The 288,358-nt window shown below is 47.8% G+C and overlaps 2 protein-coding genes and 2 long non-coding RNA genes across 10 annotated transcripts in view; 2 read left to right on the forward strand and 2 right to left on the reverse strand.

The window, feature by feature from the left end:
* Window positions 1-1,278: 1,278 nt before the first annotated feature.
* LOC123277955 (uncharacterized) lies at window positions 1,279-43,123 on the forward strand. The gene is made up of 3 exons (XR_011495008.1): window positions 1,279-1,409; window positions 5,140-5,268; window positions 40,048-43,123. It is a non-coding gene; the product is annotated as an uncharacterized lncRNA (long non-coding RNA).
* SLC1A2 (solute carrier family 1 member 2) lies at window positions 10,769-148,229 on the reverse strand. 6 transcript variants are annotated; one of them, XM_070487521.1, is made up of 12 exons: window positions 133,105-133,294; window positions 131,693-131,767; window positions 65,377-65,516; window positions 63,422-63,574; window positions 61,350-61,600; window positions 55,792-55,960; window positions 51,347-51,473; window positions 43,131-43,364; window positions 37,864-38,058; window positions 33,974-34,108; window positions 24,071-24,302; window positions 10,769-20,106 (listed from the first exon to the last, which is right to left on the reverse strand). In XM_070487521.1, the coding sequence occupies exons 2-12, from the start codon at window positions 131,731-131,733 to the stop codon at window positions 20,035-20,037; spliced, it is 1,749 nt and encodes a 582-aa protein (XP_070343622.1). In that variant the 5' UTR covers window positions 131,734-131,767; window positions 133,105-133,294; the 3' UTR covers window positions 10,769-20,034. The 6 variants fall into 6 exon arrangements, with proteins under 6 accessions (XP_070343622.1, XP_070343624.1, XP_014706524.2 ...); XM_070487523.1 differs by lacking the exons at window positions 131,693-131,767; window positions 133,105-133,294 and adding exons at window positions 102,629-102,786; window positions 103,504-103,643; XM_014851038.3 differs by lacking the exons at window positions 131,693-131,767; window positions 133,105-133,294 and adding an exon at window positions 148,102-148,229.
* A 13,401-nt stretch (window positions 148,230-161,630) lies between these two features.
* PAMR1 (peptidase domain containing associated with muscle regeneration 1) lies at window positions 161,631-234,347 on the reverse strand. The gene is made up of 11 exons (XM_014851033.3): window positions 234,074-234,347; window positions 214,720-214,896; window positions 207,652-207,780; window positions 194,895-195,009; window positions 190,852-191,069; window positions 188,102-188,209; window positions 170,890-171,102; window positions 169,080-169,146; window positions 165,306-165,538; window positions 164,037-164,329; window positions 161,631-162,710 (listed from the first exon to the last, which is right to left on the reverse strand). The coding sequence occupies exons 1-11, from the start codon at window positions 234,144-234,146 to the stop codon at window positions 162,174-162,176; spliced, it is 2,163 nt and encodes a 720-aa protein (XP_014706519.1). The 5' UTR covers window positions 234,147-234,347; the 3' UTR covers window positions 161,631-162,173.
* Window positions 234,348-286,205: 51,858 nt separating this feature from the next.
* LOC139040740 (uncharacterized) overlaps window positions 286,206-288,358 on the forward strand; it is a 10,005-nt gene continuing 7,852 nt past the window's right edge. The window contains exons 1-2 of one of the 2 annotated variants that reach the window (XR_011495010.1): window positions 286,206-286,400; window positions 287,897-288,358. The exon at window positions 287,897-288,358 is cut by the window's right edge and continues 1,111 nt beyond it. This is a non-coding gene — a long non-coding RNA (uncharacterized lncRNA). The remainder of the gene's footprint in view (window positions 286,401-287,896) is intronic. The other variant, XR_011495009.1, reaches the window with a different exon arrangement.

Genomic DNA, 288,358 nt, shown 5'->3' on the forward strand with positions numbered 1-288,358 from the left:
AGCTCGGCTCTGTCCAAAGTCTGGCTTAACATGCTTTGTTGCCTTTTGTCAGAAGTTTGGTAAATTGAATCTACTGAAGTCAAGAGATCCTCTCTAAATGCTGCAAACGAGGTCAGCACACCAGCACTGTGCCTGGTGGAGCCAAAGGAGGCTTCCAGAAACCACAGGGAGAGTTTGTAGATGAGGAAGTGAAGATACACTCACCATTTAGGCCAGACTGGTGATAGAATTAATTTAGGAAGCTGTAAACAGCCTCATGGGTGCCGTGTTTACTGGCAGAGGAAGGAGAAGGCCATGTGTAAATATGATTTTGTGACGCCTGGGGGCAGGGGTCACGGGAACAGGGAGCCTGGTTAGCCATACTTCTTTCCCAACAACCAGCACCCAGCCTCCAGCCCCATTCCTTGCCTGTCTTAACAGCTGGTCTTCAACACTAGCAGTTAGCCCGCCAGGGCTCCCATGCCGCCTCCTCAGTCCCGCCCCTTCAGGGTTCTGGACTGCTTGCCTCATTATGTGATGACTACTGTTTTCCAGGAGTCTGGTCCAAACCACTTCCTCCTCCCTCGCTCCCTAAAGAGAAATGGCAAGAACCTCAGGAAAGGCAGCTAAGGTTTAGTTGGAAAATGGTAGTCTTTAAAACCAGACTCTGAGTCCAAATCCAGCCCTCCCACTTACTCCCTGTATTTCCTTACACAAGTTACTTAGTGGCTCTGTGCCTCAGTTTCCTCATCTGTGAAATGGGAATGGTAGCTACTACCAGAAAGACTGCTGGAGACCAAATGAGATAACGTATGTAAAACGCATGGACTATAGCAGATGCCCACGCTTTCCTCCCTCCTTCCTGCCATCCTCAACGTTTTTCTTATGTGAATATATAGTAGGGACCTAAGCAAAATATGAACCATGATGTAGGGGAAGTTAGAGGTATTCCAAGAGTTTCTGAGTCCCTCCTAAACTCTTTCAAGAATTGGGGTCCTAAAAACCTCACACCCGGGTAGCCATCAGAAAGGAAAAGAGGCTCTTGTCCTGTTTTCTGGAGAAGGGTAGAACATACAGGCTTCTTAGTGCCAACGTCTTACTACACAAAGGCCCTGCCAGAGCCGAACTTCAGAGGGGCTCCTAGATGGAGAGAGCCAGGAGATGGGGCTGGAATTCCCGGGCCGAGCTCCAGAGATCCCGGGCCCACACCTTGGGAAGCCATCCAGGCAGAAGTGGAGAGACAGGTTTGCAGTACTCAAGGCTCAAGGGCCACCTTCAGGCGAGGTTACTAGAGTTCAGGAAGAGCTCTCTCCTCCTCCGAGGATTCTTTAAAGCTCATTAAGAAACGGAGAAGGAAATGCCAGGAAAGCCGTCAGAACGGGCAGCATATTTAAGTCCCCGGCATTGATTCTGCTGGGAGGAGTATCCAGGTGAGTGGAAGAAAATGGTGTTTGTTCTCTAGGTCAGGACAGGGGGTTTCTGAAAGAAATCAGGCCTGGAGGTGGTGAGATATGTTCGATGTTAGGTAATTCAGGGGAAACCCAGCCACCACCCAGGATGGCGCTCTCTTACCAAGATTTTCCTCCCCTGCCTCCAGGTCCCAAAGACAAGGGCTCACCCCCAGGGGATCCAGAGGACACGGGGGCAGAGCCCACCATTCTCTGTGGAGCAGTTGTAACTTGGAGGAGGAGAAGAGCGATCGACATCCAACACGGATGGCTGGGGAAGCTGAGGGAAACAGAAAGAGCAAAAATGGGCAGAAATTCTATTATTTCTGTGGGAAGGGCTGGTGGGTAGGAACAAGAGAAGGTTGTAGAGACACCAGAGACAGATGGATTAATGGAAGAGAGATGGACAGGAATTCAAAGGAGATGAAGAGCAAATCTTGGAAAGGTGCATCTCACATTGCCCACTCCAGGAGGAAATATCACACACACACACATGTGTATGCATGCACACACACACACACACACACACACATACATACACCAGCTTGTTTGGTTTGGGTATAAGGAAGTTAGCTCAGGTGCACAATGCCTGGTATCCCTCTCCCGACTCCCTTCTTACAATTACGTGAGGCTTTCAAATAACCAGTAGCTGGATATCTAGCCTTCATAATAAGCTTCATATTCCCTGCAGTGTCTTCTGCACTGAGAAGAATGCCTGGCACGAAGTGGGCGCTCAGTTCCGTATGTTGAATACGTAATACGTTGAACACACAAATGAATAACAGTGAGAGACACAGCTTATATGGCAGAATCATAGGGAGAGACAGCTTATGTGGCTAATTCACTGGTTGTGGATTTTGGAGGTTTTTCCAGGGTGTTTGAATAGGTATATGATGTCTGGTTACTTCTAATCCAAGTCAGAACCTAGAATTAAGCTGGAAATCTATTCTCCAGGCCAGCTGCTAAATAGTTAGCAGCACATCAAGAAGATGTCGAAGTGGACCTGGTCAGTTAGTGGAACAGTGGCATGCACGGGAGTTTCGTACACAACGGTGTATATAAGTGAGCGGTGTTTCAGAGGCTGCTAAACACTGGCCTGGCACTGCTAATTGTGAGCAGGTGTAACACGCTCTATTGTTCCCATTTGAGAATAAATATTCCGTCTCAGACTTTCAGTTAAAGTCAACAGGTTGGATCTATTCATTCATATATTTTCCATCCCAAGTCTGCGTCAAATGATGGTACCCGTAGCGAAAGAGTGTAGACCACAAATACAAAGAGGATAGAAGAAGGCTCTTGAGCAGAAAAAGATATCAACTGATTTTGGAAGACAGAAAGTAAATGTAGATGGGGCTCCTGGTCTAGCTGGGGCAGGAAACTTTAGCCCAAAGTGTGTGCAGAGTGAGTCACTCTGAGAAGGAGTCCGGCAGATTCCCATGTCTTGAGGCACAAAATGGGCAGTGAGTGGGAGTGAGGAACACAAAAGCAAGACTTAAGCTTGCGCCAGAATAGCTTGGCCAAAAGGCCCCTTCTCCCCAGGACTTTGAATCTGTGTGATGTAACAAACAGACAAGCAAGACGTGAAGAGAGAGTGACAGCTGTAAGAACATGGCAGCTGTGTCTAGGGGCAGAGCTGGTGCATGAAAGCTGTGGGAGCAGCATCCTTGCAAAATTGATCTGCCTCCCAGCCTCCAAATATCCAAGAGAAAAACAGAGGAGAGGTCTCCTTTCCTCCTTGGTTGTTACTTACTGCGCAGACATTATGCCTGAGGGTTCTTACTTAACATGTTTGGGTGTCAGTTCCTTAATCTGTGAAATGGGGTTAATAAAGGGACCCATGCCCTAGAGCTGTTGTGAAGATATAGATAAAGATATCCGTAGACCAAAGGTAAAGATATACGTAGACCAACGTCTGGCACCAAATCAATAGGTATTGACACAAGCTTGATAGATATCGACAACAACCCTCTGGATGTGCTCCACCAGGCAGTACGAGCATTTCCCTGCAGCAGGAACCAGCTGGGGAAGGAGGGATATGCGTCTTCCTGACTTCCATCTCTGCAAGGATACCTAAAGACCCATTCTGTAGGGGCTGAAATAAAGGAGTGACATTAGTGTTTGGTCATTTTTTATCAACCAATTCATAATTTTCACTTCCAATAACAGCTGTTTTTTAAAAATCTCACTTCTAATTTTAAATTGGTGCAGAAAAAAAAATAATTTTCATGATTCTGAAACTCCCTAGTTTCGATCTTAGAAAAACAACTCACCTTCTATCAGCCAAGATTGACTCAATCTCTGCTGCCGTTCCACCACCCCACCTTTGGAACCTTCTCTGCTGACGAGCTCCCTGTTCTTCAGGGCAGTTAAACATCTATCATTTCCGTAGGCGTCATCGGGGAGTTACTGGCTCATAAGAATGGTTTAATTTTGTTTCCAAATGAGGCCACAATACAGAGGAAACCTCTAAACTGAAAATTCCCAGGACAGCAAAAGTTTATTGCTCACTCATGCTATATGCCCATCACAGGTCCCAGACAGACTCTGTCATCACAGCCACTCAGAGACCCTGAATGGCACAGTGACCATATCAAATGTTTTCATCACCTGCCAGAGGGAAGAGAGATGCTAGGGCTGTGAACACTTGTAGAGCTGGAAGAGGCATCTGCTTCTCAACCCTCAAGAACAGAAGATAAAATAGAGAGATGCTTTATGCACTGAGAGCCAATCTAGCCCCAGAAGCAAAGTCAGATCAAGTCCATGGTCATCAAACCTATTGTTAAAACTTCTGCAGGAACTAATATGGCAGCCAGCATATTCTTTCATTTTAAAAAAATGGCTCAGAGATGGGGCTGGCCCCATGGCATAGTGGTTAAGTTTGGCACGCTCCACCCCAGTGGCCTGGGTTTGTGGGTTCGCATCCCAGGCACAGACCTACACCGCTTGTCAGTCATACCGTGGTGGTGATCCACATACAAAACAGAGGAAGATTGGCACAGATGTTAGCTCAGGGTGAATCTTCCTCATCAAAAAAGAGAAAAAGAAAAAAAGTGGCTCAGGGAAAAATAAATCCTGGAACATAGCTCTCTGCCTTAAGCCTGATTGGCTCAAGGTAACCACAGTTAAGAGAAAGGGATGTCTTTCTAGACGAGCTGTGAGTGTGGCTATTGGCATATGAAGCTGACTAGAGTCAAATAGATAAAAAACCAGCAAAGATTTTTTAAGAGTTGTGATGCCAAAGAAAACCTGAGCCTCAACTAGAAAACTCTGTAACTGATCAAAAAGGAGTTGATTTAAAGGAATCCAGTAATTGATTAAAAGGAACCTGAACACTATCTTTCTATAAGCAGAGAGCTGAGGCCATTGCTACAGGAGAGATTATTCCTGAATGATCTTTTCACATGCACCAATGGAGTATAATGGAAAAGGAAGGACTTCCTAGGAAGTAGAATTGAGGGCCATGGGGGAAAATGGACTGGGGAAGGCCCCCCAGGGAGCCAGAACAGGACCCAGTCGAGAAATGTTCCTTACCCTTAGTGTAGGGGGATATCCTAAAGTCTGCCCACTGGGAGTTCTGAAACGCTACGGCTCAGTGACCTGTAAGTCTTCCATTGGTCCCATTTCCAGATGTGACTAAGGTGTCCCTATTCTGCCATTGGAGTATGCGGGGACTGGGGGACAGCTGCAGAGAACTTGCATTTTCTTTTCATAGATTTCTGGGCCAACAGGAGCCACATCTGAACCATATGTAGGAACTTCCATGCATCACCTCAAGATCCTGGACTTTGAGCTTGATGCCATGACTGGACGAGACTTTGATGTGGCCTGCCTTGGGGAGGAGGTGAGTCCATTTTACGTTTGGAAAACAGAGTACACCAAATATTAGGTGACCAGAGAAGTGGACTGTGCCAATTTGTAAGTGCTGTTCAACAGATGTTTCTGGATCTCCCCCACTCTGAGAATGTAGTGGGATTGCATTTCATTCTCCCTTGAAGCTGAGTGGGACCATATGGCTTATTCTGGCCAATGACTTCTGAGCTGAGGTGACACCTAGCTAGGTGACATCTGAGGTGAGGACCTTCCCAGAGCTCTATTCCCTTTCGGCATGACAACAAACCTGCATAAGACGGCAGCTGGTTTATCACCTAGGGTTCTTGAGCACAATGAGCACAGTGCCCTCTGCAAAGTTAGACTTTCCCTGAGATTATCTTCTTGCTCAGCCCTTTCCCTTCCTTATCCTGCTTCCCTCAGGCCCTTACAGGGGTTTCCCAAAAAGGACTCCCTCAAAAGAACCACGTGAACTTGAATCCTGTCTCAGGCTCTGCTTCTAGGGATCTCCATCTAAGATAGTAGCTGCTATTAATAATAAACAGTAGGTTCCTAAGATCGTGGTCCTGCCCGAAGCTGCTGAAAACTGTGGAGGGGCACCATCTTGAGATGATTCTAGTACAGCAATGTATGACTCCCCAAACCAAAAAGTTCCAAAAAGTTTCTCCCAAGTTCTGTTCTTGAAACCGTTGAGGGAAAAAGCAAATGTCATTTGTGAAAGAAGACGGGGCAAAGGAGAATAGCATGATGGCAAGGGAAGCTGCTGGGAATCGACCCAGCCAAGGGAGTTCTGGAGGGTCCTGCTGGGTTGGGACCCTCCCAAAAGGACATTCCACAGAAATGGCCTTTCTCATGACTTTTGTCTCTCCTAGTACATGGAACACTGTAAGCTGGGGGCTCCCCGAGGGACTTCTCCAGTGAAGCAAAGAATTGCTTCATTTCTGGATGTCCTGTTTCCCATTGGAAGAGCCAGCTCAGGCTCCCATCCTGGTGAGAGGCCATTTTGGCCAGGCTGAGACTCACTTCCTTTCCCTGAAGAGATCCAGCGACTTCCCTCACTGCCAAGCATCAGAACCTTGGCAAGTAACAGAAGAAAGTGCAGAGGGGCATCTGGGACATCAGATAGCCCAGGCTCGTGATGTTCTGGAAGCTTCTCTAGGAGTAAAACTAGGGTTATCCCAGGCTGAGTCAGGAGAGGTCACGGTCTATCAACAAATCTCAGATGTTTGGGAGGCCAGATGAGCTGTGAGTTACATGCTGATGTCCATGTGATATGGTTGGAAAAGAGGCCAAATTGGGAAAGAGCAAGCATGGCTTCTTCCAGCTTAGTCACCAGGAAGTTGTGACTGATAATGCCAAGGATGATAACAGTGATAATGATGATGATGATGGTGATGATGATGATGATGATAGCTCTCATTGATGGAACACTTACTATGTGCCAAGAACTGCGCTGACTACTTTATGGATGTTCTCTCGTCAAATCCCCTATATCACAGGCATGATTAGCCCCATTCCACAGATGAGAAAAGTGAAGCTAAGTAAACAATCCATTGGCTCATAGCTGGGAAAGGGGTAGAACCAGGATTTAACCTTTGCTTGCCACTACATCACCTCTAATTCATTTTAACCTAGGGTATCATTTTCCACATATGCAAAAAGGCATGGCTACACTTCGGGTAATCTTTCTCCAAGGTCTTTTCTGGCCTTACAGTCTGGAATGATCTCTGTCCTCTTCAGCAAGATGAGAGGAAGGTTTGTGGGCAGGAGGGTAAGCCACTGGAGAAGGGAGACTGTGTTCCACCTGAACTCCTCACTCAGATGGAGGTAGTTCGGAAACTCTGGCGCTTCCCTCTGCGAGCGGCATGTTATCTAGGCCTGGAAAACATCTGAGTGACGGGAGCGGTTGGAGAATTCCAGGAAAGCCAGGTCATGCGGCAAAAGGAGTGGACCACAGACGACACAGTTCTGTTTTTTCCTTAACTGAAGGCCACTGGATTTTTCCAGACAACATTTGGAAGGCTAAAAACCGATTACTCCGAATCACGAACAAAAATAGATCTTGAGATTTTGTGTATTCATTCCGACACAGTAAAAAATGGGGGAGGAGCGCAATAACGTTTCATGTGTCTGCCTCATGGAATTTGTAAGAGTTTAAAAGTTGTTGCTTTTAAATGTTTGAGAGTAAGAACAGTATTTACGTTGAATAGCTTTATTCTCTTTATGTTCGTGGACTCAACCTATACTCTTGAATTTAAGCCCGACGCTGTGGTTCAGTTTTTCTTACAATGACATGGGAATTAAACATGGTCTCCCACTGCCTCAGTGGGAAGATGAATTAACTGAACTTAAAAAACTAACAGGAAGAAAGGTATTAAGCTAAAAACACTTGTGTTTTTGCCAGGAACGCCGCAGTCTTCTATTCTTACACGGCTCACGTCAAACGTGTGGGCCTCTCCACCCATGCCTTCCTGTCTGGGCTGAGAGGTGACAAGTGGGGACGGCACCTCATGGAAGATTCCCTGGAGGTGACTGAACCTTCTGTCACCTGTGGTTCTTTGAAGTACCTGTTTATGTCACTGTGCCTGGAAGGAGAGGTGCCCTGAAGGTGCCTTAGATGGCAGCCACACAGCTTGTCCTTTTCAGAGACACTGGCCTTAATGCTTCCACAGTCGCCCACTGCGGTGCAAGGGGGTATAGCTAAAGGGGCTACCAGTGGTTTTTGGGGTAGGTGGACAGATTTCTTGTGACGTCCTATAACTTCCTCTATCAAACAGCTGTTCAGTCTAGCAGACAGCCTGCTGAGGTGGGGCGGAGCTTGGCATGTTATCGCTCAAAGAAGAGATCAAAGACTTCACGGGCTCTGTCTAACCACCATCAGAGCTGCACTCCAAGGTGCTGCCATGTGAGCTGGAGGAGAGAAGCCTGCAGCTTTAAATTTAAATTCACCTCCTAAAAATGCTCCGATTTTGCCTGCCTCTGTATTCCCACTTGAGAGACGGACTCCGTTAAACAGCCAGCAGAGTATTGATTACTAGGGGTTCCAACAGTGGTCCACAAACGGGCCCACTGAAGGAGCCATGGAGAAATAGGTAGAAGATTTGATTGGGAACTTTTCAGCCACACACATACACACACACACACACACACACACACACTCTTTTCTTTTAATTGTATCTAGGAACACATGTGTCAAAGCCTCCCTTGGTTATATACCCAGGAGAAATATATGAGAATGTTCATTGCAGCACTGTCTGACATAGGAAAAAACTGGAAATGAGGCAAATGTCCACTGCCAAGAAAATGAACAACCCAAGTGTGCCATATTTCACACACTGTATTATTATACAGCAGTGAAAGTGAATGAACCACAGCTACTCGCAATAACGTGAATGAACTGAGAAAGGCAGTGTTAAGTAGGAAAGAGGCAGGTTCAGAAAGACTATGTGCACTATGATACCCTTCATATAAAGCTCAGAAAGAAGCAGAGCTTGTTTGGGCATGCGTACGTGTGAAGTAAAAACTATTCTTTGAAAGCAGGGGAATGATAAATTCCTAGCAGCAGTTTCCTCTGGGGAGTAAAGCAGGTGACGGGCATAAGGGAGAAGCACACAGGCAAGGGGATTATTGGTGATGCTCTAGTCCTTGCACTGGGTAATGGGTTGTGTGCTTCGGTATCAGGGGGCATTATAACGTAGATATGGGTATACATATTCTTTGGTATGTGTGAGATACTATGTTAAGATATTAAGATTAAAAAATAAAACTATCTGAAGTGAAAATGACTCAGCTGGCTGATAGAATTCAAATTTCAGGGTTCAAAAGTTTAGAAATTTTCGAATCCAAACTCCTAACTTTACATATGCCGACATGTCTTCCAAATTGCGACGGTGGTCATATTTGCACAACTCTAGTGACTGTGGGGGGTCAGTCTCATAACTCCTAGTCCACGAGTCCTTTTTCCATTCTCTCCTCCAAAAGTATTCTCCACTTCCTCCCTCTCCCCCTCCTCCCCCTCCTCCCTCTCTCCCTCTCCCCCTCCTCCTCCTCCTCCCCCTCCTCCTCCTCCTCCTCCCCCTCCTCCTCCTCCTCTGTCTTCTCCTCGCCTTTGCCCTGGTAAGTAAAAGCAACATTTAACTGGCCTTCCCAATAACAATGCATGGCTTAAACACCTTTGTTCTGGAAGAAAGGGTAAGAAGTTAGAACACAGGGATCTGAGTAGGTAAAGTCAAGTTTCTCTCCGGCTGTGTCCTCTTCTGAAGCAGTGGCTGGTTTTGACCAAACTGCATCCACACTAAAGTGTTAGGTTTACCTAAACTCTGAGTTGCGGCTCTTTGCTTTTTTAAAAGAAAATGGCAGCCCCAAAATTTACTGATGAGCGTATTTTCTGTAAAGAAGATTTTAATAACATTTTGAATATGGATGTCATGTAGACTGGACTTCAGGGGAAGAAGGAAAAGTGTCTTTTCAAAGGAAGCTCCATTTTCAACAACAATTTAAATAAATTGCTGACATCGGTGGAAAGAATTGTGATGTATCGCATCTATGTATTTTACTTACTTAAAATCAAATGTTTACCTCCTTTCTCTCAAAAGAAGTAAAAGAACAGTTGAAGTAGTCCAAGCCATTCTGCTTGATACATGGCTACCCCGGAGTCTGAAAGAAGAGCCCGCCATTCCCTTGGTGGGTCTCCATGCCCGTGTGCACACCTTCACTGCCTGAGGAGCGCGTCGTCTGCGTGTGCTCCTACCTTTGAAGACCACGCATTTTAGTTCTACAACATCTCTGTTAAATGCTTGCCACCTACTTCCATAGTCATTGTTTTTCCAATAGCAGAGAAAAGCTTGCTGTGTTGGACTTACTGAAAGACTATATGTTTGTATATTATCCTTTATGAATGATTTAAGGAATTTTTATGGCCTGGTAGTCATTAGAGTTATTCACCAACTATTTCTAGCTCTCTTCCTGGGCACCTGGTGAGGTTGCACTTCCCTGAACCCTTGAAGTTGGGTAGAGCCATGTGACTTGCTCCAGCCATTGAAATATGAGCAGAAGTGAGGTTCATAACATTTAGGAGGAAGCTTTAAGAGTCAGTGTAAGATTTGCCATGTTCCCTTTTTCTTGGATTTGACAACTGCAGAAGCATAGAGATGATGGCTCACTCAGATTCCCTCAGTGAGAATGGCATGGAGCAGAGTCCCCCAGCCTACTTCTGATGGACAAGTCACGGGAGTGAGAGATAAACCTTCGTTGTTGTAAGCCCCTGAGATTTGGGGGATAGCCCACACGGGCTGATTCACAGGGATAATTTCGATTATACATCATTTCTGTCCAACTCACTAACTTTAAATCATGAGATATGACTCCACTATGTATCTAGGCTTCCCAGAAAATATTCATCTGGACACCATGGTTTTCAATCCACAGAATTCTCCAAAAGGAACACTGGAGACCTTTACTATGAAACCAACACTAGTTTAAAATGGAAATTGAAGGAGAGGCAACAACCAAGAGAAATTGGAATCCACATTTATTGATGAGAGATATATACACAAAAGTTAAAACACTTAGTGAAATATTGGATTCACAGATTATTTCCAGTATATAAAGAATGTCCAGTTATTTTATACATGAAATGTTACAGTAATCAGTCCACATTGTAAGAAAGCTTAGAAAGCTAAAGGTGAAAACCAAAGACCTCAACTACCCTAAGTGCGCTTTGCCAACAAGGTGTTTCCTAGTACCATGTATAAGAAACAACCCAATAGTTAGTTGAAGTTTTTCATTGTTTTGCATTCATTAGTCTTTAAACACTATGTGCTGTAGATGCTATGTGCTACCTGACTTTAGACCAATGGAGATTATGAATGTGAAGGAAATATTGTTATCTTTCATTCTGGACATACAAGAATCTCCCAAAGGAATCCTGCCAAAGGGCTAGCTTTCTTTCACTAAGCTTTCCATCTTGAGTTGGCAGGAGTTGAAGAAGCCACATTTTCAAGGAAAAATTTGTCTGTCCATAATAGATACCCCCTCACTCCAATCACTGGAGAGGCCACTGAGAATCAATATGCTTTGTGCCCTCAGGGAATCTCTTAGACTTCACTCCTCTTGTGAAAAGAGAGGGGCACTCATGTTCCAAACTGCACATGGCCACTCTTCTCTGTCCTTGCAGAAGAGAAGGGAGTTACAGGAACGATAGACCCCGCAGCATTCCATTTAGTGATCGTTAGACAGAAAGTGTGTTTTAGGAGACAAGTGTATAATTGCATTAATTAACCTCATCTTCAATCACTCAAAACACGCACACAGAGCTATCAGGTAGAGGTCATACTCCCTTCACATATATGGGATCTGTGCTTCATCACTTGCCTTTCTGCAACCCCAAAGCTGAACACTGACGGTTCTTGTGCTTCTACTGCTCTAGCTTTCTACAGACAACTGTGCACTTTGCTACCAGATTGTGCTTTTATGGGATTCCACTGGCATGGCAGTCAGTCAGTGAATGTCTTTCCTGTACCCTGACTCAAGAAACCGAGGGGGGACAAGGCTCTTCGGAACCTTTAGGTCAGGAACATCACGATCAGTATTTGGCAAGCAGAGAGGCAGACCTTTACCTGGACAAGGACATGATAAAAAACGCAGAAGCAGACTAACCTTCTGTCTCTCTGAGCCCAATCTACCAGGCGAAGGAGGGTTGTAGGGAGATGTCCTCATTCTAAACCTACCTAAGGCTAGATCATCAAAAGTTCCACAGCTGCGTTTGCCAGGCGTGATGCAGACAGCCGATGACCTTTCACTAAGAATCATGACACGCATCCAAGTTTCCCGTGCCCTGAATTGCATATTTACAGAGATGCTGGACACACACAGGCTTTCAAACAATCATCAGTACAAATGATTCATAGATAAGTTCTTCACTGATATACAACCCCAAATCACATTAAGAAAGAGGAGAAAGCATTCGCTACTAGGAAACTAAGAAGGAAAAGAAGGGTTTTCAAAATGGCAATCCACACATCTACTACATTTAAATGAACAGCCAAAAATAACATTTAAATTAAATTACAATACAGCTATACACCATTTCACTGAAATTACACATAGGTATCTACATTATAGCTACACCAAGTGCGTAGGCACTGTTCTTCATGCGTGAACCAAGTGTTACTACGTACACACACGAGTTTCATGCTCGGACAGCTATCTGCCCTGGAAAACCACACAAACAATTCATTGCTAGTTGAGGGCACATTGAATCTGTTTGCTTAATGGGAAGCAGGTTAATACACATACCAATAAGCTTTCTATGTAACTGACTATTTTTTTAAAACATGACAAAGCACTAGCCCTACAACCATATCAGAAAGTGTGTTTGGCGGAAGGAAGGCTGCTGTCTCGGCAGTGGCTATTGATTTGCCTTTTGGGAAAATTACATAGATTGTTATTCACCTGAGGACGGAATCCACCTGGGCTGCTTCTAAACAACTTCAGCGTGACCCTAAGGCCCCTCCTCCAGCCCCAGTGATAGAGTATTGCTTCATAGCTGGTACTAATGATTTTTTTGTCTTAAAAATATGTGCTCAATTCACATAACGATGTGACATTTACTACCAACTTTCTTGGCAAGAATGAATTATACATCTGTTCTGATTTGTTTCACAGCACTCACCCCAGTCTCTGCTGTTGCAGGTTTTCCTGACCCAATTTTCACATAAATAATTAGGAAGGCATGGGAGATTCTGAGACAGAAAGGATCCCACTGTTATCACCTTATTTTTCTTCTTCAAAAAAGCAAAATTAGAATGCTTAGCTGGAAAAACAGGCCTGATGTCAAAAGTAAGGAGTCAGCACCATTCCTCGAGTTAAAAGGACTAATTGCTTAAACGCACATCCTAACCAGCGAGGGGATTTAAGCGATGCCTTGTTCCTTACGGTCAGTTTGTTCAGCGCATCGTGAAGGGCTGGGTTCTTAAATTTCTCGAACATGCCTGTATGCTCAGGGAAGAACTGATAGTTCTAAACTGCTGTAGAAACTTCCTGTGCTCTGATTAGTTATAATTCTACATATGTGGATTTATAGAAAATACCATAAGAAAATATCTGTCTGCAAAATTACAGATACTAAATAGATTAATTCACTCTACACTGAGTTCTTTATGATTTATGAAGAATAGATACAAACCTATACCACTATTAAAGGCTAAATCAATATTAAACATATACTATCCAGGACTATAAATACATTTTCTCATGCTCTTTATAAATAATAGCAAAGGAGCCTAGGGATTTGTTTTAAAAAGAATGGAAGATTGGGTGGAGGAATTTGTGAATTTGGGGTGCAATACTGATCAAAGGGCAATATATCGTCCCCGGTAACGTAGATTCATACCAGGAAGCTAAAATATATCTGCTGGCAGCAAGGTCAAATTAGATTCACAGTTTGCCAGCTCTTTCCTCAAGCCTTAGAAAACAAATAGAAAAACAGTATACAAAAATCCTCACAAAAGTAGTTTTTTATATACAAATCTCTATATTGACCAGATAACCTGATCTGTGCTGTGCAACGTGGAGATGCAATGCTGAGGTTTCCCAGGGGAAGGAGGAAAGGAGGGAGTTCAGGTAATTTATGGAAAAATCTGGATGTTAAAGGATGCCTAGTAGGAAAAATAACTCTCATGGAGTTTTAAGCAAGCAGAGTGCCAGCTTTCTGATCACACATCTCCATGGGGAGAAACCTCAGAGATGTGTTAGACCAACTTCCTTAGCTAGCATGTGCATTTCTCTCCTACCCAAGGCAACAGGCCGTTTCTAGGCAGGCTAAACGGTTGCCATGAGGAGAAACGGAGCCCCAGAAGGAGGGAGGCTCCTCCTGCATCATCCCCATCTCCACGGAGGATGATGACAGGGTAACAGTCCAACTGTTATGTTCCAACACCTACCCAGAGATGAGGGTGTCTCCAGAGGAACCGGGGACCTGTTGCTACCCATCCTCTGGGTCAAGTGCTGACTCTGCAAAGCAGGGGGCTCAGTTCCAGTAGAAGATTTTATTCTCAGCACAAAAGCACCCTGCATAACAATCATGAGGACTCTTTAAAATATCAAAATAGATACTTGGTCTGGAGGTAGGAAGGTGAAGCAAGGCTGGCCAGAGAAAAAAACTGGTCAGCAATCATTCAGGATATTACTTAGAGTGAAACAAGAGGTTGGGGGCTTCCCTTACTCTTCGGTAGGGTCTTATATGGGTCAGTTAAGAAATAGTCTTTTTCTTGCTGCCATTCCATCGGGTCTTCTGCACTAAAAATTTAAACAAAAAAACCGCCACTAACCTAACCCTTTTAGTCTTGGCTTTACGTTTCACGCCTCCAATCTAAAGCGCTGAAGTCTTCACTGGCAATAAGGGTGCCCACAACACAACACCAAACTTATTCTGTATTTAGCAGAAGTTCGGACAAAGAGCAAGGATGCAAGTAGTGGCCCATTACAGCAGTACCAGAAAGTGCCAGAGGTTGGTCAAAGGCCATGGCTGGTGACATGCCCCTTGCAGACAAACCATGCATTTTATCTACCCTAGAAACTCCTTGGGCATTGAAGAGGGTGACGATAGCCAGCACAACTCCATTCTCGTAAGATAGAGCTTCTCTACCTGTGCCGTCATGCCCACGATAAAGGCAAACCAGGTGGAAAACTTGAAAATGAATTCAATCAACATCCCTGCATATCTCTCCAGTGAGAGGCCCTGGCCCGGGCTCACTGTGTGCATGGGCGTGTGTGTCTGCGTATAGGTGGAAAGACAAGGTATTTACAGACAGTTGCTGTTATTGTGTAAGCCTTGCACCAAATTTCATAAGAGTGTTCAAGTTTATTGGCCAAAGACTCCCGAATTCCCATACTTGGCTGACAGTTAGGGCTGTTTGGAGAAAACTGTGTGTTTTGGGCATTCGGAGTGGGCTCTGTTGCCGCAGAAGGAAGGATGCAAGGCCGTGAGTGAGGCTGAGAGTCGACTAGTCCCCTCACGGTGACTCTGGCAACATCGTTGCCTGAGCTCAATTGCTATTTCTGCTGGGACAGTGAGTTAGGCAAAGGGTAGTTTTATAGAAGGACGTCTGTTTGTGTCCCGAAACACCAAACCATAGACTAACATGGCCATCTTGCAAGCCTGTTGCAAAACATCAAATGGAGAGAAAGCCTTGAATTTAATTTCCGCCAAGTAAGATGAGAAAAATGCAAATATTTGTTACGGTGGCTCCTTCTGACTTAAAATATAACATAAATGAGTAAAATTTTATAGTAGTAAACCTCTTATGAAAGAAATTAAAGCAGAGATAATAGGGCTGGGAGGGGATTTTAATCATTTAATCCAACACTTTCACTTGACCTATGGGAAGAAATGGGGCTTGGGTGTAAAGTGACTTGTGTGACCTCTGTAGCTGAAGATTGGCAGAGTCTAAGTCAAATGTTTCCTCTAGCCAACTGCGTTCTTTCTCCTCATCTCTATGCCATTACCTGAATTTGCTGCGTTACGCTGTTAAATTAGATACTATTCAATTAAGATTCTCTGTCATCTAGTCTAAAACTAACCCTTGCAAATAATGCGTATGATCATTTATTAAATTGTGTTTTAAGCAGCAGTGATGACAAGTGAAATGAAAAGACAGGAGGAGGAAGAGTGGGAAACTGGGTTTTCCTTCAGGGAAAATCATAAGCAAATGTTGCATGAGCAGCTTTGAACCCACTCCACCCAAGGAGAATAATCCAACTGCAGTGCATTCTGCCTGGGTTGGAACTCAATGGCCCTTCTTCTAGGTTTTAGCCAGGAATTACCACAGATACTGAGACCATTAATCTTCTCTGACAACTAGATTTACAAAACTCTCACTTCAGAATTCCTTCAGGCTCTTTGCTTAAACTTAATCTTCTTAGGGTCCCAGACTTTAATGTTCAAAGATCAGGTCTTACAATAACTGAAAAGTCCCACTTGGTCCTTTCTCTTGGCTTGGAATGAATTCATCTGGAGAATAAGCAAAACAAAACCAGCAACCCAGACAACTGCATGGCCCCGGGAGCTTCAGAGCAGCAAAGTGGGAAGAGTCACCTCCAGTGGGTGTAACTGCGGAGCGCTTTGACTCATTAAACCAGGCACGAGCTGCTGGGACTTGTTTATCCAGAGTCTGAGTTATGGAGAATTCTCTCTGAGCATGAGCCCCTATTTGGATTTACTGCTGTATTTCACGTGTAAATATAGCACAGATAGAACCCTTGATTCTGTCAAAAATGAAATACTGTACCATAATTTTTGCTGTTGAGAACAAAGGCAAGTGTGATATTTGAAAATCATGGCAGGACTGGGTTTCCTTTTGGGGACCCAGTAGATGAGTTACCCAACTCCTCCAGGACTTCTTGACTAGGTACACTTAGAAATGACATACTTCTCCATGCACAAGTGAAAATGACCTGAGACTCTCTAATCAATTGGTTGTTGGGTTTCCCGTCATTACCTCCCAGGAGTCATCTCCATTAACTGAATTTCCCCTAAGCTTTTCTCAGCTCCCACCAATCTAAATCCAGGAGCTAGGCATTTTGGCACCCTTTCTTTAGGCTGACCAGGAGTTGGAGAGGAGAAGTAAATATTTGTCTTTTACGGGACATGGTAACTTCTGTAGACAGCGAGACTACAGTCTGTGTTTCCACACCCGATAGGAAGTAAAGGACGGAATCTGACATCTACTTGGTTCAGATCTTGTCGCCTGAAGTCCTATATTGGGAAGCCGTGTGATCTAGATGATTGCCTTCATTCTCTGAGGCTCTTTGTGTGGGAGTCACATCCTCAAAGATCCAAGGTAAAGCCCCACGTCGAGAGAGAAGCCGTTCCTCTCACCGACTGCCACTGAATTGTAGTAGGTAATCACAGGATAATTCCTCTTGGGATTCTCAACAGGGACAAATGAGAAAGGGGAGGATTAAAGTCTACTTAGTTGGTTTTCTCCTGAAATGATTCTGATTCCTAAAAAGAGTGAATGAGTCTCCAACAAAATGGTGTTGCTGAAGCCGTGACTTACAGACCTTACAGGATGCAGTGTATATATCTGGCCTGCCACGTCTGTATATAAATATAATATTTGTGCATCATCAAATATTAATGGACTATTACAAGCATCCCTATCTGTGTTGGACCTATTAATATAAATCTCTACACATAACGGACAGGTGATGCATATCCTGTTTAGAAAAAGGTTGTTAGAGGTACATTCTGCATCTATTTGTTCTGTTCATGGCACGTACGCTGGGGAAGGAAAACCCCAACGGGCATGGCATGAGAAGAATGAAAGAGGCCTAAAAAAAAACAGAGGACACAGTCACGTTAGCTTTATATAATCCTGAATCTTCAGGCTAGTCCTCAATTTGAGAAATTTGTTTATTTTTAATATGATTTGTTGAATTTCCAGATAAATGTGATTTCCCTAAGTATATTCTCATGCAACTTATTGCATACAGTCTCAACTCAAAACACCTGCTTTGTTAAAGCTGTGCACCTTGTTCCTTCTGAACGCACTGTCCCCTTATATATTTATAGGCTAAGTGGATAACTGGGAAAAAGCGGAAGACGAAGGAAATACGGAAGACTTACAGGCAGATTCTTGGGAAGATGATCCTGAGACCACTCCTTCTAGAAACGCGTTAGTGTGTACAGGTGCTAAGCTGGCCTTAAAGAGCAAAACCCACAAGCTCCTAGATGCCTCACCTACATCCTTCTCCTCACCATAACAAAGGTCTTGGGAGCACCACTGCAAGACAATCCTTAACAGTTTCACAGCTAAATCCAGGACCTGTCCCCTTAACCCACAACATCTGCTGTAAAGGATGCAGTTTCCACTACTACATGTCAGCATGTCCTTGGCCACTCTGTCAACTGTCCATCTAATGAAAGGGAAGACCAATGCCATTAAATAATAAAAGCAAAAAGCTGCTTAATATTGCTCAGTAGTGATCCTTATCCAAAAATAACTAGGGCTTAAGAGACAAAAACAACTGGAACCTCATGTCTCTTGCATGTTCTAAAAGTATCTGATTTGGAAGAGAAAAATCACAAGGAGTAGGTAATAAAGAGTACGTGGTGTCCATAAATACCCTCTCCTCAGAGACTCTGGACTCTGACTATTCAGGAATATCTCAGCGTCCACCTGCCGGCCTCGGATGACCACCCTACTCCCACATGTGGACCAAAGTTCTACACACTCCGTAGAGGTTGAATGTGCTTTACTTCCCAATGATTCATGTTCAAGTCCTCAGGAAACTCCCAAAGCCAGCAACCTTAGGAAAATACTGTGGGTTATTCAATAGAAAATGGTAGTATGGACACTGAAAATTTCAGCTTGCATGATCAATCATTCAGGAGTCATTGGGTGCCTAGAGATGCAAGGCACTGCGCTGCTCCAATTATATTATTTTTTCCCCCAAACTTTCACAGCCTTGAAAAGAGTCCATCCGTGAAGCTGTGTAGAGTCATCCTGTGTTCCCCTTCATGGTTCAAGGCTGCCTGGACTGTGCCACCAGAATGTCACCTTTATAGCGTTTTGCACGCATGTTTGTTCTTTGCTCCTTTGCACAGAAAAGACTGGGGAGGAAGATCGGCTCTGCTTCCACTGTGTCCTAGAACCGGGGTTACGTGCTTTGATAAAATATAACAAAACACTTTCTACATACTAGATAACTAAGAGCATTTCGTTTCTGTTCCCGTTTTTATCGTGAGATGGTACTAAAAGGAGCACAGTCAACCCAACTGTCCTCCCCATGTGAGGAGAGCAAAATGATTAGTCTTCTAGTTTGACAAGAATATGACTGAAATAATTTGGGGATTAAAATGGCTTTTTTCGTTGGAAACCCAAATAAGAATTTGATGGATGAAACAAGGAAATTGAAGCATAGATCGAACACTCACTCCATTTCACTATGCCGCGTGATGCAAACCAAACCTAACCAAATCTGAAGATTCGAATCTGGTTAAAGTTTACGTTGACTGTGCCCCTTTACTATTGTCAATATATACAGTGGATATGTGCCAATTACATCCTAACCCATTATCAAATTTAGAGCAAATGATGAAGCATACTTTGGAATTTCAGTTGTTTCCATAGACTAGATGGGGAAGAGCAGAGACTCAGTGCTCCATAATTGGCTGCCTCTAAGAGTGTGGCTCCCACCACAATGCTCTTTGAAACATTCAGCTTCAAGAGTAGACAGAAGATAAATTGTCCAAGTTCCCTAAGACAGCTACTTTCTTTTAATCAACATAAGAGCAAAATCTACAAGACATTTAATGCGATTTACTTCTAGAGGCTTCTAACAGAATCTTTTGTGCATGACAAGGCAAGGCATGGAGAACGCTTGAAGGAAGACCGCACTGAGCATCTGTCCGTTAGCCCAAGTCCCTGGAGGGGACCACACTGCTTTAGCTGTGTCCCCTGGGAAAAGAGCAGCCACGTTTCTGCATCTTGGGGGAAAGGGAAGCTGGCAAGAACGCGTCTTCAGTTCAAACCGATCCCTCCAGCAGCATCATTCCAACAAAAATACGGTGAGAAATTAGACAGTTACGAAGCATCATTTGGCAAAGACACAGCACCCTGCCTACCACCGACCCACAATAGGTCCTCTAAGCCTCAGCTAACAGATTAAGTAAACGTAGAAATATATGCGTTTTTTTCGGTTTTAGAGAAAGCTTGTTTGTATCCTCTTTTACCATAAGATATACTGGGGTGTTTGTTCAAGAATTTGCCGATCCTTATTTTTCCTGTTTCCAAGGTTCGTCCTCAACACTGCAGTCAGCTGACTTTCCATTGGCTGCCAGAGTTACCTGAAAATAATTATCATCAAGATCCAGCTTACAGGTCACGAACCAGAAAACCACCCCGTGGGTTGTGTGGAGGAGCACCAGATCCAGCTTACACTACACGACTTAAACGTTAGTTTTAAATGTCATTCCTTCCAGATGGATTTTGAGCTGGACTTGGTTTCCAACATGGATCCGTGAACATTAAAATATACATATTTGCCTCGGGGGGTGGGTTGAGGGACTAGAGAGACTTTGCAATTTGGAGGATAACTTCTACCACGCTTTTAGAGTTGTGCGGGTGTCTAACCACCGATAGACCCATCACAGTAATGTAGTCCTCAAAGAATAGTGTCCTTGTGCTACTCCAGACAACCACAGAGGAAACGACCCCAGAGCTAGGCAGCCAGTGCTACTCATGCATGTGAAGGGTTCAGCTGCAACGAGGCCAGGCGGATTTTACACCTGTTCAATTTAAAATCAGAAATCACGGTGGCCTGGATACCAAATGAGCTGCCCAGGCTTTAACAACTAAAGAGAAAAGGGAGAGATTAAAAGCCTGGGATCAGTGACGTCGATATATGTCAATCATTTCCATGTAGACCTTTAATGACCAACTATAATCACCAGACTGTCTATATTATGCTCCCCGGCTCTAAGCGAACTGAACCCTTACACAGAACAAGAGGTTGCTCCCCTCCACTTCTAAGTAGTTTTCCTAGCTTACCTTCCATCTGTCTGTCCTCAACGTCATGTGCAAACTTAAACCCACGACTGATATTCCACATAATGGAGAGACTGGATTTATGGAAGCATTGGGATATGGAGACACGACAAACGCAGCAATGTTTGAAAGAAATCTGACTTTCTTCTTATCAAGTGGAAGTGAGATGCATGCATTACGAACACACACAACGTGCTAGGAACAGAAAATCAAGTGCCCTTCACGAACTAAGCAAATCAAAATAAAAACTATTCATGCTGCCAACCCCCATGAGGCCCCCACATTTTTTTTAGAAAGACCATGCAAGAAGCAATGACTGCCCCACATGCAGTTATTCTGATCAAAATAAAAAAGCTACCGCACAACTTCAAACTACTATTACAAGGCAAGAGTTTGAAAATAGAGATCAATGTGACATAACAATGCCTGAGGGGGTTAAAGTTTTGACCAGAGCTGCAGCAAATTTGTTTCCCCTTCAGTGAACGGTCAGGAAAGACGGCCAGGGACAGACTGTCTGCCTGGAGAAGCTGCCTGATCACTGCAACCTTGAATGGGCCTATTTGGCTGTGCAAAATTATAAATCCGTGTGGTGCCTTTGGAAAACCAGACAGCTCTTAGGAGTGGGGGACAGGGTTAGTTTTTTGGGGTTTTTTTGTTTTTTTTTTTTAAATACTGGGGCCTGTGTTTCAAAAGTAGCTGGGACAGCAGCTTTTTGGGCATTTCTTTTTCTGCCTCGGTTAGAGGAGTCCAGACTCCATTCTGCAGTCCATTCCATCCCTCTCTGCTCCAACCAGCTTGGTAATAGAAAAAGAAAAAGGGGAAAGAACTGGCAGTAAACACTGATGTCTCCCGTGTCAGATTTTAAAACAGTGAGACTGAGAATGGACCAGGAGGAAGCTCAAAGGCATGAAGAAATGTGACTTAGATATTCTGGGGAAGTGTGCAAATTAACCTCCATAGCTCTGGCTGCCTCCTTCCCGCATCGCTGTCAGCTCAGTTGGTCTGGAGGGAGAAGAGCCAATATGCCTCCCCGAGCAAAGGCTGAGGACCAAACTAACCTTTACTGAGCTGAACCCATCGCTTCATCAAGAAGCGCAAAGAACTACAATAGTTGTTAAACCAATATGACCATTTCATCATTTCCATGACCTGCTCAGTTTCACCATGTGACCTTCTGAATGCTAATTCCCCAACGAGTTTGCAGGTGGTTGGCTGGGTATTCAGTGATATGGAGAGAGTGAGCCACTACTTCTATGGAATTGTCCAGCAAAAAAAGGTCATCTGAAATAAAGCATAGGGTCAAGATGCTAAAAGGATACATTCCACAAATCCTTATAGAGCACCTCGTGCATGCCAGGCACTGCTTCAGGTGCCAGGACACAGCTGTGACCAGTGGGGACACGGTCTCTACAGTCTCTTTCCTCATGGGCTTACTTCCCAGGGATGGGGGTAGTTCACAACATCTCCCTTTAGGGCTTGAATTGTTTTGCTTAAAAAATAAAGTGAATTTCTCCTCATGTGCTTGATGTCCCTTAAGAAAAAAAAAATCCAGGAAATCTGAAATCTAAACACCATGTCTCTATATCTTCTTTAAACGTGTCCCATACAATATTGTTAAGAAGCCTCTTGAGAAGCTCCAAATGGGCCACCCTATAGGTAATTAACCACTAGGATTCTTCTTATATATAATTGAAAAATTAAAGAATATATATGGTGATTTCACTTTGTTTCATATTACTGTTTCCTTGTATGGCAGTAATTTGGGATCAAGCCTTATCTCCACTACAAAATTGCACATTCATTTTGCTGTCCTCCCATGCCTAATTCAGGGCTTTGCAGATAATGGGCCGTCCATAAACACTTGATGAATGATCAAAATATAGGAGCTCACAGGAATGAGATGGGGGTGCTCAATTAAAACTCATAAGGCACACAACAAATACTTAATGTAATAGAGCATAAAGCCATTCCATGGGAATGCTGATCCTGGTTGACACAAGCTAATATTTTGATGGGGGATAATCCGGCACATTCATTTAGATGTGGGAAACACCAAATTTACAGGAGAATGGAGCATACCCTTTAGGTACATCTGAATTTCTAATGATTTGAATCATTTTCACTGAGTCAATTAATTTATGCAATGGCCTCCTAGCACGTGGGGTCCCTAATTTGTATCACGTTCCTGATATAGAGGGGATGAGCAAAAGACTGTGGCTGGTCCATTGGACTTCTGGATGTAAGTTACAGTCCAGTAAAGAGAATTGCTTCTGTGTTATCCTTAGTTACCTGGCAGAAGCCATGGTGTATATTTGGAATACCCAGAAATAACCAGGAAGAAATTGACTATTAAATGAGATCTTGTCAACAGCAATCAAAGGGTATCAGAAATCTGCATGGGGTTTGGACTGTCCTCAGAAGCTGCCTGGAACCATTTTAGCAACCCAACCCCCAAAGTTGACTCTGCTCACCTGCCAGGGTTTCTCCAAGTTTGCTTCACTCTGGTCATGACACTCTGTCTTTGACAATGTCAAGTTAATTACAATGAAGGCTAGACAGAGCCCATCGAGCTTGAAGGCTTAAGACCCAACAGCTTAGAAAAGAGTTCAAAACATCCATGTTTCAGGAAAGATGGTGCCGCCAGGCAGTGTGTGAAATGTAGTGTTTTTTAAAAGATATCTATGGATAATTGTCCTGAAGGATAGTTATCCTTTACTTGAAATTGATTCCCCATCCTTGGAGCAAAGTCACTGCTGAGTCAAAACTCACCTTCCCACAAAAATAATTACAAGAAAGATGGTTGCGCAAAGTCATGTGGGCACATTTTTTACCAAGATGTGATATACAGCAAGGAGGAATACTTGTGCTATACAAATCAAATAATTCTGGGTATTCTTCTTGGTGTTTCACTCAAGGAACAGAATATTTGAAAACTAGCAAAGCCCTGGAAACCAAATTCTTGGGCAAAATATTCAAGAAAACCAATCAAATTTGTGGGGCGGGTGGATGGGGGAATCAGAATGACTATTTCGCATCACATGGATGAAACAGGCAACTGATTAGCTCTTTCACTGTTAGACCTGTTGATTTCCTTCCATGTTAGACACAGAGTTAGATGACGTGGGACTCATAAAAGCTTGGGTTACATGATTCTTTAGAAGAACAAATGTGACAATAATACATGCAGGGATTTTGTGTTTGTTTTAAGAAATTGAGCATGCACTATTATATACAGGTCTCGATATCCATGAATGGGAAAGGTACCTTGCACTCATCTACTATGACAGAGTTGTGTGCAGCATAGACACATTGACTAGAATTGCTTTCCCTGTGGTTCTTCATGTCATCATAAATGGACTGAGTCTTGGTCATTTCAATATCTTCATGCATTCGGTGCTGGGAGTCAATGGTATCCAGCTCAGACTTGGAGAGGTGATAGACAATCCCGGCCCCGAAAGAGTCACCCACAACATTGACTGAAGTTCTCATCCTGTCCCTGGGGACAAAGAACAAAAATTGTTTAGTGAGGAAGCAGTGTGACGTGGTGGTTGAAAGGTCAAGGTCTAGACCCAGAGAGACCTGGGGTTGAGTTCTGGCTCTACCTTTCCCTCTGCTTGATCTGGGGCAAGTTCCTTCACCTTTTTTGACTTTATTTCCTTGTTTGTCAGTTGGAGACGACAATCATACTTCTCTCATAAGCTTGTGTGAAAATTAAATGAGATAATGTAAGTAAATTGCTTAGGAAAATGTCTGATGAATGGTAAGTACTCAATAAACAATAGCAAAGAAAAAGGAGGAAGAGGGAGGAAGAATTAGAGGGAAATAATGTGTCTGGATCTCGGAATTAGTGCCCAGGCTCCAGATACTCCTAGCTGTGTCCAGCCGTTCCTCTTGATTTAAACTCTTCCTCAAAGACTCTAATTTACCTATGCTTATTTTATTTATTAATTCTACAGGCAAGGCCACCCGTGAATTCTCCCATAAGAGATAATTCATCTTTCTGTAACGATCAAAACTAATGCTGCCTTTCCCCCCGCACCCCAGTGTCCTTGCAACATACACATTACACAGATACAGCTTTGGGGTAAGAAACCCAACCACAGTTTTCTCCCTGACCAATATGTGTAGTGACTATGTGTCCTGGAAAAACCAAAACACTTTTTCTTGCTCTCTCTATTAACCTAAAATAATTGAATCTCCCAGAGTGCCTCTTGAACCAGGAAGTGTTAAGAGAAATCCTTCCTCAAATCTTGCCTCTCAAGCTGTGATTCAAAAAAATAAGATGGTAGATAACTCTCTTTCTTAGAAGGTCAGCACCAGGAAAACTAAGTTCTGAAGAATAAGTTGTGTTATCTCATCCATAAGTTCAAATCAGTGTGAAGAGTCCTTTTGACCATGTTTATGAGATTCTCAAAGTCCTAAAGAGAAGGATGCTGGAAAACTACAAAAAAAAAAAAAAAAAAAAAGGAAGGAGTTTAGGTAAAGATACTGCTGAAACATTTTAGTCCAGGACACTCTAACCTTCAGTCCAAAAAAAATGTGAGGATACTAGAATTAGTTAAAGGCAAAGTGGAAACCTTGATTGGTTCTGGGAATAAAGGCCTAAAATAAGTTCTAGTTGCGATGATCAGATCTATCTCTCATTAGAGAATAAAAATAATGAAGCTGCACTAGGAAGATTTCGCCTGGCTCCCTCGCAAGGAGCTTGTGAGCCAGCCATCTTTTGATTTCAAACAGGAAGATGTTGCCCATGAGAAAATACAGATCAGAGCCCGACTTCAACTCTCAGGGGCATCTTTCCGTCTCAGAAAGCTCTTCTCCTCCCACCTGCTTTGGAGAATCTGCCTCAGGGTGACAGAGTCTGTACACGAATGAAGACTGGATCTTGAGGTCACCCACAAAATCAGGCACTTGACATGCAGATTGCAGAGAAGCCCCAGTATAAGGGTAGGAGAAGGAACACATGACAGGAGTTGAGAAAAAGCCTGGACTCTGGAGGCAGCCGGACTTGCGTTCAAAGGCCAGCTTTTCCCCTTACCTGTCAGACAACCCTGATCATACTCGACATCTGGGAGCCTTAGTTGCCTAGTCTATAAAATGGAAAGAATAAAAATGCCCACTACATAAGGACTGCTGTGAAGATTAAAGAAGATAACAAAGTGCTTAGCACAGTTCCAGACATTTAGTAAGCACTCACAAAACATTAATTATGATATGATGTGTATTCTCAATATTAGTATTAATCTTATCAAGTCAATTCAAATATATTTTTGGCACCTCCTAAGTAGAACATCCAAACACGCCTAGTTAAGCTACTGTCTCCCCCTGAAAACATGACCCCTGTTGATAGGACAATTCCTGTGGAGGCACTCCTAACCAACCAGTTGTGTTATCTGTCCGTCATATAGCTGTGGTCTACTTTGTTGCTTTTTAAATATACTTTTGATCACTCCCAGCACGTGTTCTGAGTCACGCACCCAACACCCTTGACCAACTGTTAAATTACAGAGTGCTAAAGTCTTCAAGAGGAATGCTCTGAGTACCTACTTATCTCATGGCCCAGAAGAATCTGCCTTTATTGGCAAGTAGAGGGACCAAGGCTGGTGGTGATGATGAGGACGGTAACTACCATTTATATCAAACTTCACATGTGTAGGGATGTACTTTATAGCTACTACCTTATCTACTCCTCACTACGACTCAAAGTACTATTATCCACATTTAAGAGATGAAATCACTGAGGCCCAGAGAGATTAAGTGTCTTCCCAAAGTCACACTTCCTAGTAAAGTCATAGAACCAAATTTGAACAATGTGGAGAAGAACACACAGTCTAGAACCCTGCAGGTGACTAACATTTAAGGAACGGGCAGAAGAGTAAGCCTGCAAAGGCGGAAGGGAACTAGAAGAGGGTGGGGGAAGCGTGTTTCAAAACTGAGAGGATGGTGGACGATGCCGATTACTGCCTGGAAGTCAGGTAAGATAAGGAAAAGAAGTGTCTCTTGGTTTTAGCCATAAAGAGGCCATTCCTGACCTGGCAAGGATAGTTTCAGTACAGAGGCAGGGACAGAAGCCAGCTTGCCATGGGTAGAAAATTGAATGAGAGGAAGTGCAGACATTTTGTATAACCAACTTATTCAAGATTGGCTGAGAAATGAGGGGAGAGAAAGCAAATGGAAGGAGACAGAAGATAGAAGAATTTTTGGTTTGCTTTTGAGGCCACCAGGGGAATGTCTGACCAACTCTGGGGAAGTCCAACTCTGACCAAAAGCAGGATATGGGAATTTATGGTTCACGTGTGGAAAATTTCTCCACAGGCAAATGCTTTCATTTTCTCTCACAACCAGCCCCGACTGTTCATGAAACTCTGCTGGCCTCAGGAGCTTTTTGGTTGCTTGGTAAAAAGAACTTCAGAGTGTTTGATCCTCTCCTTGGGTCTAGATGCTGCGTGTCAAGCCTGGGAGAAGCGGGCAGAGGTGAGAGCAGAACCTCTCCCCGAATGGACCCACTACAGATAATATAGCTACTGTTTTGAGGCCACCAGGCTTGACTGAGCTGCTACACATGGAGGCCCTGGTCTGGTTCCCTGGAAGAAAAGCAATTGCCAAGGGGCTCTCTCTGTTTGCTTTCTCTCAGTATAGACCCTCTGGCAGGAAGATGGTGGGACTGTCTGAAAGTCCTGGTTCTCACCGAAGAACAGAGCCAAGGGAACACGGTCACTCAAAACTCATCTGGTCCCTTGCATTGGATTGAACCATACAAAACTGCCATTTCTATGACTCCAAAAAAGTCAAACATTGGCCATTTCATGTGATTCAACTTAACATTCGTAGAAACAAACCATGATGTCTGCCTCTCAGAAGGCAGGGTGCGCAGTGTGGCAGAAGGTCACCTGAGGCCCCAGACCTGAGGAGGCTGGCAGGACTCTGGGCATCTGAGGGCTAAAGCCACATGAGGTTGGGAAGGAAGGAGGGCCCATGGAAGCACTGGTTGAGTGGGAACTTTGGATTCGAGCCTGGATTGCAATCCTGGCTCCAGCAGGATGGGTTACTCAGCCTTTGCCGTTCAGCTTTCTCATTCGTATAATACAGGCAGTGACGCCCGCCTCTGGGCAGGTGGAGAAGACACTGACTACCAGTGTGACCAAGTGCTTGTCAGCCCAGAGGTCCTCTGCTAGGCTTCAAAGCCCTGACACAGACTCAGGGCTCGATCGGTAGCTGCTGATTGTGGTTACCGTTATCGGTCTAAGGGAAAAGGGGAGCAGATTGCCTCCACTCTGATTCTCCCAAGTCTCACACATTGCTCTTTCTGCACCTAGGTCACTCTGCTGGGATTTTTGGACCATATCTGTCCCCATGACTAGACTAAAGCCCTGTGAGGTCTGAGACCATGTTTCAGCTGTTTATGACATGGGGCAGGGGGGAAGGGGGCCGGTCGGCGGGTGTGGACCAGGGGAAGAGGCCGGTGGGATGGATTGTTAGCCTAAGAGGTGGAAGCAGTTTAACTCTGGAGAGAGAACGGTCATGTGGTTGGCTATTTCAGTGGTGAAAAGTTAGGATGCAAGCCAAGGTCTAGAAGGAGGAGGAGCGAGACACAGAGAGGCCGAATTTCCTTGCATAGAAAACGAGAGAGGTGTCCTGAGAGCCGGGGGAAGACACAGGGACGAGAGCGGGAGGCCCAGCAAAGGAGGGAGAGGTGGGGCTGAACACGTGTAGACAGAAGCTCCTGGGTGGGCAACACCAAAGGATTTTTTTAAAAGAAAATGGGTGCCTAGTATTAAATTTTTGTTTTCTGTGCTACCTGAAATTATTAACAGTGATTACTTCAGAGAAAGAAGACTTGAGATTCAAGCGTAAGCGAAGGGAGAACTTTTCTTCTTCGTCTGATAACTCTCCTGAGCTTTGCCCCGTCTTGTTTTTCCATGAGCATATATTTCTTTTGTGCTACATTAGAGCGTGATTTCGCTGCGCGGAACTCTGGCCACACCCCCAATCTCCCCCTGCCCCCAGCCCGACCTGCAATGATACTGCCTGGAGTCAGGGTTCATTTTAGGGGGCAGGGAACGACTTAGTAGAAAAGAGTCCCATCCCATGATGGGTTGACATAGACTGGAGATAAGGGAAGACGTAGGAAAGAGGACTCAGTGGAAGAAGAGCATCAAAGCAAACAACTCAAACGGAATCTGGAGACGACCGCCCAGAATCTTCAGAGAGACGGTGGATGCAGGAATTGGTTCTCTTTTCCCCCAGACGTGGAGTGGGGATTAAATCAGTTATGTGTCTGTGTGTACATGCATGTGTGTGTCTTAAATAAGGGAACAAGAACCCAGATGGACGGGCCTGGAACCCCCAAGGAACAGCCAGATCGTTTGGGTTTCAACCCCATTTCAGCCATTTAATCTCCACTAAATTGAGATGTTTCTTTGCTCTGAGCCTCAGTTTCCTCAACCGTAAAACGGGGATAATACTTTTAGCTGCCTCATAATTTGGTGTGACTTTTAAACAAGTCCATGTAAAGTACTTAGAACGATGTTTAACATCTAAGGGGCACTTGCTAAGTATTCGTATCGGTATCCTGCGTCCTTTCGGTCTGTTTTCACTGAATGGATACTCAAGAAAGAGCAGAGGTGCACATATACCCGCAATCAGGAACTCCCGCTCCCCCTTCCCTGTGTCTAGTCCATTGCTTCTGGAAGCAAGGTCCCTTGAGGGCACCGTTGGCATCACCTGGGAACTTGTCAGAAATGCCAGTCCTTGGGCCCCATCTCAGACCTGCCGAATCTCCAGGAGATCTTGGGGCAAGCTCAAGTTTGGGAACCAACGCTCTATTCCCTCCAGGGAGGCAAGCTAACGGGGAGCTTCAGAGGCCCTCCTGCAGGGTGGAGGCTCCTTAAGGCCTTCCTTATAAGTGCCATCTCAAGCACATCCCCCAATTAGCGATGTGTCCCCGGAAATAATCTCACCAGCAATCTGATAAGGGGGCATGGATCCACTTGGGTTTCACTTTATTTTGGCTTTTTCTTCCCACCTGTGGCCAGACCCAGTTATTTATCACCTCTCACTGGTACTGGCTCCCGGTTTTCACTCCATCCTGCCTCCTTCAGAGAGAGGAAGGTATGGGCGAGATCTCCTATAAACATCCACCAAGGATTCCTGACACAAAGGGCTCCTTGCACACTGGGGAAGGTTCTGGTTTTACTAGCCCTGCTCGTCTGGTGTTCAAGGACTTGGGCACTTTTCAGGGCCCAGAATCTTGGTTTTCACCCTGACATTTACAGAGCTGCTCAGCCTGCCCACTGAAAAGCGTCCAGGGCTTGGCGGGCAGTAATGAGGCTGGCCAGTCTCCAGTAGCTGGCAAACACTGTGGCACATTAAATGTCACTGCAGGCTTTGTTTGGTTTTAAAACTGGAAAATTGCTCGAGTTATGAAAGCTTACAAACCTTACCTAGAGAGGAAAAAGACATCCCCCCTTTCTTCTTCTCTGCTTTTCCTTCACAGACTACTTTACGAGGAAATGACCGGCACACTGTCCAGCTCATCTCCCTGCCCTCCTCACGCTAATGGGCACCCAACGGCCACGGAGCCCATGACCAAGAGCGTGTTTCCAGAACTCCTCCTGCTGGCGGGAAAGAATGTGCCACCATTACTAATTCAAAGCAGATCTGACCTAGCTGCAGATCCCCATGCACATTTTCCCAGGATCCTCTACTTTCCCTTTTTCTTTTCTCCTTAAAAGGGACGTTCATGCTTATTTGTATACAAACATCCAATACCAACAGAATCCTAGTCCAGGTCTTAAAACTAGCAAGGCCTTCAAGGGCGTTGGGTCTAGACTCTGCTTTTAAGCTGATAAATTACTGTTCCCGCCGTACACATGACGCAGCTCAATCTGGAGATTCGGTAACTTGTCCAAAGCCCTACAGAGAGGAAATGCAGAGCTGCGGCCCAGGGTTCCTGCCTCCTTGCCCTTCTTCCCTTGATCATAGGGCCTCCCTCTATCTGAGATCAGACTCCAGAACTAGAGGAGAGCTCTTCATTCGCTCCTTCCTTTCCAGCTCCAGTCTGGGATCAAGTCTTCTCGTAGACAATTTCATTAATATGGTTAATCCGAATGTATCATCACTTTTTTTGTTCGGCCAACTCCCTTCTGCTAGCACGTTTCAGCCCTGGAGTTAGGACGCCCTGCTCTCTGTGCAAGTGTGAGCCTGTAAGCACCTGTGTGGGGCAATCAGGCGGACCGGCCCTCTTCCTCCATTCGCTAACATCTAGGTCAGAGTAGGCAGGGTCTTGAATGTTTCATGAACTGACTTTCATCCAACAGGCCTGGAAGCAAATGACTTGAATTCTAAGAGTGACTGAGACCTTGACTGTCCCCACTTAGGCTTTTTGTTTTATTTTAAACCTGGGAGGGGAAAAAAGCAGGTCATACCAAAAATTTTCTGGAACCAGGGTGACCTCAATAGGTCTGTCTTCGTCCTTTCCCACTCTGGACTTTCTGCTTCTTCCCACTGTGACATCCGCTTGTTGCTAACTAGGAAGCTGTATGGGGTGGACTGAAGGGCCCGGACCTGGCCACACAAGCTCTCCTGTGGCCCGGGTGGGACACTTGACCCTTCTGATCCCAAGTTTCTTCATCTGTGAAACACACCATAGGGCTCTTTATGGATTAACTATAAACAGATGTAAAGAACATTGCGGTACCCACCAAATATCAGCTCTTTTTCTTCATTCCTGATAATATGAGTGCATTTTTCCACTTAAAGGCATTGGCATTGTAATGGAAGGGGGGCAGCCTCTATAATAACAATTTTTAAAAAGATGCAAGTCTAATGGTGGATTTCAGGACCCAGAAACAAGCACAAGAAGACATTAGGCAATGTGGTGGCAGCAGGCAGGGGACGCTCAATGACAACATGAGGGCAGTAGGTTCAAGAGGCAGAGGACTCAGTGACCAAAGTCACAGGGGAGGCAGGTGGGAGTTAAGAGCTCCCTCTTTCTTCTTGTGTGCAAAGGCCCCTGGGCATCACACAGCAACTCTGTGCTTAACTTTAGCATGCATTTATTGAGCTCCTACTGTGTGCTCTGTCCCCAAACCATTGTCAATGTCTTAATTTCCCCTTTGTCCTCCTTCCCAACCAAATCCTACCCCACAACTTTGTCTCTTTCATCCTACTCGCTCTCAATCCATCCACCCGCATGCCATCACCAAATCTCGGCTGTCCGCATGGCTGCCTTGTCTCAATGGACGTCCTGAGAAAGGCTGCCCTCGGGGCCAGCACAGGGCACAGAGAACAACCAAGCTAGCACGAGGGACCATGCTGCCGCCCGAGAGAGACTGGCAGGAACAGATAGGAGGTCACTTCATTTGCCCTTTACCTTCCGCTGAAGGTGTTTCCAAGGTCTTTGTCTGGCAAGGAAAACATCGGTCAGGAAGGTGCAGGACCCTCCTCGCAGCCCTCCTGGATTGAACAGATTATGTCCAGGGAGCCACTTCTCATTTCCAACCGAAACCTCCAGAGCAGGCAAGTTTTACGGAGAGAGCAGGTTCCTTCTGGACCCCACATGTCCCTCCTCCCTTCAGCCACCTGCATGTTTCTCTCTTTGCAAGGATGCGAGTAGGGGAAAGGAACTTGTTTTAGCATGGGGTAAACTCAAGTGCATAAAATGTGGCTTCTGGCTCTAAGAATCTATGCCAATAAATGTCAGAAAAATGTCACTGGCATGTGGGGCTGTTTAAAAAATAAGTGTGGGCATTTTGGGCCTCGGACCTCTGCGCCAGCACTGGTCACTCTGCACCCCTGACGTTGAAGTCATTGGAATCCCCCAGCCCCTGTCATTTAGCTCCAAGACTGCACAGGGGGCATCAGAGCACATCCACAGAACATCAGAGCCCAAACTAGCCCTTAGCAAGGATCAATTCCAATCTCCCTATTGGGGACCATCTGGCTAGCCCGGCCCACCTTTGTGAATGGGAAGTGAGTGTCATACACTGGGAAAGGTAGCAGGGCTGTGTGTACACAGTCAAGTTCAATCTTCTTTGCATGGCAGCCGAGGCTGTCGATCTTGCCTCACTTTCCGCCACTCCCTGCCTCCCACTTTGTACTCCAACAATACTCCACTCAGAGGCCCCCGCACCGTTGCCTCAGCGCCTGTGTGCAGGCTGGCCTTGACTGGAGTATCCCATTTCCCCCTCCGCCTCCGCACACCTGGGTAACTTCTACCCTCCAGTTACGATTCTGCTCAGCTCTCACTGCCTTTAGACGCTTGAATATGGCCATGATTATGAATGTGGTGGCCTCCAAAACCAAGCAGACCTAAGGTCAAACCTCATCTCATTCTCAAGCCACTTCACCTCCCTACACCTCAATTTCCTCATCTATAAAATGGGAGAAATAAGACCAGACTTGAAGGTTGTGATAAGAGGAAGATGTCATATGCTCAGCATAGTCGCTAGCACACAGTGATCCCTCAGATTCACTAACCATTTTCCCTGTTTCCTGATTTCTCCACTCTGCCCTTCCAACCAAGACTGGGATGGGTGCCTCTCTCTATCACTATCCTTTTATGTTTGTGCTGTTTTAAAACCTACTTTATTGAAGTTTAATTTACAAAAAAATAAAATGTACCCATTTTAGGTGCAAGATTTGATGAGTTTTGACAAATGTAGACACCTGTGTATACCTGTGCACATGGAACATTCTATCACTCCTAAAGGTTTCCTTATGTCCCTTCCCAGTTAATCCTCACACCCCTACCCCTGGGCTCGGGCAACCACTGACCTCTTTCTATGGCTAGAGGCTATACTGTCTTTCCTAGAGCTTCCTACAGCTGGAATCATGCAGTGTATACTCTTTTGGGATTTGTCTACTGAACATAATGTTTTGAGATCCTTTCATGCATCAGTGGTTGGTTCCTTACATCTGTGCTTTCAACCTTTTATTATAATTTATCTGATTCCTCCCCTAGACTGGAAGGCCCTCAAAGATTCTATCTTTTTCTTCTTTGGCTCCCAAGTAGGCATTCAACAAATGTTAGAGGGAAGAAGGGAGGGAGGAAGTGAGGGAGTTGCCATGGGGATTGGCTAAGATCTTGGCTGCAGCCTTGCTTGTTGTCCACCCCTGGGAGGTAGTACTCACGTCCCCAGCAGAACCCCATCTGCAAACACTTACAGCAGCCAGTCCACAGCCACCAGCAGGCTGATGTCCTCTGTTGGCAGGCCCACAGCCGTCAGAATGAGGAGCATGGTGACCAGCCCAGCACTGGGGATACTGGCGGCGCCGACGCTCGCCAGCGTGGCAGTGAGGCTGTGAGAACAGAGAAGGCCAGGTCATGGGAAGAGAAAGAGGCCTCAGCAAAGCTACCCCTGGCAATTTTAAGCTCCAATTTTCCCAGCAGTCGTAAAATCCCTTTTCCTTCCCAAGCAGTAGAGAAATCTAGAGTACCAAGACCCTGGAATGAGGGTCTATTTGGATTCTGCTCAATAAACTCATGGATTGGAGCCTTATCCCCATATCATGACATCCAATTAGCCTAACAGATCACAGGGCTCAAAGAAAGTAAGCGTGGCTGTAAAAGTAGGCAAGGAAATATTAAAGAAGAAAAACAAATCACCCTTAATCCTCCCACGGGAACACCACTGCATTCATTTCTGCTTACACCCCTGCGTCTCTGTGAGCACCAGAGACTTCTGGACTACGTGGCAAGAGTCTGAGGAGGCCACTGCCAATGTTAACATGAGAACTCAGAATAGCAAACATCCAGACCCAACGGAGTGGACATCGGGGGAACAAATCAACAGATTCCAAATGACATTAAGCTTCAGATGCCTGGACGTTTCCCCATGGGCTGGAAAATACATTATTCAGAAAGAGGGCGCCAAGAAATGATAATGAAATCACTAACAGGAGGTTTTCTTTTTGAAGCATCTCATCCTTTGCTTTCCAGGTCATGCTAAGGGCATGCCCAGCACTATTTCGAAGTTGTCTCTGGAAGAGAATTTACATAGGGTTCAGGTGCCCTGTCCAGGCACTGTGGTCCAGCAGAGGATAATGACTTTTTTTTCCCTCTTTTCTGGATGCCATTTATAAAAGCTGTCATTTCTAAACGGAAGGACGTTTCTGAAAATATAGATTCCCAACTTGCTTTTGTGGGTGCTGAAAAGAAAAGGGGGGCTGCTTTCTTTGCAGTTATACAATTCTAGAGTTTCTAGAACATGTCCTCTGGCTCCAACCTGAGAATCAGTTTCCTGAACTGAGTTTAACCAAGTCCAGACCATCAGTGTGCCCAAGCACAGCATTCCGGGTCTTACAGTCGGGAGAGACCGGAATTTATCTCACCTATGAAAAAACGAAAGCTGTGCTATTTATCCATATTGCCATCCTTCCCAGACTTAGGCCTGTCCCAGTAAAGACACCTCCCCTGGGTCGGATCTACAGAACCCATCTATGCTCTTCCCCTGCCCCACCAGTAAGGAGCTGGTGTCCCGGTTAGAGAACGCCATTTTCCTCAGATCCCTCTGGGTCACAGGAGGGGAGGAGTGTGTGGTGGTTACCACTGAAGGTTCTGGAGTTGAACAACTTGGTTCAAGTCCCAGCTCTGCCACTTATTAACTACATAACTTTGGGCAACTTACTTAACTTCTTTTTGCTTTCATTTCCTTATCTGTAAAAAAGGAGATAATAATGTTGTCTCACTCACGGGGTCCTCAGGACTTAATAAACAAAAAGCACTTAGAAGAGACTGGGTGCACTGCACCCTCCAAACGATGTAGATTCTTCTCATTGGGAGATCTCTGCAGAGTGAGGCTGCCTTGTAATGAAAACTTCCCTGAAGCCCCGGGAGCCGGAAGGTGGGAATTCTCAGCCACTTCCCCGACGTGGATGGAACACCAGGGCAGGGGAACTTCCCAAGTTCCAACGACCTTGGCCTCGGCCTTTTTATTTACAAGGCCAGTTGTTTCTGTTCTGAGTCACTCTTACACATCCCTTTGCACTGTGGGCACATTGTCTGGTCACCTCTTGGTTGTGGGGAATAAAATCCTGTGAAGGGAATGCTTCCTGGCAGTTGGTTCCCCCTCTGTTCCTCCACCCCAACCATACCCTCACCCTACTGCAGGCGGAATGTCTGGAGTCCTAAGCCCTGCAGTAGCGTCCTGGGCAGTGACCACCCTTCTGTCCCTTTGTCCGTTCCTGCTTTTCCTGTCCTTCCACTCCCCAGGCTCACTTCTCTAGGGCTGGTTCTTGGATGCTGTGCAAGGCAGTACACCCACATTGCCATTGGAGAACCTCACGGTAACCCTGCAAGGTACATATGGCACCTACAGCAGGTTCACCTGCTTCCCACATGAGGAAACTGTGGGTTGGATGGATACAGAAACTTAGGGCCATGCAGCTTGAACATGATCTGCTGGGATCTGAACACTCGTCTGCTGGATTCCAGTGCCACGAGGGCTCTTCATGTCCCTTGATCCCTCCCCACAATGAAAACTCTGTGAATTAGTGAATCCCAATCACTTGGTCACTGGTGCATTCTCCCATCTCTAAGTTCTCATCTAATGGTGTGAACTTAGCGGGAAGCATTGTTACCATCAAGGCCAAAAATTCAGGGATCGGAATCATCTCTGCTTGGCTTCAAAAGAAGCGGCTTGATGAAGGAGCTCTGTTCATCTCTGAGTCCTAAAGCAAGGGAGGTTGGCAGTCTCACACGTAGTCTGTTAGGACACGATTGGGAAGCTTGAGACTCTGACCTGAAGCATGTCTTCCACTGAGGAACATCACGGCACTCACTATGTCACTGTCACGTTTTTCTCTCATATTCTAGGAGTATTGTATTTTATTGAACATCAATACAGTAATAATACTAGTGCAAACATTTATGGACAGGTAACTGTGTACCAGGTACGACACGCTCAACCTTCCTAGAATGTGTGGTTATTGTCCCCATTATACAGATGAGAAAACTGACGCTCCCATACAGTACTGCTATGGACTGAGCTGTGTCCCCCAAAAATTGATTTGTTCAAGCCCTAATCTCCAGTGCACTGGTATGTGGAGATAGGGCCTTTGAGAGGCACTCAAGTCATGAGGGTAGAGCCCCCACGATGGCACTAGCACCCGCATAAGAGGAGACATAGAAGGCTTGCTCTCTCTCCGTGAATCAAGGAAAGGCTGGTGGCAAATAGTGAGAAAGCGTCATACGCAAGCCAGGAAGAGGACGAACCAGGAGCCGAATCTGCCGGCAGCTGGATCTTGGACTTTCAGACCCCAGACGGTGAGAAATAAACATCTGCTATTTAAGCCACCCGGTCCGTGGGATTTTGTTACAGCAGCTCAAGAGGACCAAGACAAGTTCGCACCTCACAGGTGGGTGTGAGGGTTAGAGAAGTTCGTATATGACGCAGGTGAAATCTCTAAGTTTAGGGAGAAGCAATGTGTTTTTAAAGACCCTTGGGAGAGTGTCCTTTCTGAATTTTTAAAATGATGAATACATATGGTAAAAATAATTTCAGTAAAAACAAAAATATTTACTATTTGTTTGTAATAAAATGTTTTATTTTGTATTAAGGAATCTCTTCCTTCCAGTAGTTCATCATTTCTGACATTGTCTCCTGGAAGGCTGAAGGGAGTACCTCTTAATGAAAGAAAAACTGGATCCAGAGTGAGTCGACGCTGGCCCCAGTTACAGCCCTGCTGGCCCGTTACTAACCGCGGAGCCCGGGACAGACCGCCATGTCCCTTGAAGCCTGCGCTTCTTCATCTACTAAGTAGGCATAGAAATAAGTGCCTCGCAACATCACAAGCTTGTTAAAAAACCAAATAATGGCAAATTTCCTAAGCAATTTCACATGTGCAATACAAACAGAAGGCATTAGTATGAGTCTGTTTCTTTCCTGTCACAATTTTTTCCCTTTGAGACTGCCAACAATTCCCCTTCTCTGTTATTTCCTTCATCTCTTCTCTGCCAGAGGGACTGAAGTTCAAGTGGCCCCCGGGAAACGGAGTTAGTGGAAGGGGACGGGGCAAAGGTTCCTTCAGCGCTTCACCCCCCCCACTTCACTCACCTCACGGTCACAATCTGGCCTCCATCCAGGACAACCCCGTTCATTTGGGCAATAAAGATGGCGGCCACCGCTTCATACAGGGCCGTGCCGTCCATGTTAATGGTTGCTCCGACTGGGAGGACAAATCTGGTCACGCGCTTATCAATCCCTAGATTTTCTTCCAGGCAACGGAAGGTGACAGGCAAAGTTCCGGCACTAAGGGACAAAGACAGAAAGGAAGAGAGACAAGAGTTACGTCCACTTTAGAGGAGCAGGACAAAGCACAAACTGGAATGCCACCAGAAAGTTTTTGTTCTTTTGTTCCAGTCAAGTAATGTGAATGCAAAAAAGCAGTGTCTCAAGCCAAATTAAAAACCAGCAATTTGGAGGCTCAAATTCAATCTTATTACGATGCTAATAGGTAGCAAAATACGTTTGTTGGTCCTGGTTTTTGAGATCTACTCAAAGCTTCAAGTTCTCTTTTTCCTTTGGTCACTGTTTCTATCTTGGAGTAAATATTAAAGCCCATTTGATTGCCCACATTAATTGGGCTGCAAAAAAAAAAGAAAAAGAAAAAAGTCAGAAAAGAATCAGCTGTCAACAGTGAAGTGGAATGAGGAATTTTTGAATGACCCATAATTTCATGCCAGAAATGCTGTTTCCAACTAGATGACTACATGGATTGCGTCCAGCCCCTGGGAATTGCCCTGAGCTGGGCCTGCTAATTTTGAGAATGCTGGACAAACATGTACGGCACATTTAGCCTGAACCCGAGCTTCTAGAAATTCACTGAGGACCTTCACAGACAGTCCAACTCCCTGATAAATGGTCATTGGCCGACTCTACCGTCTTTCCAATGACACGGGGCAGAAAAGCTAATCAAAGACCCAATATGGAGTGACTTCACCCCAACTCCTCCCGGGCGTGGGATGGGAATTCATGACCACATGACGCAGCCTCAAATGCCAGAACTCCTGACATGTTCACCGGTCTTCTAAAATAGGAGACTTGTAAGCATAAGGGATGCTGAAGGCCAGAATATAATTTCCATGTGGACAGAGGTGCGTGGGAGGGCTGGTGGATTTGCTTCAAAGTTTAAGTACCGTGGAAAACAACGCAGAACACTCACTGCCATGGGAGTGCTTTGCGGTCCCTTCTCTTTCGATTTTTTTTCTATTCAAACCCTAGCAAAGTGAATTGGAAAACCTCCAATGCAGACGGCACTTTTTCCTCTCTTGCACTTCCAGCCTTAGTCAGAACTTTCTCCTCCTGTAGTGAGAACTGGGGCTCCCACCAGGCTGGACAAAGACACCTGCAGAAGTCTCGGTTTCTCAGAGAGTCGGAGAGGACCATCGGCTTCGGGGAGCTAAATGAAATGCAGATTCCAGGCCCTACACAGAACCAAGGAACCAGAAGCCCTACCGTGAGGGTCGCCTAAATCTGCATCTTATCAAGCCACTGACCCATGAGCTCCTAATCGCAACCTTAGGGAAGCCAGAGTCATCTTACTGGAACATTCTTTGTGATTTCAGGTCAGGGGTCTGTCTCATGCCTCCTCCTTGGTCTTAGGGAGGGAGAAGAAATGAATATTTGGAGACTTCTCCTTACTAAAACCTTATAAACCCAGGGAGAAAAGTTGGGGTCTGGCCTCGTTCACATGTGGGGATGCCATCTGACCTGGCTTGCTGCCCCAGCTGTTTTAATGAGATGTTAGCGTCCTTTTATTCCTCTCACCCCCAGAGCTCCCCCACCCTGCCCTTTCCTAGGACCCCTTGAAGGGTTTCCAGGACACTAGGACTCGTCTGAGATGTCTGCTCAGCCACGATTGGTGGCCAGGATTCTCAATGATGATATGATATGAATCTAAGGTCACTTCTGGGAGGACCGGAATACATTATTATTATTGCATTCATTTCCCCAAAATGTTATCATAGGGTCTTCAGACAATTAAATAGATTGGGGAAAATAATTGGTAAGGCATGAAAATATTCTCAGTTTCTCTACTGGACAGGCTTTGTGAATTAAAATTCCATTATCAACCCAGCCAATCCAAACTGGGACTTGAGAATTTCAACTCTTTCCTGCGTTGCCTGGCCGACTTTCTGTCATTGTATTTTTTGGCTCCTGACTCAATGGCCATATGACAGTCTTCAAATGTTGCTAATAATAAGTATCAGATAATTGAGATTCTTCTTTTTTTTCCAGGTTAGTTTTAACAGCATGCACTGAAGTCAGAGAGATGCAGCGAGGTGTGTCTCGGGCCGTTCCTCCTCCATCCATCCTCCTTGACACCGGCTTCTGTGCCCACTGAGACAGGGGGTCAGCCCCTCCACATCCCTATCAGCCCAACGTCCGAGGAGGCAGAAAGGCTGTTTAGCTGCCTGTCCTGGGGCTTTGTGTTTTTGCCTCTGATCTTGATGGCAAAGTTAATTCTTAGTGTGTGACTCCTGCCATATTGACTTTTTTCCCTTAAGTCTTTTTCTTTGAAAAAAAGGAATTCCACATCCAGGCAAAAGTCACATTTTAACTGAAGATTAAAACTACTTTTTCTTTTTTCCAATGAAATACAAGGTAAGGAGGAAAATGGGTCCTCAAAGGCCTTGGCCAGATAACCCAAGCATTTGTCTGATTTAAATACAAATTTGGGCCATCCATATGCCTTTAAGATTTACTTTGTTTTATAAATATACTGGAATAATTGTCTAGTCAGTCAAAGAAAAGATAATCATAATATTTGTGAAATAGTTTAAAGATCAAAAGATGCTCTTGAGTAAAATCAAAATTCTAAATACTAATGCAAAATACTGACAGTTTCAACAATGTACAAATTAAAAACTTCTAGTGGCAAAAAGCACTGTAAATTTTTAAGACAAATGTCAAGTGGAGAGGGACATTATTTGCAACACATGATACATGAGTTAATATTTTTAGACATGAAGAGGGTTGAAAACCAATCAGGAAAGGATGAATACCCCAACAGGAAATTAAGATCACAAACAATTCACAGGGCGGGGGGCGAAGGACAGTCAATAAGAACACAGAAAGACATTTCCCTCACGAGGAATCACAGAAATGCATATTCAATGAGATCATCTTTCACCAATGAGATTGGCAAGTGTGACGGTGACTGATCCTCTCAAGCGCCGGGAGTGGGTGAGGAAGGGCGCGTCTCACACCCACTTAGTGGAACATAAGCGAGTGTACTTTTCTGAATAGCAATCTGGTGATGTTTGAAATCGTCGATGTGCTTTCCGCTGGACTCAGAAATTCCACTTCTAGAAGTTTTTCCTGAGGACATCATCAGACAACCTCGGAGAGACGCATTTACAAGGATGCCTGTCACGGCCCTGTTTAATAGACACGCCTTAAGCGTACGCCACAGGGTGGGGTGGGGTTGTATTGTAGCACAGGCAGTGTATTATCATGCAGTTTAAAAAACAGTAGAAAGAGCTATATTGATAGATATAATACAACTTTCATGATCTGTTGACCAGTGAAAAACAGCAGTTTACAGTATCTAACATAGTAAGAACTGGAAAGATATAACACTGTAAAGGTTAACTAAGGGTTACTACCAATTATCATTTGGTCACACAATAACTGTGATTAACGTTCATTTTCTTCTTCAAAATTTTATTCACTCTGATTTTTTTCACAATGAGCAAATATGAGCATAGGTTCATAACCAGAAAACAAAAATAGAACTAAAGATGATAGCTTTTATTTTTGGAAAAAAAAAAAGGATCTAATTTTTCTCCAAAGAGAGAGGATCTTTATGGATAAAGATACTTAGGACCAGGCCAGCCCAGTGGGCGTAGTGGTTAAAGCTCTGTGTGCTCTGCTTCAGCAGCCCCAGTCCGGGGGTTCGATCCCAGGCACAGACCTACTCTGCACACCAGCCATGCTGTGGAGGCATCCCACATACAAAAAAATAGGGGAGGATTGGCACAGATGTTAGCTTAGCTCAGGGCTGATCTTCCTCAAGCAAAAGAAAAGAGGAGGATTGGCAATGGATGTTAGCTCAGGGAGAATCTTCCTCAGGAAAAAAACAAAAAAAGATACTTAGGACCAAGAAGGAAATAGGAAATTTGGGAGTAGAGTGTTCCCGTTCATCTTGGGAAACTGAATGCAGAACCTAGATCCCCAGGATCGTATATATTGCAGCCTCTCCTGAAACCTCACATTCTACAAGCACCGAATTCTCATTGATTTGCAAGAAAATATAATTTGGCTTCCCAGGTCATCACCACTATCGGCCTTTTAGGTCATTTAAGGAAAATCTGGCTGCTGCTCAGGAGCCTTGGGACTGCAGTCACCCCGTGTCACGAACAACCACCTCACTAGCAGTGCACAGTCCCAGGCTCTGCCCCAAGGACCTGTGACTCCGGAGAGAAGGCTGAGCTACGGGCTGCTGAGTTAGCCTGCTGCCCTGCCACCTGCCTTGCGACCCCAGTCTTGGTGCTGTAATCCAAGGATACACGTGCAGAAATATAGACAACTATTGCAGGCTGGAAGAATAAAACTCCTTTAGTCTTTGAAATTCTAACTTGCCGGGTGTTTCTCATGTATTTTTGTTTGTTTTTTTGCTAAATTCAGTCCCAGAAGACATCAAAAACCAAATATTTCTCTCTGCATATCCCTGGAGTCCTCGTTGGCTTCCGGGCTACTGGAACTAGGTAACAAAAAAGGAACGGATTCACAGTGGGTGTCAAGTCAAATCAACGCCAGCCTGATTTTCTCAAAATCAACGGAGCAGAATGGTCCGTTAGAGGTTCACGCAGAGGTCAAAGAGTGGACTGACTTCCGGTTTGTTTGAAAACTCCTGCCTAAAATTCCATTTACCCTGCAAAAGCTCGTTCTCCTGCTTTCGAAAACCTAGTCCATAGAGTGATATTTTTTTTATAGCATTTTTCAGATCACTGGGGAAAGAACTTCTTAAATAGAATAGCATCCTGTTATACCCTTTCGGAAAACATTTAAAAGTAAACTAATACTACATATGGCAAATTAGGTATGCAGATTAATAGCACGCATTCATCTGGGAAATTTAATATGAGATCATGTTTCCAATGCAGTTGCATACCAGCAAAGATGTTCATCAGAAAGCTCAGAAGTTCCTAGAATGAGCCAAAAATACAAAGCATTCGCCTTTTTCAAAAATATTTTAATAACATGTGAAAAGTGTTCTCATTGAACTCTGTGGCAGGAGGGTTTTGAAAAAAAGGAATTGGCAAAGAGGGCAAAAAAGTGAGCAGAGAGAAAGAAAGGTGATTTCTGGTGTTCTCTACCTGGAAGCAGTACCCAGGGCAGTGATCCAAGCTTGGAAAATGCCAGCAAAAAAGGAGAAAGGGTTTTTCCTGGTCACTAGAAAGTAAATCAAGGGGAGAAAGATGCCCCCATGGATGATGAGGCCCACAATCACCGTGACCATGTACATCCCCAGTTGCCTAGCAACCACTTCTAAGTCCTTGATTGCAATGATCTTCCCACAAATTAGGCAGGCGATACCCAGGGGAGAGTACCTGAAAAACACAAAAGAAAAAAAATAAAGAGATCATTATGGGATTCAGAACTTAAATCTGGGCCCTCCCATGGACTGCACCCTTAGGAAAACCCTTCCCATTTCTGTACAGAGAGCTTTGCTGAATGAGGTCATGAGATTCAACAGATGCTATATTTTCCTTCAGACCAACAGCCATATCTGAAATCTGTTCTTCGGATCTGGTGGCCCCCGCTCTAATGAAAAACCCAAAGCCAAGCTTGGTTGCTCAGTTATTTTTAAGAATAGCCGAGACAAGTTTTACCATCTCTTAGGTAAGCACCGTGCTAAAGTTGAGAGACGCACAGGTTGTGTCTTTGAGAATCTCCTTTGATTTCTCTGTTCCTCAGCTCCTCCCTTGGAAATTTGGAATAAATTTGGAGCTTCTCAGAAAGCCCATTAGAGTTTTGCCAAGCTATCAACTGGTGTTTGTAAATTTGCTTTGTTTTTGCCTCAGAAGATAGGAAATATATTAAAATAACAGACAGACATAGAGAGATCTGCCAAAACGAGAAAACCACCTGAGCCAAAGAGTACATTGAGAGAAATGCGGTTTGATTACCTCTAAGTCTGAAAGGCCTCCTCTCCACATTTACTCTAACAATCGTGCTGGCTACCGTTCATCGTGTCTCAAGCAACATGGCGAGAGCACCACACACCTCGCCTCATTTCATTCTCCCCACAACCCTAAGATCTAGGTATCATTATTCCTACTCAGCAAATGAGGAAATTGAGGTTCAAAAAACTTAAGTAACCGGCCCCGGACCATGAAACCAGGAAGCAGGAGGAGAGCAATCTCAGATCTGTGAAACTCCGCGACTGGGGTTTTTTCCCTACCAAGCCAAACCACTTCTCTTTAATGAGCAATCGTAGCTCTTTGTAGCTCAGCAGACAATTCTCCATGTACAGTTTGTCCTGTGTAAGCTTATTCTATATTTCTACATTAGTATTACTTTACAGAGAGCTTGGGAACAGTTGCCTGTTGTCTGCACTCTTGAGCAAGCCAACCCTGTTCTCTCTCATCTTGAGTGTACTTTCTGCCTGTTTGGCAACATCCCTTTTTTCTTGCCCAGTCTGGTGTTGTTAGAGCATGAACTTGTTCAGTCTGCGATACTCTCTGACTAAAATGAAAATATTTGTGGGAAGGTGGATACCTTATTAAGAATTATGAACCTATTTCAGAGAACCACTGTGGGGAAAACGAAGTCTCGGGATGGGGCTCCCAGCCAGGGTTAAGGGAGTCGAGAAAGGGAGATGGACACCGAAGCCAGATTTGGTTGTTTCTGCAACTGTGCCTGGAGCGAGCCCTTTCCTGCGTTGAAGAAAAGCTGTGAGGAGCAGATGAGAGTCATAGACACAGTTACGCAAGACATGGAGCTCATCCAGCCACTCACCAGCTACAGGACCTTGGTTAGTGACATCTTCCCACTTACAGATGAGCGTGTCAGGGCTCAGAGAGGCTCACTCCAAGCTCATGGGGCTGCTGCAAGGATTACGTTTTTGAACGTGCGTATGTCTGCACTGTCAATAACGCCTCCCCCATCCTTGTCAGCAGCGCTGCTTCCTGACTCCTGGCAAAGGAGTCCCTTGTATGTTCTGTCTTCCCGCATATACCCCATGTCCCCTCATCATCATGCTTAATGAGTCAAGTCTGAGTTAATGAGGCTTTCTAAAACACCTCACGGGCTGCCATCACCCAACTGTGGATGTTTTTACGAGCAATACATTTTCTCAAGAGGAAGCTTCTCCTGAAAGAGCTGCTATGTAACTGACACTCATTAGTTAGAATGTTAGCATAACTGCTTTCTTCCCTGAGAAGCATCTAGCCTGCACCTCCCAGCTACCCTTTCCCTGGGGTGAAGGCTGGCCAAAGTTTGAGGGCTGCGTCCGCAGGCGTTAGGGAGCCAAGTCATTAAATCCTTGGCCTTCCCACCACTTTACATTTTCCCCTGGTGCGCCCATGGTCATAACACCTCAGAGAGCGGCAGGGTAGTCTCAGGGGCTGCCTCTCTGTCCACCGGAATTGTAAACAACCGAGCAGAACACATCTTCCAATAAAGCCAATAGGCACTTATCTTCATAATCCAAGAGACTGCTTTTTTCCCAAGCACCAATCGCTCTTTAAAGATGTCCAGAAAAAACGCAAATACGAGCTGTTTTGGGTGCCATTCCATTTTCCTGCTCTTCTGAGACAAGCAGTTTGTAGAACTGAGAGAAAATGTTTTTAGGGCTCTCTGCCTAGGAAGCCTGGCTATGGAGTCCCCCTGGAGAACATGTTTGATCCTAAGCCAAAAGAGTTAGAGAGGTAACAGGTGACCTCCGGAGCACTCAGCTCGCTGGGAGAAACATGAGTTCTCACTCTAAATGGAGTGTTATTCAAAGGCCATAAGGCAGCGTATTAGGGTAAATAAACAGGGCAGGCAGGGGCCCTACTTAACCCAAACACCTCGGTCTCCCAGATTAGAATGAGCATTAATAAGGAAAAGGAAAGAGCCTTTCTTCTGTGATGCCTTTTACATTACTTCCCTGCACCTGTTTTTAAAACAAGTCGCTTAAGCCTCCACTCAGAATCTGGAGCTTCTGAGTTCCTGGGTTTCCATGATAATGAATTATCTCATTGAAAATGGCAAATGTCCAGGGTCCAAGGTCACCACTCAAAGCTTCTGAGGTGAAACAAACGAACAAAGCCATGAACCAAAGAGCATAAAGAGGCTGAGGGCTCCAGTGAGCGTTCTGAAGCCAAGCGATGCTCAGTAATTGTTGGTCCAGTTTCCAAATCAGAAGGACACGACTATAGAGCTATGGGGAGGGAATGGCTTCCATGCTGCCCTGAGACTGGTTGTGTCCTCGGCTCTAGGCACTGCTTTCAAAGCCACTGATTCATCCAGGACTGGGCTGCTGTATCTTTTTCTTACTGTTGTACCATCCATTCTTGCCTCCACTCACAGTCCTTATCATCCTAAGGTTCCCACCAAGATGCCCCTCCCAGGTCTGCTCTCTACTCCAAAATCACAAATTTAAACACAGCACTTAGCATACCCAGAATTCAGTCAGTGTTTCTGTGCATTCATAGACACGCGCTTCAGACTCACTTGATCTGCCTGATAACAACATGGACTCCCCGGGCCGCCACATACCTATTGAGTTAGAATTTCCTGGAGCTAGCCTTGGGGCATTTATATTTTAAACAAGTTTCCCAGGTAATTCTGATGTGTTTGGAAATCAGTGTTTTGAGGAATAAAATATGATCTGCAACTGAAAAAATGTAGATATTACTAGGTTAGCCTTTGGAAACCATTTACTTTATCTCCAATTAAGGCCTTTGGTTTCAACCCACTAAAATAGTTAATTCAGGACTTTTAGGCACAGGAAAGATTGTGGAACAAATGCTTGGAATGGAGGTAAGTGGAGGGACTTCCTCAGTCCTGCCCTAAAGCCACTTTGGTTCAGTTGCACACGTTTCCAACAGCAACGCCAGCCTACCAGTTTGTGATGGATCCCAAGAGAACTCAGAATTAGAAAAGTCTGTCAATAAAGACTTAAACACATACCCCAAGAGTTACCTAAAGGTGCTGTCTGTACTTTGGCTCTGGAAGCAACACAAATCTCCATTTGTTCCAGTCCAGCTAGGGAAAGGTGTTCTGGCTATCCAAGGAGTGACTTTTGCTGAGAGTTACCATATGTGGATCAGAACTTTTCATCAGGATGGAGTGAAAATCAGTTTGTAGAGTCTCCAGGCTTGGTAACCCTCCAGGGACTTCCGTTTGCAAATAAATAAAACTCCAACTCATCACAGAGGCCTGTGGGATCTGCCTCTTGCCCACCTCTCCAACTTCACGGCCTTCCATCCCTCTCTCACCGACCAACCGCACTCCAGACCCTCATTCTGACCCTCAAAAACCTGTAACTTGCTGCTTCCTCCCCTGGAAAATTCTCCTCTCAATTCTTCACGGAGCTGCCTCTCTCTCATTCTTCAGGTCTTCCTCAAAAGTCACTTTCCCAGACAGCCCTCCCCCGGTCCCTCCTGATAGAGTTCACTCCCTACTTCCATCCACCCATCACTCTCTATGCCCTTTCCTGTTATTTGACTTTGTAGCACTGCTTACTCTCTCAGTTCTTATTTGCTTCCTTTAATTTTTCCCTCTCTTCTATCACTAGACTGTAAACTCCATGAGGACAGGAATCTTACTCTGTCTTATTCACCATTGTATCACCAGTGCCTAAAATTGTTACTGACACAGAAGGCATACTCAAAAAATATTTATAGAGTGAAAGAATGGAATGATGGATGGATGGATGGAAGGATGGATAGATGGAAAGAGGGAAGGATGGATGGATGGATGCATGGATAGATGGAAGGAAGGAAGGAAGGAAGGAAGGAAGGATGGATGGATGGGTGGATGGAAGGAAGGAAGGAAGGAAGGAAGGAAGGATGGATGGATGGGTGGATGGAAGGAAGGAAAGTGGATGGATGGATGGATGGATGGATGAATGGATGGATGGGTGGGTGGGTGGTTGGGTGGATGGGTGGATGGATGGTGGTGGTGGGTTAACTGAGAGGGAGAATTGGAAGAGTGGGCAGAGAGTTCACTTCTCGTTTTATGTTCCTATAGTGATTAGATTATAAAAAGTTTTACTTTCTGTTTAAGTTTTTAGATTATGAAAATAAACGTTTTTAAGAACTTTGCAGAAAATGAGGATATCAAAATCACACTAAAATTAGGGTTTTTCTTTTTTTGATGAATCAGAGGCCTATGTAGGCTTCTTAAAGAATTAATGAACATGAAGAAACAAAGGGTTGAGTTGATGATAGTAATGATAGTCACAAAATAACAACAATAATACTAATTCCGGTGAAGTGCTTGGACAGGGCCTAACACATAGAGATTGCTCTGTGACTACTGGTCAGAATTTCACCTAATCCTCACAGCGACCCTATGGCATGGATTCTATGATGAACCCATTTTACAGATCAGGATATTGGGGTTTAGAGTATGCCTTACTTACCTAAAGCTAGTAATAGGAGGATCCTGGATTCAGTCCAGGCTGAAGTTAGACAGAAGTTGTGTTAGACACAATTCCATACAACTCCTGTTACTTAAGCTGTGCCACACTGGGCAAGTTAACCTCTGTGCCTAGTTTCCTCATCTGGAAAACAGGGCTGACAAAAGTACCTATTTTGCTAGGTGCTATTGTGAGGAATAAATGAGTTACTGCAGGTAAAGTAATTGGAATAGTATTAAGCATATAGCAGGAACTTGGTAAATCTTACTTATGATTTAATAATAAGTATAATGAAAATAGTAATTATCTCTTGAATAATAAACAAGTAGAGCACGGTAACTGAAATAATACTGAGTATATAGCAAGAATTTAATAACTCTAAGTTACAATTTAACAATGATAATTATTAGAATAATAACAATCTCAATGCTATATTTCTATTATTCCTATTCTTACTACCACATGGAGAAGAATACAAAAGAACCCTGATTTTTTAATCTTTGAGGAGTCCACTGAAGAATGGTTGGCAGTTTTATCCAGAACCTTCTCACACACATCGTTATCAAATGTTGATGCTGACAAGGCAGCTAAAGAATGACAGAAATGTGTGGACTTGGCCTCTCCTCTCGTGTAACACCCTTCTGACTGTCTGCCTGCATGAGGTAACTGAACAGCTGTCAGAAATCCTTCCGTAGGTCTCATTCCTGACTCACAGTTGCTCTCCACTCCCGGGATATGAGGCTAAATCTTTAGGAGTTTTCATTCATTGTATAGGAAACTTCTTGATCCACCCTACCCTCCAACCCTGGGGAGAAGGGAGGCTACACTTTATCCCATGACTCACTTGATTTCCTAGAAGATTCCCTCCCCATCGAGGGCTCAGAGGAAATGACCTTGGTGCGGATGAAAGAAGAAACTTGCATATATTGCCCACATCACTGGCATCATAATGCAGAAATGTGAACTGCACATTTAGAGCAAGGATGCTCACTCTGCTAGAAATTCTAGGACACAAGAGTAGATCCTAATGTTTCATGGCAGGAGGCCTATTCTGCTTTATGTATTATCATTTATTAAACTCTCAGCAGGCTCAGAACAGATCTGAAAGACTTTAAACATATTTTTTACAGCATCACTATGTGTGTGACTTTAACTCTTCACACAAAAGAAATATTCAGAAATCTAGTATTGCCTGGGAAGTTGAAGAATCAGTCCAATAATCGAGAAGAACGCATTATTTTATTAGCATCTTTTCTAGGTTTTATAAGTACAATTAAGCAACGATCTGGACAAGCCAGGTCTATTAAATATAGTTCATGAACTCATGAAGAACGTCTTCCTGATTCAGACCCTGGGGCCTTCAGCTAGCTCACTCGTTCCTAAAGTTTTAGTAAGAACTTACCATAGGCACATCACTAGCTTAGGTTTTGTGGTGATGAAAAAAATAATAGATTTCTGGCTGGTAAGGTGAAAGCGGGGTCAAAGAAAGGAAGTAGAGAGAAGAAGGAAGGATTTCAGTGGAAGTCACCACACAGAAGTGGAAGAAGATCAGAGGAGGAGAAAGGAAGGAGGGTAGGACAGGAAGATGCAGACAGGGGGAATCTGTAACCCAGAATGCCTGTGGCAAAAAGAACACAGATGTGGTTTGGTCTAATCATGTTTTTTTTTTTTTTTTCCTAGGCAGGCATACAGGACCATCATAGGGGTCTGAAACAAATGTATGTAAAAACACTAGAAGTTTCCAGTGACTGAAGGCACACAGCCTCCTTGATGAAGGAGTGGAGACTCGTGCTCTCCTGGGCTACCCTGGATTTCAGAACCACTGACCACAAACACACAGGAAATGGAGACAACACTGCTTACATGATTCACACAAAAAATCCCACCCACTTACGCAAGCATTTTGATATCAGTATGAACTCCAGTTTTTCTCTCTCTCTAGCTGTATAATCATAGGTAAGTTAATTCACCTCTACGAGCCTCAGTTGCCTTTTCTGTAAAATGGGAATAATAATACCATCTCTGCACGTTGTTGGGATTCCATTTGATGGATGTTACGCACTTATCATGGCTCTCGGCAGATAAAAGGAAATCAATAAATGATAGCTTCTATTATTATAATGATCACGATGATAAAGAATCAAGAGTTAGTGTCTCTGGACGAGAGTTTTCTCTTCTGTAAAATGAGAGGCTGGGACCCCACTCACAAAAGCTCTTATAGTTCTAACACACCTCGATTTCACTTTTGCTTGCATGGCCTGAGAATGGCCTCTGTTTTCTTCTCTATGAGTCATGAGTGACCCAGATCTAAGAAGCATTGCTTTGGGACACCAGAATATGGGAGCCGTGGTTCTTCCACGCACCCTGGGTCACGCCAGATCCCTACTCTCTTGGGTTTACTTGACTTTTTCCTGCTCCTGCTCAGCTTCAGTGTTACTGATTGGTTTTTCCAGCTTGTCTCTCTGTCTTTTTTTTTCTTTCAGGGCACGAATCAGCAAACTTTGTATATAAAGGGCCAAAGAGTAAATATTTTAGGCTTTGCGGGCTACACGGTTTTGGTCAGAACTACTCAACTCTGCCATTTAGCACAAAAGCACCCCCGGACAATAAGTGAACAAACGGTGTGGCTGTGTGCCCATAAAGCTGTATTTGAGCACCGGATGTGAATTTCATATCATTTTTATGTGTTGTGGAATAAGATTCTTCCTTTGATATTTTTCCAGCAACATAAAAACATAAAACCCCTACATAACTCCCAGTCCACACAGAACACTTGGTGGATAGGATTTGGCTCACGGGCCATGGTTTTCTGATCCATTTTCTAGGAGAAGCTCCAAAAAAGAGAATGTATTTGGTCCACACCCACCCGCCCTTTCCTGCTAGGAGGGCTCCAGTATCCTCTGGGTACCCCAAGACCTTCTCACCCCTGCACCACAGTGAAGTAAGAGCTAGCCTACTTACCACATGATCATGATCACTAACTTCATGACGATCTCATTCAAGATGTTGAAGAATTCCACCATCAGCTTGGCCTGCTCACCCATCTTCCCCATGGCGATGCCAAAAGCAATGAAAAATCCTATCAGACCTGTTGGGTGAATCACATTACACAGAAGGACAGATTATAAAGTAGGTGTTTCTTCTCCGGCCTTCTTTACCATTCCCCATGCATGGCGCCATGTTCTCACTGCCTGTTATCCCATGAATCAGCCATTAAAAGACAAAAGCATTCTATTTCACACTGAAAGTGCCTTTCCCCAGGATAGGACTGGAGCACTGCTAGTTTCTTGAAGAAAATGAACTCATTTTCATTCCAAATGAAAAAGTGCTCTCTTCTTCCTCGTCCTCACTTAGGAGAGCATGTGTGAGCAGATTCCGTTAGTACACAGATTAACGCAGGCAGGCTTGTTGGGACTTGGGGATTATCACGCAACCTTTGGAGCCAATATTTGAATAGCAGAGACCAATTAGCCAGTAAAATCTCTGCCAGGGCTGAGGCTATATTGGTTTGGTGTTATCCATCCCTGGCTGGAATGTTTCACTCTAGAAAAATCCTAAACATAAAATTATTTTTTTATTGCTACTTGCCTAATGTGAGAGGCAGGAGGAATGTCGAAAAATCAAACGGAAAGCAATGCAAAATCCGGAACAGTTGGGAAATCCCAATAGACCCAGTTTGTTTGGATTTAACCTATTATTTATTAATTTATCACAATTCTTTTCATGGTCAACATGGTTAGAAGGCTTTTCTTTTTCATTTTTTCAGAAGAATAAAGAGAACATAGCTTTTACCACTTCCTGGCCCCTCAGACTTGTTCTCCCTTCACTTGACATCCTGTGACTTCCATGTAAATCCAGTCCCCCTCAGCCTCCAGGGTCAACCCCAAGCCCAGGCCGGAAGGATATGAGGAGCTCTGTCTCCACCTTGACGTCAACATCAAACTGCCCAAGTCCTGGACCAACTCCAACACCCGCCTTGGGTCTCATCTCTCTCTTGGCTTTTGCCGCATTCCCTGCATCTGGGCATCCGTCCTGGGAGGCTGCCTTACACTCTGCTTCCTCCACGGCTAGGTCTGGCTTCTTTCCGCCCAGAGGAGTCTCTCTTGCCATCACCCCTTTTGCCCTCAGTGTCTCACCTCCCGGACTGGAGTCTCACCCAGACCTGCCGAGGAACTGGGGTGCACTACATGGCTAACAGACACCCCCATTACTGCCTGGGGGCTGTCCGAATCTCTGATTACCGGTCCCATGGGCCTCCCCACCCCGACCCACTATTGTCAGTCCTGAGGCTCTGACTTTTTCTACTTACATGGACTACATATCACTGTACCTGTCTCTTTGGCTACAAGACTGCTTGCCCATCTGCCTTTTCTCTGAACTGCAGTATGGACCATCCTCTCTTCCCTCTCTCCCTCCTTGTCCCCACATCCACCCTGTCCCGGTTTGGCAGTGCCTCATTTCCAGTCCCTCCCTATTATATCCAGTTTCCTCTGTGTCCAGTTATGTTTGGAGTCTTGGGCTGCATCAGTAAACACAGCTTTATAATTTGATTCTCTTAGCAGAGAGTGCTTCCTCTCCGAATTTCTGATTATGCCGTTTCCCTATTCACCAAAACCACTCGCCTCCCCACACCAAGCCCATAATAACCCAGACTGTTCACTACCCTTCACAGGACCCTTTCTCTCTTCAGCAGAAAGAATCCAGCACTTGCCCTCAGGACTGTTAATCCTTGGTATTTAATATTTTCCCTTTTCAGCTCCTGGCCAGAAAGATTGACAAGTGACTTACAAGTGAGTTTTTAGCCCAGGACAGGCAAAGGTTTAGTCAGAATTGGATCTGAGAGAGAGTGGCCCAGTTCTGCAGTAACATATGACATCACATCCAGGCTATTCCAAAGCCCTGCTCTCAGCCCAAGGCGAGGAATTTTCTAGGTGTGTCATGAGAAATAATCTGTGAACATTCTGGCCGAGAATAGCTAGTGTTACTTGGTTAATTTCATTTGGAAATTTTAAGAAAAAATGTGCAAGGTCTCAAAGTCCCAAAGAACAGTAATAAAAAATCTCCCATCTCAGCGTCCGCAGAAACTGGCCGCATCTATCAGGACAATAGAGAGATACTGAAAGGGGAAATCTCTAGCAGGAGTTGATTTAAGCACTTGGAATTAGGGTGGAACCCAGAAGTGGGTCTGAGGATTTTTGGGGAAAGAAATGAGTCCTTAAAGAAGTGGGAGGCTAGGGCTTTATCTTCACTTATTGCAACGTTTGATCCTCGGGACTTTCCAAAGCCAAAAGTAAAAACAAAAAAGCCACCATCTCCACCCTTGGAAGACCATGGAAAGAACCTTATTGCAGCCATGATTTGTAAATGGGAAGTTTCTCAACAGTCTAACTTCCCTTGGCTTTCCAGAGTTGCCATCTGCACTTGGAAACTCATGTCCAGCTTGTCATTTCCTCTATAAACATCACCTCATAGAACTCACTCACCGGATCAGGGGTGTTTCATTTGAACAAAGCCCTCTTAGACTTGGTCATTAGGGTTGAAAGAGTAGTGAGTTGTGTTGAAACTCCCCAGTACAGCCAAAGATCATGTGACTTCCCAGAATCCACCAAGACTCTGGAAACGACCTCAAAAGTCTTCCGAATGATTCACCCCAAAGCCTTGGCCCCATTACTCATGGCCTCAACCTTCCCCAGAGTGTGAAGAAGACTGTGGGGCCACTTTGACTTTGGGGATTGGATTTTTCGTTATGACCTGCGCAAAGGGCCCAAGGGGAGTTGGGAAGGTCCTGAAAGGGTTGTGGGTATCTGGCCAGTGGAGGAGAAGAGCTACTCAGGGGTGGATGCCGAGGATATCTGCAATCCCTCCTTCTCAGAGGACCTCTCCCACTTTCTCCTTCCTCCTCTCACCTCCCACTGATTGTCAGCAGTGTTTATTGATCTCCCATTGCCTGGCAGCCTAATCAGCTTATCTCCTTCCTCACTCCCACTCACCCAACCTGCTTCCTGCTGGGCCAGACAAAACGATCCTCCAATAAAGCTTCATAAAGCTTCCATTTTTCAGTGGCTAGGCAATCCTGCTCCCTCTACCTCGTTCTCTCCACCATTCTGGATGAGTAAGGGGCAAGTTTATCAAATTTAGAACAAAACAGGATACCAGTTAAGTTTTTGAATTTCAGATAAACAATGAATAATTTTTTTAGCATAAGTATGTCCCATGCAATAGCTGAGACTGGACATCCTGTATTTTATCTGACAACCCTACTAAGGAGACCAGGGCATTTAACCTCCTTGAGGGCAAAGTGGAAGGATCACTGAGCTCATCCATTTCTAAACAGCTCTCATTCAAATCCTTAGAAATCTTGCTTCCATAGGTCAACATACTTCTTCCACCCAGATTCCCCATGTCTCCCAGCTTATGGCTAAATATCCCTCTTTCTTGTCTTGGGGACACCATTCTAATGGTGGATGAGGGTTATGGTGGGGAGTGGACCAAGGGGGTGGGTGGGGAGAGAACTGGGAAAATTGGAGTCACCTACATGATGGCGAGTCTCCATCCTCCATTGGGGGTGTTTTCTGATTGAGCCCCTCAGCTCTCCTCTCACTTTTAATAATGACAGTAGCTCATGTGAATAGAGCATATGGCATGTATCATTTAACCCTCATAATGATCTACAAGAGAAATGCCAATCTCATCCCCACTTGACAAATGAGGCTCAGAGAAGTGAAGCAACTTGCCTACAGTTAAATAACCAGCGAGTGGTCCATAAAGGATCCAAGCCCAGGTCTGTCCAACTGCAGAGCCAAAGAATCTCTGGGATGGCATGCTAAGAAGGCTCCAGTCTAGGGGAAAGGATTCACTGGAATCCCAGGAAATTACACAAAATAATCTCCTTTGATAAGCTCCTTTTGACACCAATGCTAATGCCTTATGCTCCTGACAGCACTGCATTTGTTTACAGACTGTGAGAGCTGGGGTGGGGCTCCTCCATGCACAACACAGCACTGGTACACAAGGGCAGCTCAAAAAAAAATGCTTGAGAAATAAAAGAACAGGATGTGTAACGTTACGAAATGGGGTCTGAGAAAGTGACTTGCCAGTGCCACGCAGAAAGTCAGGGCACGCGCCTGATGAATGTGAATCCCCTCTCTTTTCCCATAACCGAGCTCGAGCTGTGATGTCCCCTCATGGTCTCGCTCCTGCCCATCTCCCTCTTCCTTCATCTCTCAGCTGTCAGTCCCAGTGACCCTCCCCAGAGAGAGCCTCCTGCTCCACCTAGAGGACAGCAGAGCGATCGGCTTTCTGAGAAGGGAGTGAGGGATGCCGAGGTGCTGAGATGCAGGGAAGGCTGGCAGTTGCTGAGGAAGCTGAGGCGCCTCCACCAGGGAGAGGAACACCAGGTTGCCCACCTAAGACATTCATGCCGTCCTTGAACTCCAGGCCCTTCTTGATAACCACGTTTGTTTCCTCAGGTGTCTCTGTCACCGTCTCGTTCAACAGGGAGATGACAGCATTGGTGGCATTGCCCTCTTCATCTGCCGGAGGCGCCACGAGGACTTTCTTCGTCACTGTTTGAATCTAATGGAGAGGGGGGGAAAAATAAAGATGAGCTTTGGTCTAAAAGTCACGAAAAGCCTGGCGGCTTACATATTTTAAAGATCCCAGGATATTAAAAAATAATTAAGAAATATCAAAACAAAGTTATGAAAATTAAGGAATATTTTATGTTTCTGCTTGACAAGGTGATGTTTTGTTGCACAAACACAGTGGGAGATGACTGTCCTCATCGCATGATAATTACAAGATTTATAACATTTATTTGTAATGCGTGATCCAGTAACGCGACGCGAGCTTCAAGTTGGGAGATGGATTTCTGCTTCTTTCATTCTCTGATGTCAACGTCCATCATGGATGCTCTTCATAACTGTGAGCCTAGTTGGAGGACCCTCCTGGCCCCTTGTGATGGGCCCCGGAACTGGTCAAGAAGAGGAAGGCAAAGGTCTTGGCGGTGGCCAGATAGCACCTCACAACCCGCCTATTTTGTTCCTTCCTGCCTGGTTCCTGTCAGGCAGAGTCTTCACAGACCAACTCTCATTTGGGCTCCTTCCAGATCCAGGCTGTGCTGGGCATCTCCCTCTGGGTGCCAGATTTGCCAGCTGCCAGCAGCCACCATGGCAGGGCCACTGGCTTATATTTCAGATCCAAATGTAAGATGGGAAGACAGCCGCTCCTTCTGGGCAGTAATTCCAAGCCTTGCTCGAAGTTCCTCAGCCATCTCTGTGCAAACGGTCTCCCCAGAACCTCTCAGGCTCTTCCTCGACATCCGCGGCAGCCGTCCTATTTTTAAAGGTGCCAGGCACCCTGCATGCAGAGCACTGTGAAAACTTACATCTCAGCCCAGAGAAACACTACCTCCAAGGGCATTAAAATAGAACTCATGCAGAATCCTAGAACGTCAGTGCCAGCACAGAGTAGGCAACAGACAGCTGAACCGCGACTAGACGTGGAAGAGGAGGTAGAGAAAAGTCAAGCAACTTGTCAGATGCCACAGAGTTATTGGCAGAACTGGGACTTCAACTCAGATGGCCTGACCATCACTGAGTTCTTTCCACCACCTGCGCCGCTTGATAAACTGTGCGGACCCAAACCTGTTGTAGCTGGGTCCAAGAGTAGGCCACGCAGAGCTGACCAGCTCACTGAGATGGAGAGGCGAGGCAGGGAACTGTCTGTTCCAGCCTGGCCACAGGCACCTGTGCCGGGAGGGAGGAAGCCCACGCCGGGCGTGTGAGTGGAGAACAGGCAGGTACGGACCGCTCAGTCTGGACGACGTCGGCATGAAGAGAGAACGCAGCGGTGATCAGAAGAGAGGCTTCCGTGAGCAACAGGCATTCTCCCAGGAAAGAGGGGGCCCAGAAGCCAGCTGTTGACCTATCCTGAGAATGCTAAAGCAGCCAAGGCCTGCGTTTATAGGAGTGATGGTCGTGGGCCTAAGTAAATGGTGGCCGCCAGGATCAGGTGGGAGGCTAGGTGCGCCACGCTTGACATCTATTACCTCTTACGTCCACGGAAACCCCTCAAGGCTCCCAGGGCTAAGTAACTAACTGCAGGACAGACACTAGTTAGTTGCTGAAGCAAGGTTCAAAATGAGTTATGTTTGACACCAAAATCTGACTTCCAAATAGCACAGGCCAGTGGCTTAAGGTGAAAGCGAAAAGGTAGGGATACTGAAACGCAGGCCTGGTCCCCTGCCTGCTCTCCATTCAGAGCCTGTTGGGGTGGGACAGCCCCATCTGGGTGCCAAGCCCCATCCACCAGAGTCCAGGCCGCCATGGCCGCTCACGGTAGACCAGCAAAGCCTGCGCCCTGAGCTGCCAGCCTCTCCTCCCGCCCACCTGCAATCACCAGGGAAGCACACCTATCTGGAGCTCTGTGCATATCCATAGTTCCAGACTGATTTCTTAAAATGAGGAAACCAGTCATCTCCCTTCCTCTGAGAATAAGAACCCAAGCCTGACCCTGGCCTACCACGTCCTGTCTGAGCTGGGCTGTGCTTCCTCCACTGCCTCCACGCCCCCCACACTGGCCCCCTTCCCTTCTCTGAACACACCAAATACCTGCCAACCTCCGCAGGCCATGCCTCCTCTCGGGCTCTTCCCCCAGCTCGTCTCAGCCGGGCTCATTCTGACGCCTGTTGTCGCAGCTCAGACGTCTCCCCCACCCACTGCCTAGCCCGTCATGCTGCCTTCAGCCCGCAGAGCGCATTTATCCTAATTTTTAAGTATCTTGTGTGTTTCCCTGACTTTTGTTCTGGTCTGTCACCGTCCCCCACTCCCCAACACACACAACGTAAGTGAGCTCCACAGTCAGGGAGCCCGACCGTCTCAGTCCCCACGGCCTGCTGTGCACAGCAGAGAGCCTGGCACCCAGGAGGCACACACAAGCCATCTGCTGAAGAAGCAAACACAGCACTGGATTCCCTGGAAGAGGAGACCCCATGTGGTCCCTGTCACTGGGCTTGAGTAGATGTGTCAGGCCACACCTTAGGCCCGTTGCTCTATTGGAAAACTCACTTTGGTTCAGAGCAGCAAGCAAGAGGTCTCCCTGCTCTTAAAGATATAGGTCCCGCCCCCTTGGGCCAGACAGCCACCGCTCTGGGGACAGCTCACCTTCTCTTTATGTCTGTGTCTATCTCTGGTGGTGAAGCACCCTCCACCCATGAGAGGCTATTTGAAATCACTTCTGGCTGTCCATGACAGGAAGGCATCTCTCCAGCTCCCTCTCTTTGGTAAGACGATGGCACTCTCCAACAGTTCCCTGTCTCGGACCCTCTTCAAGGTCCTCCTAAGCCCATGGGATTGCACTAGTTTCAGATGCTTTCCTCTGGGCTGCCTGAAGTCCGGCTTGAGGAATCTGCACCCTCCCTCACCTGAGCTAAAGATTCTGTATTACTTTTCCTCTGCTTGTCCTAACCCAAAGGGACCTTGGCCCTAGGCTTAGCTGAGGCACTAGGGCTCACTCCTCAGATGAATTTTGCCAGTAGAGTGGCGGGTGCAGAGTGAGGTGGGGAGGGAGCAGCTCGGTCCTCTACTCTAATGGCACACAGGGCATCCTGCCACGTGCAGCTATATGCAGAGATTGCCTGTTGACCAAACTGGTCAGCAAGCATGAGCCTGGGCGACACCATCAAAACTCCGTCCAAGACCAGAGCAGCAGCTCCGATTGCCTGCCTCTTCTTGGTCCTGCCCTACTGACTGAGACGCAGGGGTCTCCTTCTTGCATGGAGCACGGTTGTGACCGGACACAGACAGGAAACCCAAACCTGTCCGTCTCCTGTGCCTCTCATGTTACCCACCCCCAGTCTTCTACCAGCTCAGCTCCCAGCAGCTGCACTTCCAGAATACTCTCTCCAAAATGTTAAGAATAGACTTGGCTCCCAATTTTGTCTATCACCCCAAAGAAAGCAAATTCACCTTTTTAAGCAGCCTGCGGGGCAAGCACATTATACAGAGAGAGAGCTGGTCAGCGCCTCCTTTCCCAGCCTGTTTCTATTCATCTCCAGTGCATCTTCCGCCGCCGGGACTGGCTTCCTTTAATATAGCTCCACACCACAAGTGCCCCAAAGTGGCACTGGAATTCAGAGAATACAGCTCAACCCAGAGTAATTTGGGCTCCGCAGTGGTTGGCAACTGCATCTGGAGGGCGGCTGGGAGTACAAACTTTTCCCCTAAGCAAGCCGTTTCCTAAGGTCACTCATGTGAGTCCCTGGAAATGGCTGGAGGAAGCTCCTCGGCCCTTTTAGCTCCCACTCGGTCTAAAGGGAACTGAGGTGGGTTCTAACCTAAACTGGCCTTGGGGCTGGACAACAGGCTAGTGAGTGGGGCCTAGGCAGCTGTCTTAATGGGTTCCACTCAGCAGAACCATCTGTTTTTGAAAATCACAAGGTTTTAAAATATATATAAGCCTGTATGCAGTTGGTAGGAGTATACATTGTTACAAGCTTTTACAGGACCATTTGGCAACATCTGGCAAATTCAAAATATAAAACTCTCTGGTAGGACATTTTAACTTCTAAAAATGTATCCTTTAGAAATGCTATGCACCACGAAAGAAAAAGAAAGAGAGAGAGAGAGGACGCTAAAACACCATTAAATGAAAAAGCAAGGTGTAACAATGTATGCCATGCAGTATCGCTTGGGCTGAATTCTCTTAAAGATTATACACATATACACATGTACATGTGGCAAAGAAAATACATGGGAGGAAACAAAATTCTCAGCATGGGTAGCTCTAAGGAAAGGAAGTGGGGACTTGAATTTTTACTTGATATGTATCTATACTATTTAAACTTTCCACAATCCTCATGTATTACCTTCACAGTTTGAAAAATACACCACCCCTGGGCCCATCCTGCTGATCCTGATTCTGCAGGGTATCTGCATTTTTTAAACACACCACGTGTGGTTTTGCTGTACCACCGAGATGGAGACTCGCTGGGTATTCTAGAGGGTTGTGGGCAAAAGTGATAAAAATGTGCCTGTGGCTATAATCAGCAAGACAAAAAACAGCAAATGTTGGAGAGGATGTAGAGAAAAGGGAACCCTCATCCACTGCTGGTGGGAATGCAAACTGGTGCAGCCACTGTGGAAAACAGGATGTAGATTTCTCAAAAAATTAAAAATGGAAATACCATACGATCCAGCTATCCCACTACTGGGTATCTATCCAAAGAACTTGAAATCAACAATTCAAAGAGACTTATGCACCCCTATGTTCACTGCAGCCTTATTCACAATAGCCAAGACATGGAAGCAACCCAAGTGCCCATCAATGGATGATCAGATAAAGAAGATGTGGTATATATACAATGGAATACTACTCAGCCATAAAAAAGACAAAATTGTCCCCTTCACAACCATGTGGATGAACCTTGAGGGCATCATAAGCGAAATAAGCCAGACAGAGAAAGACAAATACCATATGATTTCACTCATATGTGGAAGATAAACAAACTTACAGACGGAGAGAATAAATTAGTGTTAAGGGGAAGGGGGGGTGGAGGGTGGGCACAGGGGGTGCAGGGGCACACTTCTATGGTGTATGACAAACAATAATGTACACTGAAATCTCACTATGTTATAAGCTATTATGACCACAATAAAAAAAAAAATGTGCCCTTGGACAACAGAGACAGGAACCAAAAAGAAGGGAAGAGAAAAAAGAAACAAGAGAGAGGGAAGATCCCAGAGCAAAGAGATATTAAGTGAGAGGAAACAAAGGGAAGATTAAAAAGAAACACGCAACTCCAATCCCCAAATCCTGCCCCGAACACCTCAAACAACCTCTAGACAGAGAGAATGAAATATTAAAGAAATCGCTCCCCAGAGCTGGCTCATTGAAACAGTCTGCAAGTTATCACTTTGGTAACTCAGGAGCGTAGGGAAGCAGGAACACAAGAACTCTGCTTTACCTGTTGAAAACAGGCTTGGACCAGGTTTTCGGGGAAGAGGTTTCGAATAAGGTCTAGGAAGGCATCCAGGCTGGACACTTCATCGTTCTTCTTCCCAGGCCCCAGCTGCTTCTTGAGTTTGGGGTTCCCTGGGTGGATGGCCAAGACCAGGATGACGCCCAGCACCGCGGCGATAATGGTCGTGGACATGTAATACACCATGGCTCTCGTGCCTAAGCGCCCACTCGCCTTAGCATCCAGGCCCGACAAACCTGGGTTGAAAAGAAATCCAGAAGGATTAATTCTGTTTCTGTTCATTACCCATCTCTGAACACCTGTAACTTGACTTTCCGTTAGACTGAAACGCATTAATGGTTAATTAAACCTCCTCCTATGGAATATTTGGTCAATCCTACAGTTTACAATTCTATTTTCCAAGGACATTTTTGAGATGCTAGGGAACTGGGGAGAGATGGAGATCACCTGGTTCAGAGTTTATAAACTGGTCACTGACTGCTTTTTTGGCTCTGTAAGAGTGAGCCAAAATAAAGTTGAATATATTCGATGTTTAATTCTGAGGTTACGCCCTTCCCACTTATTTGGTGTTAAGATAGCCTTTCTTTATGAAGTGAAGGAGCTGGTACACGCTAGTTCTTACTTATTATTTTGTTTTAATGTCCTCACTTGGGAAAATAAAAAGCTTAGCCATACGTATTCAAAACGTCTTCTGAACACATCACTGGTCCTTGAAATTGAGAGCCAGGAACAGTGCTCTCCGCACAGCCCTCTCATTTCCCTGAGGTGAAGAGTTGGAGACCCACATCTCCCAGCCTCGCGGAGGGCTCAGAGAACACGTGCATAAAGCACCCGCGGAGGCTCTGTGATTACTGGAGGAAATTCCAAGCAAGTCACAAAAACTCCAGCCTTCATTGGGTTTTTTTCCAGTTGTTTCTTCAATTTTTCTACTTCCTGGTTTCGGTTCTTGCTTTTACTAGACAGAATGACTGCACCCCTTTCTGGGGATCGGTCTTTTTTGCCGTGAGGGAGGAAGTCATTGATGTCAACTTTTCTGAATTAAGCTGACCCATATATGACCCTCTTTCCTTACAAGCTAAAGTCTGATTCCAGCCAATGGAAGCTGGGTTTCCTTACCAGAATGGCCAATGTACTATCTGTTAAATAGGCAGAAGGGAACATTTTCCCTGGTTTGGAAAGGAGCGTTTGAGGCGAAAGCACAGCTTCACTCAATCTGGGCTGGATGATAGGACCTTCCTGACGCCGGGTTCCAGGGCTTCCAGTCACTGGGTTCTCTGGTCAACTATCTAGCAGACTGTGGAACAACCTGGCAGAGCATCTGGATCGCTTGGAGTCAGCAGAGTCACTTCCGTCATAAGGTGCACAGTCCAGAAGGACAACTGTCTCAAGGTCACCCAGCTTATTGACACCCAAATATAAACCAAAGCCCAGCTTCTCCTTCTCAACTCAGAGTTTGTCTCTGAACTACACCAATTTTTACCCTGTCCAAACATTATTATTTGGTAAGGAGGAAACTAGCAGGATAAGTCCATGAAAGGAAAAATAATTCCTTCAAAGAAAATAATTCTTTCAGCCAAAAACAAGTGAACATGACCTGCACATTAAGGGTACCTTTCTTCTGAAAAACTCGAACGGTTTCATGTCTAGTATTTCATTTATTTTTAATACCCACTTCCCTCTACACCCAATTAAATAGTAAAGAGAAAATTTCCTTTTCTATTTATTACCTTTGTTATCACTTCCTGAACAAAATATAATTTAGGAAATGAAAAAAGTATACATTAAAAATGAAAATCACTACAGGTATCATCACTTCTAACATGTGGCTGTTTCATTTTTTGTTGCTAGACACGCAGATGGACTATATAGCAATAGAGGGCAAACTTTCTTTTTAAGGTTGATTATCCTCATTTTAGAGACAGAAAACCAAGGCTCTGGAGTAAAACGACAGATGGTCACGTTCATTCATTCATTCAACCAAACTGAGTTTCTACGGTCAATCCAAAACCCAGGGGAGGAGTCCATGCCCCCTGGCCGGGCACCAGAGCTGGGCTCACCTGTGATTAAACTGGAGATGATTAGAGGCAGAATGAGCATTTTCAGCATCCTCATGAGGATATCCCCCGGGAAGGCTATTAACATCACCACATCTGGGTGGATGGGAGATGCCAGGCGGAGAAGCCCTCCACACACTGCCCCCAGGACAACACCTAGAAGGAAGGGGGAAAAATATGAATTTATTTTTTGCCCTAGTCAAAGAAATAGCTCCAGGGACTTATTTCAGTGACACTGACCTTTCTCATACGTCTCCATTATCAGATGATGAATACTATGCAACAAAAATACCACAAGATGAGTGAAGTTGATTTTGGTGGCTGGTGGAAGAATATTTTGTACCTCCAACTATTCTAAAAGGCAGCACTAGAAGAGGCAAGGAGAGCCTTCTCAAGGCTTTACGGGAAGTATGACATGGCAACTTGACTCCAACTGCTTTGAGGATATCGTCCACGGTAGAGTCAGAGATTGTCATCAGAAATAAGACACAGTGCCAGATATTGCTTCTCCTCCCAGCCTAGGCCTGGCCACACGGCACGCTGCTTAATGCATTTCTGCCCTTTTTAACTGAATATCAGATAATAGGAACATTTGATGGACCAAACTGGTGTGAGTTTCCTTTTTTCTTCTATTTTCTTCGGCTTCCAATTATTTCACCGTGGCCCACACTCTAGGAGTTTTGTCCTTTACTTCTACGTCCTCTTTCATAATCTTTACACTTGCTGATCTTATGAGAGATCAAGGAGGGTCTCTAAAAATACGTAATATATTAAAGGAAACAATTTGGGCAGAGATGCCGGCCGGAGCGTCTCCCTTTACGTACTCAGGGATTCCACAAGAAAAACTTCAATTCTCTCCAAACCAGCAGCCAAACTAAACCACGCTTGTGGAAACCACAAATCAGGTCATAGCACCACTGGTTGTAAGGGAAGGAGGGGGATCTTAGGTACATGGCCTCTATGGTGTTAACTCCTGGGATGCAAAGGGAGTAATGTGGCTGGAAGCCTGATCTTGTTCTCTTCCGCAGATGAGAAAACGTGCTCCTTCAAGACCTGTGATGAATGAAATTTTCTTATGTGGAGGGCAACCCTGGGAAAACTCCACCACTCTTGTGGGCTCCTTCTATTCAGTGAATCAGCTGGGGCAAGCTCCCAGTCCTGACGCCAGACCACTGACATTCAAGATGACTGGCTCAAGGAGTGGAAGGGAGGGTGTGTGTGGGGAGGGGCGGGCAGAGACAATTGCTCGTTGCTTCTGTGTATAGCCTGAGAGCTGTGTGTAGAACGAGGGAGGGATCCAGAAAGGAAAGGGTGTAGTTGTAATTACAAGAAACTGCAATTTTCCCCATTTTGAATAAACCCTGGTGGAAAACCTAAGACCAAGATTGTATCAACAGTCACACAAAGGATACCCATGGCCTGAGTGAGGCCTGAAGCAGGGGAGCAAAATTGCGAGATGGAGCTGGAGCGATCAAGGCGTGTGGACAAGCCTCGTCCACACTGACCTCACTAGCTGATGTGCTAATGAACCTAAGTTAATGAGGCATTCGGAGAAGGTTAGACCTTGGAGCCCTCTTGGTGGGGTTTTGGGCAACTGTTGTCTTTATCTTGATACAGGTATTTCCCTAAATGTGGTACAGTGACCACTTCCTTTGGAATCACCTAGGAGACTCGTTAAGATGCAGATTCCAGGGCCTTGTTCCCGAGGGCCCAAAGCAAGCAGGGCCTGGGAATCTGCATGTTGGCACACTCGCAGGAAATTTCTATGCATACTGAAGTTTGAGAAGCAAGGAGGAAAACAAATGGCGAGGGAAGGTGAGGGGAAGATTATATCATCGAGGCAGCCGTGCCTGGGCCAACCAGGCCGTAGGCAGAGCATGGGGGAGGGCTGGCTGCCAGAACCCACTTTCCCACAGAGCCAGGAGAGACCCAGAGAAGCGGGGCAGGTGGGCACCTACCAAACACGGTCAGCGTGAGCAGGAGATTCTTCCTCAGCTTGTCACACAAGCGCAGCCCCAGATGCTGGTGCCTGGGCTCCTCTGCGCTGAGGTGGCTGTCGTGCATTCGCACTTCCACCTGCTTGGGCATGTTGTTGGCACTAAAACAGAAGGGAAGGCAGTGGTTAGAGCCTGCTGGCCACCTGCCCTGTTCAATTGGAGGGGCTCAGGTAGTGCGAAATGAAACTGGCCTCCTCCAGGCACAGTTGGGAATCTGGAACCATGGGCAGGAAAATAAAACCCAGAGCAACTCAGGGGACCCCGAATTCCAGCTCACCCACAGGCAGGACACTAGGACACCCTGAACACCTGCATGCCAGGTGCTTCCATCCCTTTGATCTTTATCATCACAGTAAAGAAAAGGAACACCGCAGGCGGTGGGAGGGTTTTTCCAAGAGCTGCCCACCACATAACTCCCGGAGGCAAGTATTCGTGCCCCATTCCACAGAGAGTGACTTGCCCACAGTCTCAAGGCTAAAAGAAATGGAGATTCAAACCCAGATGTGTCTGGGTTCAAAACCTGAGCTCTTTCATTCTTGTATTAACAACAAAAAGGTGACTTTTGAATAATCTACGGTCAGGAGAATCACAGCCTCAGTCATGCTAAATTAAAATGCCTCTGAACTCAAACCTTCCCCATCCTGGACACAGAAAAGTCGTAAACGCTGGTAGTCCAAGTTTTACCTCTCTTTTGGAAAAAGATGGTTTAGCTACTTTAATGAAAAAAAAAATCAATCCACTGTGGTTCTTCAAAGGTCACTTGAACTATCAGGACTCTGTTGAACTGCCCAGGAGTCGCACTCCTCAGCCTCCAAGAAGTGTGGCTTTAAGCAGCACGTGATTGCCTTCATTCATGGAGGCAGCCCAGCCCTTTGCCAGATCAACCCCATATGAACCCAAGCTGTGCTGACAGTCTGCCAGCGGAGCCCCGGCCAGGGTAATGAGTACACTGCCTCTTTTTCCAGCTTTGTCATTTCCCAGGCCATTAAGATTTCATATTGAAGCTTGGGGATTGACCCAGGGAGGCCAATTTTTTACTTTGACAAGTTAGGACAGTTTTGTTAGCTGCCATTAGCAACCACCATCATGTGATAAAAGAAAAGAAATCTTTAACACTTGGAAAAACAGGCCACAGTCTCTGGATAAACGGCAATGCCTCCCAAGAGAGTGATGTGTCAGCCTCACCCAGATATTCTGACCACAGACTGGAGAAGCCTTCCTTTGGAACCAGGAAGACCAGTGGTTTGGAATCACTGGTTATAATGGAAACAGCGTGGGTCTTAGAATCAAAGAACCCAGCCTTCAGATCCTGACTCCATCGCCTGCCAGCTGTGTGGGATGCAGAAAGAAGGACTTGATGCCTGCCGTGTGCAAATTAAACCTGATAGCGTATAGCAGAGGCCTGGCGGGGCCTGGCCCGGGTAGTTCTTTTCTCCAGGGAAGAAGAAACACACAACACTCATCAAGTTCATGACAAGGGTGACATTTAACTCTGGGGACCTACCCAAGGCACCACCATTCCAACAATACACCATGCTTAACTTCCAGTCTCAGAATTAAGGCCAGGGACCCAAATACAACTACTTCCTTTTTCACAACAGGCTGTTTAATATACTTGCTACCAAAATGCTTTAAAATTGGGAACAACGTTGCATGGTCTGGTAGCATAGCCAGATGAAAATACTAGTCAAAATATAAACTTCTTATTCTCCCCTTAACGGCCTAATTTTCTCCTCGTCTAGTTAGTTTTGGGGCATTCTCTGACCATCTGACATATGTGTGTGCTAACGATCACTCAGACCGTCCAGAAAGAAAAATAGGACGTGAGCGCTCACAGAAGGTGCGAGGGCCTTTCCGACCACGAGCAACGAACACCGCCCCCTCCCATCACTAAGTGAAACAGACAGAAAACTTCTTTTCACAACACAGCAGGGAAAAATGATCAAAACGATCTTTTTAACATGGATAGACCATATTTCTATGTTTGCATCGGGATCTTTTTATGTTTTTAAACATTTTTCGAGCCAGTCATCTGAAACTTTAAACCAGGAAATGGTCAACAAAGAATGGAGGTCACATGTGTTCTGAAACGGTGAATGTATTCCTGAGCCAGCCCTTGGCTTCACCCTACGATCCCCTTGAGATTGTTCTCCCCTGCCTCTCGCTTCGTTTGAATTCCTCCTGCCATCGGAGTTAGAATCCGGTACATGGTTAGCATTTAAGTGAGACTAACAGGCATTTAAACCAAACATGCTGGCACGATCTGTACGCTGCAGCGAAAGTGCCAGGCATCAAAGCAACCATCTCAAAGTGAAAACAGACGGTAGGTTAATGTGCACACCGATCCAGCAGTGCGGCCAGGAGCACTTCGTAGCTGCGTGTTGAGTGGCTTGGTTTTTTAGGCCATGACAAAATGTCCCTGAAACCCAGAATCGAAACAGCCACATCAAAGCGGCAGCATCAAAATGTCATGAGCCCACAAGTATTTATCGAGAGAACGCTTGTGACTTCCTTAGTCTTCTTGGAATCAAGCACAAGCTCCGGGCTCAGAGGAGTGTCTGACATCCGCACTTGGAAAATAATTTCTAAAGTGCTTCGGGGCCTCAGCTTGCAGCTGGGGGCACAGGAAGCCCCCTAAGAACTCTTTGTAAAGATCCTATCCCAGTTTAAGTGGTCGCTGCATCCCCAGCACACCAGGAGAGCCTGAGGAGGGGACTATTAGAGAGTCTAACGCTATGTAATACTGTATGACGTAACACAGAGCTGCTTCTATGCCTTCCTTGTCCTCTGAAGAACGGATAGTTTGTAAACTGAGATGACACACATACACAGCTAGAGAAATGCTGGGCACGGAATGCACAGAGTAACAGTGGTGATAAAAGGATAACTGGTGTTCGTCGAATGCTGTGTGTCAGATACTACACTCAGTAATGAGGAAGGTGTAATCCTCGCTCTTAAGGGGAAACAGAGCATATCGTATGATGTCTGTCTGCTGTACATACAGGCCAGGAGACAGCTCTGCACAGGACGCTGGGAAACGGGCAGAACGGTCCCTAACCTGGCTTTGGGGAGGGAGCGTGTTCAAGAAGGACTCCCAGGAGGGGCTGATGCCAGTTGGATCTTAAAGGATGGATTTAATTTAAATGTCTCTATCCTCCACAGTCTGCAAACCCTGAGGGAGCAGGACTGTGCTCTTTAAGCCCCGGGACCAAAGGCTCCCTTGGGGAGATGTTTGCTCAGAGAAATTAAGTATTGGAAAGCAGCTCTAAAGGGCACCTTGCTTTCTCCTGGGAATGAGGCCCTTCCACGGATAGACGGGCAGCACACCACTTCAACAAGCCTCTTACTATTGTTGGATTTGTTCCACAAATTTCCATCGGGCTCATATTACAGGCCCTACACAGTTCTGGGTGCTAAAGATATCACAAAACACACAACAGACAAAGCCTCTGCTCTCACGGAGTGTACATTTTAGTGGGAGAACAAATACACGGACAAATACATTTCAAGTGGAGCTACCTGCTAGGAGGAGGGTGACAGGTGGGCAGGAGGCAGTGCTGTCTGGTACCAGGTAGCAGGGAAGGCTTCTGTGATAAGAGAACATTTGAACAGAAACCTGCAGAAACTGAGGGGGTCTCCTAAATTAATTATGCACTTTGTCCAGAGCTTAGCAAATAAACGGAATATTTGCAGTTTGGAATTCCATCCGTCCAAACTAGAGCCTGGAGCTCCCACCAGACCAACTCCTGGTGTCCACGTGCTGGTTGTCAGCGTGGGCACTGATTCGAATTGAGTGTCACATCAGTCATGCTGGGCTCTATCACCACCACGTATATGATGGGCTTTCAACGGCTGTCCCGGCTCCCAGAGGAGAGGTGAGCCAGACACAGGCAGAAGGTCTGAGGTTACAACAGGCTGCAGTTTTCGCTTCCCTGGCAACGAGCAGAAAGGGCAGGAGCTAGTCTGGGTAAGTCCCCTGGATAAACACAAGAAGTTATTTCAAGTGTGCACACTTACCCCCTTGCTACTCTCACCCTCCCACAACCTGCGGCTCTGCACACAGAGCCAAACAACAAAGAATTCGAAAGCCCAGGCGTGAGTTGGTTATACCGACTCCGTTGAGCCTGACGCTCTTCAGCACTGTTGGCCATCTCCATCTCTGCTTGAGCGCCTTCTGGATGGAAGAGTTAGCAACGCCATTCCTTCCTGTCGGAGGTTCTTGTGACCGACTCCACCAGATGCCTCTGCGTGGCCCGAGAGTTAAGCCATGTGATTGATGGGCAACTGTTTGGATAATTAAGACTTTAACAATGAGCCTACAAGTTCCTTGAGCCTTAACTTCTCCACTGAGTGATTAAACAGCTGTTAATTCGCAGTCCCTGCCTCGTTTTTTCTCACGCAAGTCCGCACGTCCCGCTTCAACGGCAAGCTCAGCTAACCGCGCACATCCTCTGTGATGCAGAAGGGAACGTGTGACGGGCTGGTGCTAAGCTTTAAATTATTCTCAAATCTGCTTCTCATTAGCATTCGATCTCCCTGGCTCTGCCAAGAGCTTCTAATAACAGCCTCCTTAGATGTGGTGTGTCGAATTCAGATTTCCTGCCTGCATGCTTCAGTGTCGCCTTATCTGGCACCAAATTCTTTTTTTCCTCCTTCACTGGTTCAATGAGGTAGCGACAGAACCTTCGCCAGGGAACCTAAAGGCAACTGGTGTGCCTTTGCCTGGAGGAGGTGAGGTCCGCAGTGGGCATCACCCATCCCGCCCTCTGCTGCCCAAGTCCACGGGGTCTGGGGAGGCGGCAGGGAGACAGCATCCAGAGACGGCCCGAATGGGGGACACGAGGTCAGACCCTCAAGAACAAAAATAGTGTTTGGTGAGGGGCTTTCCCCTGAGTGGTTGCAGTGTTTGGAAAACAATGCCAGAAATACCAGTGGTGTCAGCTCTGAACACCGAGCCCCACAATGTGGTGATTACAGCTGTGACTGCCCCGCATCTGGAATTTCCCCGGCTCCCCAAAGACCACCATTCTTGCTGTAAAAGGGACCGGAACTCCAAGACAGCTGGGGCATTTCCAACAGCCCGCCAGTCCCTCACCCTTGCTAGATCCTGGAAGCCTGGTTTAACCGTCTCGAGGATGATCTTTGACCAAGAAGTCAGAATCTCTCTCTGACAGCGACCGTGTCCTCACAGATTCTGTGAGTGAAACCTAGAGCTCACAACCTCCAAATGTCCTTCAGTCCCTTCTTCTGTTCACTCTTGGCCACTGGGTCCATTTCCTAGATCCCAAAAATACTTCCTGGAAAGGTGCTGCCAGTGAACTCCGGACTTCACAAATGACACATCTTTTCCATAGCTTCTTCCTGAATATCGGATGGTCTGGCTAACGCACACAGTTTATGGTTATCCCAAATCATGACGGGCCTGGACCTAGCGGACAACACAAGATTGGAAGTCACGAGGTCTGGATTCTAATTTCAAGGCTGCTGCTAACTGGTTATGTCAGAAATAGTATGAGGATAAAACGGATGCAAAGTTACTTGACTGAAATTAACAGACAGAAAGGTAAAGTGCTATGAAATGATAAAAACACACTCTTAATGTAAGATAGTAATAGAGTTTAGGTATTGCTTTTTATTTTCTAGGCCCCAGGCTCTTAATCTGTAACATAAGAGGGTCGGGTTAGAAATTCTCTAATGTTCTACAATGCTGACATTCTCTAATTCTCCTGGGGGCGGAGGGTATTAACAGCCCTCAGTTCAAGATGTCGCCTCCATTCTATTCTGTCCAGGACTGAATAAGCTTAGAGTTTATCATGAGATGACTCATTTCATCAACCACGAGGGGACAGCCCAGTTGCTGCATCACCACCCTCACAGGGAAAGGCAGATGCGTGACTCAAGATAAGAGACAAACCATCAATAACGACAGCATTTCTTTATGTCTCTACCTCCACTTTTACCTTTCCTATCTCTACTACAAAAGCACGTTTTTCCAGCACCACTAAAGCTGAGCTAGGGGTCCAGTTTGGCACACAGTTCAGACAGGTACCTTCTTAACCGCCCATCCACACTTGACCAATTCTCAGTCTAGATTCCCAAGACGGGCAGGTAAAGGCCACGGGAATATGGTCAAACGGTGAACTGGCATTGGGACCAGCCAAGTGCCAAATTCACCACTAAATCGTTGAGAGGCCCCCTATCTTACTCACTCTCAACTCCTGTGGAATTGGAGAGGTGGCACTCACAGAAATATTCAAGATGAAAAATTGAAAGAAAGGAGTCTTTTCTCCATATCACTTCCCAGGCCAAGAGACCCAAACTGGCCAATGATGCGAATGGCAAACACAGAGCCTGTTGGGGTCTTTGTGTGTCCTCACACCAGCGGCAAAGAAAAAGTAGTAGGAGACAAAATTGTGAAGGAATAAATAAAAACGGCATTCATTTTGCCCAGAAACAGAAGTTAAAACATCAGCTGTGATTAGCAGCCACCAGAAAGCTACTTGGGGGAAGGCAATTATGACATGGCCACCTGATTCTTGGTTAAAAGCCCCCTTTTCCAGCTGTTGCTGGGACAAGGAATTATTTAATCTCTTGGACAATAATACCCAATTTGCTGGGTCATCACAGAGCTTCAAGAAGATAATACTTATGAAAGCACCAACAGAGTATTAACACATAATTGATACTCAACTTTAGTTTCCTTTCTTTGTCTTAAATGCCTGAAATGGAGGAAAATGACCATTGAGACAGTTTATTTACAGTTGGGTTTTATTAAACCACTTTCACAACAAATGGTACTTGTGCTTTTTAAAAAAAAATCCCAGAAGGGCCCGAGTGGGTGGGGGCCTGGAAGTTCCCACGGCTATAAGCTTCCACATGGAATGACTGAACAGCCTCTCAGAGAACAACAGGCGTTCAGCCTTAAGTATAAACCTCTGGACTTTTGTGATCCTCCCCTGGGCAGAGACTTAAGCCAGCCTCGACCCAGTGGATTTGCTCATTTCCAGAAAATCTCATCACCCAAGACAGAAATGAGACACCAAGGAACTGTGAACCTCCAGGCCCGAGTGACAGCCTGGGGTGGGGTGTTTGATCATCCCAAATTGGGAAACTCTTCTAAAAATAAAGGTTACGCCATAGCCCAGGAGCACACTGGCCAGCCCAGTCCCCAGATGCACGTCAGTTCTGAAGTAATTGCTATCCCCCTCTGGTCCTTGGAACAACATGAAAATACATTTGAAAACTTCACACAACTCCAATAAATGGGGGCGATCCCGCAGCTCACCTGTACTTGTCTGTGCTGACTTCTCAAGGTGTTGACTATCACAATTTACTTGTCTGTTTCCATTCTGGAATATAAACTCTTTGAGGGCAGGATCTTAACTTATTTGACTCTGTCTCCCCCACACCCAGCATGGTTCCTGGCATATGGCAGATGCTCGATTATTGTATGTTGAGTGAATGAATGGGAGACTAGACAAAAACATGCTTTAGTCACAGTGCTGTGTGACATCCAGTTCTAGGGGGTAATGTTCTGAAAGACCAGGAAATCTGAGAAGAGGAGAGAAAGCAGAGCACAAAAGCATGAACACTGGCATTAGAAACCCAGTGGGTGGCAGGGAGGGGTGGCAGCCACACACAGGGCCGGCCCTTCCCTGCTGGTGGCTTTGACCCAGCCGCCCTCCCCAAGACATGGTGCCCAGAGCGCACCCAGCACTCTTGGGGGGGATGGAGCCATGAACCAATCTGGGCCCAGCTAACGAGGTCTTCAGGGAGGACACAGGACACCTTAGGACCCAACTGCCAAGGCCAACATCTCTAAACCTGGATGCTCCAGAGTGTGGCCCTTCTACCCAAGAGCATGCGCACCATTCCTCGTCCAGGAGTCAATGGAATCCCAAGTTTGAGGAGCTCTCTTGATGGACAGAGCTCTGGACTTGGTCCTCAGGGCTGGGAGGTTCTTCCTCTGGCCCATGGAGCTTCCCAGACCGAGCCTTCCCAGTCAGGCCCCCAGACAGGAGTGGCTGGGGTGTTGATGAAGAGGCTAACTAGCCACTGCGGCTTCAGGCACCAGCAGACACTGGGGGAGGTGCCCACTAGACGCAATTCTCTGGGCCTTTTGGTCGCACCTTACAATTGCTTTTCTTCAATGCAGTCCTCTCCCTTCTTCTGTGCGCCTTCTCTCCTTTTAGACCAAGCAGCCAACCTTGCAACACAGGGTCAGTTCCCAGCAGGAAGACGAGTCACCATCATGACCGTGCAATGGAGAGACTTCCCAGGGCTGGCATTTGAAAGGCCACACTGTGCATTGGTGGGCTGAGGTTTCAGGACTTGAAGGTTTCTCCAAAGTTCTTCAAAGTCACCCACTTCCTGCTCTCAGAGGCCTGAAGTTCCTCCTTAAGAGACCTGGCCCTTTGCATCCCAGCAGGGAACCCACCCTGAAGCTAGGAGGCCATGGGGAAGGCAGCTGGCTCAGTGACACCCCTGCATGATGCCCCTGCATGACGGAGCTTCTCAGACCCTCCCTGAGAACAGGCTGGGTTGGGAGAAACCCCCGACACGGGGCTTGGCCAGACCCACACCTGGAAGCCACAACCACAGAGGAGGGGTCAGGACATTGCAGATACACTTTGCCAACTACACGCTCTGGCCCTGGGTCAGTTCTGAGGTTGACTGTGTTTAAAACTCTGTGGCCTCCACAGGATTTCTTGAATGCTAGCAATTTTGTTTTTCTTTCTTACTTTTCTTTTTAATCAGGATGCTAGTTTCTCATGTGTGTTCAACTTGTGAAAATTAATCAGACTTGTCACTTAAGAATCATGTGCTTTTTTGTATGTGTGTTAGAATTGAACCCAAAGTTTGAAAATTAACAGGCAAGCTAAATTAGGGTTTTAGAAGTAAATATATATAATTTATCTAGCTTTGGCCCCCCAAATGACTAATTCCCATATTCGTGGATTTGCCAGCAAAAGAACAGGTGCTAATTTTGCCCAAAAGACAACTTATACTTTGGGAACATGTGAAAGTCCCCTTCAGATGAGGCAAAAACAGTGGGGCCTGGGGTGGCCCACGTTACAAGAGAGTGGTCTCACCAGCCAAAAAAGAAGTTCATGGTCTTTTATCTTCCTCCTACACTTTTCCCGATAACTGCCAAGTACTCACCCGTAAGGCGAGTCTCGTTTGTCTTCCATCAGAAGAGCACCTGCAGGCTTGTGTCTTTGTGGTCACCTTTTAGATTATGAACAACGGCAACATTTCATCCCCTGAACTTGGTGACAAATAAGTTAATACCAACTTAACAGTTGCCTAGTTCACAAAATATTTTCACATCCATTAACTTATTTTGTGTTGATGACATCCCTGAGAGGGAAGGAATTATTCCATCTCAGAAACGCAGAGACTGTCATTCCAGGAGATTCAGAAACTTGCTGGAGCTCACAAGCTTAGATGCAGCAGAGCTGGGGTTTGAACCAGCTGGTTCTGTAGGCAGAATTAAACTTGTCCATCCTCTGCCTTTGAGTCCAGAGTTCTTTGGGCACATCCTTTATAAGCGTGTTTGCAGAATGACAGAGGCATTAAAACGTCCATCTCTACCAAGTCACTGGTGCCAGGAGACACACAATCCCAGCTCCTGGAGAAGGAAAACAGAGAGAGGAGGGGGCTGCTAGGTGAGGGAAAAAGCAAAGAGCTCTGGGAAGCCACCTCCTTGCTGCCTGCCTTAGATAATCCAAGCTCCTGGCCCCCTGGCCTCGGATGTACCATAGCGGGAAAGTGACATCCAGTTAACTGACTCGCCCCTCCCCTCAGCCAGAGCAGGGGGAGTTGTCCTGTTCCCGCTGACTCGGCACGTACAGGAGGTCCTCCAACTCCGCTTCTTCACCAGGAAGAACTCCCACCTTGAAGGGACTCAAGAGCCTGGTAATTGGTAATAAGAAGGATAAAAATGAAGAAGAAGATGATGATGGTAATGATAGCAGCGGCTGGTTATTCCATACTTACTTTGTACCAGGCGCTTTGCAAAGCATTTTTTAAGCGTGAACTCATTTAATTCCCGCAATAACCTCATGAGGTGGATATTATTATTAGCAACCTTTACTGAAGGGAGAACTGAGGCATAGGATGGTTAAATTATTTGCTCAGTGTCAGAATCAGCAGGTGGTAGAGTCTGCATTTGACCCCAGGGAGTCTTAAACTTGGAAGAACAGGTCAGCCCACTCTCTCCAGCTCCTCAAAACTTGCTTTTTATATTAGGTAGTTTTGTGCTAGCAATAAACATTGACACTGAACGTTTGGCCAAAAGAGTGACACTGAACATTTGGGAGAGAAAAATCCAGAGAGAAGAAGGCTACCGCCTAATCCAAACCAGGGCCGGATGCAAGAGCTGCGCACGATCCGCGTGGAACCCTAAATTTCAGCCTTCCAGTCCTCCTCAACCTCTGGACAAACGATTATCTGGTCCAGAGGCCCCAAATCTGTCTCTGGATCACTCATTAAAAATAAAGATCTCCAAAATTTACGTCCACATGAAAACCCACACCCAGATGTTCACAGCAGCTTTAGTCATAACTGCCAAAACTTGGAAGCAGCCAAGATGTCCTTCAGTAGTGAATGGATACATAACTGTGGAACATCAGACAATGGGACGTTCTTCAGCGCTAAAAAGAAACAAGCTATCAAGTCAAGAAAAGACACTGAGGAAATTTAAATGCACATTACTAAGTGAAAGAAGCCAATCTGAAAAGGCCGCATACTGCATGATTCCAACTATATGACATTCTGGAAAAGGCAAAACTATGGAGACGGTAAAAAGGTCAGAGGTTGCCAGGGGTTGAGGGCAGGGCATTAATAAGAACAGCACAGAGGATTCTTAGGGCAGTGGAAACATTCTGTATGACACTACAATAATGAACACACGTCATTAGACATTTGTCCAAACCCATAGAATGTACCCCACCAAGAGTGAGCCCTGATGTAAACTGCAGACTTTGGGTGACAATGATGAGTGAATATAGGTTCGTCGAGTGTAACAAATGTCCCACTGCTGGGGGATGTTGAGAGTAGGGGAGGCCGTGCACGTGGTGGGGGCAGGGGGTATATGGGAACTCTCTGTACTTGCTGCTCAGTTTTGCTGTGAACCTAAAACTGCTCTACGAAAATAAACTCTATTGAAAAACACAGATCCCCACGCCCCATTCCTCAATATCGCAGTTCAGCATGTTCGGGCGAGTCCTGGACCTCTGGGCTTTTCTAAAAGCACACAGGCGACTTTGCTGACGACCAGAAAGTGCCGGAACAGCTGCGGTGAAGGGGAGCTGACTCATGGGTCTGGCCCCCTGCCCCACACCCTGCCCCTGCACAGCGTTGCCTCCTAGGACGCTCTTGCTCATGGTGAGCGGAATCTCCTTCCCTGTAGCCTCGGCCCACTGGTCATTTTCTACCCGGTGAAGCCATTTAATCCTAATAATAGTTACCATCAGGCAACGTACTAGACATTTTACATGCATTATCTCATTGAATTCTTGCCACACTCTCACAAGGTGGATACTATTATTCTTCCTTCTTTATTGATGAAAAAACTGGAGGTCAGAGAGGTGAGGTCATTCGCCCAAAGCCAGGCAGCTGGTGAGTGGCTGAGCTGGGACTGGAACCCAGCTCCACCTGAGCACGACGCATGCTCTTAATCACGACACCAGCGCAACCCCTTCTGCAGCTGCTGGCCTCCCAGGCACGTGAAGGCAGCGCTTCTGCCCAGAGCTTTCTCTTCCTCGAGTTCCTCACCATCCTGCTTGCAGCACCCCAAACCACTTACACCCCCTTACAACGTGCCTCTTAGACTGGACACAGCCCTCCAGTGGGGTCCGGCCACATCCCGGCTGCCCTGAGCCAGTCAACGGCAGGCTCCATAGCCCTCATCTTCCAGTTCATCAGCAGCTACCAGAGCCGAGACTTTGGACCTGCATTTGAAGAATGAATGGCAGTAGGTAACTTCACACTTGAGAAAGAAGTTACTAGAAATACTAGTAATAAATAGGAACCATTGATTGACGTTTTATCATGTATCAGTAGTAGGCAGAAGAACGCCCCTTCCCCCAAATGTCCACGTCCTCATCCCCTGAACGTGTGAATACATCAAGTTACCTGGCAAAGTGGGACTGAGGTTGTGAGTGCAATAACTGTTGCTGATTAACTCGCCTTGGGATGGGGGGGCTTATCCGGGATTATCCAGGTGGGCCCCATGTAATCACAAGGGTCTTTATAAGTGGAAGAGGGACACAGGAGAGAGAAAGAACTAGTGAGACGGCAGCATGAGAGAGACTCAGCCCAGTGTTGCTGGCTTTGAAGATAGAGGAAGGGGCCAGGAGCCAAGGAATGTGGGCGGCCTCTAGAAGCTGTCAAGGACAAGGAAATGGATTCTCCCTTAGGGCCCCCAGAAAGGAACGCAGCCCTGCCGACACCTTGATCTTAGCTTAGTAAGACTCACTTCAAACTTCTGACCTCCAGATTTATAAGAAAATAAATTTGTGTGTTTTAAAACACTCAATTTGTGGCAAGCTGTTACAGCAACAATAGAAAACTAAGGTAGTACCAGACCCCAGGCTAAGGTTAAGATTGTACATTATTGTATTTGATGTTTACGATAAGCCGGAGAGGCACAATGGCAGACTCTGAGAGTTTCTTATCAGTACCCACGCCTCTCCTTCCAGAGCTCTGTCCAGAGGCAGCCCGACCAGACAAACACATGCCTCTCAGCCTCCCTTACTGAGATACGGGCAGAATTCTCCAACCCCGCCCTTCCTCACTTCTTCCAGCTTTGAGGGAGGGACTAGATAAGCACAGGCTCAAGCAACGTCTTTCTCTCCTTGGCCAATAACCTGTTTCAAAGGCTGGTCAACATAAGGTCTCTAAATGAGCCCCATCACCCAAGGGAGCATTTCAGGGCCTCCCAAAAGACTCGTGTCTCTTCTTACTTTGGTTCCCTCTAATGAGCCACTAAATTTGTAGCTATTGATGAGTCAACTAAATATTCAGTTCCTGCTGATTCCAGCAGTCAACTCAGTTTACCGACTGCCTGATTCATTTCTGAACAGGTTTGATATGCTCATTTTACGAGCGATAAACTGAGCCAGCCCGTCACCACTGATGGGAAATCCTCTCACCAGGAAAACTCCTTCTTAAGAGAAGAATGCGCATTTCTCGCACTCGTAGGTTATCGAGACAGATTGGTTCACAGCGCTGTGCGCTGACACAGCACTGTCGCAAGTGGATTACATCCTCTTTCATTATACATTGCTCCTTCTCGATAGCCAGATGCAGTTCACAGCGTTTGGGTTGTATCGCTTCTCCCATTAGAACCTGAAATCTTAACTGACTCTTTGATGTTGCCCCTTTGAATAATCCTTTCCTGAGTCCCCAACCTACTTTTCATGCCTCTAAGATTTTGCACTTCACATTTCATCCCGTTCACTTTCTCTCCTTAGTGTCTGAATGTCTTTCCCACTAGACTTAGATTCTCTGAGGGAAGGGCCTGTATCCACCTCTGTACGCAATACATGTTAGGTGCTCAAGAAGAGCTTGTTGAGAGATAGTGATTTGCAGGTACTAGGGGGACCCATGTCTGCAGACTCTGGGAGGTGTCCTTGGCAGCAGGCAGGGGTCTTCCCAGCTCAGCACTGGACAAGACGTTCCTCCTATGGATTTGGATTTGGAGAGGAGCCTAAACAAAGCACGAGGAAAGGATGTATGAAACCCTTAGCCTGGAAGTCTATCAGAAGCTCAAACCAACATCCAGTGACCTTGCCAAAAGCAACCAGGGCTTCTCATTACAACAAGCGGTCACCACGACCTTTTATGCACCTCCTGAAGTCGTTCCAGCAGGACCTCTGCTCGACACCCCTGGAAGTGATCCAGTTTCATTGGCCATTGGACCACACTACCACTTCACCCCATGGCAACGGAGGTGAAAGTCCTTCATCCCAGGTGCTTGGGAAGAAAGGCTCAATCTGGCCCAACTCATAAAATCTTTAATGTGTTTTTGAGCACAGTTTCTTCTTGAGTCAGTGACTTATCTGGTTGGCTCTTAAATCATGACACCAAAGCAAGGATTGTATCTTGTCTTTGCTTGAATCCACCATATAATGGCATGCACCATGCAAGCACCTAATAGGTGGCCACTACAAACCGGTAGATGGAACTAAGTGCTGAGACAAAATATGGTAACAGGCGTTGGATAAGATCTGCAGTGTTCCTTGAAATGAGCTCCATGGACTCCAGGCCATCCTGGGCTTTGGAGCTAACACAGAAGTGGCAGCCTTTTGCGCCATGGGCAATTTTGACTCCTTCCTCTACCCACCAACTCCCTGCTACCCTAAGGCCACCTTCAGCTTACATTCAGCCCTTTGTCCCTTACTTGAAACCAGATGCAACCCCACAATCCATTACGGAGAAACCACTATTGTCCAGCTTGGGGAGACGGGGAAGAGGTTTTACGTCACACACCACCCAACAAACATGTAATAAAATTTCATTGTGAGCATCTTTGTTCTTCCTCCTCAAGCTCCCCAAAGCGTCTCTCCTCTTTCTCTTTTACTCCATCTCTCACCTTCAGCTTCCCAAGCCCAGGGAGCAAAATGCAATGATGGATCGTACAACAGCTGCCCGACTGCTGTTCCTCAAGCGTGGTCCTTGGAGTGGGTCTCTCGCTCCATCCCTAGACAGCTTAGGAAGTGTTCACTCCCAAAGAGACCTCCTTCTCAGTCACTAAGAACATATGACCATCTCCTGTACTGTTACACCAAAAATAGTGGAGAGAAGTCACAGAACCCATTTACCTCCTTTAGGAAGGGTTCCTTTTCTTTACCGCTAAGCTTAATAAGCCGTAACTTTCATAATGTTAAGATAACGAATTGAGAATTAATTCTAAAACTTCTTTGAATGTGCAGTGATAAATTCTGGTAAATTGTTAATTATTTCCATTTTTCTGAACTAAACATCAATGCTCTTTGTTTCAAGTTTGTTATTGAAAAGGACTAAAGGTATTTGTCCACTTTCCTGCCTTAGTAAGTAGAGCCAAAGGAACATGATAAAACTTGAAGGAAACAGGCAAGCTTTTCCACTGGGAGAGTGTTGCAATAAACACCATATACAACTTTTGAGGTGTTAGTCCACATGACCATTTTTCTCCCTCAACTTAATTTTTTTCCCAACCAATTCTCCCTTTTAATCTCTATAAGTGCTTATAAACTGAAAGGTAACACAGAATTGTTGTTTTTAAATTTGAATTATTTAACAACATTTAAAAGCTAGTAGATTTCACATCAAAATCCAGATTTCTCCTTTCTCTTAAAGTATTGGAAAATCTAGTCATCCTGGAACCTAGATTTCTGAGTGACAACAATCAGCTAGGACTGAGAAGTGAGTGTCTTTTAGACAGACACGGGTCTCCCAGTGTGCCACAGCACCCACCAGTCCCTATTGCCTCCCTCACACCAAGGCCAAGTATCAAATACCATTTGGCATCATACTGGCACTGCTGTTTTTCTGACAGAAGTGTTAAGATAAAAGTGAACGGTCCCCTAAATTCCCTTACATATCTGCCTGGCTCCTGTTCGGAAAGCAGCCACATCCCATTTAGTTTTGTTACCGTATAGATGCAGGCTTTCCCTACATGCTTAAATGAAATCCCCAAACAAGGGACGAATATTTATTTGCCAGGCTACAAAGTAGGTATAGTGTGGTTTAACAGAGTGAATTACGCTGTTGTTACTAAAGGCGTCACGTAATTTACAACTTCAAGCCAAGTCTCCCAGGGGACAGAAGCAAGCGACCTTCCATCTCACCTTCCTGAGAGCAGGCAGAGGGTGGAGTGGGGATCTCATTGTCTTCTCAGCAGGTCTCCTTGTCATCAGGGACCCCAGGATTAGAACTCTCTAGAGTAATGATTGAGCATGTGCTGAAATGCTGAGAGTGACTTCAGCCTTTTGAACCAGTCTGCAGAGGGGGGCGGGAGGGGGGCAGATTTGGTGATTTGGATTTCTGCTCCTACAGTCAAGCCAGACAGCAGCTATGTGCAGCATCTCTTAAGAGAGACGTTTTGTACAACATGAGAAGCGATTGTTAGTCATTTTAAGATGAGCAAGCGAGATTAAGTAACTTGCCTGTTGTCAAACAGCAAGGACAGGGCAGAGGTGGGAATCAGACCCTGGTCTGTCTCTACCAAAAGCCCAATCCTTTTTCACACATTAAGGAAGCTGCAAGAACCTGGAACTTCAAGATGAGAGCAACGTTTTGAGAGGTTCCTTTAATTGCTGTATCATTGAATGTCCCAGGGAGTGCGTGTGTGCGTGTGTGCGTGTGTGTGTGTGTGTGTGCACAGAAGGAACGGGTTGTTGTTTTGCATTGTTTGGTCTTATTTTGCCTTCTCATTCCCCAGTCTCACCAATACACCCAACCTCAACCTCACAGCTATTAATTCTTCAGGAATACCTATAAAACTTAGTTATTGAAAACTGCATTCCCCAGGATGTTGGGCATATAGGCAGCTTCAGGCCCAGTTCTTTCAAACTTCAGCCACAGCATCAGGAGGTGCAAAATCACAGGCACTCAACGACGTCACCGGGAACTAATTAGTGAGGACCCAGCATCCCGGGGCCTGTAGTCACTCTTCACCACTGGTTCTCACACTGCGCTGAGGATCCAGCCCCAGAGCGGGCCATTTTGCCTAACGCTATAGCTGAAGAAAATGAAGAAAAAGGATTTTTAATTTGAGATTTTCCTCCCAATATATGAGGCCTCATTTTTCAAAGAAAGGAAGATAGTCTGCCATGAATTACTGCTAGGCTCCCAGCAACAATGCAAAGCACATGGGGTCCAGTCTCAGACTTTCCGCCCAGAAGACGAGGATGAAACAAGGTTTCTCGGCACTCCCCACCTAGCTCCCTTGGAAGGTGATCAGAGAGGTCAGTTCCTCAACTGCATGCTATTGAATAGCTCCTTTCACCCACTGGGCTTGGTTATCAATCACAGCAATGATTACACGCCCACCACTTACAGAGCAGACCAGCTCTGCAGTCAGTGACTTCCTCTGCTTGGTCTATACAACAACAGGCATATGGGGGCACTATTACTGTCCCCATTTTATAGACAAGGAAACTGAGGGAACTAATGTGCCTGAAATCACCCACTAAGCAGCAGAACCACAGAGGCAAACCTACCCCTGCCTGACTCCAAAGCCCAAAGGTCTAAAGACTACATTCACGTCACTGGGCAGCCAATTCAAATCCTCCATCCTTTGTCTGCTCTTTATAACTAGAGCTTAGAGCAGGACTCAGCAAACCACAGCCCACCATGTGGCCCACGATGGCAAAAGTATTTACTATCTGACCCTTTACAGAAAAAGCTTGCTGACCTTTGACTTAAAACATGGTAAAGCAAGCTCAAATGTTCCATCCTGGTTGCTGAGGTCTCTGCAGTGCTTAGGACCAGAGGGCTAAATGTCTTGTTTTTGACTCACAAAATATTTTTTCATTGATTTATATAAATGATCCTGAGTAATGACAGTTGGAAATAAATTTGGGGAAAAAGAAAAAAAAAGCCTAAAGAGCTGTGGTTCTAAAATATCCACCACCTGGATCGCAGCAGGGCTGTTGGTTAACCGAAATCTAGGGAGGGCTTTACCGGTCATGAAGAATTTGGTCAATGGGTCTGTCCCACTGAGTAGATGAAGGTGCCCATGGGCCTCTCTCTGTCCATGTCGATGGGGGATTTGAGAGGAACCCTTCCACCGGCATGCAGCCAAATTGAAGACCAGCTGTTTAGATGGCTCCCAGCATGCTAAGCCAATGGGAATAGTGACAAAGAGAGCAGTGAGTAAAGCAATGAGTAACTATGCATTTTATTCATTGTTTTCAAATGTAGCAAGAGGTGTTTGGTAATCTTCGTGTAAAACAGAGATCTGAGTCATCCAACGGCAGGGAGTTCTCATGAGTCATCAAACACTTGCTGGTCCAGAATCAGGTTTTTCACTAGCTCAAGAACATGTCAAGAATCTTACCGATACCAAGTCACGACACTACCCAGTTTGGATCCAAAAATCAATGAACCTTTATGCTTCGACTCCATCTATGTGCTCAGATGCACTGGGTGCACCATGCGTCTGTTAGGTAGAGTCCTTCAAGGCTGCTGGAGGACGGCTAGAGGAAACAGCTGCGAATTCCAGAACTGCCACTAGTTTGCTGTGTGAACTTGTGCATGTGTCGTCTCTTATCTGAGCCTAAGATTCATCTGGAAAATGAGGTCTTTGACTTGGCTACCTCTGTGGTGCCTTCCAGCTCTTCCAGGATGTGGAGCGGAAGCTCCACTAACAGCATAGAAATAATCCTGAAATACATTGCTGACCTCACTCATAGCTCACGATATCTCAGTATCCAATTAGTGTTATTATAATTATCATCAGCATTATCATGGTTAGTATCCTTCCTAATAGCATAAATAATAATAACAGCCAGCATTTGTTAAATACTTTATATGTGCCAAATGTTATTTGTTGAGGTCTCTGGAAAAGGTGGGGAAAGAAGATTCTATACTCTGCACCTACATTGCATCTTTTAGACCAGGGGTCAGCAAACTATAGCCTTGGACCAAATCTGGCCCACTGCCTGTTTTTGTAAATAAAGTTTTATTAGAACACAGGCCTGTCATTTACCTATTACCGGCGGTTACTTTGCACGACAGGGCAGAGTTGAGTAGTTGCAGCAGAAACCCTAAAATATTTGTTACCTGGTCTTTTACAGAAAAGACTCACTGACCCCCTCATTTAGCCCCTACACTGCAAACCTCTCGCTCTTGCCCACCACCTAGTACCCACAGCCCACCTCAGGCCTGGCAAATCAGGATACTCCATCCTCATGACCACAAAGATTCAGCAGTGGGATTCAGTCCTAAGACTTTTGCTAGAAATAGTGGCAAGAAGAAGCTGTTTTTTGGCTGAGGTTTCTGAGCTATCAGGATGCAAGTCTAAAGCTGCCCAGAGCCTACATGGAAATGACCTGCCTATGTTTGAAAATAGAGATGGAAAGAGAACGAGTCCTAATGATAAGATTCTAGCCTCTGGATCCAACTATGCCTGAAGCTACCTGTAGACTTATCAGCTAATAAACCAACACATTCTTTTGTTCATTTAAATCAAATTAAGTCAGCCTTCTATCACTTGTAACTAAAACAAAACAACTCTTTGAAATAGACACAATTCTTTTCCCCACTGAGTCTTATCTGCCCAAAGTTACAACATAGCTCATGAGTGGGAGAGGCTAGGACCCGGGTCTACGCTGGGCTCTACAAGACGAAGGAACCAGGATCCAGAGCTCTCCAGAAGATCTGGTTAGGATGGGGACAGAACCAACAGAGTATTTTCCTGTCTTTGACGAGGGAACCTTCCAAACCACATCTCTGTTCTCTGGATGGTGGTTCTTTGGGGATCATCCTGTTTTCCACTGTGACTATCCCATGACAACGCCCAGTGGAGTACTGGCTTCTCATGTGGTAATTTGGAGGAAGCTATAATAAAAAGTGGTGTCGTAGCCATTTCTCAGCCTTTCATTCTTGCCATTCTTAACTGGGAAAAAAATCTGCTGGGGAGAAAACTGACCTCCTTCTGTTGGCGCATCCAGTTGTCCAGCCGTCAACACGTGCGGACAAGCAGTCTCCGTGCAGGAGGCGGGGCCGGGGCCAGGGCTGGAGTCACCAACGCGTCAGGGCGGCCTCTGCTGAAGCACTCTCACCCACCTGGAACCACCCATCCCACAGGGCACTGAAGGGAGCAGAATTTGTCACCCCAAAATATGCCTCTTTGGCGACAGGATCCGTTTGAGCTGAAAGCAATGAAGACTCAGCAGACTCAGGAAAAACTTTTTATGTCCCCTTTAACTGCCTAAATGAACCTAGAAAAGGGGCCTGTACCAGGAAGAAGGCTATTACCACAGACAACTTTTTCATCGGAGAGACTTTTCTGTGCGGCAGGGCAAACATTTGTTTCCCAAACATTCGCTCTTCTTCTCTTCCTGTGAATTTCCTTCCTCCCCTTTGAAGCCCCAGACCCCTACCCACTGGTTCCTTAACTCAGGATGGTGCGTGAGCCTCAACTGCTTGCCTACCTCTGGGTCTCATATCTCTGTGAGGTTCCCATACAAATACACATAATCAAATTTGTCTGTCTCCTGTTAATCTCTCTTTTTATTACAGGGGTTTCTCAGCCAAGAAACTAGAAGAGTAGAGAGAAAATCCTTTTTCCTCCTCTACAGCATCGTCTCACATTCTGCTTGGAAGAGAAGGACAGACTGCAGGACACAACATTTAGTGCAGGGTATGGAGACCCAGTCTCTCAGGGAGGACTTGGGTTGGCGTGTGACTCAATGCTATGCCTTCACCAGGTGGAGGACTTCATAATGAGGGCTAAACCTCAGACAGGTGACCTGGGCAACATGCAAGACCCTCTGTCAACACGCAAGACCCTCTGTCAGCACGCAAGACCCTCTGTCAGCACGCAAGACCCTCTGTCAATACGCAAGACCCTCTGTCAGGGGTGTCCTGGTCCCAACACACCAAACCAAGATGAGAGAATGAATTCGAGAATTTTGAATGCTTTCCAACCACAAGAGTTAAGCAAAAGTTGGATTGCAAGAATGGATGGATGGATGGATGGATGGATGAATGATAGATAGATAAATAGATAGATAGATAGATAGACGCATACATACAAAAATGCACACACTTACAATTGTATATACAAAGATTACAGATAGTATCTCTGGAAGGATCACGGGATACCATTAGCAGTGGGGTCCTCTAGAAGAATGAGTAAATGGGCATCTCCGGTGAGAGGGAGACACAACAATCAGTGCAGACTCCTCAGCACATCTTGAATGTTTGGCCATGTGTGTTTATTACCTTTTTAACGTAAGGATTAAAAATGAGAGAATTGCCAAAAACATATTTAGTGACAAACCCCTCTTGGTTTCATCTCCCAATGATCCGACAAGTTAAATGACCAGAACCACATTTCCTCCAGCTTCCTGGTTAAGCTTTTCTCTTTGAGGCTTTGTTATGTTGGCCACCGCAGACACTCACCCCGATGTGAGCTCTGCTCCCGTGTCACTTCCCTGAGCAGAGAGAAGAAGCAACAGGACCCAGCTTGTGCCAGGCAAACATGTTGACCTGGGACCTGCTGCTTTGGGGTCCGCACTAGCTCAGCCACAAAGTTCCAGCCACAAAGCGTGCAGTCCATCTGGGCGCAGCCAGGGCCAGGATAGGGTTTCTCTAGCACTGAGATCAAAGAGATGACCTCAGCCTGGCCCCCGAGACACTCAAACTCCTCGGAATGGTCTGAGCTCCTTATGGACTTTACTGCAATCAATGGGCAAAGTTTAAAGCATCAAGAGAAGGGGACATGAAACAGGTGACCAGCACAATTCTGAATCACTCCATGTCCCCTGCCCCAGACACACACACACAGGCACACACACCCAGGCACATACACACAGAGGCACACACACACACATTCTATGAGAAGGACCTGGGTCTGGCTTCATAGCCCAGTGCCCTCACTCTCTAGCTGTAGGATCCTCAGCAACTCACTTACTCCCTGAGCCTCAGCTGCCTCATCCACACGAAGAAAGAGGATTGCGGAGAAGATTAAATTAAACGCAGTAACTCCTGCTAACTGCCGCCACATAATAGCGGTCCCGTCCTTTCTTCTTCCCTCTTCCTTCGGCTGTTTCAGAAATAAGCGAATGCTTTTCAAAGAATTCAATTGCCTGAAAGAGACAACACAAACCTCTGTCGAAATGAGCTTTCAGACTTCTTAGAGAACTCTGCAGACGCTCCAGAGAGACTCAGATCTCTGAACTCTTGCGTAACAAGTTACGTAAGGGTTATCTTAGTCCCCCAACGTGCCTCTGGGATTATGACGTGGAGGCTAAGGTCAAAGGAAATTATGCAAGCGTAATCCTGGGAAACGAGCAAACAGAGAGGGAGCAGTTCCAGAAGCAAACCAGCAGTCTGCTGCCGTCAGTCTCTGAGGCCAGGGGTGCTGAGCCTCAGAAACACGGAGGCTGGGACACCATAGAGCAGGGTCTTGAAGGCCACCTGCGGCGCTGTGACTGACCTCTTCCCTGCCGCCTCCCCGAGAGGCCCAGGACAAGCAGCCTGAGAGCAGGCAGAGCGAGCCAGGGACCTGAGACTTGGTGCGGGGCTCCACCAAGAAGTGTGTAAACTACTAGCTGCACGTCAGCCCTGGAGGAGAGGCACTTCCGAAACACTAGTCTTATTAATGAAAATGCTTGAAACCACCCTAAAAACCCACCAACAGACGGTGCATCGCAAGCAAGATACCAAAATACTCAACCACCAGAGAAATCAGGGCCAAGTAAATGAAAACCACAATTTTTGCACATCAAATTGACAAAACACGCTTTTAGTTATAACATCTATGAAATGTGCATGCACATGCACAAAGATGTATATTCTTAGCAGAATTGCTTGTATCAGTAAAACCTGAGAAATAACCTAAATTCCATTGATAGGGAGACGGCTGAATGACTTGCATACATTTTGATGCAATGAAAGCCTGTTAAACAGAAGAGATATCTCTATAAGAACTGACACAGACAAATGTCCAAGATACAGATACATGAAAATCGTATGTGCACGTTTTTATAATGCACGGAGAGAAATTCTGGAAGGAGAAGCAGAAAACTGTTTGCTAGGGCTGTTTCTGGGACTGGAAGACGGTTTTAGAGGAAGGTGTGTGAGGGAGCTTTTTGTATATTTTTGTAGGTTTTTTTGTAGGTTTTGACTTGTAAAACAATTCTATCTTCACGTGCCATGCTGTATAATTAAAATTTACTTTGAGGAATGTTGAATCAGCTATCCTCAATATGTGGAAGAGGACAGTATTTTTTTAAGGCAGGGAAATATTAACTTTTTAAAGACTAAGGAGTGGCCACTTATAAAGGAGGGGACCAGGGAGATAAGTTCCGTGTGCTGAACTGACTTCCAAGCTGACCGCATGCAGACACTGACAAAGAGAACCTTCTATCTGAAATGATTCTGAGGTTTACGCTTAAGAAACAAAGCAAATAACTCGTCCAGCAGAGACCAGGGTTTGTTTCTCTCAGACGGGTTGCACCTCCCGGAAGAGTGGGGTACCTTTTATTGTCTCCCTTAGAATTAGAGGAGAATGGAGAATCTCTTCTCTTAGTCTCAATTCCACATTTCCTTGCTCAGAAACAGGGGCACCTGCATCCATTCACACAGGAGTTCACATACCACGGAATTCCAGCCCCGAGCTGACTCTGGTCATCCAAGTTCAGTTCCCAGGACATCTTCCTCAGAACGTAACAGTAATGACTCTAGGATAGGACTGCAGTTCACAAGTGAGACTGCCATCCAGTCCCTGCTCTGACACCCTGCAAGGTCTCAGACAAGTGACAAAAGCCACGCTGACGTGTCAGTAGCGTTACCACCCCGTCTTCAAGTGGGGATAACCCATTATCTGTGCACCAGACAATAACAATTAATATACTAATAATATCTGCACACAGGATCCGCCCCCTCCACGTTTACATGCACACACAGAGGTCTGGCGATGCGAAGGACTGATGAAATTAACAATAGATGCACCAACGCTGTGACGTCCCTAGCAGGCTTTTGCCTAAACATCTACTGCAGTGCCCAGGTGACATTCCAGAGCAGAGGAAATGGGCGGGACCCAAGGTACATGGCCAACAAGTTGCCCCACTGAGAACCCAGACTTTCGTTTTCCATCATTTAAAATATATATTTTTTACATCTGAGACCCAAATATGATCACAGTTATTAATTTGTTCATTCATTCATCCATCCATCCAGCAGATTATTTTTTTATTTTTGAGGAAGATTAGCCCTGAGCTAACTGCTACCAATCCTCGTCTTTTTGCTGAGGAAGACTGGCCCTGAGCTAATATCCATGTCCATCTTCCTCTACTTTATATGTGGGACACCTACCACAGCATGGCTTGCCACGCGGTGCCATGTCCACACCCGGTATCCCAACCAGCGAACCCTGGGCTGCCGAAGTGGAACATGTGCACCTAACTTCTGCACCACCGGGCCGGCCCCTTCCAGCAGATATTTACCAAGCATCTGCTCTGGGCTTGGCACTGTTCTCCACACTCCAGAAACAGCAGTGAACACAACAAAGGCTTACAGTCTAAAGGAGGGAGATAATACACAATCAATGTCACAACACAATAACTACTGTAAAGAACTATGAATTGACATAATGGTGAGTGGGATAGAGAGCGACAGGGCACTATTTTATATAACTTGGTCAGGAGTGACATTCAATCAGTAACTTAAAGAAATAAGGGTGGTCATGTGGGATCCTGGGGAAGAGTATTCTGAGAGGGCAGACAGCAAGTGCAAAGGCCCTGAGGCGAGAGCAAGCTGGTGAATTCTACAAACAACAAGGAGGATCTCCTCACTATTAAGCACACAAGCAGAATTCTGTGAGTGCAAGCTTGACGGGATTAAGCGACTCTCCTCCTGCAAATGCACATACAGAAAAATTTCCCTTACAGCCAAAGACCCCTGAAAACCTTTTACCCACGGCCCATGGTTAAGAACCTCTATTTTACTCAACTATTGAAGACTGTTGCTTTGGACACGGCCTGTGGCTGAGTCCTGGCTGCCGTGCCTCGTGAGGTCAAAGACAGACAAAGAGGAGGCCACAGCCCCTCTTTAGACAATCTGCTGGTTCTGAATTTCCAAAGAAATTCTCTGGCTTGGGGGACTGAGAAATTACCCCGGGACAATGACGAGCACGCTGGCGCCCACCGCCCCTGTCTGTGCTGGGAAGGGCTTCCTGCGTCCCCAGCGCCCCGCTGCACCGATCCCAGGGCCCGGGAGCCGGAAGGCGGTCCGAGAATCGAGCATTCCGTGGGTGCAGCTCTACTGCAGACGGAGGGCAGGTCGCTGATGAACACTTTTGGCTTGTCTCTAAGCTGAGCTTTGGGTGCCCCAAAAGTCAAAAATCTATAGCAGTAATTCTGTGAAAACCATAACTAGGCCAGTTTAAGCGGCGTGCTGACCACGACGCCGCCTTGGCCTGCTCTGCGACTCCCGGTGTGGCGACCATCGCACCCGGTCACTTTTGCTCACACCAGGCTCCACCACCCCCGGCCGGCCCTCCACCCTGCTCTCCCAGCTCCTGGCCCGCCGGCACCTGCCACGCGCTGGTGGTCGCGCCTTCTCTGCACAGGAGCCCCTGGGGATGTGATTCCTTGGTCTCTATGCTGGCCTCGCCGGCGCCAGGCAGACACAGCCAGACGCTGGGGCCTCCGCTGTGAGACTGTGGGGACCAGGAGGGACCAACCGGGACAGGCGGGAAGCAGGACACCAAGCAGGACACACACGTGGCAGGGGCAGGGGCTGGCAGGGGCAGCTATGACGCCCTTACCACCTGACTCTCTCCCCGTCTCTTAAAAAAAGGAAATTGCTTTATTGTGTGCTTTTTAGATTATGTAACTAATATGCACTTTATTTACAGAAAGACAAAAAAGAAAGGGAAAATCACCAGTAAATCTCATTGCCAGGAAAGCCTAAGTGATAGCCAAAGCTTGTCCCAAGCATTGTTTCAAGTACACTCATTTAAACTTATTTTTTACATCTCACGTCACTCTAGAAGGGGACACTGTTTTAAGACCCATTTTGTAGATGAGTAAACTGAGGCACAGAGAAATGAAGTAACTTGCCAGGGTCTCATAGTTCTTACGCAGAGGAGCTGGGATTCGGGCCCAGATCCATGTTCTTAAGGCATCGTAACCATGACTGCGCTCCCCCGAGGTGTCCATCTCTCCCCAGGTGCGCTCTCTGGGGTCTGGAGCAGCCAGGCCTCCTCCCTCAGACCCCACAGCTGCTCCTTCTGCTGCCAGCTCTGCAGCCCTCTGGGAGCTTCCCCGAGGACCGCACATCCGCCAGAGTCGACAGCAAACTACACGGGGGGAGCCACGTTTCAGGCCCCTCTGGATGTGCTGAGCATCTGGAACACGCACGGACCCTGGGGGACAGTGACTGGGACCCCGCGCTTGACCACAAGGGCCTCGGTCTAACGGCAGAGACGTGACATATAAACAAGAACTACGAACAAGAAAAATGTGCGGAGACTCGGCTTTTCGGGCACAGGGTCATGTGGTGTTCCCTGGGGGCTCATAGGAGGTGTTCAGCAGGTGTTTGTTGAGCGACTGTAAGAACCTTGTCTTGGCTCTTGCTCTCTTTTGAAATCACGAATAAGTCAGAACGACTTTCCAGGGGAAGCGACAGCTCAGCTGAGACTCAGAGGCTGGATACGACCTGACAGAGCGGAAGGGAGGGGCAGGGGAGCTGCCGAGGCCTCGGGCGGGGTCCCCATGGCTGACCGCACACCCTCGGAGGGGCAGAGGAGGACCACGTGCTCGGGTGGGGCTTCCGTAGGCAGGGGGTGCGGCTCCAGGGGGGCCAGGCAGGGCAAGGAGTCTCGAATCTTCCCGGTGCTGCAAGCCCGAGGAAGGAGTTCAGACTTGGGGAAAGGACATGTCTGAAGATGAAGGTCTGAGAGGCAGCCCTTCAGCCAGCTCTCCAGCTGAGAACACAGGCAAGAAAGAGGACTGCAAGGAGTGCTCTGGACAGACGGTAGCTCAACTCACTGGCTCCCCGGAGCCCCCTCCCTCAGCCTCAGGGGCCTTTAGACCAGTTTAAAGACCAGAATGGATCACAAGCCGATTTCACCTCCCCGGCAAAGTCCAATCCACTAATAGTGGCTACCTAGAGCAATGTGTTGAGAAGGATTCCGAAGTTGAATCCGGATGCAGAGTGAATGAGTTCTCTGATTGATTAGCAATATCTGCCATGGACACAAAATCAAGGAGCAGCCACATATGTGCCCGTATTTGCCATCCTTGCCTTCAGTAACTTGCAGTCGTTTTATTTCTTAGATATGGGCTCATTTGGAGGAGAGACCATCATATTTCTCTGTGCACCCAGCCCTGTGCCAGGCGGGCAGTGGGGAAACAGAGAGCGCTCTGCCCAGCAGATGTTTGTTAAATGAATGATCAAACTCATCTGTTCCGAAGAAAAATGAACACAAAGAAGCTGGATGCTGAGAGCTTTAGGAATGCAGGCGTGGCAGAAAGGGCCTCTTCTCCTGAAGCCGGCTTTCCATTCTGACCCTGCCCGAGGCTGGAGTCCCGGTGACAGGTCTGGCCTCACCTGGGTTGCGCTGAGGCAGTCGGTGTTCAGGGAAACGCCCAGCCCTCGGACAGCCTCCCGACGCTGCCCTGCAGGAGGTGTGGGTACTGACACAGCTACCGAATCCGGGAACCGCTGAGCAGAGCCCCACTAGGGGCTGGCTGCGGCCCAGGCTAGGGCTGCAGCGCCCCTCTGCCGTCCGCGTTCACGAGAGAGAGAAGGAGTGCAAATGCAGGCCACGCCTGGCCTGGCCTCCTCTGGGGCTGGTGAAAGAACTGTCTAGAATTGCGTTGGGCCGGCAGACATGCATTCCTGAGGGTCTCCCCTTAAGTATTTATTGATGAGCAAACCCAATCCTTCTCTTTACTGTCTGTCCCTCAACCCTCAGCAGGGTGCCTTGCAGGCAGTGGACGCCCAGTAAATGAGACAGAAACGTGACATTTAGAGAACTCCCAGATGGATGGGGAGGAAGGCAAATGGTGAGAAGTTATGGTCCAAGAGGGAAATAACGCCCTGAGAGGGGAGAAGAGAAAGCACACAATTAACCGCCAAAAGAATCGACGTAGACACGCTTCAGTGCTCTGGAATTAGGAAGACAACGAGATGGACGGAACCGTTTGGAACAGACTCACACAGGAGGATGTGCTGAGCTGGAGACTCAGGTAGACTTTCCATACGGAGAGAAAAGGGGAGAGGATGCATCACACAGGAAACGAGCACAGCACTCCGGGGCAGGAGGGAAAGGCCAAGTTCAGAAGCAGACAGAAGGGAAGGTACGTGGGTGGTGCATCTGGGAGCAGCCAGGGCGAGATGGAAGCAGGGACAGGAGGCCGGCCGGTGGCAGGAGCCAGGCAGCGAGGTCAGGGCGAGCGCCCAGGGCCTGGAAATGCAACTCTCAGAAGGGATTTCTGATGAAACCCGGGGAGCTGTCTTCCTCAGCTCAGCTGCTCTTCCTCCCTCCCTCTGTGGGGAAACACAGAAGGAGAAAGGCCCCTCCCCTCCAGATTCTCAGCGTCCTTAGCTCCAGGCAGCCACCCAGGGGCCCGAGAAAGTCCCGTCTCTCCCATATCAGAGCTGCTATCTCAAGCACCTGCTCCTCACAGGACACCTCGCTTTAAAGGAAGGCAGCCCCAGACACTGGGGTTTCCAGTACGCTCGTCTGTGTGCGTACAATTTCCTGCGTGCTGCACGCCTGGGAGGGTGCCGAGAGGCTGACACGCAGTCCTTGGACTTGGGGCTGACAGGTCAGCAGCTGAAGAGGCCATTTCTGTTTTGTCCCTCTCTCTCCCAGCAGGGACAGAGTCCTGTCGAGTTAGAGACTCATAGGTGGGATAGTCATGACCAGGGGCTCAACAAGTCCCAGCGTCACCACTGACCAGCTGAGGAGCCTGGGAGAGTGTCTTCCTGTCTCCGAGCCTCAGGTTTTCTCCTCTATGAAGTGGCTGAATGGGATGAGCCACGTGATGGACTCAGTACAGCGCCTGGCACGTGGTCAACACTCCATAGTTATCTGCCAGGGTGTTCCAGAGAATACTGGAGGCTCCCCACTGATTTTAGGACAGGCAGACTGACAATCAAATGACAGGAGGACACCTCCCAGAGGTTGAGCCTTTAACGCTCATTAACTCTTCTTGTTCCAGCTCCTTGTTTACAGATGGGGAAACCAAGAGAGTCTTCTGCCACCTTGTTGCAGCCTGCGTGATGTGGGCGTGGAAGATGGGATCAACATCTGTTGAGCATCTCCAGCGAGACCAGCATCTGAGGCCAGACACGTCATAGACTTTATCTCTCTTAACTCACGACAACCCAGAAGGTACAAATGCTTCCCCTGGATTAAGCGAGATGGTTAAGGGAGGTTGAGGCTGTGAAACTCGCCCAAGGTCCTATAGCTAATAGATTTCGGAGCCGGGATTCACCCCAGGTCTCTCCAGCCACCTCACGCTGCTCTCCGTCTCCTGACCTGAGTCAGACCCAAGCCCCCAGCGTGGAAGTCCTTCCACAAATGCACACTGAGGCGAGGTCTAGCCCAGCTTTTCCACAGAAGGCCCTGAAACACTTGGCTGAAGCAACACGCCTTTTGATGATTTATTCAAACGCTCTTAACTGCCCCCTCAAGGCTGACTGGGAAGATGTCCGGCTGGGCTGGAGCCTCTCTCTGCTCTGGGTCTGGATCCAGACCTCAGGATGGGAGACCTCCCACAGACATTGGAGGCACGCTCAACCCCTGGCCTGGAAAATGTAATGGAAGGTGACTTGAGAGTCCATTCTTTCGACCACCCTAAACCTTGAGCCCCCTACCGCTGTGGGAGAATATGCTAAAGCCCCCGGCATTTCTCTTTCTTTTTAGAGACTTTCTTACAGAATGAACCTATCTACCCACTATCCTCATATAATGGAGTCCACCAACCCAGTCTTGGTTTGCGAGATTAATGCTAATAACATAGCTAAGGTCGCTCACATTTATTGAGCACTTACTCCAGTCAGGTTCCATCCTCCAACAACCCAAGGAAACAGATATCCTTAGTGCCACTTCATAGATAGGAAAACTGAGTTGTAGAGGGTGAGGCAGGCTAATCAAAATCAGGCAACTGATTGGTGGCAGAGACAGAATCCAAACAGAAATGCTTTCCTTAGGAGCCCGTGCTCTGCTCGCTGTGTCACATTTTCTCCAGGGACACTAGCGGCTAGCTTCCCATTGCTTCTTCACCTCCCTGAATGACCGGCGCATCTCCGCTCTCACAGATGGCACGTCACTTCCTCCTGGATGTGGAGTCTGTCTAAAGAACACTCCAGACCCATGTGCACATGCGTCCCAGCCATTCCACCCCATCCAGCACAGGCCACAAGGAGGTTTATAAGGTAAAAACAGTCTGGCTTTTAAGTAATATTTAACAACCCCATGAGATACAATATCATTTTGAGTGCACTGTGTGTACATTTAAAAAGCAACGTAGAAAACTGCATATATACCATTCTCGCAATTTCATAAAAATTGTACGTTGCATCGAGATGCAAAAAAAAGACAGCACAAAAGATTCTCCGTGGCTGTTTGTAATGGTAGGATAATGGATGGTTTTGATTCTTTCCTTTACATTCCAACTTTCTACAACAAACATGAAATAAGCTCTATAAGAACCAAAAAGTTTACAAAAATAAGCAGATTGACCCCTAAAAAGTCTGTGTTATACAGAGCAATCACGGAGAACCTCGCCAGCACAGCCTCCCACACCCCACTGCCGGCACACCGTGTCCTGGACCTGAATTCATGCTCCATCTAGCACTCCTCGTTTTTCACGCCTGCCTCTGATGCTGAGAGTCAGTGCCGGGAGTGAATTACCCTAACTCATCCACGCCCCTTTCCAGTCTGCACCACAGCCTTCTTGGGCTGCGAGGGTAGGGGGCTAATGACCAAAAGCCCCGTGGTGCAGCCAGCCAATTTCTGGCTGGCAGATGGGGCAGGTCAGCTCTTTATCCACTCCCGCCTTGGCCGAGCCTCAGAGGTCACAGAGAGGAGGCATCTTCATCCTGTCCCACAGCCCGTCTGTCTGTCAAGAAGCCTCTCCAATGCTGCCTCCTGAGAACCAGCCAGCCTCCACTCGCTTCTGCAGAGGACCGGCACAACTTTTCCTCCTAATACTGTCAGCCAGCTGGAACTGTAAGATGTCTCAGAGTACGCAGTGTTGCCCCAGAGGCAGGGAGCTGTCCCTGTTTTGTCAGACAGCTTGATGGACACATGTCACCACGAGGACTGGGCTGAGATGGTGGGGAGTGAGCTAACACCATGACCGAAGGGCACCACAGGAGGGATCCACGGGGCTGGGGACTGGGGGCCAGGGAGCCGGCGAGGAAAGGCAGGCGCCTGTGTAGCGGAGACGGCCAGTGAAGACTGTCCCAGCTGGTGGGGGTGGCCGGGGGGCCTTCAACAATGATAACGGCGATGGTCGTAGCAGTAACGATGACGTTGGCAGTCATGATAGCTGACGTCTGCACGGCACTTACTACAGGCTTTCCTCCAAGCGCTTTCCTCCATACCCACAACCATCCTGTGAGGTGGGTGCTACTCCTATTCCCATTCAACAGGGGAAGAAACTGAGGCACCAAAGAGTAAAGTTACCAGCCCAACATGACACAGCAAATGGCAGAGCGGGGTTTTGAGAATCTCAGCCGGACTTCAGAAGCTTTGTTCGTTTTTTCATTGGAGTATAACTGACATAAATGTTATGTTAGTTTCAGGTGTACAACATGGCAATTTGATGTTTTTATAGATTATGAAATGATCATCACACTAAGTCTAGCTACCATCTGTCACCACACGACATTACTGCCATATTAGTGGCTGTATTCACCATGCTGTACGTTACATCCCTGTGGCTTATTTTGTTGTAACTGGAAGTTGCTACCTCTTGGTCCTCTTCATCTGTTTCACCCACCCCCTCACCCCCTCCCCCCTGACAACCACTAGTTTGTTCTCTGTATCTGAGTCTGTTTCTATTTTGTTATGTATGTTCATTCATGTTGTTTTTTATCTTCCACATATAAGTGAAATCATATGGTATTTTTCTTTTTCTGTCTGACTTATTTCACTTAGCGTAACACCCTCTAGGTCCATCCGTATTGTCGCAAACAGACCTCTGTTCTTAACCACATCGTCACACTGTCTTTCCCTAAGGACAGCGTGCCAAAGGCGCCCTTGTATTCTGTGTGCTGTTCTGTTCTGCAGTGTGAGCCACCCCTTCTCTCCTGCTCAGACCTCAGTGACGTCTGCCACACTCACAGCCCTGTGACCATGGAGCTGTCAGGAGCGAGGGATCGGCACATCTTCCAGGGAGGGAAGATGGGGTGGAAAGCTGCCCGTGCAGGAGGTGACAGAGTGGACAGCAAGAATCAACAGAGGCAGGACTCAGAGCAGGGGGGCCGTGGAGAAATGCGCGTTTCCAGGAACCCCTGGAAACATGGGACGGGCGCTCAGCGTCCCTCCGAACATGAGCTGGGGCTTCAGGGTGATTCACCTACATCATAAAGGACACCAGGGTCCCAGGCCAAGCCAGAAGATTGCTGACATTTCCAGACACTTGAGTTTTGATGCCTTATTTCCTTGGATCTAAGATATGCTTTCTTTTTTAACATTTTAAAATTTGTGCAATTGAGATGCATACTATATTCAATATATACACCTACAATAGCGTTTCTCTTTCTACTTGAAAAGCTGTCATTAAGTTGTTTGTGCAGCTTACAATGAGCGGTGTTGCAGAATGGAGTTTAAGAGCCTTCTGACGGAGGCAGATGGAGCTGCCCGACCTTCTCTGTCACCTGTCTCTTTACCACTAAGGTTTCCACTACTCGAGCCGCTCCTCCAAACATGCGGGGCGCCACCTCTGCCTCACCGCGGGCTCCTGCTCACCCTTCCGACCTGGGATCAAACATCACTTCCTCCGAAAGGCCCCCTACCTAACAGACCGGGTCCACCGCCCCCACTGGACTGCACCCTCTGTGAGGGCAGGATTGGGACTTTTACTTCTCATTGTTAAATCACTCGTCAAGAACACAATAAGAATTTCAATAATATTTTGTTTCATGAATAAATTTGAGTCGAAGACAAAGGATTGATTCCCACCTCAGATCATCAAAAATTCCTTTCGATAATCCTTGGCAAATAGCACCAACAAGGCTGGCCACGCACTAGATCTTCAGAAGAGAAGGCAGTCGTGCCAACATTCTACATTCACGGGCTGTGCTGATATTGACTCCACTGCATGTCAAATAATACTTAGGCAGTTACTATTATTTGTGCCTTTTGCCCTACTGGCTCCTAGTGACTCCTTCTTACTCCTATTTCATTTATAAGCCAAAGTCTCACTGCGAAAGAGGTTAAATAAAGAATACGACCATGACATTTAGTGCAATATTAATATCCATTTGAAACCTTGAGGAAGGAAGACTGCAACAGAGACATCAGAATGGTGCAGAATAATTAATATTATTATTAATATTCTTTAAAATCCTATAATCCTATCAACCATTGAGAAAAATTTCACACTTACAAGGTCCTTAGAAACCCCTGAGTCTGGCTGTTTTGCAGAAAGGAGCAAAGACACAAGTCAGCTACTAGATGACAGACGCATCCCACTGGGGGCATACTGGGATGAGAGACCCCACGAGAATAAAAACAAAAGCTTGAGGCCAAGGCTTGGTACTGGCCCACTTCTTCAAATGTTTCTCTTTTGCCCCAACACAGCAGTTCTCAAACAGGGGCAATTTTGTAATATCTGCAGACATTTTGGGTTGTCACAACCGGGGAGGAAAGATGCATATGGATGGAGGCCAGGGATGCTCCCAAACATCCCCCCAACAAAGAACCATCCAGCCCTAAAGCCAACAGTGCCCAGGTTGAGAACCTGCCCCGAGAGGAGTCAGAGAAGATGGAGGACCCGGATGAGCACAGGGCAATTCCTCACACTCCTCACCCCCACCCACAGCACACTGCCACTCCCACCACCCCACACCACACCTAAGGTGTGCATTCCATACCGAGGCGCTGTCTACCTGACGTGCACACAAATATATACCAGACGACAGGCCCAGCCCCACCAGAAACAAGACACATCTTCAGGGAGCAGTGATTTGACTCAGAATTTGCTGGAATGCCTTGACTCTAACATATACATTCTCCTTGTATTTTAATATTTCTGAAAATGGAATGTGCCTTGTAATGACGAGAACGTGTTCTGAGAAATGCGTCATTAGGCGATTTCATCGTTGCACGAATGTCGTAAAGTGTACTTTCACAAACCTAGATGGTCTAGCCTCCTACTCACAGGCTCTATGGTACTAATTTTATGGGACCACTGTCATATATGTGGTCCGTTGTTGACCAAACTTCATTATGTCGCACACGACTATAATGTAATTTTTCCCCCCAAAATGCTGTTATGAAATCAACTGAAACTCTTCTAAATGATTACATATTAGAGTCAGAGAAACATGGTAGTTTAAAACATAACATATGGAGATAAACACAAATAGACGACCGAGCATGGTATAAAGTTTTCTTGAATTCCAAGGACACAGCACAGGCTTCAAAGAATGTCTCCCTTGTGTCAGGTTCCTTCGGCCAGTGTGAGTTCACACTCCTCTACCTTGTTGATAGAAAAGCTTAAAGTGTAGACCTTACTCTCAGGATGGAACAGGACCAGCGACCAGGGGGGTCCACGGATGAGATCAACCACGGTGGGCTCCCTTTTAAACCTCAGCATCCTAGAGGCCTGATCTGCCTCCTCCTGGCCCTCAGCACCCTCCTCCTGCATCTGCACTCCATCATCCACCACAGCTTCTCCCCTGGTCTCAACTGTAGCTAGCACTTTCCGGTGATTAGCCCTTGGGGGCATACTGAGGCTCAGTGGGACAGAAGCACACATGGGTCCTGCCCGCTGACCGTCTCGTTTCACCGCACGGATGCTGCAACTCAGCAGGGAGTGGTCAACACACCAGCTTTAGAGTGGGCGAGGCCAGTTACAGATCCGGACTCGACATCCTCGCTGCTTGTCTCCTTGGACAAGCGAAGTAACTCTGTGGGCCTCCGTTTTCTCAAATAGAAAGTAGCAGGGATAAATAGGAGCATTGCCCACTAGAGTTGTTTTTTCTCTTTAGATGTAAATAAAATAATCGTGTGAAATACATTGTGTGGTCAACTGCCCACATCAGTTGGTTTGCTCTTCTGAGCAGGTTGTAAGGTATCAAAGATTCCAGAGCCTCACATTTAGCCACACTTTGGGAGTTCCTGAATGCACTGAGTGCCATCAAATACACCTAAACTGGAGGAGCCCGTGATTTTTTTCCAGATTCATCCTCACAAACCCATACAATATCATGAGTGATTTTTATCAGGGAGATTATGGGCATGTGTTGCTTTGCTCTATAAAATTTTCAAGGATAAGATCCTTGACACCCCACTGGAGTCCCTGGATCACAGAAAGGTTGAGTTGGAGAGAATTCACTAACGTTCGTGCGCTTCTCCGACTAAGCATTATGGCACACATCTGCTGAGATTGCTAAGACTCCAGGCAACCCCCAGGCTCCCCTAGAACTCTGGGCAGAAAGGGGGTGCATTCCAAGACAGCCATGTTTGGTCGAGAATATATTGCATCTTTTCTCTCTGAGGCAACGAAATTCAAGGACCCTTCTCCATCACTTGGAAGGAAATTGGTTCTGAAGTTCTGGAATATCACTTTCTCTTGTTGTTTAGGGTTGTCTGGAAGCATTTAGGGTTTCCTAACACCTATTAGGTGAATGGCACTAAGAGATGTACATTTTCTGACAATTTGGGGAAAAGATAAAGGAAAATGAGGGGAAATGAAAATGAAAGTAATCCTTGTTCTTCTGGAACTTTTCCCAAATATAAAGTCACTATGTTAATTTTATTAAATAAGTAGAAACTAATTTCTAATAAACATTATATTTACTTTTAAGTATTGTTTATTAGGTAATAATTAACTTGTCACTCATTTAACTTAAATATTTTATTGTAAGCACTGTATGTATCTCTTATCATAAAAAGGTAGCAGTTTTAAAAAGTAAAGTCAAACTTATTTAACTTAATTTTAAATCCCTACAAGGCAGCAAATATAAATATAATGACTTGAATCAGACACAAGGGGGGCTTTGTGCAGACAAGTACATTTGCATATCTTGGGTGGCAGTATTAATTGGATTTAGTTTTTCTGGAAATAGCTAACAAGTATTAGAAATCTGTGTGTGTTCATGGGCCTGGTAACCCCATTTGAGAATACAGTGCATGGAACAATCTCCAAGACACATATATTCAATTGAGAGAACGATGGTCATTTGCAGCACTATTTATAAAACAAAAAAATCAGAAAAAGCCCGGTTCAATCACTGCAAAAAGGTTAAGCAAATGATGCCACAGCAACAGTGAAGTGTAATAGAGCCATTAAAAGATCTAATTTCTTATCCATATTTGCATATAGCCACCTGGTGCATGTCCATGCAGTGGGGCACATAGCAGGTCCTATGCATGACACGCACACTAAGAGTGGCCGTAAGGACAGTCACCAGGGCTAGAAAGGACTTTAGAATAAGAATTTACAGTAAAATAGTTTAATTTCCATTTCCTAAAAAAAACGGAAGGGGGAAACAGACTAAAAAGCGGCTGTAAGACTAACGGTGTACAATCGGATCTCAGCTAGGGGTTGTCATACGTAATGACCAGAAGGAGATGCTCTTTACCAGTAATTCCCCCTGGCCGAAGGAATTGCGGGTGATTTTTTTTCCTTATTTATACTTTTAAGTATTTTAACCGTTCTCTGCAATTAGCATATAGAACTTTATAATCATAATAGTCTTTAAAAAAAACTGTAAATAAATGAACTTTAAGGAACTAGTTTTAAACTGTGAGGAAAATGGGCCAGTGTGTGAACAGAATAAGTCATTTATATTATTATGAAAAAGGAAAATCATTAGGTTTCCCCCAGCTTTGCATCATGCACAGTGCCAAGCACATTCAGGAAGCCCTTGCTCGAGATCCAAATTTCCCACTTTATCTATTCTTTCTGATTGCCCGAATTATTGCCATCATCAGTTTCTGCTTCATTTGACCTACTATTTTTTTTAATCATCTTTTTGGACTTCTGAAAACAGAAATCAACATGTAAAAGGATAGCGTATTTGAATATTGTCCCAATTCCGGTAAAGCCTACAACTGTGTTCCAAACCTGGTGAACACGCAGTAGACACGTATCGAAGGACTGAATGAACACCAGCCATTCTCCTTCCAATTCTGGAGGAGAAAAGGAGTGATCTGAAGGGGATAAATCGCAAGGGAAACTGGTGGTCTTTGTCTCACCCACACTGTGTGTTGCAAGAGGGAAGAGAGACGCCCAACGTGATCCCAGAGTCTAACATCCGAGCAAACAGCTTATGATTTAGCAATGTAAGAAAATACCCTTCCAGGACGCAAACCAAGCCTGCCGGGTTCCTCGCCACACCAAGGACAGGTAACGGTACAGCAGCTACACTTCTGCTTTTGAATCTCTGGGCTTCAGAGCTTTTCCAGCTGGTCGACAACACAATCTTAATGACGTCATTCACGTTGCCCCGCGCCTGCAGGTGGAAACAGTTATCACACTGTGATAAGGTAAGCGGCAGGGCTGGGGTTCAGGGACTCCTGCCTGGACCATTTCTTCAGCAGTGCTCGCAGAAGACACTCACAGGAAGAAGGTGGGGTTGAGCGCGGAAGACGTGCTCATAAGGACCATGTCTTACACTCCCGGTGCTTAAGTTCTTCAAGATGAAATCATGGATCATGATTGTGGTACAAGTTACAGCTTTTCTAACTCATTGCTAAAATGTCTTGTTAATGTGTTATTTAAGCAATCATTTAAAGGGGGAAAATTCTACATGGAAAGATATGAATATCATTGATTCATTCATTGATTCATTCAACACACATTCATTGAGAAGCACACCATGTGCCTGGTTCATTGTTAGGCACTGGGGGCGGGGACCTAGCCATTTTATTCACCATCCTGAGACGTTTCAGAGCCAATTGTTTTTCTGATAAACAGATTATGCTCCACAATCGTTACTCCTTCTTTCTCTGAACCTCTATGTTTCATGGGAAGACCTGGTTCACAGGAGGAAGCTGACATTGCTCAGCCCCAGGAAAAGATGTGTCTTTGCCCAATACCAAAATAGGCCCTAGTGAGTGCAGGAAAATAACCTATTGTCCTTTTCATTCTCCTCTTCTCCAGGAATAGAAAGTGACTCCTTCCTTCTCATGGCCCCCAGCCCACCCCCAGCCCACCCGGGATTGCTGACCTGACCATCCTTTTGTCTGCAAGAACACGCTGGCAGCAGAGGGCTGGGGTGAGCCCTGTTCCCGCTGTGGTCCTGTTGTCCTCGGAGGAAAGTCTCAGAGGCTTTAAAGTTCACCTGGCCAGCGTTCTGACGTCAGAGAAGTAACAGGCTGTCCTATCGACTGTTGTCATTTGGCTGGAGCGCCCAAGGTCGCTAAGTGTTTGTGGGCGTGTTGTGTAATTATGGGGGTTAAAGACCCCGTCAGGACCCTCTTGGGCCTCTGCCGTCCATTTCCTGTCCAAAAGCAAGAACTGAGGCTGTTCCCTCCCTGGGTTGTAAATTTCCACTCGGCTCTCGCAGGAGCTGGCTGGTGAGCCCCAGAGCCGCCGCTCTGTCACCAGGCCATCTCGCTGGCACTCATCTTCGTTCCTCCATCCCCATCCTCACAGCCACCCGTGATCGTTAACCACGTCATCCCCAGCGGCCTTGCTCCCTGACATTTAACCCAAACTCCTCAAAGTACTGAGTCTTTCACTTCTAATTCCCAACGTAGGTGAAAGAAACTCTCTGTTTTTAGGATCTGGAGATGTTCCAGCCTTCCAATCCTTTCTCCATGCTTAAATTCTAAATGTCCTATAGCTTAATTTATCCAGAGGTTTTGTTGAAGGCCCTCTATTTTGTTTTCTAATTAAATGTAAAATGCAAGGTCGACTTAGGGTTTTGAGGAAGATTTGAACACCAGTCCCCATGTCACCGTCAATGGCTTCCACGGATAACAGCACCATTTCTCAGAACGTGTCCCTCGGAATACTAATCCCCCCCAATGTTCCAGGACGCGAAGGTTAAGGTGTCAAATGAGACGGGAGGGGCTGCTTCCCCTTGAAGGCTCCCAGCGTGGCCAGCGTACAGAAGGCTCTCGGCAGTGCCGCAGGAACAAAGTGTGCTCAGCCAAGCATCCCGAGGTTACTAGAGCCCAGACACACTTTGCTTTTTGTTTTATTTTTCTTACACAAGGACTATAGACATATTATAGATCTAGGGATCCATGGAATACACCCTGGGAAGCAGTGATCTGCTACATAAACACCAAGAGGCCCCTGGACCTGTGCCACACAGCGGATCGGCTCCTGTGGTGGGGACAGAACTCAGGCTTCCACTCGGAAGGGGAGCAGGACTCAGGCTGCCTCGGTTACTAACCTGACCACAGTTTAGCACAGAGAACGTAGCCTCGGTTCTCCACCAGCAAAGGCGGCCAGAAGGGAAGGGCCAGGAGGGCATCGGGACCATCATCTGCCCCAGACAGCAGACATCCATCCGGGATGTCTTGCGGGTGACCTGACGCAGGGCTCCCCCGTGATGGGGCCTGTGTGGGATCCCTGCATCCTGAAGTCTCCATCCGCTAGGCCCACCCGTCACCATGTCTGTGGCTCTCTCACCAGCCATCTCGGGCCTCACCCTGGGCCGTTTCAGTCCCCATCTGAACTGTTCACAGAGCTGTTGCCTCTGGGAAAGGACCGTATCTGGTTTGGTTCATCACAGCAGCCACAGATCGGTGAGTGGCACGCAGTGGACATCTTCTGGCGCTCCACTTGAGATTTCAATCCTACTTGCACCACTCGTGAGCTGTGTGATGCTGGGCAGATTACTTAACAAGTCGGAACCTCAAATACCTCATTCATAAAGAGGGGTGACAATAAGAATTAATGATATCTCACAGGATTGTTGTGAAAATTAAATCAGTTGATGTATACGAAAGTGCCTAGAACACAGACAGCACGCAGCATGGACACTATGATTGTTGTCATCATTATTGATTCACTCCACAAATATTTCCTACGCAAAATAGCCATTGCCTTTATGAGCCCTGAACGTGGTTTAAGTGATTTTGCCTTTGAGAGTTGCCATTAGAATCCAGGGCAAATCAGAGCAAACTGGATTTCCAGTCTCATATCTCCTTGGGAGCTCAACGACATTCAAGTTCTTCCAGTTGCAGCGTCTGCATCCTCTTTTGGTGACATTCATCACTGTCAGGTATCGATGCCAGCCAACCTTCACTGAAGACTATCTGCCAGGCACATTCGAAGTGCGTTACATGCATTTGGCTTGTTTAAATCTTTCAACAACCCTATGAGGTAGACACTACTATTATTCCCATTTGTAGCCAAGGAGAAGGCACAGAGAGGCTAAGTACCTGGCCCAAGTTCACACAGCTGGTCAGTGGCAGAGCTGAGATCCAAACCCTCAAAGTCAGACTCCTAAGTGCCTGCCCATGACCATCGCACTACTGGGCCTCTCCAGGACGGCTTACTGTCTCTTCAGAGAAGGGACAGCGTGAGGCATGAGTACATGAGAAAGGAGGGGAAGTGGAGGAGGCAGGGGTGGCTGCAGGCCAGGCACGGAGAGCAAGACCATCTCCCAGTGCCATGCAGAGAGGACGACCAGCTGATCAATTAGCCAGGCACAGCCTGAGCAGCATTCACATTCTGTCCAGAATGTTCTGGGCTTGCTGCGGACCCATGGATGTCTGAGTAGGAGGCAGAGCAGGCTGCTGCCTGGCAGCAAAGGAGGGGGTACCCCGCAGCCTGGGACACAGCTACTGAGGGCAAAGCTGCCACAGATGCCTCCTTTTCTGGGTTGCCAAAAGTTTTTGTCATTTGCAAAATAGGGGCACATCAGAGGGTATCCAATATCCTTTGGGGTACAGAACCAGACGGTGCCTTATCATCCCTCCGGGCTGTGAAAACCTAGGATGCCAGTTCCCTGGGGACATCTCCAACCGGTCTGGTTCTATCTCGAAATGACAAACAGAAGAGCTGACAGTGAGAGCACTTTCCATAAGGCAGGCTTTAGGCTGAATTCTTCCAGCAGCCCTCTGCATGAAATTATTACTACCTCCACCTTACTGAGGAGGCATAGAGAGGAGAAGAAACTTGCCCGAGGTCACGTGGCCGCGCAAGGATCGGAGCCAGGACCTGAGCCAAAGATGGAAGAAACTCATACGCAGGTGCAGCCTCTGCAGCAAGAGGTGGTGCCTGAGCGGGAGCAGCATCCACACCCTCATCCACTGACTGGTTTGCACTGGCGCCCCTGTGATGGCCTGGGATGCAGAGCGGCACGTGGCAGGCCAGGTCCACTCCCTCCCCAAGTCATATGTCCTATTCCTGCAAGGACAGGCCATCAAAGAGAGAGCTTAGCAAGAGACAGGGACGCCGGCAGCAGAGGGACCACGTGCTGACTTGCACCCCTGCCCCTCTGTGTACGGAGGCTGGATGTAAAAGTAGCTCTCAGAACACATTCTGCTCCTTCCAACACCAAGAGCACCATATGTGTCCCCCACACGAGGAGAGCAGACAGACCCACTGCCGTTCTGGAGTGCTGTCCAGGAGGCCGCAAACGGCTGTCAGCATGTCCTTCAATGGGGGGCGGGGGCGGGGCCGTGGGGAGAGAGGCAACTGAGAGTTCCCCTCTGTGTTGCTCCACAGACATTTCTGAAAGGGGTCAGTTTGGGGTGAGTCATCATCTACCCGAGTAGACTCACACTGAGAAACCAACTCAGATACTGTGGTTAAAAATAAATCTCCGCTCACCATCTTCTTATTAATATTCTGTAAGTTAAGGACCTTCAGCCCACAGTGAGAAAAGTTCATTGAGCCAAGAGTTGCTACACTGGCTCTAAGAATTTGGTAAAAGTAACTCTATAACTGAGTTGTAACATCAGCCTGGGTTAGATGGAGTGGTCACAGACGACACTTGCAACTGGCCAGCAGCCAACGTGGAACAGACACAAAAACCAAACTTTCGAGGTTGTAGCCACAGAGACTTGGGGTTGTTGTTACTGAAGCACAACCCAGTGAAAGCTGCCTGGTCCAGGACTTCTCGCTCCTGGGGGCCCTTCCTGACTGACCCTCTTATGGAAGACCCGGGCTGCTTACCTCCCTAAGGATGCTGCTCTAAGGGCAAAATCACCGTAGCACAGCCTGGCCCGCTTCTGGAGGGTGGAGGCCATCGTCTACTTTCTTCCCTGTAGCTCGCGGCCCCGTGTGCCGCTGGGGAGCTGGGGTCACAAGACACAGAGGCTGAGCCCTGGGCTGTCTGGGTCCCCACGGACCAGGCCAGGCTGCTGGCTACCTTAGGAAAAGAGAATAGAGAAGAGGAGCTCGGCCTGCAAATGTATGAAAGCACGAGTCACCTACCACTGCCCTCGGCCTAGGTGACCATAGGGGAAACCCCCTCCAGCACCTGGAACCTCCCATTTGTAGGGCAGGACCTGACCCGAAACCTAAGTTCATCCTCAGCCCTCGCTCAGCCTTTGCGGTTTGATGGAGACAGAAACCAGCTTCATCGTCTCCATCCCCCATCTCTTCCAACAGCCTTCAGAGCGAGTGAGCGCAGACCTGGGATCTCAAGGGAAAGCCCGGCTCACCGGACTCGGACTCGCCAGCGGCTCGTTTCTTTTCTCCTGTTGACCACGGGGAGGAGAGCGGCGCCTCCTTGAGGCTGAGTGAGTCAGAGCCGCGTCAGGCCGGGAGCTCCCACACCCATCGTGGCCTGTCTCACGCCAGAGCCACTCACTCCAGCTCTTCACTATTTTCACCTCCTCCACTGTTATCTACTTAACCATGTTTAACACTGACCGGTTCTTGTGCTGAAATAAACGTCCTCTGAGAGGAGTTTTCCCGGTACTACTATCGATGAAAAGCCAGTACCGCCTGTCATAAATAGGTGGGCATGGAAATGCACGGGACAGCGGACATCTTACCGAACTCTAGCGATGCTGTCTGCTGCCTGCTGCTCTCCCTTTGTTTGAAAGAGGGCTGAAAAGGTTTTAGGACCGTGGCAAAGGCCTGGCAGGACCTGAGCGAGGGTCGAACCTCGTAATCAGAGGGATGGAAGGAGATTTGAAAAGCGAGTTGTTTTCTCACCACATGATGGAACTTAATTTGTCATCAGTGCACCCCCAGTCATCTCATGTGCCCCCAAACTCATCTTTCATCTCATCAAGGCATCCATTTCACACCGGGAGTGAAGCTGGCGTACTTCCCCGGGTCCTACAACAGTATGGCTTACTTATCAACAGCACACATTGTACAGCCTGTCAGATACAGGTTTGAGTCCCGCTCCACCACTTCCTAGCTGTGCAACTTTGGCCAAGTCACTAAACCTCTCTGAGCTTCTGTTTACTCATCTACAAAATGAGGATAATCATAGTTCCTATCTTGTAATGCGAAGACCTTCAAACACGCTTGGCCCCTAAGTAAACTCTCCTTCAGCTCAGCTCCTGTACAGAATACTTTACGTGAGCGGAATGCACGGGTCTGGGAGAGAGAGTGTACACTACACATGGTGCTTGATTTCCCTGCCCGTGTCCACCTCTGGTCTTAAAACATCGACATCCAGTCCTGCCTGGATTTGACAGCGTGGGGACAGCAGAAAGAACACAGAGCAGGATGGACTTTTCTTCCCCCATCGCCTTCCCAGAGACTGGGGGCTCCAGGGACTAAAGTAACACCCAGGGGTCTTTTCTCGTGAAACTCGAGGCCGCGGGGAGGGGAGGGGAGTCCGACAGTTGAGTTATGCTTGGCAGCACCCACCAGGTTGGATGGCGTCTAGATTCTCTGCCCAAAGGCTGCAATCCGTTTACACGGCCCACGGCTCCCCGTCAGGGCCTGGCGCCTCCCTCCCGCTCTGGAACCCAAGAGGTTCCGACGGTGGATGCTGTGTGGAAACCCCGCTGGAGGCTGCAGTCAGAAGCCTCGGGCCTGGGGTGCCCCGGCTCCGCGGCGTAGGCGCGAGTTGAAGCAGCACCGTCCAACCCGATCTCGAAACTCATCTGACCAGGCTGTAGGTCACAAATGTTTTTAATTTGAAAAAGCTAAACTGCAGCAAAGCGAGAGCAGCCTGAGAGCTACGAAGCCACTAATCCCCCGGGCAACTGAGGGAGGAGTCTGGGGTCCAGCCCTGCGGGGTCCTCCCTCAGCCCTTGGTGCTTCACGCTGCCTGCAGCTCCTGAGGAAAGCACGGGAGTGGGGCACGGCCTAGAGGGAAGAGGGGGGCAGAGAGAACAGTGGAGGGATGGGGAGGAGGGATGGGGAGGGAAGGGGAGGAGGGATGGGGAGGGAAGGGGAGGAGGGATGGGAGGAGGGATGGGGAGGAGGGATGGGGAGGGAAGGGGAGGAGGGAAGGGGAGGAGGGAAGGGGAGGAGGGATGGGGAGGGAAGGGGAGGAGGGATGGGGAGGGGAGGGGAGGAGGGAAGGGGAGGGAAGGGGAGGAGGGATGGGGAGGAAAGGGGAGGAGGGAAGGGGAGGAGGGATGGGGAGGGAAGGGGAGGAGGGAAGGGGAGGAGGGATGGGGAGAGAAGGGGAGGAGGGAAGGGGAGGGAAGGGGAGGAGGGATGGGGAGGGATGGGGAGGGAAGGGGAGGAGGGAAGGGGAGGAGGGATGGGGAGGAGGGATGGGGAGAGAAGGGGAGGAGGGAAGGGGAGGGACGGGGAGGAGGGAAGGGGAGGGAAGGGGAGGAGGGAAGGGGAGGGAAGGGGAGGAGGGATGGGGAGGGAAGGGGAGGAGGGATGGGGACGAGGGATGGGGAGGAGGGATGGGGAGGGAAGGGGAGGAGGGAAGGGGAGGAGGGAAGGGGAGGAGGGATGGGGAGGGAAGGGGAGGAGGGAAGGGGAGGAGGGATGTGGAGGAGGGATGGGGAGGGAAGGGGAGGAGGGAAGGGGAGGAGGGAAGGGGAGGAGGGATGGGGAGGGAAGGGGAGGAGGGAAGGGGAGGAGGGATGGGGAGGGAAGGGGAGGAGGAAAGGGGAGGGCAGGGGGCAGAGGCGGCGCCGGCGCGGAGGGAACCCAAGGCTGCCCTGTCACCCCTTAGGGAGCCGCGTCTTCTCTCTCAGGATGGGGTGCATCTTTCGTGCGTTTTCAGCTGGACTTAGAATCTCATGGCTCCGGACGGAGCTTCATCGGCGGCTCGCCCCGCCCAGCTGATGGCTCCACCCCGCCGCTGTTCTCTTGCCTTCATCGAGCCTCAGTGGTCCTGGAGCGCAGCCACGGAGTCCACGCTGAAACCCACTCCAATCCTCAGATACTTATTGCAAACTCATTCTCAACAACCAGGAAGGACCTAGCCCAGGCCCAGCCACAAATATGAGTACAGTGCTGATGCAGCCTCGAGAAATTCCCAGTATAAAAGCGATTATAATCAATAAGCTTTCTGAGTTTCCTTAAAATGACCCTGTGAGGCAGGCACTGTATACTCTGTGCTCTACAGGTGAAGAAACCGAGGCACAGAGGCCTCAGGAACTTGCCTGAGCTCACTGAGCATGTGGTGGTGGGGATGCAGCCCCCACGGTCTGGCTGGAGCATCTGGACTCTGCCCACGACACCTCCCTGCCTCGTGGTCTGAGATTCAGGCCTGTGCACACCCAGGGGCTGACTTTCGGAAGGAGGGGGACCCACCTGGCAGGGCCCGAGGCGAGTCGGGGTGCAGAGAAGGCGTCCTCTCAGAGACGGGGCCCTGAGGCAGCCTGGAGGGACGGGGGGACTCCAGTCACAGCGGGAGGAAAGGCTCCCGGGAGCTGAGGACGCAGCGCGGGCCCCTCCCGTTCCCCATCCCTCCGCGGCTGTCCTTGGGCACCCGTCCTCCTCGAACGCCTTCTTCCAGACCCCGAGGCCCAGGGCCAGGGCTGCTGTTCCCGAGAGAGCGTTGAGCCCCTGCCTGAGGTGGGCAAACCCAGCAAGGACGCCAGTCACAAGGACCTGCCCCGGGCTGTGCCACACCATGGGTCTCAGGGACCGAGCTTGGGGACAGGAAGCAGCTGGTCCCCCGCAGACATGAGGCTCAGCTGTGAGTGAGAGAAAGAAGTCAGAAGCAAGGGCCAGAAAAGCAGAACCCAAGGTACTGCTAGTCTGGAAATCGGGCGAGGTGCCCATCGCCCATGGTGCAGCACACTCGTCAGTGACCGGCAAGTACCAGCAGCTGCATCCCCAAAATCACGTAACCCACAAGCCAGAGGAGACAGAAACGAGATCACGGATTAATAACCGCTGAGGTTTATTATGCACTCACTGTGGGCCAGGACTTTCCTGAGTACTTTATGTAGCTCTCCCTATTTAACCCTCACAGAGACCCTCTGAGGCTCCACGCCGCAAAGAGTGCGGTCAGTAAGAAGGTGGCTCCACAGCCAGGCTGAGTCTGAATCCTGACCCCTCCATACCTTGGCTGTGTGATCTTGGGCAAGTTACTTAGACTCTCTGTTTCTGGGTTTCCTCATCTGTACAACGGGGTCACGTTGGCAGTCACATCATACAGTTGCGATGCGGATTAAAGAAAACAGGAGAGGGAGCATCTACAGGGCGCCGCCAGGGAAAAGCCTCGGCCAATTCTACCGCCCCAGCTGCTGCGTCGCAGGCGCCTTTCGGAGATGGAGAGGCCGAAGCAGCGATCGATCGACGTGCCTGCCAAGCGATGGCGCCGGACCTGCCCCGCCAGTCTTTCCAGGGAGCTGGCCTGTGCCCACCACGCCGCCCTGGCCAGGACGGGAGCCCCACAACGGGCAGAACAAAGGACAGGAGAGCGGGGAGAGGACAGCGGGCCCAGGGCAGCCGCGCGGAGGGGACCAACATTCGACCCTCCAGCTGAAAGAGCTTTTCTAGATGGGACGTGAGGACCACAGCCGAAAACCCCAGGCTTTGCTGCAAAGGCCTCGCTCTGGTCAGAACCCCGCCCACACCGCGGACCGGGGAAGCGCCATCAGGACATCGCTGGGCCTGGACTTCGTGGGGGGGAGGCAGAGGACAGGACTGTGGGCGCTGCAGCAGCGGTAAGGCTAAGACATACTGAGTGACGACCAACTGCAAGGCACTCTTCGCTGGCTTTAACCCACTTAATCTACACTACAACCCTAATAGGTCAGTTCTATATTATCCCCATGTTGTAGACAAGGACATTAAGGGACAGAGAGGTCAAGTAACATTCACAAGGTCACACAGCAGGTAAGTCACAGAGCCAGGAATGGAACCCAGACTATCTGGCTTCAGAGTCCATACTCTTAACTTCCAGGACCTAAAAATACCCCGCCAGGCTGAAATAACCAGATAACTTATGAGGCCTTGTAACTGCCATTTGTCAGAAGACCCTTGGCCTGGACAGTCAACGGAAAAGCAGGAAACGGAGAAAATATCAGATAATCACACACTGAGGGGCATCCTACAAAAGGACTGATGGGGCCTCTTCAAGAGTGTCAGGTCACGAAGGACAGAGACGGACAGAGAAGCTGTGCCAACGGGAGGAGACTGTGGAGACGCGAGACCGAGCGCCGTGCACGAGCCTGGACCGGCCCGGAGCAGAGGGGGCCCCGGAGGGTACACCGGGCAAGTCCAGATGGGCCCCAAGCTGACGGCGGGGCGGGGCGCGGCTCTGAGTCTTCATCAGTGGGCTACGGTGACACAAGACGTCGCATGGCGGGAAGCCGAGTGGGGGCGCGCGGGCGCCAGCTGCATTGTGTTTGCAGCGCAACGTTCCTTAATCCTACAAGTTTCTAAAAAAATTTCAATTGTGTTGAAAAAATGAAAAACTGAAAATGGCAAAACGTTCAAAACCACTGACCTTCTCAGTCTATAAACTAAAGTGTTTGTCTTTGTAATTGCAATCCAGTTACATTGTTTCCACCTGTGAATGCAAGGACTCATCCTGATTTGACATTAAATTTGTCTTAAATTGTGAATAACCAAAAAAAAAGAAGAAGAAGAAGAAAAAGCTGGCACCGCCGAGATTTAGCAACCTGGAGCCGCTTCTGAAGCACCAGATTACTTACACGTGTTTCAAGATGTGACTGTCATCTTTCCCTCTCTCCGCTCACATCCTCACTGTCACTATTCAACAAATCTGCAGGACCCCACACAGCCTGGACCACGTGGAGGTTGAAAGACTCTGTGCAGGGCACCAAGGTCATGAGCATTAGCTCATTTAATCCCCACCACAGTCCTAGGAGGAAGGAACCAGTATGATTATTCCCATTTCACAGATCAGGAAATTGAAGATCAGAGAGGTTGAGCAACTTCCCAAGGTCACACAGCACGTCAGTAGTGGAATTGGGATATAGCATAGAAACGGTGGATCTTGAGACACTGTGTTCATCTCTTTGTTGACTTCCCTCTTTCAACTAATATTGGGCTGGCTATCTATCAATTCGTCCTCTGATTTGACCTCAGCTCAGAGACGGGGATACAGACGGACATCACAGAACATACACTAGGGACCAAATTCTCCACCTCCATCATTCCACTTGATCTTACAAAAGGGGAGCGATTATCCCGTCCACATCAAATGAGGCAACTGAGCCTCAGCAAGGTAAAGTCACCAGACAGCCGAGTGGCCACGCCAGAATGTAAACGTAGGTCTTCCTGAGAGCCAAAGTGCATGGTCTCCATCCACTCTACTTCCCAGGAAGACTCCGCAGGTGAAAACACCACCAAGCAGGTGAGAAGAGACGCGCCTCCTGCCCACAGCCCCTGCAAAGGTGACCCTCGGGACAGGCCCGCACGGGCATCCTCCTGCAGCTGCTGTCACTAGCCGGCTGAGGCCCCTTCCCGGTTATCAAATCCAGATAGCTCAGACCCTAAACAATTAGAGTAGTTTTTGTTTTTTTGTGTCATTTGTTCTGTTTGTTTTGCTTGTTTTCTTTTGTTTTGGGCCTAAATCACCTCTTTTAGAGACCTTCATGATCTAAATTATCTAGAAAATTGGAACACCCCTTTCCTTTCTGCCAATGTGGGTTTTTCTTTAAGAAACCCCAAATCACGATCTTTTTCATGAAATCGGCCTTTGTAAGTGAAAACACTTGCACAAGGCAGGAGGCAGCAGCTCTGCCTGTGGAAGTCCCCAGTGGTTCAGCCAGGAAAGCAAAGCCACAGTCAACAGACAGGCTGCCCTCGCTCCACGCCCAGGCCAGCGCCTCACACTTGGAAATGCAATCGGCAATACCACTGCCTCCCAGCCCAAATGCACATTTGCACTTTAGGACTCCACGTTCTGAAAGGAAAAGCAACATACACATTCAGGAAAGGGCAGAACCCGCAGATCCTAAAATGCAGACGCACGTGGAAGGGGCCTGATGCCTCCACACAGCATGGCTTTAGGGAACCATGACTGCAGTGTTGTTTGTTTGGGTGACGGTGCCCGGGACACCCAGGCCCCCCTCCTGGGAAGACAGCGATCCCAGAGCAGCTCGCTCCTGCAATATACACCCCTTTCACCAAAGCACACGAAACGCCACCAAAGGGCACTGATGCTGACTGCGCTGAAGCAGCTTGAAACCTGGGCTGATGTGTTAAAATCTCTGTGTCCAAGAGCTCCCCCTTTCCGTTCACATCAGCAGCTTGGGTCTTCATGAGCAACTCCGAAAGGCCGCCGCCCTTCTTTTTCATGAAATTTAACTACTTAGCATAAAATGAGAACCTTCCCAAAGTGTTGGAAGCAAGAAGGGCAGGGCGAACAAAATGGGTCTTTGCCCATAACTGAAGCTCTCCATCGGATTGGGAAACCGTGTGCCTTGAACTCGCTGGTCACAAAATGAACAAGAGTGTGAAAGACGAGAGTGTGTGCAGACAAACATGTAACCCGTGGTTCTCTCCAACTAAACTCCAGGAGAAGTCAAGGCTGCAGGATGCAGGATGCAGTTAACAGCTGGCAATTGCCTGGCCATCCTGGAAAGCGAGCATAGCCCGTCTGGCTACTTGTAGCTCCGGAGGGGAAGATGGAGGGACGAATCTGAAACCCCATTGTCTGTGGACTAAACGCATCAGAATCTGCGGCCCACGGAGCAGTGTCTGGCACCTAGGAAGTGCTGCACGGGTGTCAGCTCCTGCTGCTGCTGCTACACTCGGCTAATATTGTTACCAGGCTGCCCAGATTCACGCAACCAGTCAAATCCTTCACCACATTCAGGCGATTCCATTTAAATAAGCAATGCAGATTTTTTTAAGGAAGGCAGACTTTAACTCCCGGATGAGCAAACTCCCACCCGCAAAGAGCAAGGCGCCCCTGCCCCTGACACGCTCCTTGGCAGGGACCACTGAGCCATTTAGCAGCTTAGAAGCCTTTGCTTGAGGTTTGAGGAGATGCCAAGGACTTTCCATGAGAACCAGGCTAGAGAGAGACTGGATCGCAGTTTCCAATGAGAAGCACATGTCCAGGGCACGCAGGCTCCCTCCCCTCACGCGAGGACGGAAACACTGCGAAGTGCATCTTGTCCCAAGAACTCACTCACGCTTACCCTACAAGGATTAATTTTTTAATCTTAATCCCAGGATCCTGCCGTAAACTGGCCAACCGAAAGGCTGCTCCGAGAACAACTTCTGAGCAATCTGCTAATTGCGTGGCAGTTCCCAGCAGCTAAAACAAATGTGCCATGGAGTCCGGACACCCATAGAGTTGGTAAAAAGCTGCGGGTTTTTTCTCCCTTCCCTGATCATCACTAGTGCCATCTAACAGACTGTGCCTGCATGCTACATCGGTCCAGGCTCATTCTCTGGTTAAGGAGACCCTTGATTCTTCCAGGCAACCTACCAAAGGTCCGACCTGTAATGACTCACTTATTTTCATAATCCATCTGATTTTATCATTTAACCCCGGGTCACCTTTCAAAAACCCAAGGCTCATTGTTTTGATAAGACGACCAACACTGGACAGGTTCCCAAACCACAGACACAGAGCAGGTGATGTCAACATCCTTAGCTCCTCAGACCCATAAAATGGGACCCCTCCTTGAAACAAGAAAACTCCAGCTTCCAGGATGGCTCAGCTCCACCCGAGAACTCCATGGAAAGGGGAGTGGCTTTTGCTTTGCCTTTGAAAAATAACCCCAGCGCTGGCCCTGGCCCTTTGTGAGCACTAACCTCCGAATGTGGTCCTCGGGCCTCTTCAGGGATACATGCGTGAGAGTCACTCTAGGTGACCTCTTGTCAAGGAGTTTTATTTTAAATCCCAGCTAATCTGTGCTGCTCCCTGGACTCGTCTGATCTCTTGACACATCTTAGTCCAGGGCGACACCAAGCTACAAGAGACATATAACGAGTTTGATGTTTCTCTCTTTCCCTTTCTTCCAGTCAATTCTGTTCCAACAATAACTCCTTTTTTCTCCTCTGCATAAACAGCAGTATAGGTGAGCCAAAACTAAAAATAAAAAGTAAAGAACAGAGCTGAGTGACCCAGTGGCTGTCTCTGCAGCGACAGCTCTGAGGCCATTGAGAAAGCCGGCATGTGTTTGCACCTGCACACACGGTGCCTCCCTGTCTGAGCGTCTCTGGGTATTTTTAGAATCTGTAGGGAGAAGTTAAGCTGCACAGGGTGGCTGTTATGCTCCTAATGACACCCTGAGCTTAAAGAAGCGGCATTCACAGCAACTGCTGAAGCTTCAGGTGACAGAAAGCAACACAACTTTAAAAAATCACACGTCTGTGGGAGTGGAGGTGGAAAAAGGAGAAAATAGTCCGTGATAAACTAAACTGGAATTAAGGATTGCAGAGCTCAGGTGTAAGTCATATAATTATGAGATTTTTATGGGTTTGTAGTAGCCACACCTATTTCTTTTTCTTTCTTCATTTTTTCCTTTCTTCTTTCTTCCTTCCTTTCTTCCTTCTTTTTCTCTTTCTTTTCTTTTCCCTTCTTTTCATCTCCCCAGCATCTCTTTAGGGAACCACCCCTTTCCATCTGCCCTGTAGAAGTGAACGCAATGACCCAGACCTGGCCCATCAGACAACAGTCTCTCTCCTCCAGTGGTCAGACCAGGACTGGGTGTGACTGAAGTCCAGCTCATGAGACCGTTCCCCGGGCCTTTTCCCGGAAGCGTCAAAAAGAGGCACTTTTTACCTCTGGGATCATTGACTGTGAGAATCCTGTAAGCTGTGAACTGCCAGGAGCCCTCGTTGACCCAAATGCAGACACCCCAGGAAAGCCCAGCGGGAGATGGGGAGGGAACAGGATCTCCATGACGACATGCACACCCTTGGTCCCGCTCTGTCCGCAGCTCACTGAGTCCCTAGACGTCCCAGGGACCTTAGCCAATAAAGATCCCCCTGCTTTCGCTCTGAGCTAGGGTTCTACCAGGAGCATCCAAGAATCTTAATAGAGAGTGATCTCTAAATGTCAGTTTTTAAGAACATCAGAGGGATGTTGAGGTGCAAGCCATCAGCCTAGCCACTCACGCCCAGCCTACTGTTGAGGAGGATGCCAGCCCCTCCGCAAAGGCCCTCACTGCTCTCATCTGCCTCGGAACGCAGACAGGGAATTCCGAGCCCGTCTTCCCCGTACTTCAGAAAAACCAAGTGCAGCATATCCTTCTCACAGTTGTCACACTGCACTCTTGAATTTGTTGTCTTTCCAGAAAAGCAACTCCCCCCATGGTGTCCATGTTCCACAGCCGTGTGTGGGGGCCGACATACATGCGGCACTTAAACAATGCTGGCATAGGGTCTGCTCGCTTGAGTCACTGCTGTCACTGCAACATAAGCCCCTCCAGAGCAAGCTGTCTCCTCCATCTCTACGTGTCCCACACCTACCACAGGGCCTGATGCACCGTGCGTGCTTAATCCACGTCTGCTGGACGATGCCCAGCTGGATTCCAGAGGGCAGTGCTAATGTTCCGAGGGGCGGCCACCACAGTACCATCTCACTCATGACATACATGGTGTGACATCGCCCCCCAGACCCTGTCCATGGGGCTGTGGGTGCTCAAGGGGCAGCAATTATGCCAATGGCAAGTTTGGAGCACTGACAGTTAACACGATAAAGGGGACAGTTGAGAAACCATTGCCACAACGCGATAAAGCTTAGCAATGACTGCCATCCTCCTCCACTCTCTTAGTCAGGACTGTTTGGGTTGCTTGAAAGAAAAATGCACTCACAGGAGTGTAAAGAAAAGATGACAGTATGGTATTGTTAGGTATAGCTCTCTCATGGATTTCAAGAGCAGGGAACAAAACAAGAGTCGAAGCTCTCTTGTTGAGTACAGTTTGGACCAGCGGTTGGATGATTAATCAACAAAGCTGTTAAAGCTGGGAATGATTTTTTAAAATGATACCATCATACTATAAATATTTTAACTAAAAATGTATAAAACATTCATTTGCCAAACTCTGGATAACCTTCGCCCCCACACAGAATATGGAAGATGAGTGTTCTCGTCCATGTGGCTTGCTCCTGGTTTGTCTGAGCTCTGACCTCATCGTTAGAATCCCACGAGGCTGAGAAAAGTAATGTACAAATAGATGAACGTGGCCTTCCTCCTTCTCGCATAGGGAAGACCAACCCAGAGGCTGGCTGCACAGCATACGGCCATAATTCAAAATGATAAGTCTGTATAAGATCCAAAAATCCTAAACGAGTCTTCTAAGAGTTTCAGCTCAGCCTCTGCGGATTAGAGAAGTTCACCCGTTGCCGACTGCCCTGGCCCCTTGCCACCGTGGCAAACCCACCAGTGTCCCAACTTCTGAATCTTCACCAGCGTCACCAGCTCTGTGGGAGAAAAATACCATCACAGAAGCTCAGGCCACTTATCTGCTTGTGCTATTGGATGATTACACAGAGAACTGGAAATTCAAACCATAGAATTTGGGGGATGTAAAAGGACTTTAGGAACCCAATCATCAACCTGATGTTTTACGTTTAAAAAAAAACAGGCCTGGGGAGGTCAGGGTGCTGTGCCCAGGCCAGGGGGCCCCACATGACCGGGTACCCCCCAGGCAAGCATCTGCCTGAACGTGGCATAGTTCACAGAGAGGCGCTCGATTAGACCTCCCAGAAATATGTGTTTTGCAGGAGGATAAACTAAAGAAGTACGATAAAAACTTACCCACATGCTGAATGGCTGACAAGGTCATACTTGGGCCTCAGGGTGAACTCATGAGAGCGTGAAATAGACGTTACCAAAAAATAAAATCTCCCTCCCCTCTAAGCTGGAACCGAGAAAGGCCAGTGAATCTCCCAGCCCACATGGCCCCACTGTCCCCTCAGGAATTAGGGACAGGGACAGCTTCTTCAGCACACAGAAGGGGGTAACAGGTGTTGAGAGCCTATGACAGGCCAGGCGCATCACAGATGGCGTCTCATCACGTCCTCATCACAGCCTTGCAAGGAAAATACCATCTCCCTTTTTTCAAATGAGCAAACTTGAGGCTCAGAAAGGTAGGCAGTTTCTCCAAGGTCACACAGCCAGCCTGTCTGCATCCGGGAGCCCACAGGTTTTGCAGTGCTCTGCCTCCCGATCTTCCCTGGCAGCAGATCCCACAGAGGGGCACGGTTGGCGGGAAAACAGTCTTTCCAGAATAGCTTAAATACGCACTGTCTGGGACCTGTGTGTTATTTCTGAATGCCAGTCCCACCACGTGCAGGCTGGGCCATCTGCTCTCCTGAGGCCGTGGGCCCCACGAGATGCTCCTGCAAAGACAGCACTAAGCTTCGTTTCTCTGGGCCCTGGCTTCTCCTCAGCATCTTCTAACTCACTCAGATAATGACTTTTTTTTCCATCTTAACCCTACAGGAACTCGTCTCATCAGAATTAGAAGAATTTAGACGAGGAGACAGAAAGCAAGGAGCAAAACCAGCCTCTAAAACTTTCATTCTCCCTGGCCTTGAACCGTGCTCCTGGCTGTATTTCTTTCACAATGCCAGGTTTTTCTCTTCAATGGAATACCTGAATTCTTAGGTCCATCTTGCCTTCTCTAATCTCTCACTCTCTTACTGTGTCAGAACAAGAAGATGTCTTTTAAAAGGGACATATTTTCTAGATACTTTCAGATATGGACACCCTCAGACACCATGGCAGCAGAAATCAGCGAGGTTGGTGTCAACCCAGGCTCGACACTGAAGAAAAGCCATCGACGTGTTATTACCTGGATGGCAGCTCCAAGCATTTTCTTTTGAAATAAATTAATTTTTATTTTTGAAAAAAAAGTCAGCTTTAAAAGGTTGTATTTTGAATATCCTAAAAGATTTCAGGAGATTCGACAACGTTCAAGAGGCCCTGGTACAGGCCTAGGGATCAACCTTTTCAAGAACAGCAGCTAACGGACTGAAGGCTCACTGTGTGCCAGGAACTTCCTTACAACCACCCCTAAAACATGGGGTTCTATTGGAAACCCACTTTACAGATGTGGAAACCAAGGCTTAGATAGGTTATGTAAGTTGCCTTAAAATTGCCTTGTCTGAGAAGCTTGAAAGGCTAACACACAGTGCCTCTTATTTTTAAATTGAGCCACCTATAGCTCAATAAGTTGCAAAAATATCCTGTCTGACTCTCAGCCTTCCGGTGGCCTCCCCCCTTATCTCGCGGAATTGGTACATGAATTTGTTCCTGGTCAGTCAATCGCCACGGACAACTGTCTTACCTTGTGGGAAGGGCTATCTGAGCAGAAATGGGTCACATCTCTGGGAATGAAACAAAGTACCAGTTTAAGCATCCTGCTTCCGGAAAAACGACTCAGACAGCCACTCAACCTTTTACATAACCTGAAATGCCAGGAAAATAGGGTCTTTGGCTGCTGAAGACGATCCCATGCAAATGGCTGGCTCACTCAGGTCATGTGTGTCTGTGTTTCTGTGTATGTGTGTGTCTGTGTGTGTGTCTGTCTGTGTGTCTGTGTGTGTGTGCGTGTCTGTCTGTGTGTGTGTGTGTTTGTGTGTGTGTGTCTGTGTGCGTGTCTGTGTGTGTGTCTGTGTGTGTGTGTCTGTGTGTGTGTGTGTGTCTCTGTCTGTGTGTGTGTGTGTGTCTGTGTCTCTGTGTGTGTCTGTGTGTGTGTCTGTGTCTGTGTCTGTGTGTCTGTGTGTGTCTCTGTGTGTGTGTGTGTGTGTGTGTGCGCGCGCAAGCCTGCGGCTGGGGGGCAAGGACATCCCAGTCAGCACTGTGGCCACTCTTGCCATTGGAGCCGCATTACCCTCCCTTGGAGGACGTGGGTGTGTTCACTGACACAGCCTGGACAAAGCCCATTAATAATCCATTTCTGGATAACTGACAGGAGACTGGCTGTCATGGCAACAACTGAAAGTCCTTACTTATTTTTTTTTTTTAAAAAGTGTCCAAAAAGGTGTGGCCATTTTCTCGTGAATGTCGAATTTCTGACAGAAACTGTATCTGTGTGAGAGTGAGATGCGAATGGGTGGAGAAAAGACAGCTTAAAAACACAATCTGTAAGTCGTTAAATCTCAGGACAGTAAAATAAGGGAACGGAAATGCGTTTCTCGGCTTCACACTGCACCCTTCTGGACGGAGGGGGAAGTGAAAACATACATCATTTCTAGACTCAGTTCGTTCCATTGTGATGAAAACTTATTCATATCAAAAATTCATACATGGAAGCACTTTTCCATGCAGACTTTTTTTATTTCTCCCACCAATCTTTACGACAACCTCATGAGGCCAAAATTATTACCCCCATTCTACAGGTGACGAAGCTGAGTCCTAGAGCCCACGGCCTCAGTCTCAGCCTAGCAGGGGTGCAGGCGGGACAAGCGGGCGGGACGAGCACCCAGGTCAGCCCAAACCCGAAGTCTGTGTTCTTTCTACACGCCAACCGCAGGGGAAAGGAAGGAAACCGCACTCACTCAGCGGGGCGATTTACCCAGAATTTATTTCAGGAAAATGGACCTTAAGTAATTTTTTCTAGAAAAATTATTTAAAATGTTTTTCATCATATAGTTGAAAAGCAAGAGGAAAAAAGTGAGCTTTACCAATTTCCTATTTTCAACTCTATGGAATTACCAGCCAGACACGACAACAAGCTCTTCTCCACTTCACTCTGAACAATCTTGGATATTTTTTTTTTTTTTTGAGGAAGATTAGCCTTGAGCTAACTACTGCCAGTCCTCCTCTTTTTGCTGAGGAAGACTGGCCCTGAGCTAACATCCATGCCCATCTTCCTCTACTTTATACGTGGGACGCCTACCACAGCATGGCGTGCCAAGCAGAGCCTTGTCCACACCTGGGATCCGAACCCGAGAACCCCGGGCCGCCGAGAAGCGGAACATGCAAACTTAACCGCTGCGCCACTGGGCCGGCCCCGGACATATTTTTACAGAAAGATAACTCCCCTCTGGGTTGTGAGCTGTTAGAGCAAAGAGCCTGTGGGGACACTTCTGTTTTTAGACGCTCAGAAAAATTTGTGGAAGAATCAAGAAGAGAATGAAATTCTTTAAAGCAATCTCTCTTTAACTTTGGCTCCAAATATTCAGAAATTCCAAGGAAAAATGACTGATGACACCGGGCGCTTGCACCCAGGCTCCCGTTCACACGCACGCACAGCCCAAGCAGGGGTGGAGGGAGCCGTTCCCCAGCTGGGCTCCTGGACTTCCTCATTCTCAGCCCAAACCACCGCTGAGGTTTTGGGTCTTGACGAAGCTTTTCTCCTCCCTGGGTTTCAGTGGGGCATCTGTAAAAGGAGGAGTCTTTGAAACTAAGGATAGAGGAGCAAAGGTGAAAGTTGGGAATTTTGATTTGTCCTTTTTAAATGGTCAACATGACATTTAGTAACTGGTTTGGCTGGTTTTAGACACTCATTTATCGGATCAACAGAGAGCTCTGAGCCCGCACCGGCACAGCCTGAGTAAGGGAGAAGCTGACACCTTGGCTCACCTCGTTTAAAAAAATAGAAACTTGATTTTAGTATGTAAAGCAGTGAATTTCAAACATGTTTGACAATAACCCACAGGAAGAAATGTGTCTTGTGATTCTCATCACGGCCCAGCACACACATACACACAAGCACGCACAAAACTGCCCGAAACGACCCATATCCTTCCTCCGTGCCATGCACTCTATTCTATATTTTCCTCTATTTCATTTTTAAAATTTGACTTTTTTCTAACAAACTGATTTCCTGACCCCTAAATGGTTATGCCCGAGTTTGAGATCACCCTCTAAAGCTGTGCTCTCCAATGAGGTTGCTGAGCGCTTGAAATGAGGCGGTATGAAATGAGAAGGGCCGTGAGTTTAAAACACACAGTAGACTTTTCAAAATAACACCAAGAATTAAAGTAAAATAGTTCATTCATGATTTTCCCTATGGATTACATGTTGAAGCAATAATAGTTTGGATAATTTGAAGTGAATAAACTATATTACTCAAACTAATTTCACCTGTTTCTCTCTACTCTTTTCCTGCGGCTAGGAGAAAATATTGTATTACTTCCACGGTTCGCATTTTATTTCTATGGGACAGCGCTGGCCCAGAGCAGGGTCAGCCAACTCCCGCCCCTGGGTCGGATCCTGCCGCCTGTTTTTGTAAATAAACTGGTACTGGGACACACCCGCTCTCCTTCATTTACGCCGTGTCTGCAACGGCAGAGCTGAGTAGTTGCGACAGAGAGCACGGCCCACGACACCTAGAATCCTTACTATCTGCTCTGCGCCAAAAAAGTCCGCTGACCCCTAGCACACCATCCGGCGCTTCTTGACTGCCAGTCCCTGTGCCAGATATGTGCTATTTGACTCGATATTGATGACAGCCCCGCAAGAGGACTTTGATTACCGCATTTTACATATAAGGCTCTGAGCCATTAAGCGACTGGCCCAAGGTCACCCAGCTGGGCGGCAAGTAGCAGAGCTGGGACTTGAACCTGTGCCAGTCTGACAACAAAGTCTGTGCGTTTCTACCTTCTGCGCACCTGCTCCGACCCAAACACAACCCCTTCCTAGCTGGATGGAGAGTTGAATGCCACCTTTGTAGCGCGCAGAACCAGCTGGCCCCACTGGCTGTCCCCCAGTCCAGAAGGCAATGGGGACAGGTTTGGGGAAGAAGGCCCTTTCTCAGGGCATGTAAAGGTTGTAACTGCTCTCTTAGATTTAGGCGAAGTGACCTGCCCTTCTACCAACATGCAGAGAAATACAGCTCAGATGCTGCTCCTGAAGTGACCAAAATGTGATCATTTTAAGCCTCTCCTCACTTCAATTAGGAATTTTCATTAAGATGCCTGGTTTTTCATTTCCAACCTTAATACCTTGGGCTTCAAACCCCAGATTTGATGGTCCAAGATATCCAAAGTCACTTTGAAAAGAAAATCAGACAGATTCAACAAGTTTACTGGGTGATTGTCAAGTGAAAAGGCGAATAAAACAGTTGGCAGAGTCATACCCTATTTTGGTAAATAAATAAAATCACTCATAACTGTCCTACTCCGGGACACGCAAGTTGAAGACTATTCTTTTTTTTTTTTTTTGTATGTGGGACGCTGTCAGAGCGTGGCTTCGTTCAGCGGTGTGTAGGTCACACTGGGATCTGAACTTGCCAACCCAGCCCCTGAAGATTATTCTTAAGGAGAGCGTGGAATTCTTTTTGCAGATAAGTACTTTTTTTCCTTTAAAATTGGCCCTGAGCTAACAGCTGTGGCCAATCATCTTTTTCTTTTATCTCTTCTTTTTCTCCCCAAATCCCCCCAGTACACAGTTGTGCATTCTAGTTTGAGTGCCTCTGGTTGCACTATGTGGGACGCCATCTCAGCATGACCTGTGAGCGGTGACATGTCCCAGCCCAGGATCCAAACCAGTGAAACCCCTGGGCCATGGAAGCGGAGCCCATGAACCTAACCACTAGGCCGGGCGGCCCACTGATCCGTACTTTTACATTTTCACTGCAATGAAAATGTATTGCTTGCAAACGTCTTTAGCTCCCCAGCTGCAGAAGCCACGGCTCCCTCTCCACCGCCACCGTCGCCCACGTCCCTCAAGGGCCGAGTAGAAGTGGCTGTGGAAGCCCCAGGACGGCCCCGACACTGTCGGGAAGTCTCGGGCCAAACGGCATTCCTGCTTATCAGGTCGTCTTCCTGCTTCTCCGATTGCCGGGCTGCACGGGTGAGCGCCCCGGCTCCCCACAACCGCTTTCGGCAGCCTGAAGAAAGGCTCCCAGGATCCCAGACTCTTCCAGCGGCAGCAGAGGGTTGGGGAAAGCCACCTGGAGGGGGTGCCCCGAGCCCTCGCGGCATCCGCCTAGCCTTGGCCTCAGGATCCCCCCTTCTGGAAGATTCGGCAGCAGCGAGGTACATGTGCGCTTGCAGGGCAAGGGCATAAACGTGGCGTTAACATTTTGAAGGGTTCACACACCTTGAAGGCTCCATTTCAGGTGTTCCAGAAGGATGTCAGCACAATTGTGCTTGAATGATAATATGTTTAAAAACCACCGTTTCTGAGCCCCAGTTTGTTCCAGCACTGGCCAAACGGCAGATGACCCTCATTCCAGCCGTGCAAGGGAGACACTGTCTCCCCTTTACAGTAGGGGTGGGGCAGGAACCTGAGCTCTGAGGCCGCCACGCATCCAGCGAGTAGCTGGTCCAGACTCGAGCCTGTCTCGCTCCTTCCCGGTGCCAGCTGTCCTGTACTAAGGTTTTGGTCGGGGCACGAGGATAGCAGGTGGCAGAGGACCGAGGTACGCTATCAGGGCTCTGGGCTGCTGGGCTCCACGTGGCTGCCAGGCAGTGGCTGCGTCTGACTGGACTGGCAGAGGGCGGTCCTTAACCCAAGCAGAGGGCCGGCCACTCCATAAGCATCTGTGAACTCAGTGAATGGCACCACGTTTTACTGCAACTGGGCTTGGCGGGCCATGTGATCTTCCAGGAGACTACTCTGATTTCTAAAGCTGCCACGCTGACGACAGGGGCCAGGGGGCCCCTCATCTCCGCCCTGCCCACAGTAATCCAGGAGCCCTTCCCTGGCCGCGTCAGAGCCGGGTGCTGCCAGGTGACCACAGCAGCCACAGCCCACGAGTCTGTTCTCTCTCCTGCCTGATTGTCCCGAGCAGAGGGGGCAAAAATAACTCCCAAACCGGTGCTCACTGCTAAGCCTTTCATCAAGTTAGGATCTGGTGACCAGAAAGCGGCATTCAGACAAAACGTGAAGGACGTCTCACAAATTTGGAAAAAGTCACCAACCGCTTTTCTCTGAGCTTCGAATATTCCCTTTGGTGATTTGCCTCACCCTACAAAAAACTAAATAAACAACCCCATTCTCCAGGCCACTTGCAAAGGAGGACAGCTGCTTCTTTCAGTTGAGAGGAGCCCTTCGGCCCTCAGCAATTTGCAAGCCTTCTCCTGCTCTGTCACCAACTCCTGCCCCAGCCCCAGAACAAATCCTATCCTTAACCCCAGGGCCCAACTTGATACGAAAGGTAAAGCCCCCTGCCTTGTCTCAGGCCCCAGGACGGGTCCCTCACCAGCCGCAAGCAGCCAGGTGCCCAGGTGCTTGCGCTGTTGCAGTGAAGGCCTGGGCGGGGCGCTCTGCCTGGACGCCCCCGCCCATGTGGAGGGCTCAGAGGCAGCAGCGGGGGCTGGAGAGCCTCAAGCTGCTGCTCAAGCACCAGCGACCGGTCGTTGGCGCTGCCTGGGACCTCCGGATGCCGTGCCCTGGGACGGTGGACGCACAGGTCTGGCGGCCTGTGCCTGCTGGAGCCTAAGGCCACTTTTCAAATGTATGAAAGTGCAAATAGCTAATTTAACTCTCCTGGTTAAAAATAAAAATTTCCTCACTTCAGTCAAAGGAGCATGAAATTTTTAGCCTATAGAAAATGACTGAGTGACTCAGTGGAAAGTGCCAGAACAGGCCATGCTGGCCGACCCATCGGTCTTCCTATCTCTGGAGAGTTCAGGCCACTGCTTCACCGTCAGTTCCTCTTTATCCACTGGAAGGCCGCTGTCCCACCAGCCAAGAATGGGCTGAAACTCCAGGAAAATTCAAACCTGTAGACTCTGATCCAGTTAGTGGGGGCCATCAGAGCCAAGCGGCCCCGGGGCTTGGAGAGGCACAGTGCTGGGTCCCATTTCTGTTGCACAGTTAAGCTGCTGGGCATGATATGAAAGATGGAAATGTGCTCTCTGTGGTGGATAGAGGATATAGCTGTCCGGAATGTTGCCTTGGAGAAAAACATCTCTCTCCTTGGTGGGTATGGAGGGTGCACTGGCGCCCCCAGGACCACCACTGTCCTCGGGAGCTGGTGTGTCCCGTGTCATAAGCATGGGCCATGGACTATAGTTACTCAAAAGATCCCAGAGACCCAAGAGAAGGCGAGCTCTCCCAGGGGCCAGAAAGAGCGCCCTCCCTACTGATGCTGCGGCTGTGCCATCCACAGTGATCAACTCCAACTGTAGGAACACCCCTCGGTGAGCTACTGTGAGCTGTCCTGCAGGATGGAGGGCGAGAGAACCCAGGGACAACACCCAGCTCCCCGGGGGCAGGAGTGGGGGCTTCCAGAAGGGCGTGGCAGCTTGCCAGCTACAGGACTGAAAGGGGAGCTCTGTCTCTGAGCTCAGTCCTCAAGTCAGCACCAGGAATGAGTTAATGTCTCAGGGGACCTCCTGTGAGAAGTTGAGGATTTTCTTCCCTTAAGCACTGAGAACAGTAATTTTTATTGCTATCTTTTTTTTAATCATGAGTCTCCCTAGATATTCCCATACCTTCGATTCACAAACCCCTTGTGTGTGAGAGGCTCTGGGGGATGAAGGAACAGGAAGCTCAGGGAAGCTGGGCTTTCCCCACCCTTCCCCTCCACCAAGCATCACCCCAAGGGGCAGTGACAGTCCCAGGGACCCTAGGAGAGCCAGCATCCTGGAAGAAGAGGCACATGGTGGAGGGAGGGGCACAGGGAAAGCAGGTGACTTGTCTTCTAAAGCTCACATCCCGGGCGGGAGAGGAAAAGCTCAGGACACGAGAGACACAGTCTCTGGATTTAGGTGGGGTCACCTCATTTTCTTCTTACTCCCAATCTTTAAAACTCACAGGGCATATTATGAGATATAATGGATGGGTTTCTGGTCCAGAAGCCAGTGGCAGAGCAAGAACTAAAACCTAGGTCTCTCACCTTGCTTCAACTGTGGGCATCAGGAGTAATGAGGGGGCCAGGCCAAATGTTCTGGAACATTCTGAACCCATGGTGACAGCAAATAGAAACACCTTCTTATCTTAAATGACACAGAAGCCTGCCCTGCATTCATTTCCAGGGCACTCTCATATGCACTGCCCACCCTCACTTCTGATGAGGATAGAACAGAAACATGGTCTGACTTTGGTCGAGGAAACACAGCCGAAACTAGAAGTGCTACCCATGGTGAGCAGTCCAAAGGATATTAAGCCAACAGCAACTCCACGTTGCGTGACGTGAAGACTGCTCAAATAGATATTTGAGGTCCACAGTTTGCGAGGTAAGAAAAAGCAATGCCAGTGCCTATCTGTCTCAGAGAAGTGATGTGAGTTACCTAATCTTAGGAGAGCTAAATAAAGGCGAAGTCTTACCCTAAGCAGCAGCAGCTTAGCCTCCTACTCAGCTCCATGGGGCTGGAAACAGGGGAGCTGAGAGGAGAGTGTCTCACATCGTAGAGCGAGCCCGTTCAGTTCAGCGGCTCCCGAGTGAGGAGGACGGCCGCCACATGAGCCCTGCACGGCCTGCCCGCGGCAGGGTCACCGCCCAGCTCCAGGGAGAGACTCCGTTTGTGAGAAGCGATTGGCATCAGCCTGCACATTACTCACAAAATAAGAATTTTCGGCTACAATCTGTTCTTACCAGCCTGGAAAGAGCGCTCCCATCCACGCTGACCGCTAGTGTGTCCTACGACTCCCCATTCCTCTTCCCCTGCTCCCCAGGCCACCATCCTCCCCACGTGGTCTCCTTAAGGAAGTCAAGAGCTGGCTCTAGCAGACACTCAGCCCCCAAAGACATCTCCTAAGGCGTGTGGGAAAGCAAGCACTCTGAATTACTTGGTCCCAACACCATGAGCTTGACCTACCCAGATAATGAAGCCAAACTGGATGCTTCTCCCTGTTTGATTGTGACGTGGAAGTCACCTGCATGGAACTTGGGTACAAAATCCAGACCACCACCACTGGAGGCAGGGAGGAGGCTGGGGTGGGGGGCAGGGCTGGGTCTTGACACAAGAAAGTTAAGGATGTGAGAAGCAAAGCTGGCGTGAGGACACCTGCCCCGTAGAGGACGCCTCTTCCAGTTGTCACAGCTCATCAGAGAGCCTGTTTCTACCCCAACAGAGGGCACAGGCAGCTCTGTCGTCTGCAGCAAAACACAGGGCAAGAGGAAGATGACAGCCCCATGAAGTCGGGAGCCGCCTTTTCACAGAAAGCCCCAGTGGAGGAGAGCAAACCCCCTAGAAATGCAGTATGGGTCTGCACAATTACAGACAGAGAAATCAGGAGACTTTCTAAATTTCTGTAAAAGCCTTGAAACAAGAGGGTGTGACCATTTCAATATAGACTGATGCGGGATGGAAAAGAGGATATGGAAAATATGAAGAGCCACCACAGGAAAACGAATTTATTAACCCAGTGCAGGAGAAAGATACTTCTAGGCTAAACCTGGCTCGGGCTTTTGCCAGGATGAAACTGAACCACACAGCCACGCTCCGTTACAACAGCGATGAACGGACACCGCAGTGAAGTGGGCGCCAGACGCCTGCCCACACTCGCTCAAGTCTCCCGCCCCCGACGCCGCACAGCTGGGAAATATGTGTCAGAATGATAAACCAGGGCACCTCTGACCCGGTGACTTCACTTCTAGCAATCTACCCAAAGAAAACAACAAGCTAGGTCTGCACAGGTGTTTACAATAGTGAAAAATTGCAAACAAGCTAGTATCTAACAGTAGGAGTTTGGCTTTAAAAGTTATGATTTATCTACAAAATGGAAACTATATATAGCCATTAAACAACCTTAAAAATTTAGTTATTAGCAGATGTTCATAACAGATTGCCAAGTGAAAAAATTAGTTTATAGGACAATCTCTAGGTTATACTTCCACTTTTATTAAAAGTGCATTGACGTGTAAATATGCATAAGACTGAAATGAAATATACCAATGTTAAAAATACTTACAGCTGGTTCGTCAGATAATAGGTGTGATGGTTTTTTTTTAATCTTGCTTGTATCTAATCAGTATGGATTCACGTATAATGAATAAATGTGTGATGGATAAGCTCTCCACCCCTGCAGAATGGTGCCTTCATATGGCTTATTCCTGCCACACATCATACAGGTGCGTCCCTCAAAAATCAGAGTCCCGTGAAAATTTAACAGAGATAACACTAAAAAGAAAAGGAAAAAAAATACGGAAGTCTCCCTAACTACCTGATTTCCCTTAAAAATAACCATATGGAAATCTTTTAGTGCCCAGCTGCTGTTTCATTTGGAAGATACAAGTATTCTGTTCCCCAGCACACGCAGGTTTACCCCGTATACCAGCTCACCTGATGAAACTGTAACCTTTGGTCACACGTGCCATTGACAATGGGATTGCATTTAAGCGGTGAGATGCTTTGAGTGGCGTAAGGTGTTGGAAATCTTGAACCACCAGTTGTTGGAGTTGACAGGGGTCGCTTCACAGAGAGGAGATCACAGACCCTCCGTGTTAGAGGAAACAACAGCCATCTGGCCCATCCCCTCCTTCCAAGGCTGGGCTGCCCTCCACTGTGCCCCTGCCTAGTGGCCGTCTGACCTAGGTCTGAAGACCCCTTCCACCCCCCTGTCCCTCTGCCCAAAACCTCCCCAAACAATCCGTCTTATCTTCAGACAGTCTCAGAACAGATGAAGGGGCTGGGAGCAGCTCAGGGAGACTCTGGTATTATAAGGTCAGGATATAATGAAAAGTAAATATTTGGTCTTTGTCTCTGGTTCCTGGCAGGCACGGGGCTCCCCAACCCTCAGCCTTTCTGGAGCAATGAGGGCCTTTTGTAGGTTAACGAGATGACTGGTGGCCGGGGGCCCCTCATAGCTTCAGGCTGGAGGCTGGCACCAGAGAGACCAAGGCAGATTAGAGGGGACCTCTCAGTGCCCCCTCTCAACCTTTGGGGAGGGGAAGGAGCTGGAGATGCAGTTAGTAACCACTGGCCAGTGATTTAATCAGTCATGCCAGCATTGTGGCACCTCCATAGAAACCCCTAAATGATGGGATTCGGGAGCTTCTGGGTTGGTGAACACATCAAGGTGCTGGCAAGGTGGTGAATCTGGGTGCCCAGTCTCATGGGGCTGAGCCCTTAACTTATGGGATCTGACGCTCACTCCAGGTAGACAGTGTCAGAAACCAACTGGCTTGTAGGACACCCAGCCGGTGTCAGAGTTGGAGACGTGGTGGAAAAGACACCATGCATTTCGAGTCAGAAGTTTGTGGTAAAAATAGTTCAAGAGTTAAAAGCACATAAGAGAAAATCTTCAAACCAACTTCGCTAGTGCAAATACACTTACCCGATCAAAGCAGCCCAGGACCAACCTGCTAATCTTATCATCTGTGGCTCTATGAGAAGGAGTCAGCAAACAGACCTGGGGGCACACACCGAGCGTCAGCGACCTAATGTGCGAAGTCAGGAGACAGACGGGCGACCGCCTGAGTTCAGCAGGCTGAGAGTAACACAGCTGCGCTTTCCAAGGGGCAGAGGGACGGGCACCGCTACACAGTCCTCTGCGTCCCAGGCACTGTGCTGAGCACTTCACACACGGCCTGCCTTAATCTTTTCCAGAACCCTACCAGGTGGGTGATATTGTCCCCATTTAACAGATAAATAAACTGAGTCTCAGAGAGGCTAACTAACTTCCCTGAAGTCGCACTGCAGGTGAATGGTGGAGCAGGAAAGTTTGCTTGGGTCTTTCTGAGTATGAAACACATCCTCTTAACCGCTGTGCAACACTGGCTCCCAGAAGCTGTTTTAGGCAAAGTGTCTCATTACTGGAATACTCTAGTGCACTGCAAGAGATCAGATATTCTCAAGGTCATCATCTTCATCATGCTCACTGTCACCATTAATAGTATTTCCTACAGGCCACATGTGTGGCTTCCCTGCAGGACTGGCCGTATGATTTATGCGGCCCAGTGGAAGATGAAACACAAGGACCTCATTACTAGGAATTTCAAGACAGTGGCTGCAGAGCGTTAAACCAAGGACAAGGCCCTTCCGGGCCCGGGGCCCTGTGCCGCTGCCCATCGTGTGCCCATGAAGCCGGCCCTGCTTCCCTGTGTTCCTCTGCTGGCACTCAAATAAAATAAGATTCTCTTGAATCAGAAATTCTTGTGGTAAAGAATTCATCCAGTGAGCTTTTCGACTGCCTTCATTATACACCCTGTGATTCCATGACATGAGAAACTCAACAATTGATTTAAAATGCCCCCGGCTAGACACTAAAGTCACAGCTGGCTGGAATTGTGACTTTCCTGCCCCCTGAAAACATGGGGACATCTTCATCTCGCTGACCAGCCTCAGCAGCTTAGCTCACAGGGGAGAAGGAAAGTCCTTGGTGGACAAACATATGGACACATGGACTGGACGAGCCGGCTCCCCTGCGGCCGCGTCCCCAGGGAGGGTGTCCTGTAACACAAACAGCATCCTCAAGCCTGTTTCACCTGTGCCGCCCGGTTCCGGCTGGGTTGGGATGCAGGCTGACTTCTAGGGCAGCTGGTCAGTCACTTTGAAAAGAGGAATATCTGATTTCAGGCTTCCATTCTTGCCGTGTTTATGCTGAGGCCTTTCTAGCCCTTTCAAAATGTGCTTTTCAATCCCTCAGATATCTTTTTCTCCTTCTTTAAAGGCCTCCCTTCTTCCCCATGTTACCCCTTCACCCTATAAAGTCTGTCAATAGCCCAGACAGAGCCAGGCTGGACATACCCGAGCAGTGGGACCGGAAGTCTTGCTGAACCCCGCTGATGACTCTTAAGGAGAAGCCAGGAGGACCAGGACCAGGACCAGGACCAGGACCAGGTGGGAAACGGCGACTGCTGTCAGCTTGCTCTCAACCTCAGCCCGGCTGTCCCAGCATAGCCGCGGCTCCAGGCAGCTCTGGTCCCTGGCTGACTGAGCAACTCCAGGTCACTGGGAATGCAAACAATCAACGCCATGGGGCTTCCCTTCTTAAAAACCAAGGACCAGCCCACTGACCGGGAAGGGGGAGCTGCAGGAGCGCCACCATCGCCGCAGCCACAGCGCCCCTGGGCCGGCCGGGCCGTGTATGCAGATCCCAGTGGACCTGCCCGGACACCCGCTGAGAGTCTTCAGAGGGAGAGAAAAGGCAAATAAGGAAAAACGTGATCCGTGTATGCTTGGTCCTCCCAGCTAACAATGACTTCAATATCAGAGGAAACTAGAAAACACAGCGTCCCCACGTGGCTTCTGCTCTCCCCTCCACAGCGGCAGGTGCACTCGGCTCTGAATCTCGGAGGGAGCCGGCGTTTGCCTAAGGATGATGGGGGCGATTCAGGGGCAGATTTTCCCACAGGGCTGGGGAGAGGGTCCTACACCCGCCCTTTGTCCTTTCACACCAGGTCCGTCACTGAGAGTCAAGAGCGAAGGCACTTGGCAGTTTTTACTCTCTTATCCCACCAGGACATGACAAATAACTTCAACACGTACCACCACCAAAAACTCCAGAAAAGAACCCACTTCAGGAAATACACAAATCCCAAACATTGTCACGTAGGTGACCAGAAAACACACATACCAACTAGAAGACATTATTTCTAGACACCTGGCTCTTTTTTCCCCCGACCACACTTGGAAGCTGGAGAAGAGAACTCTATTGGGAATGATTAAATACTTTCCAAATCTCTTTAAAAGTTAAAAGCATCGATCTAACAACAATGTTGTCAGCTTCAGGTAACTTTTCTTTTTCTAAATCAGTTTCTCAAGTAGTTGCACTGTTGGGCCTTGCATTTTATTCACTGATGCAATTTAAACACCATCTTTGACTTAAGAAATCCTTCGTTATATCTGAATATCAAATGCAAGCCAGCTTCTCCTTGTTTTCCGTCACAAGAAACAAGGAAAAGAAATAGAAAGACATCATTCTGAAAGGAGGCAGCCGGTCTTCGGAAAGATCTGGCCAAGGGGGGGCTCAAAAAATCTCATCTGATTAAACTTCACTGCATTTTCAAATAACAGCAGCTATGGGAGATTGCCATCTTTCCAGAGAGCAGCATGGGAACCCGACTGACTATGACAAGCACATTTTTGCCTTCACAAGATGAAGTGCTGTCCAACCAATTATTCTTGTCACCTACTGGAACTCTGTCAACCCTTAGCAGTCAAAAGGCAGGTTACTGACTGGCGGGCAGGGACATTCAACTAACCACCAGAACCTTAAAAAGAGGACATGTCCCAACAAGCAAAAGGACACGTGTTCTCAACTTTGGCCCTGCTTCCCTTAAAACCATCCTCTCTGCGCTCTCTATGCCCTTGCTCGTCTCTTTCCCAAGGCAGACAATTCAATTACACTAAGATGCATTGTGATAATGATCGTAAGTTGGGGTGCAAAGAAATGAGTGTAGTCCTGATCCTCGGGGAGGTGCCAGGATCGTGAGCAGACAGACAAGAAAACACTCAGCACACTCTGTGATAATGAAGTCCTGGGAGAGGTCTGAACAAAGTGTGATCGGGACAAACTCCCTTGAAGAGACTCAGCTCAGATGTCACCTCTTCTGAGAAGCCATCCGTCTGTCCCCAGGTTGAGGCGGATGAGTATGCAGTGAAGAAATGCTTCCTGAGTACACGGCGTTAGGATCTAGGGGATGCCACGATGAGCCAGCCCAGGAGAGTGCTTACACTCCGGTGAGGGAGACAGAGACAAACAAGGGGTAAATAAATAAAAATATTTAAAAACTGCAACTGATGCCGTGAAAGAAGCAAACAAAAGGAATGAAGTAGGACCAAGAAAGGGACACCTATTTTCAGCGGAGTGATGAGAGCAAGCCTTCTGGTAAATGTCATTTAAGCTAAGAACTAAAGGATGTTCCAGGATAAGAGTGCGCCAGCCAACTGAAGAATGGTGGTAGGCGGAATAGAGGAACTGGTCCAGACAAAGGGAATGGGCCTAAGGTGGGTGAGACCGTGGAGTATTTGGAACTGAAAGTCAGGAGGCTACGCAGCTTCCAGTAGAGTGATGACAGTTGTCTGGGCTGATGTGATGACCATGGCAATGGAGAGAAAAGGCCAGACTTAAGGTACATTTTGGTGATATTTCTGAGAAAGCTTGTTGGCTGGGGCTGACGGAAGAGAAAAAAACAAGGATAAGACACACCTTTCTGGCTTTGAATATCTACCTGGGCGGTAATGCCATTCACTGAGACCGGGAAACTTGGGATGGAGTAAGGATGAGTCTGCAAAAAGAAATATCAAGAGTCCCGTTGTACTCATGGTAATCTGGAGATGTCTGTGCACTCCACAGAGGGAGGTGTCAATTAGGTGGCAGCATATAGGCATCTGGAGCTTGGAGAAGAAAGGTCTGAGATGGAAAAATGCATTTTGGAGTTATCAATATAGATGTGGATGAAAATGCCCAAGAAGCGATCCAAGGAGAATGCAGAGCAGAGAGTAGGGATCAAGGAGTCAGAGGAAGTTTCACAAGCTATGTAAGAGCACAAAGGAAGGGTCGGGGGAGGAAGAGAAGAACTCCAACTAGGGAGACTTAGAAAGGTTTGTGGAAGGTGAATCTAAAAAAATAATAACAACCACTACTAAAACCTGTCCAGGTCTAGCTAGCTGTCCCGTCTGTCACATGATGGATCACCAGAGTGGACTGCAAGGGTCTGGCAGTCTAGGCCCTTGACCTTTTCCTCCCCTCGGTTCTGAGTTGTCCTTTCCTATGCTGTGGGATCAGTCAAATAGGGAGGCCACAGGGAGCTTTGACCAAGTACTCACAGAGCCACCCCGCCCTCTCCTGCAGGAACCTCAAAGCCAGCAGTGAATTGCACTCTGCTTCTAATCCTTTCCTTCAGCAGCTTCTTCCACAAAGGGTACCCAACACCTCATCATCACTAATCAAACATTTCCCTTGGCATATGCACATGCTTACATCACACTCACTCTAAAAGCAAAACCAACAGGCCACAATGGAGTCCTGCTCTCCCCCGCATCCACCTTCCCATTAGCGTCCTCTCTTGACTGCCCCCTTGGAAAAATAATTACATTCATCTCTCTCCACCCATTCTCAGCCCACACCAACACGGTGACAGCAGCTACCACTTTGCTGACCCTGCTCTGGCACAGGTCAGTGATGGCCTTGAAATCGATTAATCTGGTGACCACTTTTCAGTACTTAGTTGTTTGACCTCTACAGCATGTGGCACTGTTGCCCACTCCTAGACACCTGCCCTCTCCTGACTCCCCTCCTTACTTCTCAGCCTCGTGTGCACCCTGAAGCGCCTCCCTCTGTCCATCTACAGTCACAAGAGCTCCCCGCAACTCTTCCTGCAGACCCTTTTCTTTCTAGCTTCATGATCTGTCTGGGTGAGCTCATTGACCTCTATGATCATAAATATCACCCCATAAAGGCCCAGCCTCTCACACATCCAACTCCTCAGTGAGCATCTCCACCTGATGTCCCACAAAAAAGTCTAACCCGGGATGCTGAACCAGACTCATCCCCTTCTCCTTCAAACGTGCCACCTCTCTCCGGAATTCCTTTTCTGAACCCTCCCCCACCTCCAGCTGCTCAAGCCAGGAATCCCGAGTGGCTCCATGCCTCCCTCCGGCTCAGCCACTCCGCGCATTTGGTCACTCGGTCCTTCGAGACATCCTCAGAGTCTGGTAATGCATATACCTCTCTGTGCCCTAACTTGGGCCATATCTCCCCCCTGAATCATGGCTGTCATCTTCTAACCAGTCTCAGTGCCCCTGTCTCATCCCCGTCCGCAATTCCTATTTTACCCAACATTGGTATAATAATTATAACAACAAAGACTTGGAGAGAACCCAAATGTCTATCAATCAGGGACTGTTTAAATCAATTATCATACAAGCAGACAGTGGACTAGTATCAAATATACATATATACACGTACGACATATAATATCACATGCGTGTGTACCCAGAGAGATTAAATGAAAGCAAGTTGCAGAACAGTCCGCACAACATGATGCAACTTGCATATTAAGAATAGCATGTTTACACAGGCATAGAAAAACATCTCAAAGAATAGATTAAAAAACTGAGTATTTCCAGAGAGCAGAATTAGGGTGAGAGGCAGTCTTTTACCTCTTTACTTTATGCCATTCTGAAATATTTGAAGTTTGGCTTTTTGTTTGTTTGTTTGTTTATAATGTCACTTTTTTTGTTGTGGGAAAAGAGCCACTGATCCAGAGAACAAAAAGCTTAAAAAGTTTATTTTTTTGACAGTGGATAGTGAATTCTTCGTATCCTTTTATTTGGCTGATAGTTATAGTCTATGTGCAAAATTTTCTAAATCTACATTTTCTAAATGTAGATTGAATACAATCGGTGTTGTCTTTCCCCACAGACTGGAAACGTGCACAGTATCTCTCTGCCGTAGTACATAACAGGCGTGTAACTCTTAAAAACAGGGAGTGAAAGGAAGGAAAGAGTTTTCGATGTTGGCTTGCTTTACCTTCTATTAGGCTACAGCTGAGCCATTTGAATGAAGCTGTTGTACCAACAGAAACACAAAAATATTGCCAATCAATGTCTTGGTCTCAGAAAACAGTCAACCGCTGTGAGGAAATGAGGGGAAATATCCACGGAAGCGTAATCTACCAGGCCTTGGATAGTGTACAAGCCTTCTTTCATCTCTGAACTTTATCTCAGTGTTTACCAAGGGAAGAGAGCAGAGAGGTGTCAACACACCCACGCCTTTGGCGGGAGGCTGACAATGCAGTGGGCATTCCAGAGAGGGGCTCACCGCCACCGTTTCTCAAGGCGAAGGCTCTCTAGGAACTAACACCGGTAGGAACATAGAAACAGCTGCTGTCAGCACTGGAAATATCAGTAATAGCTATACTCTGCTTCCCAATATATTTATCTATTGTGCTTTCTGGTCCCTTCCATTAACCAGAGTTGGTTTCCCTGTCTTAGGCAGCAATTTCAGATAACCATCCTCCTGTTGGACCAGATCCCCTTGGAAGGTCTGGAGTGAAGAGAAAGGCTTCTGTCATCTGCCCTTTGGGCTGTGTGGTCACGGCTAAAACTGAGGAAGGTAATGCCTGCTAGTTTTCTCCATCCTTGCTCACCAGAATCTACCTTCCCCCACCCTTTTTCCCCAACACACACTCCTTTTAAGGTATAGCATTTTATTACAGGTGATAGCTTTATGGAGGCCTGGATATTCAAATTGAAAGTAACTGTTTTATGATCTCTCAAACATTTGAGAATTGGAGTCAATAATGGATGCTCTGATGTGCTGCCCAGACCCCCAAGCCCCCACCTTCAGGACCGACAGATTTGTTCTCCCAGCTGCTGGGAGTGTTGATAAGTGACAACACATCAACCATGTGCCCCTCTAAAGCCATGCCTTGGACTCACCCAGGGCCATGCCCGCTGCCCGACCGCAGCCAGTCCAGTGGCTGGTTGATGCAATGGTGGAAAGGCCAGACATCCTTCCTCCATTTGGAAGGGCCAGCCCTGCACCACAGCTTCCTGTGGGACGTGCTGAGCCCTTGGCAGTGAGTGTTTCCACTTCTCCCTCCAGCCACCCTTGCTTCCCTCTCTCATCCACAGCGATTGACGCTGAGAGCCCCCTCAACAAACATCATGCACACAAGTCTCCACCTCAGAGAGTTTCCCAGGACCAACCAGCAACAATGCCTCAAACCCAGTGTACCAATGTCCTGAAAAGAACCCAAATTTGAATATTCTCAGACTAATCAATAAACTCCTACAAATGATTAGTGCTTCATTTGAAATGTTAGCAATTAATCATGATCAAAAAATCAATGATCCCTCACAGCTTCTATCCTATGATGATTTTACTAATATCTGCTCATCGATGACTTTGAATCCCAGGAAAACACTAGGGGAATAGACTCAGCCTATAATTCCATTACTCTCTATTCTATTCTCAGAAAATTAGTCCAATATTTATTTTTGACACTTTTTTTAGACCATACGTTTTATCCAAATACAAAAGTTAGGGGCCGGCCCCGTGGCTGAGTGGTTGAGTTCTCGCGCTCCGTTTTGGCAGCCCAGGGTTTCAATGGTCAGATCCTGGGCGCGGACATGGCACCGCTCATCAGGCCACATTGAGGTGGCATCCCACATGCCACAACTAGAAGGACCCACAACTAAAATATACAACTATGTACTTGGGGGATTTGGGGAGAAAAAGCAGGGAAAATAAAAAAAGATTGGCAACGGTTATTAGCTCAGATGCCAATCTTCAAAAAAAAAAATTAATAGCCGAACCAATCCCCTGGGACCATCAGTCCCTTTAGAGTGTCTGAGATGAGTGTGGTCAGCTGATATCCATCCATTTCACCCCTAGACAAGTTTGTCTAATTGTGCTTGGTTCATGCTGACTTCCACCCACTTCCTAACAAAGCTGGCTATCAGATCACAACTGTCCACTTAAGTAAAGACTGAGATAAAAACAAAAACTCAGTTGGGTCTGCAGAAGCTGGCCCTGCCTGACACCGAATGGAGAAGAACGCGTTCCGCCTTTCACCTGTTTCCTTTTACTTCACCTCCCTTCGGGCACTGCTATTGCTTCTTCCACCTGGAATTCTCTGGTTTAAAGTCTACAAACTGGGTCTGACCGTGGTTCGCAGCTGCCCAGACTTATTCCCACATTTTTTATGGTAGCATTTTCTTTGGATTGTCGCATCTCCACTCAAAGATAAGTTCACTTCTTCCTGTGACCATTGCTGTCCTTCTTGTGCATTGCCTCTTAAATTCTTTATCATCTCTCTTGGCAGGGATACTGGCTGTCTTGCTTCCTTTGACCAAAATGATCAGAGACACCCAGTGGAGAAAAACAAACCAACGATGGAGGGCCCGTGAAATTTTAAGGAAATGTGAATTAATTGCAAAATGTGGATAATATGAAACACAGTAGAATCAGATGACAAAAAAAAAAGGCACCTAATAATGGCATAAGGTTGAAATTTCTCAAAGCTTCAGTTTTTCCATCTGTAAAATGAGCATAATATTCCATAGGAGTTTTCGAAGGATTTAATAAAGTCACGTATGTATAGTCACACAGACTCAGAATAAGTTTAAATGAAGGGTCCTATTCATATTTGTTTGTAATGATATCTATGAACACTGTTGATATATGGCAATCGTTTCACGAATACCAAATGATGTATTTGGTGGAGACACTTTTTAATCAAAAGAGAATGGACAGCTGTGGGAACTGGGACTCCCGAAGGCCCAGGGGCTTCCGAAGGACGTCAAACCACCAGTCTGGACAAAGGGCTGACATTTACTGCCACCTGTAGGGTGATCAGCAAACTGTGCCACTCTTAAAAATACACAGAAATATGGCCTCTGAAAGATTCCTTCCTCAATTTAAAAGGCATCCTTCGGTCATCACTGTTTGCATATGTTGCAAAAAACAAACCAACAGCAACAACAGCATCAGCCCCACTTCTAAAGGGTCAGTGCTAGTAGCTGATTGAGGAAAGTGGGTAAGTTAAGTCACAATCCTAAACAGCCACACTTGAAAATCACATAAGAAAGGATAAACTCCAGGGCCTACTAAGTGCTCAGCTAGATCGGCCACTAAGAAGTACATGCCCAAGGCTAGTATTCCAAAGGAGGGGACCCACGGGGCCATGCCCTGGGCTGCTTCAAAGTGCTGCCTCTGGATAAGACAACGCTGTTAGCATCCTGACAGCCAATAACGACAGAAGAACTCTCCATTAAGAACAACCCGGAGCAAAGTTACAGGAAATAACAAGAAGACAGTGGTGAAGGGGTTACAAAGAAAAAATACAAAGAAAATTGGAATCACCTTTCAATGCATAAAAATAAGATTTGGAAGAATTCTTCCAATCCACAATCAGTAGGCAGTGCACACTGTAAAAGGGTGGGACCCAAGCTCACATCCTTTCAATGGCTGCCTTAGGGAAGTCAGGGGTGAAGCAGGTTACATGAGCAAGTTGTCTCAGAGAAGACTGTCCGACCTAGAGGGCACATGCCCTGTGTCAGAGGACACTGTTCCCAGGGCCAGCTGACCCCAGCCCTGTGGGACTAAGCAGCATATCCTAGTGGTTAGGGCCATGGGTTCCGGAGCCAGGCTGCCTGGGTTTAAGGCCTGGCTTTACTACTCACTAGCTGTGAAATCTTGGGCAAGTTACTTAATCTTTCTGTGCCTCAGTTTCCATACCTGTAAAATGGGAATAATAGTCCCTGTGCATGATATTGTTGTGGGGATTTAAGAATACTTGTAAAGTGTTTTAAACAACGCAGGGCTGTAATCACTCAATAAACGGTACGAAGAAAGAAGGGGAGGTCCTTTGTCATCAGGTTTCCCAAAGTTTGAGAGAAGCCAGAATCGGGATATTTTTTAGGTGAAATATTATTAAGTATAAGTAAATAATTCAAAGATTCTCAAAATCCTGTGTGAGCCAAAACATACAGGCCTATGGGCCACATGCAGTCCAGAGGCGTCTGATGCCTCACGCCTCGTGCTGTGGGAGAAGCAAAGCTCAGGAGGCAGACAGGCCTCAGACCCGCTTCCCACTTTGCCCCCGGCTCCATGATGCTGAGAGAACAGTGGCTGGAACCCGGGAGGCAGGAGCCCACCACGGAAAGTCGTGTGACAGATTACGAGGAGCGAGTGACAGATGGCACTCCCGCCCAAATGTAATAAAGAAAGTGCTCTCTGAGACTTCAAGGAAGGCGCTAATATACAGGGGGTGTGGGTGTGGGGAGAAATAGCTCCCTCCTCATCCCTAGGGGCTTGATTCAAGGTCTAGAATGTGTACCATCATCTACCCTAGAGGGCTCTGCGAGTGACACACACCCACTCCAGCCGCCAAAATAGAGTCCTTCCCTTCACTCCATTTTCAAAGGACAATTTCTCCTTTAAAATTGCCCAGTGAGTCCATATCCACAGCAGCTGCCAAGATGGACAGATACACCGGCCGGCCGGCCATTCAGCAGACGGCAGTCAGACCTGCCAGTCTACGTGCAAAACTAAATAAATACAAGAATGAAAGGCAAGGAAACGAGTATCAACACCATTGAAAAACAACCATTTTAAAACAAAAAAAAACACTAAGAAAATGAGGTATTCTTTTTCAAAGTTTAAGCTGCTGCCCTTTTCTTCATTCTCCTTCAATATTGCAAGCCCACTGTCTTTTCTGGCATCATTTGAAGCCAACCAGACAGATTTATAACAAGATGCTGGTCCTTTTTGATTCTACTGACAAATATGCAGCCCATCTGCCTCCCATCAACGACGGAGCACGTGAAGATGGAGCAACAAGATATTTTTAAACACTCCTTTAATTAATTCATTCCAAGGGCTTGGCACATGGTGGTCGAGGGGTGAGCGGTGGCAGTGGCGGGAGAGACCAGTGCAATCATGGTAAATAGAGAGATTTGCCGTAATCTGGATTCCAAAGCCCTTGCTACGAAGTCCGCTGCGTGCCCCAACAGCTGCTGAGGGTACGGAAAAGGGGCCTGCGTTGACGCAGGCTGCGGCCTATGTTAGAGTTTTCAGACTTCCAGGACAAGTGCTTAAAATGCAAATAAAACTAAAATTTTATCTTGAGGATGACTCTTCTGCCCACTATGGCTAGAAGATTTTAAATTATCAGTGTCTTATTTGATAAAAATAATTACAGCAGGCGACTGAAATGAAGAGCAGAGTCAGTGTGTTCCGAGAGGCAAGCCAGTCCCATGGGGGGAAAAATCATTACAGAGGACAATTTAGTTTGCCTTTACAAGGGGGAAAACCAGACATCTGGGCATTGTGTGATACAGCCGTGGAGGAGGGTGGAGAGGGGAGATTTTCATTGAAATCAACCTGTGTGGAGCTTCAAACTGTGAAAAAGCTTTGCAATCCTGGATCTGTAGGATTCATGGCACACTGACCCAGAAATCTCAGACTTAGCTGTTAAATATTGCCTGTTTTTGCAGCCGAAGGACCATCTCTTAAGGACTTTTCCTGGTCTGACAATTCCCTTACATCTGAAGCCAGAGGAGACAGCAGCTAATTGTGTCACATGAAAGAGGAGAAGAAGTGGCCATTGCTCCTGATGGACAGACTCATCTTTTGGTTTTTAACATCCTGGCTTTTCCACTTCCCAAGTTTCATTTGGATTTAGAAATTAATTCTTGAGAATTAAGCTTCCGACCGCTCACAAGAGACTGTCTTAACAACACGAAACAGCTTTCTCACAGTCCCACTAACATCTATTTTACCCAGGGAGGCTGATTTTTATATTCCTGAAAATGAGAAAATGAGAAATGAAAACCACAGCGACGGCTAAGGCGTGCAATATGCAAACCCCTCTGGACCCCGAACCGCACGCCCTCCACTCACTTCCTAATAAGTCCACTGCGTGGCTCTTCCTCTGACCGCCTCAGCCTCATTCCTGAGGGGAAGAGCAAGAAGGCAATCGTTTTGCTTTTGTTTGCTTGAAATAATAAATCCAGAGGTCTCCCTTGCCAGGGTCTTTTGCTGTCAGCAGTTTTCTGTTTCATTTGCTTTCTAAGTTAAACTGAAACCCAAGCTCTCACGGTTGGCTTTTGCCCTGACCCCTTGGCTCCTGGGAACTGATCAGAAGGCAGATGGCCTTGGGTCCCTGACATACATGGTCACCTAGCCGCCCCCTAGCCCCAGAACGTATTTCTAAAATGTCCACCTCCACAGCGTCTGGGCATCCAATAATCTCAGTCCATAATGGACACTAACCTGTCTGCCACCAGCTTCTCATAATCTCTTTCCAATTTGGGTCTGAGACCCAAAATCGTAATTCTAGCCATGTCAGGAGACTCAGAAAAAAGAATGCTCAGCTATCAAATTAGACCCTGCTCTGCAAGAAAATACCTCTCAGGGCCTGGGAACTCCCAGAGTCCACTGCTGACTTTTATAGAAACTGGATACTAATGATCCCAATTCCAAATAACCAGAAACCTCAAATAACCAGACCCTGTTTGAGTATGCTTTGCAAAAGCAAAGACCAAGTGCACAGGCTGATAATAAGAATATTCCAAAAGGCAATTTGCAGGGTGTGTACGCCAAGGGTTTGAGAGCAAGCTGGTAACTTTCTGTGCCAGACATGCCTCGTACACTCTTCAGTGATAACTGACACTTCCAGATGACAACCCACAGGTCCTGCCAAGTCCTGGGATCTTCCTGGAAAGATGACGCCACGTTCTATACCATCTTATTCTTAAAGCTCAAGCTCATTGGACTGCCTGCTTCACAGTTATTGGAAGAATCAAATGTGATTATGCACAAAAACAAGCTTTAAAGTGGAGAGCTAAACAAACAGAAGATGTCACTATTGCTTCTAATAATTCTTTAAAAATTGGTAATCGACATATGTTGCTAACTAACTACATCATCAAATAATTGGTAACCGGGACGGTCAGTTTACCATACTGCCCCGGGCCCCAACATTCTGGGTCAGAGTTGAACTGCTAAGACATACACTGAAAGCATATAACCATATTGCTATTTTCGCTTCTTTCGCAGCAACATATGTTTCAAGGAAACAGCTTCAACCTTGTAAGAAGGAAAAGGCTAACAAAGGAGACCAGCCTGAGGATTCTCGGTGAACTTCCCTTTATAAAGCACCTTAACCAAAGACGTGGGATGAGGAGAGAGGATCTCACCAAACGATATGGACAATTTCCTAACCAAAGTCCTCGCCTGGAGCCAGCCTTCTCGAAGCCGGCTCCCAGACCGGTCATGCCTTTGCACCCCCGGGGTGCCCAGCATGTGAGAGCCACCCAACAAGTACTCAGTCAGAGCTCCTGGAAGAAAAGGTGGAAGAAAGGAAGAGAAGAAGCAAGGAAAGACCAGGGCTTCTGAGAACGTCACGTGCTCATCAGTTACTGCTCCTAACTGATCATAGGTCATAGATTTTTATGTGTTTGCCAACCTTTCAAATTTTCTCAATTCTTTTATCTCCTAAATACAAATTTCTTTGGCCAACCTTTTCTTAACTACGCACAGTGCACAAATGCGCATTAATTGCAGGTCAGTCTTTTAAAAATACTGAAAATCACTTCTGCTCTATATTTAACGTCAAATCATTTGGCAGTTCTCATTTAGGACAAAGGTGAGATAAACACACTTAATTTGGGTTTTTTGTTGTTGTCTTAACCCCTCCGTTCACTATCCAGCCATCAAAATAAGGAGCGAGTTGGATGCAGAATTTGAGAGACCACCACCATCCATCTCTTTCAGAGATGTTTTCCGACCTCGCCTTTACCAGCAGGGCTAAATCTGGAAGGCGCTGAAGGCAGCCCCAACTGCCTCTGCATCTTTGCTAATAGGAAAAGCTGTTTAATCAAACAGGGGAAGGCACTGAGGCTGAGCCATACGGGCTGTTAATATTTAATTCCAAAAATCTGCGTTAGCACGATGTACCACCCTCCTTGTACACAGGTGTCTTTCCAGAGCATCCTTTTGAAGAAATAATAATCCAAAAGGTCCACACTGCTGGACTGTTAGGACGAAAAGAAAGAAGAAATCTCAGGCTACCACAAAATGCCAGACCCCTCTGGAAGGACTCCAGGAGACAGAAGAGGGACGAGTTCCTTCTCCTGGACACAGAGAGACAGTTTCAGAAATATTTTCCCTTTTCGGAGTTGAAGTCTAGAGATCTGAGTTTGGAACCAGCTCTTTGCTCCTAGAGACTCATTCCCCCAAAATAAACGTGCAGAGTTGGTAAAATTTATTAGAGAGAAACTCCGGAAAGCGCCCGCCCTAAGGACTCTACGCCTGTGCGCAGAGGAGCTGCGGCTATTTGCTTTCCGCATAATATGGATCCAGTGATCTCCTGCAAGTGGCTAGTGCAATTGTGTGAATTAACCAACGGATGAGCCCCCTAAGCAGTCCTTTTATTCCTGCCCAGCCTCAACCAAGCCAGAAAAGTTTTCTGGGAGACACAATTCCAGGGACGTTGTGCTAGCCCTTTCTTTTGAGGTGTGAGTGTTCAAGGCATCCTCGCAGCACCATCTCCCTCTTGCTAGGACAGCTGTCCTTATTTACCACTGGAAACATTCTCCATCCAACTGCAACCTCAGGAAGCAGGAGGCCACGGGCAGAACGGGGAAGCCAATGGGGACTCCTGTCTCTGCCCCAAACCACTTATTTTCCCGCTTCTTCCTGGGAAGCACCCAAATCTCTTCCACTCTTCCTTAGAGCCGGCCAGGGAGATTCCACCATCCGGGGACAAGAAGCGATCCGAGCAGGCCGGCATCCACTCGGCCATTCTGCAAACCTGACATTCAAGGCCGCGCGCGCTGGTCCTCGCCCCGCCCCGGCCCCGGTCCGGCTCACGCTCATTCATTCCCGGCCGGTCCCACCATCCAGCCCGCGCCGCGCTCCACGCGCCGCTTCCCCGGGCAACGTCTGCCGCTCACGCCGTGCCCAATCCCTTATTGTTTTTAAACCTCAAAAGTAACCACCAGAGGATTTTTTCCCCACACTCTTTTTCACACATCCTTCGAACCCTTTAGATTAAAATAAAACAATCCTCCATCTCTCGCATCTTCAGAAGGTTAAGCGGCAATCTTCAAGAGAGAAAATCAATGCCCTCCCCACCATCCCATCCCCTCCCCGCTCCCCCGCCAAGCCATCGCTCCGCCAGGGTCTCAGAGGCCTGGCGCCGACATCTGTCTCTCCCCATCCCGGAGAGGGGGCCACAAACCCGCGCGCGCCCCCCGCTTCCCTGCGGGTACGAGAAAAGCCCCCTCACCCTTCGGTGGATGCCATGGTGTGGGGAACGCCCCCTCCTCTTCGGCACGATCCGGCAGCGGCGGCGAGGGAGAGAGCGCGCGCCGGGGTGAGCGCGAGTGTGGCCGGGCGCCGTATTTAAGGGGGGGCCTCTCCCCGCCCTCCCACCCCCTCCGGGGTAAGCCCTTCAGCGCCTCCAGGGGCGCAGGAGGCTCCAGCGGGCGCTAATCCGCGTCTCGGCTCTCCACCGCGCGCGCCCCGCGCTCCCCTCCGCCGGCCTCGGTGGCGCTCGGCGGGGCGCTCGGCAGGCTCGGGGCTGGCCTCCCCGAGAGCGCGCCGCCCCCGGGGCTGCGGGAGGGCGCGCTGGAACCGTGCGTCGCTGCCGCCGCCGCTGCCACCTGTGTTTGCCGCGGGGCTCGCAGGCACGGCGAGTGGCGGAGCGCGGGCAGGGAGGGTGGTGGCAGGCGAGGACGAGGAGTGCGTGTGCGGTGAGTGTGCAGGGAAGTGTGTGCGTGCGCGCGTGTGCGGATGTGTGCGCGCCGGGGGAGGCGGTGGAGGCCGCTGCGCCCTGGCTCCGCGCCGCCGGGGAGGGATTGCGAGGTTTAGCCCCGCCGGAGCTGGGGATTTGCAGGCGATCCCTCTCTATTTTCGTCGAGAGCTGACATCACCCGCGCCGCCGCCTCGGGAGACTCCTTTAACTGCCGCCCCCTCGCCCCCCATGTCGAGACGCCGTCCCTCCTCCGCCACCCCTCCCCCCAGCCTCTCGCCATAAATTAGCCGAATAAGAAAAGAGGCCCCGCTGGTCGCCCGGGAAGGCCTGGGCAGCCGTGGCAGGAGCCCAAGATCTAAGGAGACGCTATTGTTTCCTCTGAAGCCCGCGTGGCCTCGGGTCACCTCGCGCGGGGCGAAGCTCAGGCCACGGCGCGGAGACCTGGGGTGCCCCTCCATCCCCGCCTCCCTCGAGCAGCTCTGGGCGCTGCGCCTCACTCCTGGGCACACTTGCTCCGGCTCACACTCACCCTCAAGCTCATCCTCACAGGCGGCACACCCACCCCGTCCTCCCACGTCTCCGGTACCCGGGCCCGCGGAACCCAAGCGGCTGAAGCGCAGCCCAGCTGCGCGCCCTCCCCCGTCGCGGCCCAAATAAATCTCTGGCCTTCAATTATTCATCGGGATTAATATTAATGCAGCTCCCTGCGGGCGGCGGGCGGGGTGTTGGGGAGGTCGCGGTTTTTTGTAAGCCGAGGGCGGTTGGCCCTGGGGGCGCACGCTGGCAAGGTACGGAGAGCCGGCCGAGGCTAGCGGCGGGGGACGCGTCTCCACCCCCTCGGCCCCGCTCCCGGTTGGCTTCTGAGCCCGGGGGCGGCGCGCGCAGACAGATGGGCTCGGGGAAGGGAGGGTCCGAGCCTCCCCGCCGGCTTTGCATAACAATGACGAGACCCGTGCAGATTTTATCTTTGGGACAAAGCTGACACCTACAGCTGCACCACCTGCCGGACGCTGTGAACGCCGGGGAGCGAAAGCCTCACTTTCCTCCTCTGGAAAATGGGACCAAAAATAACCCTCTTTGCAGGGCCGCGGTGAGAATTAAACAGGCTCTCTTGCGAGAGGGATTTGCAAGTGCCAACGCGCCAGAGAGCCGTCAGCGGTGCTAGCCCGTCCCTTGGAACCTGCCAGGCTCTTCCCAGCGGGTCTTGGAACCACGCCGCTCTGGTAGCGGCCGCTCGTCGTTCCTCCCCAGTCTTCTTCCCTCCCAGGGGGAGCGCTCTTCAGTCCCTTGTTGGAGGACGGAGCGCGACGAGCCGCGTGGAGACGCGCGGAGCGCATCCCGGGACCTGCCGAGAGAGGCGGAGTCCCAGCCAGACGGCTTCGAGGTTCAGCGCCAGGCGCAGGCGTCCCGGAGGGCGAGTTCTTCACCACCTTCCCGTCGAGTAATCCGGGGCAAATTCCTCAACCTTTCCTCCTCCCATCTGCAAAACGGGAGTAACATTCCCAACCTCTCAGTGCCGAGAGAACTCAGTGAAATGTAAAAGATACGCAAAGCTCTTAAACTAGAGTCTGGCACCCAGTAAACCCTCAAAACTTGTTCGGTTAAGTCTGAGAGTCGTTGGAGGATAGTTGCTTGAGCACGAGATCCAAGGATGAACACGCAGCTGAGAGCAATAACAAGAAAAAGAGCAAATAACTAAACAGAAGTCTAAAAATAATAAATCTCTGCTCACCTCCTCTCTTCACCTCCCTTCCCAAAATCAGAGTCCGAACATCTTCCTCCATGCTGCCTTCCTCCTCCTCTCCCCTTCCCTTTCCTGCTCTCTCTCTTGCGTGTCTGCCCCGTTAGATTAAACCGATCTGTATCTTAATCATCCCGGGGCCCTTCACAACCCCTCTAATTCTGCATTTCCTTTTTTAAAATTTAGTGATTAAATTAATACGTTAATCTGTATTACATTAACACAATCGGGTACATGTATTTAAAAATAATCATTTGTACATGAAAAACTGCCGTCCTGCACGTTGGCGATCTGTTCGACGCTGCCTTCTCTTTAGCCCCCACCGAAGGGAGATGCGTGCGTTTGTGTCGGAAGTCGTCGGGGGCAGAAGCTTTACACTCTCATTTTGTCTTTACAGTTTAGGGCCTTTACCTCCCTTTCTGCTGAGGTGGCAGCTGGAGAACAAAGCCCTGGGACTCTCCCCCAGGCCGAGACGTTAATGATCCCAGCAGCTCTACCGCAACCCCCTTTAAGACGAGCATGAATGAACTCCTCCATCGTGATCCCCCAGTGGCTGCGCGCAGGCGTGGAGGGCGGCGCCGCAGGACTCAGCGCTGCTGCAGGGAGCAGGGCGCCTGGTGGTCCGTCAACACAGAGTAAGGAAAGGAAAAGAAAAGGGGTACTTTCACTTTTTAAACCAATTAAAAAATACTCTCAGGGCATTATGCTAATGAGATCAGTCAGACAGAGACAGACAAATACTGTAGGGTATCATGTATATGTGGAGTCTAAAAAAGCCAAACATAAAAACAGAGTAGAATGGTGGTTACCAGGGGCTGACGGGTAAGGGAATGGGGAGATGCTCTTTAAGGATACAAACTTGCAAGCAGTGGATAAATTAGTCCTGGAAATCTAACGCACAGCATAGTGATTATAATTGACAATACTTTATTAAAAACTTCAGTGTTGCTAAGAGGCTAGGTATTAATTGTTACCACCACAAAAAAGAAATAATTATGTGGCTCAGTAGAGGTGTTAGCTAATGCTATGCTGGTAATCATTTTGCAATATATAAATGTATCAGATCAACACTTGTACACCTTAAACTGGCACAATATTGTATATCAATCATATCCCAGTAAAAACAAATTTTTCAAAAGCCGCTCAATTGCATGTTCAGTGTCAGGCCCTGAGAGAATCCAGGTGTGTCGGCAACACGGCCAGTGAGATGGGAGCAGGAGCTCCACGCTGCCTGCTTCTCCATGAGTGACCTGTCTGGGACCCTGACATCCCATCCCACACTTGAGAGACGTTTGCGTTCAGCTGCCCTTGGAGATGAGGCCAGTGAGATGGGAGCAGGAACTCCACGCTGCCTGCTTCTCCATGAGTGACCTGTCTGGGACCCTGACGTCCCATCCCACACTTGAGAGACGTTTGCGTTCAGCTGCCCTTGGAGATGAGGCCAGTGAGATGGGAGCAGGAGCTCCACGCTGCCTGCTTCTCCATGAGTGACCTGTCTGGGACCCTGACGTCCCATCCCACACTTGAGAGACGTTTGCGTTCAGCTGCCCTTGGAGATGAGGCCTGTTAAGTCATGTGGAATATGCCACCGATAATTCTGGTTAGTAATCATTAGCAAGAAGGAACTGACTCTCTTTCCTCGCACCAGAGGGCCCCTGCCAACCTTCCCAGCAATTCTTCATTTTTTAAGCAAACTGGAGCAGTGCTTTCCAGTGCGGGCCGCCCATGAGAACATACCAAGAGAGCCTTTTAGAAGACAACAATGCTCGGGCCACCTGCCAAGCGTTTACGTCCCATCAGTCTGGACTGGGGCCCTGACTTCGGTATTTTTTAAAACTTCCCAAGGTGACTGATTCTATTGTCCGGCCAGTGTCAGGAACCACTGGACTAGAGACGGTTCAACAAGACGGGGAAGGACCCCGGCACAGGGCCCTCAGAAGTGGATGGAGTAAATTGGTGTGTTTAGCCTTTGGAAAGAGAAAACTAAGGAAGCCATAACAAGGCTTGCCCTTCTCTCTTCAAATACGGGGAATTAAAAACATCTATCCAGGCAAACACTTGTGTGTTATTCTGGACAACCATTGCGAGAAGCTAGGAAGCACAGAGCTCTCTTCTTAGGTTGTGCACACATGGATCACTGAGGGTGAGCCATGACCCCGCACTACCTCGGGGCTGGACACGGACTCCGCTCGGGTCCGGCAGACCTGCGTTAAACACTGCCCATGTCCTGGATTCCTGGCTGGCCGCTGCAGGTTCTCAGCTTCTTCATGTAAAAAATGGGGAACATAAAATTACCCGCCTCAGGACCGTCGAGAGATTAAATGGGGTAACATCTGGGAAAGGCTTAGCTCTGAGCCAGGCCCATCGCGAGGGCTCCGTAAAGGCTCCTCCCAGACACACGGCGGCAGCAGCACGCTCAAAACTGAATCTTCCACCGTGCTCACTGGAAAACCCAGCCTCCCCTAAAGCCACCTCAGGATGACCCCATTAACTCCTTTTTATCCTCGCGACAAACTGCAAGTCTCCTGGCCTGCATTAAACCAGGAGAGCCTTCCAGGAGAACAGAGCGAGGCCAACGCTGCAAGCTGGCGGGAACACGTCGGACTCGAGCATCTCTCCACTCCTCTGGGGCTTCCACCCTGACAGCGGGAGCAGAAGGAGTGGGAGGTTCCAGGGTCTGCACACAGGTGTACCTTTCTCACTCTAGCTCACAGGTTCTCAAGCAGTGTCAATAAGAGCGACTCTGCAGGACTGAATACAGAACAATCCCCGTACTGTCTTCTGATAAGCGATTTAAGGGACTTTCAGAGTTAATTTTTACCGTAAGGGACTTTTTTCTTTTGCCTTATTATTGACTTAAGGCCTAACCCAAGCTCTGAGAAGTGACTTCTCACCATGGAATGAAGGTGGTGTTTAAGCTGGGGCTTCATGGGAGTCTTGGTGTACCCTAACATTGACAGAGTCCTTACTGCATTCAGAGTACATTAACATGTATAACCTGGTTTGATCCTTAAGATGATCTTCTACAGAAGATATTAGTATTATTACCCCCATTTTACAGAGCAGAAAACTGAGGCCAAGAGAGATTAAGGAATTTGCCCAACGTTACACAGATAGTAAGTGATTCTATCAGTCAAGGTCCCAGCTAGAAAAAGATGGCATATTCAAATTAAGTAAATTGTGCACAGTATAATAAAGGGACTGTTTAGAAGGGTATGGCAAGGACAGAGGGGAACTCCAAGGGAGAGACCCTGTGGGCTGGTAACAGTGGGGCAGCATTACCCACCTTCAGCCTGAGGAGAGCTTACTGGAGCCTAGAGGGGAGTGTTCTGTGGAGATCACCCGATGGGAACTGAGACCTTTGTTGCCACAGCAGTCTTCGGAAGGGGGCCTGGGAGTAAATGGCTTGACCCCACTTCCCTCTTATCCTTCTCTCCCTTCTGGGGCTCCCTATTGGCCAAAGCCAGCTGAAGCTGGAGAGCAGGAGAGCACACTGATACAATTCACGTGCAGTCGCTCAGTTTGGCCTGCCTGGGGAACACACAGGATGGAGAAAGGCGGGGAAGGGGTCGGCAGGGCCCATGCATGAAGCTGGGTGCGGCTGGGGTTTGGGGGCAGGCAGCCTCCCTGCAGAACCTTGCTTCCACCCTCTCTGCCATGCAGCCTGTAGCAATAATAATGTCCTCATTGTTGCAACAGCTGCCCCCATGGCACGCAGGGACCTCTCTACCTGGAGGATCTTCTGGCAAAGAAGACTCGCTCAGACCATTGGCTAGAGATTAGAAGATGGTGTATATATACAACGGAAGAAGTCACCACATGGCCTCAAAGCTGCCAGTCCTAAATTCTATAATTTTCAACCTTCTTCTCCAATTGCTATGGGAGCTTAGTTGGACCAAGAAGGGATCAAGACTCTGCCCTCTCCTCTCGTGTTCTTCTAAGGGCTGCATACCATGTCTTGGTTCTCCTTCAGATTGCTGGAGATTGGTTATTGCATCTCCATGTAGGGGAGGGGGGAAAACTCCTAATATAGAAAAGGAAAAAAAGTCCGACACTGTTTTCCCATAAAAGGCTGTTAAGTAAGCCCATTCCCCATTCTGATGACAACAGAGGAGAAATGTTTCAAAGCTCAGAGTTTATCAGTAGTAAGTGACCTACAGAGAGACAAAGCAGCTAAGTACCCAAGGGTTGTCCCTTCCCAAAGCGACTGTCATTAAGTAATGTCTGAGAAATATGAATTTGACTTTTTGTTCCTGAATGCAATCAGCATTTCATCTGCCTAGCTCTTAAAGATTTGTGATGCTTTCCAGAATCAGGAATGAGAGAACCAGCCTCCGTCAGCTCATTAGGGGTGACCTTCCCACTGGTGGTTCTTTGCAAAGTCAGAACCACCCAGTGGGCAAATTCATCCTCCCAGTCTCCGTGCGGCTGTTTGGGGGTGCACGTCTGGGCTTTGGAGTTGAGCGGGCCTGTGTTCAAATCCCAGCTCCTCTGTACCCGGCACTGAGCGGGCCACCGAAGCCCTTGCAGGCCAAATGCCCTCACCTGTGAAATGGAAGCCGTTATTGCAGCTGGAAAAATTACATCTGCAAAGCAGACATCACAGGGCCTGGCACAGAGCGTGGACACACTAGCTGTCTGTCCCCTACCTTCCTAAACACCCAGGGAACCAGAAGCTGCGTGTCCAGGCGGATCTGTCTTTTAAAACTTTGGCCAATCATTAAGAATCCAGCACTAGTCACCTTAAGGTTTTTTAAAAGTAAATAAAACAGAGGAAATATTGGAGGCCCTTCCATCCAGACAATTAATATGAGTATGCTAATTTTTCAAAAATGTGTGCTATTTTGAGGACGAATGAAAAACATGAATGCAAATTATCATCTAATGTTCCTATTTTAGAGAAAAGATGCTGTTCTCAACAGCATTGGCCCTGAAGCCAAAAGCATCTGAGAGAGAAACTGGAGAAGCCGGAAGGAAACTAAATTGACAATGAGAAGCTTTTAGAAAGAGAAGGGGTGTTGAGTGGTAATGGCAGGAGGAGAATTTCCATAGTGGCTGCCCCAGATCATCGTATTCAGAATGCTAAGGTGGTCACAGTACAAGTTACAGCATGGTCTTCAGAATTAGACCCACCTGGGAACCATCCGTCTCAACCATATTTGGAACAGTGAGTTTCAAATTGAGTTGTCATTCCCTCTTTCCATTTTGAATGACCTTGAGTAAGTCCCTTAACCCTCCGGGCATTGATGGGGACAGTAATGACCCCATCCACTGGGCCCCTATAAGAACTAAATGAGGCCATGTCCCATAATGCACTTACATGGTTCCTGGCACACAGTGATAGCTATCATCATCTTTAGTATGTCAGCCTCCTGGCTGCCACTGTTCTCATCACTTAAAAATAATATAGTAGTAATGCTCTGGATCCAACGACATAGCACAGCTACAGAGGAGCCTGCCTGTAGCTCCGTTTGTCCATTGTGGTCAGTGAAGAGAGAGCAAAGGAAATTATCCATCTCGCAGATATGTGGAGCAGTAAGATACCAGCTGAGTTCATTCACTCTTTTCCTGTTAACACATTAGCAAAAGAGAAGGAAGGGGGTTCTATTTTTACCACTCTCTACGCTGATGAGAAAAGAGATGTTACTTCACAGAAATCTCAATTCAGGCTGAGAACTCAGTCTAAATATAATCCATTCTTCAGGCAGAAACCATCTCATTAAGTAGAGAGCTGGGGAAGACTAAGACATCTGTTAGCTACACTTATTGCCTGGTGAGTTCTAATGGAAAGAGCGTGAATTCATTCCGTGTACTTAGCACAGATGAAAAAGGAAAGGAGACGGTGGAACAAGATGAATTGTGAGTTCTTGGTATATCATTCCTATACGTCAGCATCTTCTTCTGAGATGACTGGAGGCTGAATGTCAGGGTTGGTGCGAATTCTTTATGCCCACCATAAAAACTATGAAAATGTGAATTAGAGTGACTGTCTCTGTTTTAATAGCTTAGTCCTATATAAAGTGGAAATACTTTTTGAGAGTGATTGCTGTTATTTTAATTTCTACCCTCAGTCTCCTCTAACTGTGGCAAAGAATGCCAGTTACGCATCTTCCCCTCCCCTTTGTTCCACTGGGACATTACAATATTCAGTAGTGACATCTTCATGATGGGCAGAAGGATGGAGAGAAAATGTTTTATCTTTGCAGGGATTTCTTTGCTTGACATCCGTTCACTGTGGTTAAATGCTAAATGATTTGGCTAGAGGCCTGAATTGAGGACCCTAGCAAGGCTCCCGTGACCTCAGAAAATCCAGCAATGTGATTCTTGTTCTATTTTCTCTATTTACCTCTTTATGAAATTACTTGGTAATTCCAAGAGAGGCTTTGTATCAAATACCAAAAGTATTTTTCCTACAAAGTTATTTTCCTTATTAAGAGAAAGAAAGAGAACAACCAGATAATTTAGTTCTAAATTGAGATTACAGATTCAGCGCATTTTTTCAATCAAAAGCTGAATTATGCCTTTGCGAAATGACATTAAATTAGAAGGATCCCAATTCATTTGGAGGGTTCATTTATTAACACCTGGATCCGGTTTTATTTGTAACACTCTGTTCCCCTTTCCAAATAAGGATTAATAAGCTTCTTTCTTTCTCTTTTCTTTAGAATTACCTTTGCCTAGAAACTATAAGTTCAGGAACATAACCGATTATTGTTCTCTGAGAATTCAATTTCTGCTATTATTCTTCACCTGAGAAAGCTATTCCCTAGTTTTATCTACTGACTTTTTTGTCTTTGTTGACAAATCTCTCCGTCAACCCTAGTCCACAAGCCTCTGGATAAACAGTCGGTGAACTGGAAGACAAACGTGGAGTGAGCCCTGCAAACTCAGCCATTGAGACAGTCTTCTTAAAAGGCTGGGCCTCAGCAGCACATCCGGGCAGAACTCTGCTGGGGAAAGCGGGTCCTGCTGCCAAGAAAAGCAGAGACCACAAATTGCTACCAAACCCCTCCAAAACGTCCGCGTCTTTCCAACAGCCCTGAAGAGATAAACTTCCCCAAGCCCTGGGGATCCAAAGTATTCCACTCAAAATTTTCACAGGACACTAAAGAAGGGTAAAAAATAAGACAGGAGTGAAGATACAGGTCCCGCTTCTTTGCATCTTGCGTTGGCTGTCAGCTTCCTTCTTTTAACTCACCTCATCTTCATGGAGGATAATTCCCTGTTAGAAGAATATGCAGTTGGGTCAGTGCAATGAGACTCAAGGTCTCCATTCATGTCCAGGTTAGAAAGATGACAGAAAAACCCAAGTCAAAGCCAAAGGCCATGCTTGATGCATTGATGACCTCACAAATAATTCCTAGTGCACATGATAGGAATTCATGGGTTTGATATACGCAGTGTGGTCCTGACAGTGCCTTCTCATCTAACTCTCCCAGCTCCCCAGGTGGCCGGACACCATGGGACACCATTTCCAGCCTCACATCACAGCTCTCTCCTCCGCAGCCTTTCCCCTGCAGCCTTATGGTTTTCCAGAAGTTCCTCAAATATGCCAAGAGCCCTCCTTCCCAACACCTTTGCACGTGCTCATCTGTCTGAAATGCTCTTCCCCACTTCCCACTCTCCACCTGGAACTCAACTCTTTCTCGACTCAGACATCACTTCCTCAGGGAGGCAAACCTTTGACCCCATCCCCTCCAGATTAACCCAGTTACCCCTGTGATACAGTTTTACAGCACCCTGCATTCTCCTTCCTAGTACTTCTCACGATTTCTAATGATGCATGTATTTCTGGGATGATATGACTAAGCGTAAGCACCAAGCCTATTTTGTACCCCTTTCGTGTTTCAGTCCTTGGCACTCAATAAATTTTTGTTGATGAATGAATGACAGGTAGGAAAATCAATAAGCTCACAATTCTTGATTGAATTCAGGAGGGAAGAGATTTTATCGACTAATATTGTGATATAGGAGGTAAATGTGAAAGGCCCATTAAGTTTTGAGTAGGCGATGAATTCTAACAGCATGAAAATTCTTCAATCCTAAAGAACTGTAAAGATTCATATTCAAATCCCATCCCAATAACTCCTGAGGACAATGGATATTATGCTGGAAAAAAGGGGGTGAGATCGCTATCAATTTCCTACTTGTGCACTGAGCCTGGTCCTTTTAATAAGACCAGCCTGTTCTGTACTCTCTCCCCCGACACACACACCAGCAGATAGGGAAGTGTGTAAAAACTCACTGGAAGCCCTGGCACTCTGTCTCAGAAACTCATCCAGTGAGCTCCCACTTACACAATCCCCTTGCTCCTTGCTCTTGGTTCTTGGTTCTTCTCACCCATGGCCTCATTTGCTTTCCTGTTATTTACCTCACTCCACAGATTGTGAAACTTATTTCCACATGCTCGGACCTCAACGCTAAAACCTCCCTTCCTCTCTCCACCCCTCATGAGGTTTCTCGTAACTGGGTTCTCGATCTCCAATGTCTTCCTCCTGAAGAAAACAACAAAACAACTGCCAACATAATAGCAGCCAATATTTGTAGAGTGTAGTGGGTCAGACACTGTTCTAGATACTTAGCTCATGTTAACATTATCTCACTGAATCCTCATGTCATTTCACTCCCATTTACAGATAAGGCAAGTCCAGGTAGAGATTGAGTGTCATACTCAAGGTCACAGCAGGTGGATAACAGAGCTAGAACCTGAGCTCAGGCTGGGTCTTCTCACCACTGCCTCTGTCTAGCACAGCCAGCCTGATGGGGCTTTCTAGAATTCCACTTCTATCCTTCCACTCTCTTGGAAGCATCAAAATGAGCTTGATATTTGCAAATGGGCAATAAGAAACCAAATTATTAATTTTAGCATTTGAGATCCACCACCAGTTGGCATCCCCTTGACCGGGCTTTCCTTGTCTGGCAACCTGACCTGTCATTGTACTAAAGGGTTCATGTTGGGAAATAACTGGCCCTTCTCCATGGCAGCCCCCTCCATGCTTAATCTTTTAAGCATAGGTACATAAAACTGAAGTAAGGTCTATATGATTTAGACAAGATTCTTACTTATATACACATATGTATGTATGTGTGTGTATATATATATATATTTTTAATGACTTCCAACCAAAGCCCAGCAGAAACACACTTGTAGTTGAACATGTTGAATTTATTGCTCTTTGAAGTGAAGGAAAATGTACATCAATGTCTCATCAAGAGAGTCTTAGAAAGAAATTATAGGGTTTGGGCTTATGTTAGGTGATTTGGAGGAGATTTCAAGGAAGTAGGGCTTTGTTCTGGATTGGACGCTGCCAGGAAGCATCTCAAGCAGGAGAGAATTCTATAATCGTCCATCTCCATCTTGTCTAGAAGGAAGGAAGAACAGATCACGCCTAAAGCCGTAAGTGGGAAAGCGGCAGCAGGAGGGGGATATTTGGTACCTCTGTGCTTTGCGTAGTGACCTTGCATTTGTCTGTTCATAGGCAAGATACAAAGGGATCTTTGTATGGTTCTGGGTTAAACTGGGCGCAAGAGAAACTTAGAAGAGATTTGAAGAGGCGAATGAAGCGAGAGCTGTCTCCATGTTCTGACCGTCAGTAGAGCACGTCAGACACTGGAGCGGTTCACACACAACGTCACTGACCTACCAGCTCCCTTGGCGGGGTGAGATAGCACCCAGGCCCACAGCTCCTCTGGCACCTGCTGGAAATCCTCTTCCAGCTTCTCTGAGTGTCCTGGACCAGGTGTCTGTGCAGCTACATGCAAAGGGTGCCAGCTTCTCCTGCAGGTCACTCACACCATTGAGGTTGTGGACAGCAAGAGACAAACATGAGTTTCCTTTTGCCCTCATGTGTTGCAGTTTGTCCTTGCTCTGCCAACTTCACATCCAGCTTTCCTTCCCTACTGCCAGCCCAGTTGATTTCAGGTCCAATACCAGACACAAAGGCGACAGGCTTGTACAGACCTCTCCCCCAGTGCCCACAACTGTATATGGTCATTACAATCTCTGATTCTATATGACTCTTAGAAGTTCTGATTCTCTGAAAAAACTCGGACTGAAATACACTCCAGATTCCCAGCTGACAGGAGATCTCTCATTCTTGGAGTTCTATCCTACGATGCAAGGGCCATGTTATGAAGGGAGATGGATGACATTCCTGTAGCACCAGATATGGCCAAGGGACAGGCTCATGTCTGACTCTCTTGTCCTGACCTAGATTCTTACATTACTGTGATTGAGTTCTTGCAGCTCATGAGAGCAGTGCTGGGGTAAGAAGATTGGGGAGGGGGGGGTGGTACATGACCATTTGGCTATTAACCAAGCGCCCCAAGGTGCCATTACCAGGATTTGGGGCCAGACTCAGCTTCTGAGGGGATCAGAGTCTTGGCTGAGATGACATAAATGTGAACCAAATCTGAACGGCGAGGCAAGGATGAAAAATGACACTAAGCAGTAAAGAGAATGTCAAGAAAGCAGTGAACATCATGGCCCAGGTGAGGGGCCAGGCCAGAGCTAGAGAATGGAGAATGTGAGCGTGGGCCCCCGTGTGAGATGCGCCCACAGAGGCAGGTGCGGAGGCTGTGTGGACCCGTGCCCACCGGACAGCCCTGCCCCTCCAGGTCCCGCAGCCCCCAACTATATGCCGAGCACTATCATCACTGCTTCACACACTATCTCGCTGAACTGTCGCAGCTCCCACAAAAGACAGGCTTCATTATATCAACCTAGCAGCTGATGGAACTAAGGTAGAGAGGGCAGCTGACTCGCCCAAGATCACTTAGGAAAGAAGTTGAAAGACAGGATTTGAATTCAGATCTCTTTGATCAGACTTCTACTACACCTTTCAAGCTCCAAGCTTTCTAGGCTTAAAAAAAGAAAGAAAAACTTTTGAGCGACCTGATCATCGTTGTCAAATCCAGTGCTCCAGCCCCAGTGGGGGTCTCAGACGACAGCGACCTCACGTCAGCATTAGCTCCCCGGTTCCTGACCCACTGAAACCGGGAGAGAATGCGCATGTTTTGTTTTAACCCAGTAAGCGTTGGGTGTAACTCAGAAGTTGATAACCACTACCTTGCTCTTAGATTAAACCATGGGGATGCGGGGGGTGGCCGAAAGGAGCAGGATGTGAGTCATAGAAAGCTCCAAGAAAGCCTGATGAAAAGAAAAAGTACCAGAAATTCTCTTCTGGCTCAGGGAATTGTGTAAAGACACAGAGATGGCGAGACAGGTTGGGAGACAAATGTGTCCTGACCTCCTCTCTTGGGGCTAAAGTCTTTGAGGTCAAAGTTCTCTGACAGCCTGAGGAAGAGTAAAGTTCCTGTTTCAGTCTATAGGGAACGAATGTCTCCCAGGGTGCCCTGTACCAACCCTGGGCTCTCAGCCCTCTTGAGATACAGAAAAGATGGAGAAGTTTCCACAAGACCCCGGGGGTGGATGGGAGGTCACTGAGAGTCTGGCTGGGTAGCTGCCAGAGAAGGACACCATTGTGGCAATGAGGCTGAGTGACCCAAACCAGGGTCAAAGAGAAGTCACCCCCACATCTCAGGAGCACCGTGCCAGCCAGAGCTGAGGAGGGGCCACATCGGCGGGGAGGACCCAGGGAAGCAGAGAGAACACAGCACAAGTTACAGTAGTCACAGACCCCAGCACCCAATGTCAATGTCAGCAGAACGCCCACCACACACACCCAAGAACCAGCAGGAACTCAGAGTCCTACTGGGCCCCAGTGCTTGAAGTTGCACAAGCTTCCACGGTACCATCTTGGAGAGGAGGAAACTGGAGAAAGGATAAAGGAGTGAGTCCCCCCAAAAAGAGACAGTTACTGAAAAGATGGCTCCAAGGATTGGATTGGATTCAATTCATCATTTCCTCCACTATCCAGTGGGAGCTGGGGGTGGGGCTTGAAAGGCAAATCACATAAATTATAGAAAACACTGAACCTACAGTTTCTTGCCATATTTCAATCTAGTATAAGTAAATAAGTGATTCCAATTCATATGCTATGAAAATATGTCAAAAGATTGATGGAGATTCAAAGCAGGGTTTTGTGTTAGATCTAAAACAAGAGAACCAGAGGGGACCCCAGAAATCATCTAACCCCTGGTATTGTCCTCTGTGCCTTATCTGATGGCACCATGTCCCTCATCCTCCAGCCTATGACCCAGCAAACTCCAAGCACTGGAAAGACAGCATGGCTTTGCCATATGCATTACTTGGGAACCGTAACTTTAGGATCTATTTTAAGGGGCTGTCACCAAGTCATTGGCCCTGACACACGTAGCTCAGAGAAGCAGCGTGCAGGAATCAGAGCCGTAGCACCTTTGTTCTGTAGGAGAGAAGCCAATCCTCGATTTATTAAAATGTGTACAGGGAATTGGGAAGGAAAAGGACCACGTGGTGTGACAATGTACACAAAAGCCGACGCCACACCCAAGCTCCACTGCCCTGGGCTGGCCTGCAGGCAGCTCCTTGGAACTGGGTCTGGCTGGAGCCTTGGAAGAGAGCTCACGAGGCCCAGATGTCCTGGTCCACCCTCTCTCGATCAGAGCTGACCATGACATTCCCGTCACTGAAGGGGTGGGGGAGGCCACCAGGTTGGTTGAATGGGAACATTTTCCTTGCTATTCATTATTGTCTTTTTTGAAGAAAGTCAGTTCTTGCTAACAGCTCTGGTGTCTTCCAAATGGTCCGAGCCAGGGGGGCAGTGGCCCACCAAGGAGTGAGCTCCATTCGTCCTCCACTGAGCTTAGTCCCTGAAATCACAACCTTGGCCCAGCCAAGTTCATGGACAGGATCACCCTTCAGGTCCACCGTGCCTCGTGCCACACAGGTGCGGCTGGGTACTTCTCAGTGGGCCTGAGGCTCATTTCATGTTTCTCTCGATCCAGTCTTTAAAAGGCAGCACTTTGGTGAAGGCCGTGTAGAGGCTGTGACTGCATGTTTTGTCATAGCTCCAGCTAACCAGCCCCACCAGATGCCAGCGTGGCTCAGGAGACGCCCGTCCCGGGAAGGACACAGCTGAGATGCCCCCCGTCTCTGCCGTGCAGATGTTGGAAGGAGCGGTGGGGTCCCGGCTGGCACAGAACATGTTGTCTGTGACACTCACTGGGATGCCGCGCTCTTCATGCTGCTCCTCGCACAGCAGCGAGTCCACCACCCTGACCACCCCCGAGCGCAGCGTGTCGTTCTTGAAGCCAGGGCTCCTCACATCTGCCAGGACGTTCCAGCCGGCCACAGTGATGCGGGACTCCTGGAAGGAGGTGCTGAGGTCCCGAGGGGCCGCGAGGCAGATGGGCTGGACGCGAGTGCTGATGCGAGCCTTGTCCAGGAGCTTCAGGACGGCGATGTCAGCGTCCAGCAGGATAGGGTCGTAGTTGGGATGGAGAATGATTGCAGAAATCTAGAAATGCAAGGAAGAGACAGCGATGGTGAGAGCCAACTCCTTGGTGAACAAGAACAGGCAAGCCCCAGGGCTAAATCATCGGGAAAAATGTCAAGGAGACAGTTGCAATCATTTGAAGATACTTTACTTAAGAGATCATACAAAGCAATTGCTCTCTTTCCAGGGTTGCAAACTAAAATGTCTATTGAGCCTGGCAGGCAGTGTTAAATATGTGGAGCGGACAGATAAGGCTGCAGAGAATGAGCGTGCACATCCCATCTAAAGTGAGCAGCAGCCACTTTGCTCCAGCTGACCACTGCCACGCAGAAACGGGGCCAGCATTCCAACTTTGTCAGAGAACACACTCCAGATCTTTATCGGAAACCTCCTGATTTTTAAATGTTGGTAAGTAACTGATTAAAAAATAAATGTTGGCACCATCAAAACACAAACCTCTACAGGCTACCGGTTTGCGACCTCTGGTTCACTGTAAACATTTCATTTACCTTCAAGCCAGGAAGATAGAACTACACCCAGAATGTTCCACAAGACTCTTCCACAAACTCTTCCCTGATTGTCCCTATCCTTGCTGACCATTCTCTTTGAGGAGCTTACGTCCATGATACATTGTGACATCTTTATGTACAGTTTCTATTATTTCAACTACATTTGGACACATCTCCTCAGGGTTTCCCTTGTGTCAAATTAATCGCAATATACTGGTCTGTCTCTTCCACTAGGCTTGGACTCTGCAGGGGAAAAACCATGCCTTACTCAGTTCTGTATATATTCCCAGTGAATGGCATACTGTGGGAGTATGCCATTCAACAACAGATGGATGAGTGGATGAGTGGATGGGTGGGTGGATGGATGGATGGATGGATGGGTGGGTGCATGGATGGTTGGATGGATGGATCAAATCGATGGATCATAGAATGGACAGATGGATGGAAGGATAGATGGATGGGTGGATGGAAGAGAGGGAGGGAGACAGACAGGGAAACAGAGAAGAATATTATAAACTGATTAGGAGTACCTTGGAAAAAACCTCTCTATGTCCTCAAAGCCCAAATAGTACAATGCCCTAAACATAACAGGTAATGAACTTTTGATGACCGAAATGATGATATTTGTTACTATCTTTTAAAAAAATATTAAAGGGGAAAAAAGACTCCATAGTCTTTCGGGTATCTGTCAATATGAAATACTGGGCGCCTGCTACATGCCAGGCTCTGAGCTGTGTCCTAAAGTGCCAACGTCACAGGACTGACACAGCCACCGCCCCCCTGGTGCTGGGAGTCTGCTGAGCCAGGCACCCACTTTCCAGGTTGCAGCCTCTCTCACCCGCAAGCTCTGGATGGTCTTCTCATCTCGGTCATCATCCCGGTAGAATTTCCCCAGGACAACTTTGAGGTCTGCTGTCTTGATCACGGTGACCTTCCCCAGATCAGTTACACAGTGGGCAGCCACCACCACAGTGCGTTCGTTCACCAGGGCACCGCTGCAGACCAGGAACCATGCATCCTTCTGCAGGCTGCCACCGTGTACCCCGCTGGCCCTCCTGTAGATGGCCGCTTGCCACGGCCAGCGCAGCCCCTGGGTCTTTGGAGCAGTGATGTTCTCAGTTTTCCCGCAGACTACGAAGAAAGCACCAGGTCAGTAAGATCAACTCAGACCTTCCCATCCAAAGGAGAAGATGTGTGACTCAAGCAAGAAAGCACAAATCTGGAAGGGTGGGCCCCATGGGTGATGACCAGTAAGCATCTAGCCTGTTTTTCTTTTCTTTTAAAGATTAATCAACCACTGTGACATGGTTGACTATAAAGTCTAGGGCTAAGATTGGAGGCTTCCAATCCCAGGCACTTCCTATCAATAGGACTTTGGGCAAGCTACCTAATCTCTTAGAATCTCAGTCTTCTTGCCTGCAAAATGGGTACAGCAATCACAATTATCTCATAGGGTTCTTGAGGAGACTGGATGAGAAGATATATTTAACAGGTAGACTTAGACGGTCACGACTATTATTATAAACATGACCACAGTGAATCAAGCCATAACTGATATCATTTGACAAAAAGGATGGGCAACATATCTCAGTATGTGCAAGACCCTATTCCGGATACTTCCACATATGATCTCCGTAATCATCATCATAATCTTATGGGTAATCAATACCTCATACCTACTTAATAACAATTACCTATTTAATCCCACTGGATGGTGAGCATGAAAACTGGGCCTTGGGCAGGGTAAGCAAGATCACATAAGCAGAAGCCCTCTGAACCTTTACCTCCTTGCCCACTTTGTGTTTAATGACTGCTCTCTCTCTTTTCTCCAAGTAAATATGATAGGATTATCCACAAAAAGGATGCCCCCTTCCCAAAAAATTCATCTAAGATTTAATGAGTTAATTTCTCCTGGGTACTAAGTTTAAGCCAAAGGAAGGAAGATCTAACTGGGGAATTTCAGACATCACCAAGCGAGGGAAAGTACTGGAAGACCATTCGTTTGGACAAGGAGCGTTTCCCAAAGTCTTCAACAAGGTTAATGGCTTTTCATAAGCAGCCAGGGAAGATGTAAGGCGCTCCAGCCCTAGGACAAGCCTTTACTCACTAGGGATGCAGGACGGGGCACGCCCACTCCACTTCCCGGTCCTCAGACACGTCCTCCGGCTGCTGCCCAGGCGGCGGTAGAAGGGCGAGATGCACTCGTACTGGAGCTGGGTGTGCAGATGTTGGTACCCAGCGGGCAGGTCTCCAAAGGGAAGGGCTGGCTTCTTCGTGGGGGCAGCCTGCAGTTTCTGCTTGCTGAAGGCTGACGAATACAGCTGGTGTAACGGTGTCTCCCTGCACCAGGGCACACGGGGCCAGAGAGGGAGAGGGCAAGAAAAAAGTCACTGTGGCCCCTTCAGCATCCACGCCAGTCCCCAGGGAGACATTGGTTACAGAACAAAAACATAGCTCTCTCATTCTGTTTCTCTCTCTCCCTTTCTCCAGCCCCCATTCCCTCCCTCTCTCTCTCTCTCTGTGTCACACACATACACACCTCCCCCCTACCACTGAGCAAATCCTCTGCACACTTCAACCTTCATTGTGTTCCTCCATTTCCATTTCTGGCATGCCTCCAACTGCCTGGGATTTTAGCCAAAGAGGATAATATCTGGCATAATAGCTGCTATCCAAAGATTCTACATGCACACACACAAAATTAATTGTGAAATTAAACAGGAAAGGAAGCTAATTCGAATGAGAGAAATCCAGGTGTATTTTTTTCTCCAACCATTATCATAATGGGGCAATATTAGGAATTGACTCGAACTAAACTGTGTTGATACAGCAGCTTGATTCAGCAGTTAGCGGATGTAATTAGTACACCTCAGAGAACAGAGCCTTCTTTCAGGCACATTGATCGGGAGAAATGTGGAGCACTGTGTGCAAACGGGAAAGGCCTCTTAACTGAGCCCTGAAGCTGAAACCCCAGAGACCCTCCAGGATTCTTGAAGGAGATGTGCGCACACTGGACTGCTGGTGCTCATTTTCCATCCGTGCATAACGACCGCTAACTGAAAAGTTAGGATTCCTTTAGGAATGAACGTTTTCATCCCTGTTTATTGTGGAGAAAGGAAGCCCAGAGAGGGAAGAGGGAGTGCACAGGGCACACAGGAAGCCAGGATGGTACCCAAGCAGGGCTTAGCAGTCACAACTCCCCGCTGGGGTCTCCACCATGCCAATTTAACATCATCTTAAAAAATCTATTTCATGTGTCTGCACAGAGCCTTGCTCAGAGCAAACATTCCATCCACGCTGATTTCACTCAACAAATCATTAGCTCGTGTTTAGAACCAGGTCTGCAGTTCCGGGAGCTTCTGAACTTGTAAACAAGCTCTTCTTTTGTGTGTTGAAGGCCGACACTGCCTTTGGGCATTCCTGGGTGAGCCTGGCTGCTGGAGATAGACACAGCTCTATTCCAGCAGCCTGTCTTCCAGAAAGATCCTTAAAACCAAGTTTTAGGCTTGCTTTCTCATCTACATGAGACACCTGGCACCTAAGCTCCCCTGACACTTGCTTTAAAAATGCCCAGCCTGGTGATCTTTTTTAGCAGCTCAGGGCCTCGCCTCCCAGACGTCTCCTTGGGAAGCACAGGCCTGCCCTGCTCAGTGAAGAGTCCAGCCCAAGTAAAGCACGGAGACCAGAAAAGGGGCAGAACGTAGATCCCACTGCCCCTGCCCCCGGGACACGCCCTGCCTGGAGAGGGAAAGAGAGAAATGGGATAGCCAGAGGCAGGTGAGAGATTGCCGAATAGCTGGATTTGAAAACGTTTCAGGTTACTTGGTTCAGGTCAATTCTAGTCACTAAGACGCATTGTTACTATCTCTCAAAACAATAGCTACTGACGGGTGTTTATGCATGCAAGGTGTTCTGCTAAGGTCTTTACCTAAGGCTTAGCTAAAGCTCAGTGCATAAGAGGGCAGACCTTGAAAATTTCAGACCCTGAAGACCCTGGATTTGCATCCTGGCTTTGCCACTTCTTCTAGCAATGTGACCTTGGGCAAGTTACTTGACTTCTCTGAGCCTCAGTTTAGCCATCTGTAATAAAAACAGTAATAAAACCTATAAATGGTTATAATAATAATTGACGATCTCGTGGTTAAGATTCAGTGCTCTCACCACAGCCGCCTGGGTTCGTTTCCCGGTCAGGGACCCACACCACAGGTCTGTCAGGTGTCATACTGTGGTGGCTGCGTGTTGCTGTGATGCTGAAAGCTGTGACACTGGGATTTCACATACCAGCAGGGTCCCCCACGGTGGACAGGTTTCAGAAGAGCTTCCAAATCAACAGACTAGGAAGGAGCACCTGCCCACTCACTTCCGAAAAAACTGGCCATGAAAACCCTGTGAAGAGCCGCGGAGCCTTGTCTGATAGAGCGCTGAAGGTGAGAGCAGGGCGCAGAAAGTCTGAGCAGGGTTCTGCTCTGCTGCACACAGGGTGGCTAAGAGTCAGAATCCACTCGACGGCACTCACAGCAAAACACTAATAATACCCACCTCAGACGTTGTAGTGGGGATTAAATGAGCTAATACATGGAAAGCAGTCAGAAGTGCAACTGGCACACAGCACACGATAAACGCTAGCTGTTAGCGCCGCACTGAATCCTCCTCACACTGATCCCGAGAGACAGAGGCCATTATGATCATCCTTATTTCTCAAAAGAGGAAACCAAAACCTCAGCACTTCAGGAACTTGCCCCAGAACACCCAGCACTAAAGAGGCAACACCAGGTCTTGAGGTCTTGTTTGGCAACGCAGCCCACCTGCTCACTGCGTTTTTTCAGGCGCCGCTCTGTGGCAGACCCCGCTCTAGGCACTAGAACTCCAGCTAGGACAGAACAGAAGTGCTCTTGCACTTGTAACTTTCAGGTTTCATGGGGTCTTTTTGGTGTGCAGGGAGGAGATAGAAATCGAACAAATAAACAAGAAAAACATACGTAAGGCCACAGGTGGAAAGGGATGCTAAGGTGAAACCTGGAGATCCCTGCAAAGGCCAAAGAGAACTGGGGACAGAAGTCAGCTGAGTGGTCGGGGGAGGGGGAGGAGGAGTGGTATTTTCAAAAGGACAGTCAGGGAAGGTCTCTCTGCCAGGTAAAAACTGAGCAGAGAACTGAAGGAAGCGAAGTATTGAGCCTTATTGAAATCCAGGGGAAGCAGGTTCCTTACAGTGAAGCAGAATCGTGCTTGAAGGGAGAGAGGAAAAGCCAGGTGGTCCGTGTAGGTGGAGTGGAGAGTGAGGAAGAGAACGGTAGGAGATGAGATGAGAACACTATTCCTACAAAATAGGAGGAGGAAAAGGAGAAATGGGCCTCTTCTCTCCCCACCAGGTGGTCCCCATCTATGTGTTTCTAGGAGAAAGGCTGGGTGTCCCGGAGGGCTCACATCCTTCACCAGCACTGGTCATTTATCTCTAGTTCCTGGGCCCCACCAGCCTGCCTCCTCTTGTTGGGTGCTACCACGAACACCTTCCTGAGCCATCGCTGGCTGCTTTGGGTAGGAATGCCACCTCCCTAGAGCCTGCCATAATAAATAGGTAGTGATTTCAGGAAGATTCAAGTATTAAAATCCAGTTCCTCAGACATCATCATAAAGTCTTGCTTTCTGCCAAACACCTACTTTCCCACGATCCAGTGACATCTGTACTTCTTCCAAGAGTTGCTACCCCTTGGCTACAGGCAGCTGGCTAATAAGGCTCCACCTCACTAGCCCTGTTCTTTCCTGGCCAGCAGCACAGTGTCCCGAAGAAACCCCAGGCTGCCTTTGGCCAAACACAAGGAGAGAAAGGGGGTAGGAGGGGAGCGTTTGCCTTTAAAGCAGAGTTCAGGTGTTTCAGCCTCACCTGGACTGCACCTGCATCGGAAGAACTCGCCGTCTCACCAGGTCCGAGACCTTTGGTTCTCGACAGGCTAGAAGAAAAGAGACGATGCTGCATAATCTTATTCCGTCTTCGCATCCTTCCGTTCAGATTCATACCTGACCACCCTTTGTGGATACCAGGTGTACATTCGCCAGGCTCTCTCAGGTGAGAAATGTCAGCCGAGCTTGGACAGCTCCCTCAGCAAAAAAGCATGCTGCCTCTCGCCTAAATTGACAGCACCCGCTGAAGAGCCCAAGGAGAACAAACACCTCTGAAAAGCCGCTCCACCTGGGCGATTTGGAACAACGGCAGTTAATAGACTGGGATTATCTATTCACATAAATATGAGTGAACTTGATCAAAATGAGTCAAAGTGAAGGTTCTAAAATATAGCCCAACATAGGGAGTTACGAGGTTCTCATTTGAAACCAGACAGCAGTGTCAACCGTCCTAGGTCTTGGATTGCACCATGTCCTCTCTGCAACAAAGGCCCCGAACGATCACTTGATGGCAACTCAAAGCCCAGTTTGATCTTGCTCAAGTCCTTCTTTCTTCACAAGTGAAAAGGAACCCTCCCCATCGCACTTTCCCAATCAAGCAGCCAACATTCATCTAATTAGCAACCTAGGGAACATTGGTTGTATTAATTTGTAAGAGAAGAGTTGACAAAAATCTCCAAGGACATAGGCAACACCGTTTCCATACTTAATGAAGCCAAGAATCAGAGTCTGTGCTGGTGGGGATGAAGGTCGCTTCTGGCTAAAGTCTAAAGTGATTCATTCCTTTCATAAACCATTCTCTTTCATTCCTTTTCCCATGATTTGGGTTGTTGACAAACACCCAGGAGGGAAAGTGGAGGATTGAGGCAATTATCTAGATAATCTAGGCCAAGGATATGCTTTTCTTCCCAGGAAACAGCCAGATAATTGTGACCTCAAACAGAGAGACTGTTGACCTGGAGCAACTAGTGAGAAACTACACAGCCCCGCCGCCAAGGCGGAAGGTCCAAACTTCTCTCTACAACACGCCTTTTTCTCCTGGTCTCAAACCATCTTTCTAAAGTTACCTCCCAGTTCCCCAGATTGCCTCACTTCGAGTTTACGTGATTCTCTGACTTCTGACTATATCTCTTTTCTTCTCCTTTGTCTTCCGACTGGAATATCATCCCAACTCCTCTTCGTCTCTACAAATCCTTCCCGGCCTCTCCTACTGGCTCCAACCCTACTTGCTTCATGCAATTGCCCCTATTTCGGGCGATACTGATCACTCCTTTCTTGAACGTACACTACTCGTCTGTTCCTGTAACTCTGCCTTGAATGTTCAATGGCTTACTGTCTTTGAAAGATGTTTATAAACATCTTAACAACACAAACCTCCCCCTACATAGGCTGGCTGGGATGATGTGTCTGTTTTGTTCTTTTATTTCCTGCCCTAACTTAACATTGCATATAGAGTAGCTAAATGAAGCTATATAAATGCGTATTAATTGCGTCAATTCTGTCCTTGGGTTTACACATATAAAACTCAGCCCTGCCATTTTTCCTAAGCTGCTCTGATAACGACATCACTCCTCTTAACCACGTCAAGATGTTGTGATCAGGATAAGCAGGTCCAAAAAAGAAGCAAACGTTCTTATGGATGGTTTCCAACCCAAGAGTAATATATGATTCCAATGAGAACTTAAGAGAGAGAGAGAGATTTTTCCAGGGGTCCAAAAACATGTATGAGAGCTCCCAAAAAAGTCCAACAACTCCATCCATTTCTACAGATTTCAGGAATATTTGCAAGTTACCTTTTATGCAAATGGGCTGTTTCCCCGACCACTCTCCATTCTGCTGGCAAGTTCTCTTCTCATTGCCACTGAGAACATATGAGTTGTTACAAAAGAAGGACACAACAGTGCCAATTTTTGCATAGCGCTCATTGATCAGCCCAGGGCCTCCTGTTATTTTCCTGTACCCGTTGACTGGGCCCCCAGGGTCTGTGCAGTTCCCTTCTTGAAGTACTAAAAGAGAAAAGAAAAGAAAAGGAGAACCAGTAAAAGTCTGAAGCATTCCAATTTAGAATAGAATCTTTTCATGTTTCATTGAATTAAAAATGCAGCCTGATAACAATGATACTCAGAGGAATTACCGAGAGAAAACTCCTAACAGAAAATGCATGTATTAGACATGTCTTCCCCTTGTTTTAACGATTTATTCTTAAATTGAGAAGTATTCATTCTATATATAAATAAACTTGACATCACAACTGGCTCTCCTGTGATCATGTTCGTTTCTTTCTCAGCCAGTGGGAGCTGGACAGGCCTGGACAAGATAAACATTTCACCTAGGTTTTATCATCAGTACACAAGGGTTATTTCTTTTCAGTGTTGTATTATCTCCTTCATTCCCTAAAGCTTGGGCAATTAAACTAGACAATTTGCCATTTGTGTTGTACCCAGAAAGTGGACCTGACTAGAAGCAAGAGTGCATGTATGAAATGAATTAGATTTTATATTTCATCTTCAGGACGATCAGCGTGTTGAAAGTTACAGCTAAAAAATACTAGAAGACAATATAATTCAGAGATACAACCAATTTCCCTTGATCTCCAATCCTAACTTTCCATCTAAACACCTACCAATATTCATCATAAGGGTATTTCTATTCTCCGACTCACGTTGGAGAATTACCTAAAGCAGAAACAGCACCGCTAGCTGTTCTGAGCACTCGGCAGGATATTAGATATACCCTGGAAATATTCGGTCAAGTAGATAACATATTTTTCTCAAATGGATTATGGCACAATACTCAATATTACTTGCCTAAGGACACAGAGTAAGTCCCCTGAAGAATTCAACCTTTAATTCCTGAGTTTGGATACCGATCACTCTATCAGTCTTCCTAGTCTCTTTTTAACCATTTCTTCTAAGACACAGCCTCATCCCTATAAAACAGTCCCCAGGAAACGCAATTTTGCATTTGACACGCTGTTCTTCCCATAACTGTCCTGATTACCTTTTAAGCACTTTACTTGCTCGCCTCCAGGCAAGAAAAGAACCTCCAGTCAGATTACACCTCTAAAATATTTGAGAACTAAAAATCAATAATTTTCCTATGTGCAATTTGGCAAGGATGCTAATATTAGCCTAGTTACTGGTTTGTCTAGTCTAAGATTGCCCACAGACCAGGTGGCAGATGATCTCAATGATACTGTGTGCTTCTGGGCTTTGTGATATGAGCAATGTCCCTGGTGAGTGATTCCAAAACCTCATTTTAAGTGCCAAAAAGGGACCTCACTGAGTGAGCCATTTAAAAATACTGAGATGACAGAGGGAAGACAATGCACTTTTTGAAGCTTCTGGTGGATTCAGAAAGCCCCAGCGCTCGTATTTCCAGGAATGCCTCTAGGATGTGAGGGGGAAAGGCAGAGAGGCATTCCATGTGGCCTCAGTGAGGGGGCTACCCTCTTACAGTACAGACTCATTCGATTTTGAACATGCAGAAGCAAATGACAGGGGGCCACAGACTGCAATCATCTCAAAAGCATGGTGTGTTGTACCTGCCAAGTTTTAGAAAATGAAATCAGTTGCCAACATAAAAATCAGAAGTGTACTCATAAAAATCTGTATTACTGGCATCTGACAAAATTCAGATCTGGAAACCCTGGGCCGGTTATTCCCACAGGACAACAATCAACTGTGTTGAGAAGTGGCTCTCTGCTTAGATGGGGGCCACGTTCTTCACCTGGCCACAGCCCCCACCACCTGCCTGGCCCCAGAAGGGAATTGAGTCTGTGGCCTGTTAGCCTATGGAAGCGGTAAGACTTGTTTAAGGCTGGTGTAGCTCCTCATTCATTTTGAGTTTTGCCTGCTAGATTGCATGGCCGAGAAAGATGAGCTGTTGCTTAAGACCGATCCTGGAATACTGAAAGAAGACCAACTCTACTCTATCCACATCAGCCTCAGCAGAGGAGAAGAAATCATTTCTCCCGTAAGCCTGAGACAAAGTTGGGATTTTCTCCCCTGGGCTCCACCCCATGACTTCCTTTGTGCAGGATCTCACGCGTCCTATTTCCATTACATTTAATGTGGGTTTAACTAGCAGAGTCTTTGGAGAGTTCTTGAGCCCTTGGAGGTTACAAACCTCCAGGACAACTCAGGTCCTGTGTCTCTCTCACTGAGGAGACTTTCAAAGAAGACTTAAGAGAAACTGACTCAGGAAATACAAACAAGTCAGCCCCAGGCTGAGGAATTCTGCCATAGTTCTGTAATTCTTAGGTGCGGACTCTTTTATGTGATATGTCTGAAATCATGTCACATGTACTTTTCACGTAGTATTTCTTTACTCCCAACCCCCGGAAAAGCTATAATTAAATCAATGGTGCACCTTCAATTTGATGAGATCTTAGAATGGAGAACTGCTATTTGGTTTTAAGTTATTGCTCATGAAATGTCACCAGGATAGAGCTGACAGATGCTTCCACATTAGGGTCCAAAGGAAGGCAAGACTATTTGGCTAAAATACAAGAGAAATACAGAGAGTAGAAGCAGATTTATAAAGGATTCAGATAATGTCGTTGTCTGACACTACTTAAAAATAACTATCCTGAATGTGTTCAAGGAAATAAAAGACAAAATTGAGAACTTCAGTAGAAAACTGGAAATCTTAAAAAATAACCAAAGGAGAAATCTAAACCTGAAAAGTTACAATGACAGAAATTTAAAACTCAGCAGATGAGTTTAACAGCAAATCAGACACAGTTGAAGAGTATTAATAAACTGAAAGATAACAGAAAAAATTCAGAATGAAGCCCAAGACACAAAAAGGTGAAAAAGGTACAGGAAAATATAAAGGATTTTGGGGATACATGTAATTGACATCCCAGAAGGAGAAGAGAGAGAGGATGGAGCAAAAACAAAATGTAGAGAGATAACAGCTGAAAAATTTCCAAAACTGATGAAAGACATCAGATTATGATTGCATAATCATAGAGTAATCCAACTTTCCACGAACTCAGATTTAAATGAGTTTAGTCCCTAGACTCTGATAGAGAAATAATAGCCTCCAGGATCACATAGATATATGTTCAAATAATCATTTAGTTCCCCAGTGTCCAGAATAAGCACACAGCAGGTGTTCAACCAATACTTGCTGGCAGGTGGAAAGGATAAAAGGTGAAATTTATTCATTCTACCACTTAATGAACTAAGGCCGGGGAAAATCACTTAATCTCTCCAAGCTTTGATTTTCTCATCTGTAAAATGGGATAACAACACTTTTCTGGCTGAGCTGGTTTGAGGAGTAATTTAAATAACATAAATCTCTTTTTTCCTTGTTTGCCTTTATTTACAAAGCACCCGACTGTCTTTAAAAACCAATTCTCCAAATTCATACGCCTAAAGAACAACCCACAGAGAAATGTAAAGGCCATTACCAGGCCTATTTGAGTATAAAGCAACATTCCACTCTATTTGTTGGCCTCTTGGTAATGTCTACACTCGATGGGCTTCCAGACCTGAATCCAGGGTGTTGATTCAGAATTCTGGGTACCAACCATCTTCTTTGTACATTCATCTTTTAATCCTGCACAATGAAGCCTTAAAATTGTATTTCTACATCAAACATCCACTGGGCATTGTTCTCTCTTCCTTTTCATTTCTTTCCTGTGCTTTCCGAAGCTGTACACTCTCCTAGGATGCTTTTGAAGCGAATCCTAAGACACCCCCCACCTGTGACTTCTCTCCCGGTTTAGACATCTACCTGTTGGGCTCATAGACCATCTGCATCTCATCAGAGCATCTTCCCAGGGTTAGATTTCAAAACTGCCTCTTTTCGTTCCCCTAGGCGTTCTCTTTTTAGAAAGCTTTGTGTCTCCATATTGAACAGACTGGTGATTCTCTTCTGTTTGATTTTCTGAGGACTTTGGGTTTCGTTTCTCCTCAGTGGGATGGATGTTTCCACACAAAGCCAAACGAGAACTTAAAACATCTGCATGTCTGGCCTGCAGGAGCATCAAGCTCCTGCTTTGCTAAGTAAAATATTCCATGATTAATAATAAATAGCACAGTGCCCTGCTGCTTTGGGGACTCAGCCTGGGGACACAAACACATGGAGTTCAGCGTGCTCTTACATGCTATCTCGTGGACAAAAACAACAGCGGGTGCACTGCTCGGGGAAATTGTTTCAGATAAACATTTAACGAAATGCCTTCTCTCCCCTTGTCTTCCTTTTGCTCGGGGCAACAGTGTGAAGTGGTTGTGACAACACTTTACAAAAGGCGCCGCAATGGCTTTGTGAAGGCTCTGGTAGGGAACGCTATTGGTGCCCCACTCAGGGCCCCTCACATCCTTTTCCCAGCTCAACCTCCATATGTGTGATTTGCTGCTGAGAACTGGCACCTGCCACCTTCCGAGGGCTGCCCTTGGGCATGGGCACCATCTTGCCCATATGAAGAGCTGAAAAATGCCTAGTTTTTCCCTCCAATCCACCCCAGGCAGGGTTGCCTGCAGCCAATGACTGATGGGTGTGGAAGTACAAAAGCCCAACTCCTGTTCCTCAAGGTGTCACTCACACTCCCCAGCACCCCATGGCATCGGGCTGAGCCTGGGGGTTCAGCTGAAATCTCTCTTGCTTGGCTTCTTCCTCTTTCCTCTCTTGCTTCCCCAGCTCCCTTACTGGTTGATCCTGGGAGCACTTCTTTGAATAAATCAATTGGACCCAAATGCTTGGCTTGGGGAGAAACTAACCTAAGACAGCTGTACTGTTTCCTCAGCCCTGGGCATCAGGACCCTCATGCCTCCCTCGGGGCGCACTCCTGGGAGAGGACAAGACCCCGGAGAGGTGACTGTCTCAGCCCTGGTCATCGAGCCCTGTGCGCCTTCCAGCACTCTTGGGAGATCTTGGGGAGGATGATTGGCGGGCCAACTAGACGGGCTGGGTCTCATCAGAGTGCCCGCAGCCTCCTCGGACACTCTCAGGCTCAGGCCAGCCCACGCCAGCAGAGCTGTTTCACCTAAAGGAGTCACATGTTCTGAGACAATGGGCTTCCCCGAGCTCAGCAGTGTGGACCCAGACCCACCGCCCGAGGATTCTCCTTGATGATTAGGAGCTGTCTGTGTAAAGCCAGGGGCTTTGCACAACCCTGGTGCACAGAGGAGGCCCCAGTGACTGAGACTCAGCTTCTCATGAGCCTGACTTATGGGAGTAGAGTTGGATTTAAGTTGACTCAAAGCAAATAAAGTTCTATCTTTTTCTCCCCTGACTGGCACACTAAGATCATACTTGCTGTAAGGGAGCTGAGATGACCAGGTCCAGAAAGTCTACAAGAAATGGACATGATGATGGAGATATGAGGGAGTATGTCAGGATAATGTGGAGGCATTTTTAGGAAAAGCGGCTCTTCAGTGCACACAAGCAATACCACGTTTTCTGTGCCCTCTGGTCAGATCAATTATATTGAATACGACAAAGCAAGTCCATATTCTTCATCCTTATTTAGGGAGTGGACCCACTTCCCCATTGCCCAGATATTCACAAAACTCGGGGGGGCCAGATTCCAGCTGTGGCAAGAAAACAGACCTCGTATTCCGTGACAGCACTGCCTACCAGTATACCCTTGTTCACCAAAAACATCCTTTTATGAATGAATCTAGAATTTCAACATGATACACCAACCACTCACAAATATTTGCCTTTTCCTTTTGCTCTGGTCTTGACCCTATAAGTTCAAATTTGGAGACAAGATCTATGAAAAGTCCCCGGGAATCAACGCATCCATCTCTGCTTTGCCTTTTAGAAGCCAGTGTCCCTCTCTGTAGGGAAAGGCTGGTACGTGCCGATTGATTCTCTTGTACCATACATTTAATGAGTGCCTCCTCTGTGCCCAGCAGAATAAGGTACCGGTAGGTCTTTTTCTGTATCTTTAGCACGGAAATCTTGTATTTAAAGCCAGAAATAGAATTGATGTCAGTTAAGGCTTATTGTATTAAAGTGCTTGAGACATCTCAAGGCTCTGCTCAGCCTCATAGAAGCATCAAAAAAAAAAAAAAAAAAAAAGGCTTGGGGACTTCCTTCCAATTTCTTAACTTTCCTTCTGAAGTTTCTTAACTTTGCTTCTCTTTCTTCTCTTCCTTTCTTAATTTTGCTTCTAAAATTACATCAGAACACAGGACCCTAACCAAGGCATAAAGGTAATCATGAATTTGAATGGGGTATGGGGTCTCAGCAAATACTAGCTGACCCCAGCAGTTGACTGTGGTGTGAGTTGTGACAAAGATTTCATCAGGTACAAATGATGGAATGTGCTTGATACACTTAGTCTGCTATGTTGGCTGAAAGAAAACCTTTTCATCCTTAGGTGGGACCAACCTGGGTGAAATGGAACCAGGTTCTAATTTAGATGCTTCTGCTAAGAAAAACTACTGGGCATTTGTTGGAATTTGAGCCTCTGGTTTTATCCCATTTGTGTTCCCCTGGGGTACTAGGCAGAGCTGTTGACACAGAGATAACCATTTAACCAGGACACATGTTCAAGTTCATGCAACGTGACCGGTTGATCAAGGGCACAATTACAAAAGATGAGACAATTAACAGAGGCCCAGAGATGCTTCCTTACGATGGGAACAGCTACTTCCTAACCCCTATCTGAAAAATGCTAGATGGCAGAGTTTGACCAAATCCTTCAGAAGATTCCAGGTCCTTTGGGAGCTATTATAGGTTCTCTCCACAAGCATCACTAGAGTCCAGAGTCTCCACTCACTTCCACCACCTCACCCTATAAAGAACTGGGCTGGCTCTTATGCACAGAGAAGAGCATGTGGGTGTGTGTGCACACGCAGTATCAATTGTTTGGTCAAACACTGGATCTTTTTAAATCAAAAATTCAGATGATCATATTTTGAGCATCCTTCAGACAACACAATCCTGAAATATACGTTACTCAGCATTGATCAAAGGCTCACCTAACATTTCAAAGAACCAAGCAAATGGTGACCGGGCTGACCCGAGCAGCCCTCTAATAAGCTAGCACCTCAAAGAAATACTTTCACGAGGTGTCTCTGGTTGGGCTCCCCCAGAAGCAGGCCGAGAGACAGGTCTGAGTGCAAGCAGTTTATTTAGGTGGCGATCCCAGAGAGGACCAGCAGTCATGGGGGGAAGAAAGACACATTATCAAGAAAGTTACCACTGGGGGCAGCTGAGGCTCAGTGCCACTGGGAAACTCCGGGAGACGGGGTAGAACCCGCCCAGGAGCGATCCTCCCCAGGGAGCCAGGGACAGGAGTTACGATCTCCTGGCTGCCGTCAATCGTTTGTTGGAGGATGATGGGACAAACATGAACTCCGAGGCCCTGCCAGTGTGTCCACACAGAGGAGCCGGTGGGCTGGAGAGCCGGAGAAGCCCTCGGGCAGAGTCGCAGGAGCATGGGCTTGGGAGCCAGTGGGTCAGCACGCACAGAGATGGTGCAAGCATAATAAAGCCCAGCTACCTCTTTTTTAGCAGAGGTAAAAGGATCTAGTTTCTAGAAATATTTGGTATAAAAAAAGATTAAATTTCTGTTATTTACAAAACTGAAGTGGAGGGGCCGGCCTGGTGGCGCAGCAGTTAAGCACACACGTTCTGCTCTGGTCACCCGGGGTTCGCCGGTTCGGATCCTGGGTGCAGACACGGCACCGCGTGGCAAGCCATGCTGTGGTAGGTGTCCCACATATAAAGTAGAGGAAGATGGGCATGGATGTTAGCTCAGGGCCAGTCTTCCTCAGCAAAGAGGAGGATTGGCAGCAGTTAGCTCAGGGCTAATCTTCCTTGAAAAAAAAAAAATTGAAGTGGAAAATATTTCCCCAGCACTTATGTTAGATAAGGAGAGGAAAGGAGTAGGAGTCACAATAAAATAGATAATTTTGCATCTCCAAATGAACTTGTATTCATTTTCATTCAATACAGAATTAGAGCCATAACATCTAAGGCATTTTTCTTTTTGCCTTTGCTGCCAGGAAACTCAGAATCAGAGATGGTTGAGACTGATCTTTTCATCTGGAGCAAATGTTAAAGCTGAATTTAACTGTCTCATTCCATCTGGTATTCTTCACTCCTTCTTGCCTTGCTTTTAAATTATTTTTTTCTTTTAATTATCATTATTTATACCCTGCTTAATTTCAGAAATAGCTTGATGTCAACTAAAAAACTGCACATAAAAAGCATACATTTCTTTTCTCAAATTTTATATTAGTGAAATATTTATGGTAGCTAGATACCCACCTGAGAAAAACAGTAAGTCAGGGTACTATTCTCTTTCTTTAATAGGAGCTGGGCTCCAGAGCTGTAAGATTATCTGAGATTTTCATCAAGGAAAACAGATCCAAAGTCAACAAAATTCATCACCCCACCATCTAGCTTGTGATGGAGGCTGGGAGGGAGAGGCGTGTGGTTGGCAATTCTTAGCTCTTGGTATCCCTCCTTCTCACTTGTCACCAAAATCAAGGAAACGATTTGCGACAGAACTTCAGTTCTGTTTGGAAAAGGTGCTAACTTTCTCACTGGGGCTTTGTTCATTCTGGAAACCCGACTTCACATGCGACCAACCCCCAGAGACGACCATCGGGTGGGTTCTCTTCTCCTCCTCACTTTTCCCTGGTCAGCTTATATTTGAGTTTCTGCCTCTGGACCAAACTAAATATCTTTTACCTTCACAAAGATCCTCCCGAACCAGGAATAATGACACCAACTGGTGACGGAATCCCCACTAAAAACCCTTTTTATCCCTTTCCAGCCAATGGAATTCTGGCCCCCTACTGTCTGCCAGCCCGCTGTGGGTGTGAAGGAGACAGGATCCATGTGAAAGGATGCTTGGATGGCACACACTGCCATTTATTCATCCAGTAGCAATTTGGAGGCCGAGCTTACAATTAGCCATTTGATCTTAATCACTGTTGTCCTTGGCCCCCGGGACACTGTGTCTTTCCGATACCACTTTTATGGTGTTTGGATGGCCTACTTAATTAGACAACTCAAAGTCTCTGTGCCTAAGAGACAGGTCAACTCTGAAAAATGTTCAGAAAGTCCTGGTCATTTTCCTTTGATTCAAAATCAGCCTGATGCATCCTCGTTCTGTAGAGTAGATGAGTAACCCATGTAACTGGTAGAAACTTGGCTCCCATCTAGCTAGTGGATCTGCTGGGTAGCAGTCTTCCTGGGGTTTCCCCAAATCTCAGAAGGTGTCTGAGTCAGCTCCTGGGGGTGGAGGTGGGGGTGGGAGGTGGGGAATAATGCTAAACTACTGGGGAAAATGCCCCCCGGTGGTATTCATAGCCAATTTTTCAAAAAATAAGAAATGCTCCACCATGAAATTGGCCCGAACAGGGCAACTCTGTTCTGTTGAGCCTTGGGGATAAAGAGAATGACCTTGCAGAAGAGTCCTCAGCACATTCGAGTCCTAAGAGATTCAGCCCACTTAGTAAGTCTCATCACCACCATTGCCCTTACCAAGGCCTCGCTACAGGAAGCTGTAGCCAGGACATGGATGACATGGGACATTCTCCTCTGCACTTGAGAAAGGCTAAGACTGAATTATTTTATGATTCTGCAAAATGGAAGGAAAAAAATGTACCGGACACTCTGTCTTATTTCCTCAGTGCCTGGTACCTAACAGACACCCAAAAATGTTTGGCTGAATGAATCTGTAACATGGGGTCCTACCTACCCTACAGCGACGTTGTGACAATTAAATGAGACACTATCACATAAAGCAGAGAGCCTGGCCTATACTGAGAATAGAGATAATAACTACTACTATTGTTTGTGATACTTAGATACCGACAAGAATGCCTTGTGTTTTGCAAAGAGGAAGCTTTCACCTTCTGAAGCAGGGGGAAGGCCAAGTGGTGACTGCCCCAGGAGGCAGAGCCTTCAAGGAAAAGCAGGGGCTCCACAGCCTTTGTCAAGGGGCTGGAGTCAGTCTCGGGGCCCATGAAGGAGGCGATGTTTGTCTCCATCAGAAATTAATTCTGCTTTGCTCTCCAGTTCTACTCTTTGCATCCTCCTCCTCTTCCCTCTGTGGGCATACCGCCCATCTCAGCTCTAATGGATTACCTCTAAACCCAGAACCAGAATAAATCCTGCCTCCTGCCTCAAGTCCTGCCTTAGTGACCTCATCTGCCAAAGCAAAAGCCAAGAGGGCCTTGACAAAGAGCAGGCAAGTGAAGCAAGTTCTTGGTAAAACGATATTGGGTTTGGCCTTTCCCACACTGATGGGCACTCCATCCCGAGCTCTCGGAGACGGTCAGGCTGGAGTGCTGTTTGCGAGGCCTCACCTGCCCTCTTGTTATGTGGCTGGAATGCCATCCATAACTAAAATAATTGCTGACTAGCAAAAGGCACCCTTATATGCCAACCCCCAAGCATCTTACCCTGAATGAGATGTAACAGTGGTTAAGAGACCCCAGGCCCATGGAGCTCAGCAGAGTTTATGCTAAAATGTCACTTGGTCTATGTAGACCCAGATTCACCCAACAGGGAGTGATCCAAATGAAAGGAAACCTTTCCCCTGAATTAGAGAAACAAACAAACAAACACTGGATCACTATGCAAAGGCAGCTTCTGCTGTGTTCAGCTACAGCTTTTGCTTTTCAGATCTAAATCCAAACGAGATGGCATCTCTCTAAATAGTCCAAGAAGGATGTCAGAGACTCATTTCCATGCTAGGGAGGGTCAGGTGTGAGGAGGTGTGTAAGTCCACTAGCTACTTACACACTTCCGGGGGCTCCTCCAACCTCTGCCGGCTCTGGGTTATCAAGCGCTGTGCGTAACAACTCTGGATTCCCCTGACCAGATAACACGATGGTTTGGGCAACCCGTTCTGGAGCTTCCAATCCAGTCCCCCTGACATCACTCCATCTTGCATCTCTAACAGCCCTCTCTCCCGGCTGTCCTGGCCACAAAGACTCCCCAGCAATCAGGCCCAATGGCGTGTCTTCTCCTGGAATGCAGGATCCTTTTATGACAAGGACATGGGTGGCGTCTACTTGTCATTTACAACCAGATCTTTCTTGCCTGTATGCAGGCGTAGTGGTAGCAATACTTGGTGGATGGCCATGATTCGGGGAGAGCCGTTCACAGAGGAAACTTAGAAAGTCTTGGAAGAACTTTCTTAAACCCTGGGGCCCTGAGCAAGATTGTTCATGATTGTCCAGGTTGTAGAAACTAGTCCTGTTACCCTAAGCCCTTATCTGGAGAATCTGCTGCTTTCTGCCACTCCTTCAAATGGCCATAATGGGGCCAGAAGCAGCACTAAGGATGATGGCTCTTATTATTCAACTCAGCGCCTCGTGGATCATCTCACCTCACCCCCACAAACACCTCTGAGAAGGACTTGGCATTATTCTTCTGAACTTATAAGTAGAGAAACTGAGGCTTTTAGGAGTTAAACAACTTGCTCAAGGTCACCCAGCCAGTAAATTGCAGGCTCATGTCAAACCGAGGTCTTTGTGACCACAGACTCCCAGCTCTTCACCCCAGGGTGCACCATCTCGTTACGGACAAGGGTGCACCTGTCCTCCACATATTAGGATGAGAGAGGCCTTTAGAGCTGTGAGAAAGCCAGGAAACGATTCCATTTTACCACGCCTCATCTGAGAGATTTTGGAACAATCTGCACTGATCCCACCAAGTCCAAGCCCGCAGCGTAGTGTTTATCTGTGAGGGAAGAGGCCGTGTGACCCCTGGGGTCTCAGCTCACTCACTGCATCAGCCTCAACGTTTCCACGAAGACCCCAACATTCCTCACCATGTATTCCGACGGGTGACGCGGGTTGCCCCTTTGGAGCTCAAGCATCAAGTGTGCCTCTCATCGTGGGCTCTTTCTTCCCACTTCTTGGGATGGGCTAGTGGGAAACCTGACGCTCCAAAACCCAAATGAATCCAGAGTCCCCATTTTTCTCTAATTGGTGGAAGCCTATTTGTTTTGTTCAAAGGCGCATCAGAGCCCGCAGTGTGAGCATTGTGCCCCAAGATTTAGCCCGTTTCATCGTCCCTCATTAGGATGCAGGGGGGCAACCCCAGCTCCGTCAACTGGGCCAGAGGAACAAAGGCCACATGGAAATTGGAGCGGGGCAATGAATCCCTCACTCTCTACTTTTTCAAAACAAGATTCCGACCATTTACGCGGGAACTCATTTTATCCTTGTGTTCCATACAAAAAAACAGGAAATTTCAGAGGTAAAAAGGGGCCCCAGTTTCTTACATGGTGGCCCAGGGAGGTGGGGGTCACCGAGGGTGTTGGCAGGCGGCTAGCTTGGTGCCACCGCTGAGGACAGGGCACTCCCCTTTCGCTCTCAGAGGAGGTCACCGGGGAGCAGGGGAAGTGGCGCCTCCTTGAGTAACAGCTTAAGGAGAGGCTGGGGGCCGCGGCACTGGAGGCCCCATGCCCTCTGTTTCTCATTCTTTATTTCCTACCCTGCAAAGTCCGATCGAGAAGTCTCCCCTCAGACCCACTTATTTTCCTTTGAAAATAAATCCACTTCCAACTTGACAAGAACAGACTCTAGTTTCTGAAATGCAGGTTCTAATTTTATTTTGAGGACCTGTGTTTATAAGGGCTTACCTTGTAAACTGGTAAACATCTTAGTGACCATTTTGGCAATCGCTCTCCAAAGTATAAATATGTGTGCCCCTTGAACTAACAGTTCAACACCTAGGAATTTATCTTACAAAAATACCTCTACACGTGAACAAAGAAATGTATGTTAGGATGCTCATTGAAGCTCTCCTCACAATAGTAAAAACTGAAACAGAAGGTCAAGGGCATCGGAAGGGACCGGAAGAAGACATGATTGACATCATTCGCTATAATGGAGTACTCAGCAATCGCTGCTTCAAATGAGACCAACCAACACGGACTGAAGAACACGGAGAAAACATCCAGAATGTGGGTGCTGAAAACTTGTATGTACACTTTAATCCATTTTTGTTTAAAATAGCCTTCTCAACCTTGGCATGACTGACATTTGGACCTGATAAGTCTGTTGTGGGCCTGCCCTGTGCCCTGCAGGGTGCTGAGGCGCATCCCCGGCCTCCACCCACTAGATGCCAGGAGCGCCCTCCCCTGCAAGTATGACAATCAACCATGCTTCTAAACACTGCCAGAAGTCCCCTGAGGGAGGAAGTGGGGGACAAAATCGCCCCCAGTTAAGAGCCACCGGTTCAAAATAATGATACATAGACAACTTAGGGTTGCACACCATAAAGAAAAGTCTGGAAGGATATTCACTAAGTTGTTAACAGTGGTTCCACTGGGAACCAAGATTGGTCAGGAAAAACACTTAGATATTATTCTATATATCTCTGTACTGTTCATTTTTACATTTCTTCTGTAAGCAAGAAGAAATCTATTTCTACTCCACTTCCACTCACAGACACAAAGAAAATAAAAAGAATAGTTTATATCAAGAAACAGTTGATCAGGATTCTCTTTAGGAAAGAGCGACCGGCGGGCCTTACCTGGGAAGGGAAGTCCCTTGAGAGAACTCCCCAGGAGACACGATGGTCTAACCAGAGCTTATCAATCGACCATCCGGAGCCCCACCACGCCATGTGGCGAGAACCGCGTGTGAGAGATGGCGGACATGGGGGAAGGCTGGAATTCTAGCCTCTAGTCCTGAATTTTTGGGGACCAGTGTCTTGCACCCTCTGCTTCAAATCCTTCGTCTGCTGAAAGGAGCATCTGCCTTTCCACAGAGATCTTGGAGGACACGGCTTGAAAGCCACATCCTCGAAGTGGCCCCACTTATGGGATTTGGTACGACAAAAATAAAGACGGAATTCTCATTCATCTCTGATTTGGTTCTTTTAAAGCTGTTTTTTTAAACAAATGCCTAGTCCAATTTGGGCATTTCAGAGTTTTGAGAATCCCAGAATGCATGGGTTTCTTGTTAACTTTGACTTTCCTCCAGGGAGATTTTTTCAATTCATAGATATACTTGTGAGAAAAACAATAAAGTAAAGCTTGGTTTTTTTCCTTTTTTGTTTTCCTAGATGATAGCCTTCTCTGGAGAAATGGTTATGGTTTGTTTAGAAATTACAAGGAAAACTGCCACAGCCAATTTTTGTGATGCTCCCTCGTTGAGTTAATTGGAATTGAAGCTGAATTTCCTAGCGGGAACAACAAACCTCAATCTTATAGAAAATAATAAAACATTTGGTCCCCCACATGGATGCCAGCAAATGACACATCAGATATCCAACACCAACATCTTCTTCACCCAGTTACAACTACAAGCTACTAAGGGAATTATGGTTTTTAAACGACACTTTGAAAAGTGGAGGGGAACAAGTGCCTTGTCCCTCTCTGCGGGTGTTTTGAGACCAGAAGTAATTGGAGACAGTCTGTGAATCAACTTACGAATCAGTTCATAATGACATAGTTTACATTCTTTTCCACCACGTTTATTTGTTTGGTTTGGTTTGGTTTCTGGATAGAAGAACAATGCTGAGAAGTCAAGTTGGGCTCATAAGCTACTCATAAATATTTTAGTCACAATCTCTTCTTTGTGGACCAATTTCTTTTTTTACCCCTGATTTGACCCAGCCTCTTAAAGGCATTTTGGCTCATTTGCTGGTGTTTTACTTCTCTCCGATTTTACCTCTGTTTATCCAAGTCCTAATATTGTGCAGGCAGTTCATCAAGAAACTAAGCCTTCCCTTCTTCTGTTCCTCCCCCAAATCTAAAGGGTAAAGCTTAGGATTTGCCATTGTCAAGACTCCAGAATCATTCTACATACAAATTCTTGAAACAAAAAGAAAGCAACATTTCTCTGCCGTGCACACAACACAGCAGGCTCAAACGAGGCAGCAGCCACGCGGCAGAACATCTTTTCCTAGGATCCGACAGGACCACAGTCAGGTCCGCGGCGCCAAGCCAAAGCGAGGGGTGCTTTCAATGGAAGGCCATGGCACACTCAGGACACACTACCGAAACCACGGCTTCTGTCTGCATTGTGTGCAAGGGAAATTCATGAAATTAATTGAAAAACGTATGAACCTTATAGAATGCTGTTAGACCAGGCCCCTTACAGGACGGCCCCAAAGTACCTGTGCGTGCTGGTTAGAAGTGACTGGGGCAGACATGCTGGTGCTCTGCCCTTGGGTAGTTCTGTTTCTGTGGCCCTTTCCTCCTCCACACTCCCGCCCAGTCTGCACTGCTCCTCTTCCAACGCCTGCACCTGCCATCTGACTGCTCTATGGCTGCTGGAACCACCCAGCCCACAAGCACAGAAGGTCTGGCGTGTTCTCCTTCTTGCCCGGGGCAGCCCTCAGCCAATCACTGACTGCAGTGGGAAGGAAAGCCCACCCCACTTGCTTTAAAGCCAGGACACACTCTGAGCTGTAGTTTACATTCCAGATCTCACGGCTGGTTGACACGGAGGCTGGATTTTGTCCGAAATCATGCCTCTGTTTGGCTTCCTTCCCTTCCCCGCCCAGCTTCCCCCCTCCCCTACCAGCTTCTCCTGGGAGCATGTCCTAACACATCAGCTGCACACACGTTCGCCTCTCCGCATCTGCTTTGGGGGAACCCTGTCTAGGCCATTATCTGTCCTCCTTTGCTTTCCCTCCAATTTTGATGCTTCTTGTTCTGCGCATCTCATCTGCGCTGATAGCTGCAGTCCGGGACACCTTTTTTAGGTTTCAAACTTCTGTTAGGACACGTGCCCTCCACAGGGTCTTGGTTACCAGAGACCCTTGAGACGTGATTTCTGGTCATAGTGTCTGAGCTCCTCTTTGCCACTGGCCAGTGCATATGGCTGCACCTTATATGACAGTTGGCATGCACTCTTCCCAAGGACAAAGGGTTTGCCCTGTCACACACATGTTTGGGCTCAGCAGGTTTTAGTTTCTCTCCTTCTCTGGCCAGTTTGAATCTAATATCAGAGAAGAGTCATGTCCTGCCCTTCAGGCACGTAAACTAGAAAGCCCAGCGGCCTTGGAGGGAGTCACTTCCTTGAGCGGGTTTCCTCTTATTTCTGCTGTTTGGTTGACCCCAGGTTACTGAGGGCTACTACTGTTCTGCTTTTGACTTCTGTCTGCAAGAACTGGAGCACTTGGGTGACTCACTGAGACAGCCAGGATACAGCTCAGGCAGGAGGTGGGGGGACTTAAGTGGTGACAGCAGAAGGAGAGCTGATGTAGAGAACGATGGCCACGGAGCTCCAAAGTGGGAAAGATTTCTTTCCTCTATGACTCCTCTGCTCTGCACCCCCTCCCGCAGCCCCATCTCATTGCAGGCCTGCTCCAGAACCATCACAGAGGCATAGATCTTACCTCTAACTCAGGAGAAGCTCCTTCAAGGAAAGACTGCATTTCCACAGAACCCAACACACAGCAACCCCTCAATAAAGATTGGTCGGTGTGTCTGTGACTCAGCTAACCTGACCCCACGTTTACAGGGTGATCATGTAATTTGTCATCCGATTCAGGACACTTTTGAGCATGAAAGAGAGTGTTACTAATAATTTTGCTCAGACAAAACGCATAAACTGGGATGTCCCTGGGAACCAGGGCTCATGGTCATCCTATATGTTCACACCCTCAATTCAGGGCTTCAGACTGTGCAGTAACCCATTGGAGTCTAGGAATGGTGCCCAGGAGCATAAGTCCAAATTCAGATCTTGGGAGGGAGAGGGAGTTCAGACTCTGAGCCACACGACAATGTATGATAGTGACTTTCTACTGTTGACCCTTTATCAAGGTTTTGGGCTCTGACGATTATTTGGGCCACTGAAGACATATCTTTTTGAGAGGGATTTGCAGCAGGTAATGGGTGGAAATGTCAGTGGGAAAACCTGAGTTGTTCCTGACATCCTGATGCAGGCAGCCCAACCTTTCTGGGGTCCGCTCAACGGGAGTGTCCACATTATGCGCCATCTTGCACAGACCACCCTAGACACCAAGAAACGGCATACCCAGCGAGTTCTCAAAGCCCTCTTCATGGCAGCACCACTGACACCTTAACTCCTGCCCTGGAGGCATACTCACGATTTTCACAGTGCTGCCCGGTGTAGCCTGCCAGGCAGGCACACTTGTAAGATCCGGTTCTGTCAAGGAGGCAAGTGCCGTCATGGAAACAAGGCGACGAGGAACATGCTGCAAGAGAAAAGGCAATTCTCTCAGTGCCACTGCATGGTGACTCGATTTCTTCAAGCCTGGAGTCTCGACCAGAGTCTTTCTCTTGTCTTTTAAAGTTTTCTCAAGACTTTTTCGCTCCTTTGATTGAATTCCTGTTACCATTGTTTGAGAATGCCTAAAATAGGTATTCATTAAATGTCAGATGTTGGTGATTTTATTCGATGTTTTCGATTGTATTCGAAGATGTATTTTCCAGACACCTCTGGCCTGAAGAGCCGGAGGCCCACGACTGGAGGAGAAGCGGCTCTCGCCTCCCCGGGGACTCTTTCAAGGAAGCCCAGCGTGCTGGGGACGGAGCGATGGAACTGGGAGACGATCTTCACGACACTGTGGAAAGTGTACTCAAGAAGTTCCAAACACACATCCTGTCAACATCCGTCCTTGAGATGTTGATGTGTTTAACTAAGAAAGGGTTCTGGGCTCAAACGTGTTGGGGAAATGCTATCGGTGTCAAATGATAATTAGGCGGATTTCTTTACTGCAGAACTTCCCAGAACGTTATACCCTAGTGGGCACTGCAAATTTTTAAGAAAGCACATAACATTCCACCTTCCACAAGCTTATCTGACCTCAGAAGCTGCACTACAGAGCATACTGGGTGCCATTTTCCTACAGAAAACACTTCAGGAAGCACTGGTCAGCTTGCTGCCCACCAACCCTCCTTTCACGTACCCCGGTATAGAACCAGATCGCTCGGCCCACTTCGACAAGCCTGTGTTGAGCACTTGCCCTGCGTGAGGCACCGGAGAGATACAAAGCTGACCAGGAGATCCTACTCACCAGATCAAAGCTTTTTGAAGAAAAGTGCACAATGACTACAACCTGAAGTGTAATACAGTTCGTGTCAGAAAAGAGGAGGAAGTGGGATAAGACGTTCAAAAAAGGGCAAAGCCACAGCCCGTTGGAACAGAGAAAAGAGAAAAGGTTCTGCAGAGGAGCAGGGATCTGACAGGGCCCAGCAGGAGGAGACTCTAGCCGGAGGGAAGAACTGAGTACAAGGGGACACTCGAGGTGTCTAAGGAACGGGAAGTGCTACGCCTGACCCTTGGATGATGCAGCCCAGAGTTTCCCAGAGTTCTCCAGGGGAGGCTGAGGAGTGCTTCAGGGGAGGAAGAGGCCTCCTGACCACTCGCCAGGCACAAGCCAGCGAGCCGCTGCCACCCCCACTGGCTTCCCTGACAGCCAGCTCTTGCTGCCTGCAGGAAACACCCACGGACGTGTCTTGAGTGTCACCTGCTCAGCCTCAGCTGGCAGGTATCACCAAGGGGCAAGGATTCATCCACAGGCCAACCCCCCACAGCAGCAAAGCATCTAGAACTCCCAGGCCACACTCAAGCCCTGCACAGCTCCCAGGGGATGTCCTGGGAAGGAGGCAGGCACACAGACTATAAGGAGCAACTGCTGAGAGCTCATGTGGGAACATTCTAAGGGAAGGGCAGGGTGGGGGTGGGGTCTGCTGGACTTGCTGAAAGGACAGGGCTGAAGAAAGGCTGATTCCAACACCACCACCTCGTCTCCTGAGACTTCAGTGTCATACCTTCCAGAAAGAAGCTTTAATGATCAAAATGTCAGTGCAATCTTTCTTTTCCTTTTTTTTTTTTTTTTTGGCTGACGAAGATTGGCCCTGAGCCAACATCTGTACCCATCTTACTCTATCTTGTATGTGGGATGCCACCACAGCATGGCTTGATGAGTGGTGTGTAGGTCTGCACTCAGGATCCAAATCCATGAACCCCAGGCTGCTGAAGCGGAGTATGCAAACTTAACCACTATGCCACTGGGCTGGCCTCCATTACAAACTTTTTAAGTGCAGCATTAAAAACAACTAGAGCTTCAAGCCTGAGCTTATTCTGTAAAACCTGACACAGTTCACCCAATCTCAGAACAGTGAGAGCTGGGGTAATTTCTTAAATTGCGCATTTTGGCCAAATCTTACTTCCTAACGTGAACAGGGCAGGAGTTAAAGTCAGGCTTAGAGTCGCTCATAAGCAAGTGGCATTTGCCATTGTGGTTTAAGACTTTTCGTACCTGTTTCACAGATGACAAAGGGGGGCTCAGACAGGCCTGGGTAGGGCAGCTATGAGTGCTTCCCGCGTACCTGGTGCTGTGCTGAGCTCTCCATCTGCTCTGTGGCCCAGAGCCTCCTGAAGGAGCAGGATCCATGGTTAGGCCCTTACTCACTGATAAGGAAATGGAGGCCCAGAGAAGTAGAGGAATTCGCCCAAGGTCACACAGCTTAATCTGCCAGGGGTCCAGAGCTAATGCCCTTAACCAGGAGAGACCCCTAGTGTGAGCGCTACAGCCAAACTGTACAAATTCCTGGTTCCACCTCCACAGCTATGTGACCTTGGACAAATCACCCAGCCTCTCTGTGCTCTAGCATCTGTACAAGGGAGACCATAATTACTAGTTCTGGTTCTGGTGAGCAATTCTGGAACATACTGCGCCATTTCCCCCTTCCTCCTCAACACACAGGTTGCTTCTGAGAACCCGGCATGCTGGCTTTTAATAAAGCTGAGCGGGGAGAAGGGGGTACACAGAGAAGAGATGCTTGTCTGGAGCAAAGCCATAAAATGCTTCAGTTGCCTCCAGGGCCTTACCTGTGACCTCCTCAAAAATGGCATGGAAGCCGTCGAAATTCTTGGAGCCATCTGAATGGAACAGGATGTGGAGCGAGGATCCCGAGCTTCGGATGGGGGCTGGCCGCTCGTTGCCACAGAAACGCTTGATGATCTGGCCGTCGCTGTCGTCCCCGTCACGGACCTCAACATAGTCATACTGGCACATGTAGTCAAACTCCAGGCTCAGCATGACAAACCTGTGGGGGGAGAGGGTGACAGCAGGGAGCAGGTGAGCCCTGGACAGTCCTGGGAGCCCTGGGCGAGCTCAAGCCCAGATGATGAACAGGTCTCTGGAAGCGCGGTGCCATCGGCCCGATCTATAGGAAACAGCCCTGGAGGGCTTGAGGGCAGATGAATTTCCTTCCATGGGGGAGGTGTGTATACGCATACCGCGTGCGTCTGCACGCACGTCAGTGCCCGGGGAGGGGCTGCCACATTCCAAGCACAGGATCTTTGCATGTACCAGCGCCTCCTCCAGGGGTACCTTTCCTCCCAGTCCGCATGGCTGCTTCCTCCCCATCCTCAGTCCTCAGCTTATATTCTCTCCTCAAAGAAGCTTCCTTGACAACTCCTTCTCAAGGAGACCCCTTGTTTTCTTCATGACGTCTACACAAATTTTAATTTCCCATATTATTTCCTGGACTTTGTGAGTGTGTGTGCACACGTGCATGCATGCCTCTCTCTCCACCAGACTGCGAGTTCCTCGAGGGCAGGGCAGAACGTCTGTCTCCTTCCACCAGCGCTGCACAGAGCCTAACGCAGTGCCTGGCGTATGCAGCTGCTAAGCAAATGCTGTTGATTAGATGACTGAGTGGCTACCATACTGTAATTTTACAACTGCAGAATGAACAAGCTGACATTGTCTTGCAATGCTAACTAGGAAAAACGCTGCACACTCCTCTGTTTGACCCGAGGATCAGAAGGTAATTATCGTCTTGGTAACAATAATTCTTGCCCCACAGAGTAGAAAAAGTAGCACCATATCAGAATTTCAGAACTGAGGGATTTCTGATAAATCTATGATTACCCAAAAGAGGTCTGGGTTTGGAAATACTGGGAAAGCTCAGCTCAAAAAAGCAGAAGACGACTCCCAGCTCCCAATGCGCAGAGACGAGAAGCGAGGCGGCCGCGCCCCAGGCAGGGGAGGAAACGGGGTTTCTCAGGAGATTCCAGGGATGCCCGGGCGTCGAGTTCGCGAGCGGGCCCCCTGTCCCTTCTCCTTCGCATTTTGGAGAAGAAGTAGGAAGGACAGAAAAGCTCGGAACAGCCACAAGCACAGCGGCAGTAGGCTGTTTTTACCGCCCTGCACAGCGACCTCAGGCGCCCGAATTACAGAGCCCTGGGGCGCAGGGGCAGCCAGCACACGCCGCTCACTCTCACAGCTCGTACTGAAAGGAACCCTGATAACTGATATGGCCACAGCTTATTTTACAGAAATTCGGATCATAAAACCTCTCGTAAGGGAGGGTGAGTGCGACCCATCACTCTGTGCAGCAGCCCTAACCTCCAAGGACCTGACTTCTCCCCAGGCGATGCGCTGACTCACCCTGGGCCTTGGGAAGTCGCTGCCTTCTCCGGGCTTGGGTGTCTCTGCCTGAAAGGAGAGGAGGGGGGACAAGGCCACCACCCAACAGAGATCACAGCTCTTCTTGAAACTGAAATACGAGACGGTGCAACTCGTATTTACGTTGACACATTCGTTCACTTATTCGACAGACGTTCGTGGCCCGCTGCTCTGTGTCAGACGCTGTTCGAGGTGCGGAAAGTGCAGAGTGGCCCAACGGGACCCAGTGCCTGCCCTCACGGAGATGAGCTCTGATTTGAAGGACAGACAATAAGCAGGGAGACCAGAAAACAGGGTGACTTCAGAGAGTATTCAATGCTGTGAGGAAAATGAACCAAGTCAGAGCACAAAGAGTGATGGGAGGATAAGCTTTTTATACAAGATGGTCAGGGAAGACCTCTCTGTGGACATCGGGGCAGACACCCCAATGATGAAAGGGAGCCAGCCATGTGAACGTCCTGGGGAAGAGCGGTCTGGGCAGGGGAATCTGTAAGTGCAAAGGCCCTGAGGCAGAAATGAGCTTGGCATATCTGAGGAGCAGAGGGAACATCAGAGACACTGTAAGGTGGTAGGTGAAGGGGAGAACGGTATGAACCGAGGCCAGTGAGGAGACTGGGAGCCAGATTCTGCATGGCCAGGAGTTTGGATTTTATTCCAAGCCTGACAGGAAGCTACTGGAAGATTTCAACAACAGAATAATGATCTGACTTAGGATGTTACTGGATCACTCTAGCCGCTCTGAGGAGAGGAGATAGCAGAGCTGGCAAGAGGGGAAGGAGGGAAGCCAGCAGGGAGGCCAGGAGAGCATCCGGGGGATGGCGGCAGTGGAGATGGATGTGCGTGGACTTGAGATTATTTTACGGGTGAGAAAAGAGATTTTGTGGTCACCTGGCTGAGGGAGGTGACGGAAAGCAGGGCACCAGGGATGACCGCTCAGTTTGTGGGCTGAACATCATACGTATGCTTCAGAGCGTCCCCATCACTACCAGTATCCCCGGTCAGCAGGTGCAGGTTTGACTAGAGGGAAAGAAATCAGCATCTTCCCAGCCTCCCCGGGGCCCTCCCCTCGGCAGGTGATATGCTTCTCAATCCTGCTGCCGTTTTGGATTTTGGTCTTGTGGGGATTTCCTTTGCATCCTGGATCTTGGAGAAGCTCTTCAAAGGCCCCTGAAGCAGCCGTTTGCCCTGGTCCCTGAGCTGCTGAAATATTAACATGCAGCATTTAACGCCCGCCCTTCTCATCGCTGGCAGACCCAGCCTGGAGCCCATTAAACAGAACAGTGTGGCATCCCCTCCTTGCTCCTTGAGCTAACCTTGCTGTAGGAACCCCCAATTAATGAGCCTCACTCCCGTCCCCAGGGCCCCAGGGAGTGGGGAGACCAGCAACCAAGTACCAGTTTTGACGAGGAGGTTTGACAAGGGCACCTGTTTTGCTGGGTCCTTCCAATGTGGGGCACTGTGTTGGCCCCCCTGGAGGACAGAGAGCCATTCGAGGAGCTAGCTGGTGTGTGGCAACCTCTAGGTGCATTAATCTTTCCAGAAAATACTTATTAAAAGCTTGTGCCCTAGCAGACTAGAGATTTCCAGTACCGCCAGCTCCTGGTAGTTAGAAAAGGGAAGAGCTAAGTGGACAACGTCCCTAGAGATCCCAGGGGTGCACGAGCCGCTCTGTTTCCCTAGAGAGAAAAGGAGAGGTGTCTGCGAGGAGAGAGGAGATGTGCCATAGGTAGGAAAGAGCTCTTTCAACGTTTATTCACGCAACAAGTATCTGTCAAGTGTCTATGCCGCGCCCCGTGTGCTGCTCCAGACACTAGCATGCAGCCATGGACGGTCCTCACAGAACAGGACCCTCTCGTGTTATTTTTCCAGTTACAGTAAAACTAGGTCTATACTTCGGACTATGGCGTAAACTAAATATTTGTTAACATTTGCTAAATTAAACAAAGCTGCCTAAGGAAAAACAGCCGTGTTCCACCAAGTGAGAGAACTGGTTTATTTGTTGTGGGGATGGTGCTCGTTCTCTGAGAACGTCGGTGAAAGGAGCTGACAGCAGAAACTCCAGTCTAGAGTGTAAACTCCTTGAAGGTTAGGCCTGTGCCTTTTCTTCCCTCACATCCCCCCACAGAACCCAACCCCACACCGCGTGCTGGACTCGGTGAAGGCTTGTGGGCCCGAGACGGCTCTCGGAATTTTGTTTTGCTGCTGTGATCCTCGGGTCAGAATCGTCTGAGCCGCCCTGCTCTGGGGCCGTGACTGGAGCACTGAACTGACTGCATTTCCGAGCGGGCCTTATCCCACGGAATCAGAGAGGCCAAGAGAAAGGCTCCGAGGTGCCTTTCCTGCTTTTAAGAACACAGTGCTGACGGTTAGCCCTTGGGCACCAGGATCCAGGCCCTCAGTCGCGTTCCTGCACTTCCTTGTAACCCCACACTCCCTAATTCTGACCCCAGCCCCTCACCTTAGCTGGATGATAAACCCAGGTTTGGCATGAATGGTCCATTCGCAGTGAGCATTCAGGGGGTAGCTCTCCAACAAAATCTGACCCTTCGGGGCTCGCAGAACCTGGCCACATCCTGAGAAGAGAAGAGAAGAGAAGATTGGGGTGCAGACATTGGAGTCAAGAGGAAAGAGAAGGTAGAAAGTCCCAAAGAGCCTTAAAGCTCATCTCACACCCTTGAGAACAGAACCGCTTCCCCAGCGCCTGGCAGTGTGCGAGGCGACCTGCGTAGGTTAATTCACTTACTGAACCCAGCAGCTTGGGGAGGGGCGTGCCATCATTCCAGTCTCCAGCTGGGAAAACGGACAGCCCGAGAGTTGAGTGAATAAGTTGTCTAGCTACTCAGTGACAGAGCAGAGATTCAAACCTGTGTCTGAATATAAACTCGGAGCCACGCCATCATCCCGCCCTCCAAGACTGCCCAGTGCAGCCTGCTGCCTCCACCCAAAAGGCTCAGAAAGCAGACCCTCCCACCGCTCTGCTCCATGGGACACTGTGGCCTTTGTCTGGAGGCGAAGCCTGCACAAGACCCTCTGGTCTCTACCCCACAAACATAACCCCAAAGCAACTCTTTGCTGACCGCCCCCATCCAGTGAGAAGACGGATGTGTTAATTTGTTCTATGAGCAATTATGTAACAAATGCCTCTCCACCGCCCAGCACTGGAAGGAGGACACAAGCTCCGACCACTCAGACTGGATTAGATCTCCCATTTTTTTCTGGCTCCCAACCCCTTTCTTCAAATAAACTCTTTTGAAGACCACCAATTAAAAAAGCTTGGGTTCGGGAGGGACTCCTGGCTGAAGCAGAAGCAAGAGTCAAGCCCTCTGCCCTCACCTGCACCTCGGCCCAAGGGACCGCTGGGGACCCTCAGAGCTGAAGGCCACGGGGCTGCGTGGCCGCTGAATCTCACCTTCCAGTGTTAAGACGGGCACAGGTGTGTAAGAGGCACCCTCGCTTTACAACAACGTTTGGGGGAAACATTTTGAAGTGGGGAAAAAAATTATCTGGTCATGTAAATAAATTATATTTCCTACCAGAGTTGATAAACTAATCCTGGGCCCAATCTTGCCCACTGCCTGTTTTTTCAAAGAAAGCTTTATTGCAACAGTCGCGCCCATTCTTTTCTGCATTGGTTACGGTTGCTTTCGAGCTATAATAGCAAAGTTGAGTCGTTGTGACAAGAGACAGTAGGGCCTACGAAAACGAAAACACTTACTATCTGCCCCTTTACAGAAAAGCTTATCTTCCCCTGTTCTATATAGAAATCCAGTTTGACATCATAAACTCTGGATATACAGTTACATTCAACAACCACCCCCCAAAAGTATAAAATTCCATTGCTAAAAAGAAAAACGTTAACATCAGTGGACACTGATACTACGATGACAGTGACACCTCCTCAGTGTTAGGCAAAGAGCCCAAGTGCTGCTTTTGGCAAGCGAGGTCTGAGGCTTCTTACTAACGCCAGCTTGCACAATTCATCTCTTTGCTACAATTTGTATTGCTGCTGCCCTGCTCCACCAATGGGAATCATCATCCACCATTTTCCATTTGGGGCTCTTGTCTAAGCCCAGCTTCCATCACCTCTCTCTGTAACCCCAGCCTCCTCCTTGGCCTCCACCATCTCTCTGTAACCCCAGCCTCCTCCTTGGCCTCCACCCTCTCTCTCTGCCACCCCAGCCTCCTCCTTGGCCTCCACCATCTCTCTCTGCAACCCCAGCCTCCTCCTTGGCCTCCACCATCTCTCTGTAACCCCAGCCTCCTCCTCGGCCTCCATCATCTCTCTCTGCCATCCCAGCCTCCTCCTCGGCCTCCACCATCTCTCTCTGCAACCCCAGCCTCCTCCTTGGCCTCCACCATCTCTCTCTGCAATCTCAACCTCCTCCTTGGCCTCCACCATCTCTCTCTGCAATCTCAACCTCCTCCTTGGCCTCCACCATCTCTCTCTGCAACCCCAGCCTCCTCCTTGGCCTCCACCATCTCTCTCTGCAACCCCAGCCTCCTCCTCGGCCTCCATCATCTCTCTCTGCAACCCCAGCCTCCTCCTCGGCCTCCATCATCTCTCTGCAATCCCAGCCTCCTCTCTGACCTCCTCACATCCATCCTTGTCCCCCAACATTCAGTTCTCCAGACAGCAAACAAAGCTGCCTTTTAAATAAATTAATTAAATCACATTACTCTCTTGATTCAAACCCTCCAAAGACTGTCCACTCTGCAAACACCTTCTTACAACAGGCACGGCCCTGCCTCACTGACCGCCCAGACCCACCCTCAGCCTTGTCTCCAACACCACTCATCTGCTTGCTCCCGCTGCTCCAGCCACACTGACCTTTCTGTTCCCAACTCCAGGCCATGCACTTGCTGTCCTCTAACCTAGAAGGCTCGCCTTCCTCCACATCTCCTTCCTTTGGGAATTAATGACCGCCTCTTCAAGGAGCCCTTCCTTGACCACTCAGCTAAAATGGACCTTTACATTTCTACAGTCACTGCCATTACGCCACTTTGTTTTCTTCATAACACATCACGACGTGAAGTTATCAAGCTTATTTGCTTATTCCCTTTGGTGGAGCTGGGACCTTTTCTAGCTTGTACACCTGGAATGGAACCTGGCATGTAACAGGTACTCAATAAATTGTTGTTGACCAAGTAAATGATGATATTCCTATAGGCCAGGCACTGGCTGAAAGCTTTACAAACATTCTCTTGTTTAATTCCCACAAGAATCCAGGAGAACAGCATTCACCTCCCCATTTCCTGGACGCAGAACACTAAGGATGGGAGAAGTTAGGTGACTTTCCCAAGGCCACACAGCCAGGAAGTGAGAGACTCTAAGTCACTGTTTTAACTGAAAAGCAGTGGTTCAGAGTGGAGACTGCAGGCTCCAACCGCCCCGAGCGTGAGACTCCACTGTCTCTTGATTGACAGTGTGGCCTTGGCAAGCGGCTCCATCTCCCAGAACCTCAGCAAACCTAGTACACAGGCATGAAACTGGCACCTGCTTCACATGGTTCTGGGAGCTTTCAATCAGATTGCGCCCGGAGAGCCCTCAGCAGCACCTCCAGTGAACATTAGCCGTTGCTAGATGGCGGCGGGGCGGGGATCTGAACTCGGGTCTGACCAGCACCAACGCCAGGTCTCTGCTGGCACATTAAGCCGGCTCAGGGGCTTCCTGACCCAGCCCTCGGCCGCCCCAAAGTGAAGCAGGAGGACTTTTCCACCCGCAGACACACAGTGGATCTCTGCCCCCCACCCCCCCGACTCTCTGGAGTGCACGTTCCTTCTTCCTGCACGCCTCACACTCCTTGGCGCCCCGTCTGCCGTCTGCTGCAGGGCTACGGAACTGACACCCCGGGCGTGAGAGACAAAAAAGGAAATCTTCCTGCACGGCCTCCGCCCCTCGGGAACTGGCAGCACCCCAGCCGCAAGGTGCTGAAGCGCAGCCTTCGCAGCACGCCTCCCACGGGCCCGAGCTGGGAGCAGCGGCGACGCTGCCGGCCGCCTCCTGCTTCGCCCTGCACGCAGACGCTGGAAGCAGACAGCTGCGTCCCCAGCCCCTCCGCACGTCCGGGGAGGCAGCACCCACCCCAGTCAGGTCTTCTTGGCAAGTCCAGTCAGGCTTTGGCCAGCCCTGGACCTCACGCAGCCTCTGGAGGGCTCTCAGCCCCCAGCCCCAGCGCGGCGCTGGCCCCAGGCCATGTGAGATGCTCGACCACTTGCTCCTGCAGGCCCAGGCGCCGTCCTTCATAGGAGCCAGGGCTTCAAAACGCATGCCCTGCGACGTCTGGGTTCTTGATGATGTTGCCCTTCTCGCTCTGGAGGGGAGGGCAGAAGAGCTGGCCCCAGGTGAGGGACAAGTTCCAACCAGGCAGAGACAAAGAGGCCACTTGTCAGAAATGTGCTTAGGGGAAGGGCACTGGGCACAGGGAAGAGGAGGGAGGCGTCCCACTCCCTCCCCACAGCAAGGGACTCCTTCAGCTCCCCTTCCTCCCCCGCCTCGGCTAGGGGTGTCAGCCGGCCCGGGTGCAGGGCCCAGTAACTGCACCTCTCTGTCTAGGGCAGAACGGGGAACACAGCTGAGTGTCCCCGCCAAGGAAGCACTCATGGCCAACCAAGCAGGTGGTCCCGAGTCTGAAAGACCAGGACAGGCAACGGGCCCGGAGACGCGCTCAGGCTCCTGACAACGTCTTGTCCCAGGGGAAGAGGGGTGTGTGTGTGCAGGGGAATCTGCCAGCGAAGCCAGACTGTCCTGGGCTCTCAAATCCTGGACTCATCTCCGAGCCCCCCACCCTCCTCGTAGCTACCGGCCAAAACAGGAGAGACAGCTGGACAGAACCCGCTTCCACAGAGCTGAAAGGAAATCTTCACCAATTTCTAAATGAGGAAGAGAGCTGGATGGTTCCCAACAGAAATGAGCACTCCCTGCGTTCAGACAAAAGTCTCCTTATCTCCAGCCTGGGGGTGGGGACAGAGGGCCAGGAGAGAGACACAACACACTTCTGGGAAGCTTTTGGGTTTTTTTTTTTTCTTCAGTCTTTCCTGTTAGGAAAAAAAAGGACTAAAGAAAGCATTCAGACACGGAGAGACACTTGCATTTTCTCTCCTCCTTCAAAGATGACTCAGGAGGCAGGACTCACAGTGGTTTGGGGGCAGCCTGTGAAGCCAGAGAGGGTCCCAATCTCAGTCCAGCCTCTGCTGGCTGGACGACCCCAGACAAGCGCTCCAGAAACCTGGGCTGAGGCGTCCTCATTTGCAGATGAGAATAATAGTAGTTCGTACCACTGTGTTGTTGTTATGGTTTTCATATTTGTTTGTTTTGAGGATTAAATGAGATTAGACTTTGTATTTAAAGCACTTAGCACAGTGCCTGGTACATAAAAATGCTCAACCAATGGCAACTAATATTGTTATTTCTCTTGAGTCTTGTCTGGATCTGAGACGCTATTTCGGCACAAAAATCAGGGGGGAACAGCCCAGGTTCTGACCTGCTGCTCCAGGGCTCCTAAGAGCCTCATTACATCATCGGCTAGAGCCCTAAACCCATTAGGCCCAGAAGCCCAGACAGTGATGGCAGAACAAAGGCCTGGATGATGACACGGGAACGACCCATCTACCTAAGCCGGAGCCAGAAGGAAGCTCACACCTTCCCCGTGATTCGGTTCCGCCTCCCATGACCTGCTAGGCCCTCAGACAGGCACAAGAGTGAGGGCCTCTCACTTCGAGAGGTGGCTTAGTATAGAGGACGAGAGACCAGGCGCTGGGACCTGGCTTCTGAATTGGCATCTCGGTTCTGCCACTTACAAGCTGCATGACAGCAGGAAAGCGACTTAACCCCTCTGTGCCTCAGTGTCCTCACCTGTAACATGGCCATGATGAGGATTAGTGAGTTAGCACACGCAGCCACTTAGAACCAGGCCTCACTCATAACAAGTGCCAAGAGATGGCTTTCATCAGGGGCTCAGGTCTTCATCAGGAACAAGCAGACGTCCAGGAGTGACTCCATGGCTCACCCTGTGATTTGGCCTATAATCCCAATCAACTTGATATTTTATAGTGATAATTTATTTGTTTGCGCACCCCATGCCAGAGTCCTGTGAGAGTAGGGACCTTGTCTGTCTTGTTCAGATCTTTACAGGCATCAAGTGGATTATCAATTAGTTGACAACTGAATGAATGAATGTGACATTGAATCAAGCATCTCCCTGCCCAGTCAACCATTCTCCAAGCCCCTCCCCCGCACCACAGGGTCTGTCCACTCAGCAGAGACTGTGGTCCAGTGAGAAGAGCACCCATCACTGTGCGGCAAAAAGTCTTTCCTCCCCATGGTCGACAGGGTCTTCATGAAAACACACACTGAGATAAGCCTGCCAATCCAACTCAAGAGACAGGGTGCGGCCAGCAGAGCATGAAGGACACAGACTGCTGACTACTCTCCATGCTGCTTCTCTGCGATTCCGGTTGATTGATTTCTATCAAATCTGTGTTTAGGTTCCCTGATCCTTTCTTCTGTTGTGACCAATTGGCTGTTAATCCCCTCCAACGAATTTTTTTAAATTTCAGATAGTATAGTTTTCAGTTCTGGGATTTCCATATGTGTTTTTTTTTTTTTTTAACACTTTCCAAATCTATCCTGAAATTTCTCATCTGTTCTCCCATTATATTTACCTTTTCCTGTAGATCATTTAATACACATGTTTTAAAGTTATTTAGAAGTGTTTGTCTGAAAACTCCAATATTTGATCATCCATGGTCTGTTTCTTTTGACCGATTTTTCTCTTGACTATAGGTCCTATTCTCTTGCTTCTTTACAACAGGAAATACACTTTTTCTTTCGATTGGCAATATCCTTTCCTCTCTGAGGCAGGTAGGATGAGAGGCTGGTCAGTTTGAGCCAATCAGAAATTAAGCTGGTTTAAGGCAGGACTGAGGCTAGAATCCTTCTAGAAAGGTCTTGAAATTCAAGCACCAGGAACCTAACAAAATGTGCCTTTGATTTTCCATGCTCTCCCACCCCCTCCAGAAAGGCAAGCCTAGGACACTGCAAGCCCACGAGACTGCAGGACTTTGAAATTACAAATTTTTGAAGGCAGAAAACTACAACATCCCAAGATCTTCTGCTTTCCAGTCTCGCCTCAGCCTCTGCTTGCTCAGCCAAATTTCATTAGGACAATACTTGGTGGAGAGGATAGCCTTTGCTTTGGGGTCTCCTTTAGATTCAAGTTCAACAGGCCAGCCCACAGGCGCATCACAGGCTGGCTGGCTCCTGCTCCTTCTCTGTCACCCGCCCTGCCCACAACCTCAGGAGCTGGCCCCAGGTAGGAGGCATCCTGACCCCTTACTCACCCAGGAAGAACTCATTCCTCTAGAGTTCAGATTCTGTGTTCACAGGTACTTGATGCTTTTAAAGAAAACTGTGAATTTTCCTTGGTCTATCGAGTGACTTCTTGCTGTTTGAGCAGGAAGGAAGGCCTTTTTCCTGTCCGTCCACCCCCTCACCAGAAGCTGAGCAGTGATCGATGAATTCTTTGACACCATAAAACCCTCTGCAAAGGTCAAACATCCAGCCCCTGGAGTCAAAGAGCTTCAGCAAGCAAAATGTAAAACACTGTTTGCCGGACAAGACTTGTCCTCGCTTCCACGGTAAATTCTCCTGTCCTTAGGGAATTCTGCTTTATTATTTTTCCTCTCTGGTCCTACGCTGATTTCCTTCCCAAAAAAGAGAAAAAAAAGAAGAGCTCCCCTCATGGCTCTGGTTTGGTGATAATGAGAACAGCAGCCACCGTTTATTGAGCACTTACTGCATACCAGACCCCACAGTAAGGGATTTATAGAGTGTACTTCATCTGACCCTCACAAAAATCCTCTGAGGGGCCACTATTATTATCCCCATTTTGTAAATGAGGACACTGAGATTTAGAAAGATTGAATAACTTTGCCCAAAGTCACAGAAGGAGCAGAGATTCAAATCCAGGTCCTACTGGTTGCAAGCCAGTTGCTAACCACAATGTAACACCCTCCCCAACTTGGACCCAACTGGGCATTGTTCCTGGAAGGGTCAGGACACCAAAAGCCAGAGCGGGATGAGCCCGTTTCTGGTGACGTCCCCCAGGTGGCTCTACAGTGCCCCAGGAAGAAGCTCAATAAATCAGTAGCACACGGCTTTATGAGCCTTTTTTCTCTCTCCCTCTCTCTCAAGTTTGCTCTGGGTCATGCCCGGTGACGGCTCAAGGACCAGCCTGCACAAATCATCGTCTCTGATATTCTAGCCCCGCAGACATTTTTGGGCATGGCTTACAGCTCGTTGCCCTGCTCCTCTGCCTCCACCCAAAATAGGACTAAGAAGATAAAATGTATTAAGGATCTATCATGTCTCCCCATAAGTCCTCTCTCATCTGGGTTGGTTTCCTAACCTTCTTACACCCTTTAGATCCTGTAGAGCCTGAAAGTCTGGACCGCTGCAATGCTGGCCAGAAGCGCAGCCTCCTGGGCGGCTCTCGGGCCCTTGCATCGCTCTCTCCTTTGGTGGCTAAGGAACTCAGTCTGAGGGCCAAGTTAAACAAACTCCACTCTGGAGGTCAGCAGGGTGGTTCCACTTAAGAAGTCAACTCTTCAGTTTAGGGAGCTTTGAGAGGAAGCCTTGATTTCAACTTTAGATACCAGTGCCTCTCATAGCAGGCATCCAGGTCGCAGTTTGCAAACACCATTCCCCACAAGAGGAACCAGCGCTCGTGGAGAAATGGCTGGTTCCAGCACCTGGATGTAAATAATCAAGGTGAACTTGAAACATTTCGGGGGCGGCCAGAAAGTGAAGAGCTGCTTAAAGAAGGACACAGTGGAGCCAACTTGAAGGGTCTTCACCGGCCAATCGTGGGACAATTTGACTATCAAAACGAAAAATGATGACAACATTATGAAACATGGAGAAAACAAATTCATGAGTCTCTAGTGCAGTAAAAGAGAGAGAAAGTCAGAGGTGGGAAAACAATCAGTGAATCTCAGTGAAGGGTATGTGAATGTACTATTCTTCTAACTCTCTGTAGACTTGACATTTTCCAAAATAAAAAGTTAGAGAAAGGAAGACAGAATCAGCTCCCTTCCCTCGCCGGACACTCTGAGCTGACGAAACCAATCTTTCCTGGGCAGGAAGGGGTGACTAAAGCCCTCTCCTGGGCTCGGCGGCCTCAGGCCCTTCTCCTATTATCTCGGCTAATATAACCTGTCAGTGGTTATGAATGAACTGATCATATAATGGATTTTAAGGCTGCCATAAGTTAGGTTAATACTAATTATCACAAACATTGTCAAGGACAGCAAGCAAATAAAAGGGCTCTATCTAGCGGCCGCTCAGTGCTGTATGCTCTATAACTCAAATATAAAGGAGTCTGATCCTTTCTGGCATTTGCCTGTCACCTTCTCTTCTCTCTAAGCTTCTACCTGGCGCTCAGGAGAACAGGCTGGGGCTCACCGTGGTACTCCGCAGAGCATCCTTCAGAATCAACCCATCAGAAAGGATCACTTGGGCGCCATCTACTGAGTAAATGCTTGCACTGCATTGGCGCTCCAGCACTGCGCCCCGGCCACGAACAGGCCGCCCCAGGGTTCAGCTCCCCCTTACTAGAGGCAGGCCGCAAAGTGCCCAGCACCAGGCAGGCATTCAACAAACAGTGAAATGAATTACTTCCACCTTTGAAGTCCCCTCACATTTATTTAGTGCCAATATGAGGTGAAGGTGGTAAGAACCTAATAAGATCATATTGATGTCTTCTTCTGGTTAAGTCCTGTTCCCACAGATGGATTGTAAACTCATTGTTCTCCCTGGTGACCAACCCGGTGCTCCATACGAAACGATCCAGAAATGCCTGTGGCTGTGATCAGATAACATGCACTGTGTGGAATGAGGCTTTCAGAACAAGCAAAATGAAACTGAACCAACACAGAACGAGACAGGAATCTGATCACTATTTTGTTTGTTTCTGTTGACCACACTCCAATTTTTTTCTTTTACTTTTTTGGTCTCTCTTCTCTAAATTGCAAGCTCCAAGATGGCAGGGACCACATGTCTTGCTCATCATTGTATGCCCAGCACCTAGGAGCACCTATTCAAGAAATATCTTTGGAATGGATGAGTAGACTGAGCATGAGGGCATGTGCTCCTGCTCTGCTTGCCTAGGGGCGAAGACCAATTGTCCTGAGCCAGCTCAGCTGTCCTCAAGAAAGCCTTGACCCTAGACATAGACTCCATCACTATCCAACCAACCAGACTCCACATGGCCCTTACACAGAGGCTCAACCCAAGTAGTAACCAATAGGTGCTATTTGGAAAGACACATGTATAGGATTTCCTTAGGCAACTGCCATCCTTGTCCCTTGGTACTATTTGCTTTATTGATCGCCTATATGCAAATACTCCTCCCCTGCTCTGCCCGTCTCCTAAACAAACCCACTTCCTCACACAGAGTGACTGGAGTGTTGTGTAGGAAGCAACTGCACCCCTCTCCCCTGGGATGGAGTATACCGACTTGTCTGACTTGGGGCTTGGCCAGGTGACTTCTTTAGGAATGTTAGTGAACGGGATGTGAACAGAGGCCTTAAACGTGCCTGTGTGTTGGCTTGGCCTCTCGTGCTTCTGCAGCCCACCCAGAGAAGAGCACGCCCCACGCAGCTGCTGCCCCACTGGCCTGAACCCTGAAGCCTGGAGCTACCCAGGCCAGCCCAGCTGAAATCAGTTGACCCCAGCCAACCCACGGACCCATGATAAAGAAAAATAAACATTTGCCCTTTTGAGGTGGTTTGTTACACAGCAAAAACTAACATATATGAACACTATCACCCCTGCTCCTGAAAGCTTCAACCCAGACTCCTATTCCCTGACCACAAAACCCCTTGTATCTGCGCACTCCACTACTTTATCACCAGAATGCCCGCCTTTCCCCCTCATTGAGACCGCCAGTCCCTATTCTTTCTCTACCAGGCTCTTTCTGGTTTCACGTCCTAGCCAACCTGGACAATCAGGTTTTAGCCAATCCTTGGATCAACCAAATGACTGTTTTATTCACCTCTGCTACCGTGCTGCTGACGAGCATCACCCAGCGTCCTGACTGCATCGCCTACGTAGGAGACCCAGCTTCAACTGGTCCTCAGTCTTGCTTGGGCACGCTTTAGCTTATCACTAGCAAGTGCCTTCCCTTACTCCTCACGTGGCTGCCCCAAACCTCCGGCACGCTCAAGCCCAGCCTCACTTCTACACTGCTCTCAGCAGAGACTTCACTTCCAACTTTCCAGTGAAAACAGAGCTGTTCCAGGGGAGAGAGTGGTTAAGAACAAGGGGTCTGGAATCGCACAGACTCAGGCGTCTTCCTATCCTGCCCACACTTGAGCAAAGGCACAGATCAACCATCACGTCCGGTCTACAACCTCCCCCACCCTACCTCTCCGTGATTGTTTTCTTGTCTATGTTCTCAAAGCGCTTAGCCACAGCCTAGTTCACAACTTTCCCTTGGCTTCCCACTGCAATTAGAATAACATCTAAACTCTTCACCTAATTTACCTACCTATAAGGTCATGCATGATCCAGTTCCCGTCTATGGCCGCAATCCCATCACACCCACTCACGAGGATGAAGAAAGAGGGACCTTCCATATGCAAAAGGGAGAAGCCCCCAGAGTTATCTGATATACTGCAAAGAGCAATGTGAAATCTAAAACTGTGCATTATATCTCTAAGTAAGTCTTTCTTAAGCTTCTATTGGAAATAGTTGTATTTGTGGACCATCTACTGGATTGGCAATTAAGGAACATAAAGAACCATAATGATGTATTCATTGCCTTCGTTGAGTTTCTCTTATGTGCCAGGCAGAGAGCCAAGTGCTTCACGTGCATTATCTCATTTAATTCTTGATACAGCCCTGAGGTAGGTAGCATTATTCCCATTTTAAAGAAGAGGAAACTGGGATTAGCAAGGTTAAGTGACTTGGCCAAGGCCACCTGCTCGTGACTGGCAAAGTCGTTATTAAACCCGGGTCTGTGTCATTCCAGAACTTGCGCTTCTGACCATTACACTACAGTCTCCAGAGAACAGCAGCTAAGGGAAGACCAGGGTTAAATCGGGCAGCTAATCTACCTAGAAGAAAATCTACCCAAGTGCTAAATCAAATTCCCTAGAAACCACCTAAAATGGCATTAAAGCTTTAAATATGCAACCAAGACCAGCACTTTAAAAGTTATCTGCATTCTGGATAATTTAACTCCCAGCCTCCTCCTAAAATGCCAAGACGTCCCTTCTCATCCAGGTACGGCCGAGTTCCTCAGCTGCAAACACATACCTCACCGTCTGCCCCAGATTCTTGAAACTCAGCGCCTTTTGCTACAGGTTGGATCAGGCAAAAAACACCACCAGCACTCCATCCTCCATCTCTGCCACCTGGGACCATCGGTCACCAGAGCAAACTTGCCCAGACTCTAAGACCGTCCTGACTGCTTCTGATACAAACAGGGAGCTTGTAAAATGGGCTCAACAAAACAATAACGATTGCTTCGCTCAGATGCAGACGCTCAGAGGGGCATCCCCATCGGGGCACCACACAGGGACTCGCAAACTGAGGGAGAGGTTGCACGTCCATTCCATTTTCAAAGGATTACTGAAACTGAGAGGGGAACCCTAATAAAAATTAAGTAATTCTTGGAGATCAAGAAGAACCCAGAGCCACAACTAGAAGGACCCACAACTAAAATATATGACTATGTACTGGGGAGATTTGGGGGGGAAAAGCAGAAAAAAAAAAAAGGAAGAACCCAGAAAGAATCCCTTCCCTGGGACAAGTGGCATGCTGACAATTCGATGTGGGCTCCAGGAACTGAACTCAGGATTCCAGAAGTTTCCAACAGAAATTCATATTTAAAATGCATCACAGACTTGGCAACTGTTTGCTGACCAACGATAACGCACACCTGCTTCTGGAATGGACACAGAGCACGCTGTTTGCAGAATGCCTCGGCTTCGTTTAGGAGAAAGGGGAAGATTTAAGAGCAGATACACACCTCCTGAGGCCAATTCCGAACAGATGGCCAAAGTCCACGCTCAGCAGATGGAAGCACGTCTTACCCAGAGAGCCCTCTGGTCACCAGCATCAGAACTCAGATTCCAACAAGAGAAGCCTCAGGCCCTCGCGAGCTGAGAGCGGAAAGCAGCGCGCAGCAGAGCAGCGCTCAGGGTCTACTCACGCATGCAGTCTCCTCCGTACCAGCCGGCGCGGCACTCTGCGCAGTACACCCCCTTTACGTAGAAGTCGTCCAGAGCGCCACCCCACGAGCCGTTCCGGCAGGCCTTGCAGTTTTCAAAGATGGTACAACCTGAAACATTTCCATGAAGGGGCGTTAGAGGAAGCACTTGCAGGTGCTGATCGGCTGCACGGGGGAAACTGCCCCTTCCAGGGTCTCGGCTCAACCAAGGGCACCGGGCCTAGAAAGGTGCTGCAGCCCTTAGGAAAACTGCTCATTCTCGGGAAATGCTGGAGTCCCACATCCAGACTGAGGGGTGCAAGAGGGTGCTCTGAAAAGTAACGTGAAATTACCCGCAATAAAAAGCAGAATCTATCAATGTAGTGTGTTTTTGCTCTTTATAAAAGGATTACATGCTTATTGTAGAATGTTTACAAAATTCAGACAAGCAAAAAGAATTAAATGACAAACACCTGAAATTCCATCACCTGGAGAAAACTATTGGTAACACTCTCTGTATATAAACAAATACATTTGTGTGTGTGGATGTGAGGAAGATTGTCCCTGAGCTAACATCTGTGCCAATCTCCATTTTCTGTGGGACACCGCCATAGCGTGGCTTGACAAGCCATGTGTAGATTCGTGCTTGGGATTCAAACCTGCGAACCCTGGGCCAGCCCCCAACAAATGCATTCTTTTTAATTAGGTTTGAGGTATATACTGTAAGTCTGGTTTTGTAACTTACTTTTTCATTTAATAATAGATAGTAAATATCTTCTCGTCCCATTACATATTCTTCTATGTCATTCTACAACCAAAGTATGCCATTGGAAACAACCTTAATGCCTAATCACGGGCTCAGCCTGGAAGGTGTCAGGATGCCCCCGTCACCCTGCAGGCCACACCGGAGAGGGTTGAGCAGTTCCCAGTCAAGGGTTATTTTTAAAACATGGTCTCTTGAGGGGTGGGGGATAATGAGGAAAGGTAGAGATAATCTAATCCCACTTATTAAAACAGAGAGCTAAATTCTGGCTCTGCCATTATCCAGCTGTGTGTCCTCGAGCAACCCGCTTAAGCTCTCTGTGCTTCAATGTCCTCATACGTAAAACCGTGGTTAAAAATTGTACCTACCTCATAGAGTTGATCTAGAAATTAAACAAACATATGTAAAAGGCCTAGCGTAAGTAAGTACCCCCAAAACATGACTCTGAGTATCATTCTGCGTTCTCACACCCCGCTTGGCTTATCCCCACCAGTGCAAACAGCATGCTCAATTTTAACTGCCTATTATCTGTTTTCCTACAATAGACTGAAGTCAGGGACTGCATCTTGTGCAACATTATATCCCAGCACTAAATTCAATGTCTGGTACACAGTAAGTGTTCAATGAATATTATTTAAGTGAATGAATAAATAGACAGGTGGACAGAGGATGGATGAACGAATCGCTCATCCAGGCTTCTGAACGGAGATAACTAGTGTTTCCGTGAGCTGACAGCAGACTTCTTTGCTTTTGGCTGAACTCAGGTTCTCGTTGGCCCGTAATCTGCACACACAGGGTGGTACGCGTGCTTTCTGTGGGAGAGAGACCCACAGCACGCTCTGCGCACCATCCTGACTTCGCTTCCCTTTTTTTGCTGACTTTGCCCAGTGCCTCCTCCCACCAGAGAAGAAGAGTCACTAATATGAGTCATCACACTTCCGTAGGTCACGTGGCCCATAACTGGGTCCCAGCGGGATCACTGTGCCTTCTAAAAAGGCCATCTTCACTCACATGCCACTTTCCCCTCTTTGATTACTTGTCCGCTGTGCCACTGAGGAGGCAAATGGACTCTGAGTCTGCCCTCAGAGTCACTGCCAACTCTCCTTCTTGGCACCGTACCATCTGGACCATTAGGTACCTACATAGCAATCGTGGTCCAGTGAGGGCCCCAGTGCTGCCGGACATCCCTGGAAGTCACCAGTGACATCCCCACCACTGTCCCCTTGGACATGGATCCTCCTGCAACCACTGTCACCAGAAAAGACAGTTGTCTATCACGATGGAAATTCTAAAATCATACTGACATCCCATTTCTCACCTTTGAGGCTGGCAAAAGTCCAAAATAACATTCTGTGGCAAGGCTCTGGGGAAACAGTACCCTCCTCCACACGGTGAATGCCAAATGCATGGAGGAGGAGCTGGCAAAGGCTGGCAAAATGACATGCACCTCCCTTGGATGCAGCAATCCATGTTCTAGGAACCCCAGCGATACGCTGCAAAAATGCTAAATGCTGTATGCCTGAGGCTAGTCATGTAGTATTTATAATAGAAAAAGGCTGGAAACAACCCACATACTCATAAACTGTGGTAATCTACACAATGCAGCTATATGCAACTGTAAAAAGGAATAAAAAACTGGCTTTATACTGTCAGGGAGTGATTTCCAGCATATATTAAGAGAAAAAAAGCAAGGCAGTTAGCAGTGTTAACGGTATGCTACCTTTTGTGCAAGAAGGGGAGAGATATATAAACGTACATACATATTTGCTTGTATTGTTGAATATAGAAAACAGATGGAAAAACGAAACCTGTCTACATGTCCAGCAGGTGGTTTAACAGCACAGACAAGAGACCCGCCTCAGTCAGCGTTCACATGCAGGATTCTGACTGCACGCACCGAGGGATGTACTCCAGGTCAACAACAAGCACGGTCGTCAGTGGTCTCAGTGTCAGTACAAATAATGCTATTGCTATGTTGTACAATTATATTATCACATAAAATAAAGCAAATAAGTGATTAGGTTAAAATATTAGGAAACAGGATTTTCACCATGAGAGAAAAGACATACAAACATAAAATTGAAGAAGTTAATTAAACCACCCTGGAACATTGCATTTAAATCTGAGTATCAGCATAAACTCACTTTTTTCTTTTTTAAAAAATACATATTTCCTAGCTCCATCCACTTAAAAAAAAAAACCCAAACCTAGTAACAATGATATTCCAATAGCAAGGAGCACCTCAAGTGCCCAGACTGTGGTCTCAGACCAGAGTTCCTAGGAGAAACGGCTGATTCCAGATCTGGGGTAGAAAATGTACAAGAAGAGCCTGAAACATCTCCTCATGTGAGAAATCAAGGCGGTCTTCAAAGACTGGCGTGGGCACGTCAGAACACGGGACACAGGGGCTCCCGGGGTCCTGCACGCCTTAAAATGAATAATGACTGAAATGGATTAAGCCACACAAATAAATAAAAATACCTAACTTCACAATCACACACACACAGATCACCAACAGGGACTTCTAGGACGTCCACTCACTATTTTGAAAATTAGCGAAAGAAAAGAAAAAGGCATTTCTCTAGCCTTTCCTTTCAAGGTAACCAAATGGTTGAGGTGGGACAGCTCTGCGCTCCTTAGATGCCAAGATGCCTCCTAGCATCACTCAAAGTGGCAATGCTGGCGCCTCCTGTGTGACGCAACGGGAAGCACACAGCACCTCCTGAGAACATCACTGAAAGACTTCAACACCACTGCCAAGGCCCCTCATCGGGAGACCCTGGCTTAGCTCTCAAAGTCTCCTTAGAAAATTTGGAGGCATTACTCCACAACTGCCCTACAAACTACACTCACCATCAGGAGACGGGGCAGGCGGTTTCTTTCCTGGATCAAATGTGCAGAGGTGACACTGCGGTCACGCCTACTTTAAAGCTCAGCATTACTCTCTCCCAAGAAGGAGGATGGTTTAAAGAAGTACCACGTGTATACTTGAGCCCCGGTTTTTTCCTATTCTGTAGTTTCCCACGAAAGAAGGTCCCTGGTAGAAATGTGTGTCATTCTCTATGTTTGCATAAGAAGGGAGAGCAGGGAGAGAATGTCCACAGCACACTTGTGACCTTCTTCCAGCCCTCCTTCCAGCAAGGCGTGTTCGCAGCTCTCTGCGGCCTCCTTTCGGTCTGGCCTGGAGAGTTGAGTCTCCCCTGGGATGAGTCAGGTGGACGAGGCAGCAGACATGAGAGCAGCAAGAGCACGTCCAGGAGTCGGGAATCACGTTGGAAACATCTTCAGCGTGAGGATCAGCGTCCACCCAGGCCTCCACCAAGACAGGTACTTCAGCAAAAAAGGACAATCACTGTCCCGTCTACAGCGGGGGTGGGGAGAGGCTCTGGAAGAAGGTGGCTTCAGCCGGCTATGCAGGCAAAGGAACCGGCACCACGGCCTGGGAAGGTCCCATCTCACGCTTAGACGCTCTCTTATCACATGTCCAGCTCAGAGCCAGAGCACCAAGCTTGATGCTGCTCTTCCCTCCCCTCCTCCCCATCCAAGCAATCCCGAACCGTCAACTCCTCAACTCCGCTCTTTCATCTCTCAAATCCCAGCCTCTCTCTGTCCTTAGCCTTCTGCGTTCAGTAAGGTCTCCATTATCCTCCCCTGCCTCTGGCTGTGTCCTTCCGCCAATCCTTTCCCCAAACTACAGCTAAAGAGAACACTGGCTTTCACCTCTTTACTGAGAGATCTCCAATGTCACTAAAACGTCTTGAGGATGTAGCCTAAACTCCAGGGCACAGCTTGCAAAGCCCTTCAGGGTCTGGCCCCCGCTCTCCCTCCGATGGCTCTCTGAATCTTCTCTCTTCGTCTGCCTCTCTCTCCGTGTCTCTCATCACACACTTACATACACACAAATACATACTCGTACACACACACTCCTATACACTCACGCACACCCCTACACACTCACGCACACCCCTACACACTCACGCACACCCCTACACACTCACGCACACACCTACACACTCACGCACACACCTACACACTCACGCACACCCCTACACACTCACGCACACACCTACACACTCACGCACACACCTACACACTCACGCACACCCCTACACACTCACGCACACACCTATACACTCACGCACTCACCTACACACTCACCTACACACTCACGCACTCACCTATACACTCACGCACACCCCTACACACTCACGCACACACCTATACACTCACGCACTCACCTACACACTCACCTACACACTCACGCACTCACCTATACACTCACGCACACCCCTACACACTCACGCACACACCTATACACTCATGCACTCACCTACACACTCACCTACACACTCACGCACTCACCTATACACTCACGCACACACCTACACACTCACGCACACAGACCTACACACTCACGCACACACCTACACACTCACGCACTCACCTACACACTCACGCACACCCCTATACACTCACGCACACCCCTACACACTCACGCACACCCCTACACACTCACGCACACAGACCTACACACTCACGCACACACCTACACACTCACGCACTCACCTATACACTCACGCACACACCTATACACTCACGCACACCCCTACACACTCACGCACTCACCTATACACTCACGCACACACCTATACACTCACGCACACCCCTACACACTCACGCACACACCTACACACTCACTCACACACCCCTATACACTCACGCACACACCTACACACTCACGCACACCCCTACACACTCACGCACACCCCTATACACTCACGCACACACCTATACACTCACGCACACACCTACACACTCACGCACACCCCTACACACTCACGCACACCCCTACACACTCACGCACACACCTACACACTCACGCACACACCTATACACTCACGCACACCCCTACACACTCACGCACTCACCTATACACTCACGCACTCACCTACACACTCACGCACACACCTATACACTCACGCACACCCCTACACACTCACGCACACCCCTACACACTCACGCACACACCTACACACTCACGCACACCCCTACACACTCACGCACACCCCTACACACTCACGCACACCCCTACACACTCACGCACTCACCTACACACTCACGCACACACCTACACACTCACGCACACCCCCTACACACTCACGCACACCCCTACACACTCACGCACACCCCTACACACTCACGCACACACCTATACACTCACGCACTCACCTACACACTCACGCACACACCTACACACTCACGCACACCCCCTACACACTCACGCACACACCCACACACTCACGCACACACCTACACACTCACGCACACCCCTACACACTCACGCACACACCTATACACTCACGCACTCACCTACACACTCACGCACACACCTACACACTCACGCACACCCCCTACACACTCACGCACACACCCACACACTCACGCACACACCTACACACTCACGCACACCCCTACACACTCACGCACACCCCTACACACTCACGCACACCCCTATACACTCACGCGCACACCTATACACTCACGCACACCCCTACACACTCACGCACACACACTCATACGCACAAATACACTCACACACATACACATTCATACACTCATATAACTTACACACACCCATCATACACACACATACACGTATACACTCAGTTACACACATACGGACTCATACACACTCACACACACATACACACACACTCCTCCTGCCAGACTGAGGTTCTTGCAATTCTGTAAACCCCATGCTTTCTCTTGCCACAGGGCCTTAGCACGTGCTGCCCTATATGGCTTGACCTGCCTGCCAGATCCACTTAGCCCTTTCAGTTTGCTGCTTGCATCTCAGCACACACATCACCTCCTCTAGCAAGTCTCCACCGACCTCCCCTCCGTGACCCCCAGCCCCATCCGTGCTCCCAGGGTCCCTGTGCTTCTCCGTCACAGCGCTCACCATGCTGTACTACAGCTGCCTGGTTACCCCTCCATCTACCAGGCTGCAAGCTCCGGGAAAGCGAGGAATGTGTCTTTTTAATCCTTGTATCCCCGCAACCTGACACAGCACATGGCTGCTCAGTCTGTCGAGTGAATGAACGAATGAGTGGATGAATCCACAGCTTTACAAGTCTGCCATGAAAAGGGCACGAACTCCCCAGTTCCTTGGCTCCATCATGCCACTTTCAATAATCACGGCATCACGGCCCCCTCACGTCTGCCTGCCAGAAGTCAAGTGTCTCGCCTGCTCCCATCCACGACCTCAGAAAACATGGAGTCGACCGGAGGCCCCGTCCCACACTCACCGGGGTGGATCAGGCAGGAGTCACACTCGTTCTCCTCGTTCCTGCAGCAAGGGATGGTGTACCCCACGACCTCCTTCCGCCCGGGGCAGACGCATTCGATCTGATCGTATTCGCAGCACTCGCGACACATGATGTTCCACTCGGCTCCGGGGCAGCCTTCGTTAACGACCGTGTACTCTGGAACGGGAACCAGCAGGTGAGGACGTAGGCCTGGCGGGAAGGGCGAGACCCACGGGTGCTCGACTGCTGAGGAGCAGCCAGGCCCAGCCTGGGTGACAGAGAACACTGCGTGCATGCTTCCCAGGCCAACGTTGGCAAAGCGGACTGGCCCACCTCAAAGGGCGTTCAGGACCACCCCCTGGCACACAGATGAAATCTGTTAGAACTGTTATTCATTTTTTTAATTTTTTTAATCAAAAAGAAAGAAGGAAAAGAAATCATGTTTTATCAATATATAATCTAAGTGGATTGATAGATATATACATAAATAGCTTATACACAAGTATACATCTCAACTATCTACAATCATTTCTATTTTTGCTGGGGTGCATCAGGCCACGGCTCACAGCTACTTAGGTTGTGCACTGCACAACTCCAGGAGGAGCCACTGAACCGCACAACTGCATGGTGCAGCCCAGGCCCTTGGGCCATCAAGAGAGCATGCAGACCACTTTCCAGACCAGGCCATTCAAGTGAAAAGGCCGCTGCCAAGGACGGGCCAAGCCATTTCCTCCAGACTCGGCTGCTCGATTTCTCAGCATGCCGTGTTTATGGTATCTTCAAAGCTAAAACCAACAGCAAAGACAAAAAGTATCTTAATTAGTATGTTTGGGCGAATTTTGGTGTTCACAGGAGTGAGCTCACTGGCAGAGCTTCATTCAGTCCGAAATGCAACTGAGTGTTCTTTCCCACGAGAAAAAAAGTATTCCTTCCTGGGTAGGATTTCTTTCTTTTTTTCTCTCTCTTTTAAAACGTACCTTTAGTAAACGAAAAAGACAAAAACATCTGGTAAAATCTATAAGAGGAGCCCGTGGGAGGTGGCCCAGAGGAATCCAGGCTGAGAAACAGACTTAGCTTTGATTTGCTCCTCTTTCTTCCCCACACGCCACTTCTAAAAATTGTGCACAAAGATGAAGATTGAGGCAGAAATAGGTCACCTATCCGAGGGAGAAAGTGAATCTGGGTCCCTGTGAGGCTGTCCCTCCAAATCCCGGGCAGCGATCCCCAGCATGCTCTGGGGGCCAGCAAACCAACCCCAGCACCTGTGGGGGCATCTACCCTCTTGAATTTCATAGTTGAGTTTAGCTTTCTATTTTCTTCCCTCGAATTTGAAGTCCGACACAGGGGTGATCATTCTTCATCTGCCAAGGGGAGCCCTTTAAGAAAGCCATCACCGTCTAGTCTCAGCCTCAGGTCATAAGAACATTCTAGAATCACAGAAAGGAACGACGACTCACATAACAAGGGATGGTTCTCTACACTGAATAAATTTAGCTTTATGAAAAATTTGCCCACTTTTTTCCCACAAACACCGGTGGATCAGCAAAGACCCTCACACTGGCACTCGGGAATGAGCCCGAGAGCACCGTGGCCTTGTCACTGCTGAGGTTGTGTTTCCCCCGGGCCCTGTGAGCCCTCTGGGATGGACGCCAGGGCTGCCTTAGCAGAGCTCCCCACGTCTCCACAGTTGGCTGGACGAAGTGAATGCCTTCTCAAGTCCAGATGAGAACGCAGCAGTTAAAAGTGAAGGGGAGCAGAAGAAAACACGGGGTAACCCTCCACGATCTGACATTTGGTCGTGAATTCTCGGACATGACACTTACACATGAGCAACAAGATAAAAACAGATAAATTGGACTTTATCAAAATTTTAAAAAATTGTGCAACAAAAGGCATTGTTAAGAAAGTGAAAAGACACCCTATAAAATGGGAGAAAAGATTTGCAAATTATATGTCTCATAAGGCTTTAATATCCAGAGCATATAAAGAACTCCTACAACTCAACTACAAAAAGACAACCCAATTTTTTAAATGGGCAAATAGCATGAATAGACATTTCTCCAAAGAAGATACAGAAATGGCCAACAAGCTCATGAAAAGATGCTTGACCTCACAAGTCATCGGGGAAACACAAATCAAAACTACCTCACAGTATTGGGATGGCTACAAAAAAGGAAACTAAGAGTTGGCAGATGGAGAAAAGTTGGAATCATCATATATTACTGGTGGGAATGTAAAATGGTGCAGCTGCTGTGGAAACCCGTTTGATGGTTCCTTCAAAAGCTAACTGTAGAATTATCACGTGACCCAGCAATTCTCCTCCCACATATATACCCAAAACATCAAAAACAGGGACTCAAATGGATTTGTATGCCAATGTTTATTGCAGAATTATTTACAACAGCTAAAAGGTGGAAACAACCCAAGTGTCCATCAACAAACGAGTGAATGGGGCCGGCCCAGTGGTGTAGTGGTTAAGTTTGCATGCTCGACTTTAGCAGCTCAGGTTTCGCAGGTTCAGAGCCCTGGTGCAGACCTGCACACCACTCATCAAGCCATGCTGTGGTGGCGTCCCACATATAAAATAGAGGAAGACTGTCACAGATGTTAGCTCAGGGACAATCTTCCTCACCAAAAAAGGGAAAAATGAGTGAATAAACAAAATGCGGTATGTATGCACAATGTTGTTTAGAATGTGGAATATTATCCAGCCATAAAAACAAATGAGGTTCTTATACAACCTACAATTTGGATGAATCTTGAAAACACTACACTTAGTGAAAGAAGCCAGACACAAAAGGACAGATATCATCCTTAAAAAATTTTGGAAATAGTGGTGATGGCTGCACAACACTGTGAATATAATTAATGCCACTGAACTGTATACTTAAAATAGTTAATATAAGAAAGTTTATGTTATATATATCTTACCACATTTTTTAATGTAAAAAATAGAGAAAACAAAATGGTTCAAGGCTCAGGCAGTGGAGTAGACAGACCTGGGCCCGGGGTACCACCCCACTACACTGGGCGCAGGACCTTAACTACGCTCCTTTCTGCAGTCAGCCTCAGTTTACCTTCCAGTAAATGAGTACACTTTATCCGACCCAGAGGCCTGTGCAAGGACTAGACAACGTCTATCAAGCACTTCCCAGCGCCGGCGTGCAGCGAGCATTCAACAACCAGCAGCTTAAAAACGGAAACAGCACAGGGCCCCGTCTCCCAAGGCTCTTACTTTTGAAATCAACAGCACGTCAATTTCGTACTGAAAATGTTCACATTGTTTCCCACTGCATTTGGAACAAGCCCCATGCGCCTGCCACGGCCCACAGAGCCCTCCCTGCCGACCCCTCCACCCTTCTTTGGCCTCTGCTTCCCACCTTCCAGCAGTTTCTTGAAACCCCCAAGCTCTTGCCCCCCTCACGGCCTTCACATCTGCTTTTCCCACCATCTCTGTCGCAACCTTTCAGGCTTCATGTCAATGACACCTGCTCTGAGCGGTCCTCACCCACTTTCTCATCTGAACCCCCACCTCCGCCATCCCCCTCAGGGTCGTCCCTATCACAGCATCCATCCCACTTGTTTCCTTTCTCAGCCCTTAACACAACTGAGAATATTTTCTATGTTTCCACTTACTAGCTTGTTGTCTGCCTCCCTTGCAAGACCATAAGGCAGCAAGAACCACATCTAACTTGTTCACAGCTGCTGGGGAAAGGCCTGGCACGCAAGAGGCGTTCAATAAATACTTGCTGAATGAATCGGCCTTAACTTGAGAGCCACCCTCCCTTCAATAGTCCAATATTTCCATCCAGGGGGGCCAGCTTGGAGCTAAAGCCCAGCAAACCTGGCCCGCCCCGTAATTTGCCAATATCAGAGCTGGGGCACCTTCCCTCTGGTGGTAAAGAGTTTGGAACAGCAGTTCGGGTGACCTAACGTGGGTCCAAATTCCCTTGCCACAGCCCCACATTGTCCAGCACATGATTTCTCCACTTTCGGAACAGCAAATATGCGGTGGGGTGTGGCTCGTGTCTCACCCCTTCCCTCCCTTCACCCTAGAGCAAGCACTGCACCCTTCTAGGTTTTCTAAGAATTCATAAATACTAATTAACTCCTGGGCTGGGGAGGCACCAACAGGATACAAGTCATTTCAACTTTTGTAAGACTCTGTTCTTAACTGTGGAAGGCCAAGTCAGGGCTGCGCGGCTCCAGCAGAGGGCAAAGCCTGCTTCTCCTCCAGCAGACTCACCCCGTCACGCCCGGCCACGGGACACTGCAGGCCTCTCTCCTACACAGGAATTAAGTCCCTAAAGTGCCTTCAGAGGCATTTCTCCTCATTTCAAGGAGCAAGCCCACCTCTGCCCTCCCTGGCCCTTTATACTAACTTTATAGGTAATGTCCAGAGTGTCATATCCTCTTAGCCAAAGGCAACGATCCCAGGGAGCCCAGCTACATACCGTCCTCCAGGTCAGCCAGCCGGCTCCTTTTCAAGGAGTCTGTGTGTGGCAGACAGAATACAGGCACCCAAAGACGTCCACATCCTAGCCCCAGAACCTGTGAAAATGTTACCTTACTGGCAAAAGGAATTTCGCAGATGTAACTAATGTAAGGATCTTGAGATGGGAAGAATAGGTTGGTTTGCCCAAGGAGGCCCAATGCAATCACAAGGACCCTCAGGGAAGGAAGGCAGTGGGGTCAGAGTCAGAAAAGGAGAAGCGACGACAGAAGCAGACAGTGCAGGGACGTGCTTTGAAGATGGGAGGAAGGGACCACGACCCCAGGAATGCAAGCAGCCTCCAGAAGCTGGACAGGGAAGGAAACATTCTCCCCTGGAGCATCACAAAGGAATGCAGGCCTTCTGACACCTTAACGTTAGCCTCCTAAGACTCATTGCAGACTTCGCACCTCCAGAAGTAGAAGACAATAAATATGTGTGGGTTTAACTTACTAAGTTTGCAGTAATCCGTGACAGCACCCATAAGGAACTAACACACTGTGTCTTCTCAAAAGAAGGGTCAACCCACAGCAAGTCATTTAATCATTCTGTTCCTCAGTTTCCCCACTAAGCACCGTGCCAAGACTGTGGGTAAATTGTGAAAGTCTTCTTTCATTCCACAAGCATTTATTGAGTGGCCACCACGGCCCATGTAGGAGGCTGGGTGCCAGGACCCAATGGAGAGAAAAAGAGACACCATCCCTGGCCTCATGGAACTCACAGTTTCATTGAGGAGCAGACGGAAAAAACGTCCAGGCCCCAGGCACGTTCATTCATCCCTAATGCTTCCGTTGAATAAAACGTCATTTTTTTCATTATAAAACACTCTGCATTTTAATATGCAAGATTCCTTTTGAAAGCTTCAAAGACACATAATCACTAACTCTGATGAGGAAAATGTAGGATGCTCTGAGAATGAACAAATGGTCATGAAGGGACATTAGCACCAAATCTCCCAGAGTCACAGGGTTAGGGGGATATAAACAAAATCACAGATAGAAATCTATCTATTTGCCAAGTTAAGACCACTGCCCAAGAATACGGAAGGGATGGGGGAGGCGACGGTTTTAATGGTCTCATAATCCAGCCCTTTCCCCTCTGGTCTGGCAAACCCAGCCCTCTTCCTCCCCCCAGCTTGAACAGAGACAGGAAAGTGCCCCCAAAATATATGCGTAAGAAATAAACAGATGACTAAACTATTCTATGAGAAATATTTAAAATTGACCAGCTGAAGAGACTTAGAAACACAATAAGCAGACAAAAGCAATCTCCCGGACTTTTTCCCTCCATTGATTGGAATTACATTTGTAAGAAGGGCACGTTGGGCATATGGCTTTAGCTGTACAAATATCAGGGAATTTCAACACAGTGCTAAAGGCCAGTTCCAGAAACTAGAGAAATACTAACAGCAGTGGAAGCTACCTACCGAATGTTTTCATATATGCACACTCAAGCATTTCAGCATTTGTTTAGCTAAAGTGCTTTTATATTCTTTATGCAGTTTAATCTTCAAGATGATCCAGCAAGGTAGGTAACACATTTTCTTCGAGGTTAAAATGCTCTAGTCCAACCTCCTCACTTTACAGCGATGAAAAGGACTAGGTAGGTTAGAAGCAGAGAGAAATGCCAGAGCAGCTCTTTTAGGGGATGAATTCTGAGAGGAAAGGGAGGCCCCCAGAACTGCAGGCCTGGCCCAGGGGGAGGTGAGCAAGCCTGCCGCTCAGGGGAACGGCCCAGGATGACCTCCAGCTTCACCAGCTCCTGGAGCTGAGCAAACCCTACTTGGCCTTCCACAGTTAAGAGCACGGCCTTATAAAAGCTGCAGATGAGTTTTACCCCGCCAGTGCTGCCCAGGCAATGAGCACAAATAAAGCATGAAGAAGTCAGGAGCACGCCCTGGGAGAAGCCGGGGCGCCAACAGCTAGAGCGCGTGCCTACAACCACAGCGCAAAACTGAGCTTTGAGTTCCAGGCACCAGGCACGTTCGTTCATCCCTAACGCTTCCATTGGATAAAGCATCATTTTTTTCTTTATAAAACACTACACATTTTAATATGCAAAATTCATTTTGAAAGCTTCAAAAAACAAAGTCATAAATAGAGGACTAAAGAGCATTCAGAAATAACCTTAACATCTTGTTGTCTGTGCTTCAAGCTGTCTTCTCCCAGTGGACACAGAGACGCAGGTATAGAGACCGCTGACGGGCACACACAGTCTTCTTATCTCTCAGAACCGGTAACGTACTACGTTTTGGTTTAGAAACTGCCTTTTTTCTTAGATCACGGACATTTCTCTTGACACTGAGTAGTCTTCAAAAGCGATTTTAAATGGCTGCATAATTATGCCATGTCTGCAAGGGCTCCCTGCCCCCTTTTTAATCAGGGTGTACAAATATCAAGAGAGTTGCACACTACTTTGGTATCATAAGCTTTGCCCAAGCCCTTCTCTCAGCTGCCACGATTGGGGGCAGCCGTGCTCCCTCCTCCTATCCAAGTGGACAGGCAGTTATATTGGTCCAGCTCTGGTTCTTCCAGATTCACTTTGGAAAATAGGAGACATTTAACGTCTTCAGCCTGTTTCATCAAGAGGAATACTAAGGCAATGACAACAGTGCTGACCAACAGGCCCGGTTCAGCTTTCATACAGGAGGTGAACAAGTGAACAGATGAGTCAAAGTTGGCTGTCATCATCATCATCGTTATTTTGCACAGCCCTATATCGGCCCGACAGTTTGCCTTAGGGGGTCCAATAGTGATCTATTTCCACTGCGGACAAGATGGAGAAAACAGGGGCTGGCCCCGTGGCCGAGTGGTTAAGTTCGTGCGCTCCGCTGCAGGCGGCCCAGTGTTTCGACGGTTCGAATCCTGGGCGCGGACATGGCACTGCTCGTCAGACCACGCTGAGGCAGCGTCCCACATGCCACAACTAGAGGAACCCACAACGAAGAATACACAACTATGTACCGGGGGGCTTTGGGGAGAAAAAGGAAAAAATAAAATCTTTTAAAAAAAAAAAAAAAAAAGATGGAGAAAACATCAGCCCTCAAAAAGGAGCTTAGCTCCACAGACGGCAGGGGGAGCAATGGCGTCCCCTTAGCACGGTCCCCAAGCGCCACGTTTCCAACAGTAGATTTTAAGGAAATAGGTTGGCATGGCTGTTAAGGTCAATCTGAAAAAACTCAGTGGATTCTTTATGAAAACAAGGATCAGCCTGTTCCAAACATGATTGAAACATCCGTTGTCAGACCAAGACTACCCCAGAAGGCGGCAAAGAAAGGCACGTCTATCATGCTCCTCCTTGATGTTAGAACCTTTCTTTCTGTCCATCAAAAACTGCACAGTCCTCCCATGTAACCACATTTAATTAAAATGTCTACTGAGTTTTTACCATCCTGCATTCTATAAACCTTCTGAGACCAGAGGGAGAGAAAAAGCCGTATGAATCAGAGAGCAGTTAGGCAGCTTGGGCTCCTCACTCATCCTCTGTCGCCCCCCCTGCCTCCTCTTGTGGTGTCCAAACTCCCCGAGGGATGTCTAACCAGCACACAACATTCCTGACGGCCCGAGGGTCTGACCGCCCACTCCATGGGGCCGATGACAGACAAGCGAATCCCAGGCAGGAATGACTGTGAGTCAGGGTGATGGAATGCTTCCTGGGGCCCTGGGTGACGCTCAATCTCCTCCTGAGCCTTTGAGAACCATCCCATCACCAAGCGACCCTCTGTCCCAGCCTGGCTGGATTCTCGACCTCAGTGACTGGGTCTTCCCCTCTCACAGCTCCTCTTGATAACGAGATAATGATAGCTGGAGAGTCAAGGCCTTCATCACTCCACACCGTGGCTCCTATTCATCCTCCTCTACTCCCTGGGTCCCAGCACTCACTGGGAGCATATCTGAGCCCTTAGCACAGGCCAGCTCACTGAATCATCACAGTACCCTTCCATGTATTATTTTCTTCATTTAATAGATGAGGAAACTGAGAAACAGAGAGAGTAAATAAAACGCCCCAGGTGGCACAGCTTTCAGGTGAAAGAAGAAAGATCAGAACCCAGTTCCTTCTGGGGCCAAAGTCTTCTTCCTTTCAACACACTACCTTGATTCTAGAGAGCTCACACCCCTGACTTTACAGATTAAGAATGCAGCATTGGTGCAGGAGACACACTTGGGAATCAGGCCGCCCAAATTTTAATCCTGAATCTGCTCCTCTTTTATGTTGTTGGACAATCACAGACAAGACAGCTTGCTGCAGCTTTTCCACAAAGCCTCAAGCGGACGGAGGTGGATCGATGGGGCTGTTGATGTCCCTGCAGTTGAAGAAGACAATGAGCATAAAGGGCCTTGGAAGACAAAGTGCCTATTTGTCCAAACATTAGCAGTCTTCTCTGCAGGATAAACACCATCACACCTTTGGCTAAGACACAGATGGCCACAGGAGCGAGGATGGGGAGCGGCAGGGCCTCCTCCAGGGCCCCCAGACCTGGCGTTCCAAGCAGCCTGCTCGCGCTTAAATCAAGGCCTCCGGGCCCTCCCCTTGCCTCTAGCTCTCCTAGTCTCTTTTTTGAACATCCCCTCTTCAGACACCTATTTAAAGAGGACATACCTGCTGCTTCTCTTCTGGAAATAAAAATTCTACATTGACAGCAGAAGGGAAAAACCCAAACTCCAGCATCTTGGAAGAGCCCCCAGTTGCCATTATCCTCAACAACTGCGGTCTGGAAATCCTTGAAGGACAGCTGCTTCTGGGTTGTTTCAAATGTTGGAATATGAGCTGAATACATCTTATTTTTTATTAGCATTGGCTACTAGTGAAATAACTTAACAATGCATCTCAAAGTACTTGGCAGAGACCTCAGCAAACGTCCTATCAACTAAAGCAATAGAACGCCTAAGTTAAAAACAGCGAAACTTAAGCTGTACCCCAAAAATCCAATCCGGATTCCCCCGGATCCAAGAATTCTACAAACTACCCCACCTGCCCCCAGGCTTCCATACCTTCAAACCTTCTGAGTCAGTGTGTCAGGGCTACATGGGATCTTGGGGCCACACCTACCCCTTGCCAATGGCTTCCAGAGTTAGTGCTATTGTCTTACATCCCGGTTCACCGACGCCAAGCAGAAGCCAGATTTTTCTTCTACCAAAGGCAGCTGGCCAACAGCAGATGTCAAGTGTGGAGGGATGTTGAACAAGGGTGATAAATTTATAACAGTACGTCCGATAGCTCACTAAGCCCTAAGCGGGCAGCAGCTTCAAGCAGGCTGGCCCTCGTTATAGCTACCTCCCGCAGCTCTGCAAGCCAGAACAAGATGGAGGGGAACTGCTTTTTGCCTGAGGATTTCTGGCCAGCTCCGCCTCGAAATCGCAACAGGTGGTGATGAGCAATGTCTCATGTTTGGGAGGCAACATCATTGACCAGAATCACCTCCTCCGCAAGACGCCATCCCCACAGCCCCTGCAAGAAACGACCACTCGTCCTATTTCAACCACGGAGAAACTAAGGCACAGCACGTGGATGGCATTTTCCCTAAGGCTGGAAGGTGGATGCACGACAAAACCAAGGGGAGAAAGCAAGCCTCAGAGGGAGAAACTTACGGTGAATCTCCAGGGAGTTTTCTTTCTGACACAGAGTCACAAACGAATAGGACAGGACTGTGGACTGCAGTGAAGTGGGCCTCAAGAGGACCATGTAACTTCCATCCTACTATAGATAGAACACCCAGTCCTTCTTCTCAATTCCTTGTGAAACGTGTGCCAGTGGGGAACACAGCAAAAAGGAGAGGATGACTTTCATTTCCTGAGTGAGGCTTCTTTTCAAGGCATTACACTAAGCATTTTAAATAGATTGTCTCAGTTATCGTCTTGCAATAAATCCCAAATCAAGACACTATTATCCTCAGTCTACAGGTTGGAAGGTGGTAAGCCCACACTAAAGAGGTTATGTAACTTGCCCAGAAAAACCAGCCATAAATGACAGAGCCAGGACTCAAATTCTCACAGCTATTTTAAACCATAATATTCTATACCCCACGTATATACATATTCATACATACACACACCTAAATATATACACATCCCTGCCTACGCTTTATTCTTCTGGGTACATGTGTATTCAACCTTGACCACATCCATACCAAGACACCTATATTGAAGATGACTTCTATAAACATGACAAGCGAGGGCTGAATCTTTGCTGAGCAGCACATGGGTTACTCAAGTCTCCCTAGGCAGGATGCCCTTTAAAGAAACAGCTGGTTTTATCCTCACCCATTGCTACTGAAGTCATCCAGTCTGAAACAAGTCTGGGCAGAGGGAGAGGCAGGCAATGCCGGGGCCAAGGGAGAAGCTGTGTTGCATGACAACAGGAACAATATTTAGCGAAGGGAGGAAGAAAGTAGTTCCCAGAAGCAGCACACAAGGGGTTGATGAACAGCTCAAACACATGTGCTGTCTCCACGGGATACAGCCCCAATGTAAACAGCCCAGACCACTTCCGGGTTGTGCAAATCAGGGTCATGGTGACTGAGCGATACCAGAACACGAGGGCAAATAACAAGGGATTGGAGACAAGCCCCTCTGTGCGTGCGTGTGTGTGTGTGTGTGTTAGAGAGGGAGGGGAAGAGGAGAGGGTTGTCGGTGATGAATGGAACTTGGACTCAGAGTTCCCCGGGATTAGAAGGATGCTCAAATATTCTCCTTATTTTTGAAGAGACAGTGTGACTGTCACCAAGGATACGATCTGGTTGGGCAGTCAAGTTGCAGCTTTCATCGCTCCCCAGAACTGGCACATCACCATGGGCACTCATCAATCAGACTCACGCCTCAGACTGCCCAGTGAGCTCAAGCCAATCACAGTAAAGCAACCCGAACATGAGAAATGCGTTTCCTTGACAAACCATGCGGGTCAATGCTGGCGAGGATCATTCTCACGGCAACATGAATGGGATTGTCTCCATGGTTCTTTCAACATCTGAGCAAGTGTTAAGTGACCGGGATGTCAGACTTCCCACTATGCCTCAGCAGAAGTCTGAAGAGAAGCCCATGTTTTGCAGACTTTCAAATTCCCTTCGTATCCTGTCTTCTATAACGGTGAGATACTCTCCAACGTTTTATTCGTTATAAGCAAGAGACCAGAGTTTTCCAACCTATACTCCAGGGAGCACTAATTCCACTGTACGGTGTAAGGTCTTATGTGAAGACGGATTCTGTGGCCAAGCAGCTTTGTAAAATGCTCATCACAGCTCTCTTCACTGCAGCACTTTGTACATTGTCAATCTCCACATCCCCCAGACTTATTTCATCATCACATCCTAGGTTTTATTTTTGCTGAACATCTCCCAGAATAAGTATCCCGTGAAACCCACTTTGAGAAATGCCGGGCTGGACCATAAGCTCTCTCAACAGACTGCGAGTGCTTACAGAAAAGGACTTTGTCTTATTCATCACGAGATCTCCAGCGCCCGGGATCATGCTTGGAACCTGGTAGATGCCTGATAACGTTTGCTGGCTACATACACGAATGGGGACATGTGAGGCACGTGTGACTCCCAGGGTAAGGCTGTTTGCAACAAAGACTGATGTTAGAAACATCTGTTGCTGTGACCTTTTGGAGTCTGTATTCTGCAGTTCAGGGAATCCACTGGGTCCATCACTGGTGAATATTTTTGTTTATGCGGTTTCTATCTCAGTTCCATACAGGCCTGGGATGCTCACTGTTCTGTTCTCCCAGTGAGTTGGCCCGGGAGCCAGGCTTGCCCAGAAGGGAGGCCAAACACCATTTAGAAGCAGGCAGTGAACCACCCACTACGAGGCAGAAAGCCAGACCCAGAAGTCCTGCAACAGAGACTCTTCACACGCGCCCAGCCCTCCCTCTGCTTGCATCCAGGGGAGCCGGAGCCACACTGGAAAATACGGGAGTGGATATTACCGCCGAGAAGCTAAGCTCAGGCAACTTGGCCCAGGACATCTCAAGGGTTCTCCATCATCACTGCTGACTCCTGAGGTGGGATCCCATGACATGCAGGTTAACCGATCATCTTCAAAGGAATCTTACGAAGCAAATGGACATGGAACTGGGTTTGAAAAACATTGACACCTTATTTCCTCAGATTCGTCAAATGATTCATTTGATTGAAGCAAACCAGGGAATATGCCCCTCCGTGTAGTGGTTTTCCATTAAACCAGCTGGAATCGGTTTTTGCCTGACGATGAATTCAGCTGATGAGGACGACGGCGGCCTCTCCCAGGAGCTAACGTGCTGCCGGAACCTGTTCTTCACTCTGTTCTGGCAGCAGCAGCCCTGGTTTTCCAATCACCAAACCAACTAACCAGACTTCTCCTTACATGGATACTTGCTGCCAGACCACTAACTCAACCCTCTGAGGCAGCCGGAACCTCAGAGGGCGGTGACAAAGACGCCCACACTGCAGGATTGCAGGCACTTCCCCAACTCCAGGGGTAGAAGGGTGACAGAAGTCGACGTCTTCATTTTGCTGCTCAGCAGAGGAGGCACTTCGCCCAACCTCTTGACCTAAGACGCAGGACACCAGTGTCTGGTAGACGGTACATCCTCCTTCAAGGTTGAAATGAATTGGTTAAAAGCCATCTTAGTATTAACGGATGGGGATCACGTCTCTGTCCCCTGCTATATCCATCAGCTGTGCTAAGCCAGAAAGGAAGAAAGAGAAAAAATGGTTTCCCTTCTTCCTTCCAGGCCTGCTGCTACTGTTCCACAGCCTAAGACAGAATAAACCCATAAAGGAGGGCTACACAGTGTCAGCGCCAGATCTGAAACTTGTCTCATCCTTAATTCTGTCCCTCAGCAAACAGACATACGATTTTGACTAGAAAGGTTGACCATGGGACAAAGAGGTCGTCACTTACTGTCTAACCAGAGTGAGATGCATGATCCTGTGGACAGCCGTCCCAGACACGGGTTGGATTTTTGGTTTGCTTAGCACCGTTTCCTCTAGGGAATGGCCCCTCCTGAGTTCCACATGTTGCAGTCTCTCTCCTTTCTCCCGCATCCACTCTGCCTCCACAGCAGTGAGCCTGTGACCGTACTTAGGCCATTTTGAGCACTTGGAACGTCCAAGGGATAATCAGATTTCTTTACTAACAACATGGTCCTTTCTGATTTGGCCAAAATACAGCAGCAGATCTACCATAGCGGGACCCTGTGTTTACTGTGGCAGTGCTGTCGAGAGTCCCAGGGCACGTGTTATGGAGTCAGACACTCTGCCTTCAAAACACCAGCTATGTGCCCTGGGTAACCACCGAACCCCTCCCCGCCTAAGTTCCGTCGCCTGTGAACTGGGGATCATAGCGCTACTACTCACCTCTGTGGTCTGTCATGAGGATTAAACAAATATACATAAAGCATACAGGAGAGTGCTTAGTATCCACCACAAACTCACTACAGTATTTGGAGCTCAAGTTACTCAGCTATGAAAGCACAGGAACTCCCTTCAAAGAGGCTTCCGTCCTCGGTGTCTCCCTCATCCAGGGTGAGGAATTTGACCGGCAACCTGACCTCTTCCACCCTCAACCTCCCACCTACCCTCACCTCCTCCACCCTCAACCTCCCACCTACCCCGACCTCCTCCACCCTCGACCTCCTACCTCCCCGACCTCCTCCACCCTCAACCTCCCACCTACCCCGACCTCCTCCACCCTCGACCTCCCACCTACCCCCACCTCCTCCACTCTCAATCTCCTACCTGCCCCCACCTCCCCCACCCTCGACCTCCTACCTCCCAGACCTCCTCCACCCTCAACCTCCTACCTACCCCCACCTCCTCCACCCTCAATCTCCTACCTACCCCCACTCCTCTGCCCTCAACCTCCTAGCTATCCCCACCTCCTCCACCCTCAATCTCCTACCTACCCCGACTTCCTCCACCCCTACCTCCTACCTACCCCCACCTCCTCCACCCTCAATATCCCACCTGTCCCCACCTCCTCCACCCTCGACCTCCTACCTACCCCCACCTCCTCCACCCTCAATCTCCCACCTACCCCCACCTCCTCCACCCTCAACCCACATGGGCTGTGTGTCTGTCTCACAGATAATTGTAACCAGAAAAATGAAAGGACTAGGGTTGGGTGGAGAATAGTAGAAAGTCCCATTGATTAAGGGCGAGTGGGATATCTCTAGCCAACTCTATCTCTGCCTTCCTTGAGTGGTTTTGTTTATAGGTATGAGGTTGGTTTTTCCTACATTTTTACTTCTTTCTCTCTGTTATAAACCTAATGCTTTGGCCCAGATCTTATGATGACTGACAAACAGAATTCCTTAAACAGAGACCAGGCTTGGAATCCGACAGGCTGTCTGCCACTGATCTGGTAGTTTTCAAAGCTCCCGCTGGCCCCTGAGTCCTCTGCCCCGGAATTTGGGAGCCAGAAAACGTAAATACTGTGTTTCCCTCACTTTAAAAGAAAATAAGAGGAAAGGGAGCTGGGCTCTCGTGACTTTCAAATATCCACAGAGTGAGGGTGACAGGTCCTCCCACATGTGAGGGCAGGAGGGCACAACCTTCCCTCACTTACGAGCGGAATGGCACCTTTCCCAGTGTGCACACACCCCAAATAATCACGGCTTCTAGAGCTGGTCCCAGGGAGGCCGGTAGAGAAGTGTTCTCTTGCATCAGGATTGTCTACCCCTAGTGGGACAGATGGAAATAATTTTCTGACTTAAGGCCAGTCATTAGGGTCCCCCAGACCAATGACACTGTTATCTCAGGCATTTCTGTCTAGCCAATAGAACCCAGATGGAGATAAATTTAAGTCAAACCCGCAGCCCATGTCAGTGGCATTCCAAAGCCCTCCCTAAGACTTCTGGATATTTCTGAGGGTCTTACATGCTCTAGGTCACCTCTGCCTCTGGGCCCCCATGTCCAAAGGTACTTTGTCCTCAGCTTATTGACCCAGACAGAATACCTAGACTCATCCTCAGTTTTCACCAAAAGCTCCCTCTCAAGGGCCTTCATGAGAGTAAAACACTTTACCAGTTGGTGGTCATAGGGGTGAAACTATATGCCACAGAACACACTCATTAAAATATACTGACATTCCTTCTCTTAAAAATCCTGCCAGCTGCTCGCCCCTCGCTGGCGTTTCTCCCCATTCAGCACTCCGCTTCCACCTTCTCTGTTACGCTCTCCCTTTCTGCCCCACGCCTCTCTGGAATGGAGGTCAAAAACTCAGATGCCAGCAGGGACTAACCAGTGACATATGTGTGGTTGAAAAGGTGGGGTTTCAGGCCATAGAGAGGATCCAGCCTGCCTCAAAGTACTCAAGTTCAAACCATTTTTAGGCACTGGGTCCCACTAAATACTTCCGCAGGCCTTGCCACCCACAGGCAAGGGTTTGCAGACCTTCGGCACTATAGTCTCCCCCTTTGCCACAGCCACTCAAGATAGAGCAACAGTGCCACCAAAACCAGAGGCAGCAAGGCCTCTCCCCGCCATGTGTGTCCTGAAGCTGTGCCAAGGTTAGATGCATGTCAGCATAATCAATCCTTCCGACAGACAGGATGCGTGAGCTTAAGGCAGCCAGGTGCTGGGGAGCCCGAGCTCAGGAACGAGACAGTGTGGGGTCGCCCAGGCTCCACTACTCTGCCTGCGTATTCCATTACTATTGAGGCAAAATAAAAATAACATAAAATTTACTATTTTAATCACTTTTAAGCGTACAGTTCAGTGGCTTACACAACCATGACCACCATCCATCTCCAGAACTGTTTCATCATCCCAGACTGAAACTCTGTCCCCAGCAAACACTAACTCCCTGAGCCCCCCTCCCCCAGCCCCTTGTAACCACTGTTCTACTGTCCATCTCTGTGAATTTGACGACTCTAGGACCTCATACAAGCGGAATCATACAGCATTTGTCTTTTCGTGTCTGGCTTCTTTCCCTGAGCATCACGTCCTCAAGGTTCATCCATGTTGCAGCATGTGTCCGAACTTCATTCCTTTTGAAGGCTGAATAATGTTGCATTGTATGTATATGCCACATCTTGTTTATCCATTGATGGACATTGGACATTTGGGTCGTTTCTACCTTTTCGCTATTGGGAATAATGCTGAAATGGACATTGATATATGAACATTTGTTTGACTCCCTGCTTTCACTTCTTTCACGTATATACACAGAAGTGGAATTGCTGGATCAAATGTTTAATTTTTTGAGGAACTACGCCTGTGCATCCTTGAACAGGTCTCAGAACCTCTTAAACCTCACCTGTAAAACAAGAATAATAATAACAAGCCCTCCTTGTTAGGGTGGTCTCAGAATGAACGCATGTGAAGCATTTGGCTCAAAGACTGGCCACATCATAAACATTCATAGGTGTTTAATCTCATGGTCCTCTGAAATCGAGGTCCTCAAAGTAAAAGAACCCTAAAGTCACCCCCAGCTCCCCAAACCCATGACGCCACCATTAAGTCCTTTTCCTGTCCGAGCAGCCAGAAGCTCTCAGAACACATATCAAGGAAACACCCTCTTCGTGGTCCCCACAAAAACCCACCCCTGCCAAGAAGGCCAATTTTCATAGCTGTCTCCTTGGAATTTGCTAACGCATCCCATTATAAACCAACATCTCATTTTTCTTGCCACTCCTTCCTCCTCACTTTCTTCCCACATTCCCTTTCTGAGCTGGCTGCTCCTGCCCACGGAATATCTGTGCTTCAAATCATCTTCCCCAGTTCATTTTATGTTTGTTCCACCAGCTAATGTCTGTTGGAAGCAACACTTGTGAAGTTATCCATATTAAGGTTCCCTTCCCAGGAGTCACATAATTTAAACGAGTTTTTCCTCTTCGACAGAATCCTGCTGGCAGGGCTACTGCGCTCTGGTGAAGTCAGCGGAGCTGGGCTCTCCCTCACAAGCTGTTTGTGCTGGAGTATCACTTGGCCTCGTGTCTGCATTCTCATCCCCACACGGATCCCGTGCCGACGCACAACAGCAATCTCCCGTGCCACCCCAGTGGATGTTTACGTCTCATCAAATACTTGTTCTGGGAACGTAAATAGAGGAAATATGCTTCCAGGCTTTTCTTGACAGAGCCAGATCCAGAATTCCAGCAGGGAGTGGACTCGCTCACGACTTGAAGAAATATTTTCCTTCTCCACTCCGTTCCTCCGTCTTCCCTCTAAGCATGCATGCTCAGCCACTGACATATCCTCGCAGACGCACGAAGCTGCTCCCTGGTTCAGTCAGCAGCTGGGCTGCCAAGAAGCCACACACCCTCCCTGAGGCTTTTCCCCAGCAAAAGGTAAAAGAGATTCTCGGGTCAGGAACAAAGGGGTTTTCAGATCCTGGGCAAGAAAAAGGGGGGGCAGCTGAGCTTTGGTTTAAACTTTTATGGGTTTGAGGTGTCTCACCTGCCACGTTACTTAAAAAAACCAAGAGGGGAGCATCCACACAGCCACGAATAACCAAGTCAGTCCTCTGAGCCCTGGTGCGAGGGAGAAAGCTCGCTCCTCTGGACCCCGGCTGGACCCCAGGCCCAGAGGCTCTACTCCAGAAGGCAGAGACGGAGCAGGATAGAATCTTAATGCAAAGTCGTCCACGCGCCCCCAGGCAGGCGTCTGGGGTTCTGCACCATCAAGACCCTCATGGGCTCCTTCTTCCTTCATTATTGTCTCTGGGCTGCTCCAGATGAGGCAAAAGTCAAATGAAACACTCTCGCCAGCTTGCAAGTGAAACACCAAGGAAGATCTCACCTGGGGCAGGCAGGCGATAGGTAGATGGAAAGTACAGACCAAAACGGGGGCTTTCGTGTGTCCCAGCTCCTCACTGGGCACAGAGGGATGTGCCTGACGGTCAGGCGCCCCTTCCGCACTGTTGCCCTTGCCAGCCCCCTCACCCTGTTTCATTCTCTGACACTTGCCGCTATTTGCAGCAGCGGGCACCCACCTCTCAGACACAGACAGGTGACGGGTGACTAGCCCAGAAGGGGAGCAGCAAAGGTTCCCACGCCCCTGCTCCTGCAGAGAGCTGTCCTGCTGTGTCATATCCACACAGGTCAGCCAGCCCTCACCTCATAAGGTCTCACCTGAGCGCCTGACACCTCGGCCCTCACCATATAAGGACAGATGCCCCTAAGAAGTCCCCACTTCCCTGGCTTCTGCCCTCAGCTGGGTCAAGAGACTCCCAGGAGCTCCTTGTCTCCTTTCAGCCTCTCTTGCCCAGGAAGCCCATTTGACTTGGGGTTTGTGGCTCAGAAAATGACATGTGACAATGCAGAAGCCAGAACTCTTTCTAAACAAACTCACTGTGCATCCCCCGAAACAACTTGTACTTTTCACCTCAGCTTTTTCTTCTTTCTCATCCTCGTCAGGAAGGAAGTGTACACACGTTGAGTGGGTACATCTCCTAGGCTGGGCTCTGTGCTGATGGGATGTGATCGTAAGATTTCATCAAGCCAGACTCCCAGGAGGAGCCCCCTGCCCCAGCCCTGCCCCTTCCAGCTCACCTCTGCGGGGCTCTTGCTGGGGAAACGGCTGTTCAAGTTGAGTGGGGAACTCAGACTGGATGTGGGGGTGTGGGGAGGGGGGGGCGGGGCGCGGTTCATGCTTTAAAGAGAGGGAATTGAAAGGAGCAAATAACAGTGGAGCTGGTACCCCTTCTTGAGGCAGTTCAGTCCCACAAGTTGGGATGACAAAACGGTGTCTCATTCTCAGGAGGGCGGCGAGCGCTCCAGCACCACCAGCCAAGCCCCTAAGACTGTGACTAGAAAGAGGCATCCGCCACCCCCCCCCACCACGCACCCACCAGCACTATCTCTTGGGACCCCCGGTCCGGTTGCCTCCCAGATCCAGGAGGGAACCCCCCCCCCCCAGGGGGCCCTGAACGCTACTCACAGTACCTCTGGGCAAGGACGAGATGAGCAGGAGCTGCAGGAAAGCCAGCCCCAACTGCGGCCACCAGCCCAGCTCCATCGTCCCCGCGGCGGTGCCCGAGTGACTTCGGGGAGGGACCGGGGAGGCCGGTGGGCAGGCGGCTCTTACAGGGACCTCCCTGAGCCCCAGCTGAGCGGGAGCTCGGGTTTCAGCTCGCCAGGCTCTCCCATCCTCATCCAAGGGGAACCACCTTCAGCCGGAGCGACGTCAGCCCGAACCTCTCCTCTCCGCCTTAACCCTTTCGCGGCCGGGAGGTGTGGCTACGCAGGGAGGGTCAGCTGTGGCTGGAAGAGACGCTGTGGCTGGAAGGGAGGCTGCGGGGCGCGCAGGCCGACCCAGGTCAGGCTGGGTGCCCTCAGCAGCGTTGGGGGAGGGCATCAGCTGGCAGCACCCTGAATGGGGGCAGAGGTAGGCGGGGCTGTGGGGCCGCTCAGGTGAAGCCTGAAGCCCCACTCCCATTCCCCATCTCCATTAGGAGGCTGCAATGGGAGCTCCCCTGCCTGATTAAGAGCGTGGCCTTTCCGGGTTGGGGCACCAGAGATGGGATGGGAAAGCCAGCCAACCTTCCTTCCTCCTCCCCATCCCCAAGCTCTCCTCCCCTCTCAGCCTTTGCTCCTGGTGACCACAGTTTGGAAACCTTATCCTTTGCATCTGTAGGCTGCTGGAATAATGTTTCATCGTCCACGACGCCCATCATGGTAAGCTCAGCAGAATAAACTGCTCCTGCCCACACGCCAGGCAGGGCATTAGGCTCAAGGACAAAACATTCTACTGGACGCTGCCTCCACCGTGAGGGTGTCCAGTCTAGGTACGGAGAGAGCGAATGACATCTTGATTGAGGAGGAAGGATGCTTCACAAGAGAATAGCTGACATTGTCACTTTCTCTGTGCCAGGCATCTAGGTACCTTCCATGTATTAACTCACAAGAAACCTATCATCTCCATCTTACAGATGGGGAAACTGAGTCATTGAGAGTTCAATAGCTCATCCAAGGTCACGCAGTGAGTAGGTGGCAGAGCCAGGGTTCAAACCCAGGCAGCTTGAGTCCAGAGGTTTTGGTCCCAGCCACCAGGCCATAGTACTTCTTAGGACGCAGTGTATACAGCATTTTATTTAACCATCATAGTCACCATGTACGGTAGATGGTACTGTCCACATAGCATGGATGCAGAAACCAAGACTCGGAGATTAAGTGAGTTGCTCAAGGACACTCAGCTGCAAAAGGCAGAACAGGACTCATGCCCAGGGTAGGGGGGCTTTCTGAATCCAGTGCCACTGGGAAATGAATATTTATATGTTTACATTATCATTTTATACTTTTTCTTTTTCCCAAAGAATCCACGGCAATGTATATCATTAAAATGCATTTTAAACAGTTTTGATAAACATATATCTCCATCAGAACAAAAGCCAGCTGGAGAGGATAGACAACACGTGTGGTTTGGACGTAGCCGAGAGCAGGAAGAGAGGAAGCGTGTGCTCAGAGCATTCTGAAGGTCATGGGAGGCTCCGACAGTTGAGGAGCAGGGGGTGCTGGGCCCGAAGCAAAGTCCTAGGGAGCAGAGTCACCCTGGTCTCCAGAAAGAGGGTGAGGAGGCCAAGGCTGGCACAGAGACATCACCTGGACTGCTGACAGGGGCTGGAGTAAGTCGTAAGCAACAGAAGTGGAAAGGAAAACGTGATGGGAGAAACGTGGGGAGGGAGAGTCCCCAGGACTCAGCGTGACAGGATGGCCAGGAGCCCCATACAGATGCTCCTCTCAGGGAGAAAGCCCTCCGTCTCAGCCCACTGCAGCGGAGAGACCGGGAGCAAGAACTCGGCAGTCAGGGATCTGGGTCCAAATCCTTGATTCACCACTTTCCGACATATGACCTGCAACAAGCTAACTCTGAATCTCAGTGATCTCATCTGTAAGACGGGCATAATAATCAGACCTACTCTGTAGACTGCTGGGAGACCCTTTGTGTACTGGAGGCCCTTCGCACAGGGCCCCGGCTCCTACTCAGTGCTCAGTAAATAGTAATCGTCATCTCTATTATCCGTCTGAGAATAACCCCAAGGAAATGCCATGGTATGGGCCTTCTTCCTCACCCTCCACTTCTCTATCCAGGTGAAATTTGTTTACAACAAGCACCAAGAGTAGCCTTAAAAGGGGAGAAAATACCAAAGGGCAGCATATTTAAGGGTGGAAGGCGGAGACACACGCAACCTCCCTGAGCTCACACCCAGCAGCCTCCTCCCTACAGCAATGGAAGCCCGTCAGGGTGGGGCCCCGGCCTGCTGCTCCCTCCGCAGGGCCCTGGTGCCAGGCCTGTGTCCTCCAGGCTCAGGGGTGTGGACACAGGCCCTCACTTCCATCTCGCAGCAATGTCCACAGGAGCAATTGGTCCCTGCTAATCTGTTGTCACTAATTTGCAAATTTCCTAGGGCTACAGAACCTGGAAAGGAATTCTCAAAAAGGCGTGGGACACGTTTCTCTGGGGAACTCACGCCGTGGTCGATCGGATAGCACCTTGCTGAACTTCACAATACACCTGGGCTGTGGAGCAGGGAGCTAGGGCCAGGGTCAGAGAAGGTCAGTAGTTTGCCTGAGGCGCACAGCCCTACACAAGTTTCCGCTTTTCTACGCAGATTTAGCTTCCTCTCTTCTCATTACGATCAACTCAATTTTTCATATTGATAGAATTTAGTATTGTTCTAAATCAGAGGTTCTTGACTTGCGTTCCATAGGGTCTATTGGGAGGGGCGTTTTAGAGAGCCTTTGAACTTCTCTAAATAATATGCACAATTTTGCATGCATCGTAGCCTTCTTCAACGTCTCAAGGGGATCTGCGAACTCCCAACATTCTTAGAATCACTGATCTTCGTAAGTTGACCTTGAAAACTTGACCAAATATCTGCTGGATTTGGGGAAAGTGGGTCTAGACTCTATACTGCATGGTGGATATTTAGAGGACCCTCCCTCCCTCCTTCTTTTTTTTTTTTAATTTCTACTTCAAGAGCACTTGCTCTGGACCACACTGCCTCCTGTTGAATCCAGCTGGACCACTTGCTACCTGTGTACACCTGGGCAGGTGATTTCACCTAGGATGGCCTTAGTTTCCTCATCTGTTAAGTGGGAAGAATAATGGTACCTGCCCCCAGAGGGTTGGAGTAAAGAGCTCGGATCAGTGTCTAAAATAAACTAAGCACTCAGCAAGCATTAGCTATTTTTATTCTGGTTATCTCCCCTCCTGCCCTTGCCTGCTATGCCCACTTCTGAAAGGAATAAAAGCACTAGAAAGGCTGCGGATGAAAAAAGCAAAGCGCCATGCTGGGAAGTAGGGAATGATACCTGGAATTAAGACCGATCTACTTACAATCGGAAATCAACAACTGGCTGACTAGATGGAGTCAGGCCATCCACTTAATTATAAGTCACAATACCCACTAATTTTCACATGAAAGGATGAGGCACTCTAACAAAACCTGTGCCTTTTTCAGTGCACAGGGGAGGCTGGCTGCAGGGGCATACACAGGAAGAACCGCGGAGAAGGCTGTCTGGTGAATGCCAACAGCTCCTCAATCTCAAAACTGTAACAAGCATGGGGGCGTGGGGGGGGGGGGCGGCGGTGGGAGCCAGAGGAAAGAGGAGAGCCGGGAGGAGCTGCTCTGTAAACCTGTGAGAGGCGTCCCAGACTGCTGCAGTTAAGTGTGGTTTTCATCGGTTATACAAAACACACAGCTCAAGCCAACCAGGGCCACAGAAGGAGAAGACACAGGGCCCTCCCAGCAGAGCTGCCATGACTCCCCACCACGGGAGTTCCAGCCCTAAGGAATCCAGGCCGGTCACCTGCACAGCGAGAACCACGTTCTGCCTCCGGGTCTGGCTCAGCTCCACTCCCTTTCCACTGGGAGCCAGGCAAGGCGGTGGGTGGGTGCGTCTGTGGTTCTTTGGCCACATTCCTCTTGCTTTATGTCATTCTTCATGCCAATTGCGGAGAGCCCCTGAGCTTCCCTCCTTCATACTCAACGTGCTCCAAATCACCTGGGGAAGCCTGTCCTTGACTTCCATCGTATATTCATAAACTTCTATTTAAAACACACCGTCTGCGATGCAACTGAACTACAGAGCTTTACAAAGAACACTGGCAAACACCTTGCCCACAATCCTAGTGGCTAGCTCAAGAATTCATGCAATTGAGCCATTTTGGGCGGGAGGAAACAAAAAGTAGAATATCTCCCAGAGAAGACAACAGAGTACCATGGCGCAAAAAAAGGACTGTGGTCAACAGAGCCCAGTACGGATCGCGGCTCTCCCACTTCCTAGCTGTGTGAACCTGGGCAAGTTCATCGGTCTCTCTGAGCCTCAGTTTCCTCAGCTGTAAAAAGGAGGTAATAGCTACCTGATAATTTTGGTGAGAAGATTAAAATGAGGCTGGCATATATAACGGTAGCTCAATCAGTGTTGACTATTATTATAAGTCTATGAACACCTAATCTTAGAGTTTTCAGGAAATCCCACCTTTAGGTATTTAACTGAAATTCAAGTAGATGGGTACCATTTTCCTGAGGTCTGGTGATGTAAGCTAGGTTATGTGCCTGCATTGATTTGAAGCCAAGGCACGTCTGAAACATACATCGCCTCATACATTTGCGGTTCTTGTTGGAGACGTAGGGGTGGAGGCGCATTTGTCTGAAGACAAATTGAGAGGCCCGTCCTGAGTGGACCCTGTCCAGGTGTTGAAGAAAACATTCTTCTGATGCTTGTTGAAGACAGTAAGGAAGACGTTATTCCAGGGGCTACAGCAGTGGAGTTCAGTGGGGGAGACGGATTGGGCTCAATCCTGAACATAACAAGGAAAAGCGGGGTCTGGAGCCGAGCAGCAGGGTGAGGGTCAGTGGACAAACATCAGGGGTAGGGGGCTCCGGATAAACCAATTTGACAGGATCCTTGCTGAAGGCAGGCGGGGGTCTCAGATATCAGCTGGGGGATGGCGGGGGATGAGGAATTTGATCAGGCATTGACAGTGATCAGATATCAATGATGGGGGATTCCCACGAAACTGACTTAGCAGGAAGGATTCTTGCTCTTGAGGACAAGGACCAAGCACCAGGTCTAGTCAAAAAAAGGCTTAGAGAAGCCTGACTAAAGTTTGATGAAGAAGACAGTCTTTGTTACAGAACCCAGAAAAACCCCTGGAGGGTCCTTGCATTAAATGTCTTGCATTGAATGCTCGATCTTGTTACGTGGTTCACCGGGATAAATAGGATTTGTATATAAAGTAACATCTCCTTCCATGGGAGGAAGTAAAGGAGAAAGCACAAGTGATTTTACCAAGTAAAAATCATTCATTCACTTACTCAACACAGTTGATTGCTTGTCTACTATGTGTCAGACAGCACTTCAGGTCCTTGGAGTACGGCTGTGAACAAAAACTATGTAGGCTCTCACCATGTCGATTTACAGACCAGACGGCAATGAGACATGGAGCAAATGTGATGAGCAACACCAATGAGGACAGAATGTTCTAGAAACATGTAACCGGGGGGGGGGGGGCCAATCTTGTCTGAGAGTCGGAAGAGCTTCCTTGAGAAAGTGACGCTGTATTTAAGACCCAAAGAAAAAGAGAGCGAAGACAAGGAATGAGGAGAACCACGTGATAAGGCGGCCAGAGAGGCAGGCAGGGCTTGCAAACCCTGAACTGTATTCTAAGGGTAATGGGAAACAATGTGAGGGCCAGCGACTGGGTCGGATTTGTGCTGCAGACCTGGATCCCTCTGACCGTGTCCTGGATCCAGTGGAATAGAGAGGAGTGGCCTGATGAGAGAGGCACTGAGGAGCTGAGAAGGATGGGATCAGTGATTATGGTGTAGGGGAGGAAAGAGTGAGAGAGCAAAGACGACTCCCAGCGGATGACCACGTGGATGCTGGTGGGTGCATGCTGGTGTGCTGGGGGAGCCCCCTCATTCTCTCTCTCTCTCAGATCACTTGCTTGGAGAAGCCAGCTGTCACGTTGTGTGAGCAGCCCTATGGGAGGTCTTAGGTGGAAAGGAACTGAAGCTTCCTGACAACAGTCCTGTGACTGAGCCTGGAAGCAGACCCTCCAGCCCTTCCGATGGCTGCAGCCCCAGCTGGCAGCTTGACCACAGCCTCCCGAGAGCGCCCGAGCCAGAACCACCTGGCGAACCTGCTCCTGATTCCTGACCCTCAGAAGCTGGGTGACGTCATAAATTGTGTGTTGCGTGGGCTAAATCTGTCACACGGCAGTAAACTGATAATACGAAAGTTCCTGAACTGGGCATTCTGGGTCAGAGGACAACCTACAACTGTCTACATCCTGGTAAACCTGAAGCCAAAGAAAAACTGCTAGCCAGCCCCAACCTGAGGACCCCGCGATGGGAAATGTTGATAGAATGAGACTGTCCCAGGAAGATGCCTTCAGCTGGACACGACAACAATCCACGTGGCTTCAGCAATAAGGAGTTTCATTATTTCGTATGACGATCAGTCCACAGGTAGGGCGGCTTCAGAGTGGATTACTTCTGTGACAACAACAACATCCAGTGCTCAGGTCCAAAGTACCGAGAGATATATACAACATGCACGCAGTAGGAGTACCACGGTGAACAAGACAGAGTGAGTCCTGTCTCCTGGAGCTCACATTTGACTAGGCAAGCCAGGTAAGAGAGAAAGAAGGAAGGGAAGACCAGACGGCGAGTGCTCTGCTAGAAATGAAACAGAGACGTACGCCGGAGAGTGCCTGAGGATGGTACTTTAGTTTGTGGAATCAGGGCAGGCCTCTCTGAGAAGGTGACATGGAAGCTGAGGTCTGAAGTTCAAGAAAAGCTAGCCTTGACAGCGTCTGAGGAAAGGGCGTTCAGGCAGAGGGAACAGCAAATGCAAAGGAATGAGCTTAGTGTGCTGGAGAAATGCAGAGAAAGCTGGTGTAGCTGGCACACACGTACACAACCAACCCTTCAAACAAGACGGGATATGAAGGGGCCAGGAGAAAATGTGGAGACGGTCAAGTGAAGCTTCATACCAATGTCACATTACCTTCTGGGCACCAGGGAATCCTTTGAGAATTTAGTGAAAAGCTATGGATCATGGAAATATACACATATAATGATTTTTGCTCACAATTCCAGGATATTTGTGGACCTTCTGAAACCTACCCAAAAATGACCTAATTCCAGCATTTGAACTGATGCCACGTTACTCCCAGGCAGCCCCCGGGCCAATGAGGATCTAGGGGCCTGCCATTTCTACCCATGCAGGACCCTTCCATAGATAATATTTGCGCCAGAGCCCCTCCATGCTGGCCAAGAAGTCCAGGAAGCTGTACCAGTCCGAGGTGCTCCTACCCAAGCCTCCTTTGTCTTCCTGCTTTGTGCAGTTTCAGAACCGCATGGCAGCCTGACGGCTCTCCCTGCCTGCTCCTGTTCTCTCTCCCCTGTATCTTTCACAGGCTTTCCCACCAATAATTCTGCCTTGCACTTCTACCTCTGCTCGAAATCTGCTTCTTAGAGGAACCAACCAACACAACTGGTACCAGGAATGATCAAAAAGAAGAGAAGGTAAGACGGGGTTTGTGTTCTGGATCACTCATCACACAGCTGGCAAGGAAGGCCCCTTCTCAAATAGTATTTGGGGCACAGATAATTCCTGGCACAAGGTGGCGACTCGACTGCTAAAAACTTCACAGGTGGTTACTTAGAAGAACATCCTAGTGGAGGGGAATGCCCTGGCTGGTACGGTTATGGAGGAACACATTTAAGGACAATAGAAATAGCTGGTTACTAAGTTGAATTGATGCCCTACAGAGGGATAATAAGAATCCAAGGGCAAGTGACAAACTTAAAAACTAAGTGTGAAAGTGAGTGGTCCTCTCTGGTAGCTCCTGCAGTAGGAGCGTGGACACAGCTGAGGAGCAAACTCAGGTTCTGACATTTATAGTCACCAGGCTTCAAAGAGAGCTGATGCTTAGTCAAAGTAGTCTACCATGCTAAAATCAGTGCCCTGGCTGGAAAAAAGTAAACTCCTGACATGAGATCGAGCCATCTGGATGGAGGAGCCCAAAGACTGTGCTTCCCCTGACTTCCCTCTGAGCCTACAGACGTGGCTCACCTGTCCCTCCCAAGAGCCAAAACTCCCTCCTGTGGGAAGATACAGCATGAGCCTCTCCACTGCAAGAGAACACGTGTCCTCTTCAGGACTTTCTCCCACACCAGTCCTGGCTGCCAGGCCAATAACTAGGTTTAAATTTCAGCATAATCCCAGTTCAGAAAGTGATGGGTCTGATAGGCAGAGAAAGAGACAAACCCCAATGGAGCTGCAAGAATTAGCTAGTATGTACCATTGGATTTTGAGGGTGCTTGATCAAAGAGCACAGAACAAAAGAATGGATAAGTAAGAGTTTACTTACTTGGGAGTACTCTTCAGGGATATGGGACTTAACACCCTGGCAAGAACCCCAGGGTGTGGGCAAATTTGCTGCTAGGTAACTCTTAGCAACCTGGAGAAAGCAATAGCCCATGGTGACCAACACGGAAGGTGGTCGGATTAAACGGCTCGGGGAGGTAGGCCTGCTGGGTTGGATGTATCACACGAGGACAGAAGACCCATCAGAGATTTTGTCCATGGAAGGACCCAGAGAACACATTATTCACCAAGGTCATCGGGAATGTGCTGATGGGATGGGAATTGGCATCACTGAGACATTCAGTAGCGGCTTTCCTCTACAGGCTAGGGGTGACTGTAGCAAATATGTCACAGAACTTGGCTTACTAATAGCAATGGGAATGCCGAGGCCTCGAAGAATAGAGTCAAGGTGATGGTGTTTAATCACCAGAAACGAGGGAGCCCACAATCACCATCACAACCAACAGGATTGGAAGGACAGCCAAGAGGGCTTGATCTACAAGTAGGTGTGGAGATGGTTAGGAGAACATGGTACTCCTAGGGAGAAAATAGACAGGCAGACGAGGAGGGTGCTGCTTAAAATACACAACCAAAAAAGGCAAGAATGGAGGGCCGGAGGCTGAGGGTGGTCACGCTAATAGAAAGTCATAAACTTTACTCAATTCCTGGACCTGAGCCAGTTCCCATCTCCAGAACCTGATGGCTACAGAGGCTCCAAAAGGAAGTACACAACAACACCATGGCAAGGATATACTATAACGACTCCTTTGATCTTTCCCTGAAAAGACTCCCAACCATTTACTCAAATGACTGTGGACAGAGAAAAGGGAAATACCTATCCATTTGGAGGATTATTGGATACAGAGTCTGAGATGACATCCATACCAGGAGACTTGAAATGTCATCACGGCCACCTGTTAGAGACATATGGAAGCAAGTTAATAAATTGAGTCCTGGCCAAAGGCCAGCTTTCAGTGGACCCAGTGGATCCATGGACCCACCCAGTGATCATTTTCCTGGTCTCTAAATATATAATTGGGATTGACATACTTAGCTGTTGAACTCCTACATGGGATCCTTGGCCCGTGATAACAGAAAGACAGAGTCAAAGCCTCTGACACTGCCTCCCCCTTCCCCAGAGAGTGAGTCAAAAACAATATAACATTCCTGAGGGATGGTGGAGCTTAGTGCCACCCCTAAGGATCTTAACGATGCAGTGGTGGTGGTGTTCTTTGTATCTCTGTATCCTAATTTAATTCACCAGTCAGGTCTCTGCAGAAACCAGATGGATACTGCAGAATGCGTGTAGACCATCACATACTCAACCAAGAACTAGTTCCAGTACTGGCTGTCTTGCCATTCATGGCATCTTTGCCAGAGTGGATTAACATGGACTTGGGTAAATGGAATGCAGCCAATAAGTTCTTTTCTATCCCAATCAGAGAAGAGAATCAGAAACAATTTACATTCACATGGAATGGACAATGATACGCACTTATAGCTCTGTCCTAGGTCTGTGTTAATTATCCTTCCGTCACAGTATATTCAGAAGAAATCTGGACCATCTAGACATCCTTCAGAACACCACACTGATCCACTACATCAATGACAGAGCAGGGAGAGTACGAGATGGCTAGCACCCTGGAGGCCTTGGTCAAGCAACTCACTTCAGATGGTGGGAGATGAACCCTATGAAGATGCAGAAGCATGGCACACTGGTAAAGCTTTCAGGGGTCCAGAGACCAGGGACATACTGAGAAATACTGTCCAAAGTGAAAGACAAATTGCCACATTTTTCATCCCCTACCACCAAGAATGAAGTACAACGCCTGTCAGGCATCTTTGGGTTGGGTTCTGGAGGCAGCGCATTCCACATCTAGCGATACTACTCCAGCCCACATGCCAGGAAATCTGAAAGGTAGCCAGCTTTGTGTGGGGCCTAGAGTGAGGGATCTGCAGTCAGTCCAGGCCATGGTACAAGCAGCTCTGCCACTTGGAGCGTGTGATTTGGCAGACCATCTAGTGTTGAAGGTGGAAAAGGATGCCATAAGGATCTTATAGCAAGCCCGGTAGGAGAATTACAACATAGGCCCCGGGGGTTCTGGACCAAGACCATGTCATCTGCAGCATTTGCCTTTTGAGGAACAGATCCTAGAGTGTTACTGGACCCTGGTGGACATGGGACATTTGACTCTGGGCTATCAAGTGACCATGAGTATGGAACTGCCCATCGTGAGCTGAGTTCTATCAGACCCTCCAAGTCAGAAAGTTCCACAGGCCCTTAGAAGGCCATCCTAATATGGAAATGGTATATCCAGAATGGATCCCAAGCAGGACCAGAGGGCTCAATCAAGCTTTATGAGCAGGAACTCCAGACCCCATTGCCATCCTCCATGGTTGCATCAGCTAGCACTTATGACCAGAGGGTTAGGGGGGACTCCCAACACAACTAGCTGAAGGAGAAAAATCCCAAGCCTGGTTTGCAGATGGGACATCTTGGAATGTGAGTATAAGCTGAAAATGGATGGTGGGTGTATTCAGGGAAAATCTTTCCAATGGGTGGAGCTTTGAGTAGTGTACTTAATCATCTGCTTTGTGTGGAAAGAGAAGTGGCCTGAAGTGAGAATATATATAGACTTATGGACAGTGGCAAATGGCCTCACCCGCTGGTCATGAGCCTGCAATAAAAAGGACTGAATGACTGGAGACAAGGAGGTTTGGAGCAGAGGCAAGTGGATGGGCATGTGGGAGTGGGCACCAAGTATGACAGAAAATGTGATCATGGTGGACAAGAAAGCATCCACCATGGAAAAGGCACTGAAGACCCAAGTAGACAAAAATGACTCAGCCAGTTGACATTAGCCAGTATTTGTCATCAGGCGCCCACACCTGGCATGATGGGCACATGCACAGAATGGTCATGGTAGCAGAGATAGAGGTCCCACTGCACAACAGCCTGGACTGCTGGCTTACCAAAGCCAATCTAACTAATGCCACCTCTGGACACCCAACCTGCAGGCAACAAGGTCCCGTGCTGAGCCCCTGATACAGCACTGTGCTGGTCCAGTAGGATTGGGACAGGGACCTGAGATTTTGCATTTCTAACAAGGACCCAGATCCCACTGATGCAGTGATGCTGTACTACAGTTTGGAGAGTAAGGACTTAAAGGAGCAGAGGTTACCTCCTCATGGGTCACAGACTGGACTCATGATAGAGGGAAAAGTTCTTTCAATAGGCTCTAAAGGAGACTCATGAAGGTTTTTAGCAGGGACCCCTTTACCTCTTCAGCAGCAGCAGCAGGGGACTGCTGGCCCCTGAGAGCTGGCACCATGGACTTACCCTGACTTGACTGAGAGGGTTTCCAAACTGGCTACCTGGGAATGAAGGGGTTACTCTTTGCTAAGCAGCTTGGAGGCAAGCAGCATGAATGGGCTGCATCTGAAGGGATTTAGGACTTGTAACAATCTCTTCTCTTCCCTCTGCACCACTGGCTTGACCAAGGGCCTTAAACTTTCAATCTTGAGTTTCCATGAGCTGCAACAGAATTGTAACCAGGGGAAGTATGCTACTCTCCAAGGGAGTAAGAGGTTGGGGGGATCTGGCGGGGGTCCCCCCCATAAATCCAAGTCCACGCAGGCCTCCCTTAGGTTCTGCAAACCTACTTTACCCCTCTCCTTCACCGCGGGCCTCCCAGAGCCTCAGGACGAGCATCAGTCAAGCTGGACCGTGAAGGTCCCTGGTGGGCTGGGCCCGTTCACCTGTGATTGGCTCTGGACTCTTTTTCCTATCATATTTCATTGGAAAATCTGATCTCATTTAAGGTGTGCGTTTCCAGTTGCATTTCTGGGCAGGTGACCAGTGCAATGCAGCCAGGGAAATGTAAACAGTTAATGAAATCTAACGAGGTCCACACTTTCGGTGATATTTCATGCCTCCAACAAGTCTGTCTCTCATATTTCTTCCACTGTGCTCTTCCTCCTGGGTATGGCCTGGGTCTGTTCTCCATCACCACGGCAAGCGCCTCAGGGAAACGCAGGTGTCTGCAGTCATTAGAAATTCAAATCCACCTGCTGGAGCACATGCAAGAAGAAGGGCAACTCAGGGTCAGCCGGGATGTGATGGGTGAGGGGTGGCTGTCTGGCCATGAGCCCAGAGGGACCCATAAATCATGCCGGTTTCCAGAGGCAAGGAGCTCTAATGGGAGTCAGGTGAGAGGCCCACCTGTGGCCAGGCGGCTGCATGCTATTAAACGGTGGCCCCAGAAGGTCTTGCAAGTGGGCGTCTCTGGTTCCTTACACCCTGGAAGCGATTTATGGCCCATGCCTGCTCTTTCTCTGTGTGTCTGTCTGTACATCTCCCCCTTCTCTCTCTACTCTCATCTCTCCGCCTCCTTTCTTTTCTTTTGTTTTCCCCTATTCCCTGCTACTTACGTGCAGAGAAGAAAGGCTCAAGAACATAAGCACGAGGTCAGTCTACAACATTACTTAACTAGGGAAAGGGGGCTTTCAGCATATGGCTGTTGCACAGCAGACCGTTGGAAACCCAGGGAATCCTGCCTGGAGGGGGCATGCGAAATGGGCTAGGGGCCTCCAGGTAAAATGGGAAGTGGCCCATTTGTTGTTGTCTCCCGCTTCCACCCCTTCCCCAATTTAGTATCTGCTCACCCCTCCTGGCATCTCCATGGACATCCCCTCCCAGGCCTTCCCCAGGCCTGCCATCTCTGACAGTTGCTACCGTCTCTGCTGGTGCTGCAGACCTCCGGCTGCTTTCTCCAACCCCTCGCCCCTGCTTACTCAGGGGCCCAATTCCTCTAATAAAAGCATCTTTGCTAAGCACACGCCTTCAGACCAAAGGAATGACCTTGAGGGAGGGCATTCTCCGGTGCAGAGGGGGCCATCATGGGAGACATTCCAGGCGTGCTGGCTTTCTTCTGTCCCTCCAGTCACATGACATGGAGCCTCCCAACCTGGAGGCCTGCTTGCCTTTTAGCATCAGGCCACCCCTGCAAGTCTCGGTGGGTCCTAAGGAAATATCATGATATACCTAAGTTCCCCAAACTCCCTTAGGGACCAAGAGACAGTGAGGCTAGAACTCAGATCTCCGTCTTAGCTCCTGCCCTCGGAAAACTCGCCTTCCTCCCTGGGTTCCACTTCCTCCTAGTAAAGTGAAGGACTGGATGATATGATTGCTAAGGTCTCTCTTAGCCTCTCACTTTAGTGGTTTATTCTATAGAAATCCGAGTTTCTCAAGTCTCTCTGGTCTATGGCTAGAAACAGGTCACCTATTATAGCCATTCCCAAACATCACAGGCTCTTTCTTCCATAGGATCCTGGACGACATCAGCCTCCCATGAGATCTCAGCCTCTTGTATGGCGGTGTCTCCCAGGTACCCACAAACCAACCAGTCACCATGGACACAATGCCTCAGTTGCAGCCACTGGGTTTATCTCTTCTCCTGCCTCACTCGCCTGTGCTGCCTGCATCTCAAGCCCCTGCGAGCGAGCGCACACGTGGCCTCCGAGCTGCTGCTGCTAGTTGGATGCCAGTGTCCAGGCAAGGGTGCCACCCGCCACTACGCCCACAGCTGCTGGGCCTCCAAGAGCCAACAGACTCTGGTCCACTCTGAAGTGAGGTGCTTGCCCCTCCCCCAACTCAGAGTCCCACAGGGTCACCCAGACCTCCAAAGCCCAGCCTGTGCCCCAGCAGAGCCTACGCCACCAGCATTGCTCGCTCTTCCCGTGGAAGCGTCCTTTCTGTAGGACTCAGACAGCCCGTGTCTGCCTTCCTGGGGTCCTCCCATCCCCTTTCCTCCCTGCGGGAGAGGGGAGAGCCTTCCTGCAAATTGCCTCCTGGTGGTCCCCTGACTACTTCTACAGACAGGTTCGAATTCCATTTTAGGCTCAGCTGAGACAGCCCCACTGCCCCCCAACACACACACATACTCGTATATGTATGAGTCTGTAATTTCCACTTACATCATCCTAGCAAATAAATAAATCACAGGAGGGTGTGTGCCTCTGCGTGTGTGTGTATGTTGAGTGAAAGAGCAGAGGACTAACAGCCCTGCTCCAAGTGGCTCGCCCGGCATGCCAAACCGCAATCCTCAGTAAAAAGAGAATTCTCTTCTCCGACTCTTCCCCCAACGTATTCTAGAAGCAGGGCTCGATCTCCAAAGAAACCTGTGACAAACAGTCTGCTGGTGACTTTCAAAACTCTGCGCTCGCTGAAACCTAAGAATCAAACTGACATGGGAATGAAAAAACGTTCGGTAAAGAAAGTGCTTTCCTGTGATTAATGGAGGGGTAGGGGGCCTGGCAGCAAAAAATATAGGCTGGATGCTCAGTCTGCAACATCAGCATGATCCTATTTTTAGAACTAATGAAAAGAGCCTCTATAAGGACAAGGCACAATCACAGCTATTTTTCTCCTCCTAGGAATAAGGATTAAAAAGTGGTTATGAAGAGTATGGACCCAGGATTCCGAGAGAAGAAAACTGGAATTTGGGCCTGACTTTGTGATCTGTGCTCCCTGCTGGTGACCCAGAGAGTGCAAGTCAGACCACATACTCCTGTATGTATTAATTAATAGTTAATTAATCGACGATTCAATTATTACCAGTACAGTGCATGTGACCAGAAGACCAGACCTAGTCTACATGGTCAGGGAAGCTTCTGGAAGATGTGGTGGGGGAGCTGAGCTTCCAAGAATGAAGAGGAATTGGAGAAACAAGAAGAGGGATACATCAGTGTTCCCAGTGGAGGGAGCAGCGCTTGCAAAGACGGACTAGAAAGGAACATGGTCTGTATACGTGAGGAACAGAAAAAAGACCAGTGTAAACTGAAGCCCAGAGAGCAACAATGAGCAGAGGCTGGTGAGGTAAGCAGGTCCTTGTGGACCATGTTAAGGAGTTTTGTCTGTAAGACTTGTGGAGTAGCCAGTTTCCAAGATGGTGCCCAATGATCTCCATCTCCTGGCAGCCGTGCCCGTGTGTAGCCCCTTCCCACCGTCCACCTGAGTTGGTCTGTGACCAGCAGCACGTGGGAGAAGTGATGGTGCGTCACTTCTGCAATTAGGTTACAAAGACACTGCTGCTTCCATCTGCACACTCGCTTGGATCACTCGTTGTGGGGGGACGTCACGTCATGAGCAGCCCTATAGAGAGCCTTACACAGCAAGGAACTTACGACAGCCAGGTAAGTGAGCTTGGCAAGCACCTTCTCCAACCCAATCACACCTTCCGATGACAGCAGCGATACATAATGAATACATAAGAGTAGCAATAGAGTTAGATTTGCTAATTGCTTGACTTCGAACAAGTCACTTCACCTCTCTGGGTATCAGTTTCTTTCTCCCCCTAGAAAATGAGGGGACTGGACTTGGGTAATAGAATATTAGCACGGGAAGGGATTTAGAGACAATCTAAGTAGGCATAAGCCCCTAAAGGCAGTCCAGTGGCTGTGGATGAAAACCCAGTGACGAGCTTGGAAGCAGCTGCAAGTAGGGTAATGACAATAAGAGCCACCATTCATTGGCCATTTGCCCTATGACAGGCACCGTGCATGCATTATCTCATGTGATCTTCCCAACTAGCCTGAGTTAGGCACTAGATTCCCTCATTTTACAGAAGAGAAAATGAGGCACAGAGACATTAGACCAATGGCAATCCCATCCTCCCATGCTTCTGAAAGTAATGAAAAAGTTGTTTTGGTCTAGAAATGATTGCCAAGAAAGGCACAGCAGAAACCGCTTGCTCTCCTGCCATTACCTTGATTGCTCCCCCAGAACCCGCATCAGCATCAGCATCCCCCAGAAAATCATCCTGGCCAGATAATCCTCTCAAAATGGCCCTGACTACCTCCTGGGCACAAATTTCAAATTCCCAACCCCGCTTGACCCAGCAGTTTGAGGGTGGGGGCCATAAATGCTGGTGGGATTTGGTGTTGGTGGTCGAGGCCAGACAGCAGCCACACAAGTGTCTTCCACCTCATCCATTTCCCGGCACAGCCCTGAAAATACAGCCACTAAAATTTCCCCAGACTCAACAGAATCTGGGGTCTCTATGCCCATGTCTGGAAATACATTGACCTGCCGGTTCTGGTAACAGGGTCCGAGATGACGCCATCGGCCTTCGTCATTGTTTTCAGCGTTAAGCACTAGTAAGGGCTTCTTTATTTTCTAGTTTTTAAACCTCCTTTTTCAGAGAAGATAAATCAACTGTGAAAGTATGTTGGCAAGCAAGGGCTCCTGCAGAGGAGCAGAGTTGCTTTATTTTCCATTATCTCAGCGTAAAACAAATACATTCATCCTTTTAAGACGTTCTTGTGGGGTCATCAGGATCACAGCGATTCAAACCACGGCCCTTGGCCGACTCCAGTCCGGAGCATGATCTAATCAGGCCTGGAATTCTCCAAAAAGAAAGGAAGGAAAAAACCAAACTGGCCTGGAAACGAGGGTTTCAAAGTTACCTCAGCACAAGGAGACTTCCCTTTCCTCTGAAGCTCCTGGGCTCCTCCAAAGGCGCGGATTCCCCGGCACCTCTTAAAGGTTCTTTTGTTCTGGTAACAGTGAGTGAGGTTAAGTCTCGGCAGACCTGGCCGTTTTCTTCATCCCTCTCCCGACAGGCTCAGACCTTTCCTGGCTGGCTCCGTGGCTTTGCTCTGGAACGTTAGCAGCTGAGCGACCCTGCACAAAGCACTCAATCTACCTGAGCCCTTGTTTCCACATCTGAAAGCTGCAACTAGAACCCACATTGAAACTTGATTTTTCATGGAAATTACACAAGGCGACGGATGCAATGGATGCAAAGTGATTAGCACATTGCCAGGCACATCCCATCTGAGTCATTTAATAGAGAAGCAGGATAGGGGCCCAGGGTGTAAGTGCCAGGGTTGGAGATGCTGCATTTGAATCTTGGCTCCATCACTTCCTAACTCTGGGCAAGTTACTGGATCTCTCCAAGCTGCAGTTTTCTCATCCGCACAAGGGGTGATGACAGTGTGTATGTGCTATCTCACAGGGTTGTTATGAGGGTGCAATGAGACAGTGTTTGAAATAGTGCCCAGAACATCATAAATAGTCAGTAAATGGTAGTTATTCCTACTATGGGACTTTGAAAATGATGACAGTGACAATCATAGCTACGATTACCACTATTACCTCCCAAGTATTATTTAAGGTTCCTTGATTACTAAGCAAAGCAAATCACCTCTGTTTAACTTATGAAAAAAGAAAAGAAAATTTATTGGGTGCCTCTGAGATAGTTGACAGAATCAGAGAATGAGTTTACTGGCCAAGCTTTGTAAGGACCTAGAAACAGGAGTCAGGAGAGCCCCCAGGTAAGTCGCAAGAACTAATGATGATATTGATGATATCTTCAAGGTGCTGCTGTCAGGATGAGTCAGCTCCACCGTCTCTGAGTCACCCTCCAAAGGAAGGTGTGCATTTTGACATCCCAACCAGGACCCAACCAAGGGGGACGCGTAACGACCCAACGGAAAATCTGGATGGGACCCTGGGCAAGCAGAAACGACCGGTGCCAACTACAATTACGACCACTGTCACTACTAATATTAATATTTATAATGATAATAGTTGCAGTAGTTGCTGCTAACATCATTAGTCATTCAAGAAAGGGCAAAACCAATCAAAACAACAGTGTCAATAAATATCTACACCTGCACTTCATGGACACTGTGATTCCTGCATAATCAGACTAGCTATTAACTAGCATCATATTTATTTCTCTTTTGAAAAAATCGTTTTTCTGAAATGCTTTTATGTTTCAGAAAAATTATAATTTTCCCATGATAAAATAAAAACAATCATTTCTATCTCTTACGTAAATGTCACTAAGCACTTGACATATTTTATCTCACTAACTATCACCAGGTTGGCTCAATAGAAATGATTAATCATCATTACATGAAGTTTAATGAAACAAAAATTAACGTTGAAGTCATAAAAATTTTTATAGTTGTTAATAATTAACACCAAACTATGCTAGTTTTTAATTTCGTACTAAAGCTTCTTTATACGGTGAACTGGTCATTCAGTTCTCCAGGACACACAGTTAGACCCAGGCGGCTACTCAGCCAGGACCCTGCTTCGAGGAGGTGCCCGTGTGAGAAGCAGGTGGACCATCCACTGCAGTTTGGAAGGTCCGCCCCTGTGATGGATTTGTGGGAGAACAGAAGAGACAGACGCTCATCGGAACAACTAATGCTTGTGGAATTAGGAAAGTCATCCAACACAGAGGACATTCAGGTGCGGTCACAGCAGTTAAAGACTCTTTGGGATGATTCCTGCTTCTTAAAATAGCTCAACTTTCAGAAATGGAACTCTTAGGCTCTTGAGCTTAATCCATTGAGAGCTCATACTTTTGTTTGTTTTCTGTCTTAATGGAGAGCCGGACTCCACAGAGAGGCACCAGGATGTCCTGTGGGTTAGAATTCTCTCGGGACTGCTGTGAAGCACGGGCTTCTCCCTTCAGCTGTGCTTTGGGTCTCAGCCTCTCTCTGGAACTGAGTTTCGGCCGTTCCAGAGCGGTGCTGCCTCCCTCCGAGGCTCACGTCTTTCCAGAGAGACGCCTCGCTCTTCTAGTTACGAACAGTGTGCTGCGAGCTCTTTTTCCTAGAGTGCTGATGAGTTTGCACTGACATTTCTCTCTCCCGTTGACATTCTGCTGTCCCCAGCAAACACGCCTGTGATATCAGGAGTCAGGGGACAGAGTTCTCTGCAGTGCTAACCGCCCAGGAGGACTCGCTCTTCCACGCACCCCACCACGCTGGATAGCATTGGCCCCTTAATCACACCCAGAGGAAGATGAAGGGGGAGCTGACTCTGAGAGTCCACACATAGGAAAAGACCACACAGGCCATCCGGAGGGACACAATTATCTAGAGACCAATGGAACAGACTTCCGCAGGAAAGCTATGGAAAGTCTTACTTTATAATGGCATCAAAACCACTTATTAAAGGAACATTTTTCTGGAAGATTCTCTCTCCATCCATCTTGAGGATGCATGCTTGGTACTGAAGGACCTCCACTGGCCTTAAATCCTGTCTAAAACCCTAGGGCATGGGGAGAGGAAGTGGGTCCTTTTGCAAGAACCTTAACCTTGCACCTTTCTCCCTCATTGAGTACATCTCCTCTCACAGATGAGTGTTAGAAGTCTGATCGTCTAGCTCACACTAGAGTAGCTGGGCATGAAAAAAGAACTGGAGGGACCATGCAAGGCCTAACCTGAAGGCATAAGAAGAAAAATAACCAGCCGGTGCTCATAGTTGGGCAGAAACTTTGTACCAGGCAATGCAGATGCTTCACTTGTAGGTTCATAACCATCTTAGGAGGTAGGTGCTGTTAACCTCTCTGTGCAGAGGAGGGAAGAGATGAGGCTCAGAGAGGTTAAGATTTGTCCAAGATAAGCCCAGCAAAAAAACTGCCAGAGCTGACGCTCAGCCTAGTGTCAGCTTATCTGTGAAAGGTGATGCTAAGAGAGCTGTGGTTCTCCATCCTGCCTAGGCATTAGAATCACCTGGGCAGCTGTTAAAACTGTGGATGCCTCGATTCTTCCAGTGACAACGAAGTCAGAATCTCTGAGGTGGGAAGCAGGCTTTTTTTTAAAGGCCCCGAAAGGTGATGCTATCTTGCAGCCTGGCTTGAGAACCACTGAGACAGGGCGCCAGGCTGCTGATGGAAGAGACCAGTGCCAGTTGCTCTTTCCTTCTTCAAATCTAAAGCAAGGCCTTCCAGCAGCCAGGGTCCTGCACTGCCCCTCTGCCCGGTCCCAGGCCAGGGCAAAGCTGCTGCCTCTGCCCTGCTGAGCAAGGGAAAGAGTCCGGCCAGAGCTGGAAATGAGACCAGGTTCGCCGGCCAAGAGGCCAACAGGTTTATCTCTGCATGTGCCCCAGGGAGGCCAAGAGAAGATCAGAGGAGAGTCGGAAGGGAAACTAAAGGGCATAGAAGAAACAGGTGAGATGGGTCTGGAGGCCATGGGGACGTCGGAAGGAGAGATTAGCAGGGGGCAAGGACTGATTTTTGGAAGAGAAAGAGATGGGGGAGCTTTGGAGCTGGGTGTTGGTCTAGGAGCCAGAAGATCTGTGGGCTCTCGCAGGCCTCAGGGCCTCCGAGATTCCGCAGGTAACTACTCTGGGGTGGAAGGAGAGCGGCTTTTCTCCTACTTTCTCCTACAGGTGGACTTGGGTTTTTAGATTTCCTTAAATACTCCCACGTCTGGACAGCCTTCTAATGGGTCTCCCTGCCTGCAGGCCCCACCCACCGCCACTCCCTTCTCCGTCAGGCCAAAGTGGTCTTTTTCCACTTCAGAGGGGGTTAATCCTTGTCAGCTTCCTTCCAGACCTCTTATTGCCCCCAGAATAAAACCCAAATGCATGAATGTAGCTAAAACAAAAACCAAACCCAAATCCTGCCAGGTCTTTTGTTTCTCATCCTTTCTGTTCCTCACACAAGCTGGCTTTGCTTGCTCTGGGCCTTTGCATAGATGGTGCCATCCACCTGAAATAAAACTCTCTCCCCACTCCACTCATCCTTCAGGACTCGGGTTAGACATCACTTCCTCCAGGAAGCCTTCTCTGATTCCCCGAATGCTGAAGCGCCTATTTTAGCTCTTATTATACTGGATTATAAATGCTTGTTCATTAGTCGGCTTCCCTTTGGATGTAAACTCTCTCAAAGCAGGAAATATTATTACAATATTTCCAGAACCTGGCATAGTTTTTGGAGGGGAAAAAAGTCCCCAGCACTGGGGGGAAGGAATACCTACAAAGCATAACTTAAGAACAGCCCATCCAAACACACATCTCCTCCACTGGCAGGAAAAACCCCAGTGCTCTAGAACAACATTCTATTTTTTTCTCCAGCTTTACTGAGGTATAACTGACAAATAAAATTGTGAGATATATAAAGTATACACTGTGATGATTTGATATACGTATACATTGTGAAAAGATTCCCCCCATAGAGTTAATTAACACATCCATCACCTCACATATTTATCTTTTCTTTTTTCTTTTTTTTTTTTTTGGTAAGGAAGATTCATCCTGAGCTAACATCCGCATCAATCTTCCTCTGTTTTGTATGTGGGATACATCCACAGCATGGCTGATGAGCAGAGTAGGTCTGCTCCCGGGATCCGAACCTGCGAACCTGGGCCACCAAAGCAGAGAGCACAGAACTTTAACCACTCAGCCTCGGAGCCAGCCCCTATCTTTTTTTTTTTGGTGAGAACATTTAACGTCCACTCTTAGCAAATTTTGATGATACAAAAACAGTATTATCAACTCTAGCTACCACGCTATACATTAGATCCTCAGACCTTATTCATCTCATAGCTGAAAGTTTGTGCCCTTCTACCAACCCCTCCCTATTTCCCCACCCTCCAGCCCCTTTGGACTCTCAGTTTCTGTGAGTTCACAATTTTTTATGCTGCCACATATAAGTGACACCATGCAGTATTTGTCTTTCTCTGTCTGGCTTATTTCACTCAGCATAATGCCTTCCAGGTCCATCCATGCTGTCGCAAATGGCAGAATTTCCTTCTTTTTTAAGGCTGAATAAGAAATATTCCATATGTATATATCACATTTTCTTTATCCCTTTATCCATCAACGGACACTTAGGTTGTTCTCCTACCATGACTATTGTGAATAATGCTCCTATGAATGCAGGGGTGCTGGTATCTCTTTGAGATAATGATTTTGTAGACTATTCTAAAATTTAGAGGTCCTGATTTGACTTTGGGACATTGAAGCATCTTCAGGGAGATCATAAACTCAGTCTCCAAAGGACTAGAAAAGTCACAGAAGAATGAGGGAGGAGACGAGGAAACCAAAGCTTTGAGAGGTTGGTTCCTACGTGCCGAGCCAGAGACAACCCCGGTCTGGTTTTCTCCGGCGCCCAGCATCTTAACCACACTGCCCCACAGCCTGTGCGGCTCCGCTCAGCCACGGGCAGGATCTCTTGGCCCTTGGTTGAGCATGTGCCACGCTGTAAATGCAGGTCTATTTTACTAAACCCTGGTGCAGAAGCAGCAGTGTGCGCACTGAAGCCTGAAGCCTGTTCCAAGAGCTTCAAACATCCATCAAGCACTCACGCTCCACGGCCCCGAGCTCCCTGGCGATCTCTCACCGGAGGGCTTCCGCCTGCCTGGGACTTTATCTCCTCTGGAGTCCGATGGGGGACCACATCCAACACTCACCAGAGAGTGAGGCAGCTACATTAAGCATGAGGTTCACTCAGGCAGTGGTTGCCACACTTGGCAGTTTCTGCCCAATGATTCCTGAGTTTCTTTTCCTTTCTCCAGCGTGACCCCACTAGATCACTCAGCTTTATACTGAACCAGTCTCTGGATTTGGAGTCAAAGGACTCCAATTTGAACACTGGATCTGCACCTTGAGACGGTGTAGCCTTGGAAATGTCACAACGCTGAACCTCAGTCTCTGGGTCTGTCAAGTGGAATTGTATTTGCTCCACAGGAGTATCATGGGGAGGGAGATTCAGGGACGGCACGGAGGAAACACGCAGCAAGTTCCCAGGGGCACAGCATACACTGGGGCAGTCTGTGCACTGCACACGGGTTCCCAGGTCAGGGCACAAGCAGAGACCAGAGCCCAGCCTGGCTTCTACTGACCAAGCCACGTGCCCACAGTTGTAGCCACCCGGAGGGAGCGTCTTGCAGTAATTTACACAAATGCACCCTGAAAGTGGTCCCGGCAGGGCCTGGCACATGTTAGGTCTCAGGAAACATTAACTGAATCTTGATTTCTTTGTTACCCACACACAGAGAAAATAAAAGCTATTGTCGGTGACATAGTAATAATCAAAGCACACTGCCCTGGGGGTGGCGGCACAGCAGAGTAATTAAAAATAAGAGCCTGGGAGTGAGACCAGCATTTAAGGCCCAGTTCCGCCACCAGCTATGCTGAATGATCATAAGCAAGATGCATAACCTCTCTGAGTTCAGTTTTATCATCTGTAAAAGGGGAATAATTTGGAGGATTAATGGTGACTCTCGTAATTTCTCTCTCCCAAATACCTCATATGTCAAGTGTTCTGGGGCGTAGCTTTATGGGGAAGGAGACCCCAGATCACCAGATGTAATTAAACATTCATTATTGTAATTGGTATTTATTAAAGTCCTAACGTGTTCCAGGCTTTGGGGGCTTATACCATCTATGGAGAGTTTTCTGCCTGCCGGATAATGTGCTAAGCACTTCACACACGTGATCTCATCTACACCCGCCACCACCCTAAGAGGCAGATACCGTGATTATCTGCTCGAGGGAACTTACAAACGAAAACGAGTTACGAAAGCAACGAATCGATGCTCTAAGTCATCTGAGTAAACACTAAGCAAGGAAAGACAGGCTGCGTTTCAGAAGAAGACAAGTACAAGGATGTGCTCCGAGCGAGGCAGCAGCAAGGAATCAGAGCTGGTTGGTGGGAACCTAGATATCCATCTCCGGAGAGTTTCGTGCCCATAGATAATGACATATTATACAGCAGTCAGAAATCATAATTTACAACTAGGAATGGGGATAGACCTCGAAAACCACGTTAAATGAAAAAAGTAAGAAACAGGGTGAGTTTAGAACACAACAGAAAAGGATAATATGTGCCAAGTTGTAGGGCAATCACTGTGCGGATTTTCTCGCCACAGAGGGCATCTCAGTCCTGGGAGTGTCCATCACGGATATTGGAGGACAGCCCTGCATTCACCTGTTCGTTCCGGATGTTGCCACCCATCATGCACCCGAAACGATGGAGAGGAAACCATGGACCCCGCCCTCCAGAAGCCCACAGCGCAGGAGTGTTCCCCAAATGAGAAAGTTCTGCTAGAAAATTCTCTCTGCCACATGGAAGCGTCTTGCCCACAACTGTCTCTCTGGGTCGGTAGACTCATTTTTCTCTCCCAGAGGTGCCCTTATAAAGCGGATAAAATTAAGTCCGGGCCCAAGCGGAGAGTGGTATCAGCTGAGAGCTGTGCTGGCCATGCTGAAGAAGCTGAGAACCCATACAACACTGCCTCCAATGACTACTGTCCTTTCTGATTGCTGAAGTGGAAGGGGCTGCATGGCATAGGTTCAGCGTGCTGTTCAATCAACTTGACCATCTCCAGCCCCATATAAGGCCCCAAATAGTGCAGCCTGATTCTTTGGTAATGATGGGAATATCCTGGACCTGCAAATATTTGGAGAACTTTAAGGAATAATTGCCCAAGACTGGACAAGAACAGCAGCCAGGACGTCTTCCAGCCCCTGTCCAGCTCCAAGACCCTGTTGGCTGCTACCAATGTATGTTCGATTGTCCAGCTCCTCACATCTTAGCAAACATGTGGCAAGTGAATTCTCCAAGATGGCCCCAGGAGCTGTCACGTGTATGTTCCACCTCTACTAAACCTCTAGCCAGTGGAGAGGCCACTATTCATGTCACCTTCTCACAGAACTGACTCTCAGCCCCTTGGAGCTAAAAGTCATTTGACCATCATCTGCCACCTTCCAAAGTTTGGTCAAACAGAAAAACAAGGACAAGTGCTATGGGGCACAATAACTATCCAATATCTCTCCCCACGAGACGCCTGGGACTCGGAGCCTTTGCAAGACTGGTTACGATTTAACCATGAGTTTTGGTGTGTGGTTTTAGAGAGAATGGAGACTCCATAATATGCAAAGGAACCAAGATTTAAAGCCAGGGGTCATAAATTTAAATTTACTTGAAAGGAGGAAGCAAAAAGGGAGAGGCAACAAGACAGAAATCAGAGAGATGCTAGGACTGGGGTATGGAGGAGTCCCAAGCACTGAAGCCACCCAAATAGCACAGTAAGCACTTCCCTTGGACAGCCTTGTCCTCCAGAGGGATGAGGAAGCCTCTAAGGTCTTTGAGCAGTCTCGAGCAGCATAAAGACTGCTGAGTATACACGAACTCAGAAGTGGGAAGCCCACCTGATCGCACTGTGGCAGAACCGCCTTTTCCTGTAAACTTGGGTTTTCACATATTGTATTTAGATTCCTAGGAAGTGACAGCTGGAAGGGCAAATCACCCCACAGTCTCCACTTCATTATTTCAGGCAGGAAACCTGTCCCAGGGAGAGAAAGTAACTTGCCCAAGGTCAGGGACATCACTGGAGCCTGAGGAGTTTGGGGAGAAGTTGCTGTGTTCTTTTGCTTGGTGCTGGGACTAATTAGCCCTCATAAAAGAACAGGTCATGCCTCGCTGGCCTCAACGTTCCATCAAATGGAATGTGAGCACTGGCCACGACATCAGAGGTCATTGAGATCAGTTCTTTGATTTCACAAACGGGGACAAGAGACTGCTCGCCCACCATCACTCTAGCTGTGAATGTCTATCCATCACTTCTCCAACCAGCCAAATGCTTTCAGGGCCCCAGCACAAAACAGCAGCCCCAGGATAAGCCCTGCAGGTGGTTGACCATCCGGATGGTGAAGCACTACGTCCTAATGATACAGAGGCTTGGGTTTAGGGAACGTCACAGTGGCCAAGGTGTGGAAGGCTGTCCTGGGGTCAAGCCTGCTGAAGACAACAAAATGTTTTATTCGTCTGGAAATCCACCTGCCACTTTTGGGGAGCAATTCCGAATGCTGTCTCTATCACCAGCCTTGGTTTTTGCCCCTCTCTCCCATTTTGGACATGGGTCAGAAATCCAAGCTCCAGTGTGTCCTTGTCTTTCTCCCCCCTCGGCCCTGATCTGCCTGTTATTAAGGTTACCCCTTCAAGAGTCACAGTCCCAAAGCTCACCCTCGCCGGCCCCCCGCAGCGATTCCCCAACCCTGACTTATTCCAACTCCTCCCAGCTCTAGCTGGGCTTGTGGGCTCTCAGCCAACCACCTCCCCGTCTCCACTATCCCTCACCCCAACCTCCCAGGAGCTGCCTGATCCCAGCCCTGCCACCCAACCACCCGATCCCCAAAACCCCTCCGTCTGAGAAGGGCAGAAAAACCGCGTGAATTTTTTTAGGATTGAGAGATTATCTCTTCCTCCTGTAAAGCAGTTCAGGAGAATCCCTTGTCTCTTGGAAGAAGACTTTGAAACTTGTTTCACAAGGAAGGGACGTAATCAAGACTTCAAACCAGTGGAGTCCTGATTCTTGACACTCAAACAGCCTTCCATGTTTGGAAAATTCCTCAGCAGGGATCCTCCTATGCACTCTTCCCAGGGGCCACTAGGCTTACTTCAAGAACACGACATGTTCTGGAGAAGTACATTGGCTGAGATGGTGTCTGCTCCACTCGCTGCAGCAGCGACTCCAGCCAGCTCAAGCCAGACCTCATCTCTAGTCTCGCCTGCCACGTGATTACGCTGGCTGAAGGAAGGAGAGGGCAAGTAATTTGTGCCACTCCCAAGCCTGACCCATAAGAGAGCCTGCAAAATGCTCTGCTCTCTCCTTCCTCATCTGCTAGCTGATGGGAGAAGGCTTCAAGGATCCAGAGGAGAACAGAGCCGCAAGATGGAAGGGTCCTGGGTCCATGCGTCACCTTGGAAAAGAACGGACCAGAAACACCCAGGTTGGAGAGTTGCAAAAGTGAAAAAGAAACTTACTGAATTAAACCACAGAAACTTGGGGGTAATTTGTTGTGGCAGCTAGACTACTTTGACGAATACAATTCATTACTCTACTTTCCAGAGACGCCAATCTAAAGTCAGTTCAGGACAGAATATTCCTTTGGCCTCAAGAATCCATCTATTTATTATAAATGCAACTTGAGAATAACAGATAGGGAAGAAATATTTGCAACATATTTTATAGTCAAGCAGTTATGACTAAATACAAAGGGTTCTAAATGTAAAAAAGAAAAATTATCAAAAAATATGAACATAACTCACATAATTACAGATGCCTAGTAAATGTATGAGAAGATATTCACGTCATTAGGGATCTTGGAAATGTAAATTAAAATAGCATCTCATCCTTCAGCCTAATGTGTCCTGGGAACAATTCACGAACCCACCACCAGGTGCTGCCATCTAAGGAGAGCACAAAAGGGTTCTGGAAGAACCTGAAATGTAGCCCGCAGTGATTGAGAGGCATGGACAGGGAGACAGAAGTGCCTACCTCTACTCTGGAGAAGTATAAAGGTGCGAGACTGGCTGAAGCTACCAGCGATGCTGGAGAAAGAGCAAGGGCAGCAGCAGGACCCACCTGTGTTCCAAGGTTGAGCACGGCATGGAGGCATGACTGTTCCTATGGGCCAGTCATGGCCACCCCTAACATTTCCAGGGCCCAGACCAAGAGCGCAAATGGAGGCCCACATACCCTACGTCTGAATATTCTAAAAGTATGAATCAAGCTAAATAAAACATGTTCTATCATCCTACCATGACAAATATACTTCCTTAATGACCTTGGAATTCAGATTCAAATTGAGGATTCTCATAACTTCTGGAGTTCACTCCTGAATCAAGCCATGGCAAGAAGTGGCCCTACCAGGCCTCCCTTCATTTCCCATCCTGGATTCCTGCTCCAGAGCGAGTGCACACATGCGCTCACACACACACACAAGTTCCATTGACACTACCAGAGGCAGCACCCCTGGCCATTCCTTGGGACTCAGGATTATACACACTTGCAATGAGGCCCAGGTAAGCTTGGGGAAGAAACCCACAAGGGCCTTGCAAGCAGGTTTGAGGCTACTCAGACAGGGAATTCTGGGGTCTCGTTACCCAAAACAATGTCTAGAATAGCCGCTTGAGCTGGAGGTGGGAACATCCTCGCGGATCTGCTGATTTCTCACCCAGTTGAAGAGCTGCAGAGAGAGGAGGGCAAGAGTGGGGTCCTCTAGAGGATGGGGTCCAGGGCTGGTGCCCTTCTTGCCCAAGTCTGAGGGCAAGTGCTGGGCCTCACAAACTCTATGAAAGGTCAATGAGGCTAGAAGGCAGGTAGACCCCAAGGGGTATGCCAGGGCAGGGCCCAAGAGTGGGGAGAATAAATTGATCAAATAGTATAAAGAGATTGATTTCTCTGTGGAGGGAGGGTCATGGGGTTTCTGAAGAGCCAGCATTTGGGCATCTGCCTCACGGATCACAACAGGCCAGTCAAATAAGACTGTTTCTTTTTCTTCTATTCTGTCTTCCCCACATCGGAGGAGCCAAAAGCCAGAAAGGACGTCAGGGTGCAATAAGTTTGAAAGAACAGTTCCTCTCACCTCCATGCCCGCTTCCGCGTCAGGTCGGCGCTGAACTGGTGTCGGGGGTGGTGCGGAAAGAAACTTTGAATTAGAGGCAAGATTAAAGTTTCAGTTTATGCTAGACTGGGCTCTTTAACATCTGCCGTGGTTGGAAAGCTATGAGACCATCAAGATGCCTTTAGGGGATCAAGAAAGGATGTCATTAGAGCATATTTGAATTAAGCAATGGGGAGAATTGCACTCATTACCGACTGCAGCCTGCCAAGTCTCACCCACTCAATAATAAACAAACCAAAAACCCAAACCGGGTAGGAACGTCTTGGTATGCATACAGGGATTTGACCACGGTTCCTACAGCAGGGGTTACCCCAGAAAAGCAAGAATGAGAAGGGGAGGGGTGACTCTGACGCTTCAGTGCATACATTCTGAGTCACCTATGTTTAAAAAAATTTCCAGAAAGGTGTATGAAGTTTTCACTGACTTATCATTGCCTCCATTTGCCCAATGAGGCACTGAGTAAATCTCTTCAATCCGGGAGAAAAAAATCAAGCCAAACACGAGATCTAACTTGAGTTTTCCTGATTCCCCTTCCTAATGTTGCCACAAGGCCAAACTATGATTTTCCTGGGGGGAAGAGAAGTTGTTTATTATTCCAACTGTTGCCATAGCAGTCAGCGTTGCCATGTTATTGTCTTCTGCTCCCGAGACGTTCCTCCACTAATACACGTTCCAGACCTGCAATCCCAGGCCTTTCAGCCAGAAGGAAATGTACTTGCTGCTGTAAAGTCAACAGAGAAGTTGGCCCTGCCTTGGAAGTCTGCGTCCTGGCGTTTTCCGTCACTGCATCGGAGAGCTGGGGGGAAGCAGAGCCTGCCTCTGGACAGCAGGACGGGATCCTGAAGATTCTTTGCCAGTCTCACGATCCGCCATCCTCCTCCACCCACACCTTTGGTCCCAGTCCTCAGAACTGAGATCGTCTCATAAAGCAATAGAGAGAAGAAGAAAATAGAAACTAAAGACCAGTTACTTGAGAGCTTGCCTCTGGTTATGCTTAATGAGTACAATGAAATGAAAGATCAGGGCAATTCTTCAATTCTCATCAAGACATCTGCTGTCTAGATGTCACCAAGTCTTCCAACCTTAGCGGATGGTGGCTCTTTCATTTCTCATTCAAATAGAACAGGAATGGAACAGGCAACCAGCATATGTACTGTTACTCAAATAGCGCCGAGGATTCTCGAGGATCCTCTCTCACTCTGATCTTGTGTTTCTGTTGAATTATTGCTCTCCACTCCGTGATTCACCTCCTTTGATTCTTGTCTTCTCTCTGTCCCACTTGCCACACACCGAACACTCCATTCCTTCTGTTCTTCCAAGTACCGCGAAAGTTGTGTAGAGCAGACTTTTACTAAAAGTTGTGAGCAACAGAATTACAACACAGCGACATGTAAGAACTGGCTGACATTTTAATCCCATGTGCTTGCCTGTGCAGCGAAGTCCTTGGGCGCATACAGCGCTCAGAAGGATCCGGAGTCAGGGGTGGGAGGGAGACACGTTCACCCAATAAATTCTGATCGAACATGTACCAGGCACCATGCTAGGGACTTGTGAGACACCAGCGAACAAACAGAAATCATTGTCCTCATGGGTCTTCTATCTTGTCAAGGGGAGATAAATAAACCACAAATTAAAAAGTGAGTAAACAATGTAGTATATTAAAAAGTGATGTGCTATGAAGAAACAGAGCAGGCGAGAGAGCTCCGAGTGCAGGGGTGGGAGAGTGGCCGTTTTAAACTGGTGGACAAGACGGCCTCATTGAGAAGGCAGCACCTGAGCAAAGGCTGGCAGGAGGTGAGGGAGGAAGTCCTGAGGTCACCTGGAAGAAGAATGTTCTAGGGACAGGGCACAGCCAATGCAAAGGCCATGAGGCAGTAGTGTGCCTGGCATGTTAGAGGACCAGCAAGGAGGCCAGTCTGGAGCAGAGTGAAAGAGACGGAGAGGAGGAGGGCGGGGTCAGAAAGGAGGGCCTAGAAGGCCCCGGATCAGGACTTTGGGTTCTCTCTGAGCAGGAGGGGGAGCCATCGGAGGGTGTGAGCAGAGGAGTTGCATGATCTGACTTGTGTTCTGGCAGGAACACTCAGGCCGCTGGGGGAGGCACAGACCACAGTGAGACAAGGCCGCAGCAGGGAGCCCACTTAGAAGGAGATTACAGTAACTCAGGAGAGGAAGCCAGAAGGGGGCTCCCAGCAAGCGGGTAGCAGATTCTGGATTTTTTTCCTTATGGACTTTATTTTTTAGAGTAGTTTTCGGTTCACAATAAAATGGAACAGAAAGTACAAAGAGTTCACATATACTCCCTGCCTCCCAAGACGTACAACTCCCTCCCACCCCCCGTCACCACCCTGCAGCGCCAGGTATATTTGTTACAACATATGAGCCTACAGTGACCCATCATTATCACTCAAAGTCCACAGTCAACGTTAGGGTTCACTCTGGCGGCGTCCATCCTGCGGGTCTGGACAGGTGTATGGTGACGCGTATCCACCACTGTAGTGTCATGCAGAATGGCTTCACTGCCCCCAAATCCTCTGCACTGTGCCCGTTCATCCCTCCCTCCCCACTACCACTGGCAGCCAGGCATCTTCTTATCGTCTCCATAGTTTCCCTTTTCCAGAATATCATGTAGTTGGAATCATACAGTACGCAGCCTTTTCAAATTGACTTCTCTCACTTAGTAACAGGATTGAAGTTTCCTCCACGTCTCTTCGTGGTTTGACAGCTTATTTCTGTTTAGTGATGAATAATGCTCCATTGTCTGGGTGTGCTACAGTTTACGCATCCATTCACCCACAGAAGGATGTCCCGGGCGCTTCCAAGTTTTGGCAATTATGAATAAAGCTGCTGTAAACATCTGGGTGCTGGTTTCTGTGTGGATGTAAGTTTTTATCAGTTCATCTGGGTAAATACCATGGAGTATTCTGGATTTATTTTGACACCAGGATTTCCTAATGGATTAGCGGGGAGTGAGAAAAATAGAGAAGGGAAAGACTTTGGATCGAGCAGTTTTGGGGAAGAATTTCAAAAGTTATTTCCACATGCTATTGGAGGCAGGTCTCTCAAACACCCAAGTGAAGAAATCAAGTGAGCAGGTACTACACGAGTGCAGAGCTCAGGAGGGGCGATTGGTGGAGATGTAAAGTGGGGAGTCATTGGTGCCTGCATTAACTTGAAGCCAGGATATCTGACAAGATCACCAAGGGAGAGGGAATAGGCAGAGAAGAGGATCGAGGACCAAGCCTTGGGCCCCCCAACATTAAGAGGAAGAGAAGAGAGAGGAACCAGCAAGGAAATGAGAAGGAAGAACCAGTGTATGGGAGAAAAAACAAGTGAACAGAATGTGCCAGAAGACAACTGAAGAAAGTGTGTCAAGGCAGAGGCAGTGATCAGCTGTGGCAAATGCTGGGGAGAGGTCTGGAAAGTAGAGACTGAGCGGTGACCACGGATTCAGCAGCACGGAGGTCAGTGGTCTGACCTTGAACTAGAATCGTTCTGTAGTGGAGGCGAAAGAAGAACTGAGTGGACTTACACGCGCATTCTCAAGGGGGTGATATCACGCCCAAGGAGGGAAAACTGATTCTTGGGGCATGAAAACAATCTCACTATTTTTATGTCTAAAGCATAGATAAACATACAGCACGTAAACACTACAGTACATCTGCAGTACTAAAACGTCACGGGGGGAGGAGGCGACCAAAGAAAAGACTCCTTAGCGGGAAACGATGGAAATAGAAAGCTCAAGGAACTGATTCACAAGAGAAGGTGAGGAAAGGAGTGAGAGAAGACAAACAATGCTCTAATGAGTTCTGCTGCAAAGGGGATCAAAGAAATGGAGCAGGGGCTGCCCGAGGCGGAATGGTTAGGTTCGAGCGCTCCACTTCCGCCACCCAGAGTTTCGCAGGTTCGGATCCCAGGCGCTGACATAGCACCACTCATCAGGCTGTGCTGAGGCGGCGTCCACATAGCAGAGCCAGAGGCACTCACAACTAGAATATACAACTATGTACTGGGGGCTTTGGGGAGAAGAAGAAGAAAAAAAGATTGGCAACAGATATTAGCTCAAGGCACCAATCTTTAAAAAAAAAGAAATGGGGCAGCAGCCAGTAGACAAAGTGGGGTTAAGAGAAGCACCTCTAAAATATTTAATAATAACAACACAAATATGGTGCTTATAAAGTGCTTCTTACAGGCCATACACTGTTGCCAGCCCTTTCCGGATGCTAACTCAGTGACGTCCCTGAGTGGCTCCGTGAGGCAACCACCCTCACGGTCCTGCTTCTGCAGCCCGGGAAACGGAAGCACAGGGAGGTTAAGGAACACCCTGCCTGAGATCATGCAGCCAGGAAAGGTTAGACAAAGGCAGGCTGGCTCCTGAACCAACCTTTTAGATTCACCCTAGATCCTTTTACATGGTTTGACTCTGTTCCCTATATTTCCTATACAAAAACACATACAATCACACATGGTTAAAAATTAACATTTGGCAGTTCTCCGCTAAAATCTGTCGGTCATCCTCTGCCATGGAGAATTCCCCTAGGCTGTGGCCCTGTCCCCTCTATCTTTGGGTTCTTCTCTCCCTTGGGAAATCTCCCCTCTGCTCCAGCTGTCAGCTTTCCAAACCCTCATTCTTATGACTGTATCTCCAGAGCAATTTACGCTTGCCCACCCAAATTCATCCAGGAGGGGTCTTACCCTTCTCAGTCCAAAAGGTCCATCAAGGCTGAACAACCTGATTGCCTTCACAAAAGAGTCGCCCACTTCTAAGGTGAAATTAAATAAAATATAGGGAAATTAAAAATAAAGTGAACCAGCCCCTCCCCTGGAACGCAGAAACGCGGCCAGCCCTTCATTTGTTAATGATAATTTTGCCCACTGCACAGGAATCTAGACCGCACCCCCCCGCCCCCAGCATTTCCTCCCACAAGACAACGGCTGCGTTAACATAACCCAAAAGCAGTTTGGGGAAAATCCAAGTGAAAAAAATCCTTTGCCTTAATTAGATGAATTTTTCAGGGAAAACTATATTTGAAGACTAAATTATTCATATAATTGTCTTAATTCTTCATTTAATTTAATCGGTTTAGAGGCAAAATGGTTTAATTCTGGTAGACAAGCCCTTACCAGCAGTTAGGATGTATGACGTCCTGCCTATGACAAATTATTTTAATTAGGGCCCCATTTGGGAGCCAGGACATTTTTCTCTGATCGACAAGGGCCAAATGTGACGGATTTATGAGAAAACAAATGGTGTTCTGAAGCGGCCTGTGAGTAAGGCTTCCAGGCAGCACCCTGTGAGCACAGCACCTCCCCAGGCCTGCCTTCTGGTCTGCAGGGCTCTGATTCTTGGTGAAAGCGCCTCCTGTTCTCTCTCCCTAAACTCCACGACCTTTGCACCCCGACGCCAGTCCAAAGAAACCGGTCTTGTTCCAGGATCCACCAGCCCTCGGCCAGCAGTCAACATCCCCAAGAAGAGTTCACGGAGACGGGGTGGAGGTTGGGGAGAGGTCCAGCAAGATTCAGCCCTGCTCTCTGGCACCCCAAGGCCTGCGGAATATCCCAGAATGTCTTTGTCGTGCTTTTGAAATTTGCCTACAAATGTAAGTTACAGACGCGCCTCGTAATCCTCCCTATCGTCCAGCTCTTCACTGCTGAAATCAAACAAGACAACTCCCATTTCCAAAGACAAACGCTGATTGCAGAGTCAGTACACTCGTCCTATAAGGAGAGGGGAAATATTTTACTTTTTTCCTATAATTCTCGATCTATGACGCTATGTCTCACAGAAAGAAGTTAGTCCTTTCTGTTGTTATGCAGAGTGTCACTTCCTTCCCCCCGCCCCCCACTTTTAACCCCTACCCTTTCAAATTCTGTCCCTCAGGTAGCCATAAGCCTCAAGACTACTTCCCCCTTAGTTCCAGCCTAAGCTGAGAGTAAACACATGTAAGGAAAACATTCAATTCTCGGCCAAGGACCATTCTCATCCTGGAGGATGCTAAAGATGCCGCTTTCATCTGAATTATGGAATTCCTTATTCTCTATCATTCTCTATCAAATCATTAGCATTTGTTGGTAAATGACTTGTAATAAAATATGTAATAAAATTGAAAAATGACTTGTAATGGTAAATGGCTTGTAATAACTTGGCAACTGATTGCAGGTACATGGCAATTCTGTGGCTGAGAACTACTGAAACAGAGTTAAAGTTATGAATACGGGGCACAAGGCAGGAAGCACCACGGTTAAGAGCTGAGTTATGGAGCCAAACAGACGAGACCTGAAACCTCTTCTGCCCCTGAGTGACTTTAAGACTTGAGGCAAGTTACTTAAAATCTTTTTTGACCCTGGATATTCTTTTTTTTAAGGGATAATAACTATATACTTCACAGCACTGTTGTGAGAACTACCAGGGAAGATACTATTTGAATGAACAAGTACAGAGTGAATCCACAATGCTGGTCCCGTCCAGGATGCACAGTCCACGGCCACAATCCTATGGGAGGAAGGGAGGGGGCTGAGTGGAAAGCTTTGCAAAATAGTTTCCAAACTATTGATAAAGAAAACATTTCAATCCATTTGCAAATTGCACAGATGTTTTAATTAAAAAAATATGTAGCTGATTTTGCAATAATGTGAAGTTATGGCCTAGGCTCATATTTATACGATGGGAAACCAATGTTTCGAGACAATAAAATGGTTCATATATCGTTGCATGTTATCTAGATGAGCCATTTTGAAAGTATACGGTTTTGAAATCTGTCTTGGATCTAAGCTATTTTGACTAAATGTTTTGAAGTTTAATAGTGTGAAACTTAGCCAGAAATCTTGGTACGCAGATAAATAGGTTTCTAAAGAGTTTTAGATTGTTTGGATTAAAAATTCTTTAATTTTTAAATAGTATAAAAATGTTACAAAAATATTTTGCCTAAGTGGTCCAGTTTAAAAAAAAACAGTTTGAAACCAAACAGGCTTGCACTGTCTTAAAAAAACCACTTATATATTATGAAAACCACATGAAATAGATCACAAATCAAATAATTTTAATGAAACCATTCCAAAACCAGCATTTTGAAAAACTTTCCAAAATAACCGTTGATGGCAAGGACTCTTCGAATTCCAAAGAAACCAGAAGTAGGTTTCATGTTTTCAAACTTTATAAAATATCTTATTCTTTTCCACTCCTAGTTTATTTTAGCTATTGGCCTAGAAGACCTGAACAGTGAATGCGAGTATAGTTTAGCAACTAAAAACATGCAGAGAAGAAAGACATCATAGCAGGAGGCAGACAGGACGTGTTTTTGAGTGAGCCCAGGACTGAACTCCTTTCCTACCATATGTACCATCTGTGGCATACTGGCACCAACACTACCCCTTTGTGAACTGTAGTTTCTGTCTTAGCCTGGGTCGCCCCTGGAAGCAGAGCCCAGCCAGGGGCCTTTACACAGGTCGTTGGGAAACGACCTAGGGAAAGGATTGGGAAGTGAAAAAAGTACAGCAGGAAAGGAGGCAAAGCCCTTAGAAGGGGATCCTGGAGCTGGCCACCGCTGTGGGCCACTGGGCCAATGGTACAGCCACCTTCAGGCCTATGTTGAATGCCCAAGAGACAAAAGAAGGGCCAGTTCTCCCTGCGCTACACCAGCCACTCATCCACTGTCCCCTTCTGCAGACCGTGCAGGCATGAGGGCCAGACGCGTTCCTGCAGACTTCCCTCGCAGCTGTGTCCGAGAAGCCCTGAGGCAGCGAAGGCGATGAGAATATGCCACCCTAAAATAGGTCACTTTGGCATAAGAACTATTTTGAGCTGAAAGCAACTGAAAATCAACAGATGCACAAAGAAGCTCGCTCGGAGTTTCCCTTATCTTTTGATTAAAAGCAGCCACCTCTGGGGAATGAGGGTGTCATAAATTCCCTCTCAGGGTGAGTTCCACGGCTGTAAAGAAGACAGAAAGACCACCTGCATAAACAAACCCTGTCACAAGCTTTCCGATTTCCCATTTGTTCTCCTAAAAACCCATTAGTCTTTCCTAAAGAAATCAGTTTGTTCTTCCCATAGAAGTCTTTTCTCCCCCTTCCCTTTTCCCTACTAAGTTAGGAATATAAGCCTCTCACTTTAACCCTTTGACAAGCTGGCTACTTCCTTTTTTTTAGCTTCCACATGCAAATAATTTTTTTCTCCTATTAACCTGTCTTTTTTCATTTTAATTTACAGGCCCCTAGATGCAGAACCTAAGAGGGCAGAGGAAAAGTTTTTCCTCCCTGACAGCAGAAAGCAAGAGAAGTGAAGGGCAGCCTAGACAAGGCATGGTCAGGTAGGCTACTAACACGAATGTCAAGCCAGCTGTGCAGCAATGGCTGGAAAAATGGTGGGCCCAAGAGGATGTGAGGTGGGGAACAAGAGATGCCCTCCTCTATATAATGAGGGTAAAAAGACCAACATTACAGGGGCTTTATTTGCAGAGCCTGTGCTTTGGCGTATGTGATTCCTTGAACTGAAAGCCCCTCTTACCTTATCTGCCTGATGAACAATTCATCATTGAATTCTTTACCTCTGTATTTTTCCAGATCTAAAGTAAGGGAGGCTCCCTTCTCCCCTCCTCGCCTTTCTCCAAGCCCCTAAAGCGGGAATCTCTGTCCTTCTCTGCAACCTACCTCTCATCGCCACCACCACCATCACCAATTCCTACACTCCTTCCCTCTGGGTCAGGGCCCAGAGCTTCCCTTCTTAAGGTCGGTCCTGAAGCTGGGCAGGCGTCACCTCCCCTGATGATGGTGAAGGGGAGGGGACTGGGGAGGGAAGGTGGAGCATCTCAGCCCATTTTACCAGCCAACAAATCTGAGCCGTTGATTCCTGTCTGCTGCCTCAACCCATTCAGTCCCCCTCTTACAACATAAGCTCCACAAGAGCAGGAATGTTTGCTTCTTCCGCTGATGCATCCCAAATGCCTGGACCAGAGCCTGGCACGTAGGAGGGGCTCAGTATTTATTTGCTTAGTGAATTAATGAATCCACAGGGGGATAGGGCATGAATAGCGCTCCAGAAAACCCTCAATCATCCCCTCCCATCAGAAATGGGCTCTCCTTTGTGCCCCTCAACACCTCCCGTCACAGCACTTAACACATTGTAATTATCTGATACGGACCTGGCTCTCGTGTTGGACTTGGAGCCTCCCAAGGACAGAGAGTTTATCTTCCATTTATCTTTGTCTCCCATGTGCCGAGCAACACGGGGGCTGACCCCTAGAAGGTGCCCAAAAATAATGTCTGAGTAAATGACAAAGATAAGGAATGCAATAATATTACATTTTAATTGTCTGCTTTCATTTCTAATGCCAGAGATTCTTTCGTTTTAAAGTTAGAATGTATGACTAATGAATCACTCCCAAACTTGTTCCAGAACTCTCGAGAGAAGGAATGGAACAAAGAAGAGAAGCCAAAAGGAAAATCCCAATGGGTGAACGTAGACAGTGAGTCTTGGCTCTTCAGCATCTGTTTTTGAAACTTAAGGAGCACGAGTGAGTCAAGCGGAAGGGAGTAAAGTTCTTTGAGGGTTAGCCTGAGTTGTTATCAAAACTGTGATGCCAGGAAGGAAAAGAAGACTCAAGGAAATAAGAAGAGAAGCTGTGAAAACTTTAAAGAATTGTAAAGACGGCAGACACACGGCACTTGAGGCAAATATATCCCCCGGCCCCTCGCCCCACGCCTTCACCCTGCCGTCCTTGGTAAACATCCTAATCAACCAGACGGAGTATCTGTTCCCACAGAGGGCTCAGAGCGCCTCCCAGCCAGCACGGCAGAAGAACTCTACTGGTTATTCCTGGTCTAGACAAAGAGCTCGGAAACCCGGACAAACTTGAGACTCGCCTCTGGCTGCCACACCACAACGCCATAGCCCGGCTGGCTTCAACATTTGTTTCTCACAGTTCTGGAGGCTGGGAGTCTGAGATGAAGGTGCCAGCAAGGTAGATTTCATTCTGAGGGCTCTTCCCTTGGCACGAAAGTGGTTGCCATCTCACAAGCTCTCTGCTGTCCCTTCTCATAAGGGCACTAATCTCATCATGAGGGCCTCATCCTCAGGCCCTCATCTAAACCCAATTACCACCCAAAGGCCTCATCTCCAAATAGCAATACATTGGGGGGTAATGCTTCAACACTTGAATTTCTGGGAATATAATTCAGTCCATAGCATCTGGGGAGCTCCCTAAACATGAGAGGCCTGACCTCCCCCTGCCCGGAGATCCTAATTTAGTGGGCTAGATGGGGGCATAGGAAGCTGATGGCTTAAAAGTCTTCCTGCGAGGAGCATTTTATAACTGACATGGCTTAGAACTGCAGGCACAGGATGATGATAGAAAGCAGACAGACTTTCCGTCAGTTTTATTGTGGCTTCTAAATTCTCTGCAGACAGCACGCTCCCTCCCTGCCTGCCCCTGCCCCTGCCTTAGCACACCAACGCAGAGCGATCGCTCCTTTCACTATTAACTTTTCATTTATGTAGACTGGAAGCTCCACGAAGTCAGAGGACCCATCTGTTTTTACTCCCATCACTGTATCCCCAGCACCCAGCAGGGCTTGGCACAAGGGAGGCTCTCAATGACAACGGTTCAATGAAGGAAGGAAGCAACTGGAGTTGGGGCAGGGCTGTCCCAGACACCATCATGCAACTCAACCCACCCCACAGCATCTAACTGAGAAACACCTCTCTATGAAGTGGCACGGCCCGCCATGCCATTCACAACGAAGAGAGAGAACAAGGACAAGGTAATTCATTCCTTCATTCATCTAAAGTTCTTCATTTAAAAAAATTCAGAGATCACGATTGTGTGTGTGTGTCTTCGTGTCCTTTCTTTTACTAAATTATGGTATAGAACTGCACATGTGGCTTTCGAGCACCTGAAATGTGGCTAGTGCAAACTGAAATGTGCTGTAAGTGAAAAATACGCACCGGATTTCAAAGACATTCTTTTTTCAAAAGAAAGAATGTAAAAGACCACACTGATATTTTTTCTATTGATTACATGTCAAAATTATAGTACTTGGGATATGTCATAATACTTTGTAAGATGCAATATTTTGGATAATCAAAATATATTTTTTAAAAATTTTAAGTTTTCCTATGATGCTAATGGTCAGCTAAGACTGGCGTTGAATACTAGATGGAGATTGAATTCAGGAAAGAATTTCAGGCACTATCTGATGGTCTGAATCAAGACGCCTGAGTTGCCAAAAGCATTTTATAGACACCACTGACTTCAACAGTTGAAACTCAGGTTTCTTGACCCATAGGTATGTCGCCAGTGCCTTGTTCCTAAGAATAATTAAAATTAAGTTTGAATGTACAAAAATTAACTCAAAACAATCAAAGCCCAAAATGTAAGATCAAAAACTATAAAACTCTTAGAAGAAAACATAGGGCAAAATCTTCACGACATTGGGTTCAGCAATGATTTCTTGAATAGGATGCCAAAGGCATAGACAACAAAACAAAATATACACAAATTGGACTTGAAAATTTTAAAACTTTGTGCATGAAAATACTATCAACAGAGTGAAAAAGCAACCCACAGGAGGGGAGAAAATATTTGCAAATCATATATCCAACCAGGGGTTAATATCCAGAATATAGAGAGAACTCCTAAAAATGAATAACAACGAAACAAACAACCCAGTTCAAACATGGGCAAATAACTTTAATAGACATTTCTCCAAAGAAGATGTACAAATGAAAAAGATGCTCAACATCACTAATCATTAGGGAAATGCAAATCAAACCCACAAAAAAATACCACCTCACACCCATTAGGGTTGCTACTATTTAAAAAAGACAAAAAAAAAAAAAAGCCAGAAAATAACAAGTGTTGACAAAGATGCAGAGTAATTGGAACTCTCGTGCACCATTAGTGAGAATGTAAAAATGGTACCGCCACTGTGGGCAACAGTAGGGTGGTTCCTCGAAAATAAAAATAGAATTACCATATGATCCAGCAGCTCCATTTTTGGGCATATAGACAAAAGAATTGAAAGCAGGATCTAAAAGAGTTGTTTGTATACCCGTGCTCATAGCAGTGTTACTTACTATAGCTAAAACATGGAAGCAATCCCAAATGCCCACCAATGGATGAACGAATAAGCAAAATGTGGTATATCCACAATGGAGTATTATTCAGCCTTAAACAGGAAGGAAATTCTTTTTTCTTTTTTTGGCACCTAAGCTAACATCTGTTGCCAATTCTCCTCCCCCTCCTCTCCCTCCCCTCTCGCTCCCCCTTCCGCCTCCTTCTCCTCCTCCTTTTCCTTCCCAAAGCCCCCCAGTGCATAGTTGTATGTTCTAGTTGTGCGTGCCTCTGGTTGTGCTATGTGGGACGCCACCTCAGCATGGCCTGGTGAGCAGTGCTCTGTCTGTGCCCAGGATCTGAACCGGCGAAACTCTGGGCCGCCAAAGCAGAGCACGCGAACTTAACCACTGGCCCACAGGGCTGGCCCCAGAAAATTCTGACATACGCTACAACATGGATGAACTTGGAAGACATTATCCTAAGTGAAATAAAATGGACACAAAAGACAAATCCTGCATGATTTCACTTATGTGAGGTACTTAAAGTAGTCAAATTGTAGAGACGGAAAGTAGACGGTGGCTGCGAGGGGCTCGGGGAAGAGGGAACGGGAAGTTAGTGTTTAACGGGCGTAGAATTCCAATTTTACGCGATGAAAAGAGTGCTGGAGGTGGATGGTGGCGATGGTTGCACAACATTACGAATGTATATAACACCATTAAACTGCACACTGAAAAAGGGTTAAGAAGGTAAATTTTATGTTATGTGTATTTTACCATAAAAAATTGTTTGAGAACGCTTCCTTTTAATAAAAAGAATATATTCGAGGGTACCCCCTTGTTACTTCCCATATTATTTTCTCACAGACCAATATCCTTTCTTTTTTTCCTTTTATTACATAAACTTTTAAATTTTAGAATAGTTTTAGATTTACAGAAAATTGCAAAGATACTGTAGAGAGTTCCCATATGTCCCACACCCAACTTCTTGTTATTAATATCTTACATTAGTATGGTGCATTTGTTACAGTTAATGACCAAATATTGATATATTCTTGTTAACTGAAGTCCATACTTTATTCGGATTTCCTTAGTTTTTCCCCAATGTCCTTTTTTTGTTCTAAAATCCCATCCAGGATCCCATATTACTTTTAGTCTTCATGTCTCTTTAGACGACTCTGGGCTGTGGTAGCTTCTCAGACTTTCCTTGTTTTTAATGATCTTGACAGTTTTGAAGAAAATGGGTCAGGAATTTTGTAGCTCAAAATTGAGATTTTTCTGGTGCTTTTCTCGTGATTAGACTGGCGTTATGAGTCGACAGAGGTCAAGTGCCCTTCTCAGCATAGCTCAGCCAGAGTTCCTTTATCAACTTGACTTATCATTGATGATGAGGACCTGGATCGTCGGCTGAGGCAGTGTTTGTCAGATTACTCCACTACATAATTCCTCACTTTCCCCCCTTTCCATACTGGAGTCTTTGGAAAGAAGTCACCATGCATAGCACACACTTAAGAAGTGAGGAGACAAATATTATGAGCTCTGTTTTACAGGAAATAGGTAGATGAAAGGTTAAACCACTTTCCCAAGGTTTGAAAGTCAGTTATTTGCAAAGCCAGGATTAAAAAACTCAGGCTTAATCAAGTTTTTCTCACAGTCTTTCAGGAAGTCAACAGATATTCACATATAACAGAATTCACTATAGAAATTCACCATACTCCTTTGAAATACAGAATCCCATTGTCTTGGAAAAGATCAGAGGCTGAGAAGTCAACAGATGTGGTTCCATCTCTAAGTTCACCCTAAATGGTCATGTGGCCTTGGACACCGACTCCCTCCAGCCTTGAGTTACTCCTCCGGGAGGCAAAACAACATAGAGTCTGGGACCAGGGCTCTGGTGTTGGAATCCCAGGAAAGCCACTTAGCCATCTCGAAGGCTCAATATACTCATCTGTAAAACAGCGGTAGCAAGGACAAATATCAGCCCAGAAACTCACACGAGGGAGCAATAGAATTTTACTTTCTATAACTCAGCTGGGTTTCCATCTTGGGCACCATTTATATCTGAATGGCAGATATTTGCCTCCACCAACCCAATGCTTTCTGCCTTTTTTCCCTGTGGTTGTGACCAAGTTCCGAGGGTTATAACTGCTAAGTTGGGGAGGGCTCATCTCCCCCATGTCATCTGTCCTCACCAATAGCTACAAAAATGTCAATCCTTTGGTCCTCTCTCATCAGTCTAGGTTGGTAGCCACAGCAGTCAGCCACACAGATCCCCCCGGAAGCAATCTTCCTTCCTGTCTGGGGCTCTCTCCACAATTCTCTTGACACATTAGTGTGCCTGGAATCATTCTCCTGCTCCCAGGCCACACTGAGAAAAACTTTAAGGCCATCTAAGGTGCCACCTGCTAAGACCCATCACACATGGCCTCTCCCTCCTTCTCTCTCTCTGCTTCTCTCTCTCTGAGAGTCTGGAGATCTCTCTTGGACTGCCCCTGTGAAACGGAGCTTGGCCACTCTGGTGTGCACAAACCTCTCTATGGTTCTTTCCCATCCCTGGTCTCAGCTCCTATCTAGGCTCCACCAACATCCACAATCTCTCCGCTTCCTCTAAACCCACCCCACCCCCCAAAGCCCAAGAAGTTCTAAGAAGAACTTCTCTTAGAGAAGTGATGCCTTGCACTCGCTATGAAATTTTCTCCCCAATTTTTTGTCTATGCCTTAAGATCTTCAGATTCCTCTACAGGCTAGGCTTTTAAAATACAAAAGCCGGGAAAATATTCTTTTCTCTCTCTGTTATCTGCATCCCACTCCCTTCCTGAGGTCATAGAATGGCCCAGCAGCTTGGATGGGAGAAGTGGCCGTGGAGGAGAGGACAGAGGAGCATAATAAAACGGGGTTACAGGCTGGCTGGGTGGGAATAATCTGTTACTATTTCAAAACTGTTACTTTTCTCCAATAGCACCCACTGCATAGGACTGTTACAAGGATTAAGTGTGATAACCCATGTGAAACATTTAGCACTGTCCCTGGTACTTAATAAGTGATCAGTAAACGTTAGTTATTCTTTTCTCTAAAATGAGATATACCACGGCCAACAGGCATACGACAGGATGCTCAACATCATTAGCTATCAGGGAAATGCAAATCAAAACTACAATGGGGTATCACCTCACTCCAGTCAGAATGGCCATAATGAACAAGACAGGAAACAACAAGTGTTGGAGAGGACGTGGAGAGAAGGGAACCCTCGTGGAGAGAAGGGAACCCTCGTACACTGCTGGTGGCAGTGCAAACTGGGGCAGCCACTATGGAAAGCAGTATGGAGTATCCTCAGAAAATTAAGAATAGATCTGCCATATGATCCAGCTATTCCACTACTGGGTATTTATCCAAAGAACTTGAAAACGCAAAGGCATAAAGATACTTGCACCCCTATGTTCATTGCAGCATTATACACAATAGCCAAGACTTGGAGCAACCTAGGTGCCCATCAAGGGACGAATGGATAAAGAAAATGTGTTATATACACAATGGAATACTACTCAGCCATAAGAAATGATGAAATCCAGCCATTTGTGACAACATGGATGGAACTTGAGGGTATTATGCTGAGTGAAATAAGTCAGAGGGAGAAAGTCAAATACCGTCTGATCTCACTCATAAGTAGAAGATAAAAACAACGACAAACAAACACATAGCATTGGAGATTGGATTGGTGGTTACCATAGGGGAAGAGGGGAGGGCAAAAGGGGTGATTAGGCTCACGTGTGAGGGGATGAACTCTAATTAGTTTTCGGGTGGTGAACATGATGTAATCTACACAGAATTCGAAATATATTATGATGTACATCCGAAAGATATATAATGTTAAAATCCAATAAAATAAAAAAAAAATGAGGGGATTTAAGCTCAAGTTACTAAATTGCAAGATTTCTAAGATTTCTTCTAGTTGTAAAATTCTAAGTTCTAAATATGCCTGATCAGAAAGAAGTATGGCGAGTGTCCAGAGATCTTCCATTTGGCCCTTCTGATTCACTCTCCCTCCCACTGCCCCCTCTCCATCCCTGGGAGGCTGACCTGTATGATCACGTCACAGAGCTCCATGCCCTCTGGCTTCCGGCTGCTTTGGATCATGGGGACCCCAGCAAGTTTGGAGAGAAGAGGGCAATGTGTTCCCCCCACTTCCTCCCTGAGCGGTCTTCTTGAGCTGGCTGGTCTCGCCACCAAATCTTTGTTCTTCTCTAAGCCACTGCATTAGCTTTCTAGGGCTGCCATGACAAAATACCACAGACTGGGGGGGTTTGAAAACAAATTTATTGTCTTACAGATCTGGAGACTGGGAAGTCCAAGATCAAGGTGTCAGCAGGGTTGGTTTCTCCTGAGGCCTCTCTTCTTGGCTTGCAGACGGCCGCTTTCTTGCTGCATCCTCACACGGTCTTTGCTTTTGTGTGTGCCGCATCTCTCTGTGTCCAAATTTCCTCTTCTTATGAGGACACCAGTCAAACTGGATCAGGGCTCACCCGTACAGCCTCATTGTACCTTAATCACCTCTTTAAAGGCCCTGTCTCCAAATACAGTCACATTCTGAGGGACCGGGCGTTAGGGCTCCAACACATGAATTATGCAGGACACAATTCAGTCCATAACAACAATTGGCAAATAAATTTTAGTTATTTAAACTTTAGAATTTGGCAGACATTTTATAGAAAATAAATGAAATGAGGTTTGTTGCTTGAAGGAAAGCAACTGGCAGTATACGTCACCAACAAAAAAATTCAAGTTTTCAATTGAAAATTAGAATTCCTGGAAAAATTGTACCCACCACTATGTCCCTGACGGTTCTTCAATACTTAAGGACTTTCCCATGAGATCACTGGTGATTTTGACGAATGTGCGGTTTGATATTGTGTTGTGAAATGTGTAGACATTTGGAAGATATGCATGGCCTCCGTGAGCCTCTGCTTTCCATGATGTTACAAAGTCATGCCTGAGTAAGAGACCATTCAAACTCCAAGACATACCAATGGAGTTTAGTGTAACAAGGTATGAGCAGTTAATTGGTATAGTTTTAGATTCCACGCTGTAAATAACCTTAAGAAACTAAACCTAGCACATTTTGGCATATTATCAAAGAACATCCACAATGACCTAAAAGGGCTACTAAGATGCTCTTCCTTTTTCCAACTACACATCTGTGTGAGGCCAGATTGTCTTCCTGTACTTCAACCAGAACAACACATGCCAACAGATTAAATGCAGAGCAGATACGAGGCTGACTGAGTCAAGCCAGACATTAAAGAGATCTGCAAAAATGGAAAACAGTGCCACCCTTCAGACTAACCTGGTTCTTTCTTTTGGAAAATTCTTTTTATTAAAAAATATTATTTTGTTAACATGTAATGGGTTTGTTATTTTATGAGTTAATAAAAATTTTCATATGTATGTTTTATTATTCAGTTTTAATTTCCAATATGGTAAATATCAATAGATATAACCCACATCAACAAAAGCTCCTCAGAGTGCTCAATAAATTTTAAGACGATAAAGAGGTTCTAAAACCAAAAAGTTTGAGAACCAATGATTTAGTCAACAGCCATTCTGTGAACATCTACTGTCTGCCAGACAGCGGGCACTCCACACCCACAGCCGGGCTAGAAACGAGAAAAGTCAGAGTCTTTGCCCTTCAGCAGCACACAGGGAGTGGAGGAGACGTTCCAGTCACTGGAGATTCATTTGTCTGCACGTCAGATGAGCGTGCACAGCCGTGGCTCCGGGAATGCAGAGCAGGTGCAGATCTTAACTCAGATGAGCCACGGTTTCTCTGAGGCCGCCCCTGACTCTCTTAGGGGAACATAAAAGAGCAAGATGGAATCACACGGGGAGACAAGACGGTCCAGGCTGAGAGCATCATGTGTTCACAGAACTGAGGTGAGAAAGCCGCCACGCTCACAAAAGAGCAAGTGTGTGTTTAACACAGCCGGCGTGTGGACCACACAGGATTAGTGAACAACGAGGCTCCAGGCCTACAAAATCAGAAAATAAACAGATGTTGCAAAATCTCTCATTTTTTCCCAGGAGCAGATGATAGCAGTTAACTTCTCCAGGTCACAGGGGAAATGTGCAGCCGTGGCCCAGCAGAGGGGACCCATCTTAGCTCTTCAAGCTAAAGCCACATGGAGCCTCGCCTTGGCAAACCAATTTTGCTCCATGCTAAGTAGACTTGTTAGACTTTTATATTCAAAGAAACACATATATTATGGCCTACAATAGATAATTCATGTGAGCTTTGGTGACAAAGCATGAAACTTAGGGAAATGTTCTGTCTGCAGCCACCTGCTTTGGGACTCGAGGCGCACCCCTCAGCCCCAGTCACTAGTCGTGCTCTGTGGAGAGGTCTGCCCAGCACCATGCGAACGCGGGCCAACGTCCATCCTCTGCAAAAGCCAGTAAAGTCCGTCAAGGGTCACACCCCAGAAGTGCAGCTTCATCATCTCGTTCTCTCACGTCTTCTCCCCCTATGCCCTGAAGTCGAGGTTATTTTCGTTCAGGCTTCAGCTGTGTTTGGTGTGTAGGCAGCTTCTGAAACGACTCGGAGGACCCCTTCCTCCTGGGGTTCACACCCTGTGTATCCCTCCCTTGAGTGTGGGCTGTACCAGTGACCAGCTTCCAACCAACAGACGGGATGAGATGGCGCTCCCAGGACGGGGCCATCCGAGGCTCTGACTCTTGTCCTGCCCGCGTCCTCTGCGGCCCCCTCACGTGCTCCCTCTCATGAACTCCAGCACCAGGTAAGGGACTCGGGAAGCCTCCAGCCACAGCGCTGAGAAACTCAGGCCCTTGCGCAGCCGCCCACAGGGAATGAATCTTGCCACAGCCACATGGACATGGATCCTCCCCAGCTGGCTTTCAGACTGGCAGCACCCCAGACGCGCCTTGATTACAGCCCCTGACAGACCCCGAGCCAGAGCACCAGCTGAGCTGCGCCAGATTCCTGACCCACAGAAACTGTTGTTAAAAAACATGGTGGTTTTATCAACAAAAATGTTGATAAAAAAACATTGTTTTGGGGCCGGCCCAGTGCTGCAGCGGTTAAGTTCACACGTTCCGCTTTGGCGGCCCAGATTCACCAGTTCAGATCCTGGATATGAACATGGCACTGCTTGGCACGCCATGCTGTGGTAGGCGTCCCACATAAAATAGAGGAGGATGGGCACGGATGTTAGCTCAGGGCCAGTCTGCCTCAGCAAAAAGAGGAGGATTGGTAGTAGATGTTAGCTCAGGGCTAATCTTCCTCAAAAAAAAAAAAAAAACATTGTTTTAAGTCACTACATTTTGGAGTCATTTGTTATGCAGCCCTCGGTAACTAATAGCTTTTCTTTTGTTATGTTATAAATTGATAAAATTGTCTTCACCTTTGATAAAAGATAAAAAATTCTGTGCCTCGCCAGGCTGAGTGCTCCAGAGAATGCAGGGGGCCAGGACTGGAAATCCAGTCCTCAGGAACAAACGCTCACGCCCATCGTCTTTCTCCAAGGCGTACTAGGGAATTTGGTTTTTGACATGCATTACCTCCCACTCCCGCAATTACACCAAGTCAACAAAGCTGTGTGTTGAAGTCCCTCCATTCTCAGAGCTGTTACGAGCCTCTTGAATTCTCTAATCTCTCTTCTTTCACCTTCAAAAATTCAATAAACATGCTCCTGCTTGTCAGAGCTGACATCTCCCCCCACGGCAAGGAAGGCTCTGAACTCACGGCAGATTTTTCTGTCTTGGTTTTTCCTATTCAACGTTCTATCCTTCTGATATTTGCTCTTCCTGTCAGTGCCCGTGTCTAGAGTATGGACTCATAAACAGCATTTGCCCTATACCTCTGCTCTTCCTTTAGGGTTTTCAAATTTAGGCTGGATCTGGGTATGGCAGGCAAATTGGATGGCGGCTCTGTGGGAGCGGACATGGGACTCAAAACTGGATGGTGCCTGGGGTCAGCCAGCCTTCCAACCAAGACAGACCCCAGAATCGTTCTTGGAGGCAGTGTTAGCCTGAGTCCTTTGAGAACTGGACCCTAACATGAGGTTAAAAATGGGAGGGGAATCACCTGTGAGAGAAAATGGGGAGAGAGTCCGAAGAGGCTGGGAGAGCCATCAGACCTCAATGTGAGTCTCCCCGGAGTGACGGACAGAGGGAAGGAAGGGTGGTGGAAGCATCCTGGACCACTGTGCGGCCCAAGGAGGCTTCTCTAAGCTGCCCAGAGTCTGCAAGCCAAAGCTGGCGGTGAGCACAGTGCTGGGTCTCCCAGGAACGGGGTGGCCTCCATACCCCCGCCACACCAGGCACTGGCTGGGAGCAGAAAGCACGGAATCAGCACACTCACAGAAACGGGGTTCAGGGTGCAGCCGCTGGAGCCCCGGGTCAATGACACTTCTGTAGCAGAGGTCTGCACGGAGCATCCTCACGGCCTCCACAGGGGCACATGGCAACGAAGATTCTGGGAGCAGCGGGGCAGGGCAGCGGGAGTTAGTCTAGAATGAAAGCACCTTTCTAAGAAGTTACACTCATAGTTTTTCTTGGTCTTTATTGAAAAAATATGATCTTTACACTCTCATCAAAGAAACAGAACTGTGACATGTTTCATGATTTATGAAGCTCATTTTCTGCGTTATCACATTTCTTATTCATTCATTCCTTCCCTTCTTCTATTCACTCAGTAATACTTCTGAGAGCCTAACTGTTCTGTTCACTAGAGAATCAACAGTAAATGAGACAGCCATGGAAACAGAGTCATGCGCCGCTTAAGGACGGGGACACGTTCTGAGAAATGCGTCATTAGGCGATTCCATCACTGTGTGAACATCACAGAGTGTGCTTACACAAACGTAGACAGTATTGCCTACTACACACCTAGGCTAGATGGTACTACTCTTACGGGACCACCATCATCCATGTGGTCCATTTTTGACCCAAACATCATTATGTGGTGCACGACTGTATCTTGTTTTAGGAAAGATGGACAATAAAAATGTGAACAAAAATGAAGATGAAAATTGCTGATGGTGATAATACCTTAAGGAAAAGAAAACCGGAGGATGCTAAAGAACGCCTTTTAGGAGAAGAGGAAGGGAAACTATTATGTTCAATCACGTTTTCTGCCACTTGCTTCTCTCGTCCCTCAGACTCTATTTTGGAACATTGAGGCAGGACATCTAACCTGACTCCAGTCTGTTTTCTTCCCTGGCATAAACACCGGCTTACACTATTCACTCCAACTTCTGCCTTCCCTGAAAAATGTCACTGCTGGCAATTCACACCCCTGAAATACTGTGACTTCCCTGTACATCCCTCTATACGCAGGGGACAGGGCTGGTCCTGCAGTGATGAAGACACATTTCTTCTGGGTTAGTAACTCCTCTAATTTGTCTTGGCCATCCTTACCTTTTTCCCTTTAAAAAATAAAACCCCAAACAAACAAGGGTCAAACAAGCCATGTGAGAGTAAAGCCTACCGGGTGACACCAGTTCTGGGAACAGCAGGCCCTCCCCCGATTGACTGCAATCATTGAGCATTAGCCACACAGCTAGATGAGGAGGAATTGTGCAGTGGCCAGAGTGCTGGGCTGGAAGTCAGAAGGCCTGTATTTTTCCCCAATTCTATCATTAACTAAAAGTCCAATCTCAAATAAATCCCTTCCTCTTTGATTCCTGGCACATAATAAGCACTTTATACATATTGTTGAATGAATGGAACAGGCCCTTAGGCAATCACTTTCTGCATCAGCTAGAATATAGATCAATGAGCTGTAACAAAGAGACCCCAGAACACAGTGGCTTAAATAAGAGAGGTTTATGTCTCTCTGATATGACAGAATAGTGGTAAGGAGGGGACATTGACAGCTCTGCTCTATGAGGTTACCCTGGCACCCAGGGTCCCTCTCCTTTCTTCCCGCGGATCCTCTTAGGGTGACGCTGCATGGTTGCTGCTGGCTCAGCAGTATCACATCCAAGCACCAGCCAGAGGGAAGAGGGAAAGACAGCGGAAAGCAAGCAGTTTCCTTTTAAGGGGGCAACATGGAAGTTGCACACTTCTGCTCCCATTCCATCAGCAAGCATCTGACCACAGGGCCCCAGTGAGCTTCAAGGGAGGCTAGCAAATGTGGCCTCTAGCCGATTAGCCAAGCCCCCCGAAAGCACCTGTGAAGTAGGAATCGGGGGAGCCTCTTACCAAAAGGGAAAAGGAGAGAATGGACACCCTTGGACATTTAGCAGTCCCTGCTACCCCTAGGACAAGATTCCATACTCAAGGCCATCATTCAGTAAGGAGTGAATTTTATTGTCATGCTCTATTTTAATGTTATTTTGCTTTTTTCCCCCAGAATTTTTCATTGATTCCAGCTTTTAAACCCACTATTGGCCTAAACCTAATGCCTTTGGACCTGGGTGTTTTAATATGAGGTCCATGCTCCCACAGACCTCCAAGAGAGTCTTAAAATTTTTTATGAAGACTTTTTTAAATTGGGGGTTTTCCTTTCAATCAGAGGCTTAAAATTGCATTTCACCATCCTCTGCATCATTCTAACGATGGCACATAATCAAATCATGCCATGGGATCCCAGTGGCTCTGTTTGTTACAGTGGCAGAGATGTAGACAGCACAGAAATGTTAGGTTCGCCCCAAATTAAGGCCAAGTAAATTAATAGTGTACTGCACAAAGGGGGTTTCCATCGCAGTGCAAATAGAGAGAAACGATGAAAAATTGGGTCATCACATGACACCCAGCAGGCTAAGCAGGCCGAACTTAAAAGAACTAATGAGCAGCAGTCAACACCACGTGCTCACTTGAGAGGAAATTTGGTTTCAGCAAAACAACATCCTCCTTCCCACTAAATTAATGTTGTTAAATTGAATCACGTTGGTTTTGTAGCTTTGTTTGAATTTAACTTGCATTGAACTGAATCGTGTTGAACTGAATTGAACCCAGTTTTGGTTTTATACATATATCAGAGCCACAGGGACAAGTTTATAGCATTATGATGAAACATTTGCGGTGAACGCTGGGAGGAAGGTAGGAAGTGTCTTCTTCTTTCAAACGGGGCCATGTGGTACTAAAGTGTAAAGAGCAGAGTAGTCATGAGTGGTTCTAAAGGCTGCGAGTAAGTGCCCCCTCCTCAGAGCGACTCTCTCCTACACTGCGACTCTGGCAGACCCTAAAACAGTTCTGCCCTGGTGACACCTGCTCTAGATCTTGTCCTAGCTCCCGACTCAACCTCCACGGCTGCTCTGTTCTTGCCAGCTGCAGAAGAACAAACCCGGCATTCTCTAACATGTACAGCATTTCTGAACCAAAGAAATCTTGCCCAAGAGGGGGGGTGGGTGGCCCTCTGGTGCTGCTGACTTCCTGCTGGGTAGCTGACTTCTGCTGCCTGGGGGGACAAGGAAGTGAAGAGTTCCTTTCTTTGCCTCCTGTCTAACCCGTGACTGCAGTTTCGAGGGTAACTATATGACAAGGGCAATAAACATTGCACCCCCCTGAGGCAATGGAGTAGAAAGTGACATCTGCGGGGCTGGGGAGCGGCGCATCCACCCGTCTATCTGGTGCTTGGAGATCCTCTGGGACGAGAGGTGCTATATACTGTGAGTTATGGAGACGCTTAATCAACCCTTCTCCCACCGACTTGTGCCCTATCCGTGATTTACTGACACCTCTGTTTACCTACAGGATAATGATCCTGGTGGACGAGAGTAGGAGGAAATAAACGACTTGGTGGGTGATGAATTGTCCTGGCGCAGCACAGGGTCCAGGACCAAGATCATTATTTCTATTGTATGACAAGAAAAAAAGAAGGAACAGTGAAGCAGTGTGCATAAATAACAGGAGAAAGATTTCCTCGCTGCTCAGGAAAGTTCTGCTGTTCCGTTCTTTTCAGACCACCTGACAGGGCTTAGACCATAGTCTGAATTCTCGTCTCTCTCCTGAGACTTCAGAACTGATCTGAGCTAATCCATTTGGTAGGGAGCTGGGGAAGTCTGGGGATCGTGCCCAGCCCTTTTGCTGCCAAGCACAAGGGGAGCATGGCCTTGCAACTTTGCCCTTTCTGGAGCTCGACAACACCTGCCGTCTCTTAGGAGGCAGCTCTGGGCTCTGAGAACAAGAGACAGCAGAGAAGAATATAAATTTGGATTGGAGGAAAACTCTGAGAAAGGACAGTGCCATAGGCAGGAAAGTTCAGGGCATACAACGGCATCGCCTCTCAGTACTTTAAATAACAAAATTGAGCATTTAACCCAGTTGTTCTAAATCTCACTACATATTAGAAACTCTTCACTTGAGAGCTTTAAAAAAATGCCAGTGCCCAGGCCTCACCCTAGACCAGTCACAGCAGGGCTCTGGAGAGAGGCCTGGGCACCGGAACCTTTGTGAACCACGGGTCTGATGGAAACGGGCTTCCCGAGCCTCTGAGGGAACCGTCTGGGAGGCTCGGGGCATGGATTCCATCAGGGAGTCAGTCCCTGATCAGCCTCAGGAGAACACCCGGGAAGAGCAAAACACAAGCTGCTGGCGGGTTGTCCCAGCTCCAACATCACTGCTTCAACAGGGGAAATAAGTCTCTAAAGAGGGAGAGTGGCTCGTGTTAACTGGCCTGGAGTGTGATAGCCGCCGGCTCTGCCATAAATGCTTTTTGATAGCACCGAGTACTTGACCTTAAGCCCAGCACTTGATTCAACCTTGACATTTACCATAATTAAACAAAGAAGATTTTGCTCATTAAATATTATTTCTGTCTCTTGGACCATGAACTGAATTGTGAATGAGATTCTCTTTCTGGCAATGCAATGGCATGACCCTCAGTTCCTTGCAGCTGGTAGCTGCTACAAGCCTCAGTGTGCCCTCAGCTGGAGGCTGCGGGGAGGCTGGCATTTCCCACAGGCTCCCTTGGCTACTGTCAGCTACTGAGAAATGTCACAGAGGCCGCATTCTCCAAAGGGAGGATGGGTAGAGAGCCATCCCCATTCTCATGGAGGCGACATTTAGCTCCCTGGAATCCTTACTCACCGAGATGGCGGGGTGATCTTTTTGGCAATATCTGCCAGGTTCACAATGAAACACTCAACTCCCTCCTCACCCACAGCAGGGAGCTTCTGCACGTATCACCTCAGTCCTCTGCCATGATTGAGTAGACCAGAGGCTGGAACTCACTCAAGGTGGGATGATCAGAGTACCTTCCAGAAGAAGCAGAAGCAGGTCTCCGGGGCAGAAGAAGAATGGAACAGAGGAGGTCAGGAGCAAGAGACCCAGGATGAATGTGGCCTGCGTTCTGCTTCCGGATCCTAGACCTGTCCCAAGGCCCCATTCTGTTCCTGCTGTTGGCTTCAAAAGACACTCCTGTGCCTTATAATAAACCCTCCCTTTAGGCAAAGCGAGCTTGAACTGGTTTTGCTACTTATAAACATGACCTAAGTAAAGCAGGTGGGGACCATCCCTTCCTGCCTCTTCCTCAACACCGCTTACCTGCCCTCCTTTCTTAGCGTGGCGTGCAGGCGCCAAGTCAGCCATTTCACACCAAAATCCAGTGTTATCTCTAACTCTCTGG

The sequence above is a fragment of the Equus asinus genome, chromosome 17, assembly GCF_041296235.1.
Source record: "Equus asinus isolate D_3611 breed Donkey chromosome 17, EquAss-T2T_v2, whole genome shotgun sequence".
Taxonomy (NCBI): domain Eukaryota; kingdom Metazoa; phylum Chordata; class Mammalia; order Perissodactyla; family Equidae; genus Equus; species Equus asinus.

What these genes read in the sequence shown, in the direction of transcription:
- PAMR1 (XM_014851033.3), bottom strand. Translation starts at nt 234,146, where the DNA reads ATGGAGCTGGGCTGGTGGCCGCAGTTGGGGCTGGCTTTCCTGCAGCTC. An exon ending in CTCCTGCCTGATCCACCCCG is followed by an intron (nt 207,781 to 214,719) that starts GTGAGTGTGGGA and finishes GAAATGTTTCAG; the next exon opens with GTTGTACCATCTTTGAAAAC. An exon ending in TGCCCCGTCCTGCATCCCTA is followed by an intron (nt 164,330 to 165,305) that starts GTGAGTAAAGGC and finishes CTTTCTTCGTAG; the next exon opens with TCTGCGGGAAAACTGAGAAC.
- SLC1A2 (XM_070487521.1), bottom strand. Translation starts at nt 131,733, where the DNA reads ATGATAAGATTAGCAGGTTGGTCCTGGGCTGCTTTGATCGG. An exon ending in CATCTCCAGTTTAATCACAG is followed by an intron (nt 61,601 to 63,421) that starts GTGAGCCCAGCT and finishes TTTTCAACCCAG; the next exon opens with GTTTGTCGGGCCTGGATGCT. An exon ending in GCCCTGGGTACTGCTTCCAG is followed by an intron (nt 38,059 to 43,130) that starts GTAGAGAACACC and finishes TTTGTCCCTTAG; the next exon opens with TGCCGGAACTTTGCCTGTCA.